This window comes from Corapipo altera, unplaced genomic scaffold, assembly GCF_003945725.1.
Source record: "Corapipo altera isolate COAL_440 unplaced genomic scaffold, ASM394572v1 56, whole genome shotgun sequence".
In the NCBI taxonomy this organism is placed as follows: domain Eukaryota; kingdom Metazoa; phylum Chordata; class Aves; order Passeriformes; family Pipridae; genus Corapipo; species Corapipo altera.
The window spans coordinates 9,569,222-9,857,579 of record NW_020884896.1 but is presented as its reverse complement, the minus strand read 5'-3'; the positions used below and the strand labels follow the sequence as shown (position 1 = coordinate 9,857,579).

Below are 288,358 nucleotides of genomic sequence, written 5' to 3'. Positions count from 1 at the left end.
TCCATCTTTTGAAGTGTAGGAAAAAGCACTCTGAAGTATTTTAATGATCCTCCTTAAAGAAGTGTAAAGCATCAACTTGCAAATGAAAAACTTACCGGTGGTGACCCATGAGGCCTGCCTGACACAGAAAAGACTTAAGCTTCAAGAATATCTCAACTCCAAACACAGTGCTGGCTCTTGGTTTAACTGTGAGTCTCTGTTCCAATGCATTAGTCAACTCGAGCCCTGACAAAATGATGCTGTAATGGTAGCCACCCTGTATGAGTTTCTTGTGACTGGTAGGTTCAGCTGAGTATACCCAAAGTGTCTGTGGAATTCTGGGCAAAAATTGTGCTCAAGCATGTCCAAATATGTTAAGCTCTTCAAGACTGTCTTTAGTACTCATAAAAAATGCTACTATGGTGATGTATATTCCTTCAGGCATTCAGACCATTCCAAAGAGAAGTGAAGCCTTGGAAGTCTGGAGGGGACAGCACAAATACTCACGTTGTCTTCATTGCTTTGGTGTTAGGAAATGTCAGCTCCCTTTGTGAATTCCCAGGTGCAGCATTGCTGTATAGTATTATTTCTATCTTGAACAGTAATTTTCATTGTGGGAGACAGTTCTGCCCAGGGTACTGAAAGCAAATGTGATGGTTGCCTGAAAGCTGTTAGAACCCTTGTGCAAGTGAACTATTATGCATTTCTTTCTCCTTATAGAAAGGTGCTGTGTTAAGGATGCATGACATACCCTATTGGACAAAGACTATGGAATGACTTAGGAAAGCTCTGCTCTTACCTGCTGAGCTGATATGAAAGTTGGGGTGAAGAAACATGAGAACAGGCTTTAGAACTTGTTAATGTGTTCTGTAGCGTTTTAATTTTATTTTAAAATAGCCTGCCCCATTACTCTTCTTTCCCTAGTTTTGGAGTCTGCCCTATCCTGTTTCTTGTCTGGAATTGCTCTTATATAACCTCAAGCCCCAAATCTGTGGTTCATATTTGTGTATCTTTGGGACCCTTAAGCTTTCTTGCAGCTGATTGTGTTTGAGGAGATGCAAAATCCATTTGTACTCAAGTGTGCTCCAAGGGTTTTGATTATTGCTGGGAGACAGCGTGTGGTGGTGCTGGCAGTGACGTTCATGATCTGCCTGCACTGATGGGGTGTTTGATGTATAATCCTGTTGTATTCCTCTGCTGGGGACTCCATTTTCCCTTTCTTGTTTTCATGCCCTAAAAATGCGTTTGCCTTGACTGCAAGAGTAGGTTTTGCATGTTCACTTTTTAGTCTCTTTCATCTGAGTCACAAGTGATCTGTCCTTATTGAGATACTCTGGCCCTGGGACATGCAGTTTCTAATGTACAACAAAACCTTACTGTGTATTTAAGGGAGTTATGTACTTTAAAGAAATTAAAGAATTTCAGGTTGGGGGAATAGCTAATGTGGTGGCTCTGTAGGAAGGAGTAGGACGAAGAAGAGTCGCTGGAGTGGTCACTGGAAGGCGACCCAGAATTCTCTTTTAATACTTTGGCAGCATTGAGTGGATGGAGCTTTTGCTGTGATGGACAGGGGTGACATTTGAAATACTTTCACTATTCCTGACAGTGCAGCTCTGTGTCTGAGGAGATGATCAGCCAGCAACTGAAACAGCCTGATTGTTTCTGGGTGCAGCACTGAGTCTTGCCCTATTGGATTCAGTAGAATGCAGGCAGTGGGGATAGATCCCTTCCCAATTATTTCCAAGACTTTCTCTGCTGGCTTGTTTCAAAGCTGAAGGGAGTCAGTATGGGGGATTATGTGGATGTGTTTCCCCCATTTAATAGAAATTAAGATTTGTGGTCTGGGTGTTCAGTATCAGATTGCAGTGGGAACTCCTGAGTTGTGGTTTGGGCTGATGGAGTTCTGTTGGGTTAGAAGTTTCTCACGTTGACCACCTTGGTTTTGATGAAGTTGTTTATTGACTTTAACTCCAGTAGGGATAAGTGATGTCAGCTACACTTTGATCCTGGTTATATGGGTTTGTTACTGATGTACAACAAATTGGTACCAAGATCTTGCTTGCAGTCTTATTTCTGCTGTTCTCTAATTGGTCTCAATCATATCACAAAATACAGGATATTTTCCTTTTTCCCTTCAAGTGTATGGAAACAGCTTTTCAAAGCTATTTACCACTACAGGTAGAACTTTAAAAAAGACCCCAAGCCACAGCACAGCAAACCCTGGCTTTTTCTAGCCTTCAGTATGACAAATTGGCCAGTGGACTATGTTTTGAAAAGCCTGTTGTCTTTCCTTATTCTAACCTACCTCATGGGGAATTTATAGACTTGTCTGTTGTGATCTATGCAATGTGGCTCAACATTAAGCAACTTAGAAAACTTGTGTTTCAGCCTAGTCTACAGTGAGTAGGTGATTGATGGGGTTTCTTAATTTTTAAAAAAGTAATTGGCATGAGAAGTAGCCCTTGTTACTTGGCCAGGGGATTGGTCTTCACTGGTTTTCATCAAAACACTCAGACTTTCTGAATAATGTTCTGAAGGGAAATGGTTATCAACGAAAGAGTTCTTAATTACATTCTGTTTCAAATTTATTTTACATTCTGATCTCTATAGCAAGCAAGTGCTATGCTTCTGAGAAACTGGCATTGTGGCCTACCCCTTGGGGACTTCTGGGGCAGCACAGAGAATTACAGCTGCTATTAAACTTCTTGCAGTAATCACAAATTGAAAACACAAGAAGCCAGGAAAAGTGTCTTGCAATTATCTTTGAGTCACAAGCTTGCAGCAATGCCTAATTCACCTTTAAATTAGAAAGGAGACGTTCTAGTGCTGAGAAGCACGCCTGCATATTTTATCGCAGATGGTTTCAATCTAGTGTCACTTGCAGTGTTGACTCTATCTGCATACAGTATTTAAATTAGTACAAACAATAATTAGGTGACAATGGTGAAGTCTTTAACAAGAATCAGTATCTATGTTTATATACCTTACTAGATTTGCATGGGGAATAGTGTAGGGAATACTTAATATCCTCTGAAAGAGGAAAAAAAGAATCCTTCAGTTTGTATATATGTAGAAAGAAGGCTGGTGGTGATGCAAAATGTGAATAATGATGTAAGACCTTGTCTTGAGCAACTCCTTTCTTGTTCTGCCAGTGGGAATAGTTTTTTCTGGAAGCTGGATAGATAGCCTAACTAGTTATAGCATAACTACCTTCCCCTTTTGAATGCTGCAGCTATGCCATGGAAAACAGTTTGTACTCAAAATGCAGCTATGGTTCTGGAAATCAGCATCACTTTTTTGTTAAAAGTCAACTGGCCAGAGTGGGAGCTTGAATTTTCTGGCAGGGGTCACCTGGGCTGTTCCCAGAAAAACCTCATTTCCTGGCAGGGGGAGGTGTATCTCAGAGGCTCCTCTATATGAAATGCCCTGTGGGAACAGTGACTTTGGTGAAGGGAAGGGAACTCAGGGATGAGGGGTAAAGCTTTGAATTTGGCATCAGATATTTCTGGGCATCAACTCATGCTGTGTCACTGTCAGAGCTCCCGTTTGGTGAGGGGTTAATTTTGGTGGAGTGAAAGCTTCAGAGCTCAGTCTACCTGTCTGTTACCTACAGGATAGTACTGGGTGACAAATGCAGTCCTGCTACTGACTAATGTCACTGAGGCTAGTATATGGAAATGATGGTTACTGAGGATGCCAGGAAACAAGCTGGACATGATGACATTTACATTAACTCCAAAATCATAATACCAGCTTCTCTGTTTTTGTCTGAAGTGACATCAACTCATTACTCCTCATAGGAGAGTCTCCTGTTTGCATTTATCTGGAAATACTACTGTTTCTTTCTGCTGGCCTTGGACTGTCACCGTGTAATTTCTACTACATGTGTGGCTTTAATGAAAGCTTCCCATACAGAAAATGGCTTCTGAAATTGAAAAGCATACAATTCCTTTATTGACACTCCATGACACGTCTGAAGCTATGCTGCCAATCTGTTTGCTCTGTCTCTGCAGAAAGCTAATTTTCTTTTTTTTTTTAGTAACTTTTCTCTGAACTTGGTCAATCCTGTAAATTGCTGAGACAAAAAAAAATCCTGTAGTGTGTATAAAACACAATGTGAATGTTTATGCAGTGGCCAGGGACATTTTAATAAAGACTTGCCTTTGAAATGACTGCTGAATTAGGCAAATTTGTGCATTTGCTGACAACTGCAGTGCAGAATCACTAATGCCTTTTGTGAGTTACTCCTCAAGAGTATGGGATTTACTTCTCAAGGAAAAAACCCACAACTTTAAGAATAATAGTCATTACCAATTCCCTGGGTGACAGCTAATTTCAAGCCTGAATTTCAATGTATAAAACAGTACCTGAATTGAAATAAATCTTTAGATGTACTCTGGGAGGACTCTGTCTATTAGAGCAATTTAAAATATAAGAAATGGTAATTAATGCTTTCACCCTTTTAAAAAAACTTTGCCTACCCATTAACTAATTACTCTCCTGCCTGCTGATATTAAATTTCATGCTGAAACATTGCATTCATATCCACAGCTACCATTTTTGTCCAGAAACAGTTTTAATTACGCACACAGAAAAGTGTAAAGCATTGTGCATACAGTTCTGAGATTTCATTATTACTTAAGTGAATGTAAAGAAGGGACTTCAGGTAAATAACTCTGAAAACCCAGACCAAAGTGTATAATAGTCCTTCTACAAACCAAGTATTTTCGTATACCCAGTGTTTTAGGCCAGGCTGTGACACTTGATGATCTTATTTACTCTTTCCACTTTGACTACTTTCCAGTTAAAGGTTTAGACCATGTTTTTTATCTAGAATTTTCCTACTGAAAGAATTTAAGATAAGCTCTGCTGATCCCAGAGCAACCTGAGGTTGTTTTCCACAGCTCTCTGATACATAATAAGTCACAAATTCCTTCCTGAAGCTTTTCTCATAGCTCACTTGTTTTCATCCTTTCTTTTGGTTAGATTCCAGAGTCTTTCACCTGAAATAATAAGTTTTGTACAACCCCAAAACGCACTTCAAGTCTCCTACCCCCCTTGAGTCAATAAACCCCTTCAGTTTGCAGGACTTCTAAGAGAGAGGTTCTTTGGCTCATCCTTGTGGGTGTTGAATGAGGACACTGGGCTAACAATTTTCCTCTGTCTTCCGCTTGTGTCCCTGTGGGCTTCTTGGTGTGCTCTGCCTCTTCCTGATGTTACCAGGCTGGTTCTGATACCAGTCAGCCTGTGTTCATTATGGGCCTTTAATTACGTAGCTTCATAGCCTTGGATACAAAGGGGTTGTTAGTGGCACAGAAGGGAGGACAGGGTGGATAGCGTTGACATGGAACATCCCACTCCATGGAGATGCCTCACTTACAGCTCTCTCAGAAGTGGGGTTATGTAGATGGCCAGTGAGGAAGAAGGACAGAGTTTTTTTGGCTTCACTGCTCCTCTTTTGTTCCACTCAAATACTCCAAACATGGGGCCGCTAATCTTCTAGGACAAAATGCCATAGAAAAGAAGACTTCTTTCTGGAAGCTCATCACTGGTCTCAGTTGATGATGTGACATCTGTTTTGTCCACGTTTTAGGACTTCTCCAGTGGACAAGCTTAAGCTAACTTCTCTGAGCTGCTTTGGATCTGTCATGCCAGGCCCCGATTAATAATATCTGTATTAAGGCTCCTCCTAGCACTGTACTCTGACTCTAGCAGAGGTCTAAGTGAATGCTTAGAGAGGCCTAATGATTTACCTTGAGTGCTCTCCTGTCCTCTATTTTTCAGCCCAGGGAACTTTCTGAGCATGGAATAGTTTCTGGCTATCTGTATTACTCAGTAAAATCCTCTTTACATAATTTCTAGAGGATACTTGGTAACTTCAACACACTTTCCCCAAGAAGGAATACCTTGCACCCTAAACATGAACATTACTTAGCTTGTTTGGCCAAATTAATTGGAAGATTATTTTAAATACAAACTTTTCTTTGTTATCCCTATTCTGTCACAACAAAAGATACAGAGCAGGAAGCTAGACAGAATATAGAAGTCATGGGGCATTATTCCTGCAAAAGTAGCAGTCTGCTGAAGTGGCTGTTGAGTAAACCGGTAGCAGGAGTGTTTCTTTTCAGCATGTGACATCCTGGGAGTCTGCGGAGCAGGGGGAATAGAGGCTGATTTTCTTTCCAGGTGTTTTCCATTTTCATAACATAAAATTACTATTTAACTGGAGCTGTCAGAAGCAGAAAGATAAGTGAGGTTGTGGCTAGGCCTTGGGCCAGGCTTGGGATGGCACATCCACATTCCCCAGCAGGAAACAAATGGAGCCTGACATACATTTGCACAGAAAGCACTGAAAAAAAAAAAAAAGTGATACTGAAGACAAGGTGTATTTTGCTGAAGACCTCACAGTTTTGAAGGGGAAGAAAAATGTGCGGGGAAAAATTGAATAGGGTGTGGTGCAGCAGAATCCCTTAAAATAAGAATGAGATAAGTCTATCTTGGTGTGTGAGTTGACAAAATATTCTTGCTTCAGATCAATGCTGTACAGTGTTATAACGTCCTGGAGGATGAAATGATCAGTTTCATGAGACATGAAGAGCCTCCAGAACAATGTTTCAAACTTTCAAATTGTACACTGGATTCATATCCCTACCATGCAGTATGTCAACCCAAATGCTGTGGGTCTTGACCACTAGTGTCTGGTCCCTATTGTGACTTTAAAATTTCCAAGACCTCCACCTACTCCATTGTTTTGATCCTCCTTGACACCCACACTCCCACTTGCCTTCCCCAGGTGTAAGGAGGCTGCTGCTCAGCTCTTACTCAAGCCCAGAAAGGGCCAGGGGACTGTCCTGTACCACTGAATTACCTGTCCTTTCTTTCCCTTTTCTGTGAAAACAGCAGCAGGTTGCAAGAGTCTGCAAGGTGCTTTAATATTACCTCACAAGGTAGGCAAGTATACTTACCTTCTTCAGAAGGAATAAACAGAATTGTGCTTGAATTAGTGCTCCAGACTTCTTAAAGTCCGTTTTGGTACCAGTCAGTGGTATACCTCACTGTAGGAACAGATAGTTCTTTCTTTGAATGGCTGACTGGATTCTGAGGAAAGCTAAAAAGTTAAAGAAATTATTTCTGTTACCTGTTCTCCTATTTGATAAGAGGAGAACGTTTCTTCTGTTCCCCATCCTTAGTAAAATTTCTATTGGGGTAGAGTTGTAATGGATGAAGCCTGAATATCTGCTCTCTGCTTGAACTAGACCATTTTTTGAGACTTACAGAATGGTTGGCTATTTTGGTGCTTTGGCTTTTCTTCTGTATGGTAGAGCAAAATTGTCATCAGAAACATTGGGTTAAGGATATATGTAACCTGATGGAAATGACAAATAACAGGCCATTTCAAGGGGCAGCCTGATTGCCTAAGGCCTTTTAAGTCAAAGTAGGGAAAACAAGTGGGGAACTTTTTTCTTCTTATCCACTATCTTAGAGACATAAATGTTCAGGCTTTTTTTTTTTTTTTTTTCTGTGAAGTAATTCTTGTTTCTAGGCCCAGCACAGGGTTTGAATTGTTAATCTGTCTTATTGCTGACTACTCTGAAATGTGCTGATTCTAACGACCCTGGGAAGGCCTAAGCAGTTCTTAGACTTTAGCTATTTTCTAGCACTGTTGTAAAATTTTAGGGGATTTTTGATCTTAGTTCCCATGGGCTTCATATAGGAAACTTGTTGGCAAACACAGATGTGGCTGCATGCATTATGTTTGTGACAGTGTCTTGATGTACATTTAGCGCTCTCATAATGATAAAATAAAAATTGCATTCATGTTCCTTTAGAAATAAATATTGAAGTCTACTGGCTTCCATGTTGTTGTGAAGTTGTTGTTTAGTTGTAATTTAATGTAAGTTTGGGCTGCTTCCTGACTATGATCTAGTCCCTTGCATCAGAAACAAGCATGTGGCCTCAGGTAGGTTCAAACATCTAGCTGATCTAAGAACTAGCTTGTTTTACTGGGCATTAGATTTGTCTGATCAGTAAACTAAAATGGTCAACTTTGCATCTGCAGACTTTCTTTGTTCAGCAGGAGGAAGACATGGAAACATGTAGATGGAGCAGAATCTCTTAATGCTGGCCCTGTCCCATCAGTGTGCATCATTTGTCATGTAAAAGTATTTCTGCATAAAAATGCATTAGCATTTCTTTTGACACTGCTACCTGTTTTGTCCCCTTGACTGTATTGGAAGAGCCTTCCCTCGTGTTGCATCATGAACTGGAATGGAGACTTGATCTTTGCTGAAAGCAGAAGCTTCTACCCTTTGAAGGGTATGGTGTCTGGGGCTGGAGCTGTGACCCCTAAGGTGTGACATAATCAAGGAAGGAGCTGAGTAGAAATTAGAACAGTGGGGCTGAGCCCTGAAAAGTGGCACAAACTGCTGTCACCTGGCATTTGGTTCTACAGGTTCCATAAGTCTTGTCATGGCCTTATTATTCTAGGCAGTAACTTCCAATGTCCCTTCCTCTTTTTGGAGAGTCATGGAGGGAGTTCATGAAGTCATTGGAAACAATGACTGGCATGCAGCAGAACTTCCTGCAATTGCAAACTATTGAAGATATTTCCTAAGAGACGCTGCAGAAAGCTCTCATAGTTTCAGTTCAGTTTGTGTACTCCCAAGAGGCATTCTATGTCCTGGAGAAGTCAAATCTGGTGGATGCTCCTGTTGCCATAGTGACAATGCTTTTTTACTAACAATAAATAATTGTGCAGCTGATCAGCTGCTGTTGCAGAGAATCTCACTTGCCTCTGCCTTGCACATTGTTTTTGCTCACTAGTCTTGAGGTTTTTCAGTCTTGTGTGTCCATGTTTCTTGTAGTGCATTAAGGTGGAAATTGGTTTAGTTTTAAAATTAGGTCATCCCAAACCTTTGCAAGGCATGAGAATGAGGTAAGCTTAATGGAGAATTTGTGAGACAAGTTCAATACGACTGAAGTTCACTTTGGCACTCACAGTCATGTCTGAGAACCATCTCCCTCCATCATGGGTGGCCCCAGAAAGAATATCCTTTCCTTCTGCTGAACCGCTCCATGCCTGTTATCCTCTGTTCTGCCTGTCAAGAGAAAGTGAAGGTTGCCGAAGCAGGGTGGGTCTTGCCATCTCATGATGACCACTAATACTAAAACTAATACAGCAGAGGCTGTGGCTCAGGGCATCAGAGAGCTGCCTGGATTCTTGATAAACTTGATATAAGATAGATTAATTTTATTTTTATGCCTACTTCTACCCCATCTCTTGCAGAGCAAATCAAGTTTGTGCACAGGATTTGCATGTGGTGGTATTTCCTGTGGGGAAATAGGAGTATTACTGTAGTCTTTTGTTTATAGGCTGGAGAAGAGAAACCACTTGTGTACAATGCTCTCATGGTGGTGTAAGAACTGCATCCAGATCTGCTGTGGGCCAAAGCAGAGAGCTCTGTCCCAGAAGATTATACTGAACTGAATAAATCATCCAAGTGCTGACAGTCAGCTTCTGGTGCTACTTTTTTTTTTTTTTTTTTTTTTTCTGAATGAGTTGGAAAGTCAGATGCAGAATCCAAGGTCTGAAGACTTGAAATTATGCCCTTTATTTTACTTACAGTTCTTACATGTGCCTTCCACTAGGAAGCAGCTAATGTTATAGATGAGATAACATGCTTCATTAACAAATGTCATTTCTTTTCAGCAATGAAGGATATATGACCTGTGAAGTGGGAAAAAATGCTTAATGTGAGAACTTGGAGGGAATCTTTTACCTGGATGGTCTGAGAATGCAATTTATTGTTGACCGAAATACATCTTGTGACTTATTCTGCAAACCAAAACCTTTCTAGCATACATGCTTCTTCCTTTTAATTTTCATTATCTTGGCAAAGTTTCCTGTTGTGTCTTAGAGTTCCCTCCAGACTCACCAAGATATGAGCCAAGCTAAAAAAATGCGTAGATTTTGATAAATTTACATAATGACAATTTGGAGAGGCCCTTTTGCTAAGAAGATGCACCCAGGATTTGAACCAAGCTCATGATCCCTTAGGTAATGTTTTGTCATTAGGAAAATGCCTCATCTGTTAGCGGCAGAATCAGTTAAATTTTTTCCTATCAAAACCACTTCTTCCACTTACTTGACCTGCCTCTGTATTTTATGTAGGAGATTGATTTAGTAAGAGACCTTCACTTCTTCTAGCTGGGAAGGGACTAATCAGTTGTAAGCTGCTGCCATGGTTATTTTCACTCAGCTTGTAATGAAGCAGCTGCCTCTGGAGTTGGTGGGTTTTCATCTGTGTGTAACTCTAGAGTACAAAATTTAAATACAGGCCTTAGGCTTTGACTGGCAAGAAATAAATTGGAAAGGGAGATTGTGGTTTCTTCTGGAGTCTTAGGGATAGCTGTGGGGACTGACGAACTCTGCCACCTGATACCACAGCAAAAGCGTTGCTACAGGCCTTGCCTTGAGGTTGGGTTTATTGTTGTTACTCATTAGTTACAGTGTAAGTGAGACACTTGAGGTACAACACAATGGGATTGGAGAGGAGATGAAACACTACTCAAATTGATTTCCTTGGAGATGACTTCTGCAAGCATCTCCTCTTCCTGTCTCTCCTTTTTCTACCCTTTCTTACCCCCTTGAAAACGTGATTACATGTGAGGAGATGCTAGATCTTGCCATGACTGAGGAGGAAATTCTTTAGCACGGAAACAAGGAAAAGTAAAGTGACTCAGTAAAAGTTGAAGTGTTGAACTCATTTTAAGTAGCATTGTCAGCTGCTGAAATAAAAGAAAAGACAGAAAATTAAGGGGGCATTGAAGGGATGGAGCTTCCTTTTATCTAGTATAAATGTCAAATAGCTGACACCTTGTCTCAGGGAACTAGACAAAACAGGAGTGCATCAGTTTCTCCCTGAGCTGGGTGGAGAGATGCCATTCCCTGACCAAGAGATATTTATGATGCTCGGTAACTGTCACTCTTTCCCAACAAACTGTGGGAAGGAAGGCAGTCATATTATCTGCCACTCAAACCTTGGCCTGACTTCTATTTACCACCATGCTCACAGGGGAAAAATCAGATTTTTTCCCATGTGGAAAGTGTACCTTTCCTGAATTGTCATATACATCATGAACTGGGACAGGACAGTATTGCTAAAAAAATCTTTATTTTTCAAAATGGAACAATTATAGCATCAGATTTGAAACTTTACCATAGCCTTTGTGGGCAAATTTATCATTAATCTTGAAATGAATATTTTAAAACAATTTTGATAGTCAAACTTTATCAAAACAAGGCATTTTTATGCTGCTTCATTTCATTTCAATATATAGATTTCAAAGATTTTCTTTCATCAAAACAACCCAAAATAGTTAATGAAAAATTGTGCTGTGCCTGTATGAAGTTTATGGTGGGTTAGGGAAGGGGGGTAGTCAGCACATGGGGATTTGATTCTATACAGAAAATGGGTATTTCATGTTCTCTGCTATTATTTATTATTTAATTAGCAGGCAGAAAGGGCTTTTTCTCCCTCCAGATCCCCCTCACCCTGCCCTAGTTTTTCACTGATTATGCAAGTCAGAACCTGAGAAAACAAGTTGTCTAGGTGATATGCAGTATAATAGACTTAAAGACTTATTCAGGTCCATCCATAATGACTTTTCTAAGGCTTTGGGGTTCTCTCATAATAGAAATGGGAAAACAAACTGCTATGCTTGCCCTAACTGAAGTAAGAATTGTCCTGGCTGTTCTGTTTGCTAAAGTTAATTTCTTCCCTGATGTGAGTGGCAGCAGGGAATAGAACAGGCAGAAACTAATGCCTTTACAATGTGCTTCAGGCTGGGAGCGTCAGGAGGAGTGTGGGCTCAAGGATAAGGTTTTACTGGGGAAAATTGATTGATCTTGGTGAATCTGCTGTTTAGAGAATGACCAGAGAAACCTGAGAGACCACGCAGATGTTTTGTCAGCATTATGTGTTCCATGGGTGGCTTATCTATCAAAAGCAAATCTATTGTTAAGTACAGATGTAGTCCATGACTTACATTGTACTTGGCTTTAAAACAGTGATAATTGTGTACTTTGGTGTCTTACAGAAAGAAGGTCCATGGAAGGGGGTTGACAAATAGCTGCCAAAATCAGGCTGTTGAGTACAAGTAGGGAACAAACTGTACAATAAGGCACAGTGACTAAGTAGACAGTCTGAGCTGCACCACTGCTTCTCTTGCTTCACATGCACCATTGGCTTGCTTGAAGGATGTCATTCTATCACTTAGACAGAAAAGATATATGGGCAAACTTGGCTCTGTGTGGGATGGATTGCTCAGCTCTGGTATGCAATTCTCCTAAACAGTCTTTGTGGGGTTTTGCCATGTTGCCCCATACTGTTGTCTTCTCTAGTCATTCCAATGCAAAAATTGGCACTGCTGAGTGACAGCTGTACCAATTCTGTCTGGACTTCTCTTCTGGGATTAGCCTTGCCTGGGACTTATCTGCAGACCTGAGTTAAGGACTGCATGTAGATTCCTTTGCTGCCTGACTCTTTAAATGAAGGGGGAAAATAACTGAGCAGTCTCTTGCTTGCAGGTAGCTATTTGAGAGGAAGTTGTAGTAGCTTCAAGCCTGTTATTTCTGCATCGATATATGTCTACAAAAATTGTCATAGAAGATAAAAAATATGAGGTAGAAATTAGGAAAAATTGTATAAAACATATTTTTGACCCTTATTCTGCAAACTCTCCAGGGCCTGTGAAGTTGCCACCCAATGGGTCAACACGGCTCACTTCTGTAGCTTTCCTAGATGATGTAATTGTTCTTCAAATTTCAACAAAAAATGTCAGAAAACTACATTTTCTTATGAATTCTAGTGCTCTTGCCTCTGATCAGGTGAGCAGCTTGCACTGCTGAAGGCAAGTAATTAAGCAGTGCTTCTGGATGCCTAGTGAGCACCTCATGGAGTCTCGCAGTGCTGACAGAGCAAAGAGAAATAATGTTGTAAAATAAATAACTGGTGTTCAAGACTGCACTGAAACAATAGCAGGAAGAAACAGATGCTGAGATGACAAACCAGGAGTTTTAACTAGGACAGCTTAGTTGAATATTGTGCTCTGCTAGAGATTTCTTATTGTGCTCTTGCTCAAGGCTGTCTGATTCTGGAGCCCAATATTCATATTACAGCTGGAATAGACTTGAACTGGCCCTAAATTCCCTCACTCAAGTATTTAGCAGAGAACGCAGCAGTATGGCAATCATTCTGTTGAATGCTGTGCTTTCACAGGTCTCATGCACTGTTTCAGTTCAGAGCTGGTTTACAGGTGAGCAGTCATGTGCTCCAGCTGTAGTGCAGGTATATTGTCAGTCACTGAATTTCATTGTGACAGTTTCCTATCTGCAAATAGGGCATGATGAGGCTTTCCTTTCTCTAGTCTTTTTCTGCCCAGGGCAAGAAACAGCCTCAAGCTCTGCCAGGGGACGTTCAGACTGGACATCAGGAAGAATTTTTTTCACTGAAAGGGTTGTCGAGCATTGGAACAATCTGCCCAGGGAGGTGGTGAAGTCACTATCCCTGGAGATCATCAAGAAATGACTGGATGTGGTACTTAGTGTTATGATTTAGTTGTCAAGGTGGTGTTTAGTCAAAGGCTGGACTTGATGATTTGAAGGTCTTTTCTGACCATAATGATGTTATGGTTCTAGGGATTGCTTTTCTTCAGGTGTGTGCACATGACAATTATACACTAAGAGAATGAAAAGGCTTCCAAGTATTCCAGTAATGTGGAATACTTCTGAAGTAAGAAGTATAGTCTTGAAGTATAGTCTTATTTAGGGGAAAAAAAGTGGAAAATGTTTACTTAGAGGAACAGCACAAATTTTTTATTAGAAGTTTTCAAGCAGTCAGATGTACTACAGCTGAGCTGCATGTAATGTGAGAATTGACACAATTAACCACTGCTGATGGAGTAAATCTTGTAATTTGTTTGATTTTAGGACTTGTCATTCAAAAGACTTGCTTATGAATTTACATGGTAGTGGGTGAAACTCAAGTAGTTATCTAAGTTACTGACAGAGAGAGGTTAACTAGGATCATGCCCCCTTTCTTGAATATGAAGAAATTTGGTATATTTTCTCTTTACTTGCATTTTCTCAAGCTACAGGTATCTTCTGCAGACAGTATATCCTTTTGATATACTATTAATGTACTGATTGTCAGTCTACAGCTGAGCTTATCAGGTTTAAGCTTAAGTTTTCTTGTTTCATTTACACATCTACAATAACTGTGCTCTATTTCTTAACTTTTTAAACAGCATTTTAGTGTAGAAAAGAGATTTCTTGTGTCAAATAATTTAGAAAAATGAGTAATTTATGTGAGCTTTTCCAAAGCTTCAAATTGGAGGTAGTCCAGCTCTGAGAATAAGAGTCGATACCAGTGTTGCAAACTACAGAAACTGTGCTCCAAATTTGAAAAGTGAGCTGGAAAAGATCAATATGCTTCATATGAGTGTTTTCCCATTAATTTTGGAAGTGTATCCCAAAGAGTATAAGAAGCCATAAAAGTCTGTATAGAAAAGAAGACAGTGTGAACTCGGGATACCAAGGCGCTATCTTCTATAAAGTTTTTGGAATGGTGCTCTTGCAAAACCTAATTACATTGACCAGAGAGGGGGCCTAACTAGCTACCACAAAATTGAACTTTTATACTAAAGTCTTACTATTTGTTGTTCCAGCAGTAATAATCACAACTTCAGTGTATTTTCTATGAAATTGTTAGCAATGAGACTGCAAGAGCATAACCTGGTCAATGCTAAGGACTTGGGAAACATTCTTCCAGATGATTTCACTCAAGCAGTGACAGAAAAAAATAATCATCATTTTCAACAATAGCCCATTTTAACTTTCTATCAGCTTGATTTCAACAGACCTTAAAGTTAAATGCAAGAGTTGGGTTTTATTTGAGCTTTATCTTTTGAGAGCCATACTTCTAAATTATCATCTACCATCACATTCATGCTTTCACTTGTCACTGCTGGCAGTAGCTCAACCCAAGTTTTAGGGTTTTTGTTCTCAGACCCAGTACTCATTTGCACCACAACTGAACTCTTACTACAAGATTCATATATACAGCCCCTGTGCAAATGAGAACTGAAGTATGCTGCTGCTCTGTAGCTAAACCAGGGGACTACAGTATAGTAGATCTGTTATAATGTGTGTCCTGCTGTTCTTGCCTCTTGTAACCAGCTGGACCCAGTGTGCTCATGACTTGGCTTTGCCAGGTGCATGTCATCTCTAAATGCTTAGTCTCCCTAAGTGTTTGGGAAACAAAATGCTGCAGGGTGAGATTGGAAACACATGAGTTCTGACAGTTTCTAGAGGAAATGTGATTCCATTCTTACATTCTACGCAAGAAAACACTATTTTATTCCAGAGCTACAGAAATTTGGTTTTTTCTCAACAGTCCAGTGGATATTGGTCATCTCTGCTCTCGAAGGTATGAGGCTAATTCACCTGAAAGACTTGATACTTTCCAAAAAAACCTGCAGTTTGGAGGGTAAATCTGCAAGGCCTGGATATCAAAATTCTGTGGAATCTCTTTGCCCTGAGTGGTTATCTCTGGGCTCAGAATTTTAAAGCAAGTCAGCTGATTTTTGCACAGAAACAGGTCTGGGAGTACTCAGACACCTGGAGAGGCGCAGTGAAGGGGAACTTCATCTGCTCCTCAGCTTTTGTTAACAGCCTTACAGGTGAAGAGGCTGCCTTTCCCAATCTGGCACACCACTGGGCATCTCCATTCAGATACCAGCCTCACCATTCTTCACAAAGCTGTGGATATATATCCTGTGGGCATAGCACTTCATCCAAAAGACCCTAGTAGGCATGGATGACCCCCAGAGTCTTGATTCCTTGTCCACAGCAGATTTTTTGTTCTGGACACTGCTGCCAAGTCCTGGATTATGGTGTTTTTCTTCCTGGAAGAACTACAATGTGGACCTCAGTGGATACCATATTTTCAAGAGATCTTTCAACATCTTTACTGGAGCTTTTACCCACAATTCCTACCTAAAGCTGGAAAAAGTCCCTTGAATTCCTATGAGGTATTTTGCACAGCATGTGGTGACTTGGGCCATTGAAGAAAAGACATGTGGTTCTTCCCAGTGAATCTGAAATAATTGGTGGGTGGTGCTAGAGTAAGAGAGTGAGCAGTGGGTGGGAGAGTAAAAAAGAGGGTACAAAAGAACAGAGAAATTGGTAGAATACCAAAAAAAGATAATTGATGGTGACATGCAAGGTGATGGGAAAGGACAAGATGACTTGCAAATGGAACCAAGTAACATTAAGAATCTGCTACTCCATGGGAACCAAACATGTCTTTTAGACATTAGGAACATCAGAAAAAGCAGAAGGAGGGAGAATGAGAAAAGAATGAATCAACTGCTATAAAATACTGCTATGGGTTTATCCTTAGTTATGCATATTCAAGGTCATGTGCGTAGGGTCATACAAACTGGTCTGAGATGTTTCTTTGTGAAATTTAATGTGCCTCAGATGACTCACTTGAGCAGGTCAAAAGCTATTTACTTCAATGGTTTTAATGAGTTGGAACTGGAGTTTGCTCTTCATCAGGTTGAAACTGATGTGTCCTATAGAAGAGATGAGCAAAACAGCTGGTGCTAGCAGTACAGTGCTCTGCTATCCTTGGGGTAGAGATATTCAATCACATTTGATTGGAAGTTCTTGGAGCTCTTCCAGCATGAAAAGGAGTGAGGAGCCACCTTGCATGCAGAGCAGGATGTGCAGGGGGAAAAAGTGGGTCACAGAAATGTGACTTGGACTCCGGATTGATATCTAGAACAGGATGACCCAACTGGATAAATATCAAATAAGAAAACAAAGGAAATTGAAGATCAGTTACCTGATGGAAAATTAAAAAGCAATTTATAGGTTATGGTGTCATGTAGAGGTCTTCAAGTGAACAGAATCATCAGTCTCTAAAGAACTTGAGTCCTCTGCTGGAAGAATTGAAAATCATTAACTACTTAGAATACACTTGTTGACTTTTGATCCCTGTAAGGTAGGTTCTTGATTTACAGTATTGGGAACTGAACTCTACAACTCCCTGTAATCTCAAATAGTTGACTGTATCAGTGGATCATTTCATTCTGACTACTCTGAACATGGGAAATTGACTTTAAAAAGCGACAATTCAACTTGTGACTGGATGCCATATTTTGACAGAAAAAAAATAATTCTCTTCAGTATTTGTCAGAACTGACAAGTACGTTTGCCTGCAAAAATGCAGGGAAACAAGGCAAATTGTTTTCCTGTTCCCATTAATAGCTCAGCTAGATGATACAAAAGCTCTGTAAAGGATGTGTAAAAACTCAAATCATGTAAAGGAAAGGAGAATGTTCTTTTTTGTCATATTTTTTAGTAGGTCATTGGCCTGACTGAGGTTTGCAGGCAATGGAAAGTGTCATTTTGACCCTGGAAGAAATTGCATCAATTTAAGTGACTGGATAACTTTAAAGCATAGAGTGCCTTACAAATTAGAGTATCCATAAAGATCTGAAGCATTTACTGAAGCTGTTTTTGAGTCAAGATGAGAAGTAATCTTTTGGCTCAAATTCCTGGAAAAATGAGCAGTGCAAGACTGCAATAGACACCCATGCAGAAGCAAAGGGAAATGTTGGCACTTTCATTAGGGAACTTCAAATTTCAGCTGATTGCCATTAACTTTTCTATATGGTAGTTTAAGTCTGAGTTACTGTTGCTGAAGTCTTGGGTATTATTTCTTCATGAGGAATAAGATTAATTATGTTGCACTGAAAAGGCCCTTTGAAATTATTTGGTATGGTATGCTGCAAACCATGCCTTTGTGCAAATTCTTGAGCTAATGCCTGCATGCCAGAGTCTAAAGAGTCAAGAATCTGAAAATCAGGTTGACAAATTGGTATTTATATGCCTTTGATCATGGTCAGGTGATTTTTGAGCATATCTGAGGTTCTTGGGAGACACTGATATAACTTGCAGAGTGTTCTGGACTTGAGGCATCTACCTGCCTCTGTCACATGTACACACTTTCTAAGGCCTATTCACAAAATTGATAATATTATGTAACACTTTTTTTTTTTCCTAGCTGAAGTCTTTCCTTTACCTGAAGGTTTCAGGATCAAAAATCAAAAGGGGATGTGAATCCAGCAAGGTAGGTATGTAAGCCAAGTGCCTGAGCAATTTTGAGACCAAGCAATACGCTCTCAGAGAGCAGGCTTGTGTGAATACTAAAATATCTGTTGGCAATAAGCATAATGTTTTACTCATATTTTGAGACTGAAGTGGGATTCACGCAGTGGGGGATGTAGTTTTATGAATTCTTGTATAGTATCCTTCTGAGGCTGAGACCTGGCCCTGGAAACCTTTATTCATCCCACTTGTTCTTCGTGGGTGAGAGCAATGTTTCTTAGGATTAAGACCTTGAATTAATGCATTGGAGGTAAACAGGATGAAACATTGTAGACTTGGAGCTTCAGAGAAGACTGCACCAAACTTTCAGATCAAAGCACGTTTAAAGCAGAAAAAATACCTTTTTAAAACATGTCTGCAGATAAGACACTCTGTGAGTTGTTGTGACAATTATTCCTTTGGAAAATTATTTATAACACAATGATTGTGACAAGATTTACATAAAAGGAGCTGGACAGGAACTTTATGCAGAAATGGACTCTTAATTTGCTGTTCAACACAGTAAGTCTCTGGTTTGGGAAGAAAGGACTCACCCTGATTGCATAACAATAAACCCCAAATAAAACCATAATCAGTATCTCATAATTATTGTACTGCTATGCTTCATCCAAGCAATGTTTTGTGTTGTATTCCAGAGCTGTAGGAAATGAGGCTTTCAATAATTCATTATGTTTTGGATTTCCTTTTGAGATGACAAAGCAGTTTCTAATTGCTGCGTAGGTTTATGGGGTACCTTCAGTCAGCGGGGCTGCTCGCTATGGTAAGCTGGTATTCAGAGGGGATATTCTCCCCGTCTGAAAGCAGTAATCTGTTCTATTAACCTGTCCCAGTTCTTGTAGCTGGTGGAGTTTAGTCTTTACTTGTTCCACTTCTCTCTCCATGGCCACTGTCCCCTGTGTAGAACAGGACCACCACTTCTCATACCCTATCTCCCAAGTGCAATCCAGTTCCCTTTCTGCAGCACAGTGGTACTCAAAGAGTTTCTAGTAACTCTTTCTGAAGAATTCTTTTTGAGTTCTGAAGTGAAAACCTTTCCCTGCAGTAAAATTCCAGTCTTTCATAACAAAACCTTTTTAATTTGGACCTGTGTTTCTGCTTCCCAATGCATGATTTTCTCAGTGTATGATTGCTGCTGTGATAGTTGTCCTGATTAAAGAAAACAATCCTCAACCAACAAACAAAAGCAATGGCCAATGTTCTCCATTTTTTATAGCTTTTGGTTGTGATATTTCTACTCAGAGATGCTATCTATAAGAAACTCTCATCTTTGCTACATCATCCAAGCTGATTCAATTTCTCCTTGATTAGATCAAGTCTGATTTTTTCTGCTTTTCTTTAACTATCACATTTTATAGTGGGGTAAAGTGCAGGGTCCCTAGAGAATTTAAAAAATAAAATCTGAGAAATTGCTCTGCTTATTATCACATCCTAATCTTTTGTTCTCTGAGTAGAAAAAGCTTTTCCCTGCCTCTTATATGTGGAAATAAGAGTATGAAAATAAGTACAGGTACTTGATGTTAATTACAGCGATACTATTTAAATGCAAATTTTGTTTTGGTCAGGCTGATCCAATAAGATGAATAGAGGGCTTTTATGTAAATAAGCATATTGTAATGAGACAATGAAGTATTTGTAATTTTGATTGTTAGCATTTTCCTTTCTCCCAGAGGATGAGTTCACTAGGTTTTTAGGAACACAGGGGAAGGATGGGAGTGGCACTTGACATTCAGCGTTGTGGGATAAAATTGTATAGGGCTATAGGCTGCAGGCTGAAACAGATCAGGTTCATTAGATGTCCAACAAAAGAGATGGCTTGCAATTTCTCATTAGCAGCATGCAAATAGGAAACTGTAGGGAAGCAATCTAGTGTCAACCTTCAGAGACACGATTTCACTTTAGAGTTGGACAGTTTTTTCTTCTTTGCAGATTTATTGATAATACACCCACTAACAAAGTCATATGAATTAAATCTATCTTATACACATTGTCTGTGTATGCCAAGTAAATTACTTTCATGCTGGAATTAGTTTTAAAAAAATTGCACCACTAATGAAATATCAAGAAACTTCAGATGTTGAAGTCTACCTTATTTAGATGTACAGTCTAAGCTCCCTCTGTAGTCAGTGGAGACAAGATGACACCTCCAGAGAGATTTAGAATGCAACAAATTTCACTGGAGATGTGTTTTCTATTTCCATAGATTATGCAAGAATCTGGATTAGTTATTTACACTAGATACCTATCAAATTAATGTAGGAAGAGGAACTGAATTAAAGGGCCAAATAGTAGTTCTTCCTGCTCTAAAAGTCCGCATGCACTGAGTTGGGTTGCATACACTTGCAGGGGAATGGTCTGGGATTCAGTTCTATTATGCTGGAATTACTTTGGAAATTAATAACTAGGGATCTGTTCAGCAGAAATAAGGTAATTCTGTCTTCCATCTGAGGTATGCTGAGCCTCACTCAAGGTAGGAGATAAATGGGTTGTTGGTATCTTATGTAATACTAGATTTAAACCATACCAAAAGGAGTCACTGATGTAATCTTTTGCTGTCACCCCAAGGCGTATCACATAATCCACTACACATTGCTTTAAGTTTCCACTTGGCTTTTATCAAAAACTTCACTTTGTTCTAAGCCCCTAAAAATCAGTTGTAGCACACTGAGGAAAAAAAAGTAATTGTAGCTGCTACTTAAAATCAGTCACGATTTTTCATTGTATTTTTTGCAAATATTTGAGGTTTTGAATGTCACTACCCTGAATTGCCACGCACCTAGAAATTGGTGATTTGCCTGAACTTTTATATCAATATAATTTCAGATATTGCAGATGGGGCATATCCTATACAATCTGAAAAAGACATTGCAAACAGGACTAACGTTTATAATGGGAATGGTATAACTACAATAGTGTTGACATGAAACATTTAGAAATGTAAATAATAACTAGTCTCTATACTACAAATATTCTTACTTTCTTCTGTTTTTAATGACACTCAGGGTATATTTTAGGCTTTCCTCTGCAAGTCTTGAAAGCAGATACTCACTCTCTATTTTATAAGAAATATTAAGATTTCTAGATGACCACTGAGCCCTGTTCATCTTGTAGCACACACTTCAAGCAGGAGCATGATCTCGGTTCCTCTGGAGGCAGTTTGTGTATAGTTCTGCAGTCTGAACACTCTCAGTGGGTCATCAGTCGCCATCTTCCTGCATGGAAAGCTGTGGCTATCCAGGGTTTGAATTTACCCACAGCAGTGAGGTATTGCAAGGTTAGAGATCTGAGTCCAGTAGCGGGTGTTAGGAGATGGCTGGCTGTCAGTTCCAGAGTGCTGGTGTTGTGTTCCCGTGTCTGGTTTTGCAGCGCCATTGGATAATTTATTAAACTGAGGATACCATTGCACTCTGGCCATATAATATAATATACTATATTGCATTTGTAGTGATTAAAGCATAACTGACAAAGATCTTGTTAACAATAATATATGGTGGCTGTTAGATCACTGACGTGGTAAGACAGGACTTCACTTTCTTACATTGACCTTGTATGTACAGTCAATATAAGAATGACCAAATTGTCTCTTGATCTACCTCCCTTATAGGAAGAGTTCCTTTATTTTAGGATTCTGATATTTCAAAGGTTCTGGATGCTATGCAGTGGTGATTCTAATACTGCTTTGCTTTCTTTGATGTGGAAAACTGGCTCCAGGAGTAATGTCTGAGATACAGGGCAACACACTGGATTAAAAATGTCCATTCAGTTGGGAACTGATGAATCTGATGTAACTTTCATTGCTACATATGGCTGTATCATGTGACTAGTCCAGCATGTAAAATCTCTTTCCTATCTCATTTGCTTAGGAGGTAAAGGCCAGATTTTTTAAAAAGCTATACATAGAATGAGAACATAATGTATTTTTCTTTCTAACCCCTTAAAGAAAATTCTGAGGGTTGAATAAGCCTTACAATTCTGAAACTTTTTACTGCTTTGATCTGAAAAGGGACTGTCTGATAGAATTTGCTAGAGAAGTAAAAAGTAAATTTTCCCCTAATTCAGTTATAGAAGTCTGGTGATGGCTCAGTAGAGCTACAAAAGGGAAGTAATTTCTTTTAAACTACACAGAGATTTAGAATAATTGTTACACTGTCCTATTGTGTTACAGTCTATCTGATTTTTTTGTGATGGTATGCTGAACAAGTAACTTGCACAAAATAATCCATCTGGCAGTCCTGGCTCTCTGCTTCTCTTCCTGGAACATCTACAGCTATATTGCAACTTGTTCAAACTAATTACCAGTACCGTGCCAGGAATGTTTATAGGTAATTGAGAGTCTCTGTTATAGACACAGGGGTATTCTAGTTCTGTCATCTTGTTGATATCTGAAATGTGCCTGGTAAGCCTCAATTGTACAAAAGTGTGTGAAATAAGAACATGTCAGGAAGATGACCATGACCCTTTTCTTGGAACTAGTGGATAAAGAGAGCCCAAAGTGCTTTGAGGAAACTTTTTTCTGATGTTTGTCAGCTGCTTCTCACAGGTGACCTAGAAATGGAATCATCTCTCAGAGATCAATGACAATGTTCTTACTGAGCAAAATGTCATCTGATTATTTGAAGTTCCTGACTTTCCAAAGGTGAGTAGAGGAATTTAGTTAAATTAGATTTTTTTAAAACTATTCAGTTAACACAGGTACTTAGGAGAATTGTCATGATACTCAATAGAGAAGTAAAAACAGCTGGTAACTCAGCTTTTTCCACAACCCATATCAACAGGTCCCCATCCAATTCAGCAGTGGGACCAAATTTACCCGAGTGTTAATTTTGATACTTTACGTACTTATATGACTGTATTCTTGATTATATGCAAATGTTTGAGATAACAATGCTCAGACTCTGTGTAGTTTATTGTTCTCCTTCATTTATGCCATCCCAAGCCCTTTGTTTTCCAACCCTGTCCATCATTTCCTCACAGGGCTGCTAGTAACTCTTTTCTTCTTCCACGGTTTCCAGTTTAAAGCCCAAAGAACAATTGCCATGGAGGCTTTTGGGTCCTTGAAATGGTTATATTTGAATTTTGGTGTGGGTGAAATCATATAAAAGTGTGTGCAGTACTTTCTTGATGTAGATGATACTTATTCATGGCTAACAGCAATACCAAGGGTCCTTTGATACATGTAGGAGGTAGTGAATTCATCTGGAAGAATTTGAAAAAACAAGGTTTTAATAAAGTCGTGAAAGGAATGTGTTTCAAGCCTCTGCAGCTTTCCACAGATGAGGGGTCTCACAGTTTGAGCAAACCCCACTTCTTTTTTTTTCTCTCATTTTTCTGCTATTAATCTTGAAGGAACACAGGATTTTTCTTTTTCCATGCATAAGGATGATGGCCCTGACCAGTCAATTCCAAGATACAACAGAACAAGATTTTGTAGGACTGGCAGAGTCAGGTTTAATTTCTAATTTGAATGATGTTCTACATTTCAAATTTGCTAAATATTTTTTAGTACTTGTTTCTATACTTGTCTTCACCACAAATTGCTTCCTAGAAAGAGTCATCTTGCTCTTTTTGGAAAACCATGAATCTAAATTTATAAGGCTTTGATCTGCCATTGGGGGAAGTTCTTGGGCCCAAGTTATGAAGTTTGTTTCTTGTATGACTCACCTTAAAGAAAGAGTGGAGAATAAGAGAAATTAAGGTTTCAATTCCTGTTTCATACTGTGTTGTGTAATTCCCTACCCATCCTCCTTCTTCCAGTGGTGGTAGTTGTGCCTTCAGGATTTAAAATACATAGTGCTGGTAACAGTTGGGCAAAGAGAAGATGAAGAAAAAGTAAGTCTATCTTCAAGGTTCTTCAAACAAAAATTGTTCTGTCAGGTTTTAAAGACATGCTTTCCCTAGTGCAAAGAAGTAGTATTGACCAGGGGAAACAAACCAGTGCATCTTATAAGATTTAAGGAGATAGTGGAGGGAGAGGTGGAAGACATCAGTTTGGGGGCTGTGATGGAACTGCTAAGCAGGATTGTTTGCTTATCATGAATGCTGCTGTCTTTCCTGTCTGTGCCGAAGCAGCTCATATAACTTTCACTATATAGAAGGCAAAAGGTTTGTATGTATCCATATGCCAATTTGTTGTAGATATCAAAAGAATATTGACTATATTAAAAAAAATCCAGTCTAGTTGGAAGCTGTGTGAAGTCAAGGCTTAAAACAAAAGGAGCTTAAAAGGAGCCCAACCTTCCCATAGGGTCTTTGAGTAGAGCAGAAGTTTAAAGCTGAGGAACTGCCGAGCTGTCAGCCCTCCTGAAGATCACTACTATAATAGGGTAGAATAACCCAGCAAGGCTATTTTCCTGCAGCTGAGACTTCCCTGATGTCATATAGCTTCTATATTTACTGTTAGAATTTTGTTCTATCACAATTCAGTTGACAGGTTTATTCCTTTCCGAAGAGGTTTTATAGGTTATAAACTTAGTTTGGATATTTCTTTCTTTTTCTGACTCTTCTTACTATGGAGTTTTGAATCATGTGCCCCATTGTTCTCATTTCATTGACTGTGGTAAGCCTACTAGAGAGGACTGGGGGAGGAAGTATTTTTAACATTACTTGGCCTGTAATGTACACTTTAATAGTATGAGATAGCTGGAACTGGTGATCACAATCACCGCCAGTGGAAAAAGTTTTGTCAGAAAGATTCATGCTTTTGTTATAAAGAGTAATTCTAATCAAGCCATGAGATGCAACTTCCTTATTCTATAGCATGTCAGACAGTATTTTTCCTTAATGATTCAAACCCAATTGGTTTAAAAGAAAACAGTATCCCTACCAATGGCCTTGGAGCAACTGCCATCTCCACAGCTGGTAGGATCTCACTGAGGCCTGAATAGATCAAAGCCAACTAATTTAGCTCAAACTCCTGTTAGAAGCACTATTAGTTTGTTAGTTGTAATGAAAAGGAGTAGGAAAACTTTTAATGAGCATCAGTGCGTCGTAAACGGAAGGGAGGGATGATCTGCAGGTGGCAGATGGTAATGAATGCATGGTAAGGGTAGCCTGCCAAATTGCTTCTCTGGCAATGGTGAGACGATGTCCATGTGTTGGTGCCAGGCTGCAGAGGAAACATTAGCCTGCTGCTTCCCATTCTGGATCCAGGTCAACTGGAGTTAGCCTAGGGTTCTCTACATCAATGTACCTTTTATTTGGAAGACCCTCCGCCTCTCATGTGGGGCTTTCACTACTCATTTTTATCGTGTTCTAGTAACAGTAACAATAAGCTAAGGGCTATGGTACCACCGGGGCTTTTTTCCTCACTTTGGCCACACATATCCACACTCTGCTCTACTAAACATTACAGTACATCTTTAGAACATATTGTGCAGAAGCTGACACTAACAATGGGAAGAAACTCTGTGAACTTACATCCTGTATCACATGAAGATGCATAATTACTCTCTTCAGTTTGAGAATTATCCAAGCTAAGTAGGACCACTCCTCTGGAATTCCTCTGGAATTCATATGTGCTACAGGGATGAGACATCTTTGTTTTTGACTCTAACACTATGAAATCACTAGAAATCAAGAAAAAACACTTTTCTTGTCTGTGTAGTTTTAGTTAAATGGGGAAGATTTTTTCGTATGTGGTTTAGAGCATGGGGAACCAACCCCCCCCGCCCTCTCTTAGCTGAGCTGGAGAGGGACTGTCCCCAGCATCTCAGGACCTGTCAGAAAGGTTATTTTTCCTTCTTCATTCAGACTCCTCGTAATTCCCACTTTGTCGATATTTGGAGGGAGGGAAATAAAAGAAAAAAAAGAAGAGTTTATCTCATTAGAAGTCTCACATCCTGAACATATTGTCATTAAACCAGGACATGGCCTGATCTACAATAACTCAAAGTATGAATAGATGTGTTTAACTTTGAGAGCTGTCATGAGCTGAAAATAGTGGTTGTTTGATATCTAGGTGTGCTTAAAGCCCAAACCAAATTATTTTTTTCTAGTTTACCCTCAGATTTATTATTCTGCCTTGCTTTGGTCTAGGCTGTGCCACCCTTCACAACTACTGGAGCTAAAGGCATAGTAGAAAACTACTACTAGCCTGGGTTTTTTTATTATATAAGTGTTCTTGGTAAGAACTTTCATTCACACTCATTGATGTTTATGTCAAATTATTATGGGGAAAACAAATCTATATTGAACCCCCTCACCAAATCACTGGAGGTCAGTAGGGGGGAATCTTGATAGAGAAACCAGTTCATGGCTGAATTTGTCCCAAGTGTGAAACTTTTGCAAATACAGTTTCAAAAAAATCTCTAAGATGATCAAAACTTTGTGGAAGGCCTGTTTATTCAGGTGCTGCTGTGAGCGTTTCTCCTAGTTTAAAGCAATGTAGAAGTTTGGTGCTGTTGAGCAAACAGATTCACAACAGTAAAAGACATGATGGGCCAGATATGGATCACATGGATGTTATCAGGAACAGAGATAGAGTAACACTGGATTAGTTCTTTTCAATCAGTTTTTGCAGGAAGAGAATAGCAATGGATCTTTTCCATCAGTTTTACCCCTAAACTGGAAAAACCTGAAATGTTTATGCAATCAGAAGTGGTTCAGGGGGACGTTCTTTTTATGCATCATCAGCTTGCAGTAGCAGAAAAAATAAGTTTTATTGAACAAAACTGGATGACTTGCAGAACACCAAAGGTCTGAAATCTGGCAAGAGCGGGTGGCATCAGGATCTTTGACTTCAGCTTCTCTGGTAGCATTGGAGCTGTGAGGTGGAATATGCTTAGGTTTGGTGAAAGCCTTATGAGCTTTCTTCACCCTCTCTAGGTCTGGAAGCTTTTGTGCCTTTGACGACCAGCTTAAGTTCTTAATTCTACTGGTAGTCCCTAGAAGGCATGTGATGTGGGGGTCTTTCAGAGTATTTTTGAAGCTGGAGAAATTTTTGCAGATTTTTAGGGAGGCAGATGAAATGTGTACTGCTTCATCCTGTTATTTGAAGCTTCCAGCCCATGCTGTGCTTCTTGGTTGATGTGACATACAGCTGCTGTACAGTGGTTGCTGTAAGATGTTGAGCTGTTGAGAATTTGTTATGCCAAAATTGCTATTGCTATGCTATTGCTCTTCTGGACCTTACAGCACCTGTGTCCTAATGTATCTATAAAGACTAGTTGTAGTAGTCCTCCCTGGGCTGTTAGAACAGATGCCTCATCCTGGAATCTGTTCTTCTCCCACGTATGGTAACTTTAAAAAGAGGATGGCAAGACTGTGGCTTTAATTGTGATAAGAAAACTGAGATTTGCTTCTTAGAAGCAAAATGTAGGACATCTTGATTTAGTTTCTACTTCCTGCAACTTATGACCATGTCATCAGTTCTGTGTTTGTTTTGGCAAAATGCTGTATTTTCAGTAGCTGTGGTGTGCTTTGAGGCTGCAGTACAAAGACAAGGAATAAACCTGTAGTTGGCTCAGTAATATATGCAAGAAGAGAATAACATAAGGCCAAAACTTGTGTCTTCCTCTTAGCTGCAGGGAGGAAAAAGTTGAAGTGTTAGGTCTGAAGGTGAGACTAGACTTGGCAGACACACCAGGAGTTCAGTGACAAGCAACAGGATTTTGCAGAAATGAGGCTTTTACAAGTTAATCCATTTTATCAGCAGTTTGCATGCTCATAGCTTAATGCTACTTTTCTCTATATGCAGTGAAAACAGCCAGGAATTACTCTAGTGCTTCTTCAGCTGAAAGCAGCAGATACACTTACACTAGTCTCTATTTGAAGTGACCTCTTATGTTAAAAAATTCCAATTTAGTAATATTTCTCTTCAGTGTTTCATCTCTAAAGTGGCATCATTTAGTGTGTGAAATGGAAAAGAAAGTGAAAATTAACAGCCTCTCTTGCTGTTTGCCAACACTGCATCTCTAACTTACACTTTACAGATCACTTGTTTATCAGACTGAGAATAAGAGAAAACTTTTTTGACAGTAATGGTTCAAACAACTTTCTAGGAAGACTGAGAGATCTAAAAGGTGAGGTTTTGTGACTGCAGCTGAAGACTGCAAATTTTCCTGTGAAAATGCCTGTCAATACATACCTGTATCCTTAGAAACAAAAAACCTTTGGAATTCAAGCTATGGTGACAAGGATCTTGAGAGAAGAAGAGTCATTAATTCTAAGGCAGATTTTTTTTGCTTCTAGCACATGGTGAAATCAGAATATGAGCTTCTAGATGCACTAATATGGGTGAGGTTCTTTATAAGTCAAAGTATATGACATTAGAAGAGCTGATAATGTAAGTCAGAGTGACTTATACAAGTGATTTTTTCTGAGTATTTGATCACATATTTCATTCATGATCTATGAACATGAATCTTCCCACTTTGTGCTGTCACCTCGTGAGATGCAAAGACACTTAAAAACTTGACATACCTGAAAGTAATTACTTTTTAGGCAAGTGTGCCACTAAAAGGATTAAAATGTCTTTGCACATCTGACTTGAAGTTTGGGATGAAGATGTTAATGAGTGGTTGCTCCCGAGGCTTGTGCAGAGACCAGAGATTTTATCCTAGTATTGAAATGTTCCTTGGGACAGTTCTGACAGCAAACAGCTTGTACAAGTCACAGAAAAACAAACTCTTGAAAACCTCTGTGAGGGATATACTGGTACAAAACCCCACGGCAGATATGCCTCACAAGAAAGCATTTACTGAGGACTTGCTTTGCCTCCCAGGGTCCCATGTTGCTTGTACTGACACTGTGGTCTTGCTGCTAAATAGAAATTGTGACTAGTACGATGAGGTGATATGAAATTAATGGTAGTAACATAGAAATACTTGCTGCCTTTATGTGAATTTACCAAAAATTTATAGTAAGGGCATTTAATTTTAGTTGTACTGTTTTTGAGTAACTGTACTAAAACTACTTTGCTCAGACCTCGTTCAGTCTTCTGGGACGTTTAAAAGTGAGTACATAACAAACCTATTGTAGCTTTAGCTGGGTACAAGAAAAAAGTTTCTAATGTATTAGATGGTTAATGGACTGTGTCAGACTTGTGGGGATAGTAGTGCACAGAACCAAGCTTGTATATTGGCTGAACTCAGACTTCAATAAAGATACTCTTGATTAGATTTCTGAGTATGATTAGAATGTCTACAAATAAAATTCTTTACATGCTTTTTGACATGTTTCTACAGTTCTGAGATTTTACTCAAGTCTGTTTCCCAAAGATGTGGTTTGGTAAAGTGTCTGGGTGTTTTGTTGTTTCATTGATCTTGGGCCTCTGGATCCACAGAGAAGCTAAGGAAGATGTTCAGGCTGATTTTGAAAAAATCCCCTACACTGCTGAAATTCCTATCTTGTGGATCCCGGGGGAAAGAAAGGAAAAACCCAAGAATTTCCAAAGTTTTACTTTAATACTACTGACTGGCTTACTGCAATGCTACTGGAGCTGTGGAGTATCTGCCCAGCCTGTGGCTCTGCTGGGAGCTTGACCTTACTAGAAAATCATTCATCTGATGGCATTAGAAAAAAATCCTTGAAGCATGAAATAGCTGGAAGTTCTTGGAGAGAATGAATTTATACTGGCAAATGCCATTTTGAGGAAAACGAAGCAGAGAAACATATGTTTGGTGAACTTCCATTGGGAAAGAAATTCAGTCTCCTTTTGGTTTTTCTCCAAAGTGACCCTTTTGTTTTTTAAAAAAATAAATGATATTTGAACAAAACATCCTGATCTTATCAAAGTATGATGTCCTACTCTAGTTTTAAGTATTTCAAGATGCTGGTAAGAGGAACTAAATCAAAGTGTAGACAATGTTCTCAGGAAAAAAAAGGCTTTTATTCTGTGCACTATACCTGATGTAAATTAGCCTTTTATGTACCATTGGGTGTGTTGGACTGTATAAACTTGCATAGGAACTATGAAAGTTCCAGTATTTGCTGCAATACTACTATGATAATTTTACACAGCATCACTGATTTTCCTATAAGAATGTAGTACCTATTTCCCCACTACTATTCTACCAATCACTAGCAAACATAATCTGTGGGTATTAATGTGTATATGTGCTTTTCTGAGTGCTTTGAGTAATCAGAGATAGAAGCTACCATTTCACTCCTGACTCTGAATGTTCTTATTCCTTAATAAACTAAATTAGTCCCATCTAATGCAGCTCTTTTCCAAACACATTTACTCAGTGAGAAGCAACTGCACAATCAAAATTCAAGTAGATAAATTACTGTTTGACGGTTGGTTATAGTGTCTCCTATGTTTTCCTTCTGGTTGACACAGCTACAATTTCCTTTGGAATGACAACCAAGTCAATGGCAGGAGTTTGGGGTTGGAGTGCAAGGAGGCAGAGTAAAAAGCTCTTGCCCTGATTTCTCTATCCTGACAAGAGTAGGAAATGACACTGGCCTGGTTTCAGCTCAGATAGAAGTAATTTTTTCTCTGATGGATTATTTCTTCCTTTGTTTCTTCTATTATTTCTTCCCTTCTAAAGCATCAAAGCTTTATACAACATTGCTCAATAGGTGGGAAAGGGCCAGGCAAACATGTCCTCACTAAAGACTTTATAATTAAGAAGCAAATTGTATACTCATGGGAAAGGGCAATTCATGAAGTCTTACTGGTCTAATAATTTCTTGTCTAATAAATGAGCTTGTTTTGCGTATGTAAGTTCTTGTCTTTGCATAGTAACCTTGTGCGTTTACCTTTTGTCAAGTATAGTGTGCAGGGTTTATCTTTTTTGTTTGTACAATAGGGAGTGACAGCTCTCCTTTTTCTGAGCATGCATCTCTATTGCCTCTGTCAGAGAAAAATGGAGCAGAAAATTGCCTTCTCCATCATATAAGGTGCATTGGCTCATTTGGAAATACGTACCACTCAGAATTATCTCTTGTTTGTGGGATTAATTAAATTATCTTCAAGTGAGTAAATGTGCCTGATGGTTACACAAGACCTGGTTGCAGATCAAAGTCAGCAACTGTGGTTTTATAAACCCTGCACAGTTTTACTGAAACTAAACCTGACAGTTGTTGGATTACATTTGGTATTAGTATTGCTACAGAAAAGCATGGTATAACATTTCTAGGGATGAGCAAAATTTTATGTATTCTTTCTACAGCTTTCTAAACTGTTTCCAATGATTTTAGAATTGCCAAGAAAGGAAACATTAAAGGAAACAAAGCATTCTGACCTAGAAAACCAAGGAAAGCATCCATGACCAACTGGATAACATTCTGTCCACATTATTGATTTTACTGGTTGTCCAGTAAAGGTCTTGCAGTTTTTCTGCTATTGCTTGAAGACATTTGAAATTTGCTCGTAAGTGCAGGCACCACAGCAGTGGTTCATGATCCTGTGAAGTCTGAAGACCACTAGCAATGAAGCTTTGATATGTGCCATAGAAAGAATGCAGGCACAGATGAGGTACTGCCCTGGATTGGTCACTCCCATGTTTAATGGGAGCACTCTTGTAAAGAACTTTGAGTGTGTCTTGCTGCCACCAGTAATTGGTGGCAACATCAGGCAGAATCACCTGCTTGTGGGAGATCATGGTGAGATGGCTGAAGTGCAAAATCCCTCCTTTGGATTAGATTTTTTTATGGCAACTTGGAAGGGTAAATGGCACGATAGCCTTGTGCTGGTCACTGTGATCTCAAGTGGAAACCTTGTGTCACTTTCTAGCTGTATCTTTGTGTTCAGACCACTGTGCAATAGTCATCTGCCTGCTTGGTTCCTCCTCTCCTGACAATAAAAGAAAGACCTAAAACTCACTGAAAAATCAGTGAATTTTTCTTATTACTCATCACCTATTGCAAATTAATATTGTGTTTGATGCCTTCAAATTTATTGCCAGGGACCTCTCTGAGAAGATTAACAGAAGGTGTAAAGCATGGATTTGGAGCTTAATAGAAAGTGGCAGTTAGGTTTTGGTGAGCTATTGGAGATTCTTAGTCATTTGCTGTGCAATGAATCCCAAATCTTCTGAACTGTTATTCATCTAATATTTTAACAAATGAAAAAAATTGCTGGACAGCATTAAGAATTTAACAAGGGAGGGGGAGCCTCCTGAGAGGAGTTCAGTTGCCAGCAGAAGCCTGGTGACTTGAGCACAGCCCTATTTACCACAGCTGTTTAAACTGCAGACTGATGTAAGTTAATTAGAGCTCAAGCAGAAGCTTTGTGTGCTGTGAAACAAGGCTGGAGAATGTGACTTAATCAAGCTGTGGTATCCATCATGGACAAACTGCTCAACAGACAGCAATTTGCTGGTTCATGGACTCTGTAAACTGCTGCTCATCTACTACTTTCCTGCTGCCACAGTTAATTTTGCTCAGGTACATGTACCTTGAGGCAGTAGCATTTCAGATATTTGTGTGAATTGACCCAAATATACAGGGCAGCAAGGCAGGGCTCCCAGAAATGAGTGACATCAAATTAGAAGCTGTGGATGACCAGAAACCTGTGCTTTGCAAGGCCTGTCTTGCTGGTTTATTTGACCTACTTGAACACACTTTGCAGGACATTCAAAAAGGACTGCTGCTTCTGTTGAAGGCTGACCAGAAACACATCATTTGGGAAGCGTGTGAGGAGAAGAGATGGGAGAGTGGAAGCTCCAGGAGACACAACAAAGCAAAAGAAGACCCTTGCACAGAAGATGGGAAATGAAGGATTCCTTGCAAGAATATAGAGTCTAGACTGTGGAACAGATGGGGCTGTAGGCAGTTGGACAGAAATTTAAGGTTGTGAGGGTAGGTTGGACATGACTACGGCAAAAACTTTCCCTCTTGTGTCTAAAAAATGAGGTGATACCAGGTGGTAACATGGTGACTTGCCATCTGAAGTTGCCCTGAAGCCTTGCACCTTTCAAATCCTGCTTTAGGTGTGGTCTGGAGGGGAATTAATTTGGAGACATTGACAATTAAACAGTCCATGCAATGCAGCTGCTCTGGGATTACAAACCCTCCTTTCAAGCTCACTGGTAGGAATCCTGGCAAGGAATAGGGGCAAGTAGCGTCAGGGGCTGTGTTTGGCACTTATCTGCTGCTGTGCCATCCCCCAACAGATTTCTGTCATTAAATTCAATACAGATCCAGCTGAAATATTTTAAAAATCAGCTTCTAACAGGTTTTATTCACAATGATCTGCCCAGAAATAGCAACATAATTTATATTAGTGCATTAAATATTAAGATCTGGGATCATGCAGTCTTAATACTGGTGTGTTGTACACTTCATAAATAGTAGCAAAGAGCAAACAACAAGCTAATAAGTTTTAGGAACAAATTCTGGAATCAAATAGGTAAAGTTCTGGCATCTTCATATTTATTTAAAAATGTATATTCAGAGTATTGTTTAGTAGGAGTAATTTTATTGACTAGTCAGCACTTGGCATAATAGGCAATTAAACTTCTAAATCAGTACTTTGAGTTTAAAAAGCTCTTTTGTAAGATTAACACCAGATGGGACTATGCTGGCTTTTGTGCAGGAGGTAATTCATTTAGTAGTTCAGTTCAGGTTGTTCAGCTGAACTTCAGATAATGTGAAAGCCTTGAAAGCTCTATAAGAAGAGTTAACAATTGGAAAAAAGTTTGAGTCTAATGCTTGCTAAATTGAGAGTTAAATGTCATGTTTTTAAACAGAACACAACCTATACTGTGCTCCTTTTAAATGTGTTCACTGATGAATAACTGAGCATGTGTTTGGGTGGAAATTGAATCTGTTTAGGTATCTGACTAATTGATCTGTAGATGCTAAAAGTAGTTAAGTGTTGAGGTGCAGAGAGTACAAAGACCATTTCCACAGAACGAAATTAATGTGCTTTCAGCAAAGTACTGAGAAAAGTGCTCCTTTTCCTGGTACTGCTTGCAAGTATCTTTAATTACATCTTTGTGTTGAGTGTTAAGGAGGAACAGAATGTGAAAATCTGGTTCAAAGGGGAAAGTTGTCTTTGCTCTGCACCAGTTTTATTCACTAAAACTGCAGGAATCTGCGGTGAGGCTGGATGAGTGTAGTATTTTCTTGTTGGAGAAACAAAAGGTATTGGGAGGAGGTGGAGTTGGATGTTTAGATGAAGCAAAGAAGAAAGAAATCACTCCCTGCAGCAAAGTTTGTAGGCAAGAGGGGAGAGAGTAGAAAGTGGCTGCAAATTGACAATAAAATCCACACTAGAGCAGGGCTCAGAAATATCAATAGAACCTTTATAGAAGCTGTACAAAATGCCATGTCTCTCCCTCCCTTATTTTTTTTCCGTTCTTTTTTTTTTTCTTTTCCCTCCTCATTGTTTAAAGTGCGACAGGGACAATGGGGGTTTACAGGGAATTAAAAGTCAAGGTGTAACTTTGTGTGAGAACTGTGTGGTTGAGCTATTTTTTATGTGCAGGTGTGGAAGTGAGCTGTGTACAGGTGCTCATCAGGCACAGAAAAATCAGCCACTAGCCAGGCAGCAGAAAGTTCATACCCATGTGAGAAGAATCATGAAGTTGCAGAGATGCAGAGATTTTTGAAGCCCCCTGAGTCAAAGAAGCCTCTCTTTCTGTGCTTGGATTTGAAGAAATTTTCAGAGTATTGTCATGGTAATAGTAATGCAAACAATATAGACTGGAAAGCTCTTGAGTTATAAAATGGAAAGTGCACAAACAAATTGTACCCAATTTCTTTTCTTGTTGTTTTATGCCATGTTGAAAAGCTCTTTCCAAACACTTCTAAATGCTCATGTTCCTCTCTCCCATAAAATTGACTTCTATAATCCTGTATATCCTGATCTTAGAACTCTTAGAAATACACAGCTTTTACAGTATCAGACCCAATAAAAGCTGTAGGGGTCCTGACTATTTCCAGCACAGCTAGACATTAGTGTTAAGAAATAAAAAAAGTAACAAAATCTTGTCTGAAAAACCCTTCTCTATCTCTTGTATTAATTTACTCTAAGGACTCAAGGTGAACAGGACTGTGCAGGCAGCTGTAGTCTGACCTTTCTTATATGCCAAAAAGAGTTGCATTTGCACCAAGAAACTCATGGGGAAGTGAAGACTTAATTCTCCATCTGTGCAAATGTAATCTCAAAGCTCCTGGCCTGGTTTGGTGATCCTGGAGGGTTAGAGGGCTCTGGAAGTGAGTTGTGTTGAGAAGTTCCTGAGTTTGTGCTAATGCAAAAGATGCCTTAACCAGCTGTCTCCCATAGGTTAGAGAAGAGCTTGGAACAGAGGAGGTGCTCATCCACTTGCTGGCCTTGCTCCCGATGACAGCAACCCCAAAACAGAAACACTGCCTTGAACCAAGCCAGAGCTGGTTTGGCTGGGGCTGACCACACCAGCAGTCCCACGGATGAGGCAGCAACAGTGGATGGCAGTGACCAACAACGCAGGGTGGTCAGGCTCTGCTGGAGGCCTTTGGGGTGGCACCTCTCCTCTACATCACTGTCATGCTCCTCTGATGTGTGCTGAGTGCACATATGAAAAAGGCAAATCTCTGACATCACTGTCTGAATTGCTCTCCTTGTCAGCAGGTTCAAAAGTCTTTCAACAGTTTAGAGTATGGGAGGGAATTGCTTAGCTTAGCTGCTGATTTCAGTGGATTTTCCTCTTTAAGGGGATTAGTCTGGCCCTTGGTGGTGTTTGTTTCTCCTTACGTGCTTCTGAATTTAAGCAGTGGAAATTATGAACAAAGTATTAGTTTACTACTTAACCACAGGGCATAATGTGCCTTACTATGAGATAGGAGAGTTGGCTTGCTCTTAGAATGAGAATAAACACACTTTTTTCATTAAGAATATGGCTGGTTAACTTGGGTGATAAATGTACAGAATTTCAGGGTGCTGCCTGCACAAAACTGCCTTCTTTTCCTGTAAGTCACCCTGTCAGTATGGGAGAGAATGTTATTATTTTAAAATTTAATGTGCCTTTGACTAATCAACTCTACCATCCTTACTCTTTTACCTCCAAACATCTTTTTATATGAACACTTCAATTGAAAGATCATTTCTGGCAATTATAGTTACATAGAATAAATCTGATGAGATTGTGGTATAAGACAGTAAGAAACAATGATGAGGATATGCATTACGTTCCTGTTGCATGCCCACTGAATGGGAAACATGCTGATGAGTATCAGTATTGCTTCTTGGCTCCCAGCTTAAAGGCAGATTTTCTGAGACTGTGATTTTGCAAAGCACCTGTTTGAAGATACAGTTTCAAGACAAGAAAACTAAATTATTTTAACAAATATTTGAACAGGAGGTATTTATTACAACTGATGTAAAAAGGAAGAAAGGAAATTGCTGAACTTTCCAAGAGAGTTGTGCGAGTCTCAGTTCTCCAGTTTATGCCTTTTGGCATCCATTATTCATGTGATGTCCTACATTCACCCTTCCTCCAAACTGTATTTGCTCTTTGCTCTTCCTCTATACTGCATTCCAAATCTGACTTTTTTTTCTTTTTTTTTTTTTTTTCCTGAGGTACTGCCATAGCATATACAGTACATAAGGCTAGAAAAGCTTTAGAAACTTAATTGATCTCTATGAATTATTTACAGAAAGACCTAAACCTCACTAAATCCAAGTAAAGAGAAATGGGAAGGGATACAGGCTTGTTGCAGAGTGATTGAGGAGACCCTGACTAGTGTTTATTAGTTCCCTTTTTGTGGGACAGAATCCACCTTTGCTGAGCAGCTGTTCTCTGAACTGCTCAGATCTGCTCCCTCCTACAAGCTCTCTGAGCCTGGGGAAATCACATCAGGCTCTTTAGTAGGGCCTGTTGCGATAAGACAGTGCGTGTAATGGTTTTGAACTAAAAGAGAGTAGGTTCAGATTAGATACAAGGAATAACTTCTTTACAATGAGATTGGTGAAACACTGGAACAGGTTACCCAGAGAAATGGTAGATACCCCGTCCCTGGAAACATTTGAGGTCAGGCTGGATGAGGCTTTAAGCAACCTAATCTAGTTCAAAATGTCCCTGATTGTTGCAGGGGGGTTGGACTAGGTGATCTTTAAAGATCCTTTGCAACCCAAAGTATTTAGGATTCTATTAAAGTAGAATTTGCAAGATACCTGGGGACTGAAGAAGAAACCATCATTGAAACAATGGGTGTATGGTCTCCGAGTTCTGACATAAATACATCTTCTGGCTTCCCAGAGCATTTAAAAGGGATAAGTAATGGTTGTTTAAGAACTAAATAACCATTTCTCAAATCAGCTTTCTGGACTTTACAGCAGGAATACAAACTGTCTCTTTATACTGCCCGGCTGGCCCCACCTCATTGCCTTGAACACACTTCAAAATATGAAAAGGTGCTGAGCTCACTGCTCTCGGTTCAGTGCTATCTTCAGATGGAAGCCTTGACAGATGCATGCATGTGGGTCCCTGACAAAAAAAGCCAGAGATCCTTACAATCTAGTGGATGTCCCCAGTCACCATCACTTCTTTTGCTGCCTCTAAGACCAGAAATATTGTCGAAGATCCTTAGATGTTTGATATAGTTATATTTTTCTCTGAATTTTTAGTTTCATCTTAAATGTCTCTGCAGCCTCTGCCTATAGTAAATGCTCTGTGTCACAAGGCATTTTAATGGCCATCACTAATGCTTTTTGAGCTATTTATCTTAATGCTCTGAGTATTTTTTATTTTAGAGGTGCTCTCTGGAACCGTTAGCACACACTGATTTGATAAAATGTAATACATGCTCTCTTTTGACTGATTGTTGTTGTCACTCACTCCAGGTTTGCAGTTTCTTCAAAGGCACAGCTCTCTGAAATCTCCCAGGCAGTGCCTAGAGCTCCCAGCTGCCAGCTTTCATCAGCAGGGACTAGACAGAAAGCTGCCCTTTCCCAAATCACTTTACATGCACTCATATTGCTTATAGAATTTGTTCCTCTTAAGTGTTCATCTTTTTCTGCTGAACAGAGAGCCAGAAACCTGTACTGCTCTCTTCAGTTACTGTTCTCTGAACCACGGAGGGCTCCAGGTTTGAACGCACAAAAAATCCCAAAGATCTACTTTTGCTGCCTTGCCTTTCTCTTTCTCAAAGTTATACTCATTTAATAGTTAGCTAATCCATCCTTTTGTGATAAAGAGAAAAGATATTCAGATGTAGTTTCCCTAATCTAAATACTTTTGATGTTTACAGATGTCTGCAGTTCAGTGGTCTTAACAACTTTAATCCAGATTTGTATCTACTGCTGGAGTCACCAAGTTATATTTTTCCCACCTAAAAATCCATAAGCTACCCCTGTCGCAAAAATCCTCCACCACTTCCCATTCCACCATTCCCCCTAAAAAAAATCCCAAACTTCTTTTTCCACCCTACCTCTTGCCTCCATAGCTTAATATACACTCCAATTATCAGCCTGTAAGAGGGATTCTCTCAAAGACCTTTTGTTGTATGTGCATTCAGGTTATCTGAGAATAACAGAACTAATTCTTTTAAAGGAGTGGTGTGGAATATAGGTAAGAAGACAGCAGTGACCAGTTCTCAGACCACAAGTCCAGGATTTGTCCCATTCACAATTGCCACCCATTTAACTACAACTGAGCAATGACTTTGGTCTTACTCCCATAATACAGATACTACAACTTTACTTTTGTTCATTTCAAGGATTAGTGTGTTTCAATGATTAGTTAAGAAATGTGTTTGTATATGGCAAAAAACCAGTAAGGATTGTACCTGATTACTTCTTAATTTTGTGTATTTCTTCTCTCTTATGCTTTGGGAACTGTGGTGAGTTAGTTTCTGTGTCAGTAAGAGGTGTCACCCTTTCTACCTCACATATAACATCCCATTTCTCTTTGAGTGGATTCCAGATCTTGTCAATGGGTGAACCTACTTCTTATGCCAAGAGCATCCTATCAACCTTGGCTAGCAATCATAGAATCATAGAATCACAGAAACAACCAGGTTGGAAAATACCTCCGAGATCATCAAGTCCAACCCTTGATCCAACACTGTGGTTACCAGACCATGGCACTAAGTGCCACATTCAGTCTCATCTTAAAAACTTCCAGGGACAGTGAGTCCACCACCTCCCTGGGCAGCCCATTCCAATATCTGATTACCCTCTCTGTAAAAAACTTTTTTCCTACTATTCAACCTAAACCTCCCCTGGCATAGCTTAAGACCATGCCTTCTTGTCCTAAATTTCCATTGCTTTCCAGATATCTTGGTCATAATCTTACAAGTTTAGCCAAGCATCGGAAAAAATCATATAAAATGAGAGAAAAAACCCATAAGTGGTAATGTATTTGGACATAGATTTGTCTAAAGGATCTAAGGGTATTGTGGCAGTTCTGGGTAACAGTAGCAGTGCCCAATCTTCCTGCTGCAGCCTAACAGCTGGAGCTAAGCTGGATGCTTATCCTGCTAGAGGTGAGACGTTGATTCTGTATAAAACTCCTTATCTTTGTTATGAGTGCTACAAGGACAGGGTGATATATTTATCTTTCTGTAGAGCCTACCGACCCTTTCTGGAACAGTGCAAATGGTTGTCTCCTGGTCAAATATCAGAGCCTCACTTAGCCCAAGAAAATCCATCAGACACCCAAAACACAGCGGATTTCTATAAAAAGCTTGTCAAAAGTCACTATTGAAATACAAAAGGTCACTTAAACTTATGTTGCTTTTCTTTTCTATGACATGCGTCCTCAGCTGCTTTTAATTTACTGTGTCCTTCTCTTATATTTGCTGTTTCTTCACTCCCACACAGGTTTTTATGATTTGATAAAGAACAGGCTGTTCTTACTGGAACTGGAAAAAACAGGCTCATTTTACTGGAAAAGAGAGGTAAAAGAAGGCCTATCCCTGCCTTCCCAAAAGGGAACCAAGGAAGTTCTAAAAAGGGTGAGTGCCAAGTGTCTATATTGGGAATGCTTGACCAAGATTTCTAAAAGAAAGAAAATGTAAAATTATTAAACCACTGATTGCGGTTTTAAAACCACAAGCCAGTGGAAAAGAGCTGCTGTTTATTATTAAAATGTATGTCTGTTCATTTTAATGAGCTCTTTTGGAGAGAAGTTCCAATTCTTAATTTTTATACAAGCAAATGTATGTATGTGTAAAGGAAAATGACTTGGATGCAGAGGTATAGCTAGTTTCCTAAAAGAACTTTTGGTTAGTTTTAGCCAGAGGTTTCGTAGTAGCTGAGCTGTCAGTGATCAAACTGATATGTTGTGAGAGATGCTTTAAAAAAAAATCAGTTTGTGCAATAGGAGAAGTGTGTGTTCATAACATAATGGAAGAGGCATGAGGGAAAATAGAGAATTGGAACTTGATACAGGAGGAGATAAAATTAAAACTGTTGCAGAAAGTTTTCACCATCCTGAATTTCAGAACATGAAAGTGGCAAAATAATTTTATGTTAGTAAAAGCAGAGTAATGAACATGAGGAAGAATCTTTCCCTAACTGTATGTGCCTAGTGATGGGCTTGGAATTAAATCTTGTCATTCAGGAAAGAGATATGTGAATGATATTCTCCGTCAAGACAAGAATGTGAAGGCAAATGAGATTATGTAGAAGGTCTAAATGTAAATAACTTTGATGGCAGTGGTGGCAAAGTAATTGCATGCTACATAGAACGAACTTTGAAGGCCAGAAATATAGATAGTTTGAAAAGGCAGATGGCCATGGGAGTAAACAAATCTTCCTAAACAGAGGATGGCAATGCAAATTCCTTGTGTTGGTTTTGGCTGAGGCAGAGTTTTCTTCAAAGTAGTGGGTATGGGACTGTGTTTGGAAAACAATGTTGATAAAAGAGATGTGTTTGCTATTTACGAGCAGCACTTATACAGAGCCAAGGCCTTTTCTGCTCCTCAACCCACCACACCAGTGGGTAGGCTGGGGGTGCACAGGAAGCTGGGGGGGACACAGCTGGGACAGCTAACCCCAACAGACCACAGGGATCTTTCAGACCATGTGGTGTAATGCTCAATCCATGAGTTTTCTCACTTTTACCTTTTGATTATCTCCCCGATGCCACTGGTGAGGTAGTGAGCGAGTGGTTGTGTGGTACTTAGTTGCCAGCTGGGGTTAAACCATGACAGTCCCGTTCTCAAGTTTTCCCAAACGAGGTTTGCTGGGAACGTAGATCGTATATCAGCAGGTATAATGCTGCATCTCCTTCAAGCATGTGTTGGGAGTTTGGTACTTAACAAATACTCTACTTTGTTACAAGTGACTGCTAGAAGGTTAAGAGCCTTCTTTATTTGCAAAAAGCCAAATTCAACTCCCTTATGCAGAGAGTTTCTGGGAAAGGTGAAACAATTTATGTGTGTTTTTACAAGCTGAAATGTAAAAGCTCTTTGGGAAGATCAGTGAGACAAAGGAAGGACAAATCTTCAACAGAACTGTTACACCTAATGACTTGTCTAAGGAGCTTTGCTGTGATGACTATATGTGTACCTATATATCTTAGAGAAGGGCTGCTTTCAGTTCCAAATGAAAGTTCCAAAAACACTTGCAGGTTTTTACAGTACTTCTGTACAGAGGATGTATAAACTTTCCATACCAGGTTAGAGTGATTTCAAATTCTTCTTATTTATCACCACTTATGTACTGTATGATGCCAGTAGTGGGAGTGGAAATAAGTTCAGACCCTCAATCCTCCACCTGGAGTAAGACACAGTACTGGAAAAGAATGCTGTTTCTGGGATATGAAGGTCTTATGAGGAAAGTCATTTAAGTTTTAGCCCAAAAGTGAGTGAGACCTGGGGGAAGGGAGCCCTTAGGGAAAAGAGAGTGCAATTAAAAAATGGTCAATAGGTTGTCAGCAGAAGGGTCTGCATAGGAGATCTTTTGAGGACATTCCCACAGTAGGAAGAAAATGGTTCTCTAGCTCAATATTCCTTTTCCTAGGAAGCAAACCTTTTAACTAAAGTAATTGAGATCATGAAGTAGCCCAACAGTAAAGAGCCTCATAGTTTGAAAGGTCAGAGCTGAAGTGCTGAGGAAACTCGTTTCAGGAGGAACTTTACTCACTCTCTGTCATTTTGATGCAGAAGGTTAATAGATGTCTTTCTGGACAAGAAAGAATGACATGAAAGTTTCTCAAATCCCAAGAAAAATGGAGGTTTGGAGGGAACAGTTTTAGTAAGGGATAAAGTGAAACAGTTGAGAGGTTATTTATAAATGATGAATATTCTTTGCAAGGAGTAAAAGATTCTACATTACTGTGGTAGCGATAATAGAAAATGGCTTGCTCAGTGACAGAGAGATATTGTCTGCAAAAGAATAGGGAGGCCATTTACTGGCTTTTTTTTTCTTTACTCATAAAACTAGCTTTTCTGGCAAATGTCAGTAGAAAATATCTTTTGCAGTATAGTCGGTTAAAAAAAAAAAGATCAACATGATGATAAAATAGAAGGGTTTTTCCCTGCAAGTAGATAATTTCTTGAAGCTCTAACTTGCTTCAAATGCAAGACAATGTTCTGTTCTCTTCTGTACTTCCCCCATCTCAAGCTTTGTAGCCCAGAGTTCAAGGCTGTCTGATCCTGCTGAGCAGTGTGATGTAAGGGTTTTCCAAGCACGAATTCCTGCGAGAATCGTAGCATCCTGTTTGATGGGGAAAGTGTCCACACTGATTCTGAATATACTCTTTGGTGTATAAATGATCACAGATGACTAATTTTGGTGAACAGTTTCAACATCTTTTTTGTAACTGGAAATAAAAATGTACTTTTATTTTTAGTCTGAATAAATCATGCTGTCAGCAAAACAGCCTGAGAACATGGATTCAACATCAAGAGTCCCAGCTCTTTCTGATTGTGCAAGAAATTTCCCATTTAGACTAATTCCTTCACCTCCCTATTCCTCCCTCCTTCCTCTAATCCCATGATGATAATACCAATGCCCTTTTTCCTGTTCCTTTGTAAATCAGTGTGAAAAATACCATTTTGTGTAACCAGCTTATTGCCATTACCTACTACTGGCCAAGGATTGTTGGCAATTCCTTTTTAAATGGAAATTTAGTGGTGAATACTGTCTTGACCTTTACATCGGCACTGGACATAGGATATTCCTGAAGCAGGGAGTCCAAGCACTGCCCTTGATTGCTGCCCAAATAACCAAAATATGGAGACAGAGCACTTGCAGGCTGTGTACAGTGGAAGCTGTTCTTCATAGTCTGGTCTTGGGTCCAAGCATTACTTCAAATCATGGTCAGGTTTAGTGGATTATGCTGCCTCCCCGCTGCAAAGGACTATTGCTGCCTTTGTGCCTTCAGAGGCAGAAGAGTTATTTAATTAATAAGATAGAATACAGAAAATGCACTTAATAATTTGTAGGTGTTGAGCATGTGTGAAATCAGGAATCCAGTCAGCAGAAGAGCTCCTTAGAGTTTTCATAACAACAGAAAAGGTAGAAACTTTTTCATGGAATAAAGTTTCTTTGAAAATACATGAAGACCAAAAAGTTTTAATCATACAAGGTATATCATAGTGCCACTGCATTATAAAAGATACTGTGCTTTTGAATATCACACATCATAGAATGAGTGTGAAGTGTAAATCTCTACTGGAAAAACATTATTGCACATGTCTAATGAAATATTTCAAATAATTTTTGGAGGAATTTCAGAATCTTCTCCTGTACAATACTCTAACCTATTTGTTCTGAGGTACACAGAGAGGAAAGGAAATCTTTGTCTAAACTAAACTTTTCAGCTAGAAAGTTCCAACTAACTCTTTATCTCAAAATGTTTGACTAGGGCAGAAGTCATGATTTCGCTCTGAATCATCTCCTTCTGATGAACAAAGTTCTAAATAATCATCATCATGGCCAGTCTTCGCGAACAAAGATTTGGGAAAGGTCATTACCCTTCGAGCCTGCACAGTGGATTTTTTAGGTGAGACACAGTGTGCACTGAGCTGAGCCCACCCTTTAATTCTAAGGTTCATCTTCCGGGGCTGAGCGAGCTTGGACGGTGGCAGAGAGGTCCTCAGGACATAGGTTTGTTTAGAGTGACCTTCTCTTAGATGAATGGCCATACAGGGCTGACGAACTCCATCTGCCCAGAGGAGTTCCCTGACCAGGAATCGAACCCGGGCCGTGGCGGTGTCTAAATAATACCTTGCATTTTAATCACTACAAATTGCAGAGCTGTCAAATCTCTTCCTGTCTAATCTTTTCTGGTGTTTTTTTTAGGAGCTGTTTGACCCTAAACCAAACCTTTCTGTCATCTTTTATGTTTTCTCTTACTTCAGGGAGAAAGGGTTTTGAAAAGTCAGCACAATGACCCGTTGTGCTAAAAGGTTGCTGACTTGCATTATAAGAAGATTGAAATTTTGTGTCTTCATCTAAAAATCCTGAGAAAGGTTCTTTCTGAGGTTTTGGTTATACTGAGCAACATCATCAACATTTGTGAAATTTGCTGGGGAGAACAAAACCATGGAGAGGAGTCTGTTTTCTTAAAACAACTACCCTGTCTCAGAAAACCTTGCATTCTTGTGCAGCCAGTAATGCTATCAACAAGAAACCCTAAAAGTAATTTATTCTACTTCTCCTTGTCAAAAACAAAAACAATAAAATCCTGTAACAGAGTAGTATTGAGCTTCCCAATAATGTCACAGCTCATCTACCTGAACATGTGCCCAGAGCCCTGAGAAGCTTAGTGATTTTGTCCTATTCATTAAATGACCTTTCACAAATTAAAACTTGAAGTATGGTAAAAAAATTGTGAAAGCTACTAAACAAAGCCTTGAATTAAAAAAAAATAATTAAAAAATTTAAAAAAAAAATTTAAAAAGCATTTCAGATAATACTTGAGATTACATTTTGTCAGACTTAAACTGAAATGTTCAATAATTATAAACTGTAGTAGTACTTATGCTAATAGGCAGTACCCTGTTCTTGAGTTTTAAATATATTTCTTGCTACTGTTTAGGCTTTTATCTGTAATTAGAAAGGCTTAAGTCTTCCTCTGTATTTTAGAGTTGATATTTACTCTGCTCCAGTAATAAATTCTAATTTCTACATTTGAATAGTGTAGAATTAAATTTTCTAATTTCATATAATTTTGGATTCTGAAGATGCATTAGGATAAGATTTTAATAGAAAACTCTCAACTGTGGTGACTGGATGTCTTTTCCTGGACAGGTAATATTGTAATAAACTCTCTCACATTCACTTCCTTTGAATTTTTGCTCTTGCTCGAAGGGAACCCTCAGCATTTGTTCTGACTGCAGACCCAAGCTGAAGTGTTTTAGCTGTTTGCAGTATGTTTATTTTCACTAGCTGTGTATAAAGAATGAGAGATAGAGCTGTAGGTGAGGTCTTGGTGAAAGAGCCAACATTTGCCAGTAAGGGATATGTAGTTGCTTTCTAGGTGACAGTGGAATGCAAATTGTTATTTTACTATTGTTTCTTTCCTTGCCTTGGAAGTGGTGCAGGGACTACAAAAGAGAACCAACACATGCTGATGGAGTTATAATCATAGAATGGTTTGGGTTAGAAAGGACCTTAAAGATCATCTGTTTCCAACCCCACTGCCATGTGCAGACACCTTCCATTAGACCAGACTGCTGAAAGCCTCATCCAACCTGACCTTGAATATTTCCAAGATATGACATCCGCAGCTTCTCTGGGCAATCTGTGCCAGTTCCTCACCATCCTCATAGGGAAGAATTTCTTCCTAACATCTAATCTAAACCTATCCTCTTTCAGTTTGAAGTAATTTCCCCTTGTCCTATCCCTACATACCATTGTAAAAAGTCCTGCTCTAAGGTCTCCTCTTCTCCCGGTAGAACAACTGCGACTCTCTCAGTCTGTCTTCATAGCAGAGGAACTCCAGCCCTCTGATCTTCTTTGTCACCCATCTCTGGACTCACAGTTTGCTTGAACACTCTCTGCTGAGAATAGGCAGCAATCATGATCTGTTTCCACAGGAACCAAAATTTTACTTTCAAGCTGTGGACAGCCAAAGATAGGTAATACTGAGCAGACTCCAAGGCCCTTATTTTATGTTTGTAGCTGACTTACTGTGTAAGATAAACTTAAATGAGTGTGGTAGGAGGTCCAAAAAAAGTCCTACTGTGGGATGGCCTGTCATACCATGCTGATATGTGGGAAGGGGAATCCCATGATGCCACCACTTAGGTCATAGCTCTTTGAGGTGGTGGCTCACAGCTTGCCTGGCAGAGTGAGGTAGAGTGAGGCAGCGATGTGTGCTGGGCAAAGAGGGCTCACCGACAGCTGCAAAAGCTCCTCTCCCAGCAACATTTATAGAGGCAGTGACATCTCTGCTCAGTCTCCTTATTTTTGAACATTGCCTGTTGTCCTTGCCCAGGGCTCCACAGTCATCTGGTTTCCAGCAAGCTGAAAGTGTAACTGGAAATGACTCCCTGTAAGCTGGTGCCAGAAAAGTCAAGAAAACATTAGCATGTTTGATTTCTCTTATTTCTTAAAATCAAGTTATGTTTATAAGAACAACTTTTTTTTTTATTATAAAATTGAAATGTTTTGTTCCAGACAGACACAATTGGGTAAAAGTTGGCCTGTGTTTAAGAAAGGTAAAAGCTTACAAATAAGTAGTAAATACTCAGAAAAAATGAAAGCAACCTCTTCTTACCAGGTTTTATACTTCACTGAAAAAATAACCTCATAGCGTGAACCATTATTTCCCCCCTTCTTTTCATTGGGCCTTTGAACTAAAGAATATATTTGTTCTACACACCCAATTGCACTACTGCTGACTTACATGGCCATTTTCCTGGGTAAACAAAGCTAATGAATGCACAGTATATACTTAAAAGCTATTCTCAGTAGTGGGACATTCTCTCCTCCTCCTCCGTGCTCCAGTGCATAAATGGGGATGGTCACACTGTGGTAATCACATTTTTTAATGTTTATTTATTTTAAAAAAAGGAAAACAGAGAGTCCCTCCTGCTCTGTTTCCTAGGTTATTCCCCAGGCTACCAAGCAGCCTGTGTGGTATCTTCTATTGTGTGGTAAAGCTAAACCACGAGGTAAAAAACCCCAGAGGAGTCTCAATTCCAGAAACATCCCTAACTATGTTGCAGGCTGAATTTTGCTCTCTGACAGTGCTAGGCTGGGTGGGGCTTTAGAAATAACTGTCGAGTATCTCCTCCCAGAGAGCAACAGGGAGAAGAGTTTTGTTTTTCTGTCTAGAGTGAGGGAGAGGAAGGAAGAGTGGGGAGGAATATCAAGTGATTGTCAATCTGTCACCACAGGAACATTTACCTGCACCTTCCTAGCCACTGTTTTCATTATTTATTCTTTAATGTCATCTGTGATGGATATTTAATTCCCTCTCTACCGACAGTTTATTTCAACTTTCAGTACTACTTGTTATCAGTAGTCCTTACTAGCAGCACACTTTTCCATCTGCCACCAGACCTGTGCTTTCTTTGTCAGACTGCTTTAGAAGTGACCTAGGTGACCCCTGCACTTTGACCAGGGAGAGGGGTGTGACCCCCTGGATAGTCATTCTTATTGTGGGAATAATTGACTGTGTTGGTCCGGCTCCTTTTTGGTTGTGTTTTATTGCCATGGGGGCAAGGAGTGTGTGGGGGAAATCACTAAATATGATAAGGAATAATTTTGACTATGCTGTAGTTCTAACATATAAAAGCCAGCTTCAACATCCCAGAGGCAGATGGAAAAGAAGATCAGATGCTAACAAGCTGGTAAATCAACAAGAACAAGATCTAATTAGGATATAACCAGTATGTTAATATATGCTACAATCTAAAGAGAGCTAAGAAGTTGCTTTCTATCACAACTTGGAAAGATCTGGAGCACTGTCCTTTTAGACTGAGTATAATTCTCATGTAGGGTATAAGGGTAGAGAACAAAGCTCAGAGTTATCAGTATTTGCCAGTTTTGTCTAAGGAAGCTTTCAAAATGGAGATAAAATGGTAAGAAATATCAAAAGATATTCTTCACCCTTCCAAACCAGGTTTGTGTTTAATCCAGTTATTCAGAAATTGGTCTACTAAGTTATTCATTCAGAACAACAGCCAGTAATGTTAGTCCATTTTGTTGCTCTATGGCAGCAAATCCTGGAATTTCTTTGCAGAGCTGTGTATGAACTAGTTCCCTTTAATTAAAAAAAACCCCAAACCAAAACAAAAACTACAAACCCTCCAATAAAACCCCAAAACCACAAAACAAAAACCAAAACCAAACCAAAGAGAAAACCAAAGCAACTCAAAATCACAGACCGCCACCACAAAACCACTAAAAGCCCCAAATGCCCCAACCTGCTGGCACTATAGCTCTAAAGGTAAACTAACTGTGGCTAATTTAGACCTTACCTTGCAAATACATACTGCAAATGTGTCCTTACCAATCAGAAACAATCCTCATCAACCTGACTTTCCTAATAGAGGGAAAGGAGATGAATTTTGGCCTGTTTTCCCAAAGGTGCACCCCTGAGGACATGGTACCTTTTCCAGATCACAGCTGCCAGCGCTGAGCTGTTCTGCAGGGCCTGAGGAGGAGCTGGGAGGTGCAAACAGCAATTAAACCCACAGCTCCCAGGGTGATTAGTTTCTGTTTTCCTCCCATGGATGCGCAGTTTTGGGGATCTCTGACTCATGGTAATGTGAAGAAGTTAAAAAAGCAGTCAGCTCCTTCAGGTCATCATCAATTTGCCTTGCATAGCAATAGCAGCCTACGATATGTTCAGGCCTAAATATGTGTGAATGTGGGCTGTGAGTACAGCTGGACAGAGAAAATAATTGTTGGACGTTCATGTTATCTTTTTCTATCCTGGAAACAACCAGTGGGAGTCTAATGACTTGTTTAGAAGATTGTAGGAGACAATTGCTAAAGCAATCAGCAGATATGATTATAACGTCTCAGTTCAGTAGACTTTCTCTCTTAAGTAGATTTGGAAGTGAAAAGCCTCCAAAAAGCAGCAGAAGAGGAAGAGAGCATTTTTCATAAACCATAAATTGCCATTTATTCCACTGTCACTTATTCAATATTTCACTCAAATTGTAGCTTTTAATGTATTTATATTTTGTTTTGCAGCTGTAGTTAAAGAGGTCTTGAATTACAGAAAAAGGGAAATAAAATGTATGATGATTTGGTTCAAGGGAGAATTCTTGGGTGCAAATAATGAATGAGAGAGATTTCAGCAGAAGAATGAAGGATTTAGGAGCCTTCAGAATAGATACCCTTTCATATCATTAATAAAAAATGAACTATTGCAACAGCCAAAGTGCTTTGTATAGTCACAGGGTAATTCAATAAATGAAGCTGTACTTTAGACAAGTGAGGTTTTTGGGCTTTTTTGCTAGATCATGCACTAATTGTGTCTTGGGTTAGTTTTTAAGGTGAGACAATGCCTCTGGATTTGTGTATGTAAACCACAGCTGTGTGAGAGTTGTGACTTTCTGTATGCTTGCCCCCCTCTGAATTTTGGCCTTTGAATACTTAGTCTCAGTTACAAACGGCGTTCATTTCCCTTGCATGAAAAACAGATTTGTGAGGAAAACAAGTGCATTCCTCTAAAAGAGATGAAAGGACATGGAAGGGCAAGTGTGGCTGATGCTACAATGGTCAGGAATGTGAATGCTGGAAGTGGGTGGGCAGGGCTGGGATCCCACTAGCAAGCAATGGTGGAGCATGAGTGGAGTGGCAGCCTGTCCATCCTGCTCAGTGAGGAACGTACATGTTCGTGCAGTGATGAGCAGTTCAGGGGCTCTGGGTGATGCCCGCTCGGTTGCCTTTGTGCTGCACACAGCAGAGTGATGACAGTCCTACAAAAATGAAAAAAACATCCTCCATGCTTGCAACAATGACAGGTTGAGCTTGTCTCCAGGGCACATGGCAAGAAACTTGTAGTTCTCCTTTCAGGTATCACTTTCATGGGCAGCCAAGATGAGGTGGAAGAAGAGTCTTGTTTGCCCCTCTTTCACCTCACACAACTTTGGGGCCTGGAAGGGCAAGTGGGGAACTTGTTTGTTGACCTCTCCCGAGTCAAGGAGAGTAGATTTAAAGAGCTGCTCCAGTTAAATTTGAAAAGATTGCTGGGCAGATGATAATTTTCTTTTGGGAAGGGGTTTTTTTTTTACTTTATCTTAAAAGACCCTTAAAAGGAGCATTACCTTGGTTGTTAGAGTGGCACACTTGATTACTGCCTTAGAGTGGCTGGACAGTTGCTATCAGCTGTGCATAGCTGAAAATCTCTGTGAAAAATGGTCTTGAGGAGTCAAACATACATCACCCAGGCACAGTTTCAGGTGATAAGGTGGTTTCTACCTGTTTTGCACTATCAGATCAGGTGGAGTAAGTTCCCTGCAAAGCAGATCACCACGTTTATGTTTCAGTAATCTTACAACTGAGTGCAAAAATACAGATGGTAATTTAGGTCAGTTAATGGGAGCATTGTGTATCCCTTTAACAGGAGACTTTAGAGGTAGTAACAAATTTCAATAAAACTAAATAATAGACAAAAATCTACTTATGAGCTTTTGAGGATGATGCCTTTCCAATAGAGTACTCAGCTTCTGTTAAAATGCAAATTTTCACTCATCACTTGGGAGAGTAGTGTACACCAGAGGAAATACTAGAGGCAACTAAATCTATCCAGTTCATTAAAATATATTATCTTCTAATAAAAAGTACTGTTATCTCAGGAGAGTTGTATACTTGAGCCTACTTCTCTGTGAAGAAAGACTTGCCAAGAACTTCTAGTGATACAAAGGAAGTTGGAGAAAAACTTGCAGATCTTATACAAGCTTAGACCTTTTAGGACTTATACAATTTTCATGTACTATCTCACTCTTATTGCAGTAAGTATCCTAGGGGGCACTTATAGAAAGTTATTCTAACTGGCAAAATAAATGTGATTTTTTCCTATTGTTACTGTCAAAAATGGACTTTGAAGATAAAAGCTTTCTCAATCTTAAAAAAGCCAAAACTTTAATACTGAAAATTAGATCTGCAAAGAATAGGTTTTCCTCACAGAAAATACTAGTGGATTTAGCAATGCACACATATGCATGCACAGATTTATATTTAGAAAAAATTGTACTTTTGGTAGCAAAGGGTATCTTTTGAGTCAAGACGTTTTTAAAACCTGAAAATTTTAGGTTTTCAGCTAAAAATAAACTTTTAAATAAAAACCATACAATTTAAGAGGGCAACTTAAAAGTCAATACCTCAAATACTCTAATAAAAACAGCAGAAAAAATGTCAAGTGGTCATATCAGCTGTTGGTTAGGCTGAATGCATATTATGGGGCTTACTCAATGGGCAGGTAAATGATGTTTCATTACTGTATCATGTCAACATTAATGAAATGCAACAGTATTATCCCTTCTGTATGTATGCAAAGGGTCTTACAAACTTGAAACTTGAAAACTTTCAACTTGAAACTAAGTAATTTTCACATATCATGCTGACATCTTCATAATTCCCTTTCCCAAGACCTTAGTGTGTTTTGCACTGGTCAGTCTAAAGAAAAAAAAATCTAAAGCACTTCAAAACTGCCTCTTTCCTGTGAGCTTTGCCCCTAAACCATGACACTGAATCATTTGAAAAAGCATCCACGAAAGACGTGTTTCTAGTGTACTGGTTTTTCTTTATGTTGCTCCTACTAGGGGACAAAATCAGTTCTCACCGCTGATCTCTGAAACAACCAAAAGGCTACAAAAAAATACAAAAGAAGAGAGATTGACATAGCAATATCCCTTGATGTGCTTGCCCCTCATCCAATCCCTGTAAGTAATTACCTGTCTGAAGTTGTACAAGCACTTCAGTTTCGCTAGAGACAGCTATTGATTTAGAAATCAGATGTTCTTGGGCTTGGTTGAAAAAAACCCCAACTTTTTAAATTAATTTTTTTTTTTCTCAGCCTGCTGCAGCCATGAATAAGCATCATTCATTTTATGCAATTTCTATTTGAAACATTTTTGTATTGGGAATTTGTTTACCACTTGTGACCTGCTAGTCTGAAAATTAGTTTTCTAACCAGGCCTTCTAACCAAGCATTTGTAATGCTCCATTAAATTTTATAGAGGGTTTTTTTTGTATCTGTTGTCTATGGGAATGTAATCTATCTGTCTCTGTAGAGGGTAATGTGATGTATTTTGAAAGATACAATAGCCTGGATTTTCTTGATCTTAAAGTGTTTATTTTTATTATTTAGGTTATCTTTTAAAGACTGAACTGCTGTAAGAGTTCTGACCATGGGCAAATTTAATTAGGAAATAAATATTTTTCTACCTTTTCTCCTCCAGGAGTTACCTTTATAACAGATTAAGCAAAAACTTGAGCCTGAGTAGTTGAAAATGTTTTCTGTAGAAAACACCTGTAGAAAATACGTGTTGAGTGTAATTTTTAGATAAAAAGTCATGGGCCAAAGTAGAATGTGTCTTATAGATGTTATCAAAAGAGGTAAAACATTGTGAGCTCAGGAAAAATCTAGGAACTAAATGTGCACATTCTGCACTACAAATGCCATTAGTGAACACTTAGGGCTCCTGAGAATCTCAGAGAGATTTAATCCTTATAGGAATAGGGAGGTCACAGCCTGAGCACAAAAGGATACTTAAAAAGGTCTGAACAGTGCAATGGCTCTTGTGGTTTAAAAGTAGAAAATGTGGGATATGTGATGCTGATTTCTACTGCTGTTAGCTGTGGCTCATGCCTGCCAAGAACCAGGTGGTGAAGTTGGTAAAGCTCATTTGAACCAATCTATATAAATTAGTCACTTTCAGATTGGGTTGGTGTGTTATCCATATATTGCCTGGATTTTCCAGAAAATGTGTTTTCTTAACTAAGCAAGCACTGATGGAATTTCCTTGTGAGCAACCTTTTCTCCTGGTGCTTTGCATGTTCCTGTGTATGGGGAGTGTTACTGGAGCCTGCAAGGCAAATGCCTCAGTGATTGCACAAATGAAGGTAATTTAGGGTCTAGATAAGAGATGTGTGGGAGTGGAGATGAAGTGCTTCTGTGCCTCTCTGACCTAAGCAACTGTCATGGGATTGTTTTCTTCTTTCCATGATTTTTGGTTAAGTCTCTTCAGACTTCATTTCTTCCTCAAAAATGGGTATGAAAATACAGATCTACAAGTAAGCTTTATCCCATTGTTGTGGTTTAAGCCCAGCTGGAAATAAAGCATCACGCAGATGCTCGCTCAAACGCCCTATCCGCCTCACCTCTGGTGGAGTGGGGGGGGGGGGAATCAAAAGTAAAACTTGTAGGTTGAGATATGAACAGTTTGTATTTCACTTTAAGTTATTAATAATAATTGTAATTAGTAATAATAATGATAATAAAAAGGGAAAAGAAAAAATTAAAAAATCAATGTATAATATAATTGCACACCACTCGCTTATGAATGCCAGACCCTCTTCACCAACCACTGATTGGTGCCAGTCTCCTTTCCCAAACCCAGATTTGCCCTCCCTTCCTGGTAACTTCCCCTGTTTACACACCGAGCCTGATGTTCTATGGTGTGGAGTATCCCTTCGGCCAGATCAGGTCACCTGTCCTGGCTATGCCCCCTCCCAGTTTCTTTTTGGCATCTCCTCACTGCTAGAGCATGAGACACACAAACACACAAACAGAAAAAAATGTTCTTGACTTAGAATACACATGACTTAGCAAAAAACAAAATATCAGTGTGTTATCAACACCATTCTCATTCTGTATCCAAAACACAGCACTGGACCTGCTACTGAGAAGAAATTAACTCTGTACTAGATGAAATCACGACCTGAAAGTTTGTGCTACTGGAGAAGACTGAAAATTTGAATATTCTCCAGCAATTTGTGCTTATTGAAGCCTCTTGTAATATTAAGAAATTAATAAATGTATCAAGAGTAGTTACAGTGTAAAAACTATTGGACTTGTCGTTTCAAGGTTGTCATCTAGAAAAGAACAACTGTTAAAATATGCTACTAAATAAAACATGAAAGTTAGAAAATGCCTAAAAAGCATCCAGAGGGCTAACAAAGACACTGGATTGGAAGAGTGAAGGGAAATCTCATGCAGGAACCAAGCTGGGTGAAGAGGGGTGGCTTCCCACAGGTCCCTTGTGCCCAGGTGCCAAGGCAGCAGAGCAGGAGTGCCTGCTACCAAACCATTTAGGGCAGAGCGGGGGGGGAAAGAGGCAGCTCCTTCATTTCCCAAATGCAGACTGCCTCTGGATGAATATTTAAAGCTGCTCAGACGTGTGTGGTGTTGCAATATGGAAGGTGTGAATTGGCCATAACTCTGCTTCTGTGACAACCACAGCACTTCCTTTGCTTTCTGGGCTGTCTAGCAGATATAATGAGACCTTCTGGGATAGTGTTTCTGGCTCTGATGTTTCCAATGCTGTTCCCATCACTTTCTGGAGTTCAGATATTACTTACATTGAGTGTTGAACTTCTGGGCATTTATTCCTTTAGCAATTGTGGCACCTGCAAACTGAAATACTACCATAGATATAAAAATAAAACAACAGCAGAAGTGAAAAACCCCAACTTCTTGAGGCGTTTCTCATCTCTTATTTTTTCCAGAATGAAGTGAAAAGTTTGTGAAAATTTGCCTGTACTAGACAGGCAAATGTCAACAAATTTGGCTTTTTGTTGTTGTTTGTTTGGTTGGTTGGTTTTTTTGTGAAACTTCTAGATTATCTATTGCTATTGTACTAAGAAAAAGTTTTCAGTGTGGGAGCTCCAGGTTCATTAAGTCAACCACAAAATAGGCAGGATTTATTATTTTCAATAAACTCCAGTAAGAAATTCAATGATCTTTAGTTTTCTAAAACTTAAAGTGAGGAGGGAAAGGTGCCTGCTGCTGTATTTTTTTTTACTTTGTTTTTTTGATTTCACTTCTGTATTTATTTAAGTCACACCTATTACTGCTGAGCGCTAAGTTGGTTGACTACATAATCATTTTTTTCCATCGGTTTTGTGGCTATTACAGAAAGCCTGTGTGTTTTCTGCTTGTATTAAAGTACTTAGGAGCAGAAAATGCTATTATGGAGAATCCAATATCAGGTCAAACTGGAAGATACCAGGCCATCTAGCATGATTTGCTATTTACTTATGAGAGGATCCTAAACAATGAGTAAAACTCAAAGGGTTTATGGGTGAAACCCTCAAAATCTGACCTTTGAATTGTTCAGAGGTCTTACTACTCTGCCCTGTTTGGTGCTTGTCTGAAGGTATGTGTGCCACACACTGTGAGAGCTCTGCAGAGTTCACTTTGCTACCTACAGTCTTTTTCCCATTGGTGGCTTTGGGATTTATGGAGAAACAAGAGATATTTTCATTAACCTTTCAATATAAGAAAATCCTGGAGGACATGGTTTAGTGCAGGATTTACACACTTGAAAAATCTGTTGGTAATTTGGGTCCTTCTACATGAAATATTATGTGAACTTCATAAAGCTTTTAAGCTGGAAGTAAGGAAGAAAGGAATTTTATACTCTGATTTCACAGGGAAAAAAAAAAGGAAAAAGGTGGGAAATTGTATCTTTTTCATCTACCCAAGCCAAAGACCTCGTTCCAGGAGTTCAACATAATTTCAAGAATTCTGTGTTGAACATCTGAAAGCTCACAGCTACTGCTGTAGTTGCTGTGCAGGAACACAAGATCAGAAAACTGGTACCATGATGATGTACAACTGTGAAAATTTTCCAGCATGGCTTCTTGTTCATGTCTTGTTGATATGAATTTTTTAATTTTTAACTTCTGTGAGGATCTGCTTCACCAGCTCTAAAATTACTTTACCTTGCCAAAACTGGTTTTCCCAGGACCCTTTCTTTTTTTATTCTTGGTTTTTAAAGGCTTGTTTAAAACAGAAGAGGTGAGAGGGTTACAGGAGCTAGAAGTTAGTCAGAGAAATACCTAGAAAAGCTCTTCTCCAAGGGTAGAGGAAATTTCTATGCTAAGGGAGAGAGAGAAGGAAGGATGTCTATAAACTCCCCAACTACTCCAATACCAGGCTAGAAGGAATCGTGAGAAGGCAAGAGCACGGTTTGAAAGCATTTCAGCTCACAGGAGGTAAAAAAAGAGTGGACTGGCCTGGTAGGCAGCTATAGCTGCTACATTTACCATTTGTCAGAAATGAAAGTACTTGCAAATAATGATTTTTAAACCAAATTACTCTGTTTTGTAGCAGCACTACAGGTTTCAATTTTTAATATTTTCCCCTGGGTTGTTTGTCGTTAAAAACATCAACAACAAACAACATCTGTAGATCCTTGATCTCCTTTAAAAGACTGCTGAGATGACTTGACATCAATTTACTGTGGTAGAAAAGTAGGAGGAGAAACAGATTACTGTTAGTAGATGACTGTCTGCCATCTGGATAGACTTTGTGGCTGATAAAATGTGTAATTTGGACACAGATACGTGTTGGATCCCATGCCAGTGCAGTGGCTTTCAGACAGAGCTGTCAAGAGAGAGCCCTTGGATCAACGGGAGTACCAACAGCTGTGGAAAGAGGAGTTGGTCTCATTGCCTCTCCTTGTGGGCAGCAAGGTGAGCGGGCAGAGGCTATGCTTTGGAAAGGTCCTTGAAGTTATTAAACTATTCCAGATCCCCAAATAGCTGAAATTATTTTATTCCCCAGAGACCAGTGTAAATCTCTTACACTTTCCTTGCTCCTAAGTCCTCCTAATGCTGCCAAGACCTCAGGCCTCAGCAGAACATTCTTGTCTTCAAAACTCTCCTCAGGTGCTCTCTCAGCCCTTGGCTTCTGAGTTCTGTCCAGCCTTTCTGGGGAAGTCTCCTGCTTCTCACTCAGCTCACTTTTCTTGCTAAGTGCCTCCTTTCTCGAGGATCTTGCTGTAGGCCTTGCCAATAACGGAGGAAATACATCTAATCTGATTTCACTGGAGCAGGTTTGACTCTGATAGGCCTTTTCCACCCTCGGGCAAACTCTCTCCTTGGAGACCAGGGCTTTCACCATGTCAAAGGCTCCTTTCGTTCCCACTACATAAAACCCATACTCCTCTAAATAATAGTTATGATCCTTTTGTCTATAGAAAGTTAGTGTTGTGTTGCATTTTCTCTGTCCTGCCATGTCTGCGTTCTGGCAAATTGCTTGTTCCAGCTGTGTCTGACAAAGCACAGCAAGAGCAAAAGTACCCAAAGCCCTTTTCTCTCATCATTGTCTCTGTAAATATGTGCCTTCAACATTAATGTGAAATATCTATTTTCTCTATAGAATGGAAAAGGTTTAAGCAATCACAAGTGAGCCATGGAACTATTCAAAGTGGCTCGATCATGAAGAAAAGGATTTATAACAGTGCTGAGAAGTGCATCAGCCTTTGCAAGCCCTCAACAGCCTCTATTTTAAACCAGAAAAATTCCATGTTCGTAAATACTATGCTAGTGCAGGCTTGTTGACAGTTCACCTGCACACCAGACTTTACTCCTCTGCACGAAGTGCATTTTGTTTTCAAAATCTGGATAGGGATATATTTTAAATAATGTGTCTTAGCTCATGTACGTTGTGACTCCTATGAGGCCGTTCATATGACTAGTGAGTTACTGTTGAATATTCAACACAAACTCAGTCTAATAAGTCCCACAGCTATTGTGAACCTGACAAGGAGAACACTGCTATGCAAATATTCTGTTGCTGAAGAAAATATTTCCAACAAATTGAATATAGACAGATGATGAATTCCTTTCAAGTAACAATGGAAATTTGTTTTTCTTAGTCTGAGAAGAAAGAAAAAACAGTAGTAAGGAACTTAAAGTTACGCCCATTTAATCTCTAGCATAGGATGACATTATGGTTTGTTTTTTCTTTTCCTTCAACTTTTTGTGGTTGTGCGTGATCCTGCATGTGTGTGCAGACAGTCCTTCAGCTATGAAAGACCAGGAGAAGGAGAAAAAGGTATTTCTCTGCAGTGTCAGACCCAGCATCCTCTGCTCTTAATCAAGCAGGGTCTCGTTTAATCCTTCCTAGGGGAGTGGAGATTGCTTTGGTTTTGACCTTGATGTCTCTTGTTATACTGAAATAATTAAGGGAGGAAAACAAAATATACCATTTTGAAATCATGTACATTCAGGTCTATGAACTAACTCTTCTAATAGATTTTTGAAGAAATGCTTCATCTGAACAAGATGTAGCTATGTATGGTTTGGCTATAGTGGCTGGGTAAAGTTACATAGCATAGCTTTCATGTTCTTCTCTGTTTCTTGAAAACTGAGATAAAAATCTCATGTTTTCTAATACTTCTTTTTATTCTGTGTCATCCATGCTTTCTGTAAAACACACAAGTTTGTTGAAGCAGAAAAGGGTTTGCTTTCTGATTAACTAACTCTTTTCAGAGATTCTCTCTGTTTATTACTTTTATCAAGTTCCTGACACAGATAACTCAACTTTTGGTTCTACACTAGTAAGAGCTTCTTATAGCTCAACAGATAGTATAGTAAACATTATGTCTCTAATTGTGGTATGCTGACAGAAAAGGCCACAGAATCCTTGAGGAGTGCTAGGAGTGGATGAAACTTGAAGGTTCATCCAGAGATACTAGTAATTGTCAATATAAAAGCTCTGTTGTACATTAAAGGAAAATATCATTACAGAAAACATGCAAGGTTCAGAGAAAATTCCCACAGCCATCTAGACTCTTCACATAATTACTGACTCCTGTCCTTTTTGTAATTTCTGAAATAACCTCTGTGTCAGTTTTTGTTTCAGCCTTCATCCAGGTTTCCTTGCTATGATATTTATTTCTGCAGGGGTAATGCTTCATCATTTCAATTTTCCAACATTGAAGAGCTATGCTCCTGGATTCTGTTTCCTAAAAGCTCTGCTTATTCAGCTTTCCCAGCAGGTATGTACAATTATGAGCTCCAGAACAAGACAGGTCAGTTTCAAAAATGTGCTTTTAGGGCTTGAGCAGTGAGAAATCAGAGCTATTTGGGTTTAGTCTGTGATTTTGCTGCCTGGCGGTAGGCATTGCCAGATATGTTTGATTTAGCTGATAAGCAGCTTCACCTTCAGGAAGCTTGTGTTGTCTTCTGGAGCATAGAATCATAGAACCATCAGTCCAGCCATAGATGTAGAGTTCTTGTTTGGAAGTTCCTTCTGGGAAAATTCTACAATTATCTTTCGTGACCTTTCTTGTGTTAGAAATGGAACTAGAAGATTTTTGAGGGAGACAGGTGAAACAAGAAGCACTTCAAAAAAGTAGCAGGCAAAGTCTGTTTCTGGAAATCTGTCTGTTCCCTCTCTGTCTTCTGTGACAGAGACAAGTATGTTCAGTGTGTCTAGGGCTAAAATGGTCAGTGGTTAACCACATGACGGATGGCATGAACCTATGTAGGGTTAAAAATCTGTGGGGTTTTTTTTTAATTAATTGAGATTTTCTATTGTCACTTGTCAGCTTGGCAATCTGAGCTAAACTCAGCCTTTCCTGAACCTAGGAAGTGGTGAAGTAGCCCACCAATAAGCAGTCATCCAGTGGTCCAGATCCCTGCATTCCAGTATTTCATGTAACTTCCAGAGGTCTTACTGTTAAAGTTCCTCCTCAGAAGGTCTGAGAAGGTCCAAATTATCTTAGTGGATCTAAGCATTCATTGCTTATAGTTATGGCTCTTTCCTCAGCAACTACCCACCCTCATGAGTGACTGATGTTAAGAAGAGAGGTAGGTGAAGTGGAGATTTGAGTGCTCCTAAAGAAAAAGTTCCCTAACCCAGTTAGCTGTGATATAAATATTTCCTCTTGTGTCAGAAAAAAAAGGCTCAGGGATTATTAATGCCCTTGGTCACTATTTCTGGCAAGATGAAGTGTACAGTAGGCCATTTGAAGAGGGGTGCCTACCATGTTTGAGACTCTTGCTGGTTGCATCTTATTTTGTGGAAAGGATCAATTATGTCAGAAAGAAAGTGGTAGGATTGAAACAAAGCTGCTCACTCAACTATTTCTGACAGCTGCTGTGGGAATTCCACAGGAAGTTTATCCCCGTGAGTGTAGCAGAGCCATGCCTCTGGCTCCAGTGGAGAGGGAGGCTGATGGATTCAGGGCTCTTGTGACAGAAGAGAAGGTTCTAATGACTGGTGGCTGTCTGCACCATGAGCCACGTATAATGCCATTTTTTTCACTCCCACCCCTTTTATCTCCTTTTTCTAGAAGGAAAAAATTCAGGAGAGGTGTCAAGGTCTATCCATTGCTCCCCTTTTCCCCAGTTCCCTTAGAATCAGATTGGAGGGGACATTTGAAGCAGTCATCTGTAAAACCAGGTATAGAACCATTGTTCCTTTCAGTAAATGCGTTTGCGCTTTGTGTTTTGTTAAGGTAATCCCTGTTTTGTTTTGGTTTTTTATTATTTTCAATACCTGTATGATGGATAAATCATTCTTTTTAATCCATAGTACACCTTGACCAAACCTGTTCTCTTGCACCACTCTTGAAGATATTTCCAAAGATCTGTCTATTTATGCATCATTTCAGACTAAAAAAAGAGGCAAGAACACAATACAAATACTTACAAGGAGAATAAGCATAAAGTACATTTTAGCCACCAGGCATGACATTTAGACCCCAGAGCTGGTGAACAGCAAAAGGGCTCACAACTTCCACAAAAGATACAGGAAAAATTGAGTTGTATTTGCAAAGAAATGTTATTATTTGGGTTGTTTTGATTTTTTAATGGCATTTATGTCAAAACGATTCAGCTTCTCACAGCTAGACCTGGATGACATTTCCCCGAAGAACAACTTTGTCACAAAGAAAGAGGGGCAGGGGAGTGGGGAAAGCAGCACCATAAGGACTGAAATTACTTGGGAAGCTGAGTCATATTACAAGAACAACTTAAGACAATAAATGGTGATGATTCTGTAGATACTAAAACATTTCCTTTTATGTTTAAAAGCTTATTCTTTTAGTAGTGCAAATATATTTTGAAACTGAAATTTTGGAGTTTAATTTCTCTTTTTTTGTAACTGTACCCTTTATGAACAAAATTTTGAAATGAGCAAAATGAGCTGACATAAAATATTACTTTTAATTTTTAGCTATTTTGAAAGAAAAAAAATCAGGGGATCTGAATCCTAGGAAAATCTCTTCAGTTAAACTAAAAAATATTCCCAAAGTTTGAATTCTTAGCTCTGAAATGTCGATCAAATATCTAAAACATTGGGACATTTTTTTCTCTGTTATGAACAAAATGTGAGAAATATTGGGAAATCATAACAAATTGATATCACTTAGAACACCACTCTGCTTGTGTTAGGGTTGTATTTTGTGTCTTAAAGGATTGCATTGGATAATCTTGGCCTTAGCTAAAAGTTAACTAAAGTTCTTATTTATCTGCAATCCTAGTCCCAGTGGGAAAAATTATTAGGATTAATGAACAAACACCCAGATACCTTTCCTGTCAAGGCCTACAGGACATATAATTATTTAAGACATGTGAATGTTCAAACTGACACTTTATGGGACTTTACAAGGCAGCTGTTGGGAAATCCCACCTTTACACCCATTAACACTCTGAAAATCTATCTGGAGGTCTCCTGTTAGATCATACTGAAAAACATAACTGCCTTAGAACCTTATTTTTTATTTAATTTTGTTTTCTGTGTCTGCTTATCTTAATGAGGAATTTTCTGTGCAACTTGGCTGCACAGTGTATTTGTGATTTATCTCTCCTGGCCTTTCTCCATCTTTGTATGTCCCCCTACACCTGCCCACTGTGTTTAGCACATTCATAAGAATTTCTTCGTTCAAAGCGCAATTTATTCAACCCTTATATAAGGGTAGTCACTAGTAGTCACATTTACCTCTGCATTTTTCCTTTCCTATCCTATTCCTTCCTATGTGGATAAGCTGCCTGTTTTTTGTTTATCTGGAATGGAGTGATTTTCCTAAGGGCAGGTAAGGAAAGGAAGTCAGTGAAGAAATGCTTTACAAATACACTGATCTTAAGCATCCAAATCAGGTTATCAACCTGAGCTGTTCTCAGCTATCTGGTGTCCTGCTCAAGGGCTGTAGAAAGAAAAAGTTGAATCCATGCAGCCTGAAGTGCTCAAAGTTCTGTTCCTCACTTTGTTTACTAAATCATGGTAAGATCTGAAGGTGTCAGCAGACAGGAGAAAGCACTTCGCTAAGTGCCTATTATTTTGTACTCTATGCACACCTTTCCTTAATAGATCCTCAAGAGCTCTACTGCTGTAGAACAGAAAATCAGATCATTATATTGCTAACACCTTTCCTTTATGTGCAAAGAGCTTTTGAGTCTTGCAAATTTTTTTTGTTCTTTCATTCTAAAGAGCTTCTAATTGTGTGTTGCTTGTAGTGTATGGGAGGTTCTCTTTGACCCTTTCAGTCTAAATGTCTATTTATTTGCATTTGCAGAACTCCCACATTAGTAAAGAGACTTGTAGGTAGGATGGTGTTTCAAGTAGTGATGTGGGAGCACAAGTCTTGCAGGAAGTTAGCAGAGGATAACTAATTAAAAGATTAAGAATAACGGTGCAGAGAGGCGTCAAGAAACCAAGAGATTTATTTTCAATCTGACATTTAATGCAGAGGAGAAAACACCTTGAAAAGATCTTCCTAAAAACCAAATATTGATCTATTTTGAACACAGAGGTTTAAGAGTAAAGCTAATAATTTTGCATATGTAATGAGATTGGAGCAGATGCTGTGCCAAACTCCAGTTATAGAGTGTGGCTTCCCTTTATACCCAGGAGCCAGAGAAAATGAGAAAGTCTCTGAATTAGATGCACAGCTAAGGGACCACCTTACTTGGAAAGAGAATAGATTTGAAATCACAGCAACCTCTCTCAGTTTCTAGGGTCTGATTGTCATCTTGAATTAAGAAGACCAGAGTATTTGCTTTTCATTTCTTTCTCCCTACCTTCAGTTTTGCAAATAAAGATTTCCAGATCCCATTTTGAGTCAGAGGAAACAAGTTGTAGCTCACATATTTGAAGTGATTCATGGGTTATTTTTACTTAGGCTCTTCTTCTCTGCTACTTCCCTCCTCAAAAGGTGGCACCCTTTATTTTAGGACATGGAGAGATCATCAGGTCTTGGAATTTTGTCTTTACAGTAACAGGTCTTCCTCCAGGTTGTCACAACTCACTTGTGACCAGCTGGGTTAGTACTTGCAGGAATCCAGCCCTGATGTTCCCTGGAGAATTATCACCTTGTTCCTGTTGCCTGCTTGTTAATGCTCCTGTGTAGAGCACTATCTCTAGTGACAGCCTAGAAAGTTACTTAGCTACACTAATAGTGGCTGGTCAGAGTAAAATTACTAGTCTAATTCAAGAAAATTTTCTGCTTCAGCCATAGTTTTCTCTCCAGCGATAATATTTATGAGCCTTTAGTTAATTACTAAGTGGCTTTTTGGTAGAGACAGTTGAGGACAGTGTATCAAGCAAAGATAAAGAATTCGGGTGTGTTTGGTTTTTAGAAGATGAAAGCACAGAAGGAGTCAATTAACATTTATTTACCATATTCTTAAATCTGTGAATAATGTTTGATTTAGGTTTAGTAGGAAATATTTTCTATTTGTGAGTTATTTTTTGCTTGGTTGAGTTTTTAAGGCCAGATTTCTGTTATTTGTTTGGTTTTCTCTCTTTTTATTTATTTCTGTTCTTAAAAACATGGGTTTTGTTGCCTACAAACTAAAAGATTTTCATCTAAGCAAACAATGTCTGAAACTTTGTAGACCATGCAAAGACATTCACATCCAGTGCAGGGAGGTACAGTTTGTGTGTTTGTTGATCCTGGGCTAAAGGCTCAGGAGACAGAGGGACAGGGCTATACAATGATTCACTGCCAAATGATAACACCTATACTGTTTCTGTAGCTGCTTCTATACTAAGCTGCTGAGTGTGCATCATGAAAACAGAGTTCAGTCCTATGGAGCTCCACTAGCACTTTTCTTCCCTGTTGTTTCCAGTGGTGATATGTCAGCTAATAGAAGAAATTTTGCCGTTAATCATAAGTGTGTAAGTATGTACTTTTTCTTTCTAGATTTTATCGTGTTTCTAGTGCAGTTCTCAGATTTTCTGGGATTTTGTCTGCTGTTTGGTTTCTCTTCTGTATTGATTTGCTTCTCATCTTTGAAGCATGTTTAATCAATGCACAATATACTTCTCAAACTCACACTTTGAGGAACACAGTCCTTCTCCAAAGTGCAATTCCCCTTTTAGAAAATGACAATGCTTTATCTCATTTTTTAGTAAAAGTTTTATTTGCCTTAGACTTCTTTTGTGGACACAGTTATATAGGTAGGTCTCAATGTAGCAAATCATCTGTATAAAAATGTAACCAAGTCTGAACATTTTTTAAAACCCAGCCCCCTATTGTAAGAGGCTTGTTCTTTCTACTTGCTTGAAGTAGTTATAGCTTCTTTACTGTATATGTCTGGTTTTATATTCCTATATTCCTATGTTCAATACAGAAAAATGAAATAATAACTATTAAAAGTAACTAAACTTCTGAGTGGAAAAAAACAATTAAAACAATTAAGACCTTTTGTAAATAATTATGTCTGGAACTGCAGGCATCGCTGTAGAAAATTTCAGTAATAATTTGTAAAGCTGTGCAGAAGTGCATTAGTTCCTTGTGTACCAAAGAGTATATTATCACTAGGAAGCAAAAATGAAGCAAAAAATTTGCACAGCCCCAAGCAAGATCAAATTTTTGTATCTTATGCATGCTCTGATCTGTTAACTTTCTTAATCACTAGATGTCTTCCTATTGATTTCACTGCACTTTGTGTCAGAGCTTAAATGTGATTTGAGGTTTTTGATGCTACCACAAGGATTTATTTTAGATGTTAATCTATGAAATCTATTATTCAGTTTTGACAGTCTCAGTGTCAGTGTTTTCCCCTCCAAATGCCTTTTCCTTATTTGTTTCCTTTCTATTCATTAATCTTCTGTCATTTTGTGCTTAATATGTGTGATTGAATATACTTTCTGTTACATATGGTGTCTCGGAGGTAAGGTTGAATGCATAAAAGATTGTTTTGTATTTGCCTGTTAGAGCACAACAGAGCACTGACAAGATTTCTGGGTGGTTGGATTCGATCAGCAGGTCGTGTCTTTTCCCTGAAGGGCTGGTCCACAGCCTATTGAGTCTGGAGATGTCTCCTGCTCTCTCAGCTAGACTGCAGTCATGAAAACAGAAGGGTCTTCAATGTTATTTTTAAAAGCTGGATGGAATTTCTGTTTTCCCAATAGGTTTCCGAGCATTATAAACTTCGGTACCATTCTTCTGTCTTTTGGTGTTGAATATGTTCAGGTGCAAGGCAGAGCAAGACTTAAACAAATAAAACTTAAGCTGTTTTGAAGATATTGTAAGAAACTGTCACCTGTAGTTGAGGTAGCTTTGTTCAGCAAAAAAAGGGAAAAGTTGTCCTGAAAGCTTTTTTTACCTTTCCACCCAATATGATTCTCTAGTCACTGCCAAAAGAGTTATTCTAATTGTTTGTTTCAAAACTTCAGGTCCGGGTCTCTCCTTACTCAGAGTGCAGTGAACTGGAAGGTGCTCTAGTGTTGGTGGGGATGGGCTGTTAAGGCTTGGCAGGATGACAAACTGCTGATAGAACAGTAGGTCAGGTAACAAATAGCAGGAGGAAGTGCTTGAGAGGATGGGATATGGATCTGTTTGCACATCTCCTCTTACAAAAACACCAATCTGAGCTTAGAATCCTCTAAGAGACATCACATGAAGTCCCACGTCTTGCAAAGAGAAATTTGGCCTTATGTATTCTACTTAGTGTTGTAGGTTACCTTTTTTTTGATTTTTTTTTTTTTTTGTGGTAGAGAGTTAGATGAGAGATCTATATGGCTGATCTTTTGTGCAGCATGTCTGTATACAGCAGACTATATTTCTTTCTGAAATTTTCTTTCCTATCTTCCTGGCCAGTCTTACTTCCCCACAAATCCACCACATATCCATCTTGGATGGAATACGTAGGTACCTCTGTGGGGCAGGGATGCTCCATATCTTTAGAGACTTGTGTTTCTTTGCCAAGCATATGGGTTCAGCCCTCCAAACACATTTCCTGGAACACAGTTAATTCTTTGGGACTCTCCTGGGCTGAATGTAATGTTCAGTAACCGTTAGTTGTTCTGGGTTTTTTTTGTTTTTTTCATATTCCTGCATTATGGGGAACGAATAAGAGCAAATGACAAATTTAGAATAGCTTTTAAAAGGCAAATTACAAATATATGGGCAATCAAAGTCAGTTGAGTAAACTAATGTACTTTTGTTACTAAGTCTAATATTACCATACCAGTTTTAGTTATCTGACTGAGATTCCTCAAGTTTATAACAAGGCTCTGTGTACTCTAAGATGGTTACCTATCAAGTAGAATTTGACAAAATTGCTGCTCAGATGAGTACTACTGTGTTTGTCAATTTGCATGTGGACGGATAAAACAAGGCAAACCATGTTCAGAAGCAGGAATCCAGGTGAGGTGTGCCCATAAATACAATTATTTCTACAGCTACTGCACTCAGAAAAATTCTTACCTTGCTGAACTGTCTCTGCTACATTGATCCAGAGAGAAAGTTGACAGGATTTAAGTCAGGATTCTTGTGAATGAAACCCTTAATGTTCTGTTAGAGTTTGTGTCATGGAACTTTCTGAAAAATGAGATATTATTCCCCTTCCCCCTGAATCACTTGTTGCTGCCTTCTGACCAGTGGTGCTGAGTACAGCACTGCTTGCAGTCCTCAGAATAGGACTATATGCTATTAATTGAATGACATTGTGTCATTTGCTGCTCCTCAGATATTCAACAGATATTTTCTAAAAGATAACCCCTGGAGTTCTTGAAATTCTGTAGTGGTATCAAATAATTAACTGAAGGTCAGAGACAGTTCCTGCTACATCTAATTTGTAAGCAACTGTTGAGAAGAAGCTGCACGTGGTATACATGTTAATGAAGATCTCCATTTCAGACCGTATTATAAGAGATATCCTCAGGGATAAAAGTGGCAGAAGTTCAAATGTTTAGGAAACTGTAAATACAGGCAGATTTCAGTTCAGGCAGGTGCTTCTGCCTGTGTACTTAATGTAAAATTTGTGCTTCTAACCACTGAAGACAATAAGCACATGATGAGTCCCATTTGGATTAGAAGCTGCAAGTTCGAACATATGTTTTCCTGGTTTATAATGTGGACGTCTGCAGAGGATCACTTTACAAGCAGCAAGAAAATGTGTTCCACTTCAGGAAGAATTGAAGGGTCCCTCCTTAGCTGGAAATCCCATGTTAGACCCAAAGGAAGCCATGTTTGCACTGACCAGTTATACCCAGCTTCTAATTAAAATGTCTCAAAAATATGATATAAACAAAGCAATCAATTTAGATTACAGTATTGCTAAGCTGAAGTAAAAATTATAGGAATTTATAATTAGTATAGGACTGTGAGTCTGTTTGGAATCTCTCATAGGTTAGCATGATTCCAAAGATTGTTCAGATACAGGTTTTCGGTTTTTTCCTCCTATATACAGACCTACGTGTATTAAATACCCCTTGTGAAGCAAAATTTGAAAACTAATATAACCGAGAATGTTGTGCCCTATAGTTTTAAGAGAAGTTGGACAACATGACTGTCATAAGACTCAATCTTTTATTTCTTTAGATTTTTTTAAAAATTAAAAATACTTACTCATGCCACACTAATAAAGCCTATTTAAGATGTCTGAACAGTCTGAACACATCACTTAGCTATTAATTTGCTCAAGATTTTAATTAAGTAAAAATTCATTGGTGAACTGGTTAATATAAGACAGTGTTTAGCTAAAAAATCTCTAGCAATCCAAAACAAATTTTCCTGCTTTTCAAAACGACATTTTTTTTTTGACCAGTAATTAGTTGGATTCTTTTATTCACGTACGGGAAGTCTTTGGTGAGGGTAAAAAATTCAACCTTATTTTTTCTTGTATTGGGTGTTACTGAATCCTTTTGATGTGTTATTTGTCTCCAAAGGTATTTTGTTGGAATCATGTATTATTATTTGTCTTGATACAATGGTATCTTTCTAGGTAACCAAATATTTCCTATGCTTTTTCAATATCCTAATATATGTTATAGAAAACACTGATGATTGACTAACAAATTTTAGATAATAGCGTCCTGATTTTCCATCTCTGATTCTGTTCATTTAAGAGCAAACTGTTTTTACAGAGGACCTAAATCCTATATCTTTCTGAAAAAGATGCATGGAGATTATGAAAAAAGAGATTGCTGTGATAGTAGATATTCTAGTTTAACCTAATATTGGACTGTTCACCTGCAAAACAAATACAGCAGTAGACAACAAGGGTTTTTCAATGTTTGAGTTTCAGCTTTGTGATTCTTGCTTACTGTGATAACTCTTCTGTTTTGCCCAGCGTGCAGCAACAGCAACCAGCTGAATAACATCAAGCAAGTAACATCACCTGAGGAGTTTTGTCTGCAAGTAGCCTCTACAAGGGCCATCCCATTTGTACAGGACTGGTTCACTCAGACGCAAATCAACAGCAAGGTTGTTTTGATAAGGGGTCGCAGCACATTGTTGTCTCCAGATGGGGCTTGTACTCCATGATGGCACAGAATGAGGAGAGACAATGTGAGACTCCTTCGTATCAGTTGCAATTGTCCATGAAAACTGTTTTCCGTGGAATAATTGATAAGGTGGGGGAAAGGAGAATAAAACACAGAAGCGCTCTGGAGCAGAGACAAGTGGAAAAGAAAGAGACTGAATTCTGACTGCTCTTAGTTAAACCTTATCAATGATTTGATCAGCCAAAATAAAGATTTTACTCAGTGATTGAGTTGGGGTTTTGCTGTGTTTTTCAGGGCCAAAGAAGCAATGAGAAGGGAAGCAAAAGATGCTTCAGTTTCATATTTGACTCCTGATGCAATTAACATTTGAACAGCTAAAGTTTATGGGGGTGATCCAAGTCACACATAGTTTTCTACCTACCTGAAGGAATCAATCATACTGCTATTGATGATAAAAAAAAAAGAGGTGGAAGCTGGAGGAACATCAGTCTTTCATTATTGCCTGTTTGATTTCTTTCATTGCCCCAGATGACACAGGAAGACAAAATGAGAGGAGATAAAATGCAGGAGCTTTATACTGGTCAAGGAAGACACTTTCTGACAACAACACAGTAAAATTGTGTGTGCAGTTGTTAGTATTTTCTTTTCTCTTGTCAAAACTAATTTGAAGAGAAGGCACAGGCTAGTGCCAGGTCACTCTCATACCTTTAGATACTTGTGCACTGTGTACAGAACGAGGTGAAGAACTGAAATGTTTTCCTGTCTGAAGTGAAAAAGAAGTCTGTTTAATTCCACCCAAGGGAGGTCCTTTTAAACGACTGAGAGACTTGCAGAGCTCCTTTTAAACAGCTGAGAGACTTGCAGACAAACTAGGGCCATCCAAGGAGAAAGAGTAGAACTGTGATTCACCATGCCCTTTTGAGAGCTTGACACCCAGCTGTTACAGTAAGATTACTTTATAATGTTTGATATCCATTTGTGTAAAACCCATGTGACAGTGCAGGTGAGCTTTGACTGAGACCCTTGTTTCCTGGTATAAGGGGCCAAAGGTCTGACATCTCTGAGTATGAAAATTTGGAGATTCAAAACTGAATGCTGGTCTAACTATGTAACCTCATATCCATCCTAAGGCATGGTGAAAAGGTCTTCAAACTTCCCTGCCTACAAGAATTTCACAAGCAAGGCTCCCTACAGTGCTGATGCTGCTTACTTTGGGAAAGTTTCTTGTGCTGATTCTTTGGGTTTTGTTTTTTTGTTTGTTTGTTTTTTTCTTTTGTTTTGTTTTGACTGTTTGGGGTTTTGTTTGTGGAGGTTTTGTCGGTCTGGGGGGGGGGGTGTTGTTTTTGTTTTGTTTTTTGTTTGTTTGTTTGTTTTTTTGTTTGGTGGTGGGGTTTTTTTGTTTGGTTTTGCATTTTTTTCCTAGTACCTGTACAATATAGTTGAAGAACAGACACTGCTTCATACTGCTGTAATTGAGAGGAGTTTGTGAGTTAGTCAGAGCAGTTCTCTTCCTCACTTAAGGAATTATTGATATTTTGTCCATAAATCTGGTGTGGTTTTGCTGTTGGCTGTGTCTTGGCCATCTGTAATGATATCTCTTCATGGCTGGCAAGTTGCTTCACCCTAACCTTATTCACTCCAAAGGGTGGAGCTATAAGTTCTCTGATATCACCTCTAAAGCCAGTCATAGTCAATGTATACATGAATCTCTGTAATTGTGTATGTCTGAGAAATGTTTACCAATAACACAAGATAGCTTCAATGTACGTGGGACAAAGGCATGAGGAGATGCAAAGCTTAGCTTGCCTGTTAAAAGATCTGAGTCTCAAGGAAACATCTGGAAAAGAAATGGATGTTTTTCTTCAGCTTTCTGCAAAAAACTTGTTTGTTGCAGGGTTTTTTCTTTGTTAGTGTTCATGCTTGGATACTAAAAGCAGCACTATACAAACCTCATCCACAGATACGGAAGGGATTTAGAGAGCTGGGGAAAAAGCTCAATTTTAGAGATCAGAAAATAAGGCTCACAAAAGCTGAGCCCAGGTTTTCAAGAGCTGGAGGGGATTTTACCCTTAAATTCCTTTAAAAATCAAGTGTTATGAGCACCTATTCCTTTAACAGCTTTTGAGAATTACCCTTTAACAATCTGTGCAATATTCTTTGAAGAAGTTAGTTAGTAAAAGGGCTGACCAGTCTCAGGGGTCCTGTTCTGCAGGGTTTATAAGTATTTCGCTATGCTCACAAGTTTCCTAATTTTTCTTATGTAGAACTTAAGTAGCAGGTGCACAAAAATTTTTTTCTGTCTCATCCCTTGCTTTGTGTTCAATGTCTTATCCGTCAACTGAGTTTCTCTTTCTTTCTACCCCTACAAAAGGAACTGAGGGGTTTAAGCACACAAGGGGAGAAAGAAATGGCTTTACTGCAATACATCATTTAGTTCTCTAGTATTGATGGAGAATACCCCACACGCTACACATCAAAGGCTACATAGAGGGGATGTTATCATCAGTCGCACTGGGAGAGCATTACTTTCCAGCATTTAACACCCTTTAGAGTCATGCTTCAACATAGAGGAGGAGTAACGTAATCCTGGCTCAGACTGGCAAACATCGAAAGAGTAATCCCAAATCCTGCCACAATGCAGTGAACAGTCACAATGAATTTTGTAGGCTGATGGATACAGTACCAAGACAAGCAGAGAAGCTTCAGCATCTGGCTTTGCACTACAGTTACCGAACACCTGCCTGGGTCTATCCTGCAGAACTGCCAGTTGCAACAGAGAGGCTTTCATGGGAGACCCACACTTTGAAAGCCCCAGGTCATTCTACTAACTGTCTGCCACATCAGTAGAGGAAGTGAAGCAACTGGCTGGAGGCAGAATTGGGAGGGAAGAAACAGCAGGGAGATGTGTGTGTCTGTGAGAGGGCCAAGGAGGTGGAAAACTGAAAAACAGAGGAGGTGGTGCGCTTTCTGTCTGCTCCCTGGGGAACAGCTAACAGATGGCAAAGGGAGTGGGAGTCAGGAGAACCTGCTTGTAAGATGCCAGTCAGAGCTAATGGCACATGTCAGGAAATGCTGAGGCCTTTCAGAGATCCTGCTCTGATGATAATACAAAGGAATTCAGGTTGGGACTGGAGCAGAGTTTTTCCATTAATAGCACCTAGTGTTGCTCCCTGGGAACAGGATGATGTAGTATGATGGGGATATGCTGTACTGGTTTTTACCTCATACCAAGGACTTTAATAATCCTAGAGCCAGTCAACATAGCAGCCTGTCAGTTCCCAATCAGACCTAATATATTTAATTTCAGTTCTCTAAAATAGACATGAAAGGAGTACGGCAATTGGCATTTCAGTTGGTACATAAAATCTTACTAGCTGCTTATCTGTAGCTATGCTGGTTGTTTTCAGGTGCTGTGAGAAAGAATAAGCAGCTCTGCAGATGATGAATAGTCTAATGAAGTCAGGGAAAGCTGCATAATTAAGCAAGGTTAAGGTAAAACCACAGCTGTTTTGGAAGAATTCTAACTTTAACAAGGCCAAGATTTTACCTCAGGTCTTCATAGAATAGTTTACCACCAGAGCCTTTTTTTACCTTGGCCCTGAAGGATGAAGGCTTATAGCCTTAATTGTATTTATCCCTTCTTACGTAATCATAAATGCTCTCATTAGCCATATAAATGTCTAATACTCTTTCAAATGCTGGTAAACCCAGCCATTCATTAGTAGCCCAAGGGCAGAATAATTCTTTTCACCAGTGCTACAGATTTATAAAGTTTGAGCCTTATAACATTTTTCTCTTAGGTGGGCCAGAAATATGCTTAATTCATTTTCTCATACTTAGAAAATTATTATTGAATAGTTTAAAAAGTTTAGCTACTGGAAAACATCTGCATTATATTCTCTGGAGTGTGAAATAGTTGCAAATCTTCATTGAGATCAACTTGATGTGGGGGTTTCTGGCACACCTTTCAAATTTTCTCCATTTCGAAGAATATCACATTCATTTTGTGGGGCTGATTTACTTTCATTCCACACAGATCAAATCTCCTTTGCTTTGATTGCTGAAAAATATTTCCACTGTGAATTTAAAAATAATGTAGGAGGATTTTCACACCAAAGGAAGTTCCTTTCTGTTTCTCCATGACTCTTATTTTTCAGTGTTTCATTTGGAGTTTTCATTGTACATGTTTTCACACATTTAGCCTTTGGCAGGTTGGGGTGTGTGATTTATGATGTAGGCAACATATTTTGACCACACTGCGGTTGATCAAGAGGAAGCTATTTTAAAGAGAAAAGATGACTGAGTACAGAAAAAAAATAAAATTATAAAAAAAAATTGAAATAAATTTGAAGGTAAAGGTAATGGCTTTGTTCAAACACTCCTGTGTGAGGTCTCTTGGTAAACAGTTCTATCATGGAATGGTTATGTGATAACAGGCAAATTACTTCCCTACAAATATTGTTTCTCCTAATCCCTCTCATGTCTTCCTTGTCAGCACTGATGTCTTCAGAGGCACGATGGGCTATTTGCTCTTGTAGTGCCTGCAATGAGGCTTGGGATGTGGATCCAGGAGACAGCTGAGCTGGTCACAGCTTGCTGAAATGGAAGAGGGAGTTGCCTCTCCCTCCTTCCTTGGCTCTGGCACTCATCTGTTTGCATGGACAGCCAATTTGCCTCTTCTACCTAACCAAGGGGTTTGCTTTATGCCAAGGTAATTTTCTGCTTTTTAGCAAATGATATTGATGCACCATGGGGTCAGACCTGTGCCAGAGCTATCTCAAGGTAAAGCATTAGGGGTGCATGGCATGGGAATAAGTGAAAAGCAAGAGGGGGCCCGATGATGAGCTGCTGATTTGGTCTGAAACCTGCGGTAATCTCTGTAATGGTGAGAGCTCGTTGTGGTTCTGTACCCCAGTACAAACTTCCAGCGTGAGCTTGGATGAGCAATGCTGTACTCTTCTGCCCAGGATTCATGTTACTACAACAGGGTGAGAACAGACAGGCTTCAAAATCAATGCTGTGGCTGCAAGCTATTTGTTGAAAGTCAGAGGAATTTAGAGCACTGTTTGTTACTATATCAATATATGCCAACATTTTCAGAAATACTTGTTTTTAAGTAGATATCCAAGTTTCCAAGTATTCAATCATCATCACTTCGCCTCCCTATTTCTCACTAACTTTTTTATGTTTTATTGGTGATGGATAACTCCAAATTTAAGCTGTTTCCATATATGGGTCAGATTATATAGATTTTAGAATGTTGCATCAGGCTGGCAGGTTTGACAAACTGGGCCGCTGTTTTGACAGAGTTGTCTTTTTATCTTCCTCTCAATACGATCTGGGCTGAAACTCAATGTTTGTCACAGAGATGCTCCTTTAGGAGCCTCAGAAAGGAGCAGAAAGCTGTCAAATAAGAAACTACAGTACCACAGCTTTGTGCCAATATGACTGAAGAATGGGACGAGGCATCTTGGCAGCAAGTGTTTCTGTCCTTGTTAGCATGGATGAGCTCTTGGCTTCGAACCCTCTCCTCTCTCAAACACACAGATGGCCATGGATGAGATGGTGTTTTGGCAGATGACAGTGACACAGAGGGGTGCACAGACAAGCAGCATTGTGCTGCTAGCCAACATACAACCTTTTTATTTACTGCCATCCTCTGCATCCTCTGGTCACCCTCTGAACTTTACAGTGAGCAGAATGAGATTTCCCTCCTCCCAATATGCAAAGCAGCAGCTGACCTGTGACAAAAATTTGTATGGTGCTCCAGAACAGCCAATTGTGCAGAGACTTGCTGATTAAACACACTTCTGAAAACATGCAGCTGTTGACAAATGTGGCTGGTGAACATTTCAGAGAAATTCCATGCTGTGGGTAGACATCCCTTACTGATTTTGGCTGAAACACAAGTGCCTCTACCTCTTGCCCATTGACTGGCACTTGCTGGCTCACCAATCCCACCACGCTGCCCATGAAGAGACTCAGGCAAAGTGCCCGCTGTCCCACTTCAGGAGTATCATCTGCACTAGCACAAGCCTTTGGGCCTTTCAGAAACTCAGCCGAGTGTGTCCAAAGCAAATTCAGGGATTCTCACATTGCCCCACTGTCTGGCAGAGCTGTGGGGATGTGGGTCCAGGCAGAAAGCATTAACAGACAGAGAGGGAAGACCTTCTCCAAAACACAGTGCCATGCTAATCAAGGCAAATGGCCAACAGTGGCCTCAGCACTCACCCTTCTGAATGGTGTAGCCCATCCAAAATATGTTTTAACTCCAGAACACAAAACCTGAGAGCTGGGACACGTGCCTCTTTAACCCATCCCGTGGGCAACCTGTCTGTTCCATGTTCATTGAGCTGTGTCTGGTTTAGTCTTTTAAGTTTGGAGAGGAAAGGCTCGTGGATCTGTGGGTCTGATCACGGTCTCAAGGGCCTAAGCCCAGTGCTGACATTGCACTGAGAGTTTTCTGGCATTTTTTTCTTCTATGAGGGGCTGCTGTGCCCTAGAGGCAATTTTCCTTTAAATACAAGAGTGTTACTATAATTTTCTCCTGCAGTACATATTCCAGTTCAAAAAGACATATCACAGCCATATTGGCCATCATGGTTCCCCTGAGTTTTCCTCCATTAATCATAACAAAATGTCATTAATTATTTAGGAAGTTCAAACTCTAAACACACTTCTAGTTTCACAGTTTTTTGTTATATCCTGTAATGAACAGGACAGAGAGAAAGGATTATTTAAAAAGTAGCTTTGAGGTAACACATTACAGAAGTAATTTGAAATGATCTGAAGGAGTCATTTGGAATGACAGCTTTTATTACTTCCTCTGTCAGTAAATTAGGGGATAAGATGCAAACTATTGAAATGAAGCAGGAAATATTTTTCCAGGTGCTTGCAGATGATATACTAAATAATTTAGTAGCTGGGAACAGTGTGTTATGCAGTCATTTAGCAGAAAGGAGAAAATTGAGGGTATACGATTCCCTCAGCTACTGTTCTGGTCTTACTGATGTTTACATCAGCAAAGAGGTGGAATAACAGTGACAAATCTGACCAGAATAGTTGCTGTTTCATGACAGTATGCATTTCCTTTTGAAAACACACAACTGAGAGGCCCCCAGTCTCTCTCTGATATCTTTCTGTTCCTCTAAATTTTTTTAAGAACTACAAGTTCTTCCAAATTATTAGCTACATGTGCAACCTGTTTTTACGCTCTTCATTTCCTAGAGGCCTTGTCTTTTACTAAGTATGGGGTATATGTTTTGTACTCATTAACATCTAGTTCTGTCTTTGACCTTAGGTGATATCTGTACTATAATTTTTTCTTGCTCCTAGACTGGGCTATGACATCTTTTTTAAGACTTACAACTATTAGCATGTGAGAGTGAGGTATCAGCTAGCAGAGATTTTCATTGGCATCACCTTCATCAGGAACTAATATGAAAATGTCACTGCAGTTTCAGTGCAGGTTCCAGTCTGGTAGAGATACAATAGCTTATGGCTGTAGAGTTAATGCAAAACAGTTTGGATAATTAAGATAATGAAAATAGGACATAGTGATAATGATACAGACTACCAGTGGGTAAATAACTTTCATATATATTTTCAAATTACTAACCCACTTCTAGTTTGAATGATATAGTTCATTTAATTTTGATACTCTGTCTCAAAAAAATTTCTACAAATGAAATAGGTCCTTCTGAAGCATGAATCTCAGTAGCTATTGTTGGTCAGATGGGTCACCTGAGTCTGCAGATGGTTTGTGAACACTGTGTTATGAAAGGTTTATTTATGGAAATGTGCACAGTTTTCTTCAGGGGAACAAAAGTGGTTTTTTTGTTAAGGGTGTCAAAATAAGATTTTTACCTTGGCTCAGCTTCAGAGAATCTGAACTACTGACAAGATTGGGACACTGGCCTTTGAAAAGAAACTTCTGTGAGAAACTTTGAACAATTCTGGTTTCATATCCTTGTGATTTCCTGCAGTAATTGGACAGTTTATCATAAGAAGTTGTGTGATATCCATTCATAGAGATTTTCAAGACAGTCAAGTGGGAGGCTGTAGCCAGAGATTACTTCCTAACAATATTTCCATGGCTTTGTGACTTAAAGCATTTGAGATTACCTTAAGTCAGCTGTCAGTACTTTAGAATTTGAAACTTAGCATTTTCCTCTCTGAATGCTACGTACTGTGGTGTACCGTTGAAAATTTCACAAAGGAGAGAATCTGAACATCACATGTTCTCACTGTATTCCCCTTTATAGCTCATCCAATTGCATAAATGTAATGTTCACCTGATGTACATACAGACAACGGAAAGTTTACACATGAGGTTACAAAAGTCACGACTGTGCCAGGTTTTAGGAGAGAACTAAGTACTTGTAGGGGTTTTGAACAATTGGTAGTTTACATGGAACAGAAAAAACTACTGGAGAAATATAGGTTTCTCTGTATCACTGCAAATGTTTGAAAATCATTATCCACAGATCAGTAATTCACAAGAAAGAAGTTAAAATAATGTTTTAATTTCCTCCCCTCCTTTTTTTTTTTTTTTTTTTTATTTCCCCTGTATTAATTTTCAGTTTCTGAAGTTCATTTCCCTCCCTCCCCTCCAGCTTTTTGGTACTTTTAGAAATGCTATTCCACTATGAACATGAGGTACCTTTATTTTTCTTAAATTTTATTTTATATTTTTTTCCTTCCTCTGGTGTGAACCATTTACTGTGAAGCAAATACTAGAGTCCTTGTTTTGGTAGTCACTCTGTATTTTGTGAGTTCATCTCAGTACAGGTTTACTGGTTTAGATACATAGCATATGGATGTGTATACAAGTATGACTGAGAATACAATGGAGAAATTATACTCCATTCATCTGGTCTGCTCCATCAATGTTTAGTGCTTTTCATTGTCATAATAGTCCAGTGCTTGGAATAAGCAGTAGCCCCAGTCTTTCCTCTTCCAGTCCTGTAAACTGCAACAATAAGTTACACAAATGATGTCAGAGCACTTTGCTTCTGACTTCAGCACTGACAAAGATTCCCGAAGCCCTGATGCTGCTGGGCTTTTCAGAGCTCTAAGTGATGTCCTGTGACTGGCAGGCACAGAATTTACATTAAGTACTTTGAAGCTCTTGGAAGAGACCAATTGAAAAGTCCCTCATTTCAGAAAGCAGCTGAAATAAGACCAACCTTGGTGTTTGTGCCTTCATAAGAAACGTTGTTTTCCTTAAATGTAAGGAATTGGCCTGACATTTTCAAAGGCAACATTGTGATTACCAGGCAGAAGTTTCAAAATATCAGACTTGAATTACATTCAGTTCCAAGCAGCTACTGCATTCTCCCCTCTGAACTGTGTTTTGTCAAACACACATTCAGGTCTCAGAGCAGTTTGGAGAAAAACAGGTTCCTATTCTAGAAACTGTGTTCTAGGAACAGAATTTGGATAACCTTCACCCAAAAGACCTTTCTAAACCAGCTGCACAGAGAAAATATGATAATGCATGAAAAAGGAATAGTAAGGCTCATCTTACTCTGGCTGTACGCAGATCAGCTTAGCAGTTGTCCTTGTATCTGCATGTACATTTAAATAACTTGTCACTTTTTTGACAAAAAAATGGAAATCTGAGGTCCCAGTTTGCATTTCTAGTTTGTTGATGAGCCAGAGCTTCATAGTTTTAGGCAAGTATGTTTGTTCTCCTCTGTTCTAGGACAATATTTTGGACAGAAAGCATACTTCTGAGTTTAATAACAGTGAAGGAAAAAGCTTTTGTTTCCTTTACGTTTATACGAGTCTGTTTGCAGACGAGCTGTGCCTATGTGCCTGAGTTTGCCATTTACATTTCCTTTCATGCCTGCTACGAGAAGTTTTAAAGTCATATTTTGACATATATTGGTAGCAGTGGCAGATCGAAAAGCACTTGGAACATGTGAAGTAGTCTGAGGTCTTTGCTCTGCAGAGGAGTCAGGCTCTGAAGTAACTTCTGAGTGGTGAAAGATACCTCAGTACACAAAATCCCAAGCTGCAAAACTGTCTGTGAGTTGAGGGATTCTGCTTCTGATCTACACAGATCTAGTGTCCTCTTGATCTGCCCCTGCCTCTAATTCTATCTCTTATTTTTGATGCTTGTTTTTCCTATGGATCAATAGTTTTAGAATGTGAGTATCTGGCAGACTGCTTCAGGCAGGTCCTTACTACTCCTTGATAAAACAAGAGATGCGTCAAGCTGAAATGTGGCAGGAGATGAGGACAGCAGTGAGAATAAGGCTAAGGAGATACAGTGAGAAAAAGAGGGCTAGCACTTACAGACTAGTTATTGCTGGTGTCTGTGTTAAAGGAGATCTTCTGATAAGGCTCCTATATTACCCTTCATGAATAAAGCTGTAATAAGTTCCTGCCTAACAATTGGTTATTTGATGCTTAGTTAAAAATTTTTTAGTCTGTACATATTTTCCTCCTTTTCCTTCTTCTTCTGGGAGGATAATTTAAATAGAAACATTTTTAAAGTAAATTTGAAGGGATGATACGGTGCCTCTTACAACCTTTAATCCAACAGGAACAGTTTTCTGTGGAATTTTTTTCCTCAAATAAATAAATGCTGGTTTGCAAGTTCATTTTTGAAGTAGTAGGATTCTTTAGAACTTCTCTGCTCATTAGGAAGTTGCTTTGGTGATAAATAGCTCTCTGTCTAGCTCCTTTCTGGGAAAAAGATAATGACTGAGTAAAGAGAGGAAAAAGTATAAATCCCATATTCTTTTTGCAATTCTCTCACTCATGAACTATTAATATTTTAAATTAGGGTGATAGTTGCTGTGCCTTTATTTCTCCATCAATAAAGCACAGTATAGACCATTTTACTATTACAGAAATGCAACCAATGTAACTCTGAGGTGGAGACCCAGGCTATGCATGAGCAAAGGTGTTTCCATCCCAGTGAATGTTGACATACCATCCTTGTTGTTTCATACACTTCTTGTAGTCTTCATCCCAGCTCCTTTGGTGTTTCCCCACAGTAGGAGGACCTGACGTCCAGGAACCTTAAAACTAAGATATGTTTGTAACAACATAGACAGAGGAAAATAGCTTTTCCTTTTTGCTCTGGATAGGGGACTGTGTGTTTACTCTGTTATCAAAGGTCACACACATGGTAACCTCTTTCTTTGGATTCTTGCAATCTACAGACTCAGTATTTCTCTGCACAACAAAGGCACAGCAAACACGATATTTTATATCAAAGGTACCATTGTCTGGTTTTGCATCAGAAATAACATGGTATTGCAGGAGCTCAGATCATTATTGATTAAAGCTCTTCCAGGGCTGCAAGTAAACACTTGAAGAACATTTGTTACTTTCTATGGAACTGAAAAAATGTTCCCATAAATATTTCTCCTTAATGGTTAGAAAGAAAATCTATATTACCACAGGTCGTATTTTTCTGGGACATATTTGTTTAGTGTTTCTAAAAGTAATACATGACAAACACAGGTGCTCTTGTGCCCATATAGGCTGACTTTGATCTGGACTTTTTCCAAAGGTCAATGTCTCATCTCTGACCTAAACTTACTAATAGAAGCAGAGGTAACAGCAATTATGACTTAACTTATGCAAGCACAACATGATATTGACAAAAAATTTGCATATTTGGAGATTACAAAGCTGTTGTAATTGATAAGAAGGACCATACTAAAATAGAAATGGTAACAAAACCGTGGGTTACTGCAGAATAATCTAGGATATGATAAAGTTGTATTAGTATAAAAATAATTTGGGAGGGTTAGGGAGTTGGAATTAAAAGAATAAATTATATCAAGAATAAAAACACAAAATGAATGGTCATGAATGAAACTTTATTTAAAACTTTTTCAGTTCACAGGAGGCGAGAGGGCTGGAAATGTTGGATACCCTGAAATCTATATTTTCTCAATATTACTTTCTCACAACTTTTCGCACACTTTCAACATTGTTATGTTCCAGTATCTGATATTGTAGGTGAGAAACTGTTATCTAACCTGCTAAATACTGCCTTTTAAAAGTCAACTCTTATGTAGCTAAACTGTTACCACAAGTAGCACACAGTGCTTGTGTGAACTGCTACTGGTTTTCCCAGTAGTGAGTAATGTATTGTACTGGTACTTCAAAAATTTGATTTCTGTTTCCAGTTCTGGCACTGAAGTATAAGACCTTATACTCTCCTTTCCCCTGCACCCTCTGTCTGTTTAGATTTGTGAGATTTTATACCTCAAGTGTTATGGCTTATTTCATACTTTAAAATGTCTATTTAGTGGGCCTTGATTTCAGGCAATTACTTTAGAGGATCTCACAGTAGAAATACATGATAATGACTATAAAAAGAAGAAATGTGACACCCAGTAATATCCATTTTAATGCCCTTGAACAAAACATGTTTTTCCTGGCTCTGCTGTCTGGGGCACAGCTTCACTCTTTCATTTCTGCTGTGTTGAAAGGAATATCAAAGTTGCATCTGAAATGTGAGAACAGGAGGTAAAAGCGGGTGTAAGAGAGGTCACAAAGAAAGGGCAAAATCATTAATGTTTTAGAAACTACATCTGACTTTCTAGGCCTCTATATGATAAATTTATACCTTGTGATTTTTTGAACCGGTCTCCTTCTTCTCTTCAATTTACCAACTTTGATGTGCTGCTTTATTGCGAAGAAGAAAAAATGTGCTAATTATTTCATTATGGGGTTTTTAATTTCCCTGGAAGCTCTGGCCCAGTCATACTGAGACATGAAGATGAGTATCTGTCTCTTCCCCGCACTAGATACAGCCACAGGAACATACCTTGCACAGTAGTTGCAACTGAAGCATTTTCCACCTTTTCCTACTTGTTGATGAAACCTCAGTCTCATATAGATTTTTTTCTTCCCCTAGACAATTTTCAGACAGATTGGTTTCCTAATCTCATTCCCATCTGACCAGATTGACAGTGTGACAAGGGTGGTAAGAGGCAACTTGCCAATATCTTTGACCAACAAGCCTTGCTACCAGTAGCAATCTGACAATATTACAGGACCGCATCTCTTTCCTTCCTGCCTCATCACAAAACCTATATGTTTCCCTTCTTTAGTATGCAGTGCAACACTGATCTGCCACATTACTGCAACTCTTACAGTCATTTTTGTCATAATCAGACATACTATAAAATCATTAGATTAATTAGAGTAACCTTGCAGTAATTAGAATTGCTGTGCAATTACCATTGGAATGACTTAAAACAGTTGTGTGCCCAGTTGGACTTCTGCTTCACGTTGTAGGAACACAGAGTACCTAGGCACCCTCCCTTGTCAAAACCAGCCCTCCTTGTACAAGAACAGAAATGGTGATTGCAAATTCTTTCCAGGACTCTGCCCTGCTAGCTCTTTTACATTTAAGTTGCCAGTATCATATAGTGATTGTCCTTGTTAAATTCTGTATTTCTTTGGTTTAAATTGAGGCTTGTTGAAAAACTCCTACAAAATAGCTTAAAACAGGCCTATCTCCTGCCTTAGGAAGTCTTCTGACAAGAACATTTCCTGAAGTTGCTTGTGTGACCCTGTGTAAAATGCAACATTATTAGTAATCTTTGGTACTAAACTCGAACAGTGAATGACCCATTCCTATAATGAATGACCCAGAACCACAAGATGACACAGAATTTCTTAGTTTGCAAGTTGATTTTGCAATAGAGTTATCCTTCTCAGAGTCAATGAGTGTTTGTATGATTGTTAATTAGCCCTGGGAGTCAACATTCCTGTTATGCAGCTGTGTTGGATGGTAGGGAGAGCAAGGTTTTTTTTGGAGAAATGCTGGTGTTGTGAGCCTAGAAAACAACTATTGCAAAGGATATATTGTGGAAGAGTTCAGTCACAAAGAAAATAGCTTTCTGTAATATTTGCATGGTTCATATCGAGGAAGGATTGTCATAATTCTGAAGATGTATGGCTTTCGGCTTGTATTTTGTTAGTTGACAGTGCAATTTTGCATTGTCTGGATGAGATCCTGAACTAGTTAGCTCTTTTCACCTGTTTTGCTGTGTAATTTGTGTTTAGCTCTTACCTAAGATGTTAATCTCCTGTACTGTTTTGGCATTATTAAGAAATTATTATTCTAAGCACAGAACTAACTTTCACTGGCAGGAAGAGCATATTCAAGGGTTGCTATAGCAAATATAATGTTGAAATCCCCTTGGCAGCAGTGAAATGGAGTGCTGTTAACACACGGAGAGTATATTCTCTAGTTCAGAAAATGAAGCATTATTTTGCTTGATTCTATCAATGACCAAATATATTTATTTCACCTTCAACAATTGGTCAGATATGAAAGAAAACTTTTTTCCCTGTTAAGTTGTATAAATCCATTGAAAAAGTGGATAGTGGTCTTTCAGGCAAGTAGCATTGTATGGGTTTACAGCAAACAACAGAAGCTCATTTGTGTAGTTGTGTCCATTGCAGATTCTCTCTTCCATTTCCCAAAGTGAATGGCAATACCTCAGTTTTTACTGTACTGCATCTCTGACATTGTTGGTTATCTGGAAATTTGGGGAAATTGTGGCCTGTGCCAACCTAGATCCAGTACTGAGCTAGGTTTTGTCTAGTCTTTATATATATCCACATCTGTTGTTCTGCTTTTCCAACTGCTATCTCCCAGCAAAAAAAACCCTGAAGAGGTAACATAGCAAGCTAGAGGTGATGCAGCTGTGTTAGGCAAATAATGGATGAACCTGTGTTCCAGTAAGGCAAGTGCAATTTCTTGTCTCTGTGTTGTATGTTGATGTGTTCTAGAGTCTGTACTGGGATTTTTGACTTGTAAGTGAATGCATTATGGACCTCACTGAACTGTCAAGGCAGTAAATAAGTAAATAATTAAAAGAAAAGAAAGTGCTCTCTGCCAAACAATTGTGAAAGAGGGACTTGACTATACTACTGTAAATGTAGAAGTGGGTCCTTCATTGTCAAAACATAAGGAAAAAAATGGACTGTGCTTGCATGAAACCTCAACAGAACAATATTTTAGAGATTAAAAGTCAGTGAGTGAAGGTAGTAAAGATTTACCAAAGACAAATTTAGTCATTTTTTTCTCAAATAAAGTTTAGATAGCAGAAGTTCCTTAGGTCTAATTCCCTGTAATTCAATAAAGTGTGTGAGACAGTGACACAGGGGTAGTTATTAAAACTGGAAAAGAGAGAAATTGGTCATGGCTGAAAGAGAAATAACAGTGGGTTGATCTGGAAAGGAAACTCCTGGACTGAAGGGTGATTACAATTGAATTCCTCAAGTGTAGGCCTTTAATACTTTAATACTTCCATTAATAAACTTGTCACAAAGTATAGAAGACTTTTAAATAATTTGTTGATTTCACAAAGTTGAAGATATCAATACAGAGAAAGACTGAAATACCATACCAGAAGAACTGGAGGATTGAAGTAACAAAAATTAGATGAAATTTAATGGAGCAAAGCACAGGATCAGGCATGGGGGCATTTTTGAGCAGAACTTTTACTACTAGTTCAGGTGGCTCCAAGTGAAGAAGAGAACTGGAAAAAAATCTGGGTGATTTCCTGGAACATCAATTGACTGGGAGCCACCTGTGTTTCAGAACAGATGTAAAGTGGGCTGAGTGGATGAATCAGACAAGTGAAGAGCATATTGTGCACAAAAAGACTGAAGGCACTTAATGTGTGCTCTGACAAAATGAAGTCTGAGAAAGGATATGAGTGTTTTCTGCTGGTGGCAAACACAAGAGAAGTAATTTAAGGCACAGAGATATTGGAACAGTTGACCATAAATGAATCAGGAATAAACTGACATGAGAGTTGAGAACTGCAATCACCTAGGGGTGATATGTGGGTCATCCTCCCTTAGAAATAGTGTGTCTAAAAAATATGATCATTAGACACACAGTTTATTAAATATATGAATGCATCTGATAATACAATAGTGAGGAATTAAACTTCATGTTCCTTATCTTCTATTTGTATGCAAGTACTTTATCTAGTAAAACTAAAGACACCAGAATAAAAGCAAAACAAAATCTGCATCAAGTCAGTGTGTGTACTTAATAAGTTACTTTTCCCAAATTAACCAAATGGAAGTAAAGATCTTACAACTCCCACAGGGTTGTTAAGATGAAGTACTGTTTATGTTATGATCTATTAATTTTTTTTCTCTTCCTCATTTTATTATTTTGAATAGTTGGCATACTTTTTCTACAAGCAGCTTTGATACTAAACATTACAGCAGATCCTTCTGTCACATCTGCCAGAGTAATTTGTTTAATTTCAGTGCAGTTTTATGAAACAAGGTCCTGGCTTCCAGACCCTTGTAGAATTGTCTGTCAGAAGTAATTCTAGCCACTCCAAATTTTTATGAAAGATCAATAGGAAAGGCGTTAAAAAGCCAGAAAAATATCAGATGTATATGTTCCCTTCTCTGTCCCTAAGGAAGACTTTTAGGACTCGAGGTTTGGTAATGCCCCCTATAAAGCTACAGTTTTGCTGCCGATGTTGTTGGGAGAAACATGAGACCACAAGGGACCAGTATTAATAGTTGTTACTGTTGATCAAGTCCTCAGCCAGTGTTAATCTGCCTTATTTTCTAGATGTCAGTGAACCTATACTGATTTATACCCCAATTCCAAATATGAGGCTGCCTGTGAATAGCATCTAATATGGCCTTGATTTTCTTGTTGCCAAGGTCACATCATCACTGTCAACTTCTCTGGCAGAATATTTAGAATTTATAAATACAGTCTAGGCTTATTCAGCTTTTTAATTGAATTAGATATTTACCAAAAGCCATAGAAGATATTTACAAGTCACATTCTATCTCTAAACACAATTATATAATGTCACTTCTTCTATGATTTCCTTGTCATTTTAAAACACATTTGCAGTAAGGGGCTGATGAAAAGCTCATTGATGTCAGTGAAGGCCAGTGAGTTCTAACTTCAGTCTTTAACACGTGTAATATAGCAGTAAGTGTACTACATCGGCCTCGCTGTTCACTGCTGATGTTTCTCTTCCTTTCTATTTATTTTTCTTGTCTTCTTTTTTAACTTTATTCTCTGAACTTGGTAGGATCTCCTCAGAGGTAACTGTCTTGAGATAGTCCAGCAATTTCCAAGTACTATTTGGCAGGGATATGCAGGATGCTTTCCCCTTCCCTTTTCTGTACCTGTCAAGCAGGAATTTTCAGGAGTTGTTTTGCCAGGCTGCATTTTGTATGGCAATGGGTTAATGCCAACTGCCCTTTCCCTGGAGCCTGCAGTGTAAGCACCATTACCCATTGCTACAAAACAGCTCCCAACATCACACTCTCATGGTTGTAGTGAAATCCTTCAACTTTTAAAAGATTTGTTTCTTATGAAGCTCTTATGCACTGACAGACTACAGCTTGAACTGATTCGTACTCCCTGGGAAAAAAAAAGGATCTGTAAATTATCACTTATTTGCTTTTTAAAGTATCCCTTGTTCTCTCAAATCACAGAGGGCTGATATTTCCATAGGACTTCAGACCTACTGAATTGCTCCTTGCAGTGGCCACAGATCACTTGTTAACTGGTTCCTCTGGCCAATTTGCATCTGTGAGGGTCTCTTAATCACCGGTGTATTTTGTACTGGGCTCAGGTAGAGCTCCTGTAGTGCTCAAGTACAGTCATGGTGGCTGAGGTACGGTATTAGTCTCTCTGAGGTGATGAAACTCATAACTTTGTTTAGGGCTCATGTTTAAAATGAAAATTCCAGAGCCTTTTCATTGAAGTATGTGTCCCTAATTTGCAGGCACTATTTGCCCAGACGAGTGCAGTCATGATCTTGGAGAATGGTTGGTGCTCACACCTCCAGCTGAGTTCATCTCTGCTCATTTCTTTACTCACTTTCAAAGCTTTCACATGCCTTTTTTCTCTGACTAATTTCAAAATGAGCTCATTTATTCACAGCACAGCACGAAAGAAACACATCAGTGGAGAGTAGTAAAACCTCCCTGATTTCTTTTCCTTGTTTCTTAACGTCAATGTAATAAGGCAGTGTCAGCTTTGGCAGGCAGGAGGAGGCAGCTGTGACCTGCTTGCTGTTCTCCTCATGCCCAGTAAAAGGCAGGCAAACTTTTGGGTAGGGAAGAGAACAGATCCCAGAATCCTCAGAATACAGAAAATTGGGAGATGTTGCTCTGATTTAACCATCTTAATGTAAAATATTCCAAACAAGGAGGAAAACAGTCACCTTATGATACTGCTCCTGAGAACCTGGCAGTGACACAGCTCCTATTCAGCACCCACCTGGTCTGACTTGAGCAAGTGAGCAGACTATTGGTCAGTCCTATTTTCTCAGGTAGAAACAATGTCCTCACTCAGCACAAGAAAAAGAACAAGAAAAGAACAAAAACAAGAATCAGGCACTTTCTGTGTCTTGGAAATATTTCTTTGTTTCTGTGCTCTTTTATTTTCCAAGCATTTGAACCTTGTCACCCTCTTTACCTTTCCTCATTTCCTTTGCATCCATCTGCTTTGCTTTCCATACCCACATCTTGTCTCCTTTGCAGCAGGCAAACCTACACAGACATTTTTATAAACTGGCACACAAAAAGCAGGATAAGTGCTATGGTGAAAGTGAGTGCATCTCTAACTTCAGGAAATTAAAAGTTTTATTGCCAAACCTCATTTGTCAGGGTACATAATAAACTGATGAGAACTTCTGTGTTCACAGAAATCTATCTGTCAAAGCTATCTGCTTGAAAATATTTTGTTGTTACAGGACTAAAAATATTACATATAAACATACTGTGTGTTGAAAACACAAACTGAACAATGATATTTTTTTACAAATTCTCCAGGAAACTTTGTAAGTAAGTAAGCAATAATGGTTTCTCACGAAGAATAAAATCTGTCACAATGTTTTCTACTTTAGGTGAGACTGTGCCTTCTCAGTAATAATGAATGATATTCTGTATCCCATAATAATGAGTTTTACCTGAGTGCAGCCACTTTCAGAAACAGAGCCATGTGACTGAGGCAAGACAGGAACTATAGCAAACTTCAAGGGAGGCAAGTACAAAGAACTAGGAACTTAACCTGAAAACCATTCTCAAACTACTTGCCATTTAAAATACAGTACATTGAGTACATAGAAATATAGAGATTGTCACAGTATCATACGACAGACCTAAACCAAAAATGTTTCAGAGTAGATTTTTAAAGGATTTATTAGGGTCTTCATCAGTATATCTGCAAAGATTGTTGCTTTTCATTGTGCTTAGATGTGAAAACTCTTGAAAGAACTGTTAGGTGATCCAGGTAATTTCCTCTGTGCTTAGGTACTAGCGTTTAAATAATACATTTGAAAAACCAAAACAAAACTAGTAATCCTAACCATGTCCTGAGCTAGGCTGAAATTAGTTCTGCTTTTCTTTTCAATTTCTTTTTGATAGAAGGAGAAGTTGCTGCATTTTGGCAAATTTATTATCTATTTATTTATAAGCAGTGGATAACAGTTGGTAACTGTGAGAGCTTCTGCAGCAACTGAGCAGAGAGGTCAGTACATTTTTAGGGTATGTTGTTTCACATCAGGTAATATAAATTGTAACCAGTTAGAGTTTACATTAATAAATCTCAATTGAGAATTCATGATACCTTTTAACTCTTGCTATGACATCTGGAGAGTGTAAGATCTTCAGCTCTAAGGTTGAAGGTAGCTAGTGTGGTTCCATATAGCAGTATCACTTAAATGACTAAATCCATCTGTGGCTTTATTTCAGAACATATCATGAGTCAGTCACAAGACCTGTAAGTTCATTAGTTTACATGGCTGTAGTAGGTGCTGTCCTGTAGTGCTGTTTTCTAGGTTTTATCTATAACATGGAAATGATAACGATTTGATCCCCTCTTTCCTTATGTTTTTCTAAAGCTTTGCCTTTTTTCTTACTTTGAATTCTTACAGCTGTTAATATAGAGATCTTCCCTCCTCAGCTGGGGTTAAAGTTATGCAAATTATTATAGTTCATAACTATCTTTTTCATATTTTATCATGGCTTATGAATTATACTGAAAAAGGAACTGTTTTAGGTGAAGAAGGCAAAATTCAATAGTTTAAGAGGAAAATTCTTCACTGAGGTAAATTTAGCCATTGGCTGTAACAGATTTGGCTTTGCGTATTTGACTCTTTCCCCATTTTCTTTTAAATAAACTCAGCCTTTCAGTACTTGAATCTCAATCAGCAAATCCCTCTGATTTTGTTCAAATAGACTCAGATGTTCAGAGTATCAGAAGAAGGTTATGTTTTACTTTTTTTAAACTGAACAGACAGTGACTTTGAAGGCATTTTCCTTGTCTTATAAGTTGCTCATATAAGGCTTACAGGGAAAGGCAACCATACACTGAACAATGCTGTTTTACTACACATGACAAAGGTAGTGCTTAAAGCAATATCCTGAAGAAGTATCAAGGCTTTAACACTACTGCATGGAAGATATGGAAGAGCTTCCAGAAACATCAGTTGTGTGAACCATCTGGTTCTTAAAATATAACCTTTCTGTTCAGGTGGAATTAAGTAATGGACATTAGGAAAGGTGAGGTTGTGACATGATTTCTGTGCTCCCCTTTTCCTTCTGTCTTTAAGCAAAGAACAAATTCTGTACTGGTCTGCCAACTTTTTGCTGTGCATTTCTCATTCCACTTGATCTGCTGCAAGAGGACATCTGTAGGTAAAAAATAAGTAAACCATAAACACTAGTTGTACTCTGTTACACATTTAATCTAAATGGTTGCTTGTTTTTCCATAAGACCTGATGATAGCTTTGTTGCTTCAAAAAGAAAGACTGTGACTCAGGTTTGCTAACACGATGAAGACCACTCAAAAAGTCTTGGTCTGAGGGTAGGTCTGAAAAAAACTGGATATTTACCTGCATTTTTGCCAAAAGCTGTAGTTTGAAGATCTTCAACGAAACCGAAGTTCAGTGATGTTCCAGCAATGATGGTTTGGTCAGTTTCTTCCTAATTCTTTGCAGGTGAAAAGAATGTTGTCTTATTGAGCCCTCCCCCAGTTTGCTATTTCAGTAATTATGCCATTCCCTACTGTGATAGTAGGCTGCAATTTTAAGGAGCTCAGAATTTTGCTACTGGCTCTCAGTGGTGGACTTTGCCAGAAAACTCTGTTGTAAGTGAAAAATCCAATTCTGAGAAGGATTATAAATGTTGTTTTTCTCCTGTTCAGAATTAATCCTGAATTCAGCTGGAGAGATATAGAGTTTTGAAAGATAAATATTTCATTTTGGATCTCTTGGAACTGAATAATTTGTTTTTTGCTTCTTAATATATTGTTTATAAGTACAGAGAAAGGGAGAAAAATAGAGCAAAAACACTGTGATTAATTTGAGTCTGTTTAGATTCATTCTCTTTTCTCTCCATCTAAACAAACATTTTTGGTTAAATCAGTTTTTTACCCAAAATGTTTCTTTGATTTTTTGATCGTGTTTTGTTTTCCCCTAGGATATAGTTAAAAAGTTCCAAATCACTTTTTTTGTTATTATGCTGTGGACTTTGATTTGAAATATGTGGGGTTAGATCTTCATTTCTCATAAACTCAAACTTAAATCATGTACCTGAGCTTGGTTAAATTCACCCTTTAACCTGATGTACACTCACAAATGATGAGATCATATTTTCTTGATGCATTCATTGTTCAGAATAACATAGAGAACATGAACATGTTGTACTCTGAATTACTACCCATGTTATAATGTTACCATTACTGTCATCCAGCTACTATTTCTGTATTAAGTGGCTTCTCTTCTCAAATTCTGCATTCATCTGTGTTAGAAAAATATCTGTGGGCAGGAAATTTACCAGAATCATTCACAACAAAATGTGTATGAATATCCAGGCATACTAGGTCAGGTTGTTAACAGTCAAATTAGGATATATCACAAATAAAAATGAGAGGAGATTTCATTTTATGGCAGACTGATCCCTTTCTAGTTAACTTTAAAGAAGGAATTTTCAAAATTTTTGCAAAATCTTTCCTTAAGCCATCTCTCTTTCTCTTCTTTGTATTATGCAAACTAATTTGCTTTGCAAGATATTTTTTTTCTTGTCATCTCTTTTTTTCTACATCTGAATAAGATTACTCACTAAAACTTCAGCCTCTTGCTTTCCTCTACCCTCGTGAGGCAGAGAAAACAGTATCACACAATCAGTTCCTAAGGAGAACATATTAATGATTACGATGACTTCACAGCAATGGGCAAGGGGAATAGATTTAAATGTAACTTCACCATTTGTGAAGACAAAAATGCAGATAGACCTGCATCTATCAAGACTATCATCCTGAAGCATTCAGTTGAATGTTATATGGCAAAAGAAAACTATTTTCAATGTCCATCTGAGGCATTTGGTTTGGTTGTAATTTACCTGCGTGGTTTTCCAGGTAGGAGCAGGGCCCTGCAGGCTGCTGTGGAAATATTTGCTTTTCGAGAGAGCATCTGCTCACATTAAAATCTTGTCTTTACTACTACATGCAACAATGAATGACTGAATATTGTTGACTAATCACAATTCTAGTGATGCACTATCTTACTTAACCAGCAATCATTATATTAAAATGTACCTCAGAACAATTCCTTTCGTACTCTACCTTTGCCCTCCTTAAGCTCAGCTGTCAATGTTATTAGGAAAGGCACTGTGTTCCAAATTACCAAACGTAAGAATGAAGTGCTTTGTCCTTTGGAGCAGTAATGTACCTTATCTGTGACACTTGCTTCCCCATAGATTTAGATTGTCTGGACTAGAAAATTAAATGTGTGGGTCGGGAACTGCTGTTTGTTGTCCCCTGGTGCAATACAAATAGAGATAGCAGAAGTAGCTTTTCTAAACCTAATGATTTCTTCTCTCAGGCACCTGAAAAATAAAAACCAAAACAACAGAGAATAACCATGTCCCTCTATTTCCAAACCTATCTGAATCTGACTAATTTATTTAAAAAAAAATAAAATTAGTTTTTAATAGGAAGCTAATTAATTATTTTTCTGATCCCTGAACTTGTTCTATGTGTTGACTTGGGCACCAGTTTAATTAATGAAGGTTTCAATGCCAGCTAACCCCAGCTGTTCATGCCAGAAGCTACCTGTGCCCTCCAGTTTATTAGGGGTCCTAGTTACTCATTTAAACTGGTGGGTGGTGTGACTGAAGAATCACGGGTCTGCTGATCTGTGGAGCAATCACAGAACTATTAATGGTTAACCCTGGGAATTCAGGGCTGATAGGGGAAGGGTGAGCACAGTCTATGCCTTGGAGAAAGAGTGGCTAAGGAATTGTAAATCTTTTTGAGTAATTTTAATCACTGCATGAATTAAGGAATAAATAATAATTGAAGCAATGCATAAGAATACAAACATAAGAACAGAAGACACTATGCAGGTGAATAACAGCTACCTGGATTTGTGAAGAATAAGTCATGTCAGGCAGCCTAATTGATTTTCTGGGCCATTTGTTTTGATAAAACAAAGTTGCCATCCCAGCAGTGATCTGTTACATTGGGCACCAGCTCTTCTGTGAGAGGGAGTATGATGGAGGTGAGGTTATAAAAGTGCAGATGTGTCTGAGGCATAGGAGAGTGGAATTCCGGCTGATGTATGAGCAGTTTGGGGTCAGAATGAGAAGAATGAGAGGTATACCCTTAAGGAATAGAAAAAAAATAGGAAATGCTCAGAGGACCCCTGCAACAGGAGCGGGGAGACTGTGAAATGGGAAGCCTGGAGCTTTGCCTTGAGTTGGAGGCCTTCTATGGTAGTGGAAACAGAGTTTCAGAAGCATGAGAGTTGCTGGGATTCAAAACACTGTGGTCTCTAGTGCTGTAACAGGACTCTAATATGGGACTAAAATATTTGCTGCTTCCTTAGCCATACTTTCTTTCTGCTTTGCTTAGCCTTAGCAAAGCTAAGACAGAGCTCATAGCAGCTTCGAGTATTCTTACTATATAAGCTTTCTAGGGCAGCCAGGGGAGACAATGCCCTTTTTTACCTTTTCATGACTTAGCTCTTATATGTTTTAAAGATAATGAAAAATTCTTGAATTATTTTCCCACTGGAAGATGTTTTCCTCAAACAGAAGCAAATAACCATTTGTTTTAGAAATAATTTCCTGCCTCATGAAATACTGCTTTTTTAATGCTAGAAGTTATAGAAAACATTAAGAAAAATTCATATAGTCTCTTGGCTAGGAATTATCATTTCACAGTCAGTCCCTCAGAGGTGTTATCACAGAGATAAACCCAAAGTTGATGTCTATGCAGAAGTTAGCACGAAAGCACAGGACTTCATGAGGGGCTGCCCATTGAGAGGTAGAAGTCACTACAAGGGGACGTAAATGCTACAGCAATCAAGAGGAAGAAGTTTGTCTTTGATCTTTCCCTTAACAGTCTTCTAAACCCTTTGGGAGTATTTGTCACAGTAGAGCTGAGGTCATAGTGTGCAAAGTAGAGCTGAGAGAATTACATTGGACAGGCTGTGTCTGCAATAGCTGACATAGTTTCAAGTGCTACAGATTTTCTGAAAAACCTCATGTAGTCAGTCCTTATTAACTGCTGCCAGCCCAGCTTTTTCTAAACATTGTACCCTAAATACTTCCCATAGGAATATAATCTTGTTTTTAATGATTCCCATGATCAACCATTCCAAGGAGATGGGCTTTACATAATGTTCTGGTTTCTTCCACTCCATGCCTGTGTTCACCACTTTCACTCATTCTGTTCCTTTTCATCTACTAGGGAACAGCTATAAGGTATTATTGCTCCAAAGATAAGGGTTTTTTTTGGTTGGTTGGTTGTTTTTTTTAACAGAAAAGCAAGCTAATAAACTCCTGACAGAAAATTATTTCCCAAAGAATGCAGAGCTAATGCCATATAATATAATTATACTGAAAAATCTGTGGTGAATTAGAGTTCTGTTGGGTTCTCAGTTTGTCTGCATGTGTTTTATTGTTCTGTCAGGTGATATTCCATGGGATATGAAATAAATGTCGTATTTCTTAAAGCTTTATGAGATGTGGTAGGAATTTTCTGAAATTACAGACACATACTGGAAAAATATTCCCTTTTTATCATGTCTGTGATGTTCCTATAGTCCTATGATGGACCTACAAGTCCTCTGCTTTGTCAGAGGAATGCTGCCACATGAAGATGCTTTAAACAGCTGAAAGTCTCCTTTCTGAGGATCCTTTTACAAACCTTCAGGCAGTGAATCTGATGGGCATAGTGCAAATAGTCATCCATCTGCTGTCAAATGTAGTCTAAGAAGAGTTTGCTACCCCAAAAAATTGTTTTAATCTAGATAGTCCAGGTAGTTCATCTAGATTATCATCATGGTCCCCGTAATGCACAATGATCCCTTCTGTAATTGTTTAAAATCTATGTCAGAATACTCAAAACAAATCTTAAATATGTAACAGAAAAGTAGAGAAGAGGAAGAATCCAATGGGGTAGAAAAATCTGACCCATCTTTTTGTATTGGGTGCTAGTGTTTCTCTGTAACTGACCAATATGTTCCGTGCCTCAGTGCAAGTTTTGCAAGCTAAGTATCCTTAAAACAAGAATGCACCTTCATTCTTCTTTATCTGTATGTTACAGTTGTCTTACTCTTTTTGCTTGTTATTTCTTTTAAGAAGTATTTTCATCCCAAATACTGAGCCTGATGTCATAACACTAATCTCTCCTGGAATTCATTCACTTGTTTTTCATCTTTGTGTATCAGTACAGCCTGTCCCTTAGTCAAAGAACAAAGTACAAGATGCAAGTCACTAGGATTTAGGGTCTAGGCTTTTATAAAACTTAAAATAACAGCTTTTCATTCTAGTGTAAGGTATTTACTGACACAAGAACACAGTTTCTTTGCTACAGGAACTGAGAAAATTCTATTAAGTCAGAAAAACAGATTCTGAGCTTTTACCTTTGTTGTCTAAAACCTGGTTTCCTTTGAATTCCCCTCTTATAAAAGATTGCAGAACACTTGGTTGCTCTGTTGATATTAAAGGGGAAAGAGGGTAAGTAAGCCTCCCAAAGATTATTGTGCTCAAATGCCCTGTCCATGCACACAAACTGTTACGGTTTCTCTATAGCAATTTACCTAATCTTGGCATGAAACTGTTGTTGTCATAAAAGACCTCTCAGTCAAAACCAAGAGGGAAAGGAAACTACTCTCTCCAGAGATGGGAACTGGAGAGTTTGTGTGTGTTGTTTTTGAAAACAGACTTGTACACAGAATATGACAGTTTTCCTGTGCCTCATCTCCAACATAGTCAGTTCACCCTGTCAGTGGAGTCAAGACATTTGTCCGTTCTATAAAATATCAGAGATTAGGACAACAGGTGAATAACGTATATAAAAGACATTTCTTTTAAGGTTGGTTTGACATTTGGGAATATGAAGAGATTCACTTTTTTATTTCAAACATGTAAGTATTCATCTGTTTAGTTTGCTTCCGCTTCTATTTAGGATGCAACGGATCAGAAGATGAGTACCCTGTGTGACACTCAGAAATTCTCTGAGGTTGTTGTTAAATCTTAAGCTACTTATAAGATGTCTTGTGCTGTGATTCGAGAGCCTTGCTGACCATGAGTAATTTGTCCTCAAGTTCCATTGAAATGTCTCGGACTCCTTGAAAGGGCTCTGCCTAATAATGCATTACAAACACAATCCTGTCTGTCTAAGCTCAGCGTATCTTTGGCCTTGTTATAGCTGTGAAATAATATCTTGCTGCAGTCATACTTCACAAGCAGTTTATTTGAAGATAATGTGAGTTTGACGCAGACAGCAAATTCTTACATCTTCATAGGTATTCTATTGTATACTTGATGACTGAGGAAAGTCTTAAAAAATATTATTTTGAAAACTTACAAATTGTGAATATAATATTCTTATTTTAACTTTGTTTTGATTACTGGCATTTTACCAATAATCTGAATTATTAAAAAAAAAAAATTACAATTGTCAAGCTAAAATATGGCTTGGTACATCCATGGATAGAGAGAGGTAAGAATCATGAATACTACATTTTAATAACTTCAGCACCTTTTAATTGTCAACATCCACCTAAAAGTAGCTTAATATATTGTAATTCCAAGTTGTCATTGTCTTGGTACAATTTTATTCATCACACCTTTAGATACCAGTATATGTTGGTGACAGCCATGGTGCCATCTGACAAGTTTTCCCCATACTCTGATTTTGTTGACTGTCCATTTTACCTCTTCTGTTGTAGCAGAAATGTAGTAAGTGTCAGCAAAACAATTAGTGAATCCAGAAAAGATGGATGCAATATAATTTGCTATTAGTAATTTCATTATTGAGATACAGAGTGTAACAAAGAAAGAAGACTACAGAGCCCAAATCAGTGTCATTAAGAAGACTAAGGGAAGCTTTTAGCTTGTTCTTATTATATCTGAAAAAAATCCTATAATGTGAAACCACAGAACACAGAACTGGAAAATATTCAGTGCCATTATCTCATTCTTACTCTCCCTTTTGAATCAGAACAACATTTTTCCTTCTGCACTAATTCTTAATAAGTTTATTCAGTATTCTTCAATATACAAACATTTGCTTCTGTCGGCTGACTTTCTGAGAAAACTGCAGCAGGAACATTGTGCACAGTCTAAAAATAAGTTTGTTTTATTGAGCTGTACACATGCAATGTCCATCTTAACAGGTTGATTTGAATAGGTTCATGTAAAATTTTTGAAATGAGGTGACTATATTCACTTGATATTTTACCCATGACAATGTTTATTTTGCCCTATGCATTCTGCTTTGCGTTGTGGATGCTGGATGGTAGGTATTAAGTTGCCTCAGTTTGTGTCCTAGTGCCTCACTCTTGCTCAGCTGTTTAAATTACAACTGTGAAAGGAAATTTGGATAATCCTCAATTTATTCTTGATGGATGTAGACTAGAATTCATATGTACATACCTGATATCTCAGAGAACATTACATTTTTCTCTCTACATTTTGCCATTGGGCATATAGGTCCAAGAGATATTGTCTAGAGGTTTTCTCACCTTGGATACTAGCACAAACTCAATTGTGAGTGGGTCCAAGTTACTTATTGGTTGTATTTATTCATGCTTTCTGTGCTTTGCTTTGAACAGCAAGGCGAAATAATGAAATGGATAAAACAGCTGTTTTTTTAAACATTGCATTTACAGTCTTTGCAGATCAACAGAACCTCAAATTTTCTGTATAACCATAAATTAATACCCTAAAATAGTTTTGAGTTTTCTTTTTTCATTTCTGAGAACAAAAATAAATTGGAAAAAAAAAATGAGGTAAGAAATGCAATTAAAATCCAGTGAAAGTCTTCTGCCACATAAGAAAGAAAAAAAAAGTAAAAGAAGTTTGGAAATGGAAAAAACACTGTTCCATTCCAATAATACTGAGACACAGAGCTTCGATTTGATTTCACTAAGTCTAATTGTGGAAAAAAAGCTATCCCTAAATAAACCACAGATTTCAACAAACTGACAGTATTATGTAAAGGTAAAAAACCTCTAAGCTCTTGATATAATATTTAGATAGGCAACTATACATCATAATCTTAATAGGAATTTTAGGGACCATCAAACAAAATAATACAGAAAATGTTTGTTTCAGGGAAAAGACAAACCTTTAAGCAGGAAGGTTAGAAAAAGCATTCCTTGGGCAGATTATTCTTGTAACCCTGGTAGGTATGTGTCATCTTCAGCACAGTAGGTATCTGTGCACAGTCCTTGGGGATCTCCAAGTTGATTTGATGATACTTTCAACAAGGTAATTTCCCTACATGGGAACATGAAGCTTGTGGGAACCTCACCTTCACCATTGCTCTTATTTTATTAATTCTCTTAGTGAACATGCTCTGTATTTGGAGTCTTCATCACTGCATATAAAGCTCAATTGCTGCAAACACTGTTCTTTGCTCGGGTGATGCCCTCAGAGTCAGTAATTCTTCCAGTCTGAAATCTATTTCTCATTGCAGCCACTGAAGTTGCTCTTTTCACATTTAGGAGGGTTCTCCCAGGCTGGTCTTCCAGGAGTTCTCACATGCTTAGGCTGATCAAGACCTAAAATCCTGTGGCTCTAAGTCTCCTGTTTGCTGAAGTCAGACAGTGAATACTCCTCTGATTCCCTGTTTTGGAGCCCAGATGGAGCCATAGTGCAAGCATTTCAAATTTTCAGACTTTTTCAGCCTCAGAAAATCTGTCACTAATACTTCTGTGGTTCTTTCTAGATCTAGCCATCTTAGACCTTGGAAAACAAGCCACACTGCTTATCTTCCAGCCTTATCCAAGAAATGCTTTCAGCTCTCCTCAGGGGACTTGGCAGGCATTGGTCATCTATCTTCCCCAAGAAATTTCTCTGTCCTTGTCTCTAATCTTCCTAGGTGCCCCCTTTTTCTTGTCCTCAGTGTAGGTGGGACATCACTAGATGTCCAGACTATATGCATTTAATGCAGATGATGTTTTTGTAACAGGTCTTTGGCTTAGTGTTAGTGGTCTTTGCAGTTCCTGTTCAACATCAGGTATATATGGAATGGCAATTAAAAAAAAAACAACAAAACACCCACAAAAACAACAAACAAAGAAAAGCAAAACTCCAAACTCCCCACACCAAACAGCTCAGCAGAAAAAATAATAGACACAAAAATATATTCTTCTCCCAGCCTCTTTTCCTTGCATCACCAGGTTGATCAAGCTCACCTGAGTCACTATGATTGTTATACAGCATAATCAGAAATATAAATATACGCTATTAATTCTTGGCATACCGCAGGCCTGCAATATTTCTACCAGAGACTGGTTGAGCATATGGCTGTAAACTTCACTTGCTCACCAGCAGGGTGTTCCATATGCGCATCAAAATCTCACAAACCAGATTGGGTGGATTTCTTATCTTATTTTCTTCAAACATTTCGGTAATGTCAGTAAGTTAAAAATGTTCTGTACCAACCAGGCCCTGGTACAAAGCATGTCCTTTGCTGGCCATCATCAGACTCATCCATTTTTTTTCTGTCTTCTTGGCATGTCTTAATGCCAAGCATAAAGAAATGCTAAAGTTTTGGTGCCAATTTACTTAAAGCAAGCTTGTGCTATGCTTTATCATTATGCCACTTGAATCAATATGGAAAAACCTTTCATGTCATTGCACACCTGCATATTCAGACCCAATTTCATACAATTCATTATTACAAAGACTTCTAGGCCTAAGGAAGATGCAATATGAATATCTGACTGTATTATTTTTCCTCTAGTATTCAATCACTGTCAATAAGAGTCAGGGTGAGGAGGAGAACCTACTTCCTTAAATTAGTATCTAGTGATATCTGACAGGCAAGGCTGTAAGACTCACCTTAGTTACCTCTGTTGTAGATATTGTGGCAAATTTTTCAGAGAGAGATATTTTTTTGTGCAAATCTTGAGTAAATATTTTTACCTTTGGTTTTGTGAGTTTGAAGTAAGACTGAACTAGAAAGTCCTGTAGAGTGCTGTGTTATTGATGGTGTATGTTTTAAGCAGTAAACACAAAAAGATGAAGGTTTTTAACAACTTCCCCAGTGTGGTTGTACTGAACGTTAAAACAGTTGTTCGCAATGCACTAAAATATAGACTTCACTTTTCCCTGCTCTCCACTGAACACTCAGCAGAATACTGCTGCTTACTTGGTCTGACAGGAGTCTAATTCCAGAGGAAGCTGTTTTTATAAGATTTTAGCTGGCCAATGTGCCTTTACATTTGTACACAGTCTGCAGTGCAGTCAATTATCACACATCTATGTGTATCCAGGGACAACAGCTGGCTTCACTTTTTTAATAGAATTAATGTATCTTTATGGATATTTCTGAACTATTCTTCTAACATAATAAACTATCCTGAGCTGCGCTTCTGGCATGGTTTGACCATGCATTTGACATGAGAACATGTTGATGGGAGGTTAGTTTAAAAACAGCCTAAATCAGGCTTAATTAATATACACTGGGACAGAGTGGACTTCAGCATGATGTGAGGCCAAATTTGCACCAGCCTCCAAATGACAATCAAGGTGTTGCAGCAACTTAATCATTGAACATATAATCTGCTCCAAAAGTGCCCCTGATGATAAAAGATGCCAAACATGATCTTTCAGTCCAAATGGGCTTACTTAGGTTCTATGCCCCCTTGATTCAGGAGGTGGATGGAGGTAGATGGACCCTCATCACACATGCATTGTTGCTATTTAATATCTACTTTTGGAATTTGGAGTCCCACCAACCTGAGTCCTTCTCCCTGACAGTGCATGGTGGGCATGAGAGAACTGCAGCTGTGCTCTCCATCTCCTTATCATCACACCTGTCTTAGGAGGCAGAGGAGGATCAGGCTGGGCTGCCATGGGCCCTGCAGACCCTTACCCAAGGGAAGCATCTGACTGCTCAGCCAAACTGTCATTGCAGCCACGTGTGCAGCTGGGGTTTTGGTCTTCAACTGTGTGTAACTTTATTTGCACTTCTACAGAAATAGAATTTCATATGCATTAACACACATTGAAATGATTTTGGTTTCAGTTTGATATATGAAAGTGTTCTGCATGTGCGCTTTTCATTCTCAGAATCTACTGTAATTTTAATTAAAATTCTGCAGGCATTTTAAAAAAACCTTCTTAGTAATAAATAATTAATTAAAATAATAAATAAGTAATTCTAGGAATTATACATATCTGCTTCCTTTGAGTCTCTGCAGCTCTATTTTAATTAAGGCTAAGGTCCCTGTTTGAATAGATGAATGACAATAGGGATATTTTTTTAAAAGTCATATTGATTCCTTCTATATCACTGTCATACAGAGAAAGTTTATTAAAAAGAATGGAGTGATTCTGATAGATTTTTGGTACTTGGCAAATGTAATCTGTGTTCTTTCAGAAATCTAATTTTCTAGATTAGTGAATTGCATCTGATACTTCAAATGAACAAATCCTTATTACTTTTATAGCACAGCATGGAAAACAATGTGAACACCATGGATATTATTCTTGTATCAGTCTTTCAGTAGTATTAATTCCTAATATGCTGCACCTATACAGTGTTTCTGAGTATTATGTATTTATTCAGTTGGAGTTCTGATTTTTTGGCAAAATAAAAGCATTTTTAAACAAGATCAAGCAGATTTTTAAACATCATTAAGCAGATAAGCCTTTAAGCATTTGAATTTTTTTCTTTACAAAGTAGGATACAAGTAGTAGATGTATTCATAAAAAAGGTAATGAAATAACAGAATTAAAACTGGAAGATTATCCCTTCTCCACTTTTTTCTAGACAGCACTGGAATGCTTTGTTTTTAATAAGTTCATCTAGCTTGCATTTTATGGTACCAGCTGTGATTTCTCTACATTTCTGCAAGTAGACTTCTTGACAACAATTTGGACATTCTGGGCTTCAGCACAGTTATTAACTAAGAAATCTGAAAGGCTCAGCAACCATCAGTTTATTCTATTTAGTGTCTCCAAACAGAACAGCACGAAGACTGAGTCAACCAAGTCATTGGATCACTTTTGAGAATGAGCTTGATCTCAGGCCTAAGACTCTTTTGCTTGGTTGCAAACTTGTTTTTCACCTGTTATTGCTACCACACCTGTTTTGTATCTTATTAGGACATTCATAACAACCTGCACACAAGGCACTGGGTAGAACAGTTTCTGCTTTAATGAGTTATAATATGTGGTTATGATTGATCTGTTATGGGGTTGCATTTTACTTTCCTAGCTGTGACATCATTAGATCTTGTCCATTAGGCTTTCCCATGAAAGGATTTGGAGTGGTCTCTTTGAACAGGCGCCTCAGGTACCATTGTCAGCACAGTATCCCTTCAGTTACTACCTCTGGTCTGTCTTTTTCAGCAATCAACAAACACTTGATCTCACACTTAACTTTACACATCTTCCTAAGTACTTAACTAATAAGGGATTAACTTGAAATCTGCTGTAGAATTATATGAACTGGGCGATGCCCTCTCTCATTTACAAACTCCAGGCATATTTCCTTTTATTATTCTTCACATGTCATAAAATAAGATTTCTCTATTTTTGATTGCTCTTCTAGCCTTCTCTCGTAAATTAAAATCTCTTCCTCTTTGATTCTAATATCTTTTTAATAGTCAGTCTCTCACACTTCTGCATTATGAATGTTGCATCTTTATTATTAAACAAACCCCTTTATTTCAAAATCTGACACCTATCAAGTGTTCACATAACACAGTAATGATAAAGTGTCTTCACAGAATAATCTACACATAATACAGAAATATATTCAAATGAGTTAATGTTTAGAAATGAACAGTTAAAAAATTTAGGCCTTTTAACAGGGCTATCACAGGATTCATGCTGAGCAAATCTCATTGACTCAATAGGAAAGAGTTCAGATGAAAGGAAAATAGGACTGGACAGTATTTTAAGAGATCATTTTCTCCAATTCTTTGCCCTAGATCATCTTTATCTAATCAATCGTGACAAATGTCTGCCAAACCTGTTCTTAAAAACCTTCAGTGCTTCACTGTTCTAGATCAAATTTTCCTATTCTTTCATCTCAATCTTCTGGCTGCACTAAGACTCATTACATCCTGTAAAGAGAACAGTTCTCTGTAAGAGCCTTTTATGTACCTCAATATTTACCATATCCTTATTTATGCTCAATATTTCTTTTTTTTTTTTTAATCTTTTGTCAAAGTTGTGCTTTCTAGACCTGCAATAATTCTGTTATTTCCCTAGCATCTTTCTAGTACATCTGTGTCTTTAAAATACTATCCTCTAAACTGAACAACCTTCTCAGCCTTCTTGGGCTGCAGCTCTTTACAGTAAACAGAGTAGAAGAATTATTTTACACATCCTATTTAGATGTCCTGGAGTAAACTCGGAAAAATATCCTTTACCCAAAATATCCTTCTGTTTTATAGTACTAAATCCAGTAAAGAACATAGAGAAAAATTTCTAGGGGAATTGTGGGATTGTTTGTGGTCCTAAGTTGAGGAAATGTATTTTTTATGTAGATTTTTTTCTGCTCAATCCTATGTGCCTAACTTGAGATGACATTTGAATTTTACTGCTGATGATAGTTTTGTGTTTTTCTCTAAAAAGGAAAAGGGCTTATTTTTCTGTTACTGTGTTTTTTAACTTAAATTTCCTCTTTTGTTGACTGTGTTTCATAGTGAAAGAAGATCAAGGAAGACGTTTCTGCTTAAGAGACAATATGAAACTGTAACTAAAGTCTTCTAGGTTATGCAGACAAATCAAAAAAGTCTTTAAAAAGATTAGCTGATTTCAGTGAACAGGTTATTTCTGTTTTCTACAGGATAAAATTTGCATGGTCCCATTGATTCTTGTAGGCTTTATGGGTGCAGTCAGGAGTGTTGGAGCAGCTATCAGGGTAGAAGAATTGGAGTGGCAGCACCTTTCTTAGGGGAAAGACCCCCTCTCTCTGCGCTAATTCCAAGGGGATCATGCCCTGCCAATTCCTTCATGCTGAGATATGCCAGCCTTTCCTCTTTGCTTACTGTGAGAGTCAGGAAAGAAATGATGCTACAATGAAGTAGGTTGAGAGGACTAAACCAGATTAATCTAGTAAGGTGGATTGTAACATAGGTGCATAGATGGAAGAGCTAAAGTAAAAGATAATCAATGTAAATTAGAATTAAAGTTCACATTTGTAATGATAGGAGGCTAACCACTGTAATAATGTAGGGAGATTTTCAGTCTCTCGATGGTTTTACAGGTCTAAGCACCTTTCCAGAAGATGTGCCCTAGCCACAATCCAAGTCTTGATATAAATGAATTAACTTTATGGTCTGTGCTCACGAAGCTGGTCAGGTGTAGATGGATAGCCCAGGTAGCTGCCCAGGCAGACAGATGTCAGAGTGAACAGATTTTCCTGATCTTTGGTTGGCCTTCTCCAGAAGCCTGTTTAGCTGCAAATGTTAAGCTGAATACCGACTAAAGGCTAGCAAAGGCTGACTGAGGGCTTTCAGTGATCAGCATAATCACAGTTCATCTAACCATATAAAGGATCTTACAAACTCAAAAACATTGTGGTGGGGTGACTTGTTGTTTCTGGGTTTGATTCCTCTGTCAATACCCACGCTCTCAGTAGCAGCTGGGTTCCTGATGCTGTGAGTGCACAAGGTGGCTGAAATCAGCTAGTGTCCCACACGGTGACCCTGTCCTTCTGGTGTGCTTTGTAGGGACCAGTCCTGTGTCACACAAAGTGTCAGTATGAGCAATAATTAAAATATTTTCATATTCATGAGGTTCCTCTAACATTTTCACCTTTACTATACTACCTACTTGCTCTAAAAGCTGTCGCTCTCCATGGAATAAAGTTTAATATCAGCTATAATTTCCTCTTTCCACCCCTTATAAAATGCGTTAACTTAAACATCTTTTCTCCTCTGTTTTCTATATTTATGTGGAGTCAGTTCTGGTCACTTAGAAATATTGACTTATTAATTGGTATTTGAATGTACTATGTGAAGATCAACATTAACATTTAGTCCCCTAATAGGAATACATGGATTAAAAAGTTGAAAGCATTACAGAGGCATGTAGTTTTAACCAACTTTTGATCATTAGCATCATATTAGCATTATTGAATATGACGAGACTTTGCTTTGGTCATGGACTCTATCCCAGTTTTGTAGTTTACCAAAACCTAACTTCTCTTCATTCAGTTTGAACAATTATTGTGAATAAGAAATCTTTCAGGCATTTTTGTAGCAAGGAAACCCCTATTCTTCAGCTGTAGGTCAGATTCTGCTCTTCGTTATCTTGATTGCAATACAGCTTTTAGCCAAATTAATTTTTGTATCTCAGCAACTAATAAGTAATATTTATTAAAAAAATCTTAAACTGGCATAATATTACTAATTTTTGCATCACTAATTCGGTTTAACAACCACAGATCAGTCATCCAAGATTCAAAAAAACTGATTTTCTTTACTGCTCTCCACTCTGTCCAATTCATACGTCCAGTTAACGTAAACAACCAGGATCCAGTCTAGGATGGAATTTGAAATGTGGATTACAAATATGTCTGGAATTATTAAATGACAACAACTTTAGCAAAGAATATTAAACCTTTTTATTTCAGGACCTGAACTAATCTCCTGCCCTCTCTGGCTCATTCCTTTCTCTGGAGACATCCTGCCATACAGGAGAGCTTCTCCCAGCTTCTTCAGAAACACCTGTTACTCCAGTGACCAATGAGAACCAAGGAGAAATTCTCTGCTCATTCTGTCACTCTTTATTTGGGCTCTATACTTTTTTTTTTCTTAACTGTACACTTTTTCAAAGATACTGTGTTTTAAAGATAATGCTGAAAGAGTTTTCAGATACGTGCATTTAAAAATTTAGCAAATAAGTGGGTGAGATTAAAATACCAAAACTTTCCCAGCTACCTTGCATTTATCACCATCAGAGCAGAAGATACTTCTCCATTAATTCTCAAGTGACAAGCAGTTTGGTAGCCATGAAAAAGTAACATAAAGAATCCAATCTTTTAGGTCATGATACATAATGAGTACTACATTGTAGAAATTTGAAAAACCTATTTAAGTGAGTACAAGTTTACTATTTCTATTAGTACCTTCCTGCAGTTTTCAAAATTTAATTTGTGACTCTATTAACAAAAATATTTTCCAAATAACAAAAGAGGAAAATCCTCTTAAACACTGGATCTTGGATTTACTAATTTGATTATCGCACAACATGTTAAATGTGGAGGACAAAACATGTGGAGCCTCTCTAATGATAACAAGTAGCATTATATGAGTTTTATTTTAATCATAGTTGCTTGTGTGTCTTCCAACTGAGAGGAAGAAAATACCTACTGAATGACACACTGAACACCCTCCTGGTGAATAACAGTCTGTTTCCTTAAGAAGACAAGGAGGGCTAGGAAAGGTGAAGAGGAACTGGGATTTTGAGAGAGAAACCAGACATTTCCACTTACAGAAATACTTAGGCAAATTATTTAAATTTAAATGCATAAAACTTCTGGGAAGGCCTAAGGAATGTGTCAAGGATGACTGAAAAAGTCCAGATGAGCAGTATCCCTCTTGTAGCATACTACAAGTGTGTATGTAAAATGTGGGAGTAATGTCTTCACACTCATGCTGTCCTTCCTACTTTAGTGTCAGCATGTCACAGGTGTAGAGGTCATAACGCCAGAATAGTTCTGCTGGTTACTGCTAAAACTCATTCAGGAACCATATTTCTTCCTCCTTTCCAGCCCAAGTCCATTCTCTGTCATCTTACAGCTGGCTGTCTCATGATAAACAGCACTACTTTTTGAGCTTTCTCAGTGTCCTATTGTCCTTCTAAGGTACAGTCACCCTTCATATTGTCAGGTTAAAAAAACAGAAGGATTTTAATGTAAAAGCTTCTTTGGAGCCTTCCCAGCCTGATCAGCCTAGGGATGCTGCAGCCAGCAGACCAAGGTCTGAAGAGGAGAGCCTGGCTTTCCAAAAAGGAGCTGTAAATGAAATTTCCCTCCACTGAGATACTGTTAGTCCTAGTCAGAGAGGTAAAGCAGTTGCAGTGCTTGAGACTAAGAATACTTTTATTGTTCTATCACTTGAAGCTGTTTTCCATCAATCTCAACTACCCATGTGCTAAAAAGCCAGAATGCAAACAAACCTCACTATCTCCTCCTCCAAATAACTTCATTGTGTCAGTGGTCAGAAGAGCAGAATTACCATATCCATTTGCCGAGGTATTCCCATCTTTTGTATGTAAAAAACCATTTTCTGCTTAATTAGCCTATGCTGCATAAGCTCAGTGATAACCTTATAGTACTACATAAAGAGTGGATGGAGGAAAATTACAGGCAAAATTTTTTTAGCAGAAATTATTGTTCAGCTTCACTGTGGAAATAAAAAGAAGCTTGTACCATGAAGTACAAAAGTATTAATCTCTTTGCATTGGTGGAGCTGCATCTTTTTTACATAATTCTAAATTAAAAGAGAGGTAGTACTGGTTTCTACTATAAGTAAGAAAAATAAAGCCATGTTCTGATATGATATAAATCAGCCTAAATAAGGAGTTGGAGAAATGTGCATCACCTAAAGAACTGATCTGAAGATGTGTTTTTCATACAGTTTAAATATATACTTAGGTTAAGACTTGAAGATTGAAAAGGTACGTTCATCTTAGTTCTGAACTTTATCTAGTAGCCTATTCCTTTTGATCATGTTATAGAAAGACATATGAAGTTTAACCATGCCATAAATCTTAACTGTGTGCACAGTGTGGTGATACAGAAGCTTTATTGATCTGTCTCTGCTGGCAATTAGTTCAAATAATTATGATATCTGAAAGATACTGTAATTTCAGCAATTAAAACCTTACTGCCAGTGCAGTCTTGTGATATGTGAAGTGAAGTATTACAAGCCTAATCCTATGTGAGTTTATCATACTTAAAAGAATGTCTTAAAATTTTTACTGGGAAAGCATTTAATGAGTCCTTTACTGATACCCCTAGCAGCAGATCACACAGAACTTGTCATAACGTCAAAGCTATCATTAAACACAAAAATGTCTGCATGCACAGTGCATCTGTTCAATTGACAGAAATCTGCTCACTGTCTCTCCATTTGAGAGCAAGCAAAAGGGAGAATGAGATTTCCTGACTCTCTAATTCAATTAAAAGCTTCAGGAGCCTTAAAAGGTGCTTTCTCCTTTCCTCCCATCTTTTATTTCCTTTGACACAGAAAGAAGTGCAGAGGAGACTTCATACCGGGGGGGGGGGGGGGGTAGGGAGAAAAGCCTTTAATTTCAGGGTCAAGGAAACTACCAGGTTGATCCTCAGAATTTTTTTGGTTCCATATTTCATACTTTAGACACATGAACACGTGCAGTAAACACAAATCTGTGCAAGTAGACTAGAAATATGATTGTTCAGTGATGCATTTAAATTGCCAAGACAGAAGAGCAGTGCTTTTAGCTCACCTAGGAAAGGGATCTGAGATACTGACAAGGATTAGGTCTAGATTTCAGTATAAATTCAGACCCCCAGGTTCAAGGATGTGCAAAATTATCTAGTTTCAGATTAGCACTGAGATAATCTGAAAAGCAAGGTAGGAAAGCATTTCTAGAGAGTATATTTAAAAGCATTTTTAAAGAGTAAAACTAAACATTGCAAAAAAATCCTGAAAATTTATGACCAATGCTTGCTTGTCTAGTGAGCAATTTCTCTGTCATTTTTTGACAATAATCTCAGAACATGAGAGTCTAGCTATTAGCCATTCATAGATTAGCAAATGAAGAGAGCTCTTGGACTTTTCAATGTGAGATAACAAAGTAGAAATAATAAAAAAATCAAAGTGTATAGCTGCTGCCAAAATGAATCCATTATCTTGTCATGTTTACCCTTTTAATGGGGTGTACAGAGCAGCTCATACCGTGAGTGTAAGAAACTAGATGTTGAAGGCACCAATTTATAGTCCAGTGGTTTTCATCAAATGCTTCAATTTCTAAAATGTGATAATCAGGAAACATAAGGAGTGCCATAGATGAAGCAATTTTCTGTGATGTCATGTGCTTTGAGGTTATCCTGCTGCCTGTTATGCAGCTCTGTTAGGAACAGGGTCCCTGAGCCCATTAGTCTCTAGATTTCCATAGGATAATCAAGTAATTGTCACATTTCAGTTGCCTAAATCAAGTATTTAGGAATCTGTCTTTGATTTACTCCAACTTGTAATGGATGACATTCCTTTCCTGGTGCATAGATTCATGCTATCCAGTAGCTAAATCCCTAGTCCAGGGGGAAAAGCAAACATATGGCTAAGTGCTTTGTTGGATGTGGGCCATAAGTGAGAGAACAAAAAAACAGTGTTCTGTTTCTCCCTTTGGTGAGAATCATACATAGTAGGGGCAATGGTTTTCAAAAATTAATACCTTAGTCCCACAGTGGATGAGAAAATAGTGTCTATTTACAGAAAATACATAGATGTAAATACTGTTGCAAGAAGAGAAGTGGAGAAAGAAATATGCAATATTAAAAAAAGAAAACTAGCAGGTAAATGAGGTCTAAAGGTGTAATTGATGAGAAAATCCAACACTGTTTGTGTTTCACATTACACAAAAAGATTGCTAATTAGATTGAGTATTTGATTTGTGTGTGTGGAACGATGTCATGGTCTGAAGTTACTAATGTTGCCTAAATTCTGATTGCGTTGAAAATAGGTTTGACAGTGAAGGCTGTGGGAACAAAGGGATTAATTTATATATAGTTTCACACCCATGTAGATCTGCTGGCTCCACTGATGTAAGTTGTTTATGCTGCCATGATCAGGCTCCAAGGCTTGAAAATAGAATTAATTCATATTTCAAGAGGTAGATCCAGACATATTTTTCAAAGACCCAAAACTGGGAGCTATTTTTCTCAGAACAGAGATGTGTTTATGCCAGAGAGCACATAGCAGTGGGTTTCAGCCTGTGGGCAAAGGAATCCACATAGCACAGCTGAGAAAAGCTGACTGTTAGTAGAGTAAATTTACTCTCAGGGGGCTGGGGTTGCACCTCTGTTAGGAGATGTTCAGACTTTATGAGACAGGGAAAACTGTAAACTGCTGGTTCAGAGTCAATCAGTCAGCTCAGAAACCAGAGACAATCTACCTGTGACTACATAGAGCTTTGCTTTGTTCCATGTCTTTTCAGGAAAATAAAAAACATTTGCAGGAATTAGATTATTTGAAAATAGTCCATAAGGAGAGATAATTCCATTTAAGATACTAAAAAAAGGAAATGTGGAACTAAGGGGGAATTAGTGCTTCTTAGTGTTAGAGAAACAACATCTCCAATGTGTAAAAATTGTCATAGTTTTTTTGACTTTTTAATGAAGCAATGATAATTATCATGTGTGAAGAATTTTCGTACTTTGTTTTTCAGAACAATGTTCATATTTCCCAGGGCTCTGAAATTTCAATCTTTTCCCTCCCTAAATAATTCTGTAAATTTTTTTTGTTTGAACTGCGGGTTAGTTATTATTTATTGGATCCTTTCAGGAACCAAGGCTGGTAGAGCAAGTGCACAGCGAATTTGAAAACAGAGCAGAAAAAGGAGGTTGTGGAGGAGTGCAGGAACTTTCTCCAACATCTCACAAAAGGTCTATGTAGCAGGTGGGGTTAGAAGCAAATGCTTGTGCTCCAGGTAAGTCAGAACCTAAGGAGACATGCAAGGAAAGAGAAAAGATTGGCTTTCTTCAGACCACAAGAGATATGAAGTGCCAGATACCTGCTATAACTCACAGGGGGACATTAGAAATTTCACCCTAAGAAGAACCCCACCTGAGCTGTGGCTCCATGCATATCTTGGACATACAGCAACTGTCTTGTCTGTTTGGAACCTTAACTGCATTTATTCTAGCATTTTGCTAAGGAAATGTTAGTTTGGAAAACAAAGTTTACTATGAAGGCTACCAAACATCCCAAAATAATTCCCTCCAAAAAGCTTTCATTCCTGGAAAAAAAAGCCCCTTGAACTTTAGCAAATCTCTTAGCTACTGAAAGTCAACTTATTAATCTTTTTTTTAATATATATATCTATCTATCTAATCTACTGTTTGCTCCTCCCATTCCTTCTTTTTTCTATACCTCTCTCCTGCAATTGTTACCCCACCCTAACTTTGCCCCAGGAACATCTCAAAATGTGTTTGCAGTGGTCCTAACCAACTGCAGGTGATGAGAAGCAGATCTAAGGGTAATGAGACCTACGTGGTACCTGTGGGTGGCTTTGCCTTGGATTGAAGCAACACATTCTGATCTTCGACCACTTGAGGGAGCTGCTAAGAAAGACGTGAGGGAGACCAAAATTGCAGCTAACCCAGAAGTCTGAACAAAATGTTAAGCTGAGACCACGTTACACCCTTCTCACAAGAGTTCATCCCAAGCATTCAGGCGTTCGGGGAATTAGGTGTGAAACAAGTGTGTGAGGAAGAAGATCTTGGTATTTTAGGCAATTTATGTTTGGGAATGTAGATGGAAAAATGTTGTTCTCATTTTGTTCAGTTTCAATCATACATAGTGGAAGGTGGAAGAACATCAGCTTGGGGCACCAAAATGAACATTGAAATGCTCACAGAAGTGTGGTGAAACTGCCTTTAGCTGTCCATGCCAGCAGCAATCTGTGTTGCTGATCCCAAAACCTGCTTGGTTTTGCCTGATTAAATTGAACACTTTAAGCAGCCAACTAAACTAACTACCTGACATATCAGAGAGGTCTTCCTGGAGATTCAGGCTATGTTGTCCTTTTCCTTCACAATACCAGTGTTTAAGAGCTGTCAGGGGAAGTGCTGCTTAATAAATATTCATGCAAGCCATAAAAGCTTAGATTTGAATTTATCTTTACTCATTTGCTTTCCTTTTTTCCTCTTTCTGCAACTTGTCAAACTTTTGAAATGTAACACAACAAAAAGGCAAAAATGGAGCCCTGTAACTGACAGTCTAATCCACAAACTTCTTCAATGGTGTCATATTTTATACCGTGAGGAAGAGTAAGGAAGCTTTATCATTTAGTGCAAAGTTTTATGGAAAATAGAAAATTGAAATTTTTATAAAATATCAGAAATGGTATCTTTTTCAGAACTCTAAAAGAAAGGAAGATTACAGGGAGAACATAAGCTCCAGTGAATGTTCTTCCTCTTTTAAAAATTGCTAAAATGATATTGCTTCTGAAAGGAATTTCATTTTTTTAGCAAATCAGCTATTGAAACATTGAGTTGTTTGGAACACAATTTCTAGATCTGTCTTTTTACTGTAGTACTCTGATTTTTAGAATGATCAGCTTGTGGAAGGCAGCCAATGGAAAGCCTGGCAGGAATTTTTTTGTTGTTATCGATGGGGGTTTTTTTCCATCTGGAAAGGGTTTATTTTTCTTTATACGGTTTACCTGTGTGGACTGAATCCTCTGTGACACTCTATATTCTGCCCTCCGGAAGGGCGAAAGGATCCATGGAGCTCATGAACACGAATTTGAGGTCATGCAGCTGGAGTAGTTGGATTGGTTTGTGATTTGTGGGGAGCTGGGTTTGCCTGCTTTTGGAGGAGCTGCGCCAAGAAAAAAAAAAATTATTTGATAAGAAAACACAGTAAGATAATAGCCACAATTGAAAAAAATGTATAGCAGTAATTCCTTATTTCTGCAAATATCTCCATTGGAAGATATGTCCTAAACTCACATTTGAATTCACAGAAAAATTGATAGAAAATATTGCTGTGATTGGAAAGAAGCAGCTCATCTGCTGGACATCTTCATGGGGAAGGGACCTGTGGTGACTCACCATCAGGACCGAGCCCACCGAAGACACAGTTACCATAGGGAAACGTGTTTCTTATCCATGCTGTCCACATTCTGTGGATGAATTAGAGATTTCATGCTCAGCAGTTGTCAAGACATATGTTTGATAGGTATGAAAATCACTGTGCAAAAACTTCGTATAGTTTTGCATTGCTTTCGCTGCAGGACATGCTTAATTAACACACCAGACGATGGTTTATTCTTTGCAAAGAATAAAGAATAAAGTGGCCCCACCAGTGCCACTGAAAGCTCTGACATTGTGGAGATGTGAGTCACATCAGTGAAAGCTGCCTGAGGCTACATTTAACCTTGCGCACTGATGCTGAAAAATAATTAATAAATACTCTCAAGTGTTATGTTTTTCCCTCCCACCAACTCAACATTTTAATTACAAGGGAGTAGGTACAGAGAGAGCTGCTCTGTTTGTAGTTGTCTTGCCTTTCTTTGTAACCTTTCTTACCAAAAAATGTTGTAGTCTCAGACTAAAATAATGGTAGTGATATCACCAAAGTAATCCCAGACCTTATTTACGTAAAATTATATTCTGCTTTAAACTACAAGTTTTAGAGGGATCATTTCTTGTTCTTTGTCTGATGCCTAGGACCCTGGTCCCAGGTGGAGCCTTAGGCACTATAATAAGAAAGATAATAGTAGTAATAACAGTAATAATATACCTACTATCATCTTATGATTTCTGTTGAGATATCCTAGATTCTACATGTGTTTCTGTGTCTAGTCAAAGGACAGAGCCTGAAGTGATTTGAAGGGCCCAAGCGACATGATAACAGGGAAACAATAAACGTAAGAACAAACATGGAATTGTAATTGTAGTTCGGTGTTTTTGTTGATTTTGTTTGTTTGTTTGATTGATTGATATTGCAAGACAAATAAAACAATATCCAAAGTTGAAATAAAAAATGTCAAATTATAATCATGGGACAAAAAGTAGATTTTTTAGTAGAGTAACTCCTGCCCCAACTCTAGAGGAATGTTAATACTTGTAGAAATGTAGAAATCTGTGAATAATCACAAATTCTACAAAGGATCAGCAAAAGATCAATATTTTTCTACTTAAAAATCACCACATTTCTGTGCTGTCTCAAGTATAAGAATAAAAGAGACACCAAGGAGTATAACCTGCATACAAGAGCTCTAATTTTAGCAAATCTTTTTGCATACTTTCTATCAAAAAGCCATGCTTTCTCTTTAAACAAAGGTGTTCCAAAAAACCTTCTTTTTCATAGTTATTGGTAGAGATGTTCATAAAAAAGTATATTGTCATGAATTTTTTACTTTGGAAAAGTCTCTTCTGGAATTTATAAAAAAGAGGCTGTTGAAAGGCTGTATTCTACTATTGTAATCATACTGAAGAGTTAGAAAGCAACTGAAATATTATTTCCTATTTTAAATTAACAGTCACAGTTGATGATGACTGAAATCTGCCATCCTGCATCAAACATTTTCTGTTTTATATGGTTAGAGTTTGACACTTGGAACACTCATATTTTCTTTTTAGGGTCTGTGTCTTTTATCTTCAAATATGAAATCTCACTCTTTGCTTTGAAGAACCAAGACAGGTTGTTCAAACCGCTGAGTGAGGTGCCTGTAACCCTTCATAGATTGTCAGGTGGCTTCACCCTAAATCTTTACTTAAATTAGATTGCTATAGTGAGATGGTGTGAATACTCCCTAGTGCTCAAATATGAAGGAGATATTTTGACAAGCAATTTCATCACAGCAAGGGGAGATTGTCAGAAGATGCTGTGGTTGCTATTAAATAGCAGCTATCGTTAATGACCGTAAAAACAAGGGAGATTTCTCAATATGTGCCCTCCTGCTGTGTGATATTGGGAAGAGTGTTTGCACTGACATGGTTAATAATGTGAAAACAGGAGCAAAATAAGAATGAAAAGGTTGCACGGTAACCAAAGGTTGGAATGAAAGTCTGAAATTCAGAGGTGGGTGGGACCTTGGGAGACCCATAGCTGTTTCCTGAATATCTGTGTTTTCCCACAGCCTGGGGTTCCTTTCCAAAGAAATCCTACTATAGAATTTCATTCTGATGGGAATAATGGAATGGATCAAGGGGTTGAGACTTTCTAGGAAAAAAAACTACCACTATTAAAAGTTTTAGACATCACATGGCATAAATTCTGGGAAACATCTCTGGTAGATGAAGTTCTGGACTCAATGTTCTGGGAATGTATTCAATGGAAGAACAGTTTTACGCTTGCTCCGTTCGTGTATTCTTCCATAGGAATTTGCTTTTGCACAGTTTTGCAGTTGAGACCATGGGGGGTTGACCTGATTCTATAGGGTTCTTTCTACTCTCTTAATGTAGAGGGGGGAGGAAATTCAGCCCAATAGGTCAAGATTTGTTATTCAGTCTAATAAATTAAGTGCTATACTGTTTGCACATCTTGACTTATTTTAGAAATAAAATGCAGTGGCACAGGGGTCAGAGTAGTTTTCCATGGCTGCTGTATGGGTTCTACAAGGGAGCTCAGCCCCCAGCTCCTGCTGAAGGCCACTGTGGACTGAGGAGTCAACATCAGGACATCTGGTTTAACTGGGAAACAGAACCTATTGGAAGGGAAGGACACCCGAAATTAAGAAGCCTCATCCAGAACTAAAACTTGCAGATATGTAGTCTTCAGTCTATGCCATTTGACTGACAATGATTTTGCAAATTATTCTCGATAAATGTGATGGAAAACATTTGTGTTGCCAACATGAGGGGCAGTATTCTCTTGACTACAAAAGGAGTGGAAAGAATAAGCTGAAATGTAGGTACTTACTACGTTGGTATGTAAATTTGGTCAAGTAAATCCTGACCTCAATGTTTTGAAATAGCAGTGATGATGTGTGAGGTCTCCAGGTTCCTAAACTCGGACTTTTTATATGCTTGTTGTGATTTCCATGCACTTAGGGCTGACTTTGCTAACTTTTTCTCTGCCCCAGGCTAGGCTAGTGATCTCATGCAAAATAAAATCAGAGTTCATGTTGTAATCACCTGAGGTCAAGAGCTGGGTAAAGTAAAAAAACACTTCACTCAGCCAAATAGTGATAGACTTTGCACTACAGCCACAGTATAGGACAGTGCCGTTATATTTCAGTTCTTCTTCGCTGAATCTTCATTACTTGTTTCCCTCACAAGCTTAACTCAGGTATCATCTTGGGAGCAGCCTCTTTTTACTCTAGCGAATAAAGATTATATGCTGCCTTGTTCTGCCTCTTCCTGATTACACCTTTCATTGCTTTTATTAAATTCCTGAATTTTGATGACAAACTATGTTTCATTATGCTTCTATGAAGGAGCCTGTGTCATAAGTAGATCATCATTGGTGTTGATTCATTCCTTCTCTGGAGAGAAATGATTATGGATTGTCCTGCTTATATTTATATTTGTTCATAGGCTATTCTGAAATAAACAGTACTCATGCCTAATTTTACTGACATGATTTTCATGTGGTTTTGAAATTGTTGTTGTTTCCCCCCCTTCCTTTCTGAATTGTTTTGTCATTCTCTGGATGGGTGTTGATTGATGTATGAGTCACAGAAATGGAACAGTATTAGCTCATTCTTTAGTTCTCAAACAGATCACACTTAATAGAACAATAATGGTTTATGTTGGGTATTGTTCCATAGGCTAATTACCTAATCAGATAATGTCGGGGAAGCAAACTTGCATGGACTGGTAGCAGATGGCAGTGTTTGCAGTGGAATATAAACTGATGGTTCAGTGGATTAATTAAAGCTTACACAACTTCATGCCCTTCACTCAATACGGTAATAATAAGTGTGTATTTTTGAAAAAAGGAAAACAATATTTAGCTGTGTTTCTTTAACTGAATAGATTTTCCTGCAAGCAGTAACACAGAGTGAAAGAAATAATCGATTTCCCAAGAATAACTTCAGTGGTCTCCATTTGCCTCAGGCAGGCTCATTATGGATTTAAAATAATGAGCAATTATTGTAGAGTGTATTAACAGTTCTGGAAACAGGTACTAGGTGTTTTTATGTGCTTTTCTTCCCAACTACGTGTCTGTAGAATCCTACCCCATGTTGCTTTGTCTCTTGGTCAAATTAATGTACATTACTTCTCCTTTTCATCTCCCCCCTGAACTTATATGAGAACACTGCGGCATCTTCCCTGCAGTTTGGACATGATTTGTATTATCTCAGCACAAAACTAAAAAAGAAAAAACAACAACAACAAAAAAGAATGCAACTTTTGTCCGACCAGAATCTTAGTAAAGGCTATTCCAGCTCAGATCTGAGGGGAGAACACATGGCCAGCTCCCATCAGGAAAGCATTCTCTGCTAGGAAGATGCTGACCCACTATCCTGAATAATCTTTAGTGCGTTAAGTGAAAATGCTACTCAACAGTGCTTTTGCTGCTCTGCAAACCGTAGATTTGCCCAGGGATGATACACAGAGCTGTGGTGCTTTGAACTTTGAGAACTTTCTAGGAAAGGTCAGCTAGAGCCCTCCCATGCCATGCTGGTGAGGGAGCACATTTGCCAACGCTGAGGAGGTCCAAGGGGAAGGGAATATCGGAACAGTTTCCAACATCTGGATATCAGGGTGAAAGCTGTGCATGATACCTAGACTGGTTTGGGTAGCATGGCTCATCAGAAGCAAGTATTGAAGGGAAAAGGAGTCAGGCAAGAAATACCTTATTTCTGTTACAACCAGGTTTGCTGTGACAGATTGGTGAGGAGTGTGAGAGCGAGGCATGCTATCACATGATCTATTCATAAAGGAAGAAAAAGCAATAACTGCTCCGACACTAATGAGGTATAAAATATCTCACCTGACAGCCACCAACACATACAGGTCTTGATTTTTCTCTTGGCAATATGAGCTCATCCTAGATTTTATTATCTCTTGCTGGCTGTAAACTTTATCCGAGAGACAAAAACGAGACACTAGGCTCTCTTTGTAAGTTATAAATAAGTTTAAAGATGCAACAGTTAAGTTTATTGTCAGTTTTTGAACTTTTGAAGGTGAATATCTGATTTGGTAAGCAATAAACTCACAGTTCCTGGCACTTTTATTCACACATCTCAGCTTTTGTCATTGCTGCTTTTGCATAGATCACATCTGGAGGCTAGTTACCTTGGCTTTCTGCAAGCCTCAATCCTCCTCTCACAGTTACCAGGGCAAATAAAGAATAACTTTACTGAGAGTTATAATACACAGCTGTAAAATGCTTGAGAGGATTCAATAAATTTAAAAAATATATAATATTTTATTTGCATAATCTAAGTCCATAAAGCCTGGTACCTCATCAGTAGGAAAGAAATTATTGTTCCCCCAGAGTCCAAAAGACTCCCTCACAGAGATACTTCCCTTCTTATCTAACAAATAAATTTTCTTTTGATTCTTTTTTCCTTATTATTTTTTATTTGCTGTGAAGTCCCTCTAGAAATGAAGGTTGGACCTTCCTGAGTAACAGAGGGTATCTGGACTTCCTATCTGTCTTACCACCTCAAATGATTTAAATGAATTTGGATTTCTTCACTTAGTACTGGGATTTCCATTTCCAAACCACCTTCAATATAAAAAAGAAAAAAAAATATTTAGGGGAGGTGTTAACCAGATTCCTCTCTTTCTTCCTGCTTTATCTGTGGAAGGTTGAAAGCTGTCTGGTGACATGTGCCAAAGTGCATGATTTTTAGCATGATTTAGATAAAAGAAGAGACCCCCTCTGCATCTGTAGATTCATCCCTGTGTCTTCTAACAAACCTCTGGAAAGTTCAATAGTTTTTCATGACCAAGGGCCAATGGAAAGCTTAAAACTTGAAAAAGACGCTTAAAGGACCAAATTCTTGAGGGTTTCATGTCGTAGTGGTGGATTGCTTGGAAAATATTCACAGTTCAAGAGAGCAGGAGTTATTACCATTGTGTTCTGACTCATTGTTGCACCCATTTCTGGGCAAAGCTCTCCAGCTGTGAGAGCGCCAGTTTGATTAGTTGACTCTCCTTTTATTTTTCCATTCTATGACACAGAGCTAGTTCTACAAAATCAATCCCAGCAAGACTTGGTGGCACTTTTCTGCTGACTCCCTGGTGTTTCATGACTTCCTTGAGGCTAAAGCTTCCTGGTGTTGCTAAATCCAGTGCTTAGTTTTAATTTTAAAATATTGTTTTTCAGAACTTCATTCGATATTTTTTTCATAGATTTCACCGGTCAGAAAATGTATTTCCACAGTAGCAAATAGAACTATGTAATTGCCCATGCACCCTGCTATAAATCCTTCAGGTGGTGATTTTTAAAACGTGGGTTGTATAAAGACTTGGACAACTTTGCTGTTTCAAAGTTAACTTGCAAATTTCAGTGTCAGCCAAGATAGTTCCCACTGAGTTTCACTCAGCTGGAAATGTGAATATGTCTCTGAGATAACTCACACTCTAATTTTTTTTTGTTGCTATTGTGTTTGTGTGCATATCATTCCTCTTCCCTGTGGTTGTACCAGTGGGACAAGTACAATCAGGCACTGGGTAGGACTTGCCACATTGCTGGCTGCCTGTTTGCTGCCAGCAAGAGCCTCAACAAGAGCACAGGAGCAGCTCTTTGCCAGTTAAGGAGCCAAAGTGGTGGTTGTACCTCAGAGAGAGGAAGTGACTGTAGCCTCATCGAGCTCCTCCTGATATTGTAATATCCTCCAGTGGTGCATGTTCCCATCAAAGAGATGTGTGACTGAGCCACACTTATTTGTAACAAGCAACCAGCAAAATGTTTGCATTTTCAACCAGATTTCATTAAACATCAGAAGTTAAGGCTGCACAGACCCCTGAGAAATCCTCTCAGCTCATCACAGCCTCCTTATGAACTCCTCTTACCACTGATCCCATTTCAGAAAGCTCTTTCTCTATCCTGCTGCTATGGAGCTGTAATGGTGGAGAGTCCCCCGCCTCCCTAGGTGTCCCTAGGTGATTTATTACAGACCTTACCCACAAGTAAAAGCAAGTTAGGGTTGGTTTTTTTCCTGCTAACATCTAACATAAATCTTCTCTCTGTAACTGAATTAAAACCAGTGGATTGACAGATTATTGTGTGGATTTGTACAAGGACAGTGTGTGATACTTCCAGCAGGCTGGATAAAAATTGAGCAGTTCAGCATCAGCTTCCATAAGGCCTATCTCAACCTTTGCTGCTGTGCTCCTTTAACAACCCAGTTAAGACATGTAACTGCATCTCTGCAAAGCAATTGTGTGTTGTTCCTGCAGCAGTGGCTGCACAGAGTCATCAGACAGTGATTTGTCCGTGTTCAAAGGCAGGAGTAATGTTGGATTGGAGTTAACTGCAGGGAAGCACAGTATCCCAATATCCCAGTCTCCATCGTTTCTAGGTTATCTCTCTCTTATACCAAGATGCTACATCAGCCTGTCTCCCAAGCCTCCGCTCCTGCATGAATGAAGCTGAATGAGCCGGGAAAAGATGCTCCATATAAGGGTTTGTTATCAGTGTGATAGTATACGTGGGAATAACATTAAGTCTAATTTTAAGTATATTAACCTGTCTACTGCCCTGATTACTAAAAGCCTGTCTGCATCAGTAGAATTGTTCATATCAAACAGCCACATGAAAAGCACAGAGAGTAACAAGAACAAGAAATATATTCTGATAATCCATTTAAATGCAAATAGCTGGCTATTTGACCTGAGATGCAAATGTTGAAATATGTTCAATATTTAACTCTCAACTACAGTAGTTTAAAAGATATGTGCATATGCCTCTGTGAGTGAAGTGTTTCAAAGTTAAATTCAATAAGTTTCAGCTGCTGCAAAGAGAAAGCTGACTTTCTTATTAGACTGCAGCACAACACTTAGGTACGTGCAAGTGTCTTCTCTGTTTGAACCCCCAGATCTCATTTTGCTTCCAAAAAATCCAATCTCTGAAGAGGGCTGACTGGTTCATTTAGTTGATTAATGAAGTTTTTGAAGTAGTGGCACCAAACGTAAGTACTCTGTAATCATGAGTTGAACTTGAAAATTGCAAGGTTATTTGATTTTTGTTGTTGTTTTATAAAATACATAGATATTGTGGGTTTTTTTATCTTTTGGGTTATTTCCTGCATCTATTTAATGTTTCAAAATATTTATCTTTCACAACCCTGGAAAGTAGAATTTCTTTTTCATCTGAGGTGAAATTATTTCATAGTCAGTTGGTTCCAAGTGCTGCAACTTTAAGGGAAAAAAATAAAATTAAATGTTTTGACTGATTTCAAATAAAAATTTCATAACGTTATTTTCACTGGACTTTTGAGACAGCCTCAGAATCTTTACATTCAAAATCTCATTTCAGATATATTTGCAAATAGTTTGGCCAGTTATATATATATATATATATAAAAAATTGTTTCTTTCTCTTTTCTTTCAACTCAGCTTATAGCCTGTCACTGGATGATGAATAACTTTGAAATTTGAGTTAGTTTCTGTTTAGGGTAACTCAGCTCTAAGGAAAAAATTATGACTTAACCTAGACACTTTTTAAACTACTTCTAGATTTGGGATTTTTTCTCTTTTGAATTCTTGCAGTGAATTTTGATCCTTCTCCTACTCACTTGACACAGGGCCAGTGAAGCTGAGTTTGGGAGTGGGTTTGGCTACATGACAGTTCAGCAGTGATCTCATATGTCTCTGACAGAAACGTTTCTAACCTCCCTCGGATGGTCTGGTTGTGGCTATGCTACCTGTCCCCTGCAAACGATCCTCTAGGCTCCTCTTCTGGTGCCCTTTATCACTAGAATTTGGAGTAATCTTCCATCTAGGGGTGAGAGATTTTCCAAATTTAGACTGTCTGTACTCTCTCTCTCTGAGTGTCTTCTCAGTGGGGTTTTTATTGTATGCCCAGGCAAGATTAAAGGCATCTTTCTCCATCCCAGGCCCAGCTGCACACCTCTTACCATCATTTTAAAGTCTGTTACTTTTGCTACTCTCCAGCAAGATGAGGCTGCTGCTGAGGAGAGGAAATAATGAGCCTTACTGAGGTGCTGTCCAAAATCCATTTTGAGTCTTTCTTTTCTGTAAAAAATAAATAAATTTGCACAGGAATTTCACTTGAGTATGTGAGCACACCTCACCAAGGTAATCAGAATATAATTCTTTTGCCCTAGCTCTGTTTGTGTGTTAGGAAGTTGAATAGCAGGGAAAAGGACTCAATGCAAGTAGTTTCTATTATTGCAGTTGCAACTTGTTATCGAGAAGTCTTCCTGAGGCTCTCCTGGCACTTGGTTGTTTATACACTTGTCTTTGGTTACAGAGTAGATATACAGACACCTTCCAGTTTACAAAAAAATACAACAATAAAATATTTTTAATGCTAATGTAACTTCTGTACTCCTGTAACATATGTCTCAATTTATATTTTTTGTTGGTTCTTTATTTAAAGATCATCTGAAGTCTTCATGGCAGGCTGTGAAATTTTTTCTCTGAAAAACTCTCTTTCAGAATATTTTTTTAATTCATCTCTTTATTAATTTTAAATGGATTAGTTAGGTTTGGAAATACAATCTTTTAGCCAAGTACTCATCTGGTATAAATTACAGTAGTTGAAAAATCACTGCAGGCACATTATTTGTAAAATTCCCATGATCTTGAATGTAATAGCATTTGTCCCTGGATGACAGGATGTGAGACAGAAAGTCATCAACAAAGAGTTCATGTATGCTTCTTGACCACATAGAGCTAAAATTCTCCTGCTGAAACATCTTTAAGTCCTTTGATTTCTTTCTGTGATCATTAAAATTTCACTTTTACTCACCAGATGAGCCCCACTGCCACTTTCTGTGGTTACAGTCCCACTTCCAAGGACGGGCGATAAGTTCAGTCAGGAAAGCACCATTTTTTACCCTGCTGAACAGCTCACAGTGAGGCTTCTGCAGCCCTGGTTAGACTCCTTGTGCTACACAAGTTAAAATGTTTGCTTTGCTGTATCTACCTTTTACTGCTGTCTGCAGTGAAGTGCAGCATTTTCAGGACTGGATGCCTGACTCCGAGGGTTGAGTGTATCCTGTTAAATAACTGTGTGTCAGCTGCTGTGAGCAGCAAGTCTCTCCATAAAAGTGTTCTTTTGGTTAGCTTGCCATATGTCTTGTCTTTGAAAGTATCTTTTTAAGTGACAACTTATAAACATTTTATGAGAGTTGTAACAATCAAGAATGCAAATCATAAATACCAACATACACCAGCTTAGCAATTTTTTTAAGCTAGTTATTTTGGACAAAACTTGCTCTCCTTAAACACTGAGCAAAGAAAAGGTAAAACCTTTGGTTTGTAAAGAATGAAGTTGTCCAGGAGATAGACACAGGCCTAATCTGTGTGCTTGTGCTGACAGCCTTGGAGCTATACAGACGTGTATCAGCTGAGCATCCAGACCATGGTGATGGCTGGGGTAAAACTGGTTGTGTGAAGGTGACAGTTATCAAACCAAACAGCAGGAAGGACACACAGCCAACAGCACAGGAAAACCAGACACATTTGTGGCTCAGGGGAAATCCACTGAGGAAAATACTATCTTTTTGTTTAAGTTAACAATAAGATAGACTGGCACTTAAACATCATCTGATCTTGTAGTGAAAGTGCTCTTGCAAAAGGAAAAATTGAGAAACTTATATGGCAGAAAATCTTCTTGCTTCTGTCTAAAACTATTCATATGATCAGCTGCCAAGCAGCAAATCACCATTCTCATCTTCTTGCCCAGAGCTTTCACTTCTCAGGACAGAATCTTCCCTCCCTCTCTCCTCTAGAGAAAGCATCTGATACAGTTTTCCTACCAGCTTCCTACCAAAATAACTCTAGGGTCCATTAACATCTGGAGTGTGAATGGGTACACAGGATGTTTCACTTGTGAGTCTTTTAAGGTGAAGGAGCAGAACTTCTGTGTTGTATCTTTAGGAAACATACTGCCAGTTTAGACATTGCAGATGCCACATTAAAATGAAATTGTGGATTTCTGAATAGATTTCTTTACATCATTGTGATTAAGAGTAGCACATTGCTCTCCAAGCACAGAAAACATGAAGAGCTTTCATAACTGATGACTTAAACACTGGGTTTTGACTGGGTTTTTTATTAATGCAGACATTATGACTGGGCAGATTGTGAGGTGTTTTGATTGCCTTTGATTTGCATGAGTAATCCTTGTTAGCCCTGACACCTTTTGAACTTTCAATTCAAGTGTTAATTTTGGGAAGCAGGGAGTTGTGAGCATGAAGGACAAGGGAAAAAGGAAGAGACAAGCATTTCTTCATGCACACAGCACTGCAGTGTGCTATCCCATGCCCTCAGACTGGGCACAGAAATGTGCCATCTCCAAAAGTACTGTGCCACATACAGGAATAACACTTGAACAACTCAGTATTTGTAAAGCTTGTGCATTGTTTCATCCTTTTCTCTTTCCACCTTTCCTGTTCTTGTAGGTAAAATTGCCTAGAGAACTAATGACCACAGACAAAAATAACGGCATCAATTCAGGGTCAACAAACTGAGCAGTCCACATTGTGATTAACCAGTGCAGCTCAGCATGACAGCACCTGTTCCTTGCACGGTGATGTCTGACTCTTTGTTGGCTGTGCTGGTACATACTTAAGTGCTGGAGCAGGCTTTGCCAAGGCAAGAAAGGCAGGGAACACTTTAGCCTTCCCTACATCATCCATCACTATGCCCTCTCTCCATTCAGCAGCAGACCCAACTTTTCCCAGAAGTTCTTTTGAAACTATTTTATTTGTTGAATCCGCTTTTATTGCTCTGGATGTCCTCTGCTAGTTTTTTCTCCAGCTGGGCTTTGGAGAAAAGTCTTTTTACCTGTGCCAAAGTAGTGCTTTCTTATTCCTTCTACCTATCTTTCTTCCTCCTCCCTCCCCTACTGCCCACCACCACTTTTTGAGTGTTCTGTTTAATTCCCAGCCTTTCTCTAGAATCAAATGATTTGTTCTTTAACTCCTAGTAAGTTTTTTGAAGAAGTCGGCTAGCAAATCTTTCCCTCTCATGGCTGTTTCACAGCTGATATCTTTCAGACAATGAACAAAGATGTGGAAATCTTTAAGACCTTTTGGATGTTTGGGAAAATATCTTCTCCATTATATGGATGCTCTTCATTTTGTTCCCTTCAAATTGGTCCCTGATCTTTTTTCTTCTCCTTATGTCTTTGCTGTTTTCCTAAAATAATGTATGAACACATCTGGTTAGCACTCATAGCTGTTGAAGGAATTAATTTGAATTCAATTTGATGAGGGTGATTTATTTAAGATCTGTTTCCAAAGCAAAAGATATCACACAAGTATTATGCCTACAAAGTCTCATAGCCTTGCTTGAGCACACTTATCAGATAAGCCAAGCAAACAGATGTATGCCAAAACTGCAATTATGAAATTCTGCCAATCCCAAAAGGGAGGACAAATGAAGTTGGAATCTTTAATGTGTTAGACCAAGTCTGTTAATGCTCCTGGTTCCCCATTGTTTGTGTTCATCTTAATATCTCCCAAATTAACATTTCCTTAATTTTGCTGTGTAGACATACCAGTCCCATGACTATGGGTCACAGAATCTGTTACCATAACTCATGAGCTCCTCCTATAATACATGTAATTTCATTTGTTATTGCAATGGATTGTTTCAGACCACTTTTACCTCTTTTTTTTTTTTCTTGACAGTCTTCTTTTGCTAATTTCCAAAACAGCAAAATACATGGTATCATCAGGAATACTTACATTTTATAAAAAATTTCCCTTACTAAATTAACTCCCCCCAATTTCTAGTTCATACAAACCCTGCGTTATTAAAATAAATGTGCACTGTTTTTTGTAACTTTTTTTTAAAGCAAGCTCCATAGAATTGTCAGTACATTAGGTTTCAGCATGCCCTGATGTAGAGAGCAGAGCTCTGAGACTAGATCACAACATTATTCTCTAGATGAAATCTTTGAAGATTAGGGTAACAGAATATGAAGTTTCTAGAGAACACATGGTATGTAAATTGCTTTTTTCCAGCCTTATGGCTTGATCAAATTTGGACAATTTTTTCACACGGTAAAAGACATTGACAAGAGTTTATTCTGTTCCCAAATGTAAATGACATCTCTAGAGACTGAAAGGAAATCAGTATTCAGAAAAATGAAGACCAGGACTCTTCCCAATCAAACCAGTGTAATGTATTTTCCCTTCACCATGATTTCAGCAGTGATAAAGAATAATTTTTGTTGAAATTACCCAGTCCGTCAGTTGTGGGTGGGCAGGCAAAAAGATATAATGTATAAACTTCATCTCCAAACGGTAGCCTAAATTCTGAATAATTGATCATGGGGAATGGGTTACACAGCAAATTCAGTCTCAGTGCTGTCAGCTGTGCTTGTAGTAGGTACCATTGTGTACCAAGGCATTAGAGGACACCTCCTGTGTCCTCAGTCAGGGTAGTACACAAGTCAAAGTAGTACACCAGTGCCAACCTGACTAGAAGTTTAAATCATATTTTAATGTATTAAATGCTGGATGCTTGGAACAGAAGATCAGACCTTAATTTTCCTGGTAAAACATGCTGTAGTCATTTGTATTTCACTGCTGAGGGAGCTGCAATAAAATTATTTTGCCTCCAGGTCAATTGATGTTCCTTTTTTATGAGATACTTTTTAATAAGGTACTATCCTCTTTTAGATCCACTACTTGTTCTTCAGGTTCACTTTCCTATACAAAATACAGGATGAATACTAAGACTGAGTTGATGAAGAAATGGCACAATGCCTTGCTAAAGCAAATGTGTGTGGCTCCAAAGGGCAATAGTACTGAAAGTTTAGATGAGAGTTGAGAAGGGATTTGAGGATATTTATCTTTTGGAAAATACTGATTTTCTTAAAATTTAACCTGATCCAGGAAAGAGCTGAGGTCAACACATATTACATTTGAAAACTAATTTGATAAATTTTGCTATGTAACTCTGGAATTTTATCTACTTATGTCATTGAGTCCTTTTCCAGGCAATCGGTTGGTAGATGTCTGGTGCACAGGAGATCAGAGAGCAATTCTGCAGATCATCATACATGTGGTACTGAAGAACAATCTGGTAGGTTTGCATCAGCTTTTCTAACAATGGCATCACATCAGCACTCGTTGAACTCTCAAGATATATGCACTTCACTGTGGCTTTCAGGAGAAAAGTGCCATTTTGAGACAAAATTACAGCTGTCCTTGAGGCACTTTACCTTCAATTTCACTTGCCAGTTCTTGCAATATGCTGACATGGAAATCACCCAAAGCTTGACTTTGACACACTAAACAACCAAAGATTTTCTTACACTCAGAAGTACTTTTTGCTTTGCTTTGCTCTTTTTTTTTAAAATTTCATTTGCAGAAGTAATCATATCTGGTGAAACGGAAAACAAATTATAAAATTAGGGAAAATTTTATCTACTTTTTGGGAGACTTTCAGTTTGTGAAAATTTTCATGTCTTTTTGCATGTATGTGTGTCTCCTTAAATGGAAGGCAAAAATGTTTCAAACCTGGTAAGTTTTCTTTGGGTGATAAAATGATTTTGTTTTGTTTTGTTCTGGTCATGTATTGCAAGGTAACCAAGGCAAACAGAATAAACACTAAGGAAGGAAAGATGACATTTTCTAGACTGTTTTGACATATAGTGTGAAAACTACATCCCTTGTCTCTTGGTTTCAGTGGGACATGGTGACTGCATTGCAGCTGTTAAACGCACAACAGAAATGTCATCTTGGTGGCTGATTCTGTATGTTCGGGGTAGTAAAGACTGCTGGCAGTTTGCATGTGGAAATGTTTTCTTTTCTGTCTTGTTTTGCTGTCATGGCAAGACTACTCTTGGTTTTTATAAGAACCACTCTCTTTTCCAGTGGTGTGCGTCACTTGGACTTTACAAGGTCAGTGCGATCTCTCAAATGTTCCCCAGTTCCACTGCAACAATCAGGTCACTTGCTCTTGCCTGGTCAGAACACCATGCCTCAATTGGTCCAATTTTTTGTCCTCCTTAAGGGCTGACCCTAGCCCTGAAAAAAAAAAAAAAAAATTAAAAAAAAGGGCCTAATTCCACTACTTTCAATTGAAGGAAGCAGATCTGAAGTTTCTGATTCAGACTTTTTAGCAGAACCTGTCGTTATTTTGAATTCTATCCAAGCCTCCAGCAGTTTCAAAGAGAATAAGGTACATGCAGTGCAAAGGTACTGCTATGCAACTCAATGTACAATATGACACGTCTGAGAGGAATATTGATTTTTCACAGAACATGAAGGACAGAAAAATAGGAAAACACTTTAGCATGTCCTTGGCCTTCTGCACAAATAACCTAATGTTTATATCTCAGCTTACTTTCCTCATACTTGTATGAAGGCCTTTGTGGAGCTTTCCTGGAAATTATAATATCAGCTGCAATGTGGAAGTGATTTAGCAGCTCTCTGTAGATTTAGGTTGCTATTTCATTTTTAGGTAAGTTCTTCCCCTGTCTGAATTGAGATGCATTCTGTGGTATTGTAGGATAGTTTCACCTCATCTGAAACTCACTTTAACATCACAAAATCAAATGTTTGTCTCCCAGTTGAGTACTGTTTGTTTTGACATTCTACTTCAGGGCTTCTGGGAAAGAAAAGACAGGAGGAAAGAAAAGACTGAAGAAAGCAATTCTAATGAGACCAAATACATAGCAAAGTACTTGAGCACTGCTATCACTAGGCTCCTCAGGCTACTGTTTTGGGATGGCTTTAAAATAATCTAAGTGGGCATCTGTATTCCCACCCTGTTCACACAACCTACTGGAAGTCATGGCAGCAAACTCCGGGCTTTGGACTGCAGGGAAGCCTTCCTTACTGCTTCATGAACCTGACATGAAAATCTCTGAGCAACTCAGTTGTCTGCAATATGATTGTAGAGAACCTGCTGCTTATATTAAAAAAATATATATATATTTCTTGGTTGGAGTGTGGAATAAGTCCATGCAGTGTCCTTTACATCTGATGTAACATCAGGACTACTAAAAGAAGCCTCAGCTACATTATTGTCAAACATGGTTTTCATAAATTAGCCTTCTAAACTCATAATTGGAAATGTAACTATCATGCTTTTTTGTACATCAAAGCATCCATAAATACCACAACAGTTAACGATGCTCATGGGTCCTGAAGACCATTCCAGTTTTATTGAAGGCCATTTGTGTTTATGTTCCCACTGACATGGCCAGTTGTTGTTATGATGGATGAAATATGCACTGATGAACTTTATGCTATAGTGCTCCCAATGCCTGGGGTGAGGTACTCCATCCGTAGACCAGCATCCTAAAAACATCCCCCACAAAGTCAGAAAGGATGGCAGAGGATCATAAGAACAGAACTGCTGTTCTTATGACCATATTTAATCTCTGCATGGTTCAGGTACAATTCAGCATCTGTTCTCTTCATGTCACTGGTGACTGCAACATAAAATACCATTGTAACATGCAAAGGAGTGAAACTTTTTTTAATTTGAGTAAGATGAATTTTAACACTGAGTTCTGGGACACTACACTGATTTTTCAACATGGAATTAACAGAGAATATATTTCTTCATGTAGGCTTGTCTCCAGAGACTATGGTTGTGGAAGACTAGTTAAATTAATGGAGGGCAGGATATAAATCTGATGATGAATTCTTTTTGGATGCTAAATCAATAACTCTAGTTATGCAGACGAAATGCGTTTCGTCGCTTAAGGCCTTATCTTATAGCAGAAAGAGAATGTAAGTAAAAAAATGAAAATCAAAAACTTCAAGCTTCCTGTAAAAGTTTCAAAAGGAAATGTGTGTGTTTTCAAGGTTGAATGTGAAGTACAGACAATATATGCTGACTGAGACAAAAAAAAGTACAATTGCAAATTATACATTTAGCTTAAAATTAAAGATGTAAAGATGGATGTTTTAATTTTTAAATCTGTTGGTACCATTTAACCACCTGGCTTAGATTCTGCTATTAAACAAATGGCAGTCCCTGAACTGAACAGAAACATCAGAAAAAAGTGTGAGCAGAATAGAGGATGGAGAAAACACCTCTTCTGAGATTTTTTAATTTAATGCTGAAACCAGCATTACAAATGGGTGAAAATAAATAACCTTCTCCACCCTTTTTGACCTTCTTGCAAGCCTTTGAGACCACAGCTTCCATTAGAGTTGTCAGTCTGCCTTTATTTCTCCAACCTTCCAAGAAAAGTGAACAAAATGTGCCACAAAAAAAATTAATGTTTCCCACCTGGAGGATTGCTTATCTTTCCACTGCTGCCCACCTCTGAGCGTGTGCTCTTTCTATCCTTGACTCTGTTTCCTTTCTTCCTTTGCATTTTACTAAGGAAAATAATCTAATTTGAGAAAAAGAAGACTGTGGCTGTGCTGCTCTCAGCCTGTGAGTAGGAAGGCAGCTCTGTCTGAAATAGCCAGTAGGTGAAGTATGTTTACCCGGATCTAGGCAGCTGATAAGGATGTGTACCAAAACTTGTTTCTCTTACAGAGACACTTCATGCAATGGTCTGCAGAATCAGAAGCTGCACATTTATCTTTGCTGTTCTTTCTTCCTCACTCTCTGGGTATTTGTCCTATTATGTCTCCAAGAAAACATATTCGTGATCATAAGAGAGATCAACAGCAGCAGCTTCAGCAGCTCATTTTAGATAACACTGACATGCAAGAGGGCAATTAATGCCACCTCCATTACCAACAGAAAGAGAGTCAAGGAAGAGGCAGCATCAGAAAAAAATTTCTCTACATCCAAAGGGAAAGGGAAAAAGAGCTAGTGTTAAAATGAAAGCTTTCCTTATTCTTTTAAATTTTAAATGTTTTAACTGTCTGGGGCTTTGTTAGTTTGCCAGAGAGGCTTTTTATGTTGCTTTAAATAGAAGGCTGTTATAATAAGCATTTACCATGGACCTAAGTTGACCAGGGTTTCAACTCAAAATATTCACCTTGCTTAAAGGAAGAGCTGTTTGATTCAACTCTTGATCTTCTGCATATTTTTGTTCTACTAAGCATAGTGCAATAAACAGTGGGAATTTGGGAGTTTAACCCTGATTAAGCTGGTTTTGTAGTCTCAGCTAGATGCCTGTGGTTTGGAACATTGCCTAACTGTAAAGCAGGATGTTACCTTCAGAAGAGGAAATTTGCTCGTATAACTACTGGCATTATTTTTAAGTGGTACCAGTGTGGCATCCAAAATGGGTCTAAAGAAGGAATCTGGAGGTCCTCAACAGCCTGGAGGTTGTGGTTTTACCCAGTTAATAACTAAGCACCACAAAACTGCTCACTTATTTCTGCCCTTCTCCCCTCCATGGGATGAGGAGAGAATCAGAAAGGTAAAAGTAGGAAAGCCCATGGGCTGAGATGAGAACAGTGCAATAATTGAAATAATTGAAATAATAATAATAATAATAATAATAATAATATTAATAATAATAATAAAAATTGTAATAAAGGAGAAAATAACAGAAATAGGGAGGAAAAAACCTCAAGAAAAACAAGTGATGCAAATGCAAAAACAGTTGCTCACCACCAACCGATGCCCAGTCAGTTCCTGAGCATTGGCCCCTGGCCAGCTTTTCTCCCTATTTTGTGTGCTGAACATGCTGCTGGGATCAGCTGTCCTGGTATGTCCCATCCAAGCTATCTGTGCCCTCCCCAAGCCTCCTCGCTAGCAGAGCATGTGAAGCTGACAAATCCTGTAAGCACTGCTCAGCAACAACTACAACATCAATGTGTTATCAACATTACTCTCAAAGTAAATCCAAAACACAGCACTGTACCAGCTACTAGGAAGAAAATTAACTCTATCCCAGCTGAAAACAGAACACTGGGTAAATGCTATTTGCCTAAAATTATCCTCAAGAAAAGAAAATTTTAATAGTAAAACGGTCATACAGCAGAGCTATGTGGCACTATCAGCCAAAAACTCTCTTTATGCAGTCTGATAAAACACCAACATAATCTAAAGGACATTTTGAAAGAGGACATTGTCTGGTCCCTAAAATTTGAAACAACATCAACAGGCCCAGGTTTACTAAATCTTCTCAGTAATTCCCATGACTAAAAATCTATTCTGGAGACTGTTGCCATCCATGGGAAGTGATGAGCTCCTCCTTAAGTTTCTATAAATAAAGATCATTAACTTTTAGCTAACAAACACATCACATGTTTAAGAATTATTATAACTGTTGAGACCTGAAGATGAAGGACATGAAATTAAAAAGCTTTGTGCTGGTTTTTTACCATTAACATTGCAGCTCTGACATACTCTTGACAGTCCCCGCATGCTTTCCTTTCTTGTGTCCTTCCTTTGTATTTTGACTGGTTCTCCAGTTAAAAATAACCACTCTGTAGTGATTTCAACTCTATTTCCTCTTTCATTGAACATGTCAGGTTGTGACAGATGTGTATGTTTCTAACCTGAGCCTTGAGGATGCGGAAATTTGATGCAAATGCCCTTAATTACATGCATCGCATTTGAATAGCAAACTCTTTGGCAAAGTAAGGCTCTCCCAGGCTGTTTTTATCATAGAGGTATTCAGACTTGGAAAAATCAAATCTTTTATGTGTACCCAGAGGTGTTGCAGACACTGAATGACTCCTGAACTGAGATGTGCCTCCCTTTATTTTGAATATGGTGTATTATAATTCTATACTGTCTGCATGTGTCCCCCTATTTCTACTGTATGAAATGCACAGCTTTTACATGTGTGTCAGTTTAATAGTACTTCTGATGGTAGTGGTGACATTCCTTCATTTCAGCAGGCAAGAATTGCTTTTTGGTCAGGCTTTTCTTTGTATGTGGAAAGGCCATGTAGCATACAGGGAGTTAGAGGTTTCACAGCTACAAAATCCACTACCTGACTTATTTTTCATCTACTGTTAAATCAAACCCCACCTGAACTTGAACTAAAAGTGAGGGAAACCTCTAGTTGTCTTCTCACCTCTTGGACAGTGTAATAATCAATAATAGTAGTTACTTGGGCAGTGAATTAGTCATAGCTTTCTCTTTATTTGGTTTCTGATAGTTGAATTCATGAGTCTAGTGCAACACTGAGCTATTTAGTTTGCCTCCCTAGGCTGGCTATAAAGAGTGGCTGCAAACTGTGGAGAACCTTAATTTACCTGACAGGTGGGCACTTAACTTCTTCCACTGGAAACAGAATCCTATTTTCTTACTCTGACTTTTGTTCTGGGTCCTTCCCAAGATTAAGAATGAAAATGAGAAAAGTATCATATGAGCTAATCCTTTTTGTTTGATGTTGTCTGCATCTACTAGATGGATCTGGTTTTTCCAAAGCACAGAGTTAAGATTTGGGAACCTCACTGAGTGAATCAGATGAACGCGATGCAAAGAGCCAAGAAATGTAGAATCAAAATATCTCGGTATGTTTTTCTGGGGGGGGGGAAGAAGTGTTTAAATTTTCACCAATATTTTTTTGTTGAAATCTCAGACAAATGTTTTGGAATTTAGGAGATCTTGGATTAATTTATTTTCTGTTAAAAGTCCATTTTCCAACTGTCTACAATGGATGTCTATAAAACATCTTCATAATTTAAAGCATTATTCAGATACGAGATTTCATTGCCAAGTACCTTCAGGTCTGTGTACATTACCACTTATTCTTGGGTCAGAGGTGTGCTTTTGATTCCACTTATCATACTCTGGTTATTATTGCAGAGGAATTTCGGAATGTAAATCATTTGGAAGCCTGTCTGATGTAAATCTCTCCCAAAATAAGCCCAGTGATAACAGGTCCTCAGTACCAGCTGTTCTGCTCTACAGATCCATTCCCAGTGGAGTGAATATAGGCACAGACATTATTCAGACTAATTAGGAGTTTTAATAGTTTACATCCAAATTGCACCAATGTGAAGTTTTGTCCAGGCTACCCTCACCTTTCAAATTCACCAAACCTGTCTAGCAGTTGCACAGCATGCTTTCTCATGACATTTTCCATGTCTGGGTTCCCAGACAGAAATATCTTCAGAGTTACAGTGTCTCATTTTTGGTTCTGGTTCTGGCTGAAGCCCAGAAATACATAAGGGATACAAAATGAGGAGGAAAGCTCTGTCAGGATGACACCACACAGAGGTTAAAACCATTCATGCACAGGACAGAACTGTATCCTTGCAGATTCCTTTACAGAAGTGCAATGACTTGAAGGAGAATTAAGCATAGATCTGTAGTGTTCATCCCTAGTATATTTGCTGTTTATTAAAACACCAGGCTGCAAGCTGTATGGGCTTTTCTTGCTATTAACAGGCACTGCCCATCTCATCTTTAACTCTCTGCAATGTACTCTGTCCCACAGTTTAGAATAATTGTGGGATGTTTCTGCTGGACTTATTTAAGCTCTTTGTAAATTCCACATGGTCTTAATGAACAGAACAATGCAGCTGAACCAGTGGAGAATACACATGAAGAATAACACGAAAGGACTGAGAAGTGCATACGTTTGTAGCATTTTGGCTTGTTTTTCTGCTGCCTTACTGTTTCTGTTTCTTCTATCATTTGCTTGCATAGTGTTCTCATTTTGTTTAGTCCCATAGGTAACTGCTCGTGCCTTCGTGTGTTCAGTGCCTCATAGCACAGGTATATGCTTTCAATCCCTGATTGCACCAAGCAGATAAAGAGATTTTACAGTCAGGTCTGATATATTAAACTGCTACGACTCAATTCTTCCTTAACACAATGAGAAATATTCCCTGTCACCTCTGCAGCTCCTGCTCTGACTTGCTGTCTGGAGAAGCTCGTCCTGCTATACCAACTAAATTGGATATCTTGGGACACTAGTCACCCAAGCTGAGTGCCTAATATGTGGCTAAGTGTACATCTCTTACGTATCTCGTTAGTGGTTCTGGGCACAGAGAAAACATTTTATGAAGATTTGTCATTAGTTCATTGCCCATTAACGGCTTGCCCTATGTGTAAATGTCTCTGGACAGTCCCATGTGTTTAATCTGCTTTCTTTATCATTCAAAGATATTATCTCTGGCCCTGGCTTCACTTTGCTGTGGTTACACTCAAGGATAAGAGTTTTTCCCATGACCTTTGTTTTGGAATTAAGGCATTGGAAAGACCTCAGCATTTCTAAAATATTGTTACCAAATCAAGTCAAAAAAGCAACCACAACTGCAGATGAGAGGTTGCAGAATAATATCTATGTTGGCCAAGCAAACAGGAAACCCTGAAATACTAATATAGTATTATTAAAATCAGATTAGATGTGATGACTTTTCACATAGGGACCTCACTATATGTTCTACTTAGATTAACTATGTTTGCATAAGTGTCATAAAAAAACTGGAACTACAACATTAGTGTAATGACAAGTATATTTAATTTCTCAAAAGCCAAGAAATTCCTTGTAAAAGCATCTTTGCCTAGAGAGGACTTTAGATCTCTGCTTTAGAGACATGACCAGAAGATATTTTATCACAGCTATTACTATGAGAACAAGTGATCTCTGGAAAAAAATTAGAAGTGCCACCCATGTCAAGACTTTTGTGCAGCAGCAAGGAAGCCATTGGTCTTGTTTGGGTTTAGCTACTTCTATGTTAGTTTTATTCACCTCCATTGATCTATCTGCTACAATATGTCTGTGTCCTTTTACACCAAGTATCTTAGTATGTATTTATATTGTATATATATTTTAAAAACCAAAGACTTTTAAGAGAGAGAGAAGCTCAAAAAGATCACATCAGTACTCTCATGTTAAATTGGATGCACTCATGTTGTTAAAGAAAAAAAACAAATACAAAAATACAAGATTCCCCTTGATGACAAAATCAGCTTTTTAAGGTCGAGTCTTTCAAAAATAAAGGACTTCAGCAAAGGACTAGCTATCTGTGCAAATAAATCAGGGCAACCTCCCTGTTGCCAAAAAAATGTGTGTAGTTAAAACAGTTCAAATATCTAGATAAGAAAAAAAAAATCATCATTTAAAAAAATAAAAAGTCAAAACAAACCAGAAACAACAAGATTAATTCACATTTTTATTCTGCATTAGCAAGATAGTGGAAGGAATACAGCCAGTTCCCTGCTTTCAGTAGTGAGTTTAAAATTTCCAGCTGTCAGGTGTTAATTCCCTAAAACATATCAACTTCATCACTTGAAGCAGTTCAGAGTTTTCTGACCATACTCCTCTGAAGGATTTAGTGTTTTCTCTATGCTTTTCTGACTGTCATCTGCTGAAGCAGATTGTGGTATTTCCTGACAATTAGGGTTCTCTCACAAAAGAGAGAGACACAACTGTCTGTTGAGCTGGCAGGAAGACCTTGCTTATATGGTTTATTTGATCTTTCTTCCTTTTTGACAGCATTTGGCAAGTTGTCTAAACTGGAATTTGTCCCTGGAAACTGAGAATGACCCCTGGAATTTTCTGGAAAATTTGAAAATGTGGTACCTTCTCTCATGTCTCCAGTCTCCTTTTTCCACCTCCCCTGTCAGCTGGTGTCCACAGCACGCAGAGCTCTGCGGAGGAGCTGTGCCACTGGTGCTGTACATCTCCAACTGTCCTTCTGGCTTAATTTGCAAACTTTTCGGGTTTTTTTCACTTTCAAATGTCAGTTCAAAGACTTATTTGTGCAGATAGGCTGTTTACCTCATTATTTGCCTCACTGTTTAACTCCTTCAGCCACCTCAGGCTGCATGAGACCATAATAGATGTATCAGGCCATAATAGATGTTTGCACAGGGACAGGCACACAGCTCGATAGTCATAGTGCTTTTCTGTTTCCTAAGGCAGGATCCAAGGCTTCTCCCAGAGCAGGATCACATTTGTCTTCAAGGCACTCTAATACAAACAGGAGTCTTTTGAAGAGAGAGGAAGGTGCATCCCAGAAGAGGAAAAAAATAACTTCAAGATGAAGACAAGCAACAATCTTCCTGCAAGAACATTTGAGGGAAATAAACACTTCTTCCTACCCAAAATCCTGATCTCAACAGGCAGCAATGCTTTAGAAGCATCTTTTCTTCACTGCTTAAGGGAAATAATTCAGCTGGAAAATTTTGGCAAAGTGAGACAGTGTCTGAAACAGAACAATTTCAGTAGATTTTATTAATGAAAATAATCAGAACTCCAGCATTTTCAAGAGTAAAGTTGCATTATGTTTTTCTAGAAAACCACAGTAGTCTCTTTTTCTGTCTCTCTTCGTTTTTCGGAGGCACGTGAAAATGTCTTTCTAGATCAGAAATGTTTCCACTCTTTGTTTCTTTTCAGACAAAAAAATGTTCTCTCTGATGTTTACATGTTTCCTCAGAGAACAACACTAATTGGCTTCCATCGTAAGAAAATATTGCTCTAGAAGAAAAAAAAAAATATCTGTTGTTCCTTTACATTAATTTTATGTTTCTTAGTTGCAGCAGCACAGTGGATAAGTGACTGCGTTTTTTGAGAAAGGGCACGGTTCTTGCCTAATTTTTATTTATTTAGTATTACTTAACATAGATAAGAAACAAATAGAGGTAGTTGAAAAGATTTTATTTGCTCTGGAATAAATTGGTTTTATAATCTTTCTTTTGACTCCTTCAGGCTTAGTTCACTTCACTAGTCATAAGAAAATGTTTGTGACAAAAAAACTGAACATGAAGCAGGCTGAATGGCTCCCACACATAGACAATGGAAATATGGAAGTTCATGTGTGTAGCAAGATTTTTTGAATTTTTTTTTGGTAAACATTTATTTTAAACTATTCAGTGCCACTTTGCAGAGCAAATGTCACCTGAAACCAGTAATTTAGAAGGATGAGATCCTAGCGTTTTGGTTGTGAACCTCAAATCTTTACTTTTAGAGGACTTTTGTCAATCCATTTGTGACAGAGGCTTCATCTACCCTACAAAGTATTGCGCTGAAATACTATTACAGGTCCAGAGAGCTCCATAGCTGTGTCCAGTCAGCCTAGTCTCTGCCTAGACTGATAAGCTTCAAAAATAAATACTACAATCTTAGCGTTCCCAAGGACTAGAACCTGGCTTCATTTTAGGGTTATAGCACACAAAAGGCACAGATTCCTTCTGCGTGGTGGTGGCTGAGTGACCTGATCTCTAACTAGGGAACAAAATGAACCATCAGGAGCTGAGGAAGCCAACAATGTGCCCAGGTGCATGCCAGCAGGGTGTGATGGGAACGCACAGAAGCCATTTTCCTGCTCTTCTGACTGCTATTCAGTTTGTACAGGGAGGTGGTTCACATCTTTTGAAATTTGTCGTGTCTTATGACATTTACAATTTGTAGGCTGGGTAGGTTGTCCACCCTTGAACTCAGACTAGTTAGGAGATTTAAGTTGTAGCAGATTTTTGTTCAGTACAGGGAAGCTGTCTGTGCAGGCAATACTGCCAGAGCAGAGTGGAGAGAGGGAGTATCAACTACTCAGTACTAGAGTCTGAACTTTCAGACTTGCATTACTTTGATTGTTAAGGACAAATTAAAGTTATTGTGGGTGTATTTCTTAATTACCTTTTGTGGTTCCCTCTAATAATTTTCGTAGCTGCTTGTTTTGGAGTTGATTGTTGTTCTCAGATTTTGATATCACTCTCCAAGAAATTTTGGAGATTATCTCTAAATCCAGGCATTCAAACACTACCATTTATTTAGAAAAATGGGCAAAGAGTATTGGATCTTGGATGCTTTTCCCAATACTGTGATACCATGGATGCCTTTTGTGCTTCTGTGATGCGTTCTCTACTGGTCAGCAGACAAGTGGGACTCAACATAAAAGCAAGTAAAGGATCTTCTTTATTCATCCATTCTGTTCAGGGTCAAAACTTCAAATGTCATAAACTGGAGTGGCTCTGACAAAATCACCTGCTTTTGTCATATTAGTCTCATTGAATCTCTTCTGGTTTGCATTTGCCGAATATTTGGCCCTACTTTTGTAAAACTGCCAGCTCCAGAGGAACTCAAAGATTCCTCAGTCTTTCACATTTCTAAAAGCACACCTGAAAGGTGGAGAAAAGAAGAGATCAAGCTACTTCTAAAACTCCCATATATCTAAATCTCACACAAATTGATCACTTGACCATGTGCTGATGAATTCTGAAATTTGGGTACCATTCTATTTAGCAAACTGATATGTAAATGTCCTTGCAGCTGAGAATTGTCATCAGGCTTTTCTCTAGGCAGGACCAGGCTGAAATCAGTTCTGTTGTCATACAGAAATGTAAAGTCATTCAAAACAAGGGAATTCCTAAGCCACAAGATACCACTGGTTCATTTAATCTCTGAGAATGATCAATGGCATTTGCAGCAAAGGAAGATGAAAAATTGCAGCCATGTCACCAACTAATCTAATCAGTCACTATTTGTGCTCTGGGGTATACGCTGCTCAGAAGAAGGACTTATTTCTGAACTAAGCTGGCGTTCACTTCATGTCCTAAAGCACAAAATTAGATAACACTTTTAATTTTATCCCAGCTATTATAAATGCACCTATTCAATTCTTTTATCTCTGCCGCGACATTTTCATATTCTATTATTCTACCAGTGACTTCAGAATAACTCAGATAATTTTCCTGCTCTGGGTTTATGGCCATACAGAAGCCTTGTGACCAGCTGAGTTATTGGATAAGCACACCAGAAAGCTTGTTCATCATCTCTCTAGAGGAAGAAATTTGCTTTGTGACATAGGTTACTATTAGATTTTATCTTCAATTCAGCAAAGTATCAGAAATACCATGAAGTACATTAGTGGCTCTGCTACTGTTAATATAGGGTGAATAACAGGACAAAACTTCAAGCAAACCAGAATTTTGTAGTTACATACACACTAATTACCAATATCCTTAAACATCAGAAACATTAAGGTAGTGAGAAATTCTCAGCATAATTTCCTTTTAAAAAAAGCCCCAAAACAACAAAACCTGTATTGAACCTTCATAATTTTGAAGACAACAGTGAAAATGAAGAGAGATGTAAATCAAATAAGGATCATTTGGTGCATACTTGGGAAATCATCTTAATCACTTGGAACAAATCCTCAGGCACATACTGTGTGCTGGGTGATTAAGATGGGCAAGAACAATTACTGTTGAAGAAGTAGATCAGAAAACAGTTGTTTCACAGGTCATCCTGAAAAGGCTAAAAAAAACAGCTGCAAAACCGAACATATTACAGAGCAGAAAAATACTGTCCACTTAGTACAAAGTTTTGGCAAATTCTATTCAGGTTGAATATGCAATGGACCACATGAGACAAATAAATTCAAGGAAGTTAAAATTGAGCTAGCTCAAATTAGGAAATGATTCGCTCACAAAAACAGATGAGAAAATATTTAAGGAGATCTAGACCTTTGAAGGCCATGAGCACAAAGAAAGGTGGGGAATAGTTTTGTGAAGTGTACTAAGAGACAGCTTGAAATGAATGAATAAAGGAAAAAACAAACACGCAAACAAACAAACAAACAAAAAACCAAAAAACCAAACAAAAAACAAAACAAAACAAAACAAAAAAGAAAAATCACAAGCCAGAAAACCCAGGTCAATTCTGTAAATGTTCCTGTCAGTACAGCATTGGACATTAAAGCAGCTTCCTCAGGCTACTGAGAACAGCAGCATCAGCTGGATATTTTATAATGAGCCTAGACAAAGAAGAATAATTAATAGATACTAAAAGGCCAAATTACCTGCATAACTACAACAAAAATAACATTTTGATATTTTAGGACAAATTGTCATCTGACTTGACAGCTTTTTTGGGGGGGGGAAAAGACAGTTTCTCCTAGGGGAAAGAGACATTATTTCTCCTGGTTTTCAACACAGCATTACAAATTCTTTAAAAGTCTCAATAAGGCAATGGAATATCTGGGGGGAAAATCCATATGATTTCCCCTGTGCTTCTGTTTCTTTAGAGTTCTCCCAAAGTACATGAATCGAGTTTGTCTCTGCATAAAACACCAAGAGATCCTTGGATGATTCCTCCCTATACATATAAAGAAGGTCTAAATAATTCAGGAGGCTGAGTCTCACCAGTCTCCCGAAGCCCTTTGACACCTTTATGTTCTGTTTTCTCAATGTTCAGATCCTGCCTAGGAGACTTGACTGCCAACAAAGCTTGCGAAGCCTTATTTCTCTTTGGTGATTACTCTTTGACAGAATATGGTGCCTTTGTGCACAGGTGTTATCAAGGGGTGGCTGAAGGGCACTCAGGCTGCCTAAATTTCCCTGAAGAGCCATTAAGCTGCATAGTTAAGCCATTAAGCTCAGCATGCTGCTGAGCGATAGTTTCCTCTGGCCTGTTATGGTGTGTTGCCCTTGGCTGGATGTCAGTTGCCCACCAAGCTGCTCTATCACTCCCCTTCTCATCAGGAGAGGGAGGGGAGAAAACAAGATGGAAAAAACCTCATGGGTCAAGAGCAAGGCAATTTAATAAAGGAAAAGTTAAGGTCATGTGATCAGAAGCAAAAGTAAACAAAATATTTTATTCTCTACTTTCCATCAGCAGGTGATGTCCAGCCACTTCCTGGGAAGCAGGACTAAAGCAGCTGTAGTGGTTGCTTCAGAAGAAAAACAACATAAATAATGAATGCTTCCCCCCTCCCATCCTCCTTTCCCTGAGCTTTTATTGCTGAGCACACATCATATAGTGTGGCATATCCCTTTGGTCAGTTTGGATCAGCTGTCCTGGCTGTGTTCCCTGCCAAGACCTTACAGTGCCAGCACTGCTCAGCAGTAGCCAAAACACCAGTGTGTTATCAACACCTTTCTAGCTACTGATACAAAGCACAGCACCATGAGGGCTGCCATGGGGAAAATTAGCTCATCTCAGTCAGACTCAATATACCTATCATGGGGAGCTGGCAGCCGACCAACAAATTAGAAGCATGGGAAAAACATGAGTGCAGAATTGGGCCAGGATGACAAGGAAGAAAAATGTGTTAGAGGTAGTATTTGTTAGAGAAAGATCCTTGGTAGGAGTAAATGGGAGAAGGTACTGTAGTATCAGTGATTAGCAACAGCTTGATATATGGCGTGGAAAAACTTATTCGGCATTTTCACTTTTTGAGACCATTTACATGACATTTCTACAGCCATACCTAAGCTGTTAAAAGGAGTAGAAATACATGCTCTGTCTCAGAGTGCTAAGTGAGCTGAATCTGTTGAGTGAACACTGCTGTATTTTTTAACCTTTCTTCTTCTTCTTTCCTTAATGTTCTTACTGATGATAAAATTTTGTTTTCTGTATTACAGGGACAGCAAGTTTATCAACTGAAATCACTACCCTAATATACAACAAGTTGCACAGAAGAGGAACATTGCTAGAATTCACATCCTAGCTGCAGAAAAGTGAGCAAAAGACAAAAGCCTTGGCCCTGGTCACAGTCTGGTAAGGTCACCACCAAAATAAAGTTCAACTAAACTCACTTGTAGAAAGAAACTTGACATAGTCAAAGATCAGCCTCAAAGATCAGTAAAGCCAGTCAAGCTTTCCACCCATTCTTTTGTATCATCAGGCTTCCTTAGAAGGAGGACACATTGCCCTTGGAACAAGAGAAAACATACATTGGAGTGAAAGAATATTAGAGACCTATGGGCGAAGAAAGATGGAGGAGGGGAAGGAGATTAATTGAGCTGGACAGCAGCTGGACTCTGGGAAGGCAGAAGCTACATCATCTCCAGGGTTTTTTTCATTTGTGATATTTGCAACCTTTGCAATGCTGAATATTCTATTGTATTAATCAGTGACCACTTGGGCAGCAGCAAAAAAAAAAAAAAAAAAAAAAAAGAAAAGGCCAGACCAGCACTAGGGTGAGTTAATTAGTCTCCCAAGCATAATAAGGAATCAATTTGCTACGCCAAAAAATGTGAAATAATATAAATATGTTCCCTCCTTTCTTTACCCCAGGAGAGTTCTAATGCATGAGTTTTCATTAGTATTCACTTGCATCAAATAGAATGGTTATGCACCTTTATTGGATAATATTTAAATGTTGAAGATATTTGTATTGCTGTCCTAAATTTGTGATTCTTCTTGCAGTTATCCAACCTGTTCATATGTAATGCACAGCTGTACTTAGAGGAAATAACAAACCTGAGTTCCCAAATGCTACATCAACACAGTAATACTCTGTCCTGTGCCTTTGGATTATGCTCATTTCTCACTCGAGGAATTAGACATGGGCATAGTTAGTTAATATCTCTCCTCCCCCTTCAAATCCTGGTATGGTAGAGGGATTAAGGAGAAAATAGGAGGGCTGTACTCAGGGCAGCGTGTTTAATCATCAGCTACTGCAGATGTAGCCATATATTCCTGACTGCTGAAAAATGTAGCCTCACATAGCTTTGGGTAGTTGGTTCCCCAGAGGTAATCTGATGCCTGGCTAACTTTCTAAAGGAAATGTCCTGGTTCTCCAGTACAATGTTGGGCTGAATATGGAACTGATTGGGTGACATTCTATAGCTTATATTGAGAGGAGGTCAAACAAAATCGGAAGTGTCCTTCTGTCCCTAAAAAAACAGGCATTCTCTGAGCAGTTTAATATGTGTCTCTTGGATGTCAGATAGTGGTTTTGTTTTTATAATTTATAATGTAGCACTCAAAGTTTGTAGTGGGTTTGCTCAGTTGTAAACACCAGTCATGTAGTCATGCAAGGTCTCTACTCCAGTGTACCTCTATTTTACAACAACAGTTGGAGGGACAAAAGAAAGCAACACCTGTATGACAGAGAAGAATGAGTATAGGGAGAAAATCAGGAGGAAAATTATCAGATCAAGAGCAAATAGACTAAAGGGAGCATTCAGGAAGGGGTTAAAGTGATAGAGCTTTTCAGTGTTAGATGATAAGAAAAGAATGAGTTGTCCACTGTTCATAGTTTGAGCCAACTTAATGAGTAGTGGATGACTTCTGAAACATCAGTCTTGACTGATTTCTGAAGGATTTTTCCTTCTGATGAGTGAAGGAAATTCAGATGGCCTCTCCAGTGGGGCAGTGTGACAACTACGAACACGCTATTGTAGTTCAGGCACTTGCAAAGATATCATTATTATGGAAGACCAACACACAATACAGACAAAAGTCTCTGCCAAGTGTTTTTTCATCCTTTGTGGTGCTTGAAGTTTCATGATCTTCAAGAGAATCTGCTTCAGAGGATTTATGAGTGTGTCTCACTACTTTTTTCAAGAAAGAGATTGTGTTGGAAATATTCCAGGCACAGGAAAAGTGAACAAAAAGAAAATCAGATTTTATCACTAGAGATCAGCTGTAGCTCAGGTTGAGTTTACTATCATTATAAATGGTTTGAGATTTATGCCGGCCAACAGTGCAAACAGCTGCTCCTTGCTATTTCAAATTACTACTATGAGTTTTACTGTTCCCAGACAGGTAAGCAAAGTGCTGTGAAAAATACCAGCATTTCAAACCTGGACTGATCAGATAATGCACATTACTGCCTCAGAGTCCTCTTATTGTCTTTCTTTGCAACCAGCTGGCAACAGCTCTTGGTAACTAATATCATCTTGGTGAGTGTAAGGGCTGAGAGATTCCCAGGGGTACAGAGGGAGGTTCCTTATCCAGCTCAGCCACCAGCTCCTCTTTGCTATTTTCTTGCACTCTGGTCGAGTTCTTCTTTGATGAAAGAAGGATAAAAATCAATTAATTCCTTAACAAGTGAAGTGTTCGCTGACTACACGGGAGTGGCACTACTTCATCTGCATTTTTATGGATCAGTTTTGGATTTCACCTCCTGTTGCAGGGCTTTTGTGGCAAACTGTATATGGTGCTGTAGTACCTCACAATCCACCTGCTGTACTAGCTGCCTGGCAAAACCACTGCTGCTACTGCTGTCAGACACAGTATTTTTGCCCTTTATTGTTGGATTGTTTAAAAAAATCTGACAGGCTGTCACCCAACAGCTAGTCTTTTCACAGATGCCAGAAAATTAATCTCCAGAAGGATCCTTGGGTACATCAAGGATTTTGTAATAAACAACTGTTTAAAACAACAAGATCTGAAAGGGGAAACACTTCAGCAGCAGGGTGAGCGTGACCATGGACATGTGTTCTGTGCTTACCTCTGCTGCATAGCCAGCTTCTGTTTTCCATCACTTCACACGTCAGTGATGACCAATGCAAAGTAAACTCATTAATCCTGCTGCTACAGAATTAAAATCCCTGTGTTGAAATTGCATATTTACCCACATCTCAACTTGAAATAATCACAGTGAATGATAGAACTACTGCTGATTACTTTGTCTGATCACATCCTCAATTAGTGTTAATGCAAATTTAGTGGATAACGTTGAGACTCCAGGACACTGAAGCATTGAACAGAGTGAAGCACAGGAGCAGCCTCCAAGCAGGTTCAGTGCTATGCAGAAACTCATTGACCCAGGGCAAGTCAGCCACATTGCAGGCATATTTAAATACAACCAGAATGCTTATTTCACTCAGAACAGGGCAATAAGCAGTTAATTCTGTGTTACACCCTACTCTCATCATTGCTGAATGAGAAATCCTAGATAGCACTATTGCAAATTCTGATGCTTATTTATCTGTCAGCCAACAAAAATAGGAGGCATGGACTTAATCTTCTAATTTGTAAATGACTAATGAGTTAGAGTGTCCACAATTTCAAGTCTCTCAGAAGATGTGGTTAACAGAAGGTCCTTTCCTGTGAAAGGTTTCCACCTTTTATCTTCCAGCTAATTTTATTTTCATGTTTATTACCAGTTTTCAGGCAGAGTAGCTTTGCAGTTCTCTCAGCCTGTCCTGTAAATAAGGTGACCAGTCAGAGGAAGTCAGTAACTCCTCCTTCTCTCTCAGATGAGTCGACCTTCAGTTTTACGTCTATATGAGATATATGAATGCCTGTGCTTTGGACCAGTTCTATCACTGGCACAGAAGGTGTCATAATTGCCTATAGTAACAACTGCTTCCCTCAGCAGTGTGATGACAAAGTGTCTCAGTGATTTCCTTTGAGAAAGTTTGGATTTTGAAAAGCAAAATCAATTTATGCTCTTGTGCATACTCCCAGATTATGAGAGCATTGTTATGAGATCACCCACAAGAGTTAGGAAACAGATCATTAGAGTAATTCACTCGATATGGTTACGCCAAAGTTAATTCACTTTTCAGCCATGTAATAAGATCCCACAGGGTCATTACTTCTTTGCTACATCATCAAAAATAATGAGATCCATTTTTTCTCAGTTTATGTGGAAATAGACACTGTCTCTTATCATCCCTGGCAGAGTGAAATTGAAAACTGCAGTAGTTCCTTTCTTGAAGTTTTCCAAGGCGAAAAATCATTATTTAAAATGTGAGATTTAATGCATTAATAAAAGAGATTTGAATTGTCTCTCCCTGACATTTGAAGCTTTTATCACTAGCAGGATGTGTAGATGGATGAATAACTGTGATAATAAGATTTCTTATATATTACTTCTGAGAAGAAAAAAAAATGTATTTGTCAGGCTCATTAGTAAGAGAAAAATAGGACACAAAAATTATGCTAAGATGATAATTGATTGCTCTCACATATAGTACAAATCCGTAAGTTTTGCCTATGTACTTGACAAGCACTGTCTTAAAACATGAAGCAAGGCAGCAATTATAAGTTTATTGAAGAGTCTATCAGTTTAGGAAGGACCCTTTGGTAATGATGCACGTGCAGGTACATGTAGCTTCACCCATGGCAAGGCTCATGATTTCTACAGACATTCTATCAGGTAACAGTTTCCACACTACCTTTGGCATATAACTGAACAAAGCCTTTTTCATGATGATTTTAGGGACTTGTGCAAACTTAAAAAAGGATCTGGAGAGTTTAAACTGATGAGACAGAAGATCTAAAGGATTTTACAGATCTGGTGGTAGATGTTACTTTTTTGTCCATATAAAGAATTTGCTGGCCTTTCCTCTCTTATATGCCTTCACAGTGGTTATGTTCATGTGAAAGGATAGACTTGTAATGTTCTCCTTGATTTTTGCACCTTGGCACTTAATGAATTGTTGGGAATTACAGGGAATGAGGGACCATGGTAGCCTTTTACTTCTTATATTTACATAATTAGCCAAAGACTTACCTGGACTATGGTCTGTACTGAGGAAATCTCTGTGTAATTCACATTATGCAGGTACACAGGCCAACTTATTATTTGAAAATATGATTTTCCCTGCTATATTCTTTGCAGCAGACTCAGAGTAATGCTTGTAAAACTTGTGTAATGCCAGTTGATTGCTAGTGAGCATCAACCTTATAGCAACATTACAACCTTATTTACCAGTATGGATCAGCTGATTCACTGGAAATGGAGGAACTGAAAAATACTGATATTTTCAGTTAGGTAAAATGTCTGTTAAAAACAATTTTTTTTTATTACAGCATCTCTCTTCATACCATTTCATACTGTGCAGGACTGTATTCAGGAGCCTACAATTCATCCAAAAACTATATAGAGTCTGACACCATAGTTTATATTACAGAAGCATTCTGACACCCCAAACGCTGTCAGGACAGAGAGAGATTATAATAGTATAGAAAACACAGAAAATCTTTCAGTCTACTTAATCAGACAGGAATGAGGCAGGGGGTGAAGACAACTTTAAATACTTAGAAAATATGTTTTGCCCAGCAAGGTCATAGCAAGCATGAGGACAAAGTCTTGATTTCATGGCTTTTATTTATCCTAGGTGTTGTAAGGTCTAAATTTGGGGGTGTTGCTGACAGAAAAGTCTCCCTTGAAGGAGAATATTATTTGCAGCAACAGAGAAAATCAGAATTTCCTAAACAAAGAAAAGTGGTTTCACAGCAGATCAACTTAGAAGACTCCTTACTTCAGTGCAGGGTATGATTTGCAGGGACTCCATGCTGACCTCACTGCCTCTGCCCATATATGGACCCCAGTTCTTGGTCTAGACATGTGCTATGGGTCTTGCACCCACCAACCCATTTAATGTAGTGTTAGCACATACTCAGGAAGCTGTTAATAATGTGCCCTCTTGGCTTCTCACAGTGCTGACATATGACCTATGTGAGGACCAGAAGTGCTCCTGAAACAGTTCTCTGAGACAACCACACATGGTTGTTACTGTGGTCTTTAAAAGCAACAAATTTACAGAGACTCCTTTTTACCCTTCAGTTCTGAAGAGGAGGTGGTAAAAGTTGGCTTCCTCTGACAAAAATCTAGGAGAAAAGTAGCTGACAGTCAGACCCTTTGGGAAGAAACCATTATATTTCCAAAAGACACTGCCTGTCTCTGTGCGGTGCAGCTGGTGCTTCCCGTGATAACAGTACACATAATTTGAGCACCCAAGATTCCTGAGTCAGCAGCAAGAAAACCTCATGTAAATTTCACTCTTGTAGGCATCCTGTGAAGGAGTCACTGTGCAGGAGATTGCAAGTAAGGAAATCCAAATTTGAATGTCAACTGTCTCCCCCACAGTAAGTTTGCGAAGTCCCATTGAATTTTAGTAAGGTTGTATAAGTTTGTGCTGGTTAAGGAACTGATGGCTTAAAGTTTACTTATTGCACTTCCTAGCTTAGGCAATAGCTGCACATAAAAAACACTCCTTGTATGCCAGCTTAATTAGAAGTGACTCATTTAATGGATGCAGTGTAATTAATGTCTATTATGCCATGCAAAGATCTTATTTCAACAAGCCAGATAGATTTTTCTTTCTCCTATAACTGTAACAGCCTGATTGCATTTGATCAATGTAATAAATGGTACAGTTGTGTTATATAACTTGCAGGCCTTCACTGGGAACCCTAATTGCCTATTTACTAGTGCTCAATGCATCAGGCTTGGACATCCTTGACCACAGCCTTCAGCGTGACATCTCAGCGGAGGTTTACGTGTTCTAGTCTCAGGCTATTTTTCCGTGTAAGTTCTGAATTCAGGTGATTCTTCAAAGAGAGAGAAAAGAATAGTGAAAGCTTACAGTGTATCAAGTCCATTCAGTCTTCCACGTAGAAGGGGAACAAAATCACTTATTTACATATTATTTACAAAAGTAACCTTGGCTTCAAAATCACTCATTTTTGTCAATGTCAAATATAAGGAAAACCACAATGTGATGAGTCCAAATTCCTGTTGGGCTTAAAAGCTAGCTTGAATAAACAACTCACAAATATGGAAGTTTTAGAGGTAGGAGCTAGAAATCCTCTTTTGAATCCTGAATTATAGATTTCTCTCCAAACCTGAGAATAATGCTATAGTTTAAACATATGCTGTAACAAATTCAGAATTGGCCCTCGGTTAGGTTTGATTCTATTCTAATTTAAACTAAGGAAGGAACAGCTCTTTTCAAGAAATTTCATTGACATAAAAATAGTAAACCCAGAAAAAATCAGATCTTGCTGTCTCCCAGTATTTTACCTCAATTCAATGGATTCAGAAGTATTTCTGGCAGAGTTGAAATGTGAAATTAGAATAACATGAGGAACTCCTTATTTTCAGATATGAAGACAAATGAAATTGTGTAATTCATGCAAATCATAAACCACCTCTAAAGTCTAGAAGATTTGACAATGAAGAAAGTGAGGATATTAATGAATAATATGTCTGAGCAGAACAGAGTATAAAATGAACATGTATCAAGGTTATAAATAATAAATAATAAAGTCAACACAAGTGTTATCTTTAGAACTAGGATAAAAAGGAAAATATTGAAACAGTCATATAAACATACATAATGTGGAAAAGAAGGTACCTCAAGTTGCATATGCTGTGACAGCTCAGATTCAGATAGCACAAATGACACTTAATTGTATTAATTTTCAACAATATGATGTTTTCCAGTATTTAAGGACAGCTACTTTACAGAACTTTGATAGGATGTTCTTGTAGGCATTTCCATCTTTATATTGTTCATATTAGATATGCTCAATTTATTCTCTCTAGGTATATTAGAAAGCATTTATCCTTAATATGCATAAGAAGAACTTTTTGATCTTTTTTATGGCTCATAATAATAATCTCCAATGTCATGGTTCTCCCTGTAGACTAAAACAAAAGCCTCAAGATTTGAATTAATCAAGGGTTTCAATGTTCTTGTTCTCACCAATATCTGAGACTTTTTACTTCCTTATAATTTTTTACTTCCTTTAATAAAGTAGAATCAGAACCAGAATGGCCGCTAAAAACACTGCCAACAATTGCAATTTAATTATAACCACAGTCTTTGCTAAATAGCCTATTCACATTTGCTTGGCAATACTAGCAAAATAGGCAGCTCTCCACAGTGCACAAAACCAAGTGGCTTCAAATCTGATAATAAAATTTATTGGTAAGGAAGCTTCTTATCTCTGCATGAACATGACATCCATTCAATTGACTTATCAATCTACTTTCCCCTAGAGATAACAGAAGAATGTATACAGACTATAACAGAAACAGATTTGGCCTTTTGAGTATGTAGGCTCTTGCTAATACAAATTATGATGGTTTGCTGGGGAAAGGACTGGGAATAGGGCGTCACCTGACTATTTCAGTCAAACCTGTTAAAGGATGTTACGAACAAAAGAGGAATCCACTAGAATGTGTACAGTCTTGTTTTATATAGTGCCATAACTGTATCAGTTGAGTTTAGATACTCAGCTTATTTTGTGTCTTTATTTCTCACATAAATGCACATACTTAATGCTACAGCTATAACTCACTGTGTAGCAGAGATCCCATCAGAATTGAAATCTCAGTGCCAGTCACCTGCTTCATTTATTTCTTGCTGTGAGCCTAATGAGAAAACAGCCAGACCTACCCTGAGAAACTGAGAGGAGAAATATCACTTTTCCAGAGGTACCAGGAAATTCAAACTGTTCTGAACATGGGAGACAGTAAGAGCAGTTGAACTATCAAAAATATCATTGTGAAATAAATAATCATCTCATTCTCAGTGTGATGGGCTTAGATTGTGCATGTCAGAGCCACAGGAAGAAAAAAAGGGAATTGGGCAAAAACTTACTCAAAACCTTGTGAAGTGAATTAAAGTTTATCTAATGGTCTCAACGGAAATTCCATTGCAACCCTTTTATTCACACCTTCCCTTGTGAGCAAAATTCTCTCAGAATAAAGTACACCCTCAAGGTTTTTTACTAACTCCTAAACATGTGGCAGAATTGCTATCCAAGAGATAAATAGCACCATGGACGATCATTTTGTGAAGAATCTGTGGTATCAAACATCACTTTTATGTAGGGAGGTGGACATTAAGATAATGGCAAGCTTTGGTTGAAGCACAAAAGTGAGGCAGCAGTTCTCATTGCTCAGTGGATGTGTGTTCCCTTTGTTTGGATATTTCTTTGGTTTGTGCAATCAGTAGAAATCATTGTGGGAAGAGGTAGTTGCAAAATTATTTTATAATAATAAAAACTAATTTATAATCATAATAACAGTCCAGTTAAAATCATAATCATAAGAACTAACTTATAATAATAAAAAATTGGATAATGTTTACTTATAGCTTTTGTAGAGCACTTGAATGTTAGTAAAAGTTTTAACAATTTTTGATCAGAATGCAGCTTCTTTTGGTCAAGCACAAAATACCACAAGATAAAAAAGTGGCCTATATTCTTGTGGTGAAGCCATTTTCATACTGTCACAGAAGATTAGTGATAAACTGCTCTGTGTTTATGAGTAGTTATTCTTGGTTAATTCAGATACTCTAGGATTGTTTGGAAGGTTTTATTCTGAAAAAGCATCGCCATATGCTTTTTACAAATACATTATTAAAAGCTCTCTAATGGTTCCCCACATAGGCCAAAAAACTGGATCATAACAGAACTCTCTGAATATAGACAATATTAAAGAAATGCTTTCTGATCCAAATCTGGGGAAGTGCAGAGAAAAAATAAAATTAGGATATGCTGTACTTTTGACTGTTAACAAAGTACTGAGATTTTCAATACTTAGTTGCAGTTAGTGTAGATTATCTTTGTGTGTCCCTTCCAACTGAAATCTGTTCTGTTCTATTCCTACTGGTATATGTGAATATTGGTTTAACATGGGAGGCACTCAGACACTAGAGAGACTGGTGGCAGCATGAGGTGCCAAGACAACAATTGTAGCACAGTTGATTTCAGAGATTCTTGGAGAAAGCATTTTTCATATCCTGTCAGTGTCGTTGTTCCCATGTCAGCAGTATTAAGATTGAGCTTGATCAAAGGCCATCCTGTTGAATAATGTAAAAACACAAAGAAGGACTTTTAGTCCTACAGAAGAACATTAGCAGTAAGAGCTGTCCGATTAGATAGCATGTAGAAGTTCAGTGATTTTATTATTAATTTTAATGAGCAAATAACATGGCAAATAATAAAAGTAATTTGATTGTATTTGCCAGAAAATTATCTTAAAAAAAAAAAGAGTAACGACTGGTTGTTCAACTGCAGGGAGAAAGGAGTACCTCTGAGCATGGGAATCCTCACGAAAACAACATTCATCCTGGCATTGCTCCCAGGCAGAGCAAGCTGTGTAACTCATCAGGTTTGTAATATAAAAATGATTATGCTTTGCTGCTATAAGCCCAGTGGGTAATAAAATACCTGTATTTCTCCTCCCCTACCTGCAGCTTCATCTCTCCTAATACAAAACATTGCGTTTTTCCTGTTGTGCCCAAATCTTATGACTCTGTAACAACAGGCACTGAACCAGCTTGGCTACTGGCATTAAACCCAGTTTTAAGATGGTTTTTTGTCTGATTGTTTTCATGCTCACTTACCCTATGGTGGGTATAGATGTAGGTCATTCTATCTGTGCTGTGTCAGTGACCACGTTTTGCAAACCCTTGCGTTTGGCACCAAGGGTCCCTGTATATGTACAAAGATTCCTCTTCTCTACAGGACCAGGACACAATTAATATAAGATACAATTAATCTCTTTACAGAGAGAAGAGGCTGTGTTGTGCAGATATGGACTTAAATGCCTAGTTTCTAAGGGAAATTTATATCTCTTGCCCTTGCTAGGTTTAAGAGGTAGGAAATTGCACAAAGGCTGGAGAAAGGGAAAAGGAAAACTTGGCCTTAATTACTCTGTGGCCATTTATAATTTCTTTTCTACATAGTTTTTTTTGTCCCACAGGGGCTGCAGCTTCTAACCCATTGCCTAAGATGAGGAAGTACTGAGTGACACTCGATCAGGTTAGAATGACCAAGCCACAGGGAGGGATAAGGATTTTTGCACTTGCATCACACAGGAGAAAAGGAGACAACATTTTTGTTTCACTTTCACACACTATAAGATGTCAGGCTGTACTTCATTTTAGGATATTCAGTGACAGAATTGAATGCAGAAGTAATGATGCCTCAGTGGGAGATGTACCTCAGTGAAGGATGAATAAAAACTGACTGGAGACACCAGGGTATATGTAAGAGAGAGCCCAGACTGTAGGTGTGGGTATGCAGAGATGAAGAAGGGGATGAGAGGTTTTCTGTCTTCCCAGATGCATTATGTAACACTAGGATATCCTAGGATATACCAAATAAAAAAGTATCTTCTTGTACCACTAGCATTGCTTGGCATTTATGCAGCTGCCATGTGCCTCTCCCTTCAGCATCTGAAAAAAATGAAAAGGTTTCTGAGAAGACAAGTCAAAGGCATGCCTTGGGTGCAAAACAGGTTTTCTCCTCTACCCTCAAATGTGAAGGAGTCAGGTAATCTCCATGTGAGGTTTGCCATGATTTTTGTCAAATATCTGCTATCTTTAGTGTGTACTTTGCCTAATTTCCAAAATACTAAACATGAAAGAATGATGAGAAAAACAAACTTGGCTGCTTTCTTGCCAGATATCTCAATGCTTTTGGGTTTTTCCCCACTATCATTTTGATAGGAACCAGATTGTACAGGTATTAATGTAGTTTAGCAGGCAGAGGCATGACAACCAGGCTTGCAGAACTGTATGTGCTCACACAATGTATAGTCTGGATACTCCTTTCAGCATACTTAAGTTTAGCTGTGTTTTACTGCCATTAATTCTTTACTGTTTCCTACCATGGTGACATGAAAGTCACATCCCCAGAGAGAGGGTTTGAAAGAATTGTTTAAAAAGTGACAGTCTTCAAGTAGGCATGAGGAAATTTTAATTTTTCTTCTCTGGCAGTTTCCACCCAAGAACATGAATAAATTTCTTGAGTTTTACCTCAGGTATTATGGTACCTAAGGCAGGAAGACCTCATGGTCCTTCTCTCCTTGCACACAGTGGTACTGACTTTCAGCCCAGATCTAGTGTTGAGCATTTCTGTGCACTGCAATCCCACTTGGAGCAGGTCCCAGGAGGAGCACACTTCTCTCCACTGCCTGCTTCTTCAGCCACATGCTGAGCAGTTGGGAGCCCTTTCCCCCCACGCTTAGCAGGGGTGAGCTTATAAAACTGAGGTCCAGAAACTGGAGTCTTAATGCCAGGTTTCCCCAAAGGCCATCTGCTTCACTATGCGCTTTTGCAATGCTGTCCCTGATGTCTCCAGAAAACATTGTGATAAACATATACAAAAGGAGCTTGTTATTTCACACATGAAAGTCATCACAAATGGTGTCTGGTTTTCAATTTTTTTGTTATCTTGCTGTAGATATATTGTGAGAAAAAACTTTCTTCAAGCATTCACATTAAATCCATCTCTTAAAGGAAAATAGCTCATTTATCCTGCACAAGATAGAGGCATATAGAGAACAACAGCATTCTGCCTTTTGAGGCATCTCGTATTTTTTGACAGCCTTAGCCCACAGTCTTTGATTAGATAAAGGCCTTAATATTACATTACAGCAGAATTACCTACATTATGGCAGCTGCTTGTTGCAATTGTGTTGACATGACTGGCTTCTTGTGGGAATGTATTTTGGCCTTTCTAATCTCTTTAGCATCAGCAGCAGGACATTTTATTTGCAATTGATTTTTAAATTTAGGAGTAATTGAAGTTTAAGTGCGGTTACCTTCTTGCAACAGGGACAGGTTGATACTGTTTAAATCCTAATTATGCACTGATTAAAAGTGATTGCATTGCCAAAGTGAGCAAGGGCTACAATTTATTTCATTCTTAAAGGCTCAGCATAGAGAATTAATTGTATTTCCAGGAAAACAGATCAACATAAAGAGGAAGCAATTAAGAGTTCATTGTTGAATCATAAATTTCCTAGTAATTTTTGGAAGACAGACAAGATAGACTTAACTTTGAAAGCAGATCTTGTAGACAATGAGGATTAGTCATTTAATAGTTTCAGTATTTGATGATAGAAGCTTTACCTCCCATCGCTCATAATAAGTTTTACTAAAACGGGTAAGGCAGAAATGGGCTTATTTTCACATAAACTAGTCTTGTAGTGATCTGGTGTTTGCTTTGTTTTCAAATTTAATAATGAAATGACAGCCTGCAAGTTGTTCTCATGTAATAAGTAGGATTAACAAAACCAGTTGCACTTTTCCTATGAGCAGGAATCATTTTATAAGCACCATAAAAAATAAGAAAGTGGGAGAGAAACCAGAACAGAAAAATACACTTCTACAACAGTGATAGGGCAAAACCTGGAGCCTGAACAGGTTAGAGCTGGGAGTTCTGGATCTGAGTTTTGTGACTGTCAAAGGCAATTATATGAGACCTGTCTAAATGATTCCATATTTTGGGAAACACTTAGTACAGACCTGTTCCTGTGTATCGTATTACATTTATTATTTATTTAGATCATTTATTTATGTTTGTACAGTGGACTCTGCTGTCGCATCTGATTTCTCATTGATGGAATATCAGCATTCTCAATTAAGTGCAAAGGCAACACATGCCAGAATCATGGTGGAAGTTTAAATGTTTTTTTTTCATCCTGGCTGTAGAGTTTTCTTTCTTTCTCTATAGAAACCAGTGGACTCCTGAATTCATACCACTCTGTTATTAGCAGAGGAAATTTCAGTAACGGACAACAGAAATAGCAGACAGAAGTTACCACTGTGCACTGGCTCAACTCAATGCTGTTTAGACAAGTACCTCACATCACTGCTGCAATGCTAATGCTGGTCCCCCAGGAGACAGAGAGTTCCATTTCTTTTATCAGACTTTGGGAAATCTCCCAGTATTTCAGTCATAGTAGTGCAGAGAACAGTGTCGTCACTGTGTGAGGCTTCACTACGTTGACAATTAGTGGTAAACCACCTCAATATTACCCAGAACTTCAGGAAGACACAAACACAGTTCATTCACAGGTTCCTTCTTCAAGGATGTTAAGTTGTATGAGGTGATTCCAATCTGTAGAGCAACTTTTCACTGGGAGACCACTGTGGTATAGGAGCTGTATGAATTCTGTAGTCTTCTTCACATCACTTTAATGATGGATATGGCCAGTTCACTCAGTCCTTTCCCATTTTTGTGACCACAGAGAAAGACACCAGTTCACATGAAGATTAAGTTTGTTTTAAGCCTGGCTCCTTATGAAAGCAAGGCTCACACATTACCCTGTGTGTCACCTAATGACTTTTGAACCCTTTCAGCCAATGTCTCCCCAGGGAAGCAGAGGAGCTGAGTTGCCAAAATAATTTAATTTCTACACAGTTTGCCAGTTCAATTAAAAACAGCAGCCCAAATTTCATCAACACCATTTTTTCTGCTATAAGGAAAAAAAACCAGAAAAACAGCACAGGAGAATTTTACAATTGCATAAGAAGAATGTAGAAAATCTAGGTTTTATTCCCTTGTGATCCATTCACTGGGAGATGCACTTCCTTAACAAAGCAGACATACAGAAACTTGTATTCTTTTTATCTTAGACTTGTCTATTGGTAGTGAAATCCAGTATCAGGGTTCAAGTCAAAAGAAAAATTCTTGATTAAGAATTAGGGAAAGGCTTGACTCACAGTAATAATGTGAAAAGCAGTCATCAAAAAGTGTGTAGTTTAAGTGGAAAAATTAGATTTACTGGGGTGAGTGAACAGCAAATCCACTGAAATAAAAGCTGATCCAAAAACTCAACAGTTAAATAACACTTCAAGTAGTCCTTCAAGAAGCCACTGTTACTTTGGGTGATTCTGTTGAAGTCAATGTTTTGTCTTCAGACTTATACTGGTAGTATTGGAGTGAAACCACAGGTAATTCTGAATTCTGGTCATGAGTTTAGGCAGCAATTTCTGTCTCCTTAGTGACATTCAATTGTGGCTGAAACATAAACAACTTCCATGTCTCTACTCAATACATGTTTACTGTCCCTAGTAGAATGATTTTTCCCAAACCTTTCTTCAAGCACAATGATCACCTAGGGAACTCAGTGCAGTCCATCCTGGGCATTGGCTCAGGATATTACAAAATAAAAATGACTTTGCTATAATTCCTTTTATGTGCACTGGTCTCTCAATTACATGATTTATAGGACCTTTTGGGTTCAATTTCTGCATTTGAGAAGATGCAGCAAAAGAGCAAGTCTAACACAGGGTGGCGTGTAAGCCTAAATTTCTTTAGGGAATGCTGTTCCAGAGGCCACTGAAATAAGCAGACATTTTTTGAACTGTCTTCAAGGCAATTTGTGTCAGGCTCCGAGGACATTTGCAGATTTCAGAGTACTGAATTAGAATTATGGAATTGTTAGTGTGTAATATATGCATAATAATATAATCGTGGTTAGAATTCAATATTGGAGTTTGCCTTATGCAGAAGTCATAAAAATGTGCTACTCCTGGGATTTAATGTAGAGTTAATATAAAAAAAACCCAGAGCTAATGTTTTTCTGTGCTTCAAGAATTAAGAGGTTTCTAAGACTAATCAAAACCTTTCACACACTCTTTTTTCCCATGTTGCAAGTGGATCAAAAGTTTGAAAATATACCCCTGAAGTTGTTATGTTTGCCTGAATATTTTAGACTTTATAAATAAGACCTTTACTTTGTAAGCAACTTCTTTATGGAAAAAAAATCCATTTCCCATAAAGGATTCACAAGAAAAGCTGTATGTTCAGAATGTACTTTCTATTTATTTCACTCACATGGTTGTCTGACTGACTTCCTTTTCAGGAAGGAGGATAACTGAGAACATATGCTTGGTTATTCAATATTTTCTTTAACTTCTTGAATTTCAGTAATATGTAGATAAACTTGACTCAGCCTAACCTAAGGATGGATAAAGACTTTTGATACAGCTGGGAAACTTTCCACAGCTTCAGAGCTAGCAGAATGTAACAACGGAGCTGTTTTCCACATCTCTTTCTGAATTAGCTTTTTCCCCTGACTTGTACTTGGAATATTATGAAGTATCCATCAAACATGGCTATATTAAAGAGAATGGTCTGAGGTCAGGGTACAGCCCAATATCATTTTGTGAGGAAGCAGTTTCTCTTTACATTGTGGGCACTGACCTGGTGGAGGTGTTCAGCCTGATGCCCTTTTGCAATCATCCTTCTTATTCAACAGCCTTTTTTTCTGTTTGGAGAATCTGTTTCTTGTTAAAATGTTTGAGTAACCAAGTGTAGCCTCCTTGAATATTGCCACTCACCCATCAAGTGTTTGCAGAACACTTGTAGGTTTCCCAAGACTTTCCTGAATTGATGGTGGTCTCCCATGATTTCCAGGAAAAATCCATATAACCATAAGAAGTCAGATTCGGATTTACAAGGACAGAGTCCACCAACAATTTTGAAATATGAATACACATTACCAAGCTGCAGGGAAAATAAAACTGAACCAGCTTTTTCCTTTGACAGTATGAGAGAACACTCTAATCAGCCAATTCAGATATTTTTTTATCTAAACCCATATGGGATTAAGTCAGAAAGACAAGGTCCTGTTCTACATTTTTAGCATTGCAGGATAGTAGGTCTTTTATACAGAGGAATCCAAAGGCAGGGTTTGTCTCAGATGTTTTTAAATCTCTTATCTACTGCAGATTTTTACTATCACTGTACAACCCAGCTAAACTGAATGTATTAACCATTTATTTTTCACTTTTGAGCTGCTTGTAAATGTAATGACTATTCATCTTCTTTCAATTTTATTTTCCTTTTTCTTTTGGTCAAAAAAAAAAAAGTTGTGATCCACTCAAAATGCTTCTTAGGAATTGTTATATCTTACACAGACTGGTTTTCTGCCACAGGTGAATTTCGTCTCCAATCCTGCAGGTGAATTTAATCCCAAATCAAATCCCTACAACCAGTTGTGAGGAATTCGAACCAGTATAAAAGTCTTGTAGTAAACCTAGTCTTTTTGTGGTTGAGCCATTACATTTAGGTGCTGTGATCAGTGCAGAGTACTTAGGGACTAATTTCTTACGGAGGAGCAGTCTGAGCAAAAATCATTTCTGGTTCTGCAAGCAAAGGTAAGAGCTATGATGAGGCTCCATAATATACTATGGAATTAGCTTTTTAATGGTAGCTTTTTCTTAATACTTTCAGTGTTTTACTGGATGTTCTTAAAAAGATTTAATCCTGAGCCTTTTGAACGACAGTGATACCAATCTACAATGTAGAAAAGTCTCTGGGTGCTTCTTTTTAGGCAATGCGTTCTCTTAAGCAGGCTTGTGGCTAGTTGTCTGAAATTAAAACTATGTGTTCAAAGGCTGTACTAGATAATGAATACCACTTAATGCAAACAAGAGACTCAATCAGTGTCTTGGAGACAGTCTTCCTCTTAGTATTTTCTGAAAAGAGCCTAGGTTTGGAAATCTTGTTATTCTTTAATTTTGGGATTTGTGTTCAGAGCTATCTATTAACATACTTTCTTCCTGAAGTCAGCACAAAACCTTCCATAGTTCTTAGTTTCCTTACATGCCTGACTATTGACGTAAACTCAGAAAGAAGAAGAAACCAGAGTACAGTGTGTTTCACAGCAGAACGGAGCTTGGGAAAGGAAGCTTAGATAGCCACTTACTTGCTAAATCTAGCAGCAAATAAAATGAAGAATTCCAGCCCTATAATCTTTAATTAAAACTTGGCAAATTGTTGGATATTTTTTAATTTTATTTCCCTATCATTTTAGCAATGCAAGAAGCAGAACATTTTAATGATAAAAATGGCTTAATAATGCAGATCTCATAGGACCTATTATTTTTAGACTGGTTTTTATTACTATATCTATAAAAGAGGCAGCTCAAATATTTTGATACCTTAACCTTTAAATTAATACAGAAATAAAAACATGTGATTTTGTTTCAAACCCTTTATGAAGAATGGGTAAGCTTAGGAATAACAGTGCTTCTGGACTTCAACATCAGCTTCTGAGACCACGCTTTGGAATGAAGTTTCAGTCGAAATAAACAGGCAAAATTCCTTGCATGCTTACATACATGTATAACACTATCACAGAGAAAGTCAGAGCAGTAAGGTTATGAACTGAAATTAATTTCTTAATCAGAGGGTAAAACTGGACTCTTTATTACTGCTGTTAAATGTCTGATCAAAGGATGATAACATGCTAATTATTGTAGAAATATACTAAACACAAATCAGTTGCTCTTTCAGCTCTTAATCTTCAATAGGAGGGGTCAGAAAGAGACAAAGGGAAACTACAGAGACAGAATGCCATTTGACCATGGCCAGAGAATAGGTCAGCTGTCAACCTTGGGTGCAGGTTTCAATCTTGTGACTGTTTCCTCTTACTTTTTTTCTCCCTCCTATTTCATGACTTTATGTAGGCTTTACTGACTAGACACAGTTAAACGAAAAAGCCTCATTCTCTTTGTTACTCTTAGGATGTCCATGTGCAATTCCTACCGTGTACAAGACGGTGCTTCCCCTATTTTGGACTGCATAGACCTTTCTGCTATTTGGATGCACAGGGATGTGATCAAGCATGTTGTTTCTAGCTTATATCACTCTCCCAGTCCTGGTAGATCTTCAAGAATAACTATCTCCTCTTGGCTTTGCAACACAGAGTCACCTACCAAACACCTTCTCATGAAACCTGGGGCTCTTCTTGGCTTGCTTTGATCACACTGTAACTTTCTTAATAGACAACCCAACAAATTGCAGATGGCTTATTCTTTAGAAATTGTATCACTTTGCTGGTTAGATTTAATTTCTTTTGCTTAGGTTGATTTAGAAAGAGAACATTAAGTCCCTTATCTGCATGGAGATTATAAGGAAGATAAGCCCTCTAGTACTATGGGAAAATTTAAAATGTTAGTGAATCACCAGTTTCTTAAACAAGAAAGTGTAAAGCACTTTCAACCAGTCCTGTACTTTGGGGTTTCTGCACAGAGCAAAGTGACAGTGAGTCCCAAGGGTGGCATCAGTGGAACACATAAATAACCCAGCTGCTCTTATTTAAAGGAGACATTCCAGCCCAATTAAGCCTTTGTAATAATGTCAGATAAATTGGTCCCTTTTGTGAAAGAAACTGGATTTCTGTCCTTATTTTTAGTCTGTTATTGAAGTTGCCACACTAAGTACTTAAAATTAATGAGAAGGGCAGAGTATTGTGTTATGTGAACCAATGGTTTCACTTCATGTCTATTCTTATGTTATTTTCTTGGGTTTGAAGTGCTGACAGTTGTTGTTGTTTGTTTACTGAAGGTTCTGGGTTCTTCTGTTCATAGCAAGGTGTCCAGGCTGAAGCAAATCCATACATTCCCTGGGCATATAGTGAAGGACCCTCCACGATGGTATCTTCTCTCCTCAAACAGACAATCTCAGAGGCATATAGTTTGAAAGGTTGTTTTGGCAGACACAACTGGCTGTAATAAGCGTTTTGGGTACTGGAGATGGTATTCTTTCTTTCCCAAAAGAAGAGTAGGAGAGAGCTAATTTGGTTCTCTAAATCACTTTTGGGAAAGACTTAGTGTTGAACAATGCAGGCTGGGAGGGGAAAATGCTTAGCAACACTGACAAATCTCGAACAAAAAAACAAGAATTGTTTTCACAGAAATTTTTTTAAACAATTCCAAATTGGAGGACTTTCTTTCCTCTCCACATCCCCTAAGTAATAACATTACAACTGACAACCTGAGAGGCAAATTTACTTTCTCCTTTTTTTTTTTAATTAGGAAACACCATTAAAAAAGACACATTAAAATGTGAACTTACAGAACTCTTGATCTGTGTGTGTGCTATTCTATATCATAAAAAGAGGCAGCTCACCTGTAAAGGTGGCACCTCTGTTGTAAATTTGTTCTGTTATATCCTGCAAAGGTTATTATTCAGCTTATCCAATCTGTCTTCATTCATAAATCTGTGATTTGTATTATGTGAAAAGTGAATATGAAGTGACTGAATTCCTGTCTATTTTGTGAAAAGATCAAATTCCTTGCTCTAGTGCTGAGGTGAGCATCAGTTAGAATTATTTTTTATTTGTGAAATGAGTTAACTCTGAAGATCAATGGACAAATGTCCTTCCCAGCAAAAGCCACTATTAAAATTTGTGCTTTTGGTAGGGAATATGTGTAAAAGATCAGTGATTAATTTTGCAGGAATGCCTCTGTGCTATTCTAAGTTTCCCCTCCACATGGGGTGTTCTGAGCTGGTTGACCTATTGAGTCCTAAAGACCTTTCACACAGCTAAAGTCACAATGGAGCCAGTCAATTGACACAAAGGTCAGAAGATGCCATTAAAGCTGGAATTGGTTAGGAATGTCTTAGTGTGCTGGGGGTTTTGTAAGAAAATGTTTTGTGTTGTTTTTGGTCTGTTTCCCAACTTGACCTTAGATGGAGTTTCTCACTGAAACACAAGCGATTGTAAAATCATAGAATGGTTTTGGTTGGAAGGGACCTTAAGGATCTAGTTTTAATCCCTGGCAATGAGCAAGGCTGCCTCCTACTAGACCTGGTTTCTCAAAACCCTATCCAACCTGGTCTTAAACATATCCAAGGATGGACCATCCAAAACTCCTCTGGAAAACCTGTACCAGTGCCTCATCACCATTATAGTTAAGAATGTCTTCTTAATATCTAATCTAAATTTACTGTCTTTCCATTTAAAGCCATTGCCCCTTGTCCTACATGCATAGCAAAAACCATCTGCAATTTATTACCTGGAAGGATTTTAGTGTCATAACTCCTAGTATCACATAACTTTTAAAAACAAAATATATGAAGTGCCAGAACAAAACACTGTTGGCATCAGACAATCTATTGCTTCTATAGGTTGTCATTTATTATAGGAAATATTCTTTTGATTCCTGGCATCTCAGAGGCAAAACTCGGTGTTAAGAAACCACCTGTAGAATGAGTCTGGGAGAGAACAAAGATTGGGACACAAATCAGTTTAATTATGGCATTGCACTTAGAAAGCAGTTTGTAACTGTTTATGTTGCCTCTGTGTCTGAAGTGAGGATGGTCCTAGGTAGATGCTTCCAGATGATCATTTTGATTTCTACTAGCTTGAGGAAAAAGTAGTGCTACTTAGAAATCTTCATTCCTCTCCCCTGGCTGCAGTAGCATAGAGATTTCCACAAAGTGATCTGTTGTCGTTAAATTTGACTGTGATGTTTAATGGTGTGGCTTTACAACTCGCTTTTTCAGAATCACACTAATCACTTTAAGTATTCAGGGGTGCACCAAGTTGAAACCAGGTCTTTTTGCCTGGAAATAGCTGTGACCTCTACCAAAATTTGTGGTAAGGAAAATTAACTCATCCAGTTACACTAATTCTTGTCTAATTTTTTTCTTGACCAGCTCATCTGGAAGATTTGTAGTGCAGAATGGTTCTAAGGACATGATGAATCCATTAGCCCTTCAGTAAGTAAAGGTAAGGTTTCTTGATACCAAGAAATCCTTTTCAGAACTAATTTTTTGTAACTTTTACAGAACCTATATTTCTGTACTGTTGCATCCTGGTAACTTTGGAATGACCTCCTTTCCTTTGCCTTGGGGTAAATGAATTTAATCCCATTGTTTGTGTTTTTCATAGCAGTCACAGTAAGTACATCCTATCATGTGGTGTTCAAGATCTCAGGAGACTTCATTCTATCTGAATGCTTTCCATTGAACACCAAAAGTCAGAGGGAAAACATCCCTCTTTGGCAGAGCTCTGTAGATATAGAGCAGTAAGAATGTGTTTCTATTGCAAATAGAGCAGAATATCTTGATTCAAAGCGCTGCTTTTGTACCTGAAGCTTAGCTCTGTGCAGGATGTGCTAGTGGCAGGGTAATTGTGAGATTGAAAGAGGGAGAACCAGAGGCTGAGGAGCAACCCTTCATCACTGAAAACGTGAAGTGGAAGGTTTCCTAATAACTTTTTAAAGTAGCATCTTAAAATAGATAGAATCCACATATTTGTAAACACCAAGAAAATTTCTGTGGGTTTGTTATTGGTAATTTAATGCTGGCTGCCTCTTCAAAGAGGCAACCCTGGAAGCCCTATGATTATATGAACTTTCTTTCATGAAAACCCCCGCTAAATTCCCAGCCCCTATGTCTGCAGTGAAAAGCTGAAAGATTCCTCAAAGTTCAGAAAACACATGTTCTAAATTTTCTATAGCTAAAGTTAACTACAGTGAAGGAAAGTCTGGCTTGGGGACTTTTAAGCAGAGTAGGCAAAATAAATACAAGTAAAATTACTGACCTGCTTTTCCAGATGAGGAGAAATAAGATAAGGAGACTAAGCTACTTGCTTTAATTATTTCTCCTTGAAGCCAGGCAAGTTTCTTGACTGCAGGGTTCCCTTCTATCACATTGTGAGAGCAGGTGTTTAGCAGAGACAGCCCCAGCACCCCACTGCTCCATCAGCCACTCTTTTCTTGGCTCTTTCAGTGTTGGCTGGAGCCTCTTTACCTGCTTCTGTAGCTTCTATTGTATAGCTCATGTTGGAGGGAAGAGATGACTAGGATGTAACTTCTGAAAAGTTACTCTTCAGCAGAAGAATTATAAAGGGAGTTGTTTGGGGATATTTGAGAATTAACAGGCTGCCAAGCATTCTTCAATCAATAAGTTGAAGTTATTGGGACTCTTGTTTTCATTGGATACAGGTCTTTGATAGTCTGGTTATAGTTTGATTAACACAGCTGGACTTGGCTGCTTTGTCTGCATCCCTCTCTTGCTCTACCTCCTGCCCATCTCTTTTGAGCAGCTTACCACTGGTTTTGTGTTTCTTTGCTTCTCTTTAATGCAAAGGTTCCTAATGAGCATTCATTTACTATCTTCTGAATTTTTATGCCCAGAATCAGACTGTCCCACAAAATATTATTTAAAACTTTGTTCTCTGGGGAAAAAAACCACAGCTATCTTCTTTTTTTTTTTTTTTAATATTTGCTGTTATATGCATAGAAATAATTTCTTGCTTGCTATATTCACTATAACTCTGAGTAGAAAGAGCATTCAGTTAGCTTTTGTTAAGAGATGAATGTGTTGGTTATGACAAAACTGAGAATTCTCTGTGTTTTTTCTCAAGTATTTTCTGATTTATTCTCTCTGCTTTCTCCCTCACCCAGAGCAAAGGGCAAAAGTCCACAATTTGACAGAAAGGGAACTTCAGTGAAAATGTTCACCTGCTCCAAACATTTTTTTTCCTGTGTTATTACTTTTTAATACTTACCCTTTAGCATGCCTCCTTCTGTACTTTGACATTTAGCTTTAATCTGTGTGTAGCCATAAACATCACCTCTATGCTTAGATTTGGAGTCTGCCCTAATGCCCTTAAATGAGCTTGCAGAGGTGAAGTACATCGGAGGAACATGACAATGACATTACTTAAGAACAGGTGGTAAAAACCAAACATCATCACAAGGATTTTATTTCTATTTCAAACACTAAGATCTAAGCCAAAACCCCCTTCACATGAACCCAAGAGAGATTTAAACTGGAAAGACATTCAATTCATACAGATATCTTTTTGTTGCAATTAGGCAGGAAGAGATCTACATAGCAGCTGTAAATGTCAAGAGTCTGTTTGGCTTTTCATTCCCAGGGGTGTTGTGATGAACACCAGAGAATTATTTGAATTTCACTCTGATCAGTTAACTTCCATCTTGATCCTCTCTAGCAGACAAAAATTGGAAAAGTAAAACTAGAATTTATCTCAAGAGCTTATCTAGTGCACGTACCCCTGTTGTCAGACAGGATCAGATGTGTCTGTGGCACTACAGCTTGATGCTCATCTGTTTTGCTCTGAAAGACTCTAAAATTAGCAGTTTCACTGAGGACTTTAAAAAGCATTAACTTCTTTCTTTTTTTTTTTTTTAATAATATATTGAGTACTTGGAGATCAGCATTATGTTCCTTAAACTTTTGTTTGATCTTTGCTTTTATCCAACTGCTCTACGTGAGTAGGTCTCCTGGGATATGGATGGTTTAGGCATCACTTCTAAGTACTCCTCTAATAGATGTACTTGAGGATTTTGTTTTAAAACCATTTTGAAGCTTTAGCTTTGCTTTTGTTAACAGGTACAAACCACAGTTTGGAACATGTCTTGACTTTTTCCCACTAAATAGATGTTTGTTTTTTTTTTGACCAACATTTACTTGATCCTAGATATTTATCTTTGCACATAGATAAATAAAATGGAACATAAGACCAAAAGGACTGCGGTGGCTATTTAGCACAACCCTCTCTAAATAACATGGTTTTGGAACTTCTTTCAGTGAATCTTTTTGTGTGAAAATTATTCTTTTCTTACATAAGTTAGTGTTATCAAAGCCAACAAAATATGATTGAAATTGTTTTACAAGTGGGAAGAGGGGAGAATCACGTAATAGATTAGATTGGAAAAGACCTCCAAGATCATTGAGTCCAACTATTAATCCAGCACTGCCAGGTCCACCACCAAACCATGTCCATAAGCGCCATATGCCTCTTAAATACCTCCAGGGCGGTTCACTACACCAGTTTCCTGGGCAACCTATTCCAGGGGTGACAACCCTTTCAGTGAAGAAATTCTTCCTAATATCAGATCTAAGCCCCCTCTGGTGCAGCCATGGACCGTTTTTAATTGTCCTGTTGAATGTAATGGATACTGGCCTCCAAACAAGTTACTATTTTAAACTTCTCTTTGTATTCTCATGGGTTCAAGTTCTATCCAGAAAGACCATGAAACTGAATGTGTTTTGCTGGTGAAACCACTAAATCCTAGAAATCCTAACAGGAATTTTACATTAATAGGATGATTACAAAATAAACTATATTGGACTGAATATGTCTAGAGAAGGCTTAATAAGGTATAATCAACTTCAGCTTTTAATCTGATCTGGGAAATATGGCATTGAAATACTTTTTTTTTTTAATAACTGTGAAGTTACACATACACTAAGCTGAAGACACACAAGCGGTTTCACGAGCTACTGTAGTATTTCTTAAATGTTGACATGCAAGTGGATTTAAAGGACTTTAATACTTTACTTAGTTCTAGGTTATTTCATGTACAAGGAGACTTTAGTCTTCACTATAGCCCACTATTTTCTTCTGTTCATACTCCTCACAAAAAGTCTTCTGTGCAAAACTTCAGAGATTTCATGAAATCTGAGTCTTCTTTTGGTGCTAATCTTTCCCTGGATAGGACCTTTTGTTTTGATTAGTCTTGCTTTGTCCTTTCTTTCTCATGGGGTCTCACTGGCAGGAATAGTGCTGGGGTCAAGGAAATGCCTTTTGGAGAGGAAGGGTCAGAGGCTGTGTTCAGGTACAGTGTCAAAGAACACTTTCACTCGAAATGTCATATGCTTTGTCCCAGATAATGGGATGCTTCACAGAAAAATGGCCATAATGGTGCTTTTATGTATACGCACATGTGCGTGCACACGTGCTTAGTATAGGAGACTGATGTGTGAACTCCTTTAAATTAAGGAAGTCAAGGGCTTCAGGAGAGCCTTCAGAAGAAATCTGTTACACACTTTGCAGTCTAATTGTAATTACATCAGGAATGCCCTTTGTACAGCTGTACTAGTCTTTCTGATGATTAAAAAATGCTACTTACCAGGGTTTTTTTTTTCTTTCAAGTGTTCCCTCCTGCAGAGATCAACCATCTACTGCCTGAGGAAAGGGAAAAGAAGATGTACTGTTAGGCTGATAAATGCTTTTGTCATATTTAATTGGGATTATTCATTTAACCCCTTTCATTTCCCCTGCAGAGGTTAATCACTAATGCACACAAAAAATGGGCCTAAAACAGGACCTGGGCAGAAAATGCAAAATATCTTAGAATTACAGTAGTTAAGGAGCAGCTTGATTTATCATCTACATTCTCTCCACAGTGCTTAAAGGGCTTTTCTTGAAAATTACGTTAAACAAAAGCAGCCGGAGAGCTGTCTTATTCAACATGTATAATTAAGGTTCTCTTCAGGGTTTGCTTTGGTTTTCGTTGTTGGCTTTTTCCCCTTCATTCCTTAGTCTTTCAAATCTATTTTTTCCTTGAAGAATACTTCCTGCACTGAAAGACAACTTCTGCTGCACATCATTAAGAAAACATTTATTTCCCTCCATAACGGGAAGAACTTGAAAACCTCAATCCTGAAATATTCTTTTCATGCATTTTTATGATATTTCCAAGCTATACCATATCCCTATTATTTTCCCCTTTACTATTATCTAATGCATCACTTGTATCCTAAGCAGAGATTTTTAGTTAGATCTCTGTTATGGTATTCATGCCTTTTAATATTTTTTTTTTGGTGGTGTGGGTTTGGTTTTATTCTTAGGACAATAGACATAGATATTTAAAAGTATTCTTTCAGAGTATGATTGAGTGTTGTGCCATGGTAAATTCTGAGCACCACGGTACAAGAAAGATATCCAAGTTTCATGGTTTTGGGCTAGAATCATCTAAGTCTCTGCTTTTGAGCTTGGTATGGTAGCTCAGGTTCAGCACGTTGAAAGAACCGTGGATCATGACCCAGGAGGTGCAGGTGAACAGAGTGCAATGCCTGTAGTGAAGCTCAATGCATTGCTTTATCAACTTCTGCTTCTGCTTCCACGAGGTCTCAGAGCATGGTGTCATTTCCACAACCTCTTCTCCAAACCTTACAGTTCTTTCTGAAAAAGTGCTTCTGACCATGTTCAACCCAAGCTGATAAGCAGTGATGCTATTCATTATTCACTTCTTGATGTTTCTGAATCTCTCCTGAGATGGCATCTGGAAATATGTCCCTTCTCAGCACAGATGCTATCTTTCCTCAACAATTCCGTTACCCTTGCTGCTCCTGTGATTTATTGCTTATTCATGTTGGTTCTGAAGTAGTCAGATGCTGTTTGTTTATTGAATAGTAAATAGAAGTTTCACAACAAACTAGTCTTTTCCAAGTAACATGAAAGATACGCTACATTCCTGATATGCAGCATCTTTGTTACCAGTCTCTCCTTGGAGTGAAATAATTCCAAGTCCCCCCATGGTCCATTGTTGAGCACCACTGATCTCATATGCTTTGCACATAGAGCTTGACATTCTGGACACCTGCCATGGTATTGATTGCTTCCATAATTCATTTGTTTTTATGAATGAGATCACTGTTTTGCTGCCAAAGGAATTGAGTGAATGATAAACCTGGAACTGATGTTTAAGTAATATTTTTAAGATCTGAACTCCTCCCATCCAATGGGTAACTTATTTCCTTTGCTTTGCTGATTCTCAAGAAACTCTTGAGTAGTAAAATATTGCTTATTTTCTTGTATATTAAATAAGTCTTTTAAAGAGTTTCATTGTGTTATGAGCTTCATTATGTTACTCAGAGTTTGTGGTGTATTATCAGAAATGCAAGGGTGATCCCTGTATAATAAATTCTAAATATCCTTTCAAAAGTCAAGATGAAGATTATCTAAAGGAAGCTATTAAGTATGAACAGATCAATTTTTGTTAACTCTCAGTATGAAGTCAAGAAAACAATGATAAAACTCTTCTGATTTCTGTAGTAATCATTTTGTCTCTGGACAGGGTAGCTTACAGGTGACAGGTTTTTTTCAGAAAGCTTTTTGCCATCTACTTTGGGGAAAATGAACCATACATTTTAATAAAAGTGCTGATAAATTCAACCTCCAGAGTACAGATACTTCTCAGTTCCAGTAAGGCTGGTAGGAGGACCACAGCATTGTGGCTTGATGGCTGGCAGTGCTCTCTAGACTGGCCTGTCTGTGTACCTGCAGGCAGTAGGGTCTGATCTAATACACAGCTACAATGAACACAGGGACTCAACCCAGTGACTGACAAAACCCCTCTGAATCCTACATCCCATCTGAATCAAGTGCTTTAAAAACTACCTTTGGATTATATCTGTTGGTGGTGACTGACCTACCTTTAAACCAGTGGAAAGCAAGTATTCCTTCTCAGTCCTTTAGTGAGATGCTTCTGTAACTCGTTATATTCATTCTTTTTTTTCCTTAAGTGTGTTTGCAAATCACTTCACATCTCAATACTCAAAATACTGGGGTTTGCTAAACAAGCAGGAATTCTGTATTGACTTGCAAAGCTGTAGATATAATGTTACTGTCTGGAATTCAAGCTTTGGGATATTTACCATTGTGCTTGAAGTCATAAGCTACTTATCTCCAGGGGACAGAAAATAACAACATTTTCTTCTGAGTCATTACACTTCATAATTGAAGACCTACATGCTAAGTAAAGTTTTTTTCCCTGGAAGCAAAAGCAATTCCTGCAGGCAATATATAAGGCTAAATAGGCAATGTGTCTCATTCCACTTACTCTAATGGCTCTCTGACGGAATTTTCTTAGATTTTACCATATGCTGAGTGGATTATGAATGAGGTTTAAATCGTGGAGTAGAAAATGCCAAGCAAAACAGGAAATCTGTTTAGAAGGACTCAAAAATAAATAATTGTTGGGAAATATTTTTCCATACAAAATCTTTAAAAAAATTTAAACTATATAATTTTAAAAATCAAACCAGAAAAAAAGATAAATTCTCCAAGTTTAGAGGTTGGTTACATTGGGGGGGTGTATTTAATTGGCTGTATTTAGTTATATGAAGAAGGAAGGAAAATATCTATTAGTTTTGATTACAGTTATTTGTGAACCAAACCAAAATATAAAATTATCCTGTATCAGTCCATGTAACATTGGGGTTGATTGGAGTCTTTTGGTGAGGTGGTGGTTTTTGGGGGTTTTTTTGTTTGGGTTTTTGTTTGTTTGTTTTTAAGTTGTTTTAGGAGGCACCCTATTAAGAGTTGCTACAAATATTTAAAGAATACTGAATCCTCTAAGAACAGAGGAGAACTCTTCAGAGAGTATGAAGTCTCCTAACCATTTTTATCAAGGTAGAGTCCTCAAGTAAAACAATCTCAAGCCAGAAACATAGCATTCAGTAAGATTTCAATTACAAATTCAGTGTTTAAAGATCTAACTTCCCATTAGACAGTAATTCTAAAGAGGAAACTAATGAACTGGAACTAGTGGGGTAGGGGAAGAACTATATAGCACCCAGAACACTTACCAGTCCAGATAATGTGAGAATATGCCTGTGTACTATGGAAATAATGTACAAAATATTTTCCTTAGAAAACAAACACAGGTTCCAAAAAATAAGTGGCTGCCCAGTCAATAAAGTTCCTGATCATGTTGTGGTGTAGGAATTGTTTAAGCCTTTACAAACTTAGTTGTATACCTATCATAGGAATGAGCAGCAATGGACATGTGTTTAAGTGAATCCTCTGCTCTTTACATGGTTTTAACTGCATTATGTAGGGGTTATACTTCTGTCTTTGCTTATAAAAACTACATTTCCAGAGTCTAAATGGCATCTTCCTTTCTCTGAGTGAAAGATTGATTCAGACTCTGTTCACTCTGGTCTTGCCTTGTGCAGCAAATCAAGGTCTGGACAATTGAGCAGACTGCAGACCTTAGAAGTGGGATAAAACAAAAGCAGGCTGCCTTTCTGGAAATGTTCCTGTTTTATCCAACACCTAGACATGGTCCAGTACAGAACAGTGAAAAAGAGCAGTTATTCCAACCATTCTTCTCTAGATCCAGATGACTTACAACCACAGGACTTGATTTTACTTTAGATTCCTCTCAAAGTTGAGTAAGATGCCCTGTGATACTGAGTGACAATGTTTAGGACTGGATTGTGAGTCTTGTACTAAACTGTTTTGCCTTATCTGAGCGACTGGTTACACTGGGTTGTGTGAGGGCTGTCTTGGCAGCAGGTATCAACTTGGTTCACTTTGACAGCTAAACAAAGTAAGTTGATCTCCACACAGCCTGGCATGATCAAGCACCATTAACAAGGTCAATGCAGCTCTGGGGCAGAGGCTTCCTGCACAGTCTGCTAGCTTCTTCCCAAAGCCAAGGAAAATAAATGCTCTCTTTGCTCATCTGACCTGCATCCTTCTGCTGTGTCATGAATCATCACAGCAAGAGATCCCCTTATGCAGAAGAGATTCTGTTCTTGAAGTTTTTAAAGCCCACATAGAGAGAGAGTGACTGTCCCTTTGCTATACTCCTGTTTTTCCTATGAGGAGGAGAACAGGCAGGGGATGAAGTACACTAACTGGACCCAGCCAGTCAGCTGATGTGACAATAAGCAACCCTGGGGGAAGAGGGATCCCTGGCACTGATGCCTTGCAGTGTGTCAGTGTGCAGGAGCACGGGATGGAGAAAAGAAAACATGGGGACAGGAGAAGAAGCAGAGCTTAAACTGGGAAGGCAAAATAAATCTTTTCTGAGAGGATGAGAAAAAGAAAAGGAAACTAAGCCTTCAGGGTGTTCTGTTTATACCAACATACACACAAGAGTGTTACTGATCTGGACTTAGGGAGAAATATCCACTTAATTATTATAGACCCACAATAAAGCCCTGAGCAGTTAATGGTCAGAAGTAGCCCAGTCTCCTACTTGTTTTTGATCCACTCTTTTCTCTTGCCTGTGTCTTGCAAAACACCCTGCAACTAGTCAGCAGCCATAAATTTTATTGCATATACTGTGTGAGTTGAGGCCAGCACCTACCTGAGTCAGTTGAAAAACTCTCTTTCACTTCTGTGGATGCTGGATCTGACTTTGAAAGAGTGGCATTTTAAAAACAACAAAGAGATTAAGAGTCTGTGAGCTAATTAGACATGTTGGCACATGTTCTGTTTCATCCATCTGCCATTCTTCAGACAGCTATGTGGCTAGGAACAATATTTCTTGACATTCTTATGGTAGATACCATATGGTTTCAGAAGAATTTCATAGGGCTATGAGTTTAAAATTGCTCTAATATTGTTGTTATGTCTGATTTCACATTAACTGCTTCATGTCTTACCTGTGATTTTATTTTTCTTTACAAATTCAGCAGTGGGTTGGTTTTAATTAGCTTGTGCATTTCAAAATAGCTAGCCAAAAAGTTATGAATCCAATGTCTGAATTAATACCCTGAGGGAGGAAAAAAGTGGGGAATATGATGATGACATAAGTCATGTAATGCTAGAAAAAGGCTGAAGCTATTTTGGATTCTTATCTTCCTTTCCTCTTTAGATATCTGCTCCAGTTAGGAAACACTACATTTATTTACTTAGTTTAAGTTTGCAGAACAGAATGCCGTTACATGCATCATAGGCCCGTTCATAGTAATTATTGGAATATGCACATTTAGAAAATAATAATAGCAGAGTCTGAACATGGAAATGCATATGAATTTGGTTATGGGAGTTACATTTAAGATCTCTCTTATCAATCCTTTTCCTCAAGCAAGAGATGCAGGTAACTACTGAAAAATTTTAATATAACTGTATCAAAACTCTTAGTTAAATCAAGCTGTGATTAGGTTATTTCACCAGTGCTAAAGAAACAAAGCCAGACAGTAGTGTGATTAAATGGGATTCTTACAGTGATTAAAAGCTTTTTTAATTCCTTTTTTGACTCTTACAAAAAAAAAAATTCCTGAGTCAAATATGTTCTTGGAGGAAGTCCAACTTAAGTGCAAGTTGATTCAAGGGAGGCCTCTTCGCGTGGCTCTGCATGAGCCACTTGCAATTACTACAAGTTATCTGATTTGTTCCAAGCTGTGAATCTTTGCTGAGACACTTTATCTTTCAAGCCTCAGTTTCCACACTGAGCTTTGTCTAATTGTGAGTGATGTTGAGCTCCAGCCTGTTTTTCTAGAAAACCCCAGAAATCTAAATCAGTGCATTTTTCAGCACAACTGGGACAGCCCAGAGAGCATCCCATTGCTTCAGTTTTTTTATCACTGATCAATCAGGGTGTAGTTCTGTGAAGTCATTTATCTTCAGGTAAGCCATTTCAAGGAGTGACAAAAGGAAGAAAGAAGGTAGAAACTAGGCTATGGGTATGCCTAAGAAAATCTGCAGCTTCCTAGAAATGCAAATGCAGCCCTGCCATTGAGTCCGGTACTTAAGGAGGAAGGAGCCTCATTATGGTTTGAGGCTGGTTGTTTCTGTGGATAGATGGGATGCTAGTAGATGCGTAAAAAGCTCCTGGAGGAAGGCCTGATGCTTGGGAGGGAGAAGAAAGACTCTTAGCTGCGGTCCTCCTCATATAGAGGCCAGAAGGAAAGGATGCAGTGGTGGGGAATGAGAGGCTTTGTATGGGCTTGTGAAGGGATGCAGTGTGAGGAGAAGGGCACAGGCAGTTACCTCAAGGCATGAAAGGGATGCTTTTGTCCTGTATCATCAGGATGAGAGCTTGAGGGAAGTGTGGAGCCTGTTGTCTCAGCATTGCTGTGTCCACATCCTATGGGTGAAGGCTCTTCCGAAGTGAAAAACTCCATAAGCGGCTCAATGGTAATGTCAAATGATAGCAGCAATGTAAGCCTGCCTGATGGTAACATCCTGTGCTGCCATGGGAGGTTGCTAATTTAGACAACCACCATGATAAGGGCTACTGCAAGGTTTCCAAGCTGCAGGAAGTCCTGTGCTGAAGGTTTATAAGTGCTAGGAGCTCAAAAGGAGAACAAAACAGAACTTTCTTTATTTCTGCTGAGTTGCCCAGGGAAGGAAGCTGTCCAGGGGCTTAACCTGTCCTGAAAAACATTTTGACATCTTTTGTTGTCAACGAAAAGGGAGACTTGTTCATTGAGACCTTTTGATACCTCATGGTGGGATCTATGCCACATGTATCAATTATCATGCCACTTGCATCAGTAAGAACTGTAAATGATCACTACTCTCTGTATAGGTGTTGCAGGTGCTGGCTGCAGCTGTCCTGGAGGATCATTCTCCAGAGAAGAGGAAAACATCAGTCCTTTTTGGGTTGGGGTTTTTTTGTTGTTGTTTTTTTGTTTGTTTCTTTTTGTTTTGTGGAGGTTTTTTGTTTGTTTGTTTTTGGGGTTTTTTTGTGCAGGAAGCAGAATGCTTTGCAATCAAGTGTGCATACTGGTCTAGTCCATACCGTGAGTGTGATCCAGGCAGGTGCTGAGTTTCATAATAATGGGTTATGTTAGGTTGAAAGAATTAGTAAAACTCATCAGCAAAGCTGGTATTCTGGCTTTCTGAGCCCATCACCAACTTTCCATGTAGTTCTGCAATGCCTCCTGTGACAAGGGGCTTTCATAAACTATACAGTACTGTCAGGGAAAGTTGCATGGGTCTGCCCTTATCTTGGATTAAGCCCTAATCATGAGCTCCTTAACATATGTGCTGCTTGCACCAAAGTATGCAATACTCTGATCGTCTCTCTGCCTCAGCTTTGAAACTCTTTATTTTCTTCCTTTCCACACCCTCCCCATCCTCCCCCGCCTCGTTTTATGAGCAGGGCTTTCTAGACGGTAATGTATTTGGGCTGCTGCCTCTCAAGGAGAGGTAAACAGAGGGAAGAAATTGCCCTTAGGCAGCTAGCAGAGCTTTTCCTCTCAGTCAGAAGGCTTTAGAAGACCTTTCCTACTGAGCTGATAGGCTTTTAAGTGGAAACCAAGGGTCATTTATGAATAGACTTCTCTAGCGATTACACAGGGAGAAGAGAGTGTCATGTAGAGACTCTCATTTGCTTCTCTGTCAGTTTATTGGCTGGAATTGACTTTGTGGAATAACTTCTACCCTAGTTACATCATTTACAGATAGAAGAAAAACAGCAGAAAAGCAAGGCAAAATTAAATACTTCCTCTTAATGATGGATACTAGCAGGGATTCTTAATAGATGCAGACGTTTTCCCTTAAAATCTATGCATTTCATATGATAAGGGATTAAAATATTTCCTTTTTGTTTTCAGTCAGAAAATCAAGTTTTCTGAAATTCTCTCCATGATCACTGAATGTACTACATAACATTTATTTCCTGTGCCTGATAATTCACATCTTGGAAGTCAGATAATGAATCATAGCAAACTCTCCTGAGGAGAATTTTCTGTTGCTTTGGGTGTTTGGGTTTGTTTTGTTTGATAGCTTGTTTTGGTGGTTTTTACTCAATAGAACTTAAAGTACCTGTCAAAAGTACACAACATATTTTTTTATTGTAAAGTGGACAACTGAAGCTGAAACCAGATGGTAATGATTTGTCCAAAAAAAGTGCAATAAAGAATGCTAAGGCATAGAAGTGGAGTCCAGTGGACTGCGGGCCTGAGCAGCTAAAATAAATGATGCTCTTCTTGCTTCACAGTTCTGCGTTACCCAGGAATTGTCAGCGATATTGAAACTTGTACCACCTTTTTTGCTTAGCTTTCAATAAAGGCAGTGGCAGATGTCTGCTACAGAAGGACAGATTTAGACAAGTAACAAAAGAAACAAAGTAACTGAGTGAAAACGTTGCTTTTAAGCAGCTCTACCTGTAAAGAATCTGCATATTACTCAGAAATCAAGTACCTGTTTATGGACTCTAGTGAAATCCTTAATAGTATCCCTGCAGTTTGTAATCCCTTTCTTCTATAAAGGGGAAAAAGAACCCATATCCTCTTATTCAGTCCTTCACCTGAACCACAGGTAATGACATAAATCATAGGTCATAAAGAACCTGCAGAACATAGAGTTCTGAAGTCTAAAAAATAAGAGCCATCAATTTTTGTCCTGTTTCTCTTTTATTGAGATAAACAGATTTAATATGGCAAAAGCTTGTCATCTTTAAAGATATGTGGTTCTCTGAGGAGGATTTCAGAGACAAACAATCCAGACATAGCAGTTTTTTCTTTATCAGCATATTAATCTGATTTTAAGAATGTATGCTTCAAAATTCAGATTAAAATTTCTATTTCAAATTCAAGTATTTCTGATGACTTCTTCTGTGTTTGAACTTCCACATTCAAAACAATACTATTTCAGCTGTTGAGCCAATGTAACTTTTCATGTTTCATCTATATATGTCTAAAGGCATCTGAACTTATTTTTTTTGGCACACAGTGTTGCAATTGTCTTCCATTTAATCTTGCTGGAAGAGATGCTGAGATTTTTCTCTTCTAGATGTGGCTTTTATGTCTGTTTATGTCCTGTATTAAAAAAAAAAAACAAAACCAAAACAAAACAATTTTATGATACAATTAACACTAAATTACTTGCTTATCTTTCTGTCAATCTCTGTACAAAAATTATTTTTCTCAAAAGTTCCACAAAGACTATAGTGAAAGATGAATTTTGAATATGTACTTATCTAAATGTATTATTTTACTGAATGTTTATTATCAGCAAAAAAAAAAAAATCACCAGGTTTTGCCTTTGACTCCCAGGAGACTGGATGTTTGCTCAGTACTTCAGGAATAGAAAAAACAAACAGAAAACCAAAACAAGGCAGATGTAAATGATCTTGGTTGCAAGTGCCCAGACAACCATCTAACCATAGACTCTAATATCTCTTAATCATGGTTTTATATTAATTTCAGTTCAGCAATACTATAAGGTTTTGCTGCATGACAGCTGTTTGGACATTTATGTTTTAAAATATGGCACTAGTCTCATTCCAGTGTTTGTTATGGTGTATATTGGTCTACAACCCAGATCACCCCTAACTGACGCATATCAGATTATGAAGCTAATATTCATTGGACAATATAGAGAGTGTTGTTGCTGCTGTCCTGGATATATTTGTTCTATTTGAAACAAATCTTTTCTGAAAAGTCTATAAAGCTAATATCACATGTCCTCAAGAGGCCACCTCAGTTATGACCTGTGAAATGAAAAATACTTGTGCAACCTCAAGGAGAAGTCAAAGATATGTTTAGTCAATTATGTGTTTCAAGGGGAGGCTGGTCAGGATGCCCAAGGGTCTGGTACACTGTCCATTCAATCTGCTTTTTTTTTTTCCTGGGAATTTATCAGTACTTATGCTATTTAGAAATATCTGAAAGAACAGTGAAAAAATATCAATCAGTAGAAACAACCTTGAAGGCCTGATCTGCTGAAGCTGATGAGTTTTGACTACTCTTGTTGCAACGGATACTACCTTTAGATCAGACAATCAATCATTTTTCTTTATCAATCCTCTATTTCCAGGATTGTGATTGAAATTTGATAATTTCTATTGATTGTTCTTTCATTAAAGGAAATAGGAGACAGGTACCTCTGTCCTCTGTGTCCTGGGCTGAGTCTCAATCTCTGCCTCTGAATGATCAGCCTGCCAAGAATTAGTGGGCTCTGTCAGCCATTAGTTTTCTGACTGTTCAGCATAACTAATCCATAGCACTTTCTTCCATGTTACCATATTTTATTCTATTTTCTCAAAAAAGGACTTCTGTCTGTCCCATAGGCCATGTACACTTACTCCATGTTCCTCCAATCTAACAGTTATTCTTAATAGGCTTCTGAAAAAGCAAACTGTTGTGAACATTGTAAAGCAATGATTACATAGTGCCAAACCTAAATCAGTGCTTTAAGCAGACAGGGGTTTTTTATCTGTCATTTGGGCAATCTTGACCTAGACTACGCTAAATACAAATGTAAATTACCAAAAAGGTAATGTAAGGAGCTATGATAGAAGTCAGGAAATGCAAGAACTAGCAGTTGTTCTCAAACCAGGTATAATTTCCTTTTAGTATGTGCATAAATATATGTATGTATATCTTTATATAGGGCAAAAATCTGTCTTTCCCTACAATTAAAGAGGTTCTTCCTAGAAAGGCAGAGCAGTTCTTTTCTGTCCACAGCAGAAGCTGATTGTGTTGGCATACTTATAAGAGCCTTCTCAAAGTGCAGAGGGCAGCTGGAGTTGAGAGCCAATTTAGGAGTGTTTAGCTCCATGAGCTTAAAACTTTCAAATTATGATAAAAACACTACTTAGTGCTGTGAGCTGCATAGCTCAGCAGGGAGCTGTGAGGTGTCATAGTTTGGATTGCAAGAAGTGAATGGCAGTTTTTCTTAAGCTTGAAAATGTGTTGATAAAGCATGTCAGGGGCAAGAAAAGTTTCTGTGAGTGTATCTCTACCCATGTTGCTTTACCTATGCGTGTGTCACTGCAGAGGTCACTAGAGGTGCTGATTTGACAGCTGCAATACCAGAACACACTGAGTACCTGCTGAACATGCCCAGACCTGACAACTACAGGACAGGTTTCAGTGTGCCTGAAAGGGCTATTGTCCAGCTCAGTCTTTCTGCCCAACTAGAGTCAGACTTTCACAGGCCCCTCACTCCCTTTCAGGCACTCAGTAGCTTTGTGTCTGATGTGCCAAAAGCTTCAGAGAAACCAGCTTCTGACTTTACCAAAATGAACTCTGCCTATGAGATCCATGAGTCCTGCTGTTGGATACGTTATTGACATGGACAGTTTTTGCCACTGTTGGTGGTGATTTGACTGATGTGAACACTTGGTTGCAAAAAGCAAAACTGAAAGGAGCAGATGAGTTTAATTAAAGCTACGGTCCAGCCAAAGTAGCCTTCTGAGTGTAGCTGTGTTGAGGTAGAGGTGACTGAAAGCTGGACCACAACAGCTTGTCAGAACTATATCAATTTTAGTTTCCTTTTCACTGTCCAGTTTCAACTGCAGGGAACAAAGCTGCTGCTGTTTCATAAATACTGTGCACTGAATCAGTTACCATATAGAACTTCCCTTACCCCCAAATGATTTCTTTGCTATATTTTCATATGCTCTTAGTAGAAAAGGACTAAACTGGTAAAAAACCAGCCACATAGTGGAAAACATTTCTGGAATACTTGCTTCTTGTAGTTTGTGTCAGTAACTGGTAAAATATCCATAACGGTTTTAGATAAGAGAAAACTTTTAAGATTTTTTTACAGAACTATGAAGAGGCTTGAAATCTGATGGTTTTCCCCTTAGTGAGTGTGAAAAGCAAAGCTTATTGCCTCAATGCAGATTAATTCTCTGAAGTCAGGGAAACTTCTTTCATGAGATCAGTTTTCTACCAATCCTAATCACAGACTAAAAACTCTGCATCCTAAGAAAATATTGATAGTTTTTGAATTGTTAAAATAAAAGTATGAGCCTGATCCTGAAGAATGACATATTCCTAAAGCTACGCAGAACAGACTTTAAGAGGGCTAATGTTAAACATGAGGAATCCAGCTTATCTCAGTGTTTCTGAAAAGCCCTGCTATCAGCAATGTATTTAGATTTAGAAGATTAATTCTTAGTTGTTATGCTACCTTCCTAGTCTACATTTGCTATGGGACAGACAGAACTTTGTCATCTTGATAATACAATCACTGCCATGGTTGTGGCATTACAACAAGTAGTGGATGTAAAATATATGAAGAAGGGTTAGATTTGACACATATCCAGATAGATTACAATCTAATCCATTTTGCAGAATAGGATCTCGTGGAAGTAAAAATTAAGAAACTAAAATATAAGTCACTGAGCTTGTGCACTATAAGTTTTTCCTTTAAAAAAAGGCAGTTAATTGTATAATTTGAAAAGTTTGGGCTGTCATAGACTATATATAAAAGTAATCATATAATTGAAATATTTCCAGAGAGTACCACAACTAACAATAAATATAAAATTTCTTAGGCTAGATTCTTAGAGGGCTGCAGGTTTTTGAAACCACACAGTTTTAGGATGCTTTTTGGCCTTAGCATTGCCAGCCAATGAAAATTTATCTCTGTCTGTCAGAGACACCCAACAGTACATAACATGAGAGAGTTCCTGAGGGCAGTGGGGAGAACTGTATTGTCCTGGCAGAAATCTTCTGTGGCATAAGGGTAGGAAAGTCACAGGAACAGAAATGTGCAGAAAGCCAGCCTCTTGCAGAGCGTAGAGCTGGATTTTACCTGCCCTGCAGTTGGGTGTTCTGTTTAAGGGCACCGTTTCCAGATGCAATGTACCTGTGCCTGGTAACGGTTAGTTCACAGATTGATTGGTTACTACTTTCCTATTAGGAGAGAATGGACTATTTGATATACTATTTGACAAATATGGCAACTAATTCTGAATATTAAAGGAGCTTTCCAGAGCTGGAGATGTTTCAAAGATACTTACATTTCTCCTCTGTAATTAAATGTCGCTAGTTCAAACAGGAGAAACAGATGTTATTTTTGGGGTGGCTTATGTGATGGTTAATATCTTCCAAATGACTCACAAGATATTACAAGGTGTTGGAGGCAAGGAAAGCCATTCCTCCTGCAGTCTCTCCAGCTGGTTCATCTTTACGATCCACGTTAAACTGTCTCCCCAGTCTTCCGGCACTCAGAATTAAGCACAGTTTTTCCACAGAAAGGCTGTCCCAGCAGACAGTTTCTTGTCAAAATGAATAACACCTGCCAACCTCACAGGAGTGTTATACAGATAATTCCCGGATATACCAAGGAAAGGGAATTTTGGTATTTTAAAGTTAAGCCAAATCTGATGGTTGCAGTATCCATTCCCTGCTGAGTGTTGTGGCTGGTACTAAATCTTGTTGCTGTGGCTTTAGTGGTTTTAGCAGTTCAGAAATAGGTCAGCTGTGGCTTCCTGAGCTGCAGATGTGCCAGTGTAGATTTTCTTTGTCTTTTTAACTTTATTTCTGAGGTTCAGAGTGATACAAGGACCCCGTAAAAATTTGCGTGGAAACCCAGCTCATAATTCCTCTCACCCTGAATGAGGTCTTCCTTTGAAACAACACATGGTAACAAACACAGCCTAAAAATTTAATTCTCTCTGTTGCTGAGGAAACTTGTTCAAAGAGTCTCATGGAATTACAACTATGAGGAGAAAACTTGTGAACACAAATTAGTTCTTCTAAGTTCTTCTAAGAGTGCTGGTAAAGGAATGATTCAAGCCAGAGTTCAGGTTGACCTGAAATTTCAGACATGAAAATAAAGCTCAACCACAGTGACAGATGTTTTGGAAAGGACTTGGGCTAGGTTTTTCAGCATTTTCATATTGCATTTGTTCAGAAAAGCCACAAAGGAATACCTCCAGTACTACAGGAGGGGGGAAAGATGGGAAAACTTATAAAGTTTTGAGTGTTTTCTAACTGCAGCATGCATCCTCTTTGCAAGTCCAAGTTTTGATAATTAATTAGCAAATAAAATTATTTGTGAGGAAAAGAGAAACTAGTATGAGAGAAAATCCCAGTAGAACTCACTGTAAATATTACTTCTCAAAGCAGTTCATCAGCTCCTCTGAAAAAATCTCACTTGTATAAATAAAAGGTTCAAAGACAGTGAACTAGAGAAAAACTTGACAGATACTAGCACATTGTGTGAAATGGCAGCTGCGCTCTGTGTTAAGAGCAGTGCAGTGTGTGAGGGTAGGCTAGGACAGGGTTATCCACTGCTAATTAATAGAGAGGGGGGAGATAAATGGGCAGCTGTCTTTCAGTATCCCACACTCCACTTGCTGACATCAGAAAAGATGCTGCTATTTTTCACACCCTAGGCCGGACATATCTGCAAGAGATGATAATTTAAAATCTTAACAAGGGCCCATCATTTTAATTTCCTCCTTTTTTGTCTTTCTAAGACAGAATTGAACAAGATTTCGGTAAGTGATCCTTGTTTTAAAAGAATTATTCCTTCTGAAATCCCTTCTGACATCAGGTAACCTAAAGGGCTCCATGACATAAGCAAAGTCTCTCAGAAAGACCACTTCTTCAGGCCCCTCATACAACATCATCTAATGGTCCACATTACAGGACATCCACAATTCAGCAGGATTTATCAGTTGCTTAACCATGGTTGTATTCTCTTCTGATTACAGAAGCTTTTTTTATAGGTATAAACAAGAAATTCCCTTACCTACTTTTTTTACCTTGAGATGCAAAGCTGGCTGAGAAGCCTGGTGAACCTCAAGTTGTTTCTCAAGAACCCATAAATATATTAGGCTACACAGCTGTGAGTAGTGAGAACTGTGCAGTTGTGAGAACAAATAGCCATGTAAATCATCTTCAGCAGTGCCCAAACCCAGCTGTCAAGGGAATAGTAAGGCTAGGGGAGGTATAAAGATTACAAAAGATATGCTAGAAACAGGAAGAATATTTGAGAGAAATTCTATATTTTCAACTCCAAGCCTTCCTGAGTCAGATGTGATGTTTTCAGTAATCCTCAATGGGTTTCTTTTTCTGTGAACTTGTCCAGTTCCCCTCCAATCCACTGTTTGCAACTTGTTATTTTGGAATAAAAAAGTTGGACTTGTGTGCTTTACCTGAGAACTGAGCTTATCTGGGGAAACATACAAAAAAAAGGAGATGAGTCTGACTGATGGAAAGCTGGTTTCTCTGCTGATTCCCAGGAAACCAATTTAAAGTTTGTAAGCACTGGTGATATATAAGTCAATAGATATAACATCTGATAGATTGAAGGAGAACAAATCATGATCCCTCAAACACTTGAACACCAAGGGGAAGTAAAATAGTTTCTCAGTACATGTACTACATTGCACGACATCTGCCTAGTTGTTAATGCTCAGTTGCTTTTGGTCTTCCCCTGCCATTCGTAAGATAAAATTCTTGCTTGAGAGAGAATTGTAATGATAAATTAATATTAAACACATATAATGTACTCATCTGCTGTAAGAGCGCATGGGTGAATAACAAATGTTGACTTTTTCCTGAAGGGAACCCATGGGCATTAAGTTGTCAGCAGTCACATGGAAGTCTATATCTATCTATCATGGAGACCAAAGAACACAGAGGTAGAAATAAAAGTGTTATCTGTTTAAATACTTTTTTTGCCTCTGATGATAGCTGTGACTCATACTTAAATAATAAAATATTCCTTTAAAATATCTGTAAAGGCTTGGACAGGAGATACCATGTTTGTGGAACTTACTACATGTTTATGGGATTGTCCCATAAACATTGGCATATCAGCAGATTCCTACAACTCTAGAAAGTCCTATCAAATCCACTGGGATATAAATTACCACCTAGAAGTCATGGTTGCTGAGATATTATTGTTGCTATTATTTTTGTTATTAATATGATTTCACAGAACTATCAACCGTTTCTGAGCCTTGCTGATTCACTTCATGCCAATCTAATTGTTTTCTGAAAGAAATCTTAGTCTGCACAACCAATCAGTAAAGAAAAAGGGCTGATTAACTCCTATTTGTTTAATAACAATATTCTGCACTCAAAGATGACTTTACAGTAACAATTTTGAGGACACCTTCCCAATAAAGTGATTTTTTGTTTGTTTGTTTTGTTGTTACAGAAGGGTGCAAATTCCATCTCTCAAAGATGAGTAGTAGTCTGGCCCGTAAATGTGATGCATACCCAAAACTATAAAATCAGCATGTACTCAGAAATTATCCTCTCACAGAGGGAATTTGTTTATGCTTCTCAAAACTACACTTCCATCTTGGAGATAGCCTCCAGAGGATATCAAATACACAATATCAGCCTTTTTATGCCTTTTATGATGATTTCCAAGTGTAATTGGTGCTCATTAACATTAAACTTGCTGTAAAAGTGTACTTAAAGTGCATCATGAATCGGTAGGAGAGTTTGCTGAGTTTTTATTCTTTTATAGTTCCTATGTGGCACAAAAAGATAGAAGAGAAAATAATATAAGGGGTCAAGAGGCCTGGGGGTTCTTCTATTTCACAGGCTTGCAGAGCACATTCAAAGAGGAGCTATTGATGGTAGCAATATAGAATTGAAAAAAAATTTTATGACTCCTTGTACTGTCTCAGGCAAGAAGACATAAATCAGCAGCAAGGTCATAGCAGTAGATCAGGAAACAGGTCACTCCAACATAAGGCAGGATTGAGTCCTGGTGTGGCCAAGGACATGCTTTGATACTGCTGCTTTTCCTTAACGTGAGTACTTCACTCTATCAGTGGCATTGACAGTAGCACACACAACAACAGCAATCCTATACACCTTCAAGGTACAGTTTCTCCCTCTTTCCCCTTCCTGTTTCCTTTCTTCCAGCTGGTTCATGATCATCCACTAGTGACACAGGAAAACAGGAAGGCAGGCGTAGGCCCTGCTAGGATGAACGTCTCTTCCACCTTGCTTGTTTCTTTTAGTTATTTCTTCCTTATGTTATGTATTGTCCTTTCTGTCTTTCTTTTCCTCTCTTCTTTCTTTTTAAAAGCAAAGTAAACATCAAAACCCAACTCTTGCAACTGGATTTAGCCCATCTGAATCTAACATTAATTAACATTCCACCATTTCTCAGTGGAATTTCACCTGAGTCCACAAGTTTGCCTATGTGGGACCACCTGAGGCCTCTGATCTGAGTAATTTCAGGTCTCTTTATAGCCTCTGAACTATATAGTTTCCTAATTCTCACCAGAAAAAAATGCTACCCCCTCCTTTCCCTTTTGCACTAAGTTAACATGACCTGTGTCATTCTATCTCCTTTCTAATGCAGTTTTTATGGGGTAGTTCTATTATTTTGCTTTCATAATGTTAATTAATGTCATGTACTTTGACAGGAATTCTAAGTCTAGTTAACCTGTCTAGATTGTTGTGTGCAACTTATTATTGATTCAAGCCCTTTGCTAGACCTTGAGAAAATACTAGACAATTAGTGAGTGGAGTGTGGTCTTTCTAAAAGCCATTTTCTTCAAAGGCCTTAGAGGGGTAAGACCTTATTCTCTTTTCTGCATTTCTCAATCTGTAGTTGCCAAGGAGGAAAAAAAAAGTATATTAAAAATACATATTCCCATTTTTACCACTGAAAAGAAATACACTGTTGTCATAAGGACAAGAAAAAGGTAGAGCTCTGCACAGGCTACAAGGGAACAATCTGTGGAAGAGACATTAGGGATACTTCACCTGCTTCCAGCCATTACTTCCCCGGACTCTTCAGGGCATATCATGCAGAGTTATAAAGGAGAGCTGTCCTGGCTTCTTGATGTCTCCTTGGTTCCCCACCAGTGAGAAGCACAATGTTCATACTGATCTCTCCAGGCTTGGTTGTCATTTCTAGGACTTTGTCTGTAGCTTAAAGGTATTCCATGGTGAGGTTTCTTTAAACAACCTCTTCTATTTCCCTAGTGAGGGTTATCTCCTTCCCAAAGTACAGTGCATGGATGCAGCCTGTCTATAAAGAAAACAAAATACATCTACCAATTTATGTTGGTACCATCCCGAGCCCATGCAAGTGTAATCACCTGACTTGTGGTCATGTCTGAACTGTTTTCACACCTGTTACAAATGTCTAGATATAGCACAGGTAGAGCTCCATACCGTCTTTCCATAATGTGTAGTGCTCAGCAAATAGCCATTTGCATGTCTGGAGAGAGAAGAGCGTGTGCACCTTCCAGGACAAAATACAGTTGGTTTAAACCCTAGTGAAATCAGTTTATTTTAACTTGTTTTACTGTTCTCCAAGACACAATAGAAGTGTTTGGCTAGTTAGTAAGACCTGCAGGTGCCTGGGGGGGGGGAAAAAAACACAAACAAAAGCAAACACAAAAAAACCCCCAAAACCAACAAGGCAAAACAATCCACTCATCTTCTAGTTGGTGTTCCAGACCAAAGATGTTTTAGTTCAGTCTCAGATATTTTCTGCCTTGTGCTAGGTTGCTCAACCCATCTTAAAGCATCCTTAACATTAAGCTAAATTATGCTGTTTGACTTTACAGTGAAAGCATTTTTGCAGTCACCCACAGCTTAGAAACTGGTGAGGAAGTTGTCTCATAGTGACTGCAAGAGTTCAGGACAGGCTTCTGAGTCCCGAAGAATGTCTGTGCATCCATCACAGTACTCAGAGTTCAACAAGGCTTTGTTGAAAAGGATTTTAACTCAGTCATTTGTCTTTATTGTGGAGGGGTCAGGAGCCTTCACACAGTTCTTTACAGGTGTGAGGTGGGTTCAACAGCCATTGCTTCCCTGCTGTGACGTTGTGTCTGGTTCAAAAGGATGCACAGGCTTAGCACACACTGATTTCTTAAATGGTACTGTAAATTTGATGTGATGGCTGGGGTGATGTATGAACATATTCAAACCATAGCACTTTAGCAGCTGGCATGGCAGTGTGGAAATGCTTCTCACCCTGGAAGAGTGGAACAGAGAGTGACTGGACTGTGCCATCAGGAATTACTTACTGGGTAGGAAGGCACTCAGATAGCAGAGAGCTGAAGGGTAGGATGAGAGACTCTGCATGAGAGAGACTACGATCTGAGAGAAAAATGAGGTTGTCACAATAAATTGTTATCCCTGGGTGTCTGAATTAACTCCTCATTGAAACAAATGGTGCAGTTCACTCAAGAGTTATTGTCCAGCTCTCCGCAGATACACAAAAAACATTACACCTTTTATCTCCAGCTCACACTGAGAGGCTTGTCTTCACCATGGTTAGCCTTAGGCAGTTTCTTTTTTTAAGGAAAGAGAGTAAAAAATGGAGTTTCACAAGATTGAGAGTTGTGTCAGCACTGCCCACCACTGTTATGTTCCTCACCAGCCCATGCCTTGCTTATACGTACCAGTGGACAGCAGAGAGCAGTTTTGGTTTTCCTGATAGATGAGAAATCGGGTAAATACCTGCACTAGATGTCAGCTTACAATTCTTCATGACTGCCTAGAACTTCAATAAAAATCTTCTCATCCATCCCCAGAGATACAGAACAATACAGTTGTGAATGATTGGTATTTAGCCTGCTACAATACTCAGGCTCAGTACCAGCCTTTGAAGTAGGTTAAATGAAATAACCACATTTTAAGTGCAGTTAGGTCAGTGAATTTTTTTTGCTCGTTGTGATTGTGTCATTGGTTTTCAATGAAGCAGGTAGGGCACCCCATGAAAGCCAGTGCACATCAGGCATTCACCTAAAACTCTTTGTCCTTCAAATTTCAATTTACCTTGTTGACAGTGGCATATAACAAGTTAGTGTTCTTAAGAAACAGAACCATTTGATTATACACTTGGGTATAGACACGTCTGTTTGTTGCGAAGATACTGTGTTTGTATTAGACAAATATGAAGGAAAGCAGCGTTATCTGCAGCTTTTCGTCTAGACTCCTAGATGTCATGGAAAGTTTGGTTGTAGTCAGGGGTGTTTTGATTTTAAACCATCTGGTGATTTGTGAAACTGATAGAACAATATTTTTTTCTCCTTGAAAATATTCTAAAATCATGGTTTCTGTGGTGTTTTTACATATTTCTTTGTATTTCTCCCCCTAACTTTTTAAAAAACAAAAGCAAACCAGGTAACATTTGAAATTAAAAAGAACAAAACAAAAAACTTCCATCAAGCAGAGGTTTTATTTATTTATTAGGAAAATTTCTATGGTATTTAAAGTCAAATTTCAGTAAAAGGGCAGTTTCAAAGGATATTTTTTATCACTTTCAATCAAGTCATCTTTGGGAGAAAGTTGTTACCAGAAGTCGGCTACCTGTGTCCTGGGAGATATTTTTTTAATATATATAAGGTGCAATGGAGCTCTGACCCATTTAAAACACATAGATGTGCTGTGCCTGTGCTGAAAAGATAGGAAAAGAAAAAGTGAACATATAGACTATGTTCACATAGACAGCATCTGCTGTATTCATTCATCATCGCACTTGTAAGCTTCAACACCTGGGCTTGCTTTTAAACAAAAAAACCTATACTTATTCCTCTCTTTGTATCAGTCAGTTACAAAAACTTCCCTGTTCTCTTTTTCCCCCCCACTTTTTCTGTTTGTTTTTTTGGGGTTTTTTTTTGTCTTTTTCTGCCTACCTCTGTCCAAATAATTTCTCCTTTAAGTTAACAGCCTAACACATTTCTTGCCTCATAAGAGTCAGACATGCAAGACAACAGAGTGCCATGAGGATACCTAATACAGGGGAGTGTATTCTGACAGCACCCTTCATTTGCACAGTGCAAACCCTATTGGGATTGTTTGATACAGTGCTGTTCTAAGAATAATTTAAGATTCAAGCAATAACTGAAAATCAAACCATCCTGAATTCCCTAAATATATCAAAGGACTTGTTTCAGGCAAATATGAGATCATACAGGGAAATGAAGGTGAAGAACTGGAAGGACAGGGAAAATTCTCTTTCCTGTTCACTAAGGAACAGATTTGCTTTACAAACCAAATCTGTTTAAACCTCCTTTCAAATAGTGAAACCATAGAGTCACTTGACTTGTCATTATAAGGATAATTTATGAAGAGCTTTGTGGTAAATATGTCTTTGTAAATCATTGCAGTCATTTTAGGAAAAGAAATAGCTCACTCTTTCCATAGAACCAGGAAGGTCCCTCAGACACAGCTGGACCTTCATGCTATTGTAGGTATCTATCAATTGGGTGTTTTAATTAATTCCTGTCTCTGCTTCAACCATCACTGAGAATTCAATTGATAGCTAAAAGGCAGTAGTTCTTCAGCTTATTTTCAGGACTTAACTTTATAAAACTAATTTTTTTCTTTTCCTCTCTAATTACTCTAAGACTTTGGTGCATACCTACTTACATGAGGTAAAATTAGGGTTCCTATAAAAGGAAATCTAAAAGCTTGCATCTAGGAATAATGTAATCTAATGCACTGCAGTAATGTTTTTGTAAACAGTGTCAAATATTATGGGATATTTACTTTTGGAAAGAAAGCCAGAAAAGAGGTCAAATGGTACTTTGTCAGGACAGTCAAGCTGTTCCAGAAATAGATAAGCATGTATTCTCTATTACAAATGCAAAGTTGTACTCTTTGGAAAGAGAAAGAAAAAAAAAGTCAAAGAAAGGTTATTTAACTATACCTTTCATTTTGGATAAAAGTCCTACACTGTCTGGTTCTCATGAACAAATTCTTTATCATCAAATCCGCTGGGCTGATCAGGTTTTCTGTGGTAAATGTAAAATAATAATTTCAGGGGTAAATGAGTAAATGGATATGAAGAAGAACTTCTTTACTGGAACAGGCTGCCCAGAAAGTCTCATCCTCTGAAGATATCCAAAAACCCTCCTGGATGTGATCCTGTGCAATCTGCTCTGGGGGAACCTGCTTTAGCAGTGGAATTGAACCAGGTGATCTTCAGAGGTCCCTTCCAACCCCAACTATTCTGTGATTGAGTAAATTCTGGATTAGCTTTCCAATTTACTCCCCAAATCATGCAATAGGAGCTTGACGAGAAAGTGAAGATCCTGTAATATATTTTTTATTCAGTTTATTTAAATGAGTAAGAGTGATATCAAGTCTCTTTATAGGTTTATTCATCTGACATCAGTTTAGTAATTGCTATGATAGTAGAACACTGCCATGGATGAAAAATAGGGAGATGTGTGTTGTAAGCTAAATACAAATAAGCTTGAAATGTACTGATGAAGGTGTTCTAGTTCAAACAGAAATTAATTCAGACTTTTTACATTGTCCTGTATTGCAGATAGACTGGATGATCACCCCCTACCTTCTGGCTTCTTAATGTAAGAATCTGCTAACTAACTCTACCTTGGGTAATTATGAATACATTGAATGTTTTAAATTCATGTCAAAACCCATTAGTGCAATAGCAGGTGTCTAAATCTATCTTTTCATTTTCATTTTTCACACAGATAAATACATGTTTGTTACATGTAAGATTTTAAGAAGACAGAACTTGCAGAAAGCCACAGCTTTCCCATTAGTAGTGTGAAATTTCATCATACCTGCACATAGAACGCATCTCTCTCAATCCTGCTGCCTGTACCTTTAGGAGGTGGTGTTACATTCCCATACTCATTAAGACTTCCACACCTTAATCCATATGACTTGGACATACAGGAAAACAGTTGTGGAAACAACACTTTATGTAGGGTTTGCCAACTGTCCTTTGAGAGCTGGGGCCTTTGACCCATTGATTGATGTGAATTACAGCTGTCAGACACATGTGATCCCATGGCATTGCTGATCTGGTTTCATCCTCCAGCAGAGACTTGATGGAGGAAGGCTGGGTGTTCCCTTAGCTGCATCCCTGCTCACCAGCCTGCCAGCTTCCCATCATAGTTTTCTCTCCAACTAATAGGACTTCTTACTATTCTCCACATCTAGGCAGTTTGCATAATCCCAGTCTGCCTTCCTACTTTGATCTATCCCTGATGAGTGCTAATTACCTGTAGAAGTGATATCTGATGTCAGCTACTGATGGGTGAGGGAAGCTGTGCAAGTCTTACATGCCTCTCATTTTGGATAATTTGCACTGTGTGCAATCTAAGATATTCAGAATCAAGACCCAATCTTGCATTAATTTCAGCATGTGAGGAGATGATTTTTTCCTCCCATGGTAAAGCGTATGACAGGAACAGGAGTAAAAACTGGGGGAAGGGGAAGAGACACAAATTTTCCCTCACATCAAAGGGCGGATTATTTTTGAATATGTGTTTAAGACATTTTTCACAGTAGCTGCAGTTATTTTTGAGAAATCCTCTGTATCTCCAGGAGTTTGCTTGACTCAGAACAGCTGAAAAAGTGTTGGCAGCATGTAGGTTTTGATCCACTTCTCTCACTAGTGAGACTATCCTCTCCCCGTGAAATGCTGAACCAACGTGCTCTTGCTCATGGTGAATGACTAACAAGTTGAGTAAGAGAATGATGTTGTCTCTCCTCCTTTCACTTCCCATTTATGAAATATTGGATATATAAATAAACAAAATTATCCATTTTTAAAAATCTTTTTCTTATGAACCTTCTAGGTGGAGGCTTGTAAATTGATTGCTGACTTCCACAGAAAGATTGAGACTGAGCAACATGAGAAGAGTTTATGAAAATATACTGAGCTTCATCTGTTTTGTTTTCATTAACCCTCACTAATATTTGAGCTGGTAAAAAAGAGGAAATTGAGATTCCTGTAAATGAAATGAATAGATTTTTTTTATCCTTTATGGAGACACTTTTGTTTGTTTGGATGTAGGGAGAAATAAGCATAATAGGAATGTTCTTTTACTTCCAAGATTAAAGCTAATCGTCTCTACCACTGCAGCAGAGACATGTAAGGTTAGGAAAAGAAATCATACCATTATCTAACAAATAATTCTCCGAGTAAAACAACTAGTTTTGAACCCTGAGTTTGCCAAATGTCAACAAAACCCAGACAGGTGACTTGAAAAATCTCATTTTAACAAGCTCAATTTAAAGAGCTCAGCCAGTTTTTGTCAGGTATATATTTATTGGTCTATGCCAGCAAATGCAGATTTCTAGGTTTTCAGATTAACAAAAGCAGTGTTTATCTCTCTTTTGATTTAGAGACAATAACTGTAACATCAAAAATCAAGCAATAAATTTCTGCAGGATAGGGCTAGTGAAAAGAAATCTCTGATTTTAGCTACCGCCTTTGTCCTCACCATAAAGCTACTAATTCTCTCATCCCAGTGCATGAGTTCTGTAACTGAAATTCACTATCAGCAGAAGCATGTCTCATAGCAAATTTATCACCCTGTTGGTGCAGCCAAGTACAAAATCAGGCTGATTACCTGTCTTTGTGTCATTTGTTATCTCTTGTCAGTTCAGTGCAATGTATTGCCTTAGTCATGATTTGTGCAAATCACGTGTAAGAAAAGCATTTTGTAGATCACGTTGCAAAAATGGTGAGCTACCAAAACTAACTCAAGCCAGAAGGTAAATCAGGCAACAGTGTCACCTGTGCTGGCAGATCCAGCTGCTTCAGCCAAAGAAAGAGGGAGAGAGAAAGAGGCATGATCTCTCCCAGGACAAATAGACACCCTCCTGGCCTCACTTCCTCTTCCACACCTGACCTCCACCAAAACCCTGGCGGCTTCTCCCAGGTTTTCTCAAGTCTCTGAAATCCCTCAAGCTTGCTCTGAGGACTAACCTGATAGATAATTATATAAGAACAAAGTGAACATTTATTCATAAACTACAGTGGAATTACGTAATGCATCTTTACTCCAGCAAATGTTTCCTCTCTGGGATTAATCCTATTATCGATTGCATTAAAGGAATTAATTATTTCTACTCTTTTTTAGGTAACACTTTAGAATGAATTTGATGTCTCTTTCTTGCATCAGTAACAACCATTAAATAGGACGGTATCTTTTAGTTGCTGAATATTCTGCTTTCAGCTCAGTCACATTTTAGGACATCTGTAAGCACATGCCCGAGTGTTTTTCTCAGATGAGAACCAGTGGTTAGAATTTCACAGGTTTGATGCTTTAGGACCCTAATACTTCACTGAAGAGAAAGACTTAATGGAACAATTGCTTTCTGGATAAGATACTTTACCATTCATAATTATTTTTCTCATATTTTAAATGTGTGTCAAATAACTAAACTTTAATCAATTGCAGCGATGGTAAAAATCTATTAATATATATTTAAAGGTGACTGAATGGGATAAACTTACCAAAATGTCCCTAAATTATTTTTCTTTTGTTTATGAATAATGAAATTATTTAAGTTACCTTTGACAAGCTTCTAAACTAGTATCTGGATCATGAATATACAAGTGGACAGCAAAAATGCAAACTAGAAGTCTGTCTTTGAAACAAATGACCTTAATGTTTGTGGATCATCACAACATGTTTATGCAAGTCCTTTCTCCTATAACATGGAATCAACCTAGTGAACCTTCAGCTTCCAATTTCAAAGTTAAAAAAGTTCAGGGATATTCCAATTTCATTTCGCTCTCAAGGATTAGAAGAAGTGAATGGGAGACAGATGGATGCAGTATGTGAAATAGAGAATCTAATAAAAACTAATCCCACATTTGGGAAATAATGACAGCTGGGTTTGTGGCACCGATGTCTTTTCAGCCTCTACAAGTTGGAAAGTTCCCCTAAATTCTTTCAGTTTATCTTTTTTTAATTCATTCCTGAAAATCTGGGTTCTATTCTCAGGAGATCAAAAAGCCCAGATTTAGTTGTCCCCTTGAGCACTGGCTTTAACAGGCTGCAAGACCACCCCCTTCAAGCCACCCCTGTTCATGTCTCAAAGCCTCCAACAATACCCAATGTGCTCCCAGCTACAAAGAAACTACCCCCTTGTCCCAGGGATGGCAAACCATTGGTGCTATCAGAGATCTGTTCTGGCACCAGCCACTTGTATTTACTCCAAATTTTTAGCCACGAATTTAGTCTAGACATCACAGAGGTCCACTATTACTAATTTTGGGCACAGACTCTCTGTTTCGTATTACCTATAGGGATATATGCAAAGAGATACTAGGAGAAAACAGCAATGCAGGATGCAAAAGGGGTTGATAGCACTGACTTTTCAGAGGTGAGGCATTTTTGCATCAGGTTCCAATGGGGATTTTATTAATTGACTTCCACTGACTTTAATTGTCATTTCTGGGCAGTGTCTGAGAATCTGGCCTTGCTCTACTCTGTAGCATTTCTCATAAGATTGCTTGATTTCAAATTTAACAGTTCAGTGAAAAATCATCTCAGGAAATCATATTCCCTATTCTTTCTGAATTTCTGCATATGAACCTCACTGTCATTCTCTTAAAAGATTTATCACAAAAGAGAGTTTATGCTAAGTTCCATCCTTTATAAATATTCTATACAGTAAATTAGTATATAAAAGCAAATATGCCAACTGCATTAAAAATTAACCTTTTCCCAGTGCTGCTTCATGTATCCTTCTAGTTAGTGATATTTTTTTTAAAATGATGTTTTAAAACTAAGAGCTTTATCCAATTTAGTATAAGTTCTACCACGGATCATTTTCCATAATACAGAGCAGTGTCACATATGAATAGTATGTACTATACTGGCCAAAAAGCAAAGAGAAAGTTTATTCTCACTAATTTTAAAAAGATTTTATCTGCTGTCTGTCCAAATACTTACTGAGTATTGGAAGGCTACACAGCTTTTGTTCATTTATGTTGATCACACACACTCAAACAAGTTTTGTTAGCTCTGTTTTTCTATTTCTGCCTCCCTCACCACCAGGGTAAGTGAAGAATGAGAATTAGGGGTCAAATTTTATGATGTTAGGTCTAGTCTAAATAACACTGAATTTGATGGAAAATGTTTCTTGACTTCAAAGATTATTATACTGGGCTCTATTATATAAAACGTCTGTGATGGACCTGGGAAATTAACCTACTTCCACATGAAACCCTGCTCAATTTCTTAAACACTCATAAAATAATTAAAGCACTACCACTATTATATGTCTTCATTACAATGGTTGAGAAGAGCAAATATTACGGTCATAATTCTCAAATGAGTAGAAGTTTTCCTGTCTAAAATAAAATGCCTTCTAAGAAAGACCCCGGATGCTTGTAGTTTTGACTTCCTTGCCTTCAGTCCTTAGCCAATTATTAATTAAGATCCTTTTTCTATGTGGTCACTTAGCTTAATATCAGTTTGTGTGAACAGAACATGCCATTCATTAATCCTGCAGTAACAGCTGGTGTGTAACCCTGAGTTCTTCAGCCACGTGGAAACGTTCAACTGACTATGACAAAACAGCATCCTTCATTGAAAATGGTTGCAAATGTTTCACTATTGTATAGCTATCAATCAAGCACAGTTGAATGTGAGCTAATAAACATGTCACTTTCTTTATGCTGCCTGCATGGATTAACAATAATAGCTGAGAAGGCAGGAATGGTGATTCCACGACTTTCCTGTGCAGCCTGTTGCAATGCCTTGGGAGGGACCTTAAGAGTAGGAAGGATAGTACAAGGATGAGTTACCATGGCTCACCTGCAATGACTGACCCCAACACATGGTCAGCATAGGGACTTAGCACACAGCTAGCAATAAGTTAAGATGGCAAAGTATGAAGAACTAAGGGAGCACAACTGTTGAATTTTGCAGAAAAGCTCACTTTGGGGTGGTATATGCTCTAATACTTCCACACACAGGCAAAAACAATAAACTCTGACGACTTCCCATCACTTAAGCTTTACCTCCCGTTCCTATAGACAACTGTCATGCATCTTTTTGTTCCAGGAGTCCAGAGAGGGGCATAGTAATTTTCCAGGCTCTCTCAATGCAGAGCCAATTGTAACCCTTCTGGGTTATTGCTAGTGAGGGGGTAGGACCCCAAATATTCCACATCCCAATTACACTCACACTTCTTATTTCTTCCCGTATTAAAAGGCCCAAGGACTTTTCAATCAATGTGTTAGCTTGCTTTCTATCTCTAGATTTTCTCTGGCGGGCATCAATGCTGTGATGTATTGTATACCTTGGTCTGTCAGACTGATTTGTGTGACTCTGAAAGCCCTGGAAATCTTAAAAATAAGAAGTTAAAACACTGTCTTCATTGGAGTAATAGAGATTAAAATGAGGTGCTGACAAATTCATCAGCTCTCCTGTAGGTGAGACAATCATACAGGAGCAAACTGAAAAAAAACCAAAAACCAAAAAACAAACAAATAAGCAGATTCACCAGCCTTTCATGAGGGCAAAGAACAAAGTATTTGGCATGCTGATTGACTCTCTATCAATCTGCTTTCTATGTGCCTACCAAATCAGTGTAAATATTGGCCTCCTGCTAACAGACAAACAGTGGGTCAATGCTGAAAAAGAGATTATATTGGTTTTGAGGTCAAAATTGAACATCCTTATTTTTCTGGCTGCAAAAAGGTCACAGAGGTCAAACAGCAATTATCACACTGCTTTCAGCAACTGAGATTGGAGAAAGGGGTGGGGGAGATAGTCCATAGTGATTCAAAGTAGGGTTGGTTCTGAATGCTAACACTATAACTAAGCACACCTTAATTTTGAGGAAATTTGGGTTGTACCAAACAGGTTTTTTCTGCCTCAAGAGCAGCTCAACACTGTCTATCCAGCTAGCTCATTTATAAGCTGAAGCAGAAGAAGGAGCAGTGGTACACAAAAACACAATACTCTTGGGATACTTTGTTGAAAAAGTTCACTCACATGGGGAGGAAGCTTGCCAACTCCTCCCCTCTCTCCCTTCTTCCTTGAGCATATTAATATTTTATCACTTCTCATTTACTGGGTGACCTGGTTCATATGTTTTTGACACACTAGAAATGAAACTTTCCTCACTGGAACAGGAACAGCTTTAGAGGAGTCTGCTAGCGGCCAGAAAAGGAGCCTTAGTCTGTGATGGGGGAAGGATGACACTAGTGAAGAAAAAACAGTGTGAATAATTCATGCAGCACATTCAGATGTCATGTGGATCCTGAACTAGCCTGAACACAGTATTTGCTTTACATTCATAATGTTTCATTAGCCACTAAAGAGATGAACAAGGCAAAGTCATTAAGCTTGGTGTAAAGTTGTTTTAACACCACTTGTTGGTTGTATTACCATGCAAAGACAGTGACTACAAAGGACCTTGGTTTCTTCTATGAGAGTTTCCTTTCAAAATCACTTCTCACCCAGGGGAATAGTTACTGGAGAGCGACTTCAACTTCCCATGCCCAGCTCATAAAATATGAGTATCTGCAGGTGAGCATCTGAGTCGCTGCGAAAGAAAGCTCAAGAAATTCTTTTCAGGTAAATGCTAACCAACCCTCATTGCATGCCACAACAGTTAAGTTCAGACTGAATCAAGCTAGAGAGACCAATAGAGTCCTAACACGACCACTGATGCCTAAAAAAAAGAGTTTTTGCTAAAAGGTGCAACTTAGCCAAGTCCAACCAGCCAGAACCCCATTGCGCAGGTGTACTGAGCCTAGACATGAGGAGTTGAGCCCTCTCAGATCCTAATGGTTCCTGCTACTCAAAGAGAAAGCCTGGAAGGAAGATTTTGGCTGAAAAAAAAAATCCATCTAAACTTTGGATAAAAATTTCCCCACACGATTTTGACTCACTCATCCTTGTTGAAACTAGGTGAACATTTTAATCTGGAACGTTTTGTGGCCTTTGCAAAGAATATATTTGTAAATATCTGTGGCTTTTTGCCATTCCTACAGACCTTATCCTGCCTCTGCTTAGCTGTTAGCATATCACCCAGGTTTTATATGACTGTTTTAATATTCAACTGACACAACACCCTTATCACAGGATACATTAGTCCTTGTTCTGTCTCTCACTGTCTCTGAAATGAAAACGCTGTTTTGTCTTGTTTTAAGGAGATAAATGACACAGGTTTGCATGAGTTGTAGAGTCAGCTGAATTAATTTTCAAGGAATTGGGTGCTGCATTAAGTAGCACATGTTAAAGAGGATCTCTGATTTTTGAAGTTTACTGTAAAGTGAAATGGACAGGGGAGGCTTACACATTTGACAAAACAGATCCAAGGGCTTTTTCGGCCATAGGTTACACTTGACACAATGCTCTTCCTGATATTTTTTTCTTTCTTCCTGTTGGCTGAAGTGAAGAGGAGGTTGATAAGGCTCTTACTGCCTCTGAGGCAATGAACCTGGTGGTTTTAGCTCGTCATAGAAAATTATCACTGCAGTTGCAGAGGTTGTGAGTTCAGGCTCTGTGGATGATTCAACCCAAAGCAAATTGTCATGTGAGCCAACCTTATAACCTGAGTGGGTTGTAAAGTGGACTGGAACAGGGCCTGGTTATTTACTCTCTTGTATAGCCTACCATTAAATATGAAAAATTTCCTGAAATGTCATGCCAGTTCCTGTGACTATTTTGCAGCATTGCTGCAAGATTAACTGTGTAAAACGTAAGGCAATTGTGCCCAAAAAATACACACATAAAACGTTTTCCAAGAAGAGAAGTAAATAATGTGTTCAGATCCATGCTCAGCTCCACTTTAACATTAGATAGCATAACTAGACCAAGGGTTTGAAGGTGTCTGACCTGATTCAAACTTATGATTGTAAGAGAGTGATTCACTCCAGTGAGCATACAAAGGGCAAACTGTTGTATAGAGAGAAGGGAAGCATGGTCAACACACACACAAAGGAAAGCTATGAGCTCTTATAGAATCACATAGATTGGAAAACACCTTAAAGATCATCTCATTCCAACCCCCCTACCATGGGCAGGGACACTTTCCACTAGGTGCTCAAAGCTCCATACAACTTGGCCTTGAACACTTCTAGGAATGGGGCATCCACAGCTTTTCTTTCATGTAATATATTTCATTCCCATAAATCTCAAATAGCTTAATGAAGGAAGACAATACCACTAGTCACATTTTTCAAGTGGATAAACTGAAGCTATAATTTCATATGAGCTAGTATTCCTGGTTGTCAGGGACAATCCCAGGGTGGTTATGTGTTTCTAAAGAGTTTATACAGAAGATGGTGGAAGATATAGGGCAATGGCATCACCTCAGGGACACGGAAACAGAAATCCAGGTGGCGTGTGAGTCATGACAGGGATAGAGACATGGGGTTTGGAGAGAAGGTGTGGGCAGAAATGGTGTACTGAATTGACCAAAGCTAATTCAAATCCATATAACATCATTTCAATTTTTATATGAATGTTTGGGTGTCTTCTCACTGAACCCTTATAGGTAAGAGCACAGTTTTGTTACAAAGGCAATGTCCAGGCTGTCAAGGGTACTGTTGCCTACTGAAATCATCTACAGATTAACTTTGTGGCCACCCTACCAAAATTTATACCTTCTGGAAATTTGCCTCAGAAAAAAGTCAGTGATTCTCTTGAATTTCATTGCTCTTATGTATAGTTCAAGGAGTTGCTTAGACAGGAGTACAGTCTCTCACATTAACTTCAGACCCAGCCACCTCCCACCTGAAACCAATGGTAAATTTCCATAAATTTTAAATAGAAACCAGAACTATGCTCAAGTAAAAGACATCTGCTTTAATATTACATAAATAGTATATACAGCTCCATTAGACCTGTTGGTGAGAAAAACCCCAAACCAATATAGGAGGAGGAAATCATGTTGAATCTAAAGCAATTGCAGTTGCTCTTCATGCACTGAAGTAAGAGGCAGTAAGGTATTTTGGAACAAGTAGGTTTGTTTTTCCAATTTTTTGTTGGGAGAGAAATCTTAATGGAAACCATACACCAGGAGTAACTATACTTTACTTATATTTGGGAGTGAAAAACAGCGATGTATATCAACTGCCTTTTCAAATGATCATGCCCTCCGAAGTCTGGAGTTTATTTTAGACATGGTAGAAAATTCACTGGAGGGATTTATGTGACACCTGAGAAGACAGAAAAATGGGTGAATGGAAAAAATGCAAAATACAAACAGTGCAGCAATTTTATGGGCAAAGTCTGTTGCCTGCTCTTTGATATCTGGGTTTTTTTCCAAGATTACTTGACTGCTTACAGATTCTTAAATGTCTGATTTTTATTCGCTGTTATTGCCATGAGCACTGCAGAAGGAACTACTTCTTTTTTGTCCCAGATACTTTAGCTGATATTAGACTTTCTAGATTTAAAATTGAAATTGCAGGAGGGGTCAAGTACGGTCATTTATATATATATATATATATATATACATATATATATATATGTATATATACTGTTCTCATGGTCCTGTGGTTCAATATCCACCTTTTTTCTGGCATACTGACTCCAAATTATTAAAATAAATATAACTAATTTCAAAATCTAGTCTCTGAAAACATCTGTGATTATCCATATAGAAGCAGATCTTACATCTCTTGACCATGGACAAATGGTACCAAACACTCTCCTGATAGATGCCCTCCTGCCCCACAGATCTTCCCTATTTTCCCACATCTCTTGGAAAACACCTTCTTTATGATTGTGCTTTGAAGTGCTATATCAGAGACAAAAAGCCATGTAACTCTCCACTGCCAAGATGGCAGATTCTGCTTCCTTTCCTAGCACAGTCCTAAATGCAGATGAGCACTCACTGCAGCAATGGCTGCAGAGAAAACTTTACTGACTCTTGTTCTAAACCATAGGGATACATTAACAGTGTAGATCCAACAAAATCAGCAAATGTGTGATTGTGCTTGCCATAACTGAGCAATTCAGGGAACTCTTCAAGTAACAGGAGTGGTTTAAGAGAAGACCTCAGCTTAGTATGAAGATAGCCAAACCACCTGTGTGTTAATGAGCTGGGTACTAGAATAAATATAAGGACTAATGCTGATACTCAACAGATTTATTCAGAACTTTTACTTCAGTAATGAAATTTTGCCATGTGAAAGCTGTGAGAAAAGCCCTTTTCCACCAATCTGCTCGGTAAAACCCTCATCAGTTTTACTAAGTGAGATCAATAATTCTGATTTCCATGATGTATCCACCTACTCCAGTTCCTCCTTTCAAGCAGTGGCCAATAGAAGATGCCTTTTGGAAAACATTAAACAAGATGACTGTATGATGATCCTTTTCCCAAAGTGCTCTCTTGGCCTCCAGGAAATTGTGGTTGAGAGATTTTCTGTGCCAGAGGTATATTTCTGCATTTAATAACTCTCCATGGGCTCGTCAGCATTGCCAGAGTTTACTCATGACTCCCAAGAAGACTTAGAATATACTCTCACATGGGTATTTTGAGACATAACCACACAGTACACTCAATTGACTGTAATAATAAGTTAGCACCCTTCAGGGAGTGCACTTCCTGCTTCCAACAAACAAGAAGAGGGAGGAAATATAATCTGAATTTCATCACATCAATCATCCATGTGTGCTCTGTGTTGTTTTCAGCAGCAGGAATAGCCATCGTATTGCTGTCTGACTGTCCAGGTCTGCTGTGGTTTCACCAGTCACTGTTAGGACTGTGACAAATTGCCTTGCACAAACACCACTGTGTTTGGCCAAGCAAGGTGTTTCTAAGATGAGGGCTATGAGACAGACAGGTGGAAAGCAAGGGATGTGTCCTGGTTTTGACCTGGAGTTAGTAATGAAATATCATTCTGGGAAGGAGCACTGTAATCTCTCTGAAATGTTCGTATTTAACTGATTTAGTAACTGAAGAGGGGTGGAATTCTAAACAAATTATATATAAAGTTATTTTTTAAATTTGACCACAAGGTCGATAAGAAAGTTGTTTGTTCATGAGGCAGCACAAAATCAGCAATATCAAATAAATAATGGCAATTAGAGGTAAGTCATGCAAAAGTGAGTCCAAGAGAAATAAGATATTGATGCTTCTCTGTTGACATTTACCAGCACTTCATTTTCCCTCTAACATCTGTTTCCGAGTGAGACATCATTTCAAAGCAATTCATTCAGGGTGGATGAAATATTTGGTTATTATAACACTTGTTTTGCTTACTCTTCAGTGATAGCTGTCATCCATTGCGATCTGCCTATCTGTACTCTTTTTCTTCATTAGTAAGAAGTATTTGAATTACTGCGAGGATATTCACTGAAGATTTAACAAGGTAATTTGATTGTGCTGTATATTGACTTGACAGTTGTTCAAAGTCAGACAAGCCTTCTCAGGGATAAGAGAAGTAGTCTGTCCAGTCTTTCTATGTCTTACTTACAACACTCCCTTCACAAAGCTGCTCATGCCGCCAAAGATGCAGATCCTTAGATAACCCTGGTCTTACAGCTAAAGAGATGAAAGAGAGAAGGTTCTTGAACAAAGATCAATACAGCCAGGGGGAACACTATAATTCACCCAGAGCAGCTTTCTTCTTCTTTGATTCCAAGTCAGTTCTGTTATTTTAGTAGCTTGGGGATATAAGTCTTTTTCTCTCTGGTATTTTTATATAATTCTGCAACACTTCTTAAAAGAAAAATATGCCACATGCATCTGCTAAAGGATTTTTATCCATTTAAATTTCCGTAATTCACATACTTTTTCTCATGTTTGAATGATATGCAATATAGAATTGTATTCATTATAACTTTTGTAACGGTAATGAGCAGGTTTTGAATGATGGAGGCATTGAAAGCTTTTTAAGAAAGCAACAGATGTAGTCATATGCTTTAAGAAAAATCCAATTTCTTTGGTTCAACTCAAAATCAGAAAACAAAAACCAGAATATTTTATCCTTTTTTGAGCCTTTGAAGTTTCATTGAAAAAAAAAATTCAGAGTGAAGCACAAAGAACAGGATGAACAGTTAAATAACAATCTGGAATTTTAATTTTACTTGCATCTAAATAAATGGAAAAAAATTTTATTTAGTTTTGATTGAAATGTGTCTCTGACACAAGAACAATTTTTGTCTTGCAGAGAGATCTATCCATAATACCTATATTTGTTTATCAAATATATCTTCCTTTTTATGCTTGTACTTTAGCCTATGCAAACAGACTCACGGGCTGAGCGCAACAAAAATGTGCATGAATTCAGGTCAGCAGCTCATCAGGACAGCAGTGTAACCGTGGTCACATCCTCTGCTTTGTGGTTTGCAGTGTGAGGAGCAGCAAAGATATCTGCAGCTGAGGAGGGATTTAGGAGCACAGGTTGAGAGCAACTGCTGCTTATTCTCTGGCTGACAGTAGGAACATCAAATTCAAGTCTACTCCTTGCAGCCAGAGCCAAGTGCCCTTCATCCGTTCCCCTTTCTTTACATGGCAGCCCTGGCTTAACCAAGATTTGGATCACCATTTTCAGGGTAGCAAGTTTCAGCTCTAGAGTCTGAGAAACCTTGAGCTAGTGGTGTTAAAGCCTTCTCACTGCTGGAATTGCTCTGTAGATCCTGTGCATGAATTGTAATTTTTTACTATTAACAAACATTTGGATGCTGTTATCTATTTTCATCAGGCTATCAAATGATTTTTTTCTCTTCTGTTTAGCAGTGTGCATTTACCATGAATATTCACATATGCAACTGCAAGTCACTCATCCTTTAATTCCTGTGAAATACACGCAACAGGAACTGCATACCCAGCTTCCTTGGGAAAGCTTCAAGGTTTATACTGTGACACAAAGTGTCAAAGTGAAAGGTAGTCTTCCATGAGAACCCCAGCTAAGTGAATACCAGTATCCCAAGTAGAAAAGACTGCATGTAATTATCAAGCTTATATTCCTTCCAGCCAGAGAAAAAGCTCTCTTAGAAAGATTACATGATTGCTTCACAGTTTAAAGTTATAAGGAGCTATGTGTTCAGTAATAAACCTGTAGCATCTGTGGCAATTGCCCTTCCCTTCCCCCCTCCAAATATGCTGACTTCTACTAACTAATCATATCAAACCAAGGTTAGACAGATTCATTTTCTAAGAGCAAAGAAAAACATGAAACAGAAATCAAAAAGAGTACAAAAGGTGCTATCAAGAAATTACCTTCTCAAAAATCCATGCTTTTTCTCTTGAAAGAAGCTTATTATACTTGCTGTTCTTCTAAGGCATGTAACACATTAATCTTCAAATCCCCATATGAAAGATGAAAATGGGCAATAATACTTTAGGTGTCACTTCAGGATACTAATTTTCTTTTAAACTGCTCAGGAAAAGCAGATCTGATCAAATAGAAGAATAGACAAGAGCAAACAAATAAAGAAAAACATTAATAAAGGTCTCTAGTTTACAATACACTGTGTAATAAATAGTGAAGACTAAAAAAAAATAATATTGGGTGGGTATTTAGACTTTCACACAAAAATGTTTTTAGAAAGTTTATTCTGATCTAATACATGAAAAGTTCAGAGACAATCCAGTGTCCTTAGGATATGTATCTCTAAGAAACAAAACTTGTGTAAGGAAAACAAGATTTGAAGCACACAGTTGTCTCTTAGATGCTTTTGATCTGTCTGAGACTTTGGGCTTCTTACCAACAAACTTTGCTTTCCACTCATATCTCACTCTTCAGCAGCCAAGTGTGTTTTGTAGGTTGTTACTATAAGAGGGAATCTAATTCTACAACATCATCTTGGCATGTGAATATGAAAAGACAACTGTTCCAAGCTTTCCCAGATCTTATTTTGTCCTAGTAGAATGAAATTTACCCATTTGGAACTTGTCTTTAGACTTAGTAGCTGACAGATATTTAAACATTTTAAAAAGTAGAAAAGACCTGGCTTATTAAATAATTGCAAATACTCCCACTGGCTTTAATGATCTTTGAATTGAGCTGTAATTTTTGCTAGAGATTAAAAGCTTGATCATATCTAGTTGGAAATAGATGAAATTTCTTGCAGCACAGAGTGAAGATTCTTAATTTCTACATTTGAAAAGATGTTCAAATGTGAACACTTCAAATTAGAAGGCATTTTTAAAAATATAATGGGCAGGAAAGAAAAGTATATGCTGTCAATCAACATTGCTCTGTCGAAAGGAGGTCTTGTTACATAAAACCTAATTTGTTCTTTGAAAGGATGCATGACTGGATGATAAAGGTGTCTCTCAAGTTGTGATATTCTTGGAATAAGGTATTGGTACAGCTAAACCTGTCAGGGGTGTGGGAAAGAATTAATCATCCTTTTATTTCACCCAGTTGTACTTGTTATTAATACATGATGTTACTTTTTTAAGTGTTTGAAATAGAATTGTCTTCAGGTCTGATTAGACATCAAAATCTATGAAGAATACCATATATGGACAAAGAAGTGACTGACAAATCCTAAAAGAGATCTATCAATAGGTAATAATTAGCATAAAGGGGTGGTTCTTAGGGTGATTCTTCCTCAGAATTATGCTGTTGTGGATGTTTCATAAAGGAGATCAGGGAAATGAAAAGTCATTTTTAAGTGCGGATAAAGCCTGTTAAACAAAGATAAGGGCAAGATTATTATGCAGAGGGACATAGCATCATCTGGTTATCATCTGGCCTATTCAAATAACTTCAAAAAACTCTTCTACAGAATGATATGTTATGATATTATGGAAAATGGGGTTCCCAAAAAAGGGTTTAGGAATCATATTCAAGAAATTAATGAATGTGACTGCTCAAGATCATGGGAAGTCTCTCTAAGAATTTCACAAATGCTTCTTGAACTATGTAGGTTATAGTTGAAGGTGATGAAAAAAAAAAACCACTTCACTTCTTGAAATCCAGTTCTCCTTTTCCATTATTCTTGGCTTATCTAACAGAGGAATAAAGAGCAATAAGCGGTGAATGAATTTAGGATTTGTAAACTCACTTTTTACAGTATGCTGAGTTAAATCCTGCAATACCTTTCTTAAAGAAAGTGGATCTATGTTGTGTAAAAGACCCCCAAATCAAACCTATCCTGACCTGTAGATCCAGATCACATAGCAAAGCATTTCATGGAGATACAACCTCAAGTTTCAGAAGCAACTACAATGTCCTGCCTAGAGGGATTATATCAGAGCTGCATTTTCTACAGTCAGAGTGTAGAAAACTGCAGTGGAAGTCTGCTTAATCTGGAAAAGTTATGAAGCCAGGTATAGTCTAGTGATAAATAAGTAACAATGTTTGCTTAAGTCATGGAGGTAACTAATCACCTAATTAACTGTCTAGAGCCATGGTGACCTCTCTACTTCTTGAGGACTCCAGATCAAATTATGAGCCTGAAACTAATTTATTGGGCAGTGCTAAAACCTCTGGCATATGTCTGAGTGGGAAGACTTGGCTAGTTTACCCTTATGTCTGTAAAAATATGGAATTCATGGAATTCTTCTGACCATCAGTTCCCAGCAGGGATTCACTCATGTTTCACAATCTGACCCGTTCAGGTCAGGAGGAGCAGGGCACGGTGAGCTTGGAGCACATCACTCCATGGTGGAGGCAGTGCAGGAGGCATGATACTGGTTTCTACTTGTCATCTCATGAGGAATTTCATCTTCCTGTAAATTGCTGAGAGTTATGCAAAGCACTTGAACACATGGACGCAGCTCACAGACATGGATAGGAAACCTTAACTTTTTTTAGCTGTCATTAAAAATAAAATTCAAAATTTTGAAAAGCAAGAAATAGTTTGGATTCAGATGAGGGAAAAGTGAATATTTTTTTCTCACTCCTGTAGAATAAAAATAAATAAATTAAAGAAATAAAAAACACACCCCACACACCAAAATGCCAAACCAACCTGTTTATCAGTTCTGTGCTCATTTTATGGCAAAAGAAATCACATTTTTCTCATGAAAATGTATCCTATGTCCAAAATAGAGGAACTATGAACAGAATTTTTCCTCCAGCCCAAGTAGTGATTCATCTAAGAGATAAAGCCAAATAAGTTTAAGAGTAGGGGGTTTTTTCTCTCCATATGTGCTTATGTATGTAAAAAGGAAGGCATACATACACAGTTTCTTTGCAAGCTATGTAGTCATACCCAAAACAGGTATTCTGAGCGCCTGCAAGGATGTTCTCTGGCTTCCCATGAAGTTCCAGAGGCTTTAGGATGTATTCAGCAGAAGCTACTCTTTACCCATAAAAATTCAGGTACTACCACTCCTGTACTTGAGAGCAACGCAGCCTTTTAGTAGCAACGTTAAACACAATACAGACAGGTACATTGTAATTGCTTCTGCTGGGAGAGGGAGCTTTATTTCATCTGGAAGCTTTCGGCTGATGGCTACACTCGCCGACACTTAATCATCCTTTTACCTCTGTGATGAGTTACAGCAGGTAGAAGTCTTTAGATAGTAGATATCTCAAGCAAAGTTTGCATGTATTTGGCATCATCCAGTGGTACTACATACCTGTGAGGCTTTTTAATTTCAGCTGCAAATGGCATGGCAAGATAAAACCAGCTACGTTCCTTCTTTTAGTGGGAATGATATCTTACCCTGCTGTAGTACCTCCTCTACTGTTGTCTCACATATGCTGAGAAATCCAGCAGATTCCACAGCAGTTTTATAATTTGTCTTCTGAAAATGTCATCTAGAAGCTGTGGGATCAGTCGTGCTCAAGATGAAATGTACTCTCAACAGCATGGAAAGAGCTTGAAGCTAAAATTTCTTGTTTATGGCTTGACCTTAGAAAATGCTGACATCCTGTGTCTGTTCATTTTGACTGATAAATAAGTAACTAGTTGGGATAGCCCAAAGTTCTGAATGAAAAAGTGTACTGGCAGGAACATCCATGGAAACTATTTATTTAAGAAAGTATAAAAAAACCCAAAAACAAACCAACCAACCAAACAAACAAAAAAAACCCCCAAAACACAAAAAACATTTGCCAAGAGGGAATTTTAAGTATATTGTCCTCAAAATCTGGATTGTATTCGAACAAATAATGAGCAGATACATACTGTATAACTTAGTACCACTCAGAGCAATAAAACTTCCTTTCTGCAATATGCCAAAAGTTTTTATAAAGGGATCTATCAAGCAGAAATTATTCACATGGATAAATCTGAGAAGTCATCAAACTGATCCTAAGGATGGGAAAAAAAAAATGCTGCGAAAAGTACAGATACCTTAGTCATTATCAGAGGTTATTCAGCCTCCAAAGATTTATTTGTTGGTTTTGCTCTGGATGGTACAAATGTTATTTCTGGAAAATTAATTTGTTTCTTAATCATTGTTTGAGAGACTCAGGTAGTGATGGCAGATACCTGAGATCTTGCAGATCTGCAGAGAGCTTTTATTGTCACAATTACAATATCTGATCCTATTATTTCTAAAATGAGTTACTGAATTAACAAACTACACAGTGAATGAAGGCTCAAACATCAACATTCAGCCTATAACATGGACAGCCAAATTTGTTGTTAACAGTCAACTCAAATATTCATTGAAAAATGTACCCTGTTTTGGTCTGGCAGATGAACAGAGCTTGGGATATATCAAACAAGCCTCTTAAGTTAACTTGTTTGCCACCATTTCCCATTAGTAATTCCAAAACGGTTGAACAGAAGGCAGGACAATTGTCTCAACCAGTACAAAGACACAACAGGCTGATATATGCATTGAACATGAGAGGGAGAAACCCAATTCACACATACTGCTGCAGAGCTCTCCTGGATATCAACACTGCAATACACAGCAGAAGGCTGTGTAGGAGGAATTTTCTTCAAATCTACACTCCCTCTGGGCCTCACGTATTTTAGGGCTCTATCAAATGAATTTGGGAATGAACAGCTGTGATTTTTCATTCAGGTAGGGACAGACGGATAAATTAGCCTGGATGGGATGCTCCCACTTTTCATAAACCTGACACATCTCCTGGTCAGGGAAAGAAGCTCTGACAAAACCTCCCAGCTACAAAATAGGCCTGGTAGTGACTTGTGAGGGATTAGGGTAAAACTGAGAAAGACCATTACTCAGTCTCCTAGGTCAGTAGCCAGATGCTTCTTCATCTAACTGTGCTTTGGCATCTGGGCTGCTCATCCCCAAGATGTAGTTTTAACTGAGTAGCATCCCAGGTGAAGGCTTGGGAGTAAATGAACTTACTCTGCAAAATTCAAAAGGTGCAGAAGTAGTTCTTTGTACCTCACAGACCTCTTATTCCATATTCTTTTTCTATTCCCGCTGGCTCTGACCCTGTTTTGCTTTCTTGTGGTGGACAGAAAGAGTTGGCAGTTTTTACCTCCAGCTCTTCTCTTCTGCATGAAAGCCATGACTTCATTTTGTTTATTTTTCCAGTTTTTTCATGTGTTGCCTGTAGACTCAAGCATGCACAGAGATGCAGCATTCTCAGCAAGGAGTTCTACAGCACATCACTGAATTGTTCCACCCTGCCAACTTTCCTCCAATTTTCACCTTCTCTTCCCACATCTTCTTAGTGGATCACACCCAACAAATAGCTGCTGCTCACCTCACTGTGGCTACAGTCATCATTCAAGCTGTGCTCGGTGGTGGGGTACAGCAAAGTCTCCTCTAATTAACAGAGACAAACAAGGACTACTTTGTAATGTGAAGATATGCAAGGCCAAGTTAGATACAAGAAAACAACTAAGCAACTGGTTTTTTGCCAAAAACCTTTTGTGAAGTGCCAAGAACTGTGGAGCATTGAAACTTTACCGCCATTCTCTTTCTGTGAGGAACATTGGCTTTGACCTGCCTTTTCCAATATTAACATAATTCTATGTGTGCGTGTCATTAAAATGCACAACAAAAAGAACTGCTTCGCTGCCCATTGTCCCTTGCTGGGAAGGAACAAATTGAACAATCCAATGCCATATGCTTGTCACTTTGCTTCATGCACTGCTGGAATGTTTTCAGATACTCTGGTGCCTTCAATTAGGATCTCTGTATAAATGATTTTTTTGGACAGAACTGTGACATCTAAAGTTAAGTATGAATTATATCAAGCCAAGCAAATGTGACATCCATTAGAATAAGCATGTAGCAACCTTCAACAAATATATGTGTTTTGTGGAGTGCTTTCATCTGGCTAAATTGCAGATGACTGGCTAAGGTATGCCTTGATTCTTGATAGTGATGCTATTCATGCTATCTGAGTACCCATAATTGGGAAGTGACTTTTTTAGATATAATGTATATCCTCCTCTGACACAAATGGCACATACAATACTCTTAAGTGGTCTTGCTGAAATGGAGTGGACTGCTGACAACTGACAAGATCAAATGGAAGTGTCTGAGACTGGTCAAAATCTGGAAGAAATTTTGTGAGAAAAAAAAAGTTTCCAATTTCAAAATTCTTTTTCTTCTGAAGGATTTGTACCTATATCACTTATAAGAATAATTTTTCATTGTTCTTGCTTTCAGAATTTTTTCTGAACGCTTTATGTAATGGTTTAAGGGCATTTTCCAATTATGCCAATTGTGTCAAATGAAGTATTTAATTTAAAACATCTCCTTAATTTGTTTCTTGTCAGATGTCATTGCATTCTTCTAAAAGAAAAAAAAAGAAAAAAATCCATCCTTTCATTTCAAAACTCTCCAATCAGCATTATGACATCTTGAAAATCTCTAATCCATTTCACGGGGATTAGGACCAGAACAAGCATTTTTACAGTCGACTTCCTCAATGTGCCCGAGTTAATTGTAATCCTTTCCCGAACCAGAAGGTGGCAAGCACTCTCAAAGTATGAGCTGGATCGAAACAAGACAGGCTACCTTCTGAGGAGAAACTTCAGCCATCATTGTCTTCAACTCAGCCATGGGTTTCCCAGCCGGTGATGTGTGTTTTACAGCGTCCAGTAAATCACAGCAGGGCAGGACTAAAAAGGGAAGTGTGGAAGAGATTTAAACGTATCTTCTATTGTAATTTAAGCAAAGAACTCTGAGACGAAAGTAGAAAATAATTAGGTAGGAAGTAAAGCTGACCGGAAAAAAATGAAATTTCCTCCCCTTGTAAAGGAAGGGCTCCATAGAGATTGGGCTGGCTGCCAAGTGCGGCCAAAGAGGAGCCATGGAGTACCTTGAGCTAAACTAGCCCCACAGTAAATATAGATTAATCTTACAGAATACTAAATAAGGTTTGTGTGGATTTTCCCAGAAAGAAACTAGCCCCAAACCTTATTTAATGATTTTCACTGTTTTTCCGCAAAAGCTGCACACTCTTTCTGCTAATCTGTCAGTCTTAGAAAATGGAGCAATTTGTGCGTGAAAACAACAATAGTGGAAAGCTAATGTGTTCTGGGGTGCCAAGGTGGAGGCATTGTTAGGAAATTGCCTCCCCATCATGTTCTTCTCAAGTATTTTAGTTAAATTTCAGTCTGTAACTTAGCCGGGGGAAGAGGTCATCCAGGACATACTACAGAGGAGTACCTGAATGGTGAATTAATACACTTTGAGAAGTCTGTTATACAAGGAAGCCAATAGACCCTCCATGTTAGTATTGCTTATGTCATGACTTAATTTTAGCACTTGGCCTAAAGGCTTTGTGTCAGTAGGATTATTTTTCTGATAGCCTTTTTTAAAAACTATAATGTTTAATGAATTAGTGGATAAGAAAGTTTTCAAATAAAGGACATAATTTCTGAGCTTCTTTTTCAAATCCTGAAGGCCTCAAAGCATGAGAAGCCAACGCAGTCTTCAGATGCCCATGAGAGTTGACAGGAGCTGATGACTTGAAAGCAGTGAGGACACAATCCTCTTTGACATTAATCCTGGGCTGGAAGCAAGAGACAGATCCTGATGTTGTTCGTGTCCTTAATTATACATTGCAACAGTGCATGTGGTTGCAGTGCTGAGAAATCAAATTCATCCATACCACTCCATGCCAGGTACTTAGTGTAAAGGTGATCTCTGCCCCTTCCACTTCCCCATGGAAGCGTGAGGAAAAAAAAGGATGGAAGAAGATGTCAGAGAGGTGGGAGGATAATATCTCTATCCTCATGGCAGGCCACAGCCCCAGCTTTCCCTTCTCTTGACTGCATTTAATACTGGGGAAAGAGTGTCATTTGAGCTTTTTCAAAGGTATTACAATAAAGATACAAATTCAATCACAGCAGATGTAAATGGATTTCAGAAAAGACAGTGATCCCATATGAATTCAAGCTGTACTCAGAACAAACACACAGAAGTCTATGTAGAATTTGCCATCTTTATGGGACCCAGGCATGCCTGTCTTGTACCTTTAACCACCAAACATGTCCAGAAACAAAAACTGGCCCATTTCACCAACATGTTTCACATGAAGGGCCCCACTGCAAGTGGCTTCATAGCTCTGAGCATCTTCTCCTCACGGCTCTGCCAGCGGAGACCTGCTTTGCCCTGGAAAATAAAAATGATAGCATATTTCCCCCCTCATCCTCAGGTTACCTTGCCCCAAGCTGTAAGCCCAGTGCTGTTTGCACTTGAGACTCTGAGCTCATCAGTGAAAAGCCCTGTGTTTACTGAGCCTCTCTTTCAAGGGAGCTCAGAGTCCAAAGTCCTGCTGCTCCCTGCAAAATTCACGCTGACCTAGGGAACTGGTAATGAATCCACCGGCTGAAGGAGGAAGGGAGTGGGATAACATCGAACATAATGCCAAGGGATAAAGAGCAGTCACAGAGGAAAGCTGATACGTAAAGAGGAAGTTTGAGGCAAATAGGTTTTAATTAGAGTAGCATTCAGCCCTTTAGATATTTGCTGAATACTAAGCCAGATTTAATAAGGCATTTCCTTGCCAACCATTGCATACATTAAGGATTGTACAGAATGAGGAAAGATATCCTGAGGGAATCTTAAGAAGAAGAGACCTCAATCAGAGTTTAAAAGGTCAACTGTATCTTTTACCCTGCTTACAAGTATCCACCAGGGCAGAAGAATGTTATTGCCCACTTGTGCAGCTTCTGCTCACTTCTGCCAGCTCATCTTGTTATTCCATTTTTAGTAGAGGTCATTGCAAAATAGCATACCTGAATAAGTGCTGCCTTATTCAAAGCAAGGACCAGAAAAGACAAGAACTAGAGTAAGGAGCTATTTAAATTGGACCTGTAAATGATACGTCTTGCAAAAATCAGGGTGAGGCTGAAAAGTGAAATTTGCAAAGATTTCCTGATGTTTTTAGGGAAAGATATCCTACTCTTTTCTCCTGGTACTGATATCTGTCCTGCTCTTTCACATCTACAAAAATGGACTAATGCTCAGTGCCTGGTGCTTTTATTTTAGAAGTACTGTGTTACCCACATGGTGCAGCTCAGCACTATGCTGGTACCATACAGAGCAACACCTACCCAAGCAAAAGACACTAACTTTTCCTTCTGAAGGGATGGTAAATCCTGAGCAATGCACTGGAGGACTTGTCCATGATACAGGGAGCTTGCTGTGTGGAAAAACAAAGCAGAACTGTACATCCAATATCAGGTTAGGGGGACCTAGGCAAACCTTCTCAGATGGGTAGAAATTTCACCTAAAAATGGGTTTCCAGAGCAACTGAAGGTGTTTGGTTGAATGTGTCCTGTGACGTGTATTAGGGGTGAGGAATGGTAGGAAGGAACAATGGGCAGGGACATGATCACATCCTATATCAGCTTTCTCAGACTGGAACTTCTCTCTTTTATTTCTTTGCCATCTAAATGGCATTTTTATCCCATTAAAAATTAAGATAGATTTTAATATTAAAATAACTGTTTAAAAAAGTAAAAACAGAATAGGTTCACCCAGATTAAAAATGCATACATGCACTTTTTTTTTTCCTTTGCTCCATTTCTCTAAATTCTTCCAGATCAACACAAACAAAATTCCTCCTCTGACTCTTCAGTCTTCTGACTCTTTTACAGGAACTTTTCTTATTTAGCCCTATGTTTATGCTTAAAGATGCATCTGACCCTTTTTCAAAGTGTTAGTACCACAATACAGGCTGACACTGTACTGGGACTTTTCTGAGACTGTACACTATAACCTTCATACCTTCAAGCATCCTCTGCCTTAGATTTTTCAAAGAATAAAGAAATATCTATGGTTATTTTATGAGGTCAAAACCAGTCCTTCTTAGGTGTCTTTGAAAGCTGACTATATTCTATCTCTGACTGCTGAAAATGGTGGATTTTCTTTTGATATTTTCAGGCAAGAGATAGAAAACTAAAAGAAACGGGAGAGGAATATAAACCTTAATGTGCATAAAAATGGGGCAGGGAGTGAATGCAAGGAAAATTCACACTCTGGTTGGCCTCTCCTCCTCTGTAGCCCAGGCTGAAACTGTCCCTGTGACTACTGTCTTTGGCAGCTGTTCAGTGAATCGCAGCTGAAGACGCTTTTGTGAACCTATGGGAATCAAACATGCCTAGTTTCTCATAGCTCTGCTTGATATAGTCTCATCTTTATTTAATGCTCTTTTTCCCTGTCTGTGACTTGGTACAGCTCTCCTCTGTAATTGCCATTAAGATGCGCAGGCGAGAAGCATCGTGTGCTTGGGAGAAGAGCAAACCTCTCCACCTCCCTGTCATCCTGGATAGGTGTGAGATTCCGACTGGAACCAAGCCACAAGAAGACAGTCAGAAGTGGCCTGAGATTCTACTGAGAAGGGAGGGGCTGCAGCATTTGAGGCAGTTGCTGCTTATTTCTAGTTCTTGCTCCAAGAGAAGGCACAATCCAACCATGGCACTGAGAAGTCAATGAAAATTCTTGAGTTTCCAAAACCCAAGGAAATCCTGAGGTACAGGACAACAGCCTGTCAGGGAGTTTTTCAGAACAAAGAGGCTCAAAGTCGTGGTCTCTCCAGACTCTGGGCCCAAGTTTTCCCCTCTCCAGCTCATGTCCGTTTGGAAAACTTGTGTAATCCCTTACTCTAATACCATCTTACTACTCGAGTTGCTGTTCAGGCAGAATCAATATTGCATTGCGTTCTCATTAACTCTTGGGTGAAATGTACATGCTTCTGGCTCCAGTAAGAAAATGGATGCTAGTTCCCTGTTCTACAGATGTCCCTATTTGTCACTACCTTCTCAAGTATGACCCTGGAAGTTGGACTTCATTACAGCAAAATCCCCAGTCCAGGGGGAAATTAACCAAAAAAGGATTTATTTCTTTTTTTTTCAGAAGCAAACAAGCAAACAACAACAAAATGCATCTTGGCAATATAATTGAAAGAAACTCATCACTTTTAATGAAAGTTAAAGTGATTGTATTCTAAGCAAGTTAATTATATCACTGTATTATTTCTGCCTGACAGATTAATTTCATTTATAGTCAGTGGGGAGGTAACCCACACTAGAAGTCCATTGCAAAGCTTTTCATTGATTTTTAATGGGCTTTGAGTTGGATCTTTGGCCAATTTTGCCTTTATGCCTCTATAGTGCTGAGCCATGAAAAAACCAGAGACTTTAGTCCAATGTTTAGTGCATTTTTTTCAGAAGGAAAATGATCTGCAGTGATGGGTATTAATACTGTAGAGTGAAATAATTCCCCTTCTGACAAAACCAAAATAGCAAAAGGTGTAATAATGACCTGCTGAAACAGGTTTTCATAGGAAAAAGTAGTTTTCTTTCTTGCTCAAAATCCAATTTTAATACTTTTGTCTGCAAAAGGTCCTTTTTTCACTATTTTTTCCACTTAAAAATCATTATAAAAGCTTTGACAGAGAGTAAAGAGTAGTGTCTTCATAACTAAGTGCTAATTTTCACTTTTAAAATAGCATTCCCTCCATTGGTGTCACATAAAAGTGATGATGTTACTTTCAAAGAAAGCATCTTGTCCATCATTTTCTGACTATTTTTCAGCTTTTTACCTGTTATGGAATTGTTCTACAATTAAAGAAAATAGGAAAAGTTTAATTTACTCATTTATTTCCCCAAGGAAAAAAAGCCTTATTTTCTACAGAAAAGTTTGAATGGAGATCTTTTCTTCTAAAATCTCTTTGGGGCATGTTTTTCTTCTCTGCTGAGTATTAGATGCAAACTTTTTCATCTTCTTCATAAAGCATTGAATCAAACATCTTCCCAGTTGAATAATGGGGGCAATGTGTGTGCTGGCTGTCATTCTTCATGGCCCTCATGATGGTTGTAATCAAGGGTGTAGTCTTGAGACAGTCAGCTCCATCTGTGCTCTTCTGGTCAGATATTCAGTTCTTCAGCTGCTCAGTAAGACCTGAGATACTTTCTGATTAAATCAGAGCTGTTTAATCTACAGGGGTTTATACAATATTTGCTTTTGACATCTACATCCAGAGACCATATGTCATAAAAACGTGTAAGGTAGTAATGAACACTAGAGAGAGAATTATCCATACACAGAGATGGGATTTGAGGAAAAGCTGTCCTGGGATGTTCAAAATAGTAAACTTGCACTTCAAAGTTCATTTTGGGTTTCTTAAATACTCAAGTATGGGAATTTTCCTGATCCTCTTTCTTTCTCATGGAAAGTGTAAAAAGCAGGAAGTTTCCTGTTTGTGTTTGTGGAGTTCCTGAAAGTATAAAAAATAAAATTCTGCAGTTTCCATAACAGGAGATAATGGTTCATAGAGCTGAACCTCTGGTCTAAACCCCTCAGAATTTTAGGCTCCAGCCTCAAATGCATCTGTGTGATTCTTTACATGTTTAGAGAAAGCAATATCAAATATCATGCAGCTTAAATGTTCACTGACTGAAAGATGCTCAGGCTCAACAAGGTTTAAAGTTCTCTGTCCTGCTATAAAAAGTTCTGCAGTACCTCAGAGTTTTCTGTGATGAGGGTTTGTCCTATTGTTGCCATTCTAACTTTCTATTCCACCTGTTTATCCTGGTCTGTCTCAGCAGGTCACTGAGTGGGGCCTACTCCCTGTCCCAGAAGTGGCTGCAAGTCAGCGGCTGGTATTTAAGTGCAAAATACACAACTACAAGGGATATGCTCTCACTGGAATTTCAAATCCATTCATTCCACACCTTGTTTTCCTATTTTTATTTTATACTGAAGAGAATCAAGGTTGAATCCATTTATCATTCCAAGGTGTTGGCTCAGAGACGCAGGAGCATCTGTTTTCTTGTACTGGATCTGCTGCAAGAGAAGTCTCATGAGAATAGGTACCTCAGGAGACTGAGAAACTCAAAGGCAGACTAGTCTGTAAAATGACAGGCAGCAAAAACACCCTTGAGGTGTTCTAGAGGCATCTGGATCTGGCACTGGGTGATATGCTTTAGTAGTTTAAGAATTACAATGATAGTGCTGGGTTGATGGCTGGACTTGGTGATCTTGAAGACCTCTTCCAATCTTGACAAATCTATGATTCCCTGAAAAGGTACAGTGGAGTAGACCATTGAAAGAAAAGTCTGTGCAGCTCCTGATGTGTCCAAGAAGGCTCCTTCAGGCTCTGTGAGATGAGGACTGGGGAAGACCTCAAACCATGTCAGGTCCCATAGCCTATGGTCTCTGGAGAATCAAATAAGTCACTGTGTACAATGAGAGCCACCAGAGTGTGTGTCTTGCACATGCTGTGAAACTGTGAGTATAGTCCTCACTGTGGCCAAAATCATTTTACCCCACTATTCACGTGGGATTACAGTGCTGCCCATGATTTAATCCCCACAACTAGGCAGCCACAGTAGTTACAGGACAGTCAGATAGCCAGAAGAGAGCCACAGTGAACTATTAAGTATTTCTTCTACAGCATGATCATATTCATCTTACTCATAAGATATGGCTAATTTTTCACATGGGAGCAAAGAAAATGTGTTCATTTGTTTACAACATTTATAAGGTTTTATGGATGTGTTCCATATTCAATATTTTTTATGTCTGAACTCCCCCTCACATGGGTAATTTCACAGGACTTCAGTGCTTTTATGGTGGTGTAGAAAAAGGAGTATATCAGTGTGGTGCCTAGTCTGGAAAAGAGAAGAATGTGGGGAAGGAGGTGCTGCATGATAGAGGTCTATTAAATCTTGTGTGACACATGAAAGGTTTGCCTTTGGCAAAACACAGACTAGGAGGTGTTTATAGTTTCTTAACAGGAAGCTGGTTTAAAACAAAGCAAGGAATATACTTCACACAACTCAAAATTATGGATGTCCTTGCTGCAGGATAAGCTTTAGTGGGCGCTAAAATTTTATGACTTCAAACTGGAGAAATGCATAGAAAAAATATCCCTTGGAAGCTATGGTCATCCACTCCCACCCCACAAATATGTACTTAAAACGTCTGAAAGTTGGGAAAGCAGCTTTACCAAAGTTGTAGAAATATATATACGTTTGTCTTGCTATTGTATTCTTCCATAGAAACAGCATCCTGGATGGAGGAAAGTTGCCCTTATCCTGCAGGACTTTATATTCTGCATTTATCCAGCATTGCAAGCTTGAAATTTTTAGAGACATCTACTTCTATAAATCAAGTTGTAAAATGAGGTTCTCAGTAGACATGTGGCTTTCACTGTTAGTTGTGAAGTTAATTTGCCAAAATCTAATAGCTCTGTCTCCAGTGCCAACCATTATTTTCAGATAACAAATGTGATATCAGCAATTTTGATATCCTTTTAATGTGTTTTCTTTTAAGACAATGCTAAGTGGAGAATTGCTTAATGATCCAAAGTGCAACAAATTTTAACTACCAAAAATGAGCTTGTAATGCTTGTTAATATATTCGATGCATTATCACTTGTCAGGAACATACCACAGAGGCAGAGAAAGCGAGGCACCCTGTTTTCTTTACAGAGGTATTGCTCTATTTTTTGCAAGGAAATGCAGTACCGAAAGGAGACAAAGTATAATTCAAGGTAGAGTCCTCCTGTGAGAATGCACAGGTGACCTTAGAGAGGGTGATGTTTTCCCTGAGATGGGAGTTAACCAGCTAACCTTAAGGGACAACCATCAGTAAATGGGTAGCTGGTCCAAATGTGCCTGCTACTCAAAGGTATAGCCACTGTTGAGATTGTAAGACCCAAAAATCTCAGAAATCTGTGGAGAGCCCCAATGATTTTCATAGGCTTTACATCAGAAGTTTCCCTTCGAACACCACCATATTTTTCTCTAAAAATGAAGAAATTTTTCAACTATAGCTTTTTCTTCTGTTTTCCCTTTTGATGAATATGAAACTATGATACCACTCAAGCAAATCAGCCACTCAGGGATCCTTCATGTTGTGTAATTACTGTCATCTCAAAATAGGTGATATCCAGTCTGGGGTGCTCTGAGAAAGTTGTTGTAATTTGAGTGTAACTTAGGGTTCAGATGCAAGAAAGACCTGGTGGGAGTGGATCCTCACTACCTGGCTATGTGTTTACTCCCACCCTGTGGCAGACCCCTCCGAGTGCCCTCAGCTGAGCCTGCTGAGGGAGAGCAGCATTCACATAAAACAGCCCAGTTTGCTCACAGAGAGAGTTATCCCAGCTTGGCTGACACACAACAAAACCATCAGTGACTTGTTTTCTGAGCTCTCAGCTAAATTAGCCACAGTTGTTATTAGCTGAATAATTGAAACTACAGCTCTCAAGATTTTTATTTTGGGGGGATGTTTTTAAAAGTTGCTTACCTAATCTACAAATATGAGTACTTGTCTTTCTGTGATTTTCATTTAAGGAGCTGACATGAAGCCCCATCTTGCCCTCTAAATTATTATGAGATTTCATCCAAAGTGTAAATCACCAGTGACCCCTGATTCAAATACAGATTCCAGACCCAATCCTTTATGATTTTTCTTCATCATGAGAGTCATCCTCCATACACCACTGTAGAGGAAAAGGTATTTGTAATTGCTGCTTTCAGGACAAAAAATAAGCTGAGTAAAACAGTCCCACTGTACAAGATTACAATCACAGATCCAAGTTCACCAGTATTCAGGGAGGAATTGTCATATTATATGACCTGAAAGGAGTTTACTGTAGTTATTGGAAATCAACCATATTGTCAAGAGGTTGTACAGAGTACCTGCAGAGAAAAATAAGTCCAATGTGCTACACAAAAAATAATTACGAAGTCAACCCCTGATTATTTTCATAGAAATTGAAGACTGCTGGTTTATTTCATGGAAAAGCTTCCAGCTAATATAGTTAAAATATCTATGCCTCAGTAGATTTTCAGCATGAATCCACATTGGAGCTAAGACATGACATTTTTCTTCTGTCTGCAAATGATCTCAGGTATGAAGCAACTGGTCAAGCTGAACTCTACAGAGTACTTAGTATAGAGTAGCTATATATATATGCAGTCTTGAAGGCTGTAAAATGGCTCATAACTGAGCTATGGCAGCTTCCAGGTGTGGAGGACTATACCATCAAACAGCCTTGCAGCATTTTTATGTGTGCAGTTTCAGCTGTAGTAAAAATGAGACATCCTCTATTTTCCCATTGTGACCAGCGAACACCAGTGATTTTCCAGGGACTGTTCCTTGCCTCAAACCCTGTCCTACCTCAAAAGGATATCTTTCTCCTGGGATGGAAGTTGCTGACTCCTCCAAGGAAACGCTGCACCTACAACACAGATTTATGAAATTATCCAATTAAAGAGCAGACACAGAGCAATTGTAAAAAGGGAATTAAGGTGGGAAATCATCGAATGTCCTACTGCCCAAGGAATCTCAACATGGAATTGGTGTCAGTACCAGATCTGTGCTTACCACAGTAGGGTTAACTAGATCCCACATAAACTTAAACCTTTCCTCTGTCTTCAAGGATAAAGACCTTCACAGTTTACTTAATAAAGCAGCTGGAAAACCAGCCAACCCAGCTCAAGTCACCGTCTCTTAGCACTTCATTGTGGTGGTGCTGACAACTAATGCAGTGCAGGGATGATAAGGAAGGGACTTCTGTCTCTAGTTAATGTTGGCAGAATCTTGACTATATTGAATTGCACAGGACTAGTGACACACACACATCCAGTGCAAAGGAGTGGAATGCATTGCTATCAGCTGAGCCACTACATGCTATACTAGCTAAGGTAGTATCAGTGATGGATGAAAAAGCCTAACTCAACAATTCCTAAGAATATTTAATCCATGTATTTATTATGAAGGCTTAAACTCTTAGATTCAGCCTTTTATTATGTTTTGAAAATTCTCCGTTTTGAGATTGTAAAGTCACTGCTGCAGAAACTTGATTTGATGCCTTTTAACCATGACTATTTGAATATTTAGATGCCTGATGTTCAGCCCTGGGAGGCTAAGTACTCATGTGGCTTGCTTCTAGTAGTAATGTAATCAAACAATTTTTTTTTAGCCCTGTTTGTGCTCTCAAATCTTGCCAGGGTGGCCTTAGCCCAAAAGAGAATGAGCTGCTTGTTTGTGAGGCACTTTTCCTTTTACTGCATACTCTTGGGAAGACTTGTGTCACTGAAAATTATCAATCCCTGTGGACAAGTTCTCCCCTGGCATTCACTCTCACTGACCTTTCCCTGCACGTGGGAATGATTCCAACCATGCTTTATAAGCAGTGGTCTTTTATCCTTCATCAGAGTTGTCCAAGGGGATTTCTACTTTCTTAATATTCCTCCTGCTCTGTTTTTTGTGGTAATAAAGAGAAGCAAGGAGGGAACAATGACTGTAGAATAAGGAGGAGGAGAGGCAGGTAAACCTCTGGGAGCCATTGTACACAAGGAGGAGATACCACTCTCTGTGTCCAGGGAAAGATAATGAATTTCATTACTTACTTCCTCTAGTAATCTTTGCATTTTGGGACAGATCTTTCCCTACTACAGCCCAGTACTTGACCATAAGCTTAACTTTAAAAACACAGGCAGCTGTAGTCTGAAAACAGTGGGATGTGTTTGCCTACTTTACCACTTTCCTAAAGGCAAATTGTTCCCCTTTTCAGAATCAAACCCTAAAAAAGAGCCTGGGAAAATGAGCCTGGGGTAGAACAACAGAGCAATAGGCTAGAAAGATATAAAACTGTTGTAGAAAGTCATTTCTAGTTAGGAAAATGTGACTTGCAAGACTAATTTGAGGATATATCTGTCATGAGCCAGATAAGATGAGCCAAGACTTTTAAATCAGTCCATCCCTCCTTACTTTGGCTATTAGCAAAGAAAAAGAAACTTTGTGCATAACAGGGAGAATATGATGCTGAGCTAATTGAACGTGCATGCAGAGGGAGCAGCAGATGACAAGGACAGGGTTGGCAGGATGTTGTCAGATTGTTTGATTAGCAATGGGACGGTTCAAAACTCCCTGTCCTACCAGGGACTTGGCACAGATGCTGACACATGACTCAGTCCTCAAGTAGTTGTTCACAGCAATACTGTTTGGGAAATAGTCTGCTTCTCTGAAAACAGGAAAGGAATTAATAAAAACAAAAACAAGGATGTGAAAGAAAGACTACAAGACTTTGTCTATAAATGTTAGGCTCTGGCTCTTCTTTCTTCAAATACCATACAGGCTTCAGATGAAATGAGATATTTGAGGTGGGATAAAAACCAGATAGTCTGAAATTAAATCTAGCAAGAGTAATATGAGGGAGCATTGATGAGTAGGTGTTTTCTTTCCACTTCAGTCGATATCCACCTTATTGTTTTTCTCTGTGTGTCAGTTTAGACCAAACAGCCACAGAAATGAAATGAGGGGAGGAAAAAAAAAAAAAAAAAAGAAAGAAAATGTGGTGGATTTTTAGGGTTTTGGTTTGGGTTTTTTGTGGGGATTTTTTCTATGGAACAAACATTAAGAAAAGCAGTGGTACTATCTTCTAATGCACCAAAGTTGCATCTGTGCTCTAGAGAAGCTAAGAAAAAAAGAGCAGATTTTGGTCATGTGTATATAGGGGTGTGGAGAAAGTCTCAAACACCAAACCTACCTACAGAAGACATATAATAATTGTCTTTGATTACTAACAGCTGGTTTTTCAGTCTAGAGACAAAATATATATGGATTAAGAGCAATTTATTGAGCCATCAAAATCAGTATCTTCAGAAAGAATCGAGATTGTTGATGTTATAGCAAAGATATAATCCAGGTTATGTTGTTCAGACACACAGGTAAATATTGTCATTTGAGTGAAGACAGTTCAGAAAAATTAGAGGATCTATTATCTCCCCCGAGACTTTAAAGATAGCTTGAATTATGAAATAACAACCTAAACACCTCAGAAAAAAGATATACATTAATGTTAATTTTATAAATTTTGTGTAACATATAATAAGCTGACATGAGTCTGGACAGCTCTATTAAAGTCAACAGAGTAGAACTAGCTTTTATCTTGTGACATCTAATACAGAGTGTACATGAAACATATATAAAAATCCTATAGGTATGTGGAAAAATACTGTAATATAGTCAAAAGTCTATAATGGGATTTCATATGTCTGTTTACTTCCTTCCAAACTGTACATGTAACTACGATCTTGTCAGTTTTCCAGCGTGTTCAGATGGATGTAATACTTCTCTCTAACACGTCAGTTTTCTGACTAACCTCTCACAATAATCTATGATACCATTCCCTGACAGCTTACCACTGCTTTACATAAAATATGAAGGTTTTTCTGCAGTCACAAGTTGGATTCATATTCCATAATAAGAGTGTGTGGGAAGTGTATGTAAGCATAGATGTAAGTGTACATATGTGTAAATAGACAGACACACACACAAATCCAAAAGTATCTGCCTGTGAATCATGAGAATTACAATTAGAAAATAGCAAGCAGTGCCAAGCTGAATATTTCTCCTAAACTGAACATCCTTTCTTTTCCAGCTTTGTGGAAGGCTCCTTTGTATTCCGTGACCACAAAATTCTGTGCACCATCAGTGGAGTAACAACATATTGCTGAGAAGTGAACTCCTTGCTTGAAGAGACTTTGCAATTTTTTTAGAAGAGAACTGCCTCCAATTTCAGTCGGATTCATTAATTTACATTGTGATTTTCAAATGACTCATATTTCTTTTAGTAAAACAGACTAAAGAACACAACATCAAATGCCCAAGTAGGTATAGTTTCCTGTTCCAAGTCCCTCTGGAAATCCTGGAAACACAAGAACTGTTCAAAATGTTGTCATCTTTTCATGGCAACATCATTAGCTGAAGTTCCTCTATTTTAGCAGTCCACTGCCTTCACACCTGATTTAGAAGGCAGTGGGTGAAGAGCACATTTGCTTACACACTGCCCAAGCAGCTCAGACTGCCATGTCACACACACACCACGGTCATTTCCCTTTATTTCTTGCATTTTAGGAGTTCTGAGTATAGGTGAAGTACTGTTACAATGCCAAAGAGTAATTGCATTTTAGGTGCTATTTCATGGCAGCAGAGATAATTCAAACCTCAGGTTGATTCCAGGTTTCAAATATCAGAAAGGTGGAGCTGTCTGTTCAAGGGTTCCAAACTTACCTCAAGACTCACACTGGGCAAATGTTAAGTCCAGGGATTTGCCCATAATTAATTTTTTTTAGTGCAGGAAGAATCGACTCATATGGAAAACTACTGTAAAAGAAAATTTGACAAAGATGATGCCACAGTAACTTTTACTCTCCTGAGATGTTAAACCCGTGCAAGACAATTTATGAAATAGATAATGAGTGTTTGAAAAGCAGTGGTTAGTTACACTTTAGATAACAACCTCAATGAGCCAGCTGTCAGGAAAGTGATGGATTCAGCTTCTATTCTATGTTTACCTGCAGAAAACTCTGCTGAGACACAAGTAGGATACTCACATCTCTCTCTAGACAGAAAGTTCATGATAACAGGGGATTTGAAGAGACAGAAGATTGATTTTCATGAAAAGATGAACTAGTCATATTTCTTTTTACTTTTATCACCTAGTTGAACAGTTTAACTTTTGAGGAATGTAAATAAATTTATGTTGAATGCTAAATAAACTTTTTCTTTCTTTTTATCAATTTCCTTTTCTTTCTCTTTTTAATAAGTATTGTTTGGGTTGAGACCATGTTCATAAAGGCAATTCATGCAGGAGTCACAGAGAAAACAGGTGCTGTAAATTTTGAACAGAAGTGCTGAAAAGCAATGCAAAAGAGAGTATGGAAACCAAAATTACCGCTTTTGTCTGAGGGATTCAAGGTATAGAAGTAGTTTGCATGGAACTCCTAAGATGTCTCCTTCCATGTTTCTGGCAGAACTGACACAGGGTAGTGTATACATCCACAGCTGTATTCCCATTAAATCACTGGCAATAAAATGCTCCAGAATGAGACCCAAGTGCTCACATGCAGCACTACAAGGGGGCACCCAAAATGAGAGCTGCATGATCAGTGTCTGCAATGACACAATGTGCACAACTGGGCCTGATTTTCTCCATTCAAAACTGGAGACAGGCAGGTAAAATGGAGCCAATGACTCTAAAAGGAGTCATGACCAACCAGTGCCTTGAAGACCCCTTCTCCTGTGGAAGGAGACCATAATCCCTACTCAGCAGCCATCAGAGGAGCCAGAGGTGGCAGAGAAGGAGTGGAATTTGCCTCATGAGAAAAGCAACTGGATTATAATATAGCCCATATGATGGTTATATATATTGACCAATATCTATTTCTTTAAGGTATTAGTAATATCCAACAGAGGTAGGATAGTACTGACACTCTCATAAATGGCTGATGTGGGGTCATGTGTGGGACAGCATGAAGCTTCATTCCCACAGGTTAAAGGAAGTTGGAGTTAAATTCTAGCAGATGAAGAAATAACTTTGGAGAAAACTACAGCAGCTCAGCTTACTTAACTTAGCAAAATAATATGGTGCAAAACTGAAAGGAAATTTAAGAACCCATCAGAAGAATAAAAATGGGAAGATTTTTGCCTCCATAACCTTCCAATAAAAACTATTAATATGCTTATTATTCAGTATAATGCTTAGCTCCTTAGAATTGATAAGCAGCACTCAGATACTATACGGAGATCCATTAAAGAAAAAAGAACTAACCGCCACATTGTTTCTCCCTTGTACCAAGATCAAGCTTAAGCCTTTCTCTTTCACATACAGGACTAGAAACAGAATACTTTTGAGACTTGGCATCAGTCCCTGTTACGAAGCAGCAGGTGAGATGCAGAATCCTACGCAGTTTGCTTGCATCCTCTCAGTGGTTTCAGCTATCATCAGCTAGTTTCTGCAAATCCCTCCTATACTGTCCTCCTCATGCCTTCAAAGCTTGTTCAATGCCTCACAAGTGGATCATAGAATCATAGAACAGCCTGGGTTGAAAGGGACCTTAAAGATCATCTAGTCCCTTGCCTTGGGCAGGGACAAATTCCACTAGACCAGGTTGCTCAAATCCTCATCCAACAAATGGATGACAACACCTCTTCCATACCACTGCTATGTCAAATAAAATCTGCGTCTCTTCTTCTCCTCTCACAACAAAGTCAGAGTTGCAGAGACTCCCAGTGACAGAGAACAACAATCCAGCCCACTCGTATCACCAGGCCGTTATGCGTCATTGCCGTGCATCATCAAGTGGCGATGTCACCCCCACACATGAAATAATAATGGCCCAACAGATGTGAGAGTCATTGCATTTCTGTATAGAGCTGTTGGAAGACAAACTAACGACACAGAGGAGTAGATTTGTAGGGAAGTAGTTCTGGCAGTTTCTTCAGAGGTTTTGATGTAATCAAAAAGGATTGCTTTTTTGTTTTTATTTCCTTTCGTTTTGTTTTTTAAATACTATTTTTTCTGTTTCAGGGAGGTTTTGTGACAAAGTTTCTAATTTACCTCTCAGCTACCATCAATAAATCAGTACTGGGCTCATAAGTACTTCTAAAAACATCACAGATTTCTCATTAAATTCTTCCCCTATTATGGAAGACATTCGCCTCTTCCAGATAGTCCCTCTGTTTTGTTGTTTTGATATCTTTCTGCCATGCAAAGCTAAAAGAAAAAAATTCTCTTCATCTTTTGCACTCACAAGGACATGTCCCCAGCAAATCCGTGGATGCCAAAATACAATGGGCAGAGCTTGCCACTAACTGTGGTTCATCATGGAAGACAGTCACTGTTAGCATAAGGCTGTGCTTTATTCAATGTTCCCCACAAACACTTTAAGACTACTCTGGTAAAGCCTTGGTAACTTCTAATTAGGGAAGTAAGTCTCATAAAAAATGTTCTTTATAACAACCTATTCAGAGATCTTTATTTCTTAGAATATTGACATTTTGGGATGACATTTGTCTTTATAGGAGATGTTGGACATTAGAAGATGGATTTAAATTGTGAAACATGAAGCTTTTTAAGTTACCATTGCCTCACAATGACACGGTGTAAATCAAATACATGATCAGCCCCATAACTGTACCTTGAACTTGCTACATGATCCCAAGAAATTCAGTTATTTTTCTGTGTTTCATTTTTCTCCCACGGGGAAACAATATTCAGAGAGTAATGCTTGCTCAAACAATTTGCTGTCTGGTCATAAGAATATGAGCATGTATTTTAAGGTGTACATGTTAATCTATATTTACATATGTGGTTATCCATAGCTTTTCTGCTTTCCTGAGCTCTGCTCATGCTCTGCTTTGACTGACTCATGCTGCTTGCTCCCACGTCACACTTCTGCCTGTGCCTAACATCCTCAGGACAGTGCCGTGGGGACACCCAGTACCTATCATACATGGTCCCCCCTGGATCTGTGCTGCAACCCTTACCCAAAATCCACAAATGATGCAGGGAACAAAGGGGAGTGATGCCCTGCCCAGCAGCAGCCTCCACATGGGGCCATGAGGAGGATTTCATGCTGCATCATCTGCCACCACTGGCACCTCATCCAGGGAAAGCCCCTCCCACATATCTATCACCTGGCTGATTTTAATGAGTAAGCTCATATGCTGTGAAGTAAGTGCTAAGAGTTAACATTAGGCTTGCTGATGGGGTAATAAATCACATGCTGATATTTATATCCACGTACATTTTCCTGAAGGTGTTGCACCTCTAGGCCAGTCTGCTCAAAGCTGCAGTGCAAACCAGCAGCAGATTGAAATAATAACCCCAGCACTGCTGTCTTCCAGGCCACCATTCTCCTGAGCTGTATTTCAGCCAGTTAAAATGAATTCTGCAGAGCACAAACAAAATTTATTATGAAACAAGGCAAAGGAGTACTGAGATGCTCCCTCAGGATAGCAGCAAACTCCCTGGGCCCTCGCTATTTTGGTAGTCTTTGCTGTCATAGTGACAAGAAGTGACTTGTAGCCCTTGCACAAGGTATTGGAAACACCAAAACCAACAGTCTTGTGCATTAACAGGGGTGAATTAACACTATCTCAGAGCTGCTCATAGTTCCTCTGAGTGAAATGAGTGTGCTAACAATGATTCACACACTGCTGCTGAAACAATAACTCATCCCAGAAATCCCAGCAGTGCACTATAAAGTAACCTGGGTGTGTAATCATAGCGAGCACCATGCTAACACAGCTGCTGCTCCTCGCAACCATTACATTTCCCTGGGCTCTGTACCATGTTCTTTCTAACAAGGTGGGGTACATCAGCCTTTGGTCAGAGAAGAGTCTGCCTAAAAAAAATTAGCACCTGAGGGTTAACAGGCAGAAGGAGCCCAGCCCCTGTAGTGTAGCTGATGTGACCTGTGACATCTTTGCCTGTCCTGAAAGGCAGAAGCACAGATATTGTATTCTGTAGAATAACATGTATCTTTGTGGCCACAGCAATACGTGGGGGAAAAGTCATAAGCAGGAGTATAGAAGCAGTAAAATTAAGTTAGGGCCTTGGTAAATAGTGGGTGCTGTTCCTGTATGGTTCTGCCAAACATCTCTAGCAGCTCAAAACAAACAGGAACTGTCCAGTGAAGTGCAGTCCTGGTGCCTTCTGAAAGAAACTCCAGGAGATGCTCTAGGGTATTAGCAAGCCTTTATTGCAAAAGGCTTACAAAGTAGGTCATTGTGTGCCACAGAAAACAGTATCTCTAATAAATCCACAGCAACTTTAATTTTGTCTCCATCTTATAGAATAAGTACCAGCATCTATCAACAACTTCAGAGGAATTTACAGGCACTCTCTGCACTGGAAACCAGCCAGTGGGGCCATTTTGAGTTTTGTGATGCCAGAAGGGAAATAACTCAGAAGGATCTTTCTGAGCAGAGTTTTAGTATAGATTCTGGCCTGGCTCAGATCCAGGGCATACAGTGCACCAAGACTGAGTAGGGAGACAATTCATTCATTTGACACTCAAGAGAGATTTCAGCTGGGTTTCATTTATATTTTATTGTGAATGTGTTTTTCCTACCCATTACTCAACTATGCAGCAACAAAAATATTTTTTAAACCCTATGTTCTGTTAGACTGCTCTAAAGTTATGCGTTGTTTTTACCCTTAATAGGTGCCAAACAAAATTCTTTAAGAGATGAAATCACTCTAGATATCGTGTCTTTCTCCAGGTAAGTTATTCATGTAGACATTCCATGTTGCTATGATCAGACAATCATAGCATGTGTGGTACCACAAAATGGCAGCAAGTGAATTATCTTTTTTGAAATTCACAGAATGTGTTAGAGTCTGGATTGGGCAACATATACTGTGCTGCAAACTGCTGTGTAGATATCAGCTAGTAGCATGGCCCATCACTGTCATTTACATAGTCTATGCATAGGCATGCTGGTGTCACCTGCCCCCTTAAACTCTGAAGGTCAAGGAAAAACTTAGGAAATTCGGAATTAAGAATCTAGAGGATCCTTACTGATAATATACATGTAAGTCCACAAGGGATGTCATCTTCTGGGAAGAAGTCTCAGTCTCCTGTCACCCTCAGGGAAGAGCACTAATGCCTTCTTTCTGCTATCAAAGAGGTAATATTGCTTACTCATCCCCAATTCCATAGCACCAAAGGATTCATGAACCTTGAAGTTCCCTCTTTAGCTAGCAGACAGACACACACATCCAGTTCTCGCAAATAGTTCTCTGCAAGATCCCATCTTGCTCCATTAACTCAGTGGAAGCCTATTACTGCTAAAATCTTCATTTAGGTGCCTCATTTAGAAGCTGATACTAGATGGTATGAGTTTACTTCCTTATCATTCCTTATCACAGCAAGTATAAATGTCCTTTTTCAGGTTAGCCGAAATACATCCATCAGGATAATTTTGCAGTGGAAATCATAGAATCATAGAATCAGGGTTGGAAAAGACCTCTGACATCATCAAGTCCAACCCTTGATCCTACACTGTCGTGGTTACTAGACCAAGGCACTGAGTGCCACATCCAGTCTCATCTTAAAAACCTCCAGGGGCGGTGAATCCACCACCTCCCTGGGCAGCCCATTCCAATGTCTGATTAGTCTCTCCATAAAAAATTTCTTCCTAATGTCCAACCTAAACCTCCCTTGGCAGAGCTTAAGACCATGCTCTCTTGTCTTGCTGCTGGTTGCCTGGGAGAAGAGACCAACCCCCACCTGGCTACAACCTCCTTTCAGGTAGTTGTAGAGAGTGATGAGGTCTCCCCTGAGCCTCCTCTTCTCCAGGCTAAACAACCCCAGCTCCCTCAGCCTCTCCTCACAGGACCTGTGCTCCAGACCCTTCAGCAGCCTCATTGCTCTTTTCTGGACCTGCTCCAGCACCTCAATATCCTTCCTGAACTGAGGGGCCCAGAATTGGACACAGTACTCCAGGAGTGGCCTCACCAGCGCTGAGTACAGGGGAAGAATCACTTCCCTGGTCCTGCTGGCCACACTGTTCCTGATCCAGGCCAGGATGCCATTGGCCTTCTTGACCACCTGGGCACACTGCTGGTTCATGTTCATCTTCCTGTCAATCCAGACTCCCAGGTCCCTTTCTGCCTGGCTGCTCTCCAGACAGGCTGCTCTGTGCCCAGCCTGTATCACTGCAGGGAGCTGTTGATGCCAAAGTGCAGGACCTGGCACTTGGCTTTGTTGAACCTCATCTCATTGGAATCAGACCATCTCTCCAGTTTGTCCAGGTCCCTCTGAAGAGCCCTCCTGCCTTCCAGCAGATCAACACTCCCTCACAACTTAGTGTCATCTCCAAATTTTCTACTGGTACACTCAATCCCCTCATCCAGATCATCAACAAAGGTAATAAACAGGACTGAAACCTTCCAGTATATAAAATTAGTAATGGAAAAAATTATTTCCAAGAGATAATTTTATGAAAAGTGAAACAACTTTTTTAATTTATCAAGGATAACAGAGGTAAATTTTAAATCTCAGAAAGGGCACAGACTTGCAGAAAGCAATCCTGGAGAGCAAGTTCTATGTTCTTCCTTCTTTTAGAAAAACCCAGACATGAGAACTGATGTTCTTGAAGGCTGGAATCATTTCCACTCTGTCTATCTGTGCTATTAGCCAACTGGAATGTTGAGGGAAGAGCTGAAAAAGAAGAATTTTATGCAGTCCTCAGCAGAAAAAATTACTTTCAAGAGACACATTTTCCTTTCACTACATATTTTTTTATCACACAGTACATAGAAATCTCTTTTTCTTTTGCAAAAAATTCACTCAAAGTCTTCCAGTGATCTTCAGCCTATACATTTTAGTTCTCATCTCCAGCCTTAATTTTCCCATCATTTTCTTGGCTTCTAAAGTTTGACTGTACAGAACATATTAAAGAATGGGAATGAAAGTTCCTAAGTACCCAGAAAAAACCTCTTCTCTAACTTGACTCTTCCGATCCCTTTTACGGTACTATTAAGAGCGGGACTCTCTTCTGGTGGTTAAAAAACACCTCATATCTTTGATGTTCTGTAGAGTGAGACATGGACATTGTATGTGCTCTCATTAGCAATATTACAGCTTTAGCAGGCCCTCAGCTGTGCACAGAGAAGCCTAAGAGAACAGTGGTCCCCTTCTGACATGTCTCCAGGCAAGGGATTTTGGATAACCCATCTGTACTGTGAAGCAATCCCAAAGTGTTTGCTGGGCCTGTACTAGGACTCCTCCTCTTCAAACTACTTTATTTTCATGGGAAAAATGGTGTGAGCGGAAACCATGCTTTCCTGATGTGGTGCATGTTGGAGTGTCTGGAATATAACAGGATAATTTGCCAAGTTCATGCCTACTGGTCCTTATTTAACCAACATTGCCCAAGCAGTGTCAGTTGATACTGTTGCAATCAAAAATCTGTTCCCACGTCTAATAAGCTGCTATTTCTTAGGGAACCGTAGTGGTCAATGTTTTCTCTTTGCAATATTTCAAACACGGATTTTTTTTTTTTACTGCCAAAGTAGTAAAATTAAATGTATCACTGTTTATACACACACACTTAATAGTGAATGTTCTTCTGTAAATATATACATTAAAAAATGTGTATATATGTATGCATCTATGTATGTACGTGTAAAATCACACACAGAAAGACAGAAAAAATATGAGATTAAAATTTGCAGTTCTGTACTCTGTTCTTGTGGTTTAAGTTAAGTAAATTTTATGAAATTGGTTAGACCTAAAAAACACTACTTTCTAAGAGTGATCTGTTTTCAATGTTAATGCAATTACTCCTCTTCTTTTCCTCTAAGCAAATTCTTTTGCAGTATTGGAAAAAAGAAAGATGAAATCTACAAAATTGGTCCCAGCTGCCTAATCTAACCCATAATAGCAGATGTGTGTGGATCCTTTTGACAGAGGAGGAAGAACTCCATAAAAAGCATCTATGTAAAGGAGAGTCAGTCACCACTGACTCATTTCCAGGGTCCTCCTCTTTTAGATTACTGACAGAGGTGCTATTTATGGATTAAAGCAAGTCCCCATCATTCAGCTACATGGTTCCCCATTCAGGACCCTGCCTGTTTCTCAGCTTGACAGTCTGGACTAGGAGTTACCATTGCTTGGTGTTGGAGCTTATTTTTAAGCTTCACCTGCTTAAAAGATGTGATGTGTATTCAGGAGAAGATAGATTCAGGTTCTTCCTCAGCTGTCAATTTACACTTTCTGTGACTCAGTTTATCGCCTTTTCTCAATGGTATTTGAGATAGTAACTTTGGAGTCAGAACCATGGTTTCTTGGTCCTTTTGGCTACTTCTTCACCAACAGATGGTAAGAAAATCAACCCCCAAACCCTTAGGGAAGTCATGAATTACTTCTTGTGAGCAGTGCCATTTGGAAAATGTCACATTAACAGAGGATAAAGTTCTGCTCATACACAGCTTATGCTTCTGCATGTGCTCCAGAGCCAAAAGCAACATCAAATGTCTACTTCTGAAAGAGCAATTTATTTCCCTAAACACATATTTCCTCAGGCCTAAACTCCATTTTAGGATTAAAAAGCAATATTCAATAGATGCAGAGTCATCCTGTCATTTTGTTATGCAAATGACAGTATTGTCTTTGTCAGTATTAAAATCGCACGAAAAAAGAAAAACCACAGGTCAATGCTTAAACTACAGGAAATGATCGATTTTTTAATTACAACAGAAATTTAATTATACACTTATCTAAGACTCTTATTATTAGATGCATTCTTGTAGAGGAGACAATTGCCTGCAGGCTGAAATTCACAGCTAAGCTCCAACTACATCCCTATCCGTCAGATTTTCCAAAGTCTCTGATCTTCACTGAACAGAGAGTGCAGAGACCTCTTTTGAAAATTTTTCTGCTAACAGATTCCTTCCCCTGGAGGAGTAGTGTGAGGTCTTATAAGAAGCTCCTAATAATGTTTCCTTAAACATTTGCAAACAATAATAGGAAATACACTGAGCTTGCCACCAAAGAGCTTTAATGAAGATGGTGTTGACAGGTGCAGAGGAAAGATCAGAGAGAACACCTGTGAATCTTTACAGCTGAAGCTGCTAAAAGAACAGCTGATTTATACAAAGGGTAAGGCAATGGGTGTACTAGAGAGGTAGCTGAGAAAAGGAATGTGGTAAGAGGGATTGTTTTTCTCTGTCTTTCCCCCCCCCTCCCCCAAGTGATTTAGCTATAGTATGAAGATAAATATTGAGGCAAAACTCATTTCTGAAATAATAACAGTTGTTTTCTAGAAAGTGTGTGTGGTTTTGGGGGTTTTGTTTTTGGCTTTTTTTTTTCTTGGGTTTGTTTTGGTTTGGTTTTTTTGTTTTGTTTTGTTGTGTTTTGTTTTTTGAGCCTTTCTCTTCCTGAGAGTAAGAAATTCAAAGGCAGGAAAGGGGAAGATGTTTCAAAAGCAGAAATGATGCAACTGTTGCTCTCAGGATTTGTTATTGCAAGAGTAAGGGGAATTCTGGAAACCCGACAAAGGTAATGTCTACCAAATCTGACTCCTGGTTGTTTTACATTTTTATTAGAAGTGAATGAATTGAGCTTCTTTCCTGTATCTAAAAGAGGTAGCTGGCAAATACTTTGATTTGATTCTTCATTAGTAGCTTTTTACCACGTCTCTCTTGAACCTTCTGCCAGCCTTTGGTAAGGAAGCTCAAAGGAGTTGTCAGATGCTTCTACTGAGAGTAGCTACAAACTCTGCTGGCTTCCCAAGCTCCAAATCTCACTGTTGCAAGTGTATCTGAGGTGCTCAGCCTCCATATTGCAAACCTGTCTTTGTAGACTATGTGTAGGATTATGCCTTCACATATAGATACCTTCTGGAGGGTTTGGTGTAAGTTCTGCTTTGATTTAGCTCTCTGATTGCCTGTTGTAGAGAGGCACTGATGGCCGCTTAAGCATGTGCAGGTACAAGGAACATTTGGGTTACTGGCTGGTTAGATTTGTTGGGACACTTGCTGTGTCATCTGCTTTCTGTAGCAGCCACATGGTTTCTGTTGTGCCAGGTGTGTTCCATGTGGGGATGGCTCCTGTTGCATCCCTCTGATGGGAGTGCAAGAAGGTCACTGAGGGATTTGCTGCTACTGTAGCTCTAGAACAAACAGGGAGCTCTCTAAAACCTTGGGAAAGTTGTGAGAGTGTGCAGGTAGCACCCAATTGGTAAAGGTCCCCAAATTTTACCTGTTCAAGACAGGAAAAAGACTGTTCCAGGTTGGACTTGTTAGCTTCCAAACCCAGATTTACTTAATGCAGAACTACCTTCACCACCAGGACACCATAGGATTAATTTTACCCTGATGTACTGACCATCTCTCCTGCCCAGAACCCCAGGAACACAGTCATAGTGCTATGCACTCCTCTAGTTGACTTCACATTCATTGCATTCACATGAAGGCTTTCAAGAGGTACAAAACCTCTTCACATAGTCAGGCTCAACTGTTTCTTCAACAAGTAGTTTTCTCTTCTCTTGCCTTTCTACATTCCCTTGTTATATCCAACATGTGCTGCTCTTGATATAATCAAGGCATCACATGAGGTTCTCTTGGATAAAAAACCCTGTTATTCACCAAAATATGGACTGATTATTATACTGTGAGCATGAAAAATGACAGAGCCGTGAGGACACTTAGTTTTTTCCAGGAACACATGAAACTGGGAGTGCTGTGTCCTGTAGACTGAATGTGTGTTAAGCCTCCCTCTTTGTTTTGCTTTGTCTTGGAGTTTAAAAAAAAAAAGACAAAATTTTATCATAATTCCTGATCAGAATCATGTGTACAAATTAATAAAATACCTGCATATTACAAAGTGTTTTTCTGAGAAGTGAAATTTGTTAAGCAAATAATTTCAGTTTGTTTATGGAGCAGACCCTGTGCTCTCTATACACTCCTATGTGTGGAATCAACCTGTCTCCAGACTTGTGTGTGGACACAGCATATTGCAAAGTATACAAGAGGCATTTATTATAAAGATAAGGGGTTTGATTTATTTTTTGTGGCTTTTGGGAGACATAGTGTAAACAGGACAGTGGTTAGTATGGTTACATATGTGTAATTTAATTAGGCACAGTTGAGAGCATTTGTTCTTGGAGTTATTGTTCATTCTCTATCATGTCCTGAGCTACATCTGGGAGTCAATTTGAGGCTATTGAAAAATTAACGTGTTTAGAGAGAGACTGTTTGCTGTAAGTTCCTCCAAATTGCATATGGCTGGGATTTTTTTTGTTGTTTTTTTGTTTGCTTGTTGGTTTTTTTTCTCTGTACTGCTCACCTGTCACAATTTCTAGAAGCCTAAGAGCTAAAACTTAGAGGGTGTTATCAAGGTGCCACTGTTCTCACACATTGCTAAGGTTAGATGTAAGCCACATCTAGCTCTTTAGTGGCTCTCTAAGTAATTGTTTGTTGTCTCTGGATCATCTGCTCCTATTCTTATGTCTTCATTATGATTGACAAAGAGTACTGCTAGGTTTATTGCATCTTCCCGTCTTTGGAGAGAGAAGTATCGATACTGAGCCACTACGCTGGATTTTTATTTTAATCTCACTATATTTTGTTACACCCATTTCTCTTCAAGTTGTCTTGCATGTTGCAGCAACTAAAACTAAAGTTGCTAGAAGTTGTTACTATTCTTGCTCCTCTCAGTCAGACTAGCAACCAGTCCTTCAAGAAGCCAGTCTTGAAACTTTTGCAGTTCATCCTAGCACAACAAAGTAAATGTTTCTCTTCAGTTTCTTTCTGTCTCTTTCCCTTGTACTTTTTTCTACAAAACTTTTGTACCTGTCCTTGTCTGCTCTGCTTGGCATGGGTACTGTGTTGTCAGGTTCCCAGTGTTCAAAGATTTTTAGCTAATGGTTTTCAAGGTCGAATGCCTAAGGCTTAGTTCCTGAATTCAGCAGAGGCAAGTAAATAATTAACTTGCCCAAGGTTTTCTTGCTGTTTGTCATTGTTCTTCCTAATGGAGGTGAGAAAATCTGATTCCTTTGAATAAACTAGACTTACTGAAATCTTTGACTTCTTCAACATAATTTTAAATCCTAGAGAGTTGTGGTGCACGTAAATGTGTGTCACAGCCTTCAGCATCTTCTATTCAGAGCTTTAATAGTTACACTTAGATAAAAACACCCTAACAAGCATGTTCTTCTAAGTGCTACAAAAGCATTCTCAAAATCAGCTACAATCAGTGGGAGCTGGAGGTTATGCAGCACATGTGGGTTCCCAGTTTGCGTGGATATATCAGAGTGATGTGGATCCCAAATCTTAGCTTCAGTCATTTAAAAAAATACAGCCTCTGGGCATGTTAAACTGCTTATATGAATGATGTTGTTCTGAAATTCACAGGTCCCTTGTCCCTTTGATCTGATGTGACACTGGGAGGCAGGTATGATGTGTGTGTGTATGACAGGATTTGCTTGTCCTCAGGTCTAAAGATAAACTCCTATGAACTTGAGTAGTGCATTTGTTCTGAGTATGGGCAACTGAAGCAGGAAACAGAATATTAAACTGCTGCTCATAGGGGAGAAAAGAGGAGATGTAGATTCAGGCGTAATGACATCATGAAAGAAATGCAAATGTGACATTATGCATGAAAACAGCTTGAGCTGACAAAGCAAAGACCTTCTTGACAGGCTAGTGAGGATTCATCCAAGTTAATAAAGTAGGATTGTGAGAGTATGAACACGCTACTGCAAGGCTGCTTATCGTGGCTGAGAAGAGGGAACCAGCCTGGTTTTTACGCTCAATGAACAGAACCTCAGCTGTCTCACTAGTGAACAAAGACAGTGCAAATGGGGTTTCAGGTCACTAGAGGCTCTTCAAAACAAACAAGACTCCCTTTACCAAGAAGGTAGCCCCTGGAATTGATCTCTCATTTCCCATGTAATTCTTCTCCTCCATAAATTCTGTAATTTCCATAGCAATTGAGGTATACTATCTTGTGGGTTCACAGAAACACTCAGTAGCAATCACTGTGCTTCTTGCCTTGACCATCTAGTGGAGCTCTACAGTCATTGAAAGCTTGTGTCAAAGTATATCTTAAATTCCACAGTCCTTTTCCAGATCCTCTTTGCCAAACCAAGACACTTCTCTCATTATTGTGCACATGAAATGGTCTTATTCCCAACCCAGGCCATCTTTGAACATTTGATTTGCATTTATGACTTACAAAAAATTGTTAATGTAAACAGTTATTAATTCACTCACTGCTGCTGAGTTTCATTGTCAACCAACTTTTTTTTTTTTTTTTGGTTGGTAACAAAAGCCAAGGCTTAATTAGAGCTGCCGTTATCCAACACTTTGGTATCCAGTATTACTGGTATTGCATACTGCAGAATAGCCTTTCTTGGAAACTCTGTGTACATGGATCAGCTAGGCCTGATCTTGCTGTGCCTGAGACATCTGATGAGATCACAGCTGGAGGTGATAGAGCTGTGAACATGTAGTTATGGGAAAGTCTGGGGAGGTATTTTTAACAAATAAAAATGGAAAGCTTGCAAAAGCATGACGTGAGCATTGTTTTCAGTACTTTGAGTTCCCTTCTCATAAACATTTGGAAACTCTTTAGGCGTATGGTATTAAAATACTAGTCAATTTATTTTTCCAGGCTGCTTGCTGCAAAGCTTTGTTCTATATGAGAAGCTAATACCGCAGTCCAAGGTCATGGAAAGCAAGGGGGAAAGAGTTGTGTGGATACACTTAAGTGTTTCATTTTTAGATTTTGTTTTCTTCTTCTGTAGCCAGTATTAAGTATTAAAGAAAGGGAAAGCTGATACAGGGATTGTGTTGGTAGTGAGCTTTCCATTCTTCTCTGTAAATGCTTTCAAAATAATCATAAACACATGTTATTACATGGCAATCTGTAGAGGGGAAAGAAAAGCTATAGGAACATATCCAGCCAACAAAGTATATGTGTCCCTTTGAAAGAATGGAAAAACAAACAAACCAACCAAACAAAAAAAATTCAAAAAGAGAAACTACCATTTTTGACAGAATGAAGGCACCCTGTAATTTCCAGCAAAGTAGGAAATTTAGTTTGTGATTCAGAAACCAGAACAAATTCAGGGGTCAATAGGTAGAATTAGAGTGCAACTCTGAAGAGAGCACATGGACCTTATGTTATTCCCTAGGAGAAACAGCATAAAAGAAAAGTGACTACAGGCATCCCTCTGTCACAAGGAACCCATTCCTGATGTCCCTCACACTGCAGAAAGGAACCTGGTATTCTCTAAACCAGATGGACGTTTAAGGCTTTTCACAGCAATGTAAAAATGTCATGTTTGTTAACCAGAGCAAGACACTCCTTATAATTGCCAAAAAGCACACAGAAAAAGCCCTTTTGAGAAACCAATTTAAGCTTTGAATTATAAATTTACAATTTTCAGAATGTCTGTAAGAGGAGTGGTACTGGGGGGGGGGGGGGGGGGGGAGTGCTGTGGACTCACCCTCTCCCCAGCCTTTGGTGAAGCTGTCACGTGACCTGGAGCAAAGTTCAGAACTAGAACGTTGTACAAGCCAATTTAATTCCCTAAAAATGAAAGAAAACATATCCAGTTTTAGATGAAATATTGGTTGAAGTTGCCAGAATAAGATCTCAGACTGAGAAACTACAGAAAGCAATTGAGGACGTTGGAACTGGGTGACCTGAATGTTGTCTTCACTCACATAGCTTTAGCCCTTACCATCAACTTGCAAGGGAGAGCTCAGTCTTGGGTGGTCTTTTGTGTCAGGATTTTCTTTAAAGAGAATATGGTAATGAAAACTCCTGTGAAACAAAATTGCATTTACTATAATTTAGGTAATGAAAACTGCTAAAAGCAAAGATCCAGAAACATGGTATGATTATCCTGCTGGTAATCAGTGAACTCCAATACTTTCCACATATGCCAAAAGTATCAGAACTCCTGAGATTTTTTGACAAGAAGCTGGAGACTAATATTCACTTATAGGACTGGGCTGGTTAATATAATTTACTTCTGACCAAAAGTAGATGTTGCAGATTTATTATATTTTTTCATTTTATCTACATATAACTATGAATATTTTTTGAGTAAAAACCCTTCTTAACCCTGAGCTACATCTTAACCAGCGACCTACAAAAGCATTGTCCTTGTTTATGTTACTCCTGAGAGGGAAACAAACATCCAGATTTTGTTTTACAAAGCAGTACTAAATAAAGGGGCTCTCCTGATTCATGAAATAGGTATTCTGGACCGCTGAATTGTACCAGTAAATTTAATCAAAACTGGTGTAGGTCAGACATAGGCAGCCCATAATTCAGCAAGGCTTTATAGTTGTATAAAATATCTGTTTGCATGTTTTTCTTGGATGAAATTTAAATAGCCACCACAAACATCCTTTATTTAGGGGTAGATTTTTGCATCTGTTCTTAAATAGGGTAATTAGTCCATATGTCAGCTTTCTATCTGTGCCATATATTCACAGGAGCTGGCTCAGTGTTCTCAGTAAAGCTGCTGTAGTCAGTACATAATGCCTATAGATTAACAGAATGGATATTTAAATGTCCAGCTTCCTGACTGAAAACATTATCTCTGAAGGATCTGGGGGAGCTCAACATTCATATTGAAATTATTAAGTTAAATATTATAATTACCCATCACTTGCAAAACCAGCTGTCTCACAGGCCCTTATTGTAAGCATGTTATCCTGTCTCAGGTTGGAGACATCTTGTTTACAACCTGTAGCAGAAAGGAAATTTGTGGTTCTTCACATCTGTTAGATCTTGTCTGCAACTTCATCTTTAGATGCTCCATCCTAGAGGCTGTACTGGGAGCTGATGATAAGCAGCATTTGGGACCAATACTGTTGGTATTTTAACTAACCACTGGAATAAAGCACCAGGCAACAAGGATTTTAGCAAAAAACTGTAATATTTTATTTCAGTTCCGATTGTGCTCTACAAGCAAAATTAGAGCAGCTTTCCTCATGAGCTACAAAAATAAAACAAAACCAGCTTCTTTATTTTTAGAAAGCCTGGTCATGCTGCTTCAGGATTTTTTTTTTTTTTTGGTGTATCGGGAGCCAGAGTGGGAGAGAAACTGTTTTTATTTGTTTATTTGTGTGAACCCAGTTACCATATGGCTCATAACACAGAAGGAGAACTTCCCTCCTCTCTCAGGCAAGTTTGTTTTCATTGGCCAAGACTCTACAGGAATATATCTCTGTTGGCTGCCCCAGAGCTGAGCAGATAAATCCCTTCAGCACTTAGTCACTGCCTTTGTAGCCCTACTTCCTAAAAGGATGCTGAAACCACTTTGTCCATGCACAGCCCAGAATATTTCTAAAAGTCAAGACTACGTGTGGATTTATGTGTGGACCACAAAGTCAATAGCTTTACCAAGACTGCTTCCTCTCTTCACCTTGTCTGAGAATAATTATTGTTTTAGTAAGTTAGTGGGTTTTTTCAAATAAATCATGTTTTTAATTGGGAAATACCTGTAGACTTAAATATTTATGTGGGCAACTAATCTTCAACACAGACTATGGTTTATTATTTGGGTGGTAAACAGATGCTCATCCCTTCAGTGACAATAGAATTAAATACTATATTTTCACTGGACTGCATATTATAAAAATGGCTCTTGATCTTTCTGTCTGGTGGCTGCAAGCTTGTACTTTCAGTTTTTCCTGTTGAGTACCATGGAGACATTGCATGAGAGAGAAATTGCAACAGTTGGATGCTTCTGGTAATGTTTCTTTAGCAAAGTTTTGTCAGGTTATTTTTCTCTTTGGAATATCAAATCACATGTTATCAAGTACCTTGATATTCCCTGAGGCTGCGCAAGATTCATAGCATCTGGCTATTGCAGACATATATAAAACAGTTGTTATTTTTCCGAATGTCGGGTGGATTTTTGACAGTCAAACCACTGGTTGTTACTTTCCTGCTGAATCTCAGCAGAAAGCATTATTTCTGTGAGACTTCAAAGCAGTTATATTTTCCCTATATGTCACAGTCATATATTTTCACAGTTAGCAACATTTCAACCTGCTCTTGTAAAAATGAACTTCCAGTAGTTGGCTGTGAGGCTGTTGTCATCAGACAGACATGAAAACTAAGCAAGCTGGGCCCCAGGCTGTGATTCAAACCATCTGGGCTCAGGTTTTTCAGTTTTGCCTCTGATTTGAGACCTTTCCTCAGGGCAAAAATCACAGAGGTTATTTTTCAGGGCTCAGTTTTATTAAGGTCCTGACTCATGCTTAAGAGAGTACTTTTGTCTTTGCTTCCATGGAGTTTGGGCCTGAAAAACTCTTCCCTACCTTACACAGGAAAGGGCTTTAATCATGCCATAGAGATATCAAAAGTTTGTTTAAACAAAGGGAGTGTTCCTTTGTTTGGGGTTTGTTGTTTGGCTTTTGGTTGGTTTTTTTTTTTCAGTCTCATCTGTTGCCTCATGTTTGTATCTGGTGTCTTTCCCTGTGTCTGAAGAGCAGCAAAGCGAGGCCCATTTAGGGTTTCTGAGTGCCTGTCCCACATGTTCCCATAGGTTTGCACTGCCAGGAATCATAGCATGACCGATATAGGTATAGACAGGTATTTAGCTCAACTGAAAATGCCAGTCAACACTGGTCTGTTGTCTCATTTTTGGCTGACACAGAGCTGAGATGATGCTTTAAGGTCCATCTTTTTTCTTTTGATTTTTCTCATTTTTATAAGTTTTTTAAGTAGTTATATAATAGAAATAGATTCAGAAGCAGCAGCACTTATTCTCTTGCCCTTAGCATAGTAACTACACACATTCCCCAACCCTATTACCCCATTCCATGCTCCTCCTATCAATTGTCCCCTGAATTCCATTAGAAAATGTTTAGTTTCTTGTCAAGGTAGGCCTATTCTGTTTAGAGAACACTTGTACTTTGGCCTAAACCGCAGAGTACAGTCAAACTCTGGGTAACTATGTGGCCTTTGTGCTCTGAGGAAGACTAGAAGGATAAAGTAAGACAGTCTTAAAGACCCCAGCCCCAATTCCCAAGGGGCAGGACCAGGGCAAAAGCCAGAGGGTGGGAGAACCTTGGATTGGACAGGTAGTATTATAAATTGTAACATCTGTAACAGGGGCAGTTGCGCGACTTGTAACTTTATGCCTAGGCACAAATTAAAATCCGTTCCTTATCTCACCTTTGAAACTAATTTGCCTCAGAATTTTTTTTTCTCTCTGAATTTTCTTTTAGGTATCAGAGAGCACCTCCAGACAGGCAGGAAGAAATGTGGAGAGCTTGGGTGATTTTTGTCTATGCCCTCAAATCCCGTATGATTCTGTGATTGCTGTTACATGTTGTTATTCAAAGTCATCTTGGAAAGCATTACAACAAAGGAGCTCTAATGCCAGAGAGTTCATATTTTTATCTTACAGGACTATGATGCCCTTCTGCCAGCAGGTCTCTTGGGAATTCTTTGGCTGCTTTCCCAATTTAGCTTCTACATAGCTGATTCATTTAAAGAGACAAGAACACCATATCCTCAGGAGTCCATGCTGAGACAGTCTTTTAAAGACGTATCTAATGACTTCACCAGTTCTGTGGGTGCATCAGATTCATTACAGAAAATGAAAAGGATAGAGAAACAGTGGTGGTGCTTCTGCTGTGAGAACACAGATGCACCGGAGCCGCAGAGAAAAGGAAAATGTAAAAGATGTTTCAAGTGTCAGATGTTTGTGGATGAATTATCATTGCAGGAAAAGGTTAGGATAGCTCAGATTCAATCAAACAAATAATTTCGAGTAGCAGAATTTCTAAATCTTTGTTTTTATCAAGGGTTTTGTTTTGTGGTTTTTGAGGTTTTTTTTTCTCCACAGGAAACCTCCTGTGTCTGGTAAGACATGAACTCTATGGCTGTGAATGTTATAGCCAGTGTCTCTTTGAACATGCTGATATCTGATGTTACTGATCTGCAACCTTTGAGGGAGGCTTTTAATTGGGCTTTTTCTTCTGTATTTGGGCCACTGCTCTCAAAAAATATGTAGGAATTTAGGATCTCCAATACCTCTGCTTGTAAGTCAAATTTTCTTTATCAGCTAATGAGGGAACAGGCAGCATATCATCTCAGTTCTGCATTTAGGTTAAACCCCAAAATAGTGACATCTGTAATTTATTATTTTCGTAATGGTCGATCTGAACTGGGGTTATAAATGTTCTTGCTTTCACTACAGACCACAGATAAAAATCCAGGTAATGACAAAACTGTCCTCAGTTACATGAGCAAATGCTGTACACTCTCACTTGGGAAAGGAATAAGAGAGTTATGTATGAACAAATTTTTACAGTCAGAGTTCACACACACAAAAAGGGGTGATTACCCCGCTACTGGCATTTGCAATCAGTGACAAACACTCTCCAAAAATCTGTATGACCATTTTGTTCCCTCTCAAAAATGTTGCAAAGCCATTTTGTTAGACTATGCTCTTAAGAGAGTCCAGACAGGTGCGGGACCTGGACTCTCCTCTGACCAAATGGCTGGTGCTCAGCAAGATTGTCCCAATGAGTGACTACACAAAGAGCTTGTCTGCTCAGTGAGGACTTTAGTTTGTACCCTCCAGACTCTCTAGTCTTGGAGGCAATACATAGCATCAGAGATGCAAGCAGCTGGTTCTGTGTTATCATCCAAGCAACACGTCTAGAAGTAGTGCTGTGCCAGTCTTGCACAAAATCCCAAAATAGAGTGCTAATAAGTGGAGCAGCAGACTACAGAGTCAGCTAGAAAATCAGTATTATGTGGGAAAGTATTTTGTTGAGAAAAAGTATGTTATACATTTTCTATTTTTGTTTCCCACTCTCTGAAAACTGTAAAAGCTTCACAAAACGCAGGCATTTTGTTCTCTTCTGTTGGCCTTGGGAAGATATGTGCATAAACATGTTAACATTCAAGTTGCCAGCTTCCTGCTCCACAGGATTCCTGAGTATCTGATGTGGACCCTGATCTACCGTGGCAGAACTAGAGTTGGGGGTTATGTTGTCTTATTGTTATGGCAGCGGCCAGAGGATACAACAGGAAACCAGAGCCTCACTATCTTAAGTGCAGTATAGAGTCTGGTTCTAGAATGAAGAAATTATTAAGCTGGAGTTGCTTTCACCAAGATCCATAGGCAAAAGGTCTGTAGGCTAAAAAGGCAACATCTCCTATACTTATCCAAGTGAGGAAAAAGCAAGCAAAAAAGTGTTTAACTATTTCTTAAATTGAGTTTGGGCAGGGAGAGACAAGTTTGTAAAGTGCTAAGTGAAACCACTTCAGTGGGACACTTCACTGAGACAATATAAGAAGCCAGTAATTGGATCAGGATAAGAAATCTTTTCCATGCAGTATTTGTTACCAAGCTTTTTCTTACTTGAGTTTGTGTCAAGAAGCTGTTTGAAGTCTACTGACTCTTCTAGTGGTTTGATATCAGACATAAGTATAAAAATGTAAAACCAGTACTGAAAGCACTTGCGGCACTTGCAGTGTCTTCTCTTTTGCAAGGGGACCTTTCAAGACGTAGTCTATTAGGTTAGGAAAGCATTAAGGGGTTTTATTTCATCCCATTTTTTTCTATAAAGTACTTGCAGAGTACAGAATGTTTGAAATCGAATGAGGAAAGTGTAGAACTCGAAGCAGTAGACAATTTATGGTTGTGAAAAGGAAATTAAATGTGAAAACTAACTCATTAATATCAAGTCTTTTTAATGATAGTTTAATGAAAACTGGGATGTCTTCAATGCCACATAGAGAGGAAAGCCCTTCAAGCTGTATCTTAATTACCTTCTTAGACTGCATGTGTTTGAAACTTAAGCTTTCAAATAATTCTATGCCATGAACAAGATTTGCTCTGGTTTCAACAGCTTCTTAAATGTTCATGAATTTAAGGAAAGATCTAAAAATGCTTCAAGCTTAAACAGAGACAACATCAGATGTCCTCTGCTGCTTATGTTGTGCCACATTTGTTTCCTCTGTTGCATGCCAGGTTTTACATAAGTTTACATTGTGATTTTCTTATTGAGCCTAAAAAGAAATCTTGACAATGCCAGAACTGAAGGTCCTTTCGGTAGTTCTTTGCCTTTGTGCAAAGAGCTCTTCTTTTAATCCTCTCTGTTGAACATGAGTTGACCTGAGTGAATGTAAACCATTTAAATTGAGGGAAATTTCTTTTAATCTGTTCTAGCTCTCGACTACTTAAAATGTCCTTGCGGTTCTTCTGCTAAATTCTTTACTCTGCCCTAAAGAATTATGTATTCTCTAACAGAAAAATACTTCTGTTAGAGAAGACAGACTGTTCCAGAGCTAACTATGTGACAACTAAGTCATATCAGAAAATCTTCACAATAAATGATATGTCATATTTTTTCCCAGATATACAGATGTCTTACAGGCTCTATAGCAGGAATATAAACCAAAAAATACTGTTATCTCTTCACAGCCAAGGTAGCAGCCCTATTTGGGTCAGGAGAAGAAATGAGTCTAGAATCAAATATCGCTGCAGTCATCTATCTCATCAAAGAAAGCACCAATTTCTGCTTTCATGATCACAGCAAAACAATCAGAGACTGACTTTATCCTCCAAACCAAACCCATTTTCACCTAGCACTTAAGCTCTAAACTTTTATGATGTGACTTTTACAGGTTTAAATACCAATGTTTTTGTTCTCACTGCAACCTTAACTGCCTTCACTTTTTTGCAGTCCTTCTGTGTTTCTTCCACTGCTTCTTATGCCCATGGTTGAACACAGTCCCTCATTGACACTAGTGGAAAAGCCCTACAGCTCAAGGCTCAGGCATGGGAAATGTTCCCTGTGTTGGAGACACCCCTAGTGGTTTGGTTGGGAGGTTCCCTGGCTTTACCATTTAGTTTGTTCAATGATCTGCTTTGTTCCTGTACCCCGAAGGAATAAAAAATATGGCTGCTACGTCCTCTGTTTCAGAGAGGGTCCTTGACCTCTGAATATCACCTATCAACCAATCTTGTAGCCTTTGATTGGTCTTACCAAGCTGCCTTATGCTCCATCTTCTTATCTGTTAATCCACTCCAAGGGTCTTCAGTTTCTTTCACTTTGCACATTCTTTTCTTTTAGGAAAAGGCTAATGTTTTTCTGGTGCAAATGCACCTTATATCTTTCTCGATATTGAATGCAGAAGACTCTTCATTTAATGAACCGTAGGTAATAATTCCAAGTAATAAACAGTGAACTAAGACCTATGCATATTCTTTCTCAAATCGGAAAACATGTGCTCTTCATGTTTTTCTGTCAAATTCCTTGTCATCGTTCAGTTTTACCCCTAATTTCTCAGTCCATCTGACACGCAGATCACAAGGAACCAGCTTCACTGTGGCAAATGGGATCTTCTTTTGACTGATTATTTCATACAACCAATAAGTCCTCTCATCCATTCAGACGATTAAAATGTCGTTTTCAGAGTTACTCTGTAAAAACCGTAGGGACATGCCAGCATACCTCAAATATAATTTACAAAATATTATCCTTGCAGATTAATAAATTGCTTCATAGTCTGTCATCAATGCCAGCTAACAAAATAACATATCAAATAAGCATGCTGTACAATAAAAAAATGTTATTTACAAGCATCAAAAAACATTGCAAAAAATAATAAACCTGGCTTTCTACTTTTGCACATCTTGGAAGGCAGGGTTTCATGCTAGTCCCTGAATCACTGACCCTCTGGGCTCTCAAGAGACAGCTCTCAAGAAAGACATGAAGGTCAGCAACATCGACTTGCAAACTGGCAAGTCTTTCCACTACAATACATCTACTGGTGCATCTTCTTTTCTGTTTGTTTGGGGTTTTGTTTGTTTTATGGGAGGGTTTTTTGTTTGTTTGGGGGGGGAGGTTTTGGTCGTGGTTTTGTTTAATCTTCAACCTTTGATAAAGCTACCCAAGACTATTTTAATCCACATTTTATATTGCTATTTATGATAATTTATTTAAACCAAATTTAAAATACTGTCATTCCTGACTGATTTATTTGCTGTTTGGTGAAGAAATTGATGCAGCCTTTAACATTATCGGTAATCTTTGTTCTGGGTTTCCAAGAGGAAAGTTTGGTGTCATTTAGAATGAGACATTTCCTTGTAATATTGATCTGCCAAAAAATATCAAAGAGCTTTCATGTTGTAAACAGATCTGACCTTGAGAATTTCTAAATGTCCATATATGCAACCTCCAGCAGAGTCTCTTGAGAGATGGTGAAATCTCTATCCTTAAAAGTCTTCAGAATTGAACAGAAAAAAGCATGAACCACCTTTGAAGCAACTTTGAAGCTAACTCTGCTTTGAGCAGGAGGTTGGACTAACAACCTTCGAAGGTTTCTACCAACCTCCTTTTATTTTTTTTTTCTTGTCATTCTATAATTCCTACTTTTTCTTCAGCCTCTCTGAGGGTTTGTTTGTTTCTATCCCCTTTGAACAGCAAGTATCCTTAGTCACAACTGTTTTTCTGTACTCATTCTATTTACCCCATATAGCTGTTTTCACTTCCTACTTTAATCAGTATATTTCCTTCTGTTTCACCATCCACTTTCTTTGCAATAAGAATCTTAAATCAATTTATCTTAGTTTATTCTATTTATCTATCAGATCAAGTCTTTTGTTGGAAAGTGTTGTCCAGACAACTGCTTTCCTCATCTTAGCCCTCTGTTTCCTTCATATCTGTTTGTATATACGCTGATATTCTAACTATCATTACATTCTTCACTTTGGTTCTCTAAGTTTTAAAGGAAATCCTGAAAGTCTTGTAGCCTCTAGAGGAACTGAGTGGAACAACTGATCTGTCAAGCTTCTCTTGGACTCCAGAGGAGTTCACCTCCCAGCAGTCCTTCCTCCATGAATGTCTCCCACTGGTCAGGATGTCTTAAAACTTCAGAACACAAATTTTAGAGCCCCATGTTAATTTTCATGCTTTCTCAGGAAAGCATCTGCAACCATCTCCTTAGGACCACAGTTTATTATGGACAACTCTGATCTATTTCCAGAAGTCCAGCAGTCATTTGTCACAATAATTGAAAAATAATTACAAGTTTCTACATTGTCTTATTGTCTCTGACACTGAGAAGATACTTTCCGATTCTGCCATGACCAGGAGTTCATGACACCACAGATTTAATTTCTTATGCTGTCAAAATAAATCAGTATTTCCTTCTAACTGCAGGTTATACATCCTTCTCCACTACATCTAGTCAGTATACTACTCTGCTTTCTATTAGTCTGCTGTCTCAGTATCCAGTTCATCTCTCACTCTCTCTTTGAGATTTCTTTGGCCCTGGTCTCTGTTTCTGGATACCAATTTTCCCATTCTTTTTTTTTTTTTTTTGTCTGCAAAACACCTTGAATGATCTCCTTAACCCTGTCACATTTCAAAACACAGGCTTATCACCATAGCTCTTCTTAGTACCCATTACTTTATTCTATCACTTTGCTTCTATTTCCACTCAAAAATCACTCTGTCTGTAACTCGCTCAGGAGTTGCCAACACCCTGTGTTTCTGCATCCACATCATCTTTCTTCTTCCTTTGTGTAAGAATGAAGATCTGATACTCAGTATCTACATGATCACTCACCTCCTAGGCATCCTGCACTGTTCCTGGAATATATATTGAAAAACAGAGCTCACTTGCTCCAGTTTCTTTCAAGGAATTCCTTTGCTTGCTCCTGAGCATCCTTCCCTTATTTTTCATTCCTTTGTTTACCAATCACTTCTTCTGATACCAGTCTGACTGCATGCATATTGCTTATTTCTTCATTTTTTGTTTTCCCAATAAATTATAAATATTTAGCAAAATGTCTTTTGACAGGATAGAGAGGAAGAAAAAAGGCAACAGAAGTTAAATCGTGCTGTCTGGTTTGTTTAACTGGTTTACAATTAAATCTTTTGAAACACCTTGAATTATCATTAGCCTTTTTTTTTTTTTTTTTTTTAAGAGAGGTAGTAAATATTCCAATTTATTTGTTGTAAGACGGACATAACGGTATATATTTCCCAGCTGACAGACAATGGAATGAGAAGATATTACCTGATGTGTTTGACAGTAGGAACTTAGCAGGAAATTTTTTAAACGCATACACTTTCCCCTGCTACCAATACAAGTAGTACTGCCAGGGCACTAAGTTCCTGAACTCTTAATGCTTGCACTCTGATTGACAGGGTATTAAGAACAAGCATACAACCAACCCTCTAACTGGAACCTGCTTTTTTATTTTAATTAAATATCTCACATTTTCAAGGCAAATTTTGCAAAAAACCTATGATATGACATAACACTTTACTCACTGTTTCTATTTGCCCTTTTGCTGCTGCCACCTTGTTCTGTTTACCTTAGAAACGGTGTTTTACCCACATCATTCAAGCAGACAAACTGTATTTATGTAACCAGATGTCACAGCCACTACAAAGGTGGACAGCATAGCTAAAATGATATTGTTCTTAAGCTATGGGTACTGCTCCAGACCATGGGTACTGCTCAAGGTATTCATGGCTTAGGAGGATGCATTGCAAAGTAAAATTTGTTTTTAAAGTTTCAAGAAACTTGATGTGTTCTATCTGAAATAGTTAGACATTTCTTGAACTCTCACTAGCCTATTTACTCCTTGTCTTATTAGAGCTGAGGCCACTTTGGCAAAGACAATCACCAACCCTGGACTGTTAGCCCAAGAGCTTGTATTTTGGTCTGTGCTGTCTTCCAAACTAGGGATTTCACATCCTGCTGTGTGAACCTGGATATTTGAATTATTCTACTCTTCCAAGAGGAGCTATTATTGAAATATCTAATTAATTAAATGTGATGATGACTAATAGATGAACTACTAAATGCATTTACTTAGTTACTAATTTCCCATGTTGAAAGGTACAAGGGACAGTATGAAATTTGTCAAGTAAGAGGAGTTTGATCAGTTTTCATCTGCAGTCACAGGCTCACAGAAACACAAAACAGGTGAAGAGGGAAGGCATTCATTTGCAAATCTGTGTTAACCTCTTCCATTAACCTACTTGTAATCAGCATGCTTGAAAATGGTTTTCCCTGACTATTTTTTACCATTACCATTCAAGAGATCAAGGTAAGGTTGACCAGTCTGCGGTTCCCTGGATCTTCCTTCTTGAGGATAAGAATCGACTGAATAGTGAAATAGGAATATTCTTCCTTATTTTTAATCCAAGAACTGAAAGCATTTATAAGCTTTTCACCAACTGCAACTTCTTTTCATGGCACCAACATTTTCTTAAATGCAGAAATCCTGCTACCAAAAAAATAAAAAAGGAAAAAACCCACAGAAAACCTAAGCCCAAAATATTTATTATTTCTATTTCTTTAACAAAACACACGTTGTAGTATAGTACACCAAGTACAAAACAAAACTAAAACCAATTTGAAAGCATTGATTTGTACTCGACATAACTGGAGCAAAGTCTCTTAAAGCAGGTAAATTTCATGGATATTCTGATAGTTGTATATATTGATGCTTTTACTGTCTGTGCCCTGCAAAACACCTCCAGATACTTTATTATTTGTAGTTTTATGGTATGCCCTGACTCCTTCCACTAGTAAATAAATCAAACTTCACACAGAGTTGTGTTGCAAGGGGTGACCACAGTGAACTACAGTTTCAAGTTTTAGGATTAGATTTTTACATTGAAAGTTGCACTGAAGTTCTGGAAGTTTTGCTCTTTCCTAAACAGTTACAGGATTTATTCTCTGCACTAAAGCCAAAACAATCTTTTGCCAGGAAATAGTTGTTTATGAACAGTCATCTTGCATTGTCAGGACCACACAAACTTGGATGGCCACTTGAGGTATTCTGGCCTGATTTCTTAAGAAAATAGGTGACATCATAGTTTTAATTTTGACATCATGGGGAAATTCCAAGTTGGGTGATGAATGTTGTTGTACATTCAATGCCTTGAAACAGCAAGGTGTTGTACTCCTCTTCCTCCCCAGTGTTGGTCTTGTCATCAGCTGAGTAGTCTCCATCTCCTTCCTGTGTCAGAGAACCAGCTTTACTTTGATCTTCAATAAAGTAGCTCCAGAGTAACTCCTCTTTGCTCTTCAAATACTTAGCTTTAACATAAATACCATCTATAATCCATACCTTGCAAATATCAGTAATATGTATAGCAGCCTTCAAGTACCTGAAGGGGCTACAGGAGAGCTGGAGAGGGACTCGTTACAAGGATATGGAGTGACAGGATGAGGGGAAAAGGCCTTAAGGTGGAAGAGGGTAGGTTGAGACTAGATATTAGGAAAAAATTCTTTACTGTGAGGGTGGTGAGGTACTGGGACAGATTTCCTAGAGCAGCTGTGGATGCCTTAGGCCTGGAATTGTTCAAGGCCAGGTTGGGTGGGGCTTTGAGTGACTTGGTCTAGTGGAAGGCGTCCCTGCACACAGCAAGGGGTTGGAACTAGATATTGTTTCATGTCCTTTCCAACCCAAACTGTCAGGTAGATTCTATGTGTTTACTAATGGTTCTCAGTACATTCTTAGCAGGTACTTTTGATCATTATAGGCAACCTCTTGACTTCTTGAATTCTGTAACAAAAAAACCTTATAAAAATCTTCACCACCTAGGAACATTTTTAAACATATTTTGCCATATAACATGCTCATTTAAAAGGCTGTGGTTTGTCTTGATCAATGATGTACCAGTACTGCAAGAAACTCACAGGAAATCGTTTAGAGTTGTGTTTTGGTTACACTGGAATTTCCCTCAGGAAATACACTGGAAATCCCCTGGCTGTTGTTTAGGGGAACTAGGACAAATATAAGAAGGATATGGCCAAGCTGTGGTTATCAAGCCAAATGCAAAATCCGAATTATTGAATTGCATGGGTCTTAAACTGGCTGCAGGGCTGTGCTAGCATGGGAACTGCTGGCTAATTTACATCACTGTTGTCAGGGTGAATAAAGCAGCAACTTCTACTGAAGCTGACATCACTAGACTCCCCAGGACCAAACTGCCTATCCAACCTCTTGGAGCAATGTGGCAGCAATGGAACTGCTACTCTACAACTCCTTGGTTCTTTGATCTTGTAGTGTTTGGTGCTTCTTGGTCAGGAAAAGATTTTGTCATACAGCTCACAGCCCAGGACATTGGGTCATCAGGCATATTGGAAGGCAGCAGTCTGCTTGCTTTTACCTCTATAATGTGATCAAGGAACTGTGTCACCCAGCACATATACTCCACTGTATCCCATGCCATGACCTCTCTGAGGCATTGTTACCTTTTCTGGCAATGAGCTGTGACCCTTTTTTGCATGACACGTTGTGAGTACTGGCAGCACAGACTGAACAAGCATTTACAGCCAATCCATCCTCATTTACGGGTTGACTTTTCTTATCCAGCTCATCAAAATAGAATATTAAATAAGGTTGTGTTTGAGAAAGGCTAGAAGGTGATGTGTGCCTGCCAACCACCTTCCAGCTGGCAAGAGACCTGAGCAATTCCACAAAGCAAATGAGATGAGCTTGGAATACATTTCCTGCTGTTGTGCCTCTGAAAGGGGAAATAGCCTTCTGTTACTCAGGAGAGTTGCGTGCCATTCAAGTGGTGACGGATGGCATGTGTGTCTTGTTGGAATTCCATGGAGCAGTGAAAAGACTTTTACATGGGTGCGCAGACAAGTGCACTCACACAAAGGTAACCCAGTTGCAGCAAATTAAAGCCAGATAAACAAGCTGTTTCCTAACAGTAACTTATGGAGCTGGCTGATCTCTCAGGTTTTTTACCAACATATGGTGTCGATTTCTAGAGTCCCAAAAGTACGAGATCTATGATATCTGGCTGCTAATGGGCTCATTCACATTCCTTTCCTTCTCTCAGATTCATGCTGCTCAAAGATGATGCCAAGTGCTGATAGGCCAGGAGTTGAAGTTAAAGTGGAGCCTAGAAACTTAGTGATAATACCTCCATCAGCATTTGCAATCTCTTTCTATCTCAGCTTTCCATCATGCCTCCAAAAGCTATTTAACTAAATACAGAAACTTTTCTTCCTGCGTTTGAGATGCTCTATATTTTGAACTGTCCATGAACTACGACAGTGTCCCAGCTAAAGCCTTCAATCAGAGGCAAGAACCAGAACATTTTCAAATTAATGGTAGTGATGAGCACATCACTGGAGTTAAGATGAAGGTCAATTTATTGGTGCTAGGTTTTTATTTTCTCTTTTGCCTAAGGAAAATGACATTGCAGTCAAGCAGGGAAGGCTTTCTCATATCCCAACTTTCTTTCCACTGTCCTAGAAAACTCACTAGCTTTTTTCCCATGTTTTGGATATATTCACAGCCAGTAATGAGAAGAGATGTACTAAGCCCCATCACCACAAATTCCTTTCTTTTCTCCTCCCTTCTCTGTGAAGATCTCAACATTCAGAGTAAAAAGGATTTCATGCTATAAACCTCATAAAATAGGTTATTCTATGTAAACTCTACTTTTGGGACACTTGCAAACATCTAAAATACAAGCTCCCAAGTTTCAGGTCACCAATAAAGTCCAAGTATAACATGACTCACCTCTTTGCTTCCTTACTTATAGAATATCTTTTTGGAAAACTCTTGAAACACAAGTTAGAGGAGAGCCTAGAGACCCTGGAGGCAATTCCTACAGAAAACAAGCAGGGCAGTTGAAAGTGTCTTTCCAGTCTTTAAAGTCTGTTTATCTGCAAGTCATTGATCATCATTACAGATCACTGTCAGTAGCTTCTGAATAGATGTTTCTCCCACAGTTTTTGTGAATTCTCCAAGTGCCTTGAGCTTTATGATGTAGGGGTAATAAATTAACTGTTTTCTTGGACAAATCAAGGCTTTGGGAATATCTTCCTAACTTTTGTAACAGGTGATTTCCTGGATTCTCTTTTTCACCTCTTCAGCCTAGCTAAATAATACAGTCTGTATACAACATTTTGTTGGAACACTTTTCCTTTACTGAAGGCAAAAAAAATCCTTCTATATAATCATAACGGTATTCATATGATAATACAAACAAGAACAATAGGGACCACTGTTGTTTTGAATTGCATATAATTTAACCTGCTCAGTTTGGAACTGTGTGAAAATAAATGGACTTTGATTTTTGGACAGAGCATGTTGTGCGTGAGAGCTGTTATGAACTAGGAAAAATACGTACTTAAAATTCAATAAACATTACAAAGTTCCCACTATAGATGTTTCCTCTTAGGAACTGCTTTATAATACTAGGCATCCATCCTGCCACGGAGTTCAAACCCCACTCTTATAATTGGGCGAGTCTGTCTTCATTTATGAAAACATCCTCACTTATGAAAACCATTACTGCGGAAAGCCCTGAAATATTGTTGGAAAATTCACATGCTCAGCTGAAACCACAGAACATCATATCTTCTGTTCTGTGGGAGGCTGTGCCTTACAATGGCTTTTCATATTGTCATACAGGCAGAGCCCTTTCAATCACAATCTGATGGCAGTATCCTTAGAGCTTTTTTTTCATTTGAGTGCAACACTGAATATTTAAGGAAGTATCAACCATAACCACAGCTTGCGGAAAGGAACAACAAAGATGTGTTTGTTATTTCTACTACAGCAGGGTACAACAGCGCTGTTGGAACTCTGATATTGTAGATACTGGGCAAATACTGAAACTTTAAAATTCCTGAAAAAAAGAAACTGCTAATGACCTAAACCAGCAATGGGGGAGGTGTTAACCAAAACAGGCAAATCGTTAAAGGGAAGCTAAAGAAAAGCTTTAGAAGTTATGTAAGACGTGAAATAATCAAGTTTTGTGGGGTGCAGAACTCTCCCTGAAATCTGTGCTGCATGTTTATTATATAGGTAGACTGCACTAATGTCTGCAGTGAGAGTATTAATGTCATGAGTGCCTGTGATGGGTTAGAACCATGCCTACTAGGTAAAGTGATGACAGAAATATTAAAATTTAAAAATATACTCTCAGTGAAGAATAAACTTCAATAAAGTATACATTTCAGGAAACTGTTTTGCTTTACAGTATTGTATGAGCGGAAAAGAAAGTTAAATTTATTGCATATCTAATCTGTGAGTAATGACTCATCCTCTTCTGGAGGAATGCAAGCAAACTTTCAACGCACTCCAGCATGACACTAAAAATATCCTATTACCATCCACAGTTTGTCATACAGAAGTATTTCTTGAGAGGTTTTCAAAACGAGAGCTTACATATTCCAGTTCAGTTCATCAAATAAGTAGGCCCTGACTACTTTCCAAACAGCTGCACTGAGGTTTTTAGGATTAATTCTTAAAACCTTAGGTGACCAAAATGCCTGCTAATTGGATTTTAATTATTGTCTGTGCAACACACTTAACCTGGTGCTTTTGTCTATCTATAGAATAATAGTGTGGGGATGGAGCTCATTAATTAGATTTGCAGCTGTAGAAGGAAAATATCAGTACTTCCTGTACAGTAAATGCCTGTATTGTAGGCTTTGCAACCAAAACGTTTTTGATATGGTGACTGTGTATGTGTCTTTTCCCACTAACTCTGGAATGATGGAGTTGTCAAAGGGGTTTGAAGAAATGCAGTTGTCTCAAAGATACAAAGTTCCTGCTGGATTTGTGAAAAGAATGGCAGGTGAGAAAGAGAGACCTCAACCACCACCTCATTCCTTACTAAAAATGATTAAGTCCACCAAGATGACCATTTGTGACATAAACCAATAAAAAGCCAGACACTCTTAATTCTACTGCTTATGGTGTTCCTTTAAACTGTGACAGATACAGGTTTCATAAGGTCTTGTCTCGTAAAAAGCTTTTCCATTCTGTTTTTTGTCAAAGAAATGCCCAGTTAATGAAAATGAAAACATTTTGCCATAGTGTATCTGTCTGAATCTTAGATGACCCACGGCATTTTCTCTCAGTCAGCTTGGTATGTTTCACTTGAGAAAGCCTGGATGATCAAAATCCAGATCTGATCTGTTATAGGGATTGCTTTGAGTCTGAGAAGTCCAGGTCCTCTGACATTTCTCCTCTGAGTTAGGATCACTGAGGAAGAAGAAACCTAAAAGCCTTGGGAATCTGATGACCTAGATATTTTGGGCCTGTCTTTAGAAAATGAACGATTTGAATGCTTGATAACAAGATGTTTTGATTATACTTATTTAAAAGAAAGATTTTCATTGATATTTCTAGGATCAGAATTTTTTGTTTTGCATTCCAATGTTATTTTTCCCTTCATAATATTCACCATCCTTCCTGTTCAGGGATTATGATTAACCAGACCCTTTCAGGGAAGTAAAAAACATTATTGTTTGATCACTACTGGGAGAAGTCTGAATGTGTCCTCGATCCAGACTTTATTTGCACGAAAACATTAATTTCTGCTCATGGTGTTTTGCAAACAGGAAGTACTGGACATGTTTATGGTTTTGTTGTATATTTTAAAGTAATTATTGCCCTATAGAAGAAGCCAAAGACCTGATAATGACCCCTTTATGCTACCATATTTGGTCAAATGATGATTCTATGTATACTACATGTGAACATTAGAAACTTATTTTTAGATGACCAGTGAGACCTATGTAGTTTAAAATTAGCCAGGCACAAGGACTATACTGTATCTTTAAAGGACAAAGTGCAGCTGTTGCATGAGCAAACATAAACCAGCCTCTTCTTCAGAAAAATGGAATTTTATAAGTATGCCATCAAGGTCATAAAAACAAATTTACTGGATAAGAAACATTATTCTGATTTAATGTTTGAGTGTCAGCAAACTCGCTGCCTACTCTGTATTCAGATTGGTACTGATAGGAGAAGAAAGACATTTGACAGCAATGTTAGCTGGTTGCAGTTCTGCTTGGCAGAATGAGAGTGGGAAAGCAGGATTAAAGCAAGGCACAGCTGCAAGGTCAGGCCCAGGACACAGTCAGCTACTTATAGGAGAGTTGTGCAGTATTGGAAGGTTGAGCACAGGAAGACTGATTTGGTTTTCCTATTCTGATGAAAGTACAGCTGGTAGCATATCACAGAATCAAATAGGTTAAGAAAGATCTCTAATATAAAGTACGACCCATAAGTTGTACACTGGTTGAACACCAGCTTCTCAACTAGACCACGGCACTCCAGCCTTTCCTTAAACACCTCCAGGGACGGTGACTCCACTACCTCCCTGGGCAGCCCATTCCAATATCTGGTCACCCTTTCCATGAAGAAATTCTTCTTAATGTCCAATCTAAACTTTCCCTGGTGCAACTTGAGGCTATGCCCTCTTGTTCTGTTGCTGGTTGCCTGGAAGAAGAGGTTGAACCTCACCTGGCTGCAACCTCCTTTCAGGTAGTTGTAGAGTGTTACAAGATCACCCCTGAGCCTCCTCTTCTCCAGGCTGAAGAACCCCAGCTTCCTCAGCTGCTCCTCACAGGACTTGTGCTCCAGACCCTTCATCAGCCTTGTTGCCCTTCTCTGGACACGCTCCAGCACCTCGATGTTCTTCCTGAATTGAGGGGCCTAGAACAGGACACAGCACTTGAGTTGTGTCCTCACCAGTGGTGAGTACAGGGGAAGAATCACTTCCCTAGTCTAGCTGGCTACACTGTACCTGATACAGACCAGGATGCCACTGGCCTTTGTTGGCTATCTGGGCACACACTGGCTCATGTTCAGCTGCTGCTGACCAACAGCTCCAGGTCCTTTCCCACTGGGCCTCTTTCCAACCACTCTGTCCCCAGCCTGTAGTGCTGCAGGGGGTTGTTGTGGCCAAAGCATAGGACCCGGAGCTTGGTCTTGTTGAACCTCATACCGTTGGATTTAGCCCATCTATCCAGCCTGACCAGGTCCCTCTGCAGAGCCCTCCTACCCTCCAGCAGACAACACTCTGACCCAACTTGATGTCATCCACAAATTTGCTAATGATAGACTCAATCCCCTCATCCAAACCATCAATAAAGATATTAAACAGGACTGGGTCCAACACCGATCCCTGGGGAACACCACTAGAGGCTGGACACTGACTGGATGCAGCACCGTTCACAGCCGCTCTCTGGGCCCAGCCATCAGCTGATTCTCCAGCAGAGAGTGCACCTCTGCAAGCCGTGGGCTGCAGCTCTTCCAGGAGTGTGCCATGGAAGATGGTGTCAAAGGCTTTGCTGAAGTCCAGGTAGACTGCATCCACAGCCTTGCCCTCATCCACCAGGAGGGTCACCTGATCATAAAAGGAGATCAAGTAGGTCAGAATCAATTACACACCATGAACCAAGATGTTGTGTTCTATGGGAAGGGTTTAATTTTAATTATTCTAGTTGTATTAGTTAAAGAAGAATCTGTGTTTAGGAAGCCTTTATGAAGCAGTATCTTTGATTTTATCTAGGATAATAATATCTAGAAATTATCTACCTTTTATAATAGAAGATACATCTGTTTTGGTATTCAGGAAGTCAGGTAATATGCCTTTATGACCAGTCAGTTTGTTACTACTAGAACGTGTTTTTGACTAACCAAAAGAAAGTCACTTTGACAGGCAAAACTAGTGTTTCAAGTGACAAGCCTCTCGACTTTTAAACTATTTGTAATTGCAATTTTATGCTATTGTAATGTAAATCCTATAAGGTCATGCTGAGTGGAGGAACATGGCACCTGAGTCATGGAGTCATGAAATAGTGAACAAGAAATTACATGAGTTGTAATTATCTCTTCTGGGGTATGAAAGTAAAAAAAAAAAAGAATCTTTGTAGAGACATCCCTCAAGAGTTCATTTTTATTCTTGTTATTTCTGAAATGTGAGGTTTTTGAGTAAGAGAAATTGTTTCTTGTTCAAAACAACTTTTTGAATTTCAGCCCTAGGATTAATGGAGGTATTGAAGACGGGGAAGGGGGCACACATAAAGGCACTACTCTAGAGTAATTTAGTTTGGGGCTTTTTAGAGGAACAAAAGAGATCTTACTGAAAATAACATATTCATCAGAAACTTAGCCAAGCTACTAAAAGGAATGAAACAGCACTATAGGAAGGAAGCTAAAAGTAATAGGATGTTGAATAGAATTGAGAGAAGCAGGACTGTTTTTCTGACATAAAGCTATCACTCTCAAAGGCAATTGCCCTGATATACCTACATCCAACCAAAGGAAATCCATACCAAAGCAGATCATAAACTTCCAACAGAATGTTGATGCCCAAAAAAAGGGACTTATTTCTCAGAAGCATCAGCTGCTGAGATATTTCTACCCACATTTTTTCTTGTCTTAAAACCATGAGTATTTTTTTTTAGATTGCAAGGAGGAATAAGGTGCTCTTTAAAAATATAAGTAGACCACTTTTCACTTTCAAACTGCAGATTCTCATGTAGCTCATGAGGCTGGCAATAAACAAAACAGTGTCTTCTGACTGGTAACCACTCACAGCCAACTTCATTGTGCTTCTCAACTACAAAAATTATTTGTAAAGTCTACAGACAGTTTTAGTGAGAGAACCTAGGCCAAACCCCATTGGAGAAAGGAAACAACAGGCTTGAGTTCTTTGGATCATGGCTCAGACAGGGGTGAAAAGCTTATTTGCACTTGCCTGCTTAAGAGAGAATGTGTCACTCTTCAGGTCTAGCAGGGTGATAATTTTCATAGACTCTAGTTCAGTATGGGTACAAAATAGTTTTCAATAAGTGATTCTTTTGGTGTTACCAGTGTCTTAGTGTTTTTTATCTGTCTCTTGGGAATAATATGTTTTTAATAAACAGCCTGTCCTTGAAGCAAGATGATAGTAGCACTTGTAACACAAAGCAAATACTAGTCTTAATTAAGAGCCCAGTCCCTCCATGCCTTTATTTGACAGTCACAGTGCTGGTTGCACTTGCAGTTGCCATGTTCATTATTAATCTCCAAAATGAGCACTCACAAGATAAATGAGAGGAAAATACTCATAGGGTACATGTAATTAGCACACAACTTATTATAAATTGTAATGATCTCCTTGATAATTAATCAGGCTTACAGTTGATGTTTGGAGGCAGTCCAGATAAAAGATATTTAAACAAACAAGAATAAATTCCTCTGGGGCCATAGGAAGATACAATGAGAAGCTGGGAAGAAAAAATCATAGGACTAAAAGAAATATTATTTCATAGTTGAAAACAAAGGCTCTAGCCTGAGCTGATAAAGGCTGGAATTTTTTTATCTCAGGTTTCTATAGAGAGGACAGTAATGAGCATCTTGACTCATTAAGCATCCGAAGGATGTACAACAGAGTAGTTCTGGTGTATTGATTTGTCTTCAGAAGAAAATGGTTGCAATACACCAGCTGTACAGGGCCAGGGCGCACTTACCACATGAAGGAATGATAGTGCCATGCAATAGTAAGGACTTGGGTCTTGTTTCCATGGCCCAGAGTTGGAGTGGAACCTAGAACCCAGGTATCTGTGGATGTAGTCATGCTATAGAAGGGGATCTCAGGGAGCCAGAACACTGGGTGGCCTGATATCACTTGTCTGTGTACAGGCAAAAGAAAGTGCTAAGAGCAAAGCTCTTTATTAACATGCCTCCATGCCTCTTAGTCTGGGCTTTTGTGATAGCTTGGAATTTCTCCCAAGAGAGAAAGCCTCCTATTTGTTTGTTTGTTTACCTTTTTCCATCCTTTAAAATGTCAGCTGAAGAAGTGTTCAGAGGAGTTTTTAGTAGCAGACTAGAGCACTCAGGAACAAGGGGTTGAAACTCACATGAGTGCAGAGGTGCGGGTGCCCTGTAGCCAGAGCAGTCTCTTGGTGGGATGCACAGCTCAGGTGCTCTGCCACTGTGAACAGAAACTTTCAGTCTCCTCCAGCCTCATGCAGCTTTTGGTCTGGGCAACAGAAAAGTGCAAGTTGGTCTGAAGAATATTTCAGCTCAAAATCAATTTGCTAGTATTCAGCAGACATTGTGCCTTCTCACTGGCATTTGCTGTAGAGGGCATTAGGCCATAAATGTTGGTGTATTCAGTTATTTGGCCTCAGTATGCTACCACTTAACACCACATGTCTTCAGTCCAGATGTTAATGTGGAATGCAAGACCTGGGCCACTAAAAGCAGCTAAGGCATCACAGACTGTGCCTTTGCTGGAGTTAAGAGCAGCTGAAGCTTAATTTATCTTATCTTCCCTTCTACCACACTCTCAAGCACCTGTCTCATAAAATCTCTGCACAAATGATTAAACACATGGAGAACCTCAAAGCTGTAAGAATGATGCAAAACAACAAAGACGACAGTGGCAGTAACTGTGTGCATGTCATCAAACAATCCTCCATCCAGGGCAAACAGATATGGATGAAAAGGCCTACCATCTGCCACCAATAAACACCCAAACATTATCCAGCAGTGTAGTAAAGTTGTCAGTGTCTCTGTTTTGTGATATCCATCAGTTATTCTTATTCCATTTATTCCATACAATGCATTTGTAATGTGTAGTTTGCAACGCAATACTGAAACAGGAGAAGTCAGCCAACATGTTCCTTATCCCTCAAAAAATAGATTAACATTTCTTTCTGTTATGGCTTGTTTACTGTAACTGCTGTGTATACGTGTAACTAACATTGAAGGGTTTATCTCAGGTTCTACTGTAGAAAAGTAGACTTCTAATGACCATTTTACAGAGCCGTGAAGACAAGATGTTCTCCTGTTCAGTATTTCACTGGTCAACTTGCAAATCAGTTTTTTGTCATATCAGTGTGCACACACTAATTTGCATTGAACCTGCACGAAAAAGTGAATGCAAGAGATTGCATGATGTTGCACTCATGAAGCTTTTACACCTGGAGAGATAAAAATGCTGAAATTTGATTAAAATTGTGTTACCTGCTGTTGCCACATCAAACTGTTAAGCACTTCAGACATGTCCAGAGCACATTAATCTGCCAAAGCTTGGCACAGCCACGCTTGGCTCTTGATGCTGAAAAAATGCTAATGCTTAGTCTGCACTGCCCATGGTGTAAGTCACGGTGGCAGGACACCTCTGCACGGAGGACATTTTGACTTGATGCCAGACTTCAGGTCATGGCTCTGTATCTGACTGCTGCAAAAGCTCCTGATGGAGCTGTTGGTCAGCCAATAGATGAATTCAATAAAGCATAAGTGAGCTTACCAAACAAATCATTACTCTGCTTCTTGTCAGAACTGTTCATGTGCTTAATGTACTTGTGTTGGAGTGATTTCTCCTCAGTACTGCTGGGGACAAACAGCTTTTCAGGGCAGCAGAGGCTTGGCAGCAAGTACAGTCTGTAAAATTATTATGTTCCAACTCTGAGAGGACGATGGATTTCTGCCTGAAGCAGCCAAGGACAGCCAGGAGGATCCATCTCCCTGCTCTTCCACACAATGCCTCTGGCTCCTTGCTTGGGAAACTCATGCAGCTCTCCACACTCAAGGTCCTCACATGACTGGAGTACAGCAGCTGAGAGAGCGTGGAGAGTCACATCTGTATTAAATAGGAACCCCGTTAACAAGAACCAGTGTTAAAAGGAATGCCTGAAACGAACCATGAGACAGGCTTGGGTTTTCTTCTCCTAGGCTCACACCATCAGGCTGGTAACTTGAAACTTACTGGTAGAAGTATAGTTTTAGTTTTCCTTTAAGTTTGTACCAACTACTTCACTTTCCAAGGAAAAAACAATGAGAACTGTTGACGGTAGTGAAGGTTACAGAAAGATGGGAGCTAGAGTTGGCTTTTTACTAATTTGTTAACAATTCTTTTCTTTAAAAGTTATTACTTATAATCCAGCTCTGTTTGCAACTGGACATTTTTGTGTTTTGCCTTACTGCTTTCCTTGTCACTTTTCCCAACCAGTAAAAAAGAGCAGAATTCATGGTTCAAAGAGAACTGCTGTTCTTTGAACCATTTGTAATTTCAAAAATTTTAACTAGCTTTGAAAAGTCAGGCTTATGGTGCAATTTAGTGGTTCTGATGTTTGAAAAAGTACAAAGGCTTTGCAAGTGTACAGAGCAGCAGAAAGACTAGAAAACATGAAGTGGGAGAAGAGGGACAATAGAAAAATCAGAGGAAAATAATTTATTCAATTTCCTGGTCATTTAAAATAATTTTCTTTGTAATATTTTGAATAAAATGAGAATTTCTTTCATTCTTTCATTGAAAAATGAAAAATTATGTCTACAGTGATTCAGGGGCAGTTAAATAACTTTATTGCCTGCTCCCTCATATTCAAGGGGGAAAGGAGAAAGCAAGTCTTGCCCTGTCTTTATAACCTTTTACCTTTATTTATTTATTTCGTCATCACTTTGGCAGTGATTCAGTTGACACTTTCTATCTGGCTTTTTGCATCTTGGGGATGGACATTAAATATTCCTAGGCAGTGTGTAATTCAAACAACATGTTTACCTCCATTGTAAACCCAAGAACTAAAATTACTTTTCTCCTCTTTTCCCACAGTCAGTGTGTGGAAGGAAAACACCATTGACCAAGGCTGGTGTTAGCTCCCCTGAGCTGGGTGGGCTCTGTGGTGTAGTCTCCCTATCGTCAGGTGAGTCACACTGCTCAGTGTTTATTCAAGTAACTGCAATTAGCAAACAAGTGATCTTTCTCATCGGTTGATTAGGCTTTCTTAGTGTCAGGGAAGTGATGGCTGCCTGACTTCCCCTAGGTTTGTCCCATGCTTTGCTGATAGTTGCCTCACTGTCAACAGTCACTGAGTTACGTTCCCTCCCACCCAGCCTAACGTTGAGCCTCCTTGGGCTCTGTTGTTCATCCAGCAGCAACAAGCTGGTAGCATCTTATGATCCAAAGTTAGTAAATAAGGAGCTAACAAAAGTGGCATTGGTGATTAATGAGGTTATCTTGCCTCACAGGCCCCAGAGAGCCACCTGGATTAGTTAAGCCGATGTCCCTGGTCACATGAAGTCAAGCCGTGTCTGGATAGTTCAAATGAGTGTACTGAATATCCACAGTCAAAGAAATCCAACCAAATCTGGCTCTGATGCAAAAATCTGTAGTCAACAGGAGACTGATTCTCTGAACATTGTTTCAAGCTCATAAGCAAATCATATTTTAGGGTACTTATATTTCTAAAGATTGAAAATTTAGCCTCCTGAGAAGCACTGAAGTGGACAGATTCCCATTAAACTGGTGACCCACTGGGACTCAGAGCAATGAACAAACACTTTGTTCTTCCAGGGAACACAGGGGATGCTGTGAACCGCATATACTGAACAAGGATGTTTTCCATTTCCAGTATTAGAATTTCCACCATTACAGTTTCAATTTCCACCTCTAGAAAGGGCAGGAAGGATCAACGTCTACAAGTATCTGAAAGGAGGGTGGCAAACAATTGGAGCCAGGTTCTTCTTTTTGGTGCTGAGCAATAGGACAAGAGGCAATAAGCAGAAACTAATGCAGAGAAAGTTCCACCTGAATATGAGGAAGAAGTTTACTGTGTAGGTAACTGAGCACTGGAACAGATTGCCCAAAGAGGTTGTGGAGTACCTGTCACTGGAGATATTCTAGAATCATTTGGATGCAATCGTGTGCCACTTGCTCTAGGGTGGGCCTGCTTGAGCAGGGAGGTTAGACCAGATGACTCACTGTGGTCCCTTCCAACTTCCTCCATTCTGATTCTGTGATTTGGAGTGTAGGAAAACCTAAAAAATACATGGCTGTCCCAAAGAATCTAACTGCCCCACATCAGGCCATACTAGATTACCAGCTCCCACGAATTGGTGCTCTTCCATGAATTTGGGTCACACCTTTTCACAGCAGTAGAGTAATTGGCAAAAGTAATTGCTTTTTTTCTCTCTTCTGTTGGGTGCACTTTTGTCACTTAAAGTTGATTACCGATTATAGACTGAACTTAAAATTACGTTAGCATTAATAACTTCCTTAACTACAATCTGATAATCCAGAAACAAATCCCACAGTATTGTACTGAACAAATTGTCCTTATCTCCTTTTGAGGAGAACTGAGAAGGTTGTGTTCTCAAACATTTCTTTTTGGGGCTTTAAGCAGACACATAAAGCCAGTTTTGATAAAGGGCTTTATTGTATACTCCAAAGCAGTTCATCTTGGTAACTGAAAATGCCAGGGCACTGTATAAATCATTTTATGATACCAGTTGCTTTATACTTAAAAGGGTACTCATGTCAGATACCGTCTTTTCTTGTGTCTAGCACTGCAGAAAACACTTCTCCCCAGGTGATATGAGAACAGATCAGGTCAATGGTGATGCCACACACGCAGTAAAGTAACATTAATTCATTATAGCACACACAGGACATAAGTCTATGCAATGAAAGGTGCTGCCTCAGGGAAAGCTGCTGTAAGAACAGAAGCCTTGTGGTTCAGCAGTCAAAGTAGCACAGGAGGGAAAGTTTGGGCAGACAGCAAATCAATGGTATTTCTTCATATGCTCCCCTCTTGCATCTGATCTGCTCTGGCAGCTCCATCACAGGGGTCATGGCCAGCCCACGAGACTTCTCTAGGAGCTCAAGTCCTCATATAGCAAACAAGAAGCAGTCTGCTACAAATTTGTTCTATTATTGGTAGTAGTAATCAGTACCAGTAACCATAAGATCAGTGCAATATTTTATTAATGATAATGTAATAAAATAGGGAACACAGTTTGGTATAATCATTCCTTTGGCATTAAACCTGCACTCATTCTCAGTTGCCCATCTGCAGATGCTCTAAAATCTTTTGTGAAACTTATTCTCTGAATTTTGTTAAATTAGGTAGATTCCCTCCTTACTCAAGTGTCCACTTGTTAATGATCTTTCAAGAAAGAATTTAAATTCTGAGTCAGAAATTGAATCAGGGAAAAATATTTTTCTCATTTGTTGCATGTGATCATCACATTCACCAGCTTCATATTATTGTCACATACAAAGTCATCGTGTCTCATCTGTCTTTTTTTGCTCATTTAGCACTAAGCTGATAAGTATGATATTTTTAATCTATAATTTCAGAAGGCTATATGTTGTAACCTGAAACTCTGCTATCAGCAGAGAAGGAGCTGATGAGATTATATAACAGGCCAGGGACAGCAGAAGCTGGGAGAAACTCCTTACTCTGAGGAGCTTCATCACAAGTCTTGCTAATATTTAGCTTTGTTGATTGTCCTGTTTCCTCCAGCAAGATATGAAAAGACTTCATGGTGATGTTGTTCTCTTCTCCCCATGTTGTCCTTGCTACAGGAAAATATTAACCACCTGTGTAACTGTAGCAGAAAATTGTGTAATCCTCTAGTTAGCATAATCCACCCCCTAGTTAGCATAACCTGTCCTCTTCATTAACATATCCTGCCCCCAAGACCCTTATATTGCAAAGCACATGTTCAATAAATATTCCAGTTTCTACCCCCAAACTGGGATCCCGTAGTTTTGTTGACCCCTTAGACCTACACACTCTGGCACAAGTTCCTCAAATTCTCACAATTCCAAACTTATGTCTGGATATCTCAGTACAACAAAATGCAAAACCAAACACCATCACACCCTCTGCAATCCACTGCATTCCTTACACTTCAATTCTTAGCTTGGAAATTAGCACCAGGAAGTCCCGTTTCTTTCCAGTGGTGGTGAAGCTAGTTCACTCCAACAAAGCTTTGTAGTATATTATAGGATCTGACAAATTCTTTTCATTGCAATACTTTTCATTTAAGAAAAAAATGTGGTTTTTTGTTTCAAGTGGCAAAGAAGATCATCTCCACCGGCTGTGGAAAGCACTTATGATGGACTAGGACAGGAACTGCTTTCTGTCTTTCACAACAAATGTTCTCTCTTCATTCCTGTCCAGCTCCTCAGCCAGTCCATTTGCCACTCTGCTATCAATGGTGGTTCAATCCAGAGACTCTCATTTACTGTAGTTAATAATCCAATAAATCTAACATGTCATAAGCTCAAAGCCAAGCTGAATCTTCCACCAGAGTAAATTTGCATAGCCAGAGTAAACCCTCTGTTCATTTTTATTTAGGATCAACTGAGAACACCACTAGCTTATTCTAGCTTGTAACACCAAGGTTGTATTGTGGAATTTTTATGGATTTTATTCATACATGTTGGTAGTTTAGAAAAGTTGGTCATAATGCATATTGAAACTGAGATCTCTTTACAATGACACTCTCTTTTCTTCTCCTTATGAACACCAAATGGGAGCCTCAATGTCTCGGTCTAAAAATCATTTCTGGGCTTGGGACAATCCACTGCTTCAGCCTGGTTTCAGTTAACTGGGTGGGAAGGGGGAAAGAGGAGAATGTTTGTCTTGAGAATTAACTTTCTTGCCTTGGGTAAGCAGGGAAAGTTTTGGGGTTTTTTTAGATAAGGACAGATCTAACCACCATGCACTTTCCAAATATATTGTCCCAGTCATCTGGAAATAGTGTCCCAAGACATTCATCACCCTCTGCTAGCCTCTCTACCTGAGGGCAAGAGAAACACTGCACCAGCCATCACAGCTGGACAAAGGACATCACAGACTCTTTCCACCTATTTATAATCAAACTCTAATTGATACAACCAGGAGATTGTTGGACTGAATGTGATAAAGATTTTAATATTTAGTCAGGGCAGGGGGGAACCATTTTCTTCAAAGAGTTCCTCCTCTGGTTAAGGTTGCAGAACATGATCCTGTCCTTCTTCCTATGATTTGGATTCTGCAAGTTCTTTACATCCTGGAGCTACATTGTCAGTATGTCCAAATATGCTGGCATTTTGTCTACAAGCCTCCACTATAGCTGATTCTTGCCTTCATGCCAGCTACTGTATGCAATCAGGAGGCATTGAGAATGAAAGGTATTTTTAAAAAGGGAGAACCTAAAAATCTATTGAAAGTCTCTGCTAATCTTCTTCATGCTTGTGCTACAGCTGTGCAATAATTTCCTGGACTCATTATTGTGGAAGCATTTTGTGGCCATATTATGCAGTCCAGCCGTTAAAGTGTTGAGTTGTCATTCACTTGTAAATGACAGATCATCTCCATTTTCACAGGCCTAAGAAAGTGATTCTATTAATACCATTAAACTTTGATGTTTCCAAAGTAAGGTTGCCTGTCACAACATCTGCACATCCTGGAAAAAAATAGCACTGTATGCTTTTTCCTCTCTCTCTCTCTAAAGCAGATGCAATCCGCTTTAACCCCATTGATTTTGTTCTAACTTCCAGAGAAGAGAGTTATGCAGAGGACAAACAGAAGATGAGGACTGTAACAGCTCCTGCACCTTACCAGACCAAGAGTCACTCCAGTCAGCATACTGTAAATGAGTTTGGTAACAGAAACCCAGGGAGGTAGCAGAAAGGATATCCACAGGGACACCTTTCCCGTGTTATATTGTTTCAGCTTCTGATGGAGAGTTAGAGATGTTGTTTTGGAAGATGCATTTTTTGATTGTGTTTGATAGCTGAAGTTAGACTCTTCTTTCACTGAGCCCGTTTAATCCCTTTATGAGCCAGTCTCTCGATCATAGTGCTAATGGCTTGTTTTTCCATAAGCATAAACTTTCACTCATTAGCATTGAATTCCAGCTTCTTTTTCAGACCATTTAGAAGTATGTTGACAAGCACAGATGCAGCACAACTCCCCTGATGGCCTCTCCATGAGAAAGCAGTCAATTTGTTCCTTCATTTGTTTTTTTACCTTTTGACAGTTAATTCGAGAGAAGACATGCACACACATTCCACAACAGCTTAGTTACTGTAGAAGTTCTTGGAGACATGTCTCATAAAAAAATTTTGGTAACTGAACTACACTACATTACCTGGGTCACTCTTACACATCTACTCATTGACTTCTCTGTGAGAATTCATTTCCCACACAAAAGCTTTTTTAACTCTTTCTCATATACCTAATTTACCCATGTCTCTACAATTCTATTCTTCTTTAAAACTTCATGCTGTTTTCCTACTACAAACTCTAAATACCCATTTATAGCTTTCCTAGGACAAAAGCACAGTTCTGGATTATTTTTTCAGCAATTTAAAATACTTTCCTTTTATCTTGCTTTTTCCAAAATGTTTAAGAAAATAACAAAACAAAAAAAGTAGAAATAATAAATTTGAAAAAAATTTTAATATCAAAATATCTCATTGAAAAAGTGAAAAAAATTGGCATATTTGCCACACTTGGAGAATGCACATAGGGTAGGTTTTGAAAATTAAGTGTATTGATAACAGAGTAACAGTTAGAAACCCATCTTTTCAGCATTCAGTTTCATCAATATTTACTGAGGTGAAAGTCAAATAGAGAAGAGAAAGGAAATAAGAAAGAGAAGGAAACATCAGATCTTTGGGTTTTTTTCCTTAAAGGCTTCACTCCTAACATATTCTTCGCTCCCTATGTGAAAAATTCCTACAGCTTTAGAGAGTGGGGATGGCTACTAGAAATGGGAGAAACACCCAGGGTTGTAGAAAGTGAAAGAGTGTGTTGTGATGTCCTTGAAATGTCAAACATTCCAGACATTGGGAACTGTTCAGAAATGATCTCTAACAGGAAAGTAAGCAGAAACTTGACTACTTTTTTATTAACTCCATGCTCTGAGCATGTGGGCGGGCAGAGCAAGAGGATCTCACAGGACCGGAGCAGAAGTCCCAAGCCACACTAACTCTGAGGTGTTGCATTGTGCCTCATGAGAGATCCTTTCACACCATGGTGTCCCATCTCCTGAGACTTGCAAACACAGAGGGTATGCAGTGTCACCTTTCTCCAGCCGTGGTGTAGGGCTGAGGCAGCCACTTTGTTTTCATATTTGTCTTGCAAAGTAGAAAAGAGTAAAACAGGTTTAGATGAGGGCAAATTGAACTTCAATGTTGCTTTGCTTCAAAACAGCTTTTTTTTTTTTCTCTTTTTTTTCTTTCACCTCTCTCTAACTGCTGCCATTTTCTCCTCTGCCTCAGCCTGAGTGTCTCATTTTGATTATTACCTAAAATGCAAGCCACGCTGTCCTGTCCATGTTCACCTCCCAGACTTCTGGCATTTCTTTATTTTGATCAAACCTGTACAAACAATTGATGCTCCATTCCATGTATTTCTTCAGGTCAATCTCAGTGCCCTTCAATCTCTCCACCCGTGAATGCCACAAATGGCTCCTCTTCTTTTACTGTCTTTGTGCTGCTTCTAACCCTTGAGGACTCTCTGGTCTTTTCTCCTTTCTTATTCACTGTTGTAATTATATTTTTCTAGTCTATCAATTGTGCCACTCTCAATTAATTGTTTGCTTACTATACCAACAAGCTTCCCTGTGCTCTTTATAAATCCTATAAAAATGACACAGAACTGACACACAGTAATGCTGGAAAGCCCTACAAACCGTGAAGTAGGAAGCTTGAAACAGGCAAGAAAAGCTGAAGTTTAAAAACATTCATGGAATTATTCATTATAACGATAGAGTCATGGGGGCTGTGGGTGGTAAAAGCCAAACAGTTGAGAGTAAAGACAGAGACTGATTTATCAGGCTGTGAATGAGGTAATGAATGCCAGATTTGCTCTCCTTTCTCTAGCAGTCATACTGTCAGATACCAGCTCTAGCTGCGGTCTGTGCTCTGTTCATTCCTGTCTGTATTCCCTGCAGTTCATGCAGGATGCAGATCTGGATAATCTGCACAAAAAAACAGGGCTGGAACTATCTGGAAAACATTTTTTGTGGCTGGAAGCTGTATGTGAAAATGCCTTGTGCAAATATACGTTGTTCAGGTAGGGTCATGATTGCCCAAATCCCCCTAAACTCTGTTCTCTAAGCTTAATTTTTGACCAGAGGAAAGTACTGTGGAGAAGAGAGAAACACAAACACTCGCACAATGTTTTCATCTACAATTGTAATCATGAGAAAAGAAGTCTGGGTGGAGTCTGGTCCAAGTTTGATTGTGTCTGATGGGGTCTGGGGAAAGCCTTTAGATGCTCCCTGTGGTTTCACTGATTCCTCTTCTTACAGCTTAATCTGGTATTGAACCACTCTGATCTTTATCTAGGATTGTCCTCCATGCAGTCTTGAGGACTTGGACCTCTAGAGACCTTAAATACAGGCAGTGCAGCTCCCCAAAGACTGCCACACAAGAAGAACATTCTCTTAAATCTACAAGGACCTTTTTCCTTAGAGAAGACAACAGTAATAAAATCGATATTAATTCTACATTACTCCACTCTGTTCTCAGGAGAGATGTCCCAGTGCATTACAGCATATAGCCTTTTTCATTTTATTATGTTTTAATATCTGTCAGAAAGTTGTAAAGAAAAAAACCCTACATTTCTTTCCTAGCTAGGAAAAAAGAGTTAATAATTTACAGTGACTTAACATAGACTGTTCCACCTGGCATATTAAATGAAAGATGAGGCATTCTAACCATCTCAATATTATCCTGGCTTTACTGCTCTCTAAGAGAAGACGCTTAAGAAACTTCTAAAAATAGTGGAACAGGGACATTCTGAACCTGTGATTAGAAATTTCAAACACTTGTTCCCTGATTCCACAATATGAGGAGACCTATCCTCCCCCGTTCTCCATCTGGGCTCTGCAAAAAGACACTTAGCTACATAGGCCAGACAGACCAGCACTGCTCTCAAGCCATTTAATCAGTACAGAGCAGCACTGGTTTGACACAGAATCTTTTTTTTTTTCCCCACAGCACTTCTCAGTGCAGAGAAAAGAGCATCTGCACTGATTCTCTCTGCTGGCCACTGATACACCCTGGAGCAGTGCAGCATCTGCTCTACACTTCTTCAGTGACTGTCTCACTAGGAAACAGGACTGACTCAGCAGGAAATTTTATCATTAGGATTATTATGGTTGTGAGTTACCAAGCCTGGTAAATCCCTAGTAAAACAACACACAAAAGAGAGGTGGTTCCTGCTGTGTTGTCTTCTGTATATCTGCTGTTAAACAGAAATGGGTTGTTTTGCCCCATGAAAGCCAGTCTTCCACAGTAGACACCACAAACATCTGTGTTAACTGTTTTCTCTCCCATAAATTGGCAACAGAGCTTTGAGGGATGCTGTATGGGCCAGAGATGAATGTAGAGCAGCCTGGAAGTTAAATTAGTTGTCCAAGGTGATTTTTCAAAGATCACCAGTTCCATTTCACTCCCACTCCCTGCCACGCCACAATGAAGTTACTCAAGAAACTCAATGCCAAGAAAGAGATATTACTGTATCTTGAGAAAAAAATACCTATAGTTCTCATCCTGTGACATTCTCCCCAGTCTCAAGCACAGCTGCTAATAATAAAATCTGCAAAGCAATCAAAGGATTTTGAAAGAGAAATGACAAGAAAGGAAATGAAAAGAATGAAGCCTTTGACGATTACTTGCTCCCAGAGTGATTTGCATTTGTTTTCAGTACTGGGAACAGTCAGCAAGATCCAGTAAAGTTACCAAATACATTGTAACCCCTGTGTCGAGTTTCAGTGGAGAATATTAAAGTTTAGTTTTGGTGTGGTTTTGTTTTTTTTTTTTTACTTCCTAGTGCTAGATGTTTTCATCACTGTCTTCTCTTTTTGAGGCTGGATTTTCTTTGTTTTTCTAGATGACCTTTAATTTCTACACAATTCCCTGAATAATAGTAATAATTATTGCAAAATCCTTGTTTCTCATTTGACAGGTAGTACAAAACAAAGCTGGACACATGCAGATCAGCACGTTGACCAGTACACTAAACACTGCTGAGACTTTAATCTCGGCAGTTCTCAAAAGCCTTAGTTAATAGAGAGTCGCTATGTGATCCCACAGTTTTCAGAGTCCCTGCAGCAAATCCACAGCCTACAGAAAAGGAAACACACATCTGTTAAACAAAATGCAACCACCTGCTTTCACACTTGAAATATGCCTGCAAATGCCCAATCTCTTTTAAAGGGATTTTAGAAGAGATGGAAATATGTGTATTTTAGGATAAAAATCTAGTTTGTCTGAAAGAGAATAGAGAACAAAATTTCCCTTAGGCAAGGTACTCTGTAATGTATCAGCTTCTTGCAGTTTGCATGGTTACAGTCCAGCTCTGGATGCTTTGAGGAGAAATGTTGATCCTGCTGCTCTGGTTGCTCCTGTTCCCTTGACCTGGAAGTTTACATGTAGTGTGCTGGTGTGACAGGTCTCAAACTCAAGGTAGAGAGGAAGGGAAGGAATTACTGACAGCAACGAACGGAGCAGAGGAATCCTCCAGCTCTTGCTGCTGGGCACCTTGGAGAGGGTGGGATGAAGAATCTCTATTCCTTGTGTTCTCCAGGACCAGGCTCCTGACATTCTCCAGATCACTGGAGATTTTACACATGTGAAAGTGGGTCAGCCTTTTTTACTTCTCTATCTCTCAAAGTCTGTTCTGGCAGCTGAAACAGCTTCAGCTTTTTCCTCAGCTCCATGGAGGCATCCCCAGGGAGTCTGCCACATCCTCCCTGTCTCAGCCCTGGGCTCTCTCGAGGTACTCAGAAGGGGGTTTCACGGTGCAAGGTCACTGCTACAGTGTTTCCTCCCTCACAGCTAACCCTGTTCTTCCTCAAAGTGATAATATTTGTGTTTCTAAGTCCCGAGGCTCCTGGCATGCAGAATAGTTTCTGCAGGAAGGGCTTTGACTGCATCTAGGTGCAACCCTGCAGCTTCCACCCCAGTGGTGCTGTGGACCTCTGTACCTGTCTGTGCTGGGTGCCAGGGAACACCACAGCAAAGAGCACCCACACATTAGAGATATTTGATCCAGGCAGGCAAAACACACTCAACAAGGGGGAAGGGAGAGGAACTGGAATATGAACAGCGTTGTTCTATCTCCTCTCTCTCTTCCTCTATTCTAGCCTGATCATCTTTCAGGATGTTGCATTTTAAAAGCAAATACCTGGAAGCTCAGCATGAAACACATCACTTTCCTGGTGTACGTGATCGCTAGCACAGCCCCAGAGCTTACTCTTGAAATAAAAATTTTCTCTCATAGATCTCCTACTATGTTTTACACTCTTCTTTTTCTTTTTTTTTTCCTAAGGAACCATAGCCCCATGCTTTAGATTTTAATTGTCCCCCACAAGAACACCACCGTTTCCTGCTCTAGACTTGGTCTGTCTGCACTCAGGTTTTTCCTCCCTTAAATTGCACATACTTTCCACTGAGCACTGAAGAGAAGCATAATGGACTACGGTTAGACTTCATCTAGAGATAAACAAAAAAAATGAAGAATGCAAAGAGAATAACCTTTCATTGTCTGAATTGGCCACATTACCTGAAAGTCATTTTTAGGAAAGTCTGTCATTCAAGGTCCAGCTGAGTTCACACACTGCAATTCGCAGAACTAGTGTCATTAAAGTAAAGAATTGCTGCTCTGCCCCTGCTTGGGTGTGAGCTGGCAGATTGCTGCCCTCACAAACTCCCAAGGGACAGGCTTCAAGCAACCACTTTAGGTGATTTATTAGACTTCTGCTCTGAAATATAATGACAGTGATAAATAATTTACAGTTATTTGTTGTTGGTTTATTTTATCATTGGAACAGTTTTTCTGCTTGTAGCTTGCATAGAATGAAATGCTGTTTCCAATTGCAGTTGTAATTGTTATCGAGTGCTGACATTGAATTTGAACTATTTAAGTTAAAAAGAAGCTCCAATATTTGACCCCAAGAAACAATGCATTAAGATTTCTCTTCTAGCTTTTACAGCTTCTGTTTGACTTAAATTTCAGGGTGTTCATTTGTAATTCATAAATCTCTCTATGTGATTAGTTTAATTCCACTAAGAAAACCCACAATTTAGGGGGACACAGATAAAAGAAATACAGAGAAAGAATTTTAAAAATCTTTTTGTCTCTCTATCAAAATACATACTTCTAAAATGTTGGGTGTTTTTGCTTTTTCTCTTTTTTTATTACAGGATTGAGTCATGATTTTGTAAAACTCTAAATTTGAGAGGATATTCAGGTTAGCTCTTCGAAGACGCGTGACAAGATTGAAAACAACTGCTCACTGAAGCTCACTTTGCTGCCAAAATGCTGTCTTATGATAAATGCATCGTCTTCTAAAACCATTAATCTGGCTTATATAAAATTACTCTGCAACACTTCTTTACAGGCTCAAAAACTAACTTCACTGGTTTTCGCAGGGAGAACATTTAGGAACCACAAGGAAGCCATAAAATAAGACAATCAGTCCCCAGCTTCTTAAAGTTACAAAATGACAAAATTGTTTTCAAGGGTTGAAAGCTTCTGAGGTAATGGAGGAAATGCTGCAAAAAGGCAAAGGAACAAAAAGGCGAAGGACTAGAGAATAGAGGTACCTTTGGCAGCTCCTACTTACCTTCCCAGACTCCTGGAGGGCTATCACTTCTGTGGAGCAAAGACACAGATTTGTATCAGCTCCTGATACAGAGCTGAGAAGAAGTGCAGTGTCCCAGAAAACCCCATTTACAATTCCTGCTGTTGCTGGGCCTGAGAGGAGTAGGATCACACCCCATAGCTGTGTCCCCACACATCCCCACCTTAGCCAAAACAAAAATGTCCTACACAAAGAGGGCATTCCCAACAGGTTGTCACCCACTCCAATATCTCCCAGATTTTGTCAGCATGGGAATGCACAAACTCAAGCACTGATATTTAGTTCCCTCATGCAAGCAGAAAGACTTGCTGAAACCTCCCTCCCATTTCCACTCCATGTTAAACCAGCAGCAAGCTCCTGACAGACATCCCCTTTCCCAAATGAGACAACAGTTTCCTCCAGTGATGTGAACATGCTGGTGCCATGTGCATTTTTACAATGTAAGACGGTCTTATTCACCCTCCATCCTGTTCCTAAAGGAGCTCTTAAGGATATTCTAGTGAAGGTCCCATTTCCCTTCCATATCTTCAGGGATTACACCTCCTCCTTTGCTCTGAGGTTATTTGTGGCAAAACAAAAGACTCCTGCTTCCCTCTGAGTTCCCTCAATAAACTCCTTCCAGTGGGATCCTGGAGGAGATTTTGCAGCCATACTGACTCTCTGGGGTACAGCGGGATCCTGAAAAATTCTTGCAGGTGCTTCTGTGGGATCCAACATCGAGGTTTCTCAGTTTAATAAATTACTGCCCGACACGTGAGACATAATAATTAATCATTTTACTCTTCCAAGGATATTACAAATAAGGAGTAAATCACAGTATCAAGAAAAGAGGTTTAAACTAATATATTTTATTTCATATTTGCTGTGGAAGTTTCTTACCACAGAACTGATAAAGGCAGTAACTCACTAAATCACAGGCTCAGTCATGCATTTAAATCTGAAGTGTGATGGCATTTGATTTTCTCAGTCCATATGAGGATGTTAAACAATACCCACTGAAAAACCTCTCATCTGCAACCTGGAGAGGGTCCTGCACAGCATCTTCCTTCTCATGTATGGAAGGGATTCCTCCCATCTAACACATGATTTGGGGCACATCTGAGGTACAACTTACGGTTTCACAGATTCATAGAATTATTAGGGTTGGAAAAGACCTCTAAGATTGAGTTCAACATTAACATAGCACCACCATGTTACCAATAAACTATGTCCCCAAGGGTCACATCTACACATTTTTTGAACACTTCTGGGGATGGTGATTCCCCCACTTCCCTGGATAGCCTGTTCCAATGTCTGACAACACTTTCACTGAAGAAATTTTTCTAATATCCAATCTAAACCTCCTTTGTTGGAACTTGAAGCCATTTTCTCTCACTCTGTCACTTGTTACCTGAGAGAAGAGGCCAACCGCCACCTGGCTATACCCTCCTTTCAGGTGGCTGTAGAGAGTGATGAGGTTCTCACTGAGTCTTCTTTTCTCCAGACTAAACACCCCTTGCTCCCTCAACCTCTTCTCACAGGACTTGTGCTCCAGCCCCTTCACCAGCTTTACTGCCTTTCTCTGGACATGCTCCAGCCCCTTGTAGTGAGGGACCCAAAACTGAACACAGTATTCAAGGTGTAGCCTCACCAACACTGGGTGCAGTGACCTCCCTGGTCCTGCTGGCCACACAGTTTCTGATACTAATCAGAATTCCTTTGGCCTTCTTGGCCACCTGGGCACATTGTTAGGAGTCCTGGCCCTGTAAGGAAACAGACACCCCAAAGGAAATGGTGAGGAGATTAGGGGGCCCTAGGCTTGCACTCTGCTCTGTCTTGGTAAACAGCGAAGCTAGACCAGTCGTGATCAGACCTTGCCCTGCAAACATGTAAACAGCCTGTCTAGCAGTCATTTGGAAATGACTTGGCCAGCTTGAGTAAGTCTGTTTCCAATGTCAGAAGGAGACCAACCACACACTCAGTCATGCTACACCTCAAGGCATGTGACCATGAGCCACATCTGCCAGATAAAACATTGGTGTCTGCTCTGAATCAGACACTCTCCTGTACATCAGTGCCAACAGGCAATTGCTCATTTCATCTACTTCTGATTTCACCATCACTGATAACAACACATCTCAGAAAATTAGGTGTGATTCAGACAGTCAGCCAGTCCTGGAAACTCTGGCTCTTTCAATCGTTTCAGCTACAGAGCCTTTTGGAACAGCTCATGCTGTAATTAAGTGTTCAATGCTTTTGCATTTTTTATGATATATTGATGCTGTTTTTTCGTGTCCTCATTAATTTGCCAGTGAAACATAGCACATAAAATTCATGTGTTGTGCTGGGGACAAACTGTTTAGAAGACAGGGTCAGGAAACTATAGATTAAAATGTTTCCCAGTCAAAAAACCCTAAGAATTTAATGTAACATGATTCTATAATCTGTTGTCCTCAGAGGTATTGCTAACAAAACAGATTTGTTTTTATTTGTGCCAAAGCCAGTTAAAGGAGAATTGTTTGTTAGTGTAGAGTCTTGTGATTAAGGGAAATTTGAAAAGGAAGCTTGACTCCCTGTAAGTTCAGATTGTTGGAGTGGACCTTTAACAACAGAATAGCAAGTTGGTCATTTCTTCTGGTACACAGCCATCTGTTGGTACAGGTGTTCTTTTAAAAAAAGGTTTTGTGTATTTCAACCTTTATCTGCTCTTCTTTAGAATGGCACAGCTTAAATCTAGGGATGCTTCAAGGCACTAAATGAAAGCTGCCTCATTTGCAATGCCCATGGAGGGATGGAACAAGCATAGCAATAGCAGTCAAACTCACCCAGGCCTGCCCTACCTAGTGTTTATGGCTGCTCATGGTGGTGAGTCTCATCCAAAGGCTCATCTTTTCTTTTTTATCACAGTACAAAATCTAATTCTGGCTTCGAAAAGAGCTGAACAATACAGTGATGTTTTTGATGAAGAAATTTTACTTGTAATAATAATTTAAGAAATTGTGGTGATTTTTTCCCAACATAGTATGTATAATTTGACTCTACATTCAATCAGCTGCCATTGATTCTCCTTGGATATTTCCCAGCAAACCCATGCCAGGCCCCAAAACGGTTCAGCGCTGGAGTCAATATTCTTCCACTTGTTTGACAAAGAGCAGACATAAGTCATTGAATGAATCTTCCGAAACAGTTAGCCTAACTGAGGAAACAAAACACCCCATTCCTCATCCCCAGAGTCAAGTGCTTTTCCCAAGAGGGTTTTAATTTGAGCTTTAAAAATTTAACAAGAGATTTTTGGGTTTAGTTTTTCCAGGACAAGGATATTTGCTCCAACAAAAATAGATAAGGAACTAGAACTCTGTTAACCTCTTTAAGAAGTCAACAATCCCATGAAAATGTATGGCTAACTCAGCTCTTGATTAATGGCAAGTGAAGCTCATGGCTCCACAACTAAGAGCTCTGTGCAAAAGCAGGAAACACCTTGCCACCTGTGTGGTACAGACTAGAAAAAAGGCTATTTCCCCAGATGAGGCTGCAGCACATTTGCTAGTCACAGAAGTGCCTTACAGTTGAGAAGTGTCTATTTACGATGCCCTGTGACTAACTGCATTACACACACCTTGTAGGGACCAGACAGAAGATCCACAGTCTGTCGTCTCTCTAGTAATTCACAGTGATCAAAACTGAAATGCCCATTTCCTTCTGTTTCTTTTCTTAAAAGTATTTTTTTTTTAAGTAAGAACAAAATAAAAAGGGAGAGAACTGAAGTAAAGAAGTAATGGTCTTGAGTCACACACCCAGCCAGTTTACAGCAGCACAGAGCTTCTGCATATAGAGGAGAAAATGCCAGTTTGCAAAGGCAAAAGAACCTGGTCTGCCAAGGTCACGCAATTTGGGTGATATTCCAGTAACACTAAAAAGCTAATTAATGACTTTTGTCTCAAATTTCTCACTCAAAGACAAGATTTGAGATGGTCATTCTGAGATTTTCCCCCATTGCCTGCAATTAGTTGACCTGTTGAGGTTTTAGTCATTCTACCTTTACAAAATACTCTAGTTTTGGTAAAGGTTCAAAACACAATGAGAAAAAAATCAAAAGAGGAAAAAAAGATAGCTTCTCTTTTTTTTTCTCAGCCTATTATTTACTTAGGCATTTTCAGTACTATGTGAGGGTTATGGGAATACACAGGACTCCATGAGTGGATAATTTTTTGGGCTTTGTCCTGGAAGCCTCTTCTTTTCTGAAAACAGGCCAATGGACCTCTTTCTGGTTTGCACTGCTTCATAAGGATGATCCTCAATACCAAACATCTTCCTCTGCCCCAAGTGTCCCTGCAACCCTGCAGCAGGCAAAGTTGGAGCTGTCCCACTGCCTGGGTGTGATAGGAAGGCAGGCAGGGAGCAGACAAAGGGAACAAAGAGAGCCATACAGACTCCAAGTTCAGGAGCCAGTTTCTCTCAAGCAAAACTAGAGCAGGACACCTCCGAGAGTCACCAGCAGCAGAAGTGCCTATTTCAGCTGATTCAGAGCCTGACGCTTCTGACCCTGGCTTGCAGACAGTGTGGATGCTCTAGATAAGACAAGAAAAAATATCTCAGAGTATTGGGAGAGACTGCTGTGTTATTTTTCATAGTAAAATCCAGTAGCTAGCCTTGGCTTAAAGAAAAATTGTCTCCTTTCTACTTGTAAGCTCTCTCCCAAATGTCCTCACCTTTTTTTCCATGCTTTTGGTCTTTTTCCCCCATGGGTAAAAAAGACATTATTTCTTTGCACTAAACATTAATGATTCATGTCTGTAAGGGCTGAACTGGAACATTTCCTAGATTATACACCTGCCTCCTCTAGAAGGACTAAATGTACCAGCAGTGGGTGGACTTACTCAGGCTTCTATTAAGCAACATCTGTGGGTGGTTTTCTAGTCCAGCTGTTAACATGCGACTTATTCTGCAGTTAGATCAGCTATGTCAATGGAAAGAGTAGGCTTCAAGCGTGCTACTGAAGGGAAGGATTATAATAATTACTGTCACCATTAAATATCTTGTAAATGCCAGTGGATACACGTCAGCTGAATAAGTAAAAGCTTGCTACTCACAGGATGACAGGTCAAATGCAGCAAAGTGTTTTAAGGCAGTCATTCATGGACAGGAAATGCCCACTGAGATATCAACCACAATCACAGCAACCACCTCCTGACTCTTTTATTGTCAGGATTGCCACCTCTCTAAAGGAGCAGGAGCTGCAACTTGTGTACATCACATGAAGAACTAGGAAGGTCAAGTTGTAGAGCTGGCAGGTGGGCTCTCCCATAGGTTACAAAACCTCTTTCCATTTTACCATATAAAGAGAATATACAAATTAAAAGAAGAGTCCAGGGTTAATTTGTCACTGAAAAAAAAAACAGGCTGAGGCGATACAAGGCAAGTACTCACCTCCCTGAAAAAAGATAACATGTAGGCAGCCCAGCTCAGAGCTGTTGATTTCACTCCTATTGCTGACTCAAGCACCCTGAGAGAGAAGGAAGAGGCAGATGGGCATGGTAACCTCTTACACCTCTGCACCTGGAGTGCATGAAGGACAGCTGACAGCTGAAAGTGCCATCATAGCAAGTCAAGCAAAACATACCCTCCTCTCTAAAGGGAAATGGGAACAAACTGGTCAAGTGTGGTCAGTAACTAATTCAGGCTGAAGTTTAGGAAGATTTGCAGTTATCAGGCAAAAAAAAATCAATGACAGCAAACTCACTACTCAGACTTAAAATTTGACTACATTTTAATAAACAGATGTTAATTCTCATTTATCAATGAATTTAATTATGGCAGTATAGATTATGAAATTAATTATCAATCAATTAATCTTTCATTAACTTGCTTTTAATTAATTCCTCTTAATTAATTGACTTTTACTATGTTTGCATATCTCAGTGGGGGGATCACTTCTTATCTCCATCCTCCAATCTCATTTTTCCTGTCCTGCTTTCCACTGACTTGACATTAAACTTGACTTCTTTTCCTCCTGTTTACCAGCTCCTCTTCTACTGTACGGAGTAGCCAAGGGCATCATACCACAAGCAGTGGGAGAGTCCTCCTGCAACCACAGGGACATGACAGGTGCAGCAGAGGCAGGGAGCTGATGCATCAGCTTATGCAGAAGGGTGACAAGCTTTACATGTTATCTAGAAATACAGAGCAGGGACAAGGTGGTTGGCAGTAGCTGGGATTGTCTCTGAGGATGGCACCTCTATCCCCTCCACTCTGGTCCCCTCCCAACTCCACCTGCATGGGAGCATGACTACCTTCCCTGCTGGAGCATCAAAAACCTCCCTTGGGGAGGCCCAGGACAGGACCACAAAGGGCTCACACCAAGTATCCCTGAGCAGCCTCAGTGGGGCTCTTTGGTGGGTGTGATGGACAAGAAGGGAGGCAAATGGGGAGCCAGTGCTGTAAGGATCTCCTTTTCCCTGCAAGCTGGGGAGACCCTGGGTGGTGATGACGCACCAGTCGGGATCAGTATATAGCTAGTCAGGGTAAACTTGAGAGCAGAAGCAGAAATGCTGTTTAGAAGCTTACTCGGAAATGCTAATTTTCCCTCTCAGATCTCTTACACATGGAGCATATGAGGCCAAGAGTCCCACAGCCCAAGCAGCCAAAAAGTAAAGAAGCTCTTCTTACCTCTTTGCTCTCTTCCAGCTCCTCTAGCTGAAGGTCATGTGGTTCCCATGATGCTCAGGGTTGATGCCATGTTAACTGCTCTCCTACTGCTCTGCTCATCTGCTCATCAGCCAAAGTGCTTAACTGCTGCTCAGGAGGCAGGTTCAGGTTTGGGAACAGTTCTTTGTTATGCTCACTTTTTTTTACTCTTTCAAAACAAAGCACTGCACTTCTCCATGAAATTTTTGCTCTGACTAGTTGTTTCCTTCACTTCCCAGACTTCTGGCTGGTATTTGAGGGCTCACAGAGGACAACAGACACTAGAAATTTGATGACAACAGTAAAGCTGTTTCTGCATTTCTGATGTTTTATTAAGAGTCATCTCAGCAAACATAATGATAACAATACTGTGAACACAAGTACACTCTCAAGAACCTTTCTTTAATTATTTCTGTTGTCAAGAATACCATTTTAATCCTTTCTACCCTTACAGAGATGCCAGACTTGCAAGTCCTTTAAAAAAAAAAAAGTAACCCCACAGTTTAAACATCTTCTTAAACGAAGGGTGATACGTATAAACAACCCATTTAGTGAAAAGATTAGCATAAAAAGTTGACAAGCTAGAAAAAGCAACTGAGTACATTATTAATAATATACTCTTGTATAGCTCATACAATCATTGAACTTCCAAAGTCTCCAGAGGATTAGTCAGCACCACCCTGCTTTGAACAAATTGTGCTATTCCATTGCAAGCACTCCCCTGCTGCATTGATTCAAGTTTGATTTGTATTGAAAAGTTCCTGATGGAAACTAAACATGTAATAGCACAGTCTTGCTATAGTCATTTTTCTGATAACATGCACTCCTTCCAGAAGCAGTAAAGAAAACTAAGTACTGCAGCAAATGAACCATGCAAAATTATTTTTCCACCACTAGTGATGACAGGAAGTATTTAAAACAGCTTTAAATGGTTTATTGTATGGGTATAATGGCATATGGGGCAATTACTCCAGTCTGAGAGCTCCATTGTGGCTGTATTATTTATTATTATTTAAAGATTTGGGGAGCATCTCTTTCTACAGTGGAAAGAGATAAGTAGGTGCTTATTTGCTCATTAAAGTTAATAAAATACATGCACTTAAAAACAACTACCCACAGTGCCTGCAATTATAAACACTGTCATTTTATCAGATTGAATAGTAAAAACAAATCAAGCCAATAATCAGACAAAACCTAAACCTCAGCATCCTATCTACAGCTTAAAATCTTGATAGGCTGAGACAATGTCAGAGAATCTCCTGAACACAGAACTTCTGTTTACTGGCAGCTGCACTCAGCATTACATGGCAGCTGGGACAGTGACCCTGGAGCTGAACAAACTGGGACTGCATGATGTCTTAAGTAACAAGCATAGGTCCAGTGTAAGAGGCTTTTTTCTTATACTATAAGTTGACAGGGACACCCACCGGGTTTAATGTAGTTTTGTGCAAGAAACCAGGAATCCTCCCATCTGAAGCTCCTTGCAGGATACAGACTTTGCTTTACATAAATGGATAGACCTTTAACTTCCGCTGTCTACAACCCTAAAGGCCTTGGCAGAGATGTTGGGGCCCTTCTGAGAATCTGAGCTGATTTACTCACTCACCAAAAATGTACATTTAACAGAAAAAGGATGCTAGATCAAGCATAGAAGCCCTCAGGCACTTCTATGAGGCAGGTAAAGGCTCCTTTGAGAACATTTTAAAGAATAAGCTAAATTCAAAGTTTTTCTCTGTGGAAAATCAACTGAGCAGCTCCAGAACCAACCCAGAAGGCCATACAGCAGACAAGTGACAAATTTGGCCTCAGGCCAACCACTCTTGCATGATAGGCAGTGCAAAGGTGTTATCTCCTCCTCTCATTTTGAACCAGTTCCACTGAGAAGGAAAACTCTTAAAAATTCATTAAGCCATAAAGTGAGCAGAGCAGACAGGTTAGGGATCAAGAAACTCACCTGGGAGTGAAAAATCCTGGGTAGCACACAATGCTTTAAGGTCCTTGGTAGGAAAAGTGTTTAACAGAAGTCCTTAGAAAACTACATCCAAGGTTATCCAGGGTCTTCAGGTCTGTGAAAGATTTATTAATGCAAAAGCTGTCAAAACTTGATGATGAAAATGAACAGTAACTAAATAATTCAAGACATATATTTTCCTGCTAATTAAAGATTATAATCAAAAGTTGTAATGATCTTTGCAATCATGAGTTAAGTGCGTGGAAGCAAAAAGAACTCTCTAAGGGTTTTTCTTAGAATCAGTTCTAGGGTGTTGAAATAAGACTGAAAGAAACAGAACATAAACAAGTGTTAATTAATCAAGCAGGCTAATAACTCAGTATATGCATTTTCACAAAATTCCAGGCAATGCTGTCATTCCCTGTGCAAAACCTCCTTCATACACCATGTCCCCCCAGTAAATTTTGTCCCATTTTATGAGTTTCCAAAACTAGGAAAGGATCTGATCATAAATCAGAGCATTCAAGGCAAGTATTTTTTTTTCACAACAATCTAGCTTAAAATGAAGGTAAATAAAAGATTTCACTGATTGTCTGAAGTGCTGTCTAGCTACAAAAGCAAAGAACTTATCTTTTGATTTAATTAGACATACCATCACCCTACCATGATAGGTATCAGCCTTGATAGGGAAGGGCAAGATCAGAGGAAGCCTGAAAAGAAAAGGTATGTCTCATCTTATCTTTGGTAAAGTTTGGATGGGGTAATTATGTACACTGGCCATGAAGAAAACAATAGAGTAGTTAATAATCTCGGTGATTCAGCCCTTGAATTCCTCCTCAAAACTGAATGGAGATATAACATGGCAACAGCCCAAAGAAGGATCTGTAGGTACCACGTGTGTGTGATGGAATCCTGCGTGCTCCACAGAAAGTGGTAGAACATTCTCTCTTCTGTGGATAGATATCCACAGATAGGATAGCCTATCATGAAAGGCAGCACTACAATTCACTTCACTTAAGAACATGTCAAATGGATCCTGATGCATTTCACATGTTATGTTATTTGGTGATTTTAGGCTCTAAAAATGAGTAAAATGTATTTTATCTATCTATGCCTCTATGTTTCATGAAAACTAAAGATGTCTATGTAGGAGAGAGAAAGAGATAACATCAGCTCACATTTATAGGGGCAAACCAGAAGTCCCTGAGGAATCGAAACTCTTCTACCTTTGTGGTTCCTTAATCTCCATGTCCCCACTTGTCCTGCTGCTTGGCAATGCACTTGGCTCCTTATATGTGTAGATACTGACCTCTGAAGGGTAACTAACTCTGCACACTAGAGAGTTCTCCAAGACTCTTGTACCTATATGTGAGAGGGAATTATATGTGTCCAGAGCAGTTACCCAACCTGTCCTTGGAGCATAACTCCAAACAGTGGTTTCAGCCACCTGTGCTTGCTAACATCTTCTTGCATTTCATCACAAGCCCCTGTACAGTTGCCCAAGCCACCAAACTCAGCAGCACAGTTCCATGGGCACACCCAAAACCTCTCAATTAAGCTCATCATAAGAAACTCATTTCTGTTATTCAATTACCTTTCGAAAATCTAAGTTTGTCTTCATGTCGCTGATTCCATTTGCAACACCATTTTCTGATGAATTTGAAAATCACTTCTTACTCTACATGAGTATTTTGATCAACTCTGGGGTAATACCACTTACTCAGAATTGGCTGGATTACAACTTTTTTTCTAAACAAAGGTCCAAGGTGGCAATACCAAGACCCTGAAAAAGCAGAAGGGAAGAGTCACACAGAGAGAAACAAAAAAACTAAACTAGATGGCTTGTTTTGTGCCATTACTACTCTTTGGTAGTGTTCTCTATACTAATTCTTTCCTACTGTTCACAAGTAGAGATGTTTTGAAAAGAACTTAAGGTCAGTTTGTATGTGATTAAAAGATTATGAAGAATTTGTATACAATTTGATATTTTTCTTTTCTGTTTATGTAAAATCTAAATTTTAAATTCATCTTGTCAGAGAAAACATGGGAAAAATTAACAAATATCTTCTCTGGCTTTTTGCTAGGTTGGTGTTTGATTGATAAAAGAAATATTGCTTTACACAAAGGAAATGATGATTTACTCTTTTCAAAAGTATTTCCTTCTATGTCATTTAAGATGAATTACAATTCAAATGCTAAATAAGGTGGAAAAAGAAAGACTTAAAATGAGCAGAATGAAAATAATGTTGAACTACAAGAAGATTTTTTGTTTATGTTTTAAGCTTACTCATCAATTAGTATTTTAGACCAAGAATATATCAAACAGGAGGTTTTGCTCATTAAAAATCAGCAAAGTAGCATGCATTATGTCAAAGTAAGATATTTTCCAAGTGTTTGAATATCTTAATCCCTAAAAGTTAAAAATGGACCTGATCTGAATGCAATAGAGACTGTCTTTCTTATTTCAAGAAGTCGGTGTATTCATTTCTACCCATGCAACATGAATACAAATCACTGCTGATATAAGAAAACAGATTTTCAAAATGTTTTAGAAGAAAAACTGGCCTGAAAGGAATCTCAAGGTGTCATCTGGTCCTTCCTTCTACCGTGAGACAAGATTAACTCTACCTGAATTATGCCCTGCTGATGTTTGTCCTGCTTAAAAATGTTCTTAGTAAAGCTTCAGAGATGGAGTCAGTCAGCAGTAATGGCAAAAGGATTGGAAAGTTTACTAATTTTCATTATGGCTTAATTGTTTTGAAACATTAATAATTTTATTGCCTATAATACTGATGGAAAGATGCACACAGGGAATTTCTAGAGGATATTAATTGTGTTTTCATTGCACTGTTGCACTGATTTGCAGAGGTGAAACAGTTTCATAGTTACAATGATGAAAACCTGATTTATTTCCTGATTAGTCCTGATGCCTCTCTGTGATGTTAAAGGCACAGTGTGGTGGTTGACAGGCCATTCCTTCCCAAGACACAATCACTCCTGCATCAATCTTAAGTCAAGGGAACAAGCAAGGACCATGATCACCCACAAAGGTCTGAGTCATAGAAGCTACAACCGGAACATCCCACAAATCCTATAAAAGAGACTAAATAATACCAATTTCTCCCTACAAAGCTTGTGTTGTCCTTGTATCCCTTGTAAACACTGGCAGTCCTATTCACATTGATTGGAGTACAGAACCAATGCCACAACAAAAAAACTTTTTAAGATTTTTTGTAAGCAAGGAAACAATGCTTCACCCTTCACCCATTTCATAGGATAAGGCAGCATTTTATTCCATGTGGTTCACTTTGGGCATCCAAGGTGTGAAATTTCCAGTGTCAGATTATTTTATGTTAGCTAAGGATCAGTATTTGCAGGTTAAAAGGAATTTACTGTGACCTAGTAAAAATAGATGATTTGAGAAAAAAAATTCACATGGAGGCTGATTGAACTGATGTAGCTGGTAGACAGATTTTTTGACAAAGGTCTAGGGTGATGCTTGCTTCTTGTAATGTAGCATGTCTCCCTTAGTCTTTCATGTCCAAGGAACAAGAAGGCACATGGTAAGGACAGAAATAATTGTTTTCTGCCATGATGCAATGCCAAGTGACTGTTCTAGTTAGCACATGCTATAGGATGTTAAAACAGGCAGAGTGTAGCACTGGTCCCACTGCAATGTAAAATTAGCTGTAAGGGTCAAAACTGAATGGAGCAAGCACCACACACCTAAACTCAGACTAGAGATGTCTTGTTCGGGGACAAATGTTAGGTAAGAAAGAATGTGCTCAAACCCACTACAGAGATGTTGTTACATAATCCCCATGGTCTTTTACGACACTGCAGTGATGTGTGGGTGGGAGCACTGATGTGTGCACAGATGTTGTTATGCTGTTATTCATCTTCAGATTGGTAAATTTGTTTAAAGTGGATTTTTTGTATTTTTAATTATTGGGTAGGCTTTTTTCCTGAGAAATTGCTTTTAGGAAATTACAAATTGCCCAGTTCCTTGACTGAATAGTAAATGCTTTCACACTTCAGAGAAGAAATTTGCTGCCTGCTCTGCTACTACCTTTGGAGCACTGTCCATTACATGACTGAGACTTACTCTCTTCCTGACATCAGTAATATTTTTTTGCTTTCTCAAAAGGAAGGCGCTAATCAAATTCTGTTGTCAAAGGCTTTCCCTAGATGATCCCTTTTCACCCTCACTGCATCCTTGCAACATCCCATGGCTCTTTAACTTAGGAGAATCCATCCCCTTTAGAGAAGACCTCTCTTCACTGAGGGAGTCTTTTTTGCCGCTGTTCTACCAGAGGAAAGTTCAGGGCAGGTCTTTAAGGATGACATAGGAGGCAAGGTGAGCAAGGCTAGGAAGACTATGGCTTGCAATCAGGGAATAATGTTGTTGGAGAGGAGTGAGTAAAGCAAAACCCTAACACTTCCTGGATTTTTCCACATTCTAATGTAAGTCTCCTCCTTCTCAAGCATAAGCAGGCTATGGTGGGACCTTCAGAAAGAAGATCTCGTTCCCCCATCTGGAACTGGGCAGCTGTAGTGATGCACAGAAAGACATAGACCTGGCTTTCATGTCCTGAAAACAGTTTATCTGAAGTGCTTTTACTCTAATGAATAATATTTTACCTAAGGTAGCTGTCCAGTCTTTAATTACCTATTTCATTACTTCCTAGGGAATTAACTGCAAGCCAGATGACATTCACTGAATTTAAATTTCTTGGATCCGAGAGGTTTTTTCTCTGGACTGTTTCAAAAGTCTGGTACTTGCTAGGGAAGTTATCCTGTAAGAACAAATTGGGTGTGCTACCCCAGAACCCTACCTTCTGATTAATGCACCTCTTTTTTACTTCATCATTAGATGAATACAGCAGAATCGAATGGAGAATTCTGCTTGACACTTGCTCTGTGTAGGCAAGGTCATCACCACCAAGTCCAACCCACTGCTTGTAAATGGATATTGTCTTTTGTTTTTATGAAATCCCCCATATGTTCACTCTCTCTTCAACTACAGTCTCCACTCCAAACTGCTGTTGATCCCAAATCACATCCATGTGAATCGTTCCTCCTCCTGAATGGCAAGTGCTTGAGCAGTTCATGGATATTGGGTTTGAATTCAGTGACTGCAAAAAGTAGAGAGATCAGGGTCTTACCCCTTTCTGAAGACAGAAACTTGGAGGGCAGTTGAGTCTTGTATTGTTGAAGTGATGAAACCTGGAGTGCCTAGAATGCAGC

The 288,358-nt window shown here is 38.7% G+C and overlaps 1 protein-coding gene across 1 annotated transcript; it reads left to right on the top strand.

Moving 5' to 3' along the window:
• The first annotated feature begins 89,680 nt into the window (after positions 1-89,680).
• LOC113949401 lies at positions 89,681-223,527 on the top strand. The gene is made up of 8 exons (XM_027647930.1): positions 89,681-89,780; positions 125,935-126,020; positions 132,228-132,334; positions 147,250-147,327; positions 151,273-151,366; positions 188,119-188,161; positions 189,248-189,287; positions 222,422-223,527. The coding sequence occupies exons 3-8, from the start codon at positions 132,288-132,290 to the stop codon at positions 222,495-222,497; spliced, it is 378 nt and encodes a 125-aa protein (XP_027503731.1). The 5' UTR covers positions 89,681-89,780; positions 125,935-126,020; positions 132,228-132,287; the 3' UTR covers positions 222,498-223,527.
• Positions 223,528-288,358: the final 64,831 nt, after the last annotated feature.

Coding starts and splice junctions, on each gene's coding strand:
- LOC113949401 (XM_027647930.1), top strand. CDS start 132,288: ATGAACGCGATGCAAAGAGCCAAGAAATGTAGAATCAAAATATCTCG. Junction 132,335..147,249: donor TGTAGAATCAAAATATCTCG/GTATGTTTTTCT, acceptor TCACTCTTGTAG/GCATCCTGTGAAGGAGTCAC. Junction 151,367..188,118: donor CAAGCTGTGTAACTCATCAG/GTTTGTAATATA, acceptor CTCTTTCCATAG/AACCAGGAAGGTCCCTCAGA.